The sequence below is a fragment of the Schistocerca americana genome, chromosome 1, assembly GCF_021461395.2.
Source record: "Schistocerca americana isolate TAMUIC-IGC-003095 chromosome 1, iqSchAmer2.1, whole genome shotgun sequence".
In the NCBI taxonomy this organism is placed as follows: domain Eukaryota; kingdom Metazoa; phylum Arthropoda; class Insecta; order Orthoptera; family Acrididae; genus Schistocerca; species Schistocerca americana.
In genome coordinates, this window is record NC_060119.1 from 576,892,528 (window position 1) to 577,180,885 (window position 288,358).

Genomic DNA, 288,358 nt, shown 5'->3' on the forward strand with positions numbered 1-288,358 from the left:
CTTATGACAATTATAAACCGATATCATTTTGTTTTTAGGCGGTTTTTGGCTCCAGGACAATTAAAAACTGATGCCAATTTGGATTTGCGCCTTTATGGCCTCAGGACAATCAAAAACCAGTTCCTTCCCATGTGATATAGCACGACCTACCCCCTCCAAGTTACGACCAGTGGCGGATACATAATACATATGGGCGGCCGCGCGGGGTGGCGCATGCTCCTCCACCCCCCCCCCCCCCCCCACCGCCACCCCGTTCGCAGGGCCACACGCATTGCCACCTTGCCACCCGCACCGACCACGCCAGTCAGCCCGCACGCTATTCGTTCGTTTCTTTCGTCAGTCGACTCCACTGATTCGAGTTATCGAGTAGTTGTAGATTCCTATGTAGCACGCGCGTCCGTGTCATCGTATTTTATACGTATCTGTCTGGCATATAGATAGGTAACACATACCCACGAGAAAGGTCACGGCCCTTCTAGTGATCCCGATACGTTATTTTGCTGGCATTTGTTCGAGTAAAGTCGCAAATATTCACCTATTTTCTTGTACAGAGAACCTTCCATACGTAGCTTTATAAATAAGGACTATTTGCCGAACAGGAAGCTAGTTTACATTAAGACTGAGGAATGAATAATTAAAAAGTCCTAGTTCAAAAATAATCACTCTTCCTGATTAGAAAGAGACTAATGGGAGAGATTTTCAATTAAAAGAAACGAGCATAAACGCCCTTAATGATCGTGATTCTGTTATGCAGGCATTATCTATTTGTCCTAGACCTGACTATCCTACTTTGCACACGCTGTACAACATATTTGCTTGTCTACTTGCATTTTTACTAAACTAGAAAGAGGTTTTTCAACACTGCTGCTCACAAAGACATGGCTGAGGTACAATGAAGGAGGACTGACTTAATGGCTTAGCTCTGCTGAACACTCACCCTGACATTGTGTGTCCTATTGACGATGTAATTAACCAATTCACTAGGAAGAATGGGAGCACAGAATTCGTCATTTAAGGAAGAGAACCACAACTGTAACTTTTTTATATCATAAGATGACACTGCCTCGTATACGTGTATAATCAGTGTAAATAAAGCTTTCTTAAGCTTTGTATGTGATTTGATTATTTTTTACCATGGTGAAAGTAAAGGTAGCTCAAGTTATCTTTAGCGCCCCCTCCTTGAGGTTCTGACCACTGGTTACGACTATAGCTGAACTGAAGGCACGCAGCCGGCCGCTGTGGCCGAGCGATTCTAGGCACTTCAGTCCGGAACCGTGCGACTGCTACGGTTGCAGGTTCCAAGCCTGTCTCGGGCATGGGTGTGTGTGATGTCCTTAGGTTAGTTAGGTTTAAGTAGTTCCAAGTTCTAGGGGACTGATGACCTCCGATGTTAAGTTCCCTGGTGCTCAGAGCCATTTGAACCACTTGAAGGAACGCATTGCGCAAAGCATTCTGAAAGCGACCCCAAGACTCTCTGATGGGTTGTGGAACGAGCTTAATCTCCATTACAATTTATGGTGGATAGGCTTACCAACTAACAATTGTTAACTGCCGTTCTTGTGCAGTCATGCGGATTGAACGGTAAGGGTGATGTAATGTGTCAGTCAGATGATAGCTGTCGATTTGCAATTCATCTCCCATCTTCAGCCAACTCCTTTCATGCTAAGACCTTTACAGTGGCATCTATTAGTAAATTTTCGTCAATCATTTTTGGTTCATTATGTTACCCCTGCGTCAACAATATCCTTTTAAAATCTGACAGCATTCTGAGCAGTGGTTCCCTTTCTAGAGTGGTTTGAAACTGGAACTTTAAAATTGTATCACGCACTTTCTCTTTTAGAGAATTTGCCGAGAGATGACGCTTAGTGGACAGTTAGTTCGCCATCTCTTTTTTCCAGACAAATATATATGTACATACAGTGTTTCAACCAAGAATCATCAGGTACTTTTTCTCTGTTTTTTCTGCTGATATTTTAGTTTATACGAAGTGGTACTGGAGTCAATCCAAACAGTTACTGTTCATCAGGTTTCTCATGTGACGCCCAGAATCGGAGGAAAGGTTCGGGCTGTTGCCCACTATAAAGGAAATGAAATTTAAATCGGTATTTTGCGTGCCCATTTGACAGAGAGGCCCCAAATTGGTCTCGTGCGGTATTCGTTTTATCGATATATATTTACAGAGACAGTAAAAATTTTTATTCTTGTGACAATTTCTGTTTGACGAGAGCACTTTCGTTCAGATGTTTTTCACCCATGATGTGATCACATGTAATTCTATGTAATTTTGGTTCTCATGAAGACCGCCTTAGTGCAGTCAAAACCATGGTCAATTTTGTGCAACCGAAGTGGCTATACATAAATCTTGTTGTTAAACTAACGCACTATTGCTTGACCTCGGGGAATAAAAATGTTGAAAATTCCGATTTAAAAATAATTTTGTTTGTAACTGGAAACAAAAAGACGCTTTCCGTCAAGACTGGGCGTCGCATGAGAGACCTGACAACCAGTATTCGTTTGGGCTGGTTCCAGATACACACTGTAAGAACGAAACAGTATAGATCTTCTGAAACACGAGAAAAAATGCTCATGACGACCCATAGGAGAGACACCCGCTATATACTGAATATCTTCAACATCTGATAATTACTGGAGATATGCTTCATGTTGTTAACACATCCCGTTTCCATCGATTTAGAATTTGGCCTAACTATGCCACTAACGGTCACCTCAAGGCAAATGTTCTACGAGAGGGAGTGTGTGATGAAGTTTTTTCTGTTCGACTTCAGATGAGATATTAAGCTGCATGGAACCCCAAGTGCTATTTAGCAGAATTTCATTAAGTGCCAGCAACAGAGTAAGTCTCCTTTACTTTAAGTCCATAAGTACCTGTAGCAATAAAAACAGAACACCGGAATACATACGTCCTAATTTCAGATGCTATTTCGGGGCAAACGGGCGCTTAACACTTTACAGCAGCTCGCAGCAAGACAATGTCAAACTCTTCTTGATAAAAGACAGGATAACAATACGAAATCCAAAATTTGTTCCATCGTTGAACTGCGTGCCGTATTTAGGTAAACTGGCACTCTCCGTGTCTGTCTTCTTGGATTTAAAAATCCTTGTTAATACGACTTCTCTTAGATTGTCTTCTGGCTTCTGGCACCGATTTAAATGCATTTCTTACATTTCTCCAACTGCTGTTGGCCTTAACGTATTCATAAACACCCACTGGTTACTAGAGCGCTACACTAATCCGAGAGAACAAATTGTCGAAGTTGAAGAAAATGTAAAATATTCCTTTTACCTCTGATTTTACATGTTTTCTCCGTAAGCCATTCTGCAGCGCTTTTCAGGAAATGCGCCGTAACAATATTAGTGACTTTCTGCGCTATTCCATTTTCGAATGGGTGGAAGAAAAATTGACCATTTCATCGCCTTGTATCCTTTACTAAGTCCTTATTCTTACTGGTCCCTACTATCGACAAGACAGAATTCTTACTCTTCTTCATATACCAGTTCCTTGCATTTAAACCAGAGAAGTAAACAGCAACGTCTCCTTTCTTCCTGTCTTGATAAACTAGTTTCCTTAGTATGTCTCAGTATGTATTACAATATGTTTTGATTCACTAACCCATTTCTGAAATAGATGCTAATGTGTGGTAATTTTTCCTTCAGGAGAACTCAATTAACTGGAGCAATACTGTCGCACTGGATCGTATTATTGTCTTGTATGCGGTCTCCTCTGCAGGTACGTAATAAGTACTCAAGACCCGTCCAAGAACAGGTGCAAGTACCCATCGATGTCAATTACTTCCTACATGTAAGTCAGGATCATTCGAAATAAATTGTGTGAAAGGACTTTGGCCACTATCTTACTAGGTCCAAGGCAATCGCGCTCAGGTTATGTTCCAGACAAGGTCGAATTGTTAAGACCCTTCATGATAAGAATGTTTTAATTACACTCATTAATTGGAATCTAATATCCTCCGGGAAACAGAAGAACTGATGGCTCTTTATCCTTTGCAGATGTACGTAAGGAGGGACTCCTCCTTGAGTAGAGTGGAGACAAAGTGATAGAAGAACCGTGTTCGGATCACATAATCGTACACATGAGTCGAGATCGCATTTCTTGTGAAGTTTTTTGCAACCAAGATACTGAAACCGGTCACAAGTTGCATATACAGGGTGAACAAAAAAAAACAAAACAAAATGTTTCAAATGGCTCTGAGCACTATGGGACTTAACATCTGAGGACATCAGTATCGTAGAACTTTGAACTACTTAAACCTAACTAATCTAAGGACATCACACACATCCATGCTCGAGGCAGGATTCGAACCTGCGACCGGAGATGTCGCGCGCTTCCAGACGGAAGCGCCTACAACCTCTCGCACACACTCTCGGGCACAGGGTGAACGTTAATAAAACCGACAAATTGCAGGACGGACTCCTGATTGGAAATGGGCGAAATAGGTCTTATGAACATGTGTAAGCAAATGGACGGTATGCGTGTAGCGACAACAGATAGTCCAGGAACACAGAACAGAGCTCCGATGCATCCACGTGACAACAGATGTCCAAAGTGGCCGCCATGAGATGCAATACACTCGTTCTGACGTCGCATCATGGATTGCCGCACTCATTCGCTCATTCAAGCCTCACGCCGAACAGCGTGTCGTGAACGCTGTTGAAGATGCTGCTCATCAGGGACTGGTTCAACTAACCGTATATTTTTTTCGGTCCATTTTCCCACAAAATATTTGTTATTACTTTAAGGGAAGTGAAATGAAGATGAAATGTGTTACGCAGCTGTTGCTGTAATGTCTCCCTCTGTGTGTCTCTGTCTCTCTCTACCTGCCCCCGCCTCTCTCGCTCTCTCTATCCATCTCGCTCTCTGTGACTTTTTCATTTCTTCATGGCGTCGTCAAACTTCACAGCGCATGAGATTGCGTTCATCATAGAAGTAAGGAAACAGAGACATCCTGAACATCAAGCACACTAGTTACAAAGCATTCTGCTGCGCAAACATACTACTTTCTCAAAATGCAATTGAAAAGATGTGCTTACTTTCGGCCTACTTCTTATTGAAGTTCATTGTAACACATACCATACGTACGGCAATATAGAATAAAATATTCGCTAAAACTGATTACCAACAATTATATTATGGGATTCCGGTTGAGCTGTTTAGCATACTTCTAAGATGTAAGTCTGATATCTGGTGAATTGCAGACAAGGAGAGCACCTCTAAGGTAATTCGAATTTTGAGGAAATGACAATGCCGTGCATCAGAAGGGTGCTATTAAGCAATAATAAATAGGGTGGCCCAATTAAGCAAGAAAATACGGATACCACACCAGACGTGGATATATCACTGTGGGAGGGTATCATCTATCTGTAACAGACACACACTCTCACTGTAACAATCAGGTTTACTACCGTAAAGTAACTACATAGCAAATACCCATTCAGATAAGTAAAGAAACATTAAATTGATAAGGGATTTTAATGGCGAAATCTAATCGCGAAAATAAATCGGAGATATGGCCAATGACTGAAAGAGTGGCTAGTGGCTGAAAGAAAGAACTCGTAAAAATAAACGCGAGCACAAATAGCATCAGGGAAGTGCATAATGGAAGCTACTAACCGACTGTGAACGTTAAAACTGTGTTATTAGACCACAGTGATAGTTACCTAACACTGCAATCCTACTGCATCGCCGGCTCATTCCTATCACTATTTTCCAGCGTGAATGTGGAAGAAGATGTCAGTAATAAGAGTTGGAGGTCGTCAGTCCAGCTCACACAATGTACTCCGTACTAAAGTGGAGACATCCAACCGCCCAGCTGGAAGCCTCATCTTATTGACCTCTCGAAAGCAAGTATATTCTGATCAGTCTCCCAGAGGCAAGTGTTCCCTATTTTAATTCTATTAAACTTGTCTGTTTCTGCTAGGATAGGAATCTCAATGGCTAATTGCGTCAGATGCTGCGTGTTCCATACAATAATAACATTACAAGTAATTTACTAAGTCTCCTACAACTGCGGATTTTGATTTATTAACCAATGATGCTTATTGACGGGGGAGGGGAGGGGGGGGGGGGGGTGGAAAGAACACCTCTCTTACTCCGTGACAGGATTCTGATGCTACGAATTCAAAGGCTTTGAGCCGTGCGCTGCTCGTGTTCATTCCGTTTACTGTTTGTTATCTTCCGTACAGTGACTCGCTTTTCTTTTAATTCGATTTACTGGTGCCACTAGGTTGTTGGTTTGCTTGCCCGTGAGTGGCAGCAGCAGCGCTTATCGATAAGTGCACTGTCGTACCATCTCTGGAGCGACCGCGTGTATTACCGGGTCGGCCTCTGTCGAGAGGCCGAGCGGTTCTAGGCGCTTCAGTCTGGAACTGCGCGAACGCTACGGTCGCAAGTTCGAATCCTGCCTCGGGCATGGATGTGTGTGATGTCCTTAGATTAGTTAGGTTTAAGTAGTTCTAAGTTCTAGCGGACTGATGACCACAGATGTTAAGTCCCATAGTGCTCAGAGCAAAACTAATGTCGAGAGTGCGGTCCGGACGCAGCAGCAGTGAAGTCGGGGACGGAGCAGCAGTCAGGCTGGAGCGCCAGTGAGGTGCGGACAGCCAGTACTCGCCGACCGCTGGCGACACATATGAACTGTCCGACGGAAGGAGGTTGGAGCGGGACGACCGTTGGTTGGTCGTTCGGCTGGTCGTCTCATCGGCCGACGTGTGTTTGGTCTTTTGACCGTTTATGGGCCTCGTCACTTGGTCGTATTGCAGGAAGTGGGTCGGTTCCTTCCTTGTGCAGAGATGTCGTGGCCAGTTGGCAAGAGTTACCTCCGCATGGTTGGGTCCGAGCCAGTGTGCCCGGGTTACCGTGTCTCAGAATTTCGAACGGACATCGAGTTGAGTCGGATTGGAGCTGCAGTCAGCTTCAGACAGCCAAGACTCGCCCGACCGTCCCCGACACGTAACTTTAGTGGGAACGACCTGGGTTGGTCGTGAGGTCGGTCGTCTCATGGGACGACGTGTATTTGGTCGCCCACCGGCTGCGGAAACTCTCTGTGTGTCGAACTGATTCGTCCTTGTTGTTCCACAGTTATTGCTTTTACTACGGTTCTTGTGCAAGTGCGTTTACGTGGAACCATGTGTACCTTCTGTAATTTCCACTCAGCAGATGAATGCTGTCTGCATACTGGTGTAGTTAGTCGGTCTGTTGAAACAGAGCAGCGAGTGTGTTGGGTGGAAGGGAACTGATTAGGCTGTTGGTTGGTTCTTCAGTCGTCCCTAGGTCGTGTTGCCACCCCATTGTTTAGTGTTACGCTTGGCTGCCTGTCTCACCTAAACTGTGTTTAGAGTTTCCTCCCCAGGGCGATGCTTGGAACACTTCGGAGTACCACTGTTTGTTGTTGTTGATGATTGTCATTTTATTTGGTCGCAGGTACTGTGCCAGGCCTTCAGCCGTGTATTAATATTTTATGTTTTATGTTTAATATATGGCCTTCAGCCGAACTTCATGTCAACTGTTTTAAGACTAGGCCTCCAGCCGTGTTTCATTTAAAATTCTTGTTGCTCTGTATTTAGACCTTCAGCCGTGTTTCATTTAAAATTCGTGTTGCTCTGTATTTAGACCTTCAGCCGCGTTTGTTTCTAAATCTGTGGCTTTAAGATGTGAATCTTTGTGTGAAGGTTTCTCTTTAATTATCTTGGATTCTTGAAACGGTCTTCAGCTTTGTTCTGTAAATGTTTATCCGATGGTGGTCTCTAATTATTCTTGAGTAATTGTTTGGGCCTTCTCCGACAAGATATTTAAAGTTTTCTTAAGACGTTTCTCTGTTCTACTGTGTAAAAGCTTGTCTTTGAAGCCTCTCTTTTATTCTGTAAAGAAATTGCTTTTATTCGGCTTTCACCGAAGAATTAATTTGAATTTTGCTTAATATTGCCTTTAGCCAAAATTTGTAAATGCTTGGCTTTTAAAGGGTTTCCTTAGCTGACCTTTAATATTATTTCAGCCTTTAACCGAGAAGATATTGCCATTTTATTTAATTCAGGCCTTCAGCCGTTGCTCTAAATCCTGGTGTTTTAGAAGGAATCTTTTAAAATTATTTTGGAGAAGTTGTTGTATTAAAGAGAAAACAGTGCATTAGTTTCGAGGAATAAATTTGTTTGTTCTTGTATAACTAACAGTAATTGATCTAGCCCACTGATATCCGCTCTTTCCTGCGAAAAGCGGATTTCAGGCTTATACGCAGGCACACACTAGACCGCTCATTCCACGGAAATGAAAACAGGATGACGCAAAATACGTGTTAGATTATGTTGGTCTGCTGTGGTTTCATCGTATGGTCCTAACTGGTTCTCCTAGCGAAATGTTTGTGCTAAAGCTCTGAAAAGTCTCTAGCTCACTCACGGACTCCTATATTCACATTTCAGAATGGAATTAGTAACACTACTGTACAAATCCAGTCGTTCAAGCTGCTGCCCCACTTCATGAGCAAAACGTCACTGCCTGGTGGCCAAACTGTGCACAATGCACGGTTGGACCCACTTTTTATTGAGAAATTGTTACAGAAGGCTAATACAGTCAAGTCATGGAACACGAATTTGTACCGGCTGCGAGACGCTGCCGAATGCTCTGAAGGTATTGCTTTATCGAGGATGAAGCACGTATACGCCGTACTGCAGACGTCCCCCGTTTTCTTCACGCGACGTTCACACATGGGATCGTCGCCCTGGGCACTTAAGCATTCACTGTACATGCTGGGGAATGGTTGCTCACAGTGAAGATCTCAACCCGTGTGACTATTTCTTAAGTGCCGGCCGGAGTGGCTGAGTGGTTCTAGGCGCTACAGTCTGGTACCGCGCGAGCGCGACGGTCGCAGGTTCGAATCCTGCCTTGGGCATGGATGTGTGTGATGTCCTTAGGTAAGTTAGGTTTAAGTAGTTCTAAGTTCTAGGGGAGTGATGGCCTCAGAAGTTAAGTCCCATAGTGCTCAGAGCCATTTGAACCATTTATCTCTTAAGTGTGAAGGACAGATACTTCAAAAATGCTGCAGCAACACTCCACGCCCTTCATACAGAAATTTCCAGAGGCAATTGTGCAGCCAAAAATGATGTTCTTTTGAAAGTAATCACGAAATTAAGTTGAAGGCTCTACACACTCATTGCTGTGAAACCCTTCTGATTGTAATTTCGCTTTGTTTTCTGCAGCATAAATATGGTAACAAGAATGATGATGTCACCCCTTTTACGTCGCAGTGGACAGATACTTTCTAACATACGGCGATACTGTGTTATGAGACACTCAGGAAACCTGCTACGAGGATTTGAAGCTATCATTCGTTTTGGTCGAGACTGCAGAGTAATGGCAGATCCCACACTTCTCTCAGTCTGGGGAGTGTACCAGGCTTCACCCGTTGTCTTTCTAAAAGGATGTCTTTCGGCGCGGTACTGCGGAGTTTTACGTTAGATACGGGCGGCGCTCGGGCCGCCCGCTACTGAGATGGCCTGAAATGAAATCTGCACGGTCTGTCTGCACTGAAAGTCAACCCTTAGCTCTGAACGCTTAGCTCACTCCTGCTTCTTTTAAGTCAACTTCTACGTCGCTCAAGCCCACAAATAAGCTTTGAGATCTACAGAAAAATAATATCCACACCGCAGTAAAAATGGGAGGAGGAGAAGAAATTAGCTCCGCTGTCACAGGTAGTAATGTTTATTACCTGCAGTTAAGACGCAACGTAAGAGTTCGACTACATTGACCGTGGGTGCATATACCCTTATAAAATATATTGCATGACAGTTGATGTAGGCTGGCCGAAGTGGCCGAGCGGTTCTAGGCGCTACAGTCTGGAACCGCGCGACCACTACGGTCGCACGTTCGAATCCTGCCTCGGGTATGGATGTGTCCGATGTCTTTAGGGTACTTAGGTTTAGGTAGTTCTAAGTTCTAGGGGACTGATGACCTCAGAAGTTAAGTCCCATAGTGCTCAGAGCCATTTGAACAATTTGAACAGTTGATGGAAAGCTGCCGTATTACATAATACTTTCCAGACTGAATATTCACTCTTCAGTGGAGGGTGTACTGATTTTAAATTTCCTGGCACATTAAAATCTCTTCCGTACTGGGACTCGAACTCAGAAACGTTCCGGTTTGAAGCGCACTACATACTGAGCTTTTCAATCAAAATTCAAGACCAGCCAGAAAATGCATTACATATGGAGCTTTCCAGTTACAATAAAATATCCACCAACATGGATTTACTTTCGCCAGTTCCTCTTTCCTGTTGTCCATAGTTCATACACTTCTGGAAAACAAATTAGTTCACCTGGAAAGACGATGTCAGTTTTGATCTAATGACGACATATACCACCTGCGTAGTAGATGTACTGATCATGGTTTCACCATCGTTCGCCAAGAGACAGCGGAGTGGAATAGCTACCAGATTGCCGCCTGTGCCTATCCTTTAATAGGGAATGCTCACAGCCAGAAACTGCAGTGTGGTACAGACATGTGAAACAAGCAGGCAACCAGGCCACAGCGACGCCTCCCGAGTGACGGGATGGATCTTTCGGAGAACTGCCACACAAGTCGGACGTGCTGCTTCAGTCGTGCAGTGACGCTAGTATCGTTAGTCACGTGAAGATTCTCATACCAGCAAACGAGGTTCTGGACGTCGATACAGCGCAGACGGCTTTCAGGATCGTCTCATTTAAAGGCAGTAGGGACAGATCATACATGTACCAAAGCACAGATATGAAGGCTTGTGAGCTCAGACGTGTCAGCAACATCCGTTACGAACCGATAGTTAGTGGTAGGACTAAGGGCATGTGCTCCTCTAGCCCGTTTTCCAGTCATGCCACAGCATCGGCGGGTACAGCTCTAGTGGTGTCATCAGAAGATCGCTTGGAAGATGGAATGGTGAGCCGTGGTCTTCAGTGATGAAAGCAGAGTCTGCCTGCACACAAGTCGGACGTAGATCTGGTGAGCGCTATTTCACGGAGCGAATTCGTTGAAGTCATACTGTCCCCACTCTTGGCCTTATGGTCTGAGGTGCAGTAAGTTGCAACTCTCGTTCCTCTTTCATGTTTCTGAATGGGACCCTAATCAGTGTTCGACACCTACAGAATGTTGTTAGACCGTTTCCTTTGCCGTTATTGCAACAGGAAGGTCATACGTTGCTCCTACAGGATAATGCCTGCCTACGCACTTCCCATGAAACTCATTGTGCTCTGCAAGACGTGCAGCAACTTTGCTGGCTAACTCCATCTCAGATTTGTCTCATATCGAGCACGTACAGGATACGATGGTACGAGAATTGCCACTTGCAACTCGTCAACCGACAACTCTTAAGTAACTACGTGAACAGGTTGATCAGGCGTGGCATTATGTATCCCAGGACAGTATTCGCCATCTGTACGATTGACTGGGTGCCAGAATCAGCGCTTCCAATGCTGTGGCGTCTACACTACGAACAAGCACTGGTCGACACCTGTGCTATTGATCTGTAAGTGTAATCATTTCATTTAGTACATACACATTGCTGCAACTCTAGATCTTGAATGGTTCAAATGGCTCTGAGCACTATGGGACTCAACATCTTAGGTCATAAGTTCCCTAGAACTTAGAACTACTTAAACCTAACTAACCTAAGGACATCACACACAGCCATGCCCGAGGCAGGATTCGAACCTGCGACCGTAGCAGTCCCGCGGTTCCGGACTGCAGTGCCAGAACCGCACGGCCACCGCGGCCGGCGATCTTGAATGAATCGGAAATCTCCAGAAAGGGTCTACTCATTATCTTCTGCCAGTGTAGTAAAGAAGGACCGACAATAATTGAGGAAGGATCCTTTATTGTATGATTATATGATAGCGGAACAAACACTGGCAGCAGTTACTTCTGTAAAATATCTGGGAGTATGCGTGCAGAACGATTTGAAGTGGAATGATCATATAAAATTAATTGTTGGTAAGGCGGGTACCAGGTTGAGATTCATTGGGAGAGTGCTTAGAAAATGTAGTCCATCAACAAAGGAGGTGGGTTACAAAACACTCGTTCGACCTATACTTGAGTATTGCTCATCAGTGTGGGATCCGTACCAGATTGGTCTGACGGAGGAGATAGAGAAGATCCAAAGAAGAGCGGCGCGTTTCGTCACAGGGTTATTTGGTAACCGTGATAGCGTTACGGAGATGTTTAGCAAACTCAAGTGGCAGACTCTGCAAGAGAGGCGCTCTGCATCGCGGTGTAGCTTGCTCGCCAGGTTTCGAGAGGGTGCGTTTCTGGATGAGGTATCGATTATATTGCTTCCCCCTCCTTATACCTCCCGAGGAGATCACGAATGTAAAATTAGAGAGATTAGAGCGCGCACGGAGGCTTTCAGACAGTCGTTCTTCCCGCGAACCATACGCGACTGGAACAGGAAAGGGAGGTAATGACAGTGGCACGTAAAGTGCCCTCCGCCACACACCGTTGGGTGGCTTGCGGAGCATAAATGTAGATGTAGATGTAGATGTAGAAGGACTCTAGTATTGGGAAATGATTTATGCAAAATGATATCTTACTTTAGCTGTGTTCTGGAGGGTATTCTAAACGGTCTGCTTAGGAGTATGATCCGAAAGTATTACGTAATGAGATGGCTGTTTTTAAGGAGTATTCCTATTTTCGGGACTGAAAATTAGAGCTCTCGAAACGAATAAGATCTATTTGCAGTGATTTTTATAGAGGCTGTGAAAGAAGACAGAGATACAGACCTTCAATTTAGCTACTGATTGAGGAGAATTGTGATTAAACCTCTTGATGGGGACTGTAGTTATAAGCACTTAGATATAGCGAGACATTGACGTAAGACATAACACGAAACGCTTTCGACTCTGTACCACCGTACCCAGAGCTACTACGCACCGACTATCGCTACTGCTCACTCATCGCATATGTTGTGTCACCACCAATAGCGTTTGTAGCCCCGTAATGAAAAGTATACCAGATCAGTATTCGCGACCTGTACGATTGACTGGATTCCAAACTCAGCGCCTGCATTACCGCCCGTGAGGCTACATCACAACCTAATATTGGTGTTTCAGGATGGGTTGATAACTGGTACCTCTGAACCTTTTTATCTGTAAATGTAATCTTTTCTACTAAATGAAAAGCACTAGTTTGCTTTTGCTCTACAGTATGTTGCAGTACAGAAGCAAACTAGTGCATTTCATTTATTATATTGTTGTTCTACCAAGAACCGACGGAAGATTCAGCTAACATGTAATCTCTTCGTTTACTTCATATGCACAGTTGCAAGAAAAAATCTTGAGCGAATTCGAATCATCTAAAAGAGTTACTAATTTTTTTTCGGCAGTGTATTACGCCAGCATACCTTATAGGAATGTACTCCTGGAAGAATGAATACTGTAGAGAATCTGGTTACGTACAACCTGGGGTACGTTTCCAGAATTAATGACCTCTTTGCAGTGGATGTGCTCTCATCTCAAAACTCCTGACAGATAAAAATTGTGAACCAGACCGGGACTCGAAAGCGGAACCGCAGCTTTCCGACGGCATCTTTTCTACTGGCTGATCTACCCAGGTATTATTGGCGGAAGTAAAGCTATAAAACTGGGTCTTTGGTCGTGATCTGACAGTTCAGACAGTAGAGAACTTCTCACAAGAGGCGAAGTTTCTTGGTGGAGAGTCACAGTCCAAAATATTTTTAAAATACTGGAAGTTTAAAAGTCATAGATCCATATATAACAAAATGCTGTAAAAAAGGGTACTTCAACCCTTCTCACACGGATATCGATTGTGATTGACTTGTCCCATCGCTGTCCAAAGTAACGGTATTTGAAATGAAATCTACGTCTACTGGAAGTTAGACTCGACATTCCATCTTCATTTTAAATTGAAATCGGTGCCTCTTTCCTTCGTCTTCATTCGTCTACTTAAGCAGCTCGTTTGAACTTGCTATTTGACTTGATGATGCATGGACCCTTTTCTGTTTTCAACATGTTTACAGGTTGTCCATTAAAGTTCCAGTTTCAAAACGCAGTAGAAAGGGAACCACTGCACAGAATTACATCAAATTCGAACACTGTATTATTGGTGCAGGGGGAAACTACATGAACAATATTAACGAAAATTTGATCAAGAGAAGGTGTTGCAAGCGTCAGAACATGCACACCAACTCACGCGCGGCACACATTTGATCCTCAGTTTGTGTCGTATCAAGCGCTGCGGATAGAGTTCTTTCACAAGAACGGTGACTTGGTGCCAGTGGTCCTGCATCGATGTCTGCTAAGGGTGTGGAGAGAACTATTACAGCATTCGGAAATCAATTATTCAAAATGACAGTCACAATCGCATTATTTATTTTGCCGCCAACCGGTTTTAACCCGCGATGTGGTCATATTCAAAGCAATTTACACCATTTGGTCGCTCGCTGGATGACCCCATCGCGCGCGGGTTGAAACCGTTTGGCGGCAAAATAAATAATGCGATTGTGACTGTAATTTTGAATAATTGATTGTAAGTAAATTAATCGCTGTTTATCTACATACAACTATGTTGTCTAAAAATTTAAGAGTTCGGAAAGACATGTTCTTCTGAATTGCAGTGTAGCAGTGGGAGGAAAGCACTTGATCCGACGTCTGTTGAAGACAGGCCACAGCACTGCAGGAGGGGTCGACCGGTGGTGAACGAACATACAGTGCACGGGGAATTGCCCGAACTTTCGACACGCTTGCCAGCACGGTGCCAAACCTCCTGCGAAACATTCTGCATGGCTATCCATACAAAGTCACCATCTTCAGAAGTTGCTTCATACTGACCTGCCACGAAGACAAACGTTCCCTCTGAACTTTTTTGCTCACAGAGTGGTGGAGAATGAATGCTCAAGGAACTTTTTTGTGGATAGATGTTATGCGGGTTGAAGTCATCATTTATCGTAGGACACTAATTTTTCGAGGAGATGTGTTCTGCGGGTAGTGTTACAGCAGGAGGGTCTTTGCGCACCAAAGTCATTCCAACACTTCAACAGCGTGGATGTGTGGGTAGGATCATTTTAAAGCAAGATAGCGTTTCTCCGCACATTGGAGAGCCGGTGAAGCGGATGCTGCAGAGGCATTTCGGAACTGAAGGAATTATCAACCGGTGTGCCCGAACGGTTATAGGCGCTTCAGTCTGGAACCGCGCCACCGCTACGGTCGCAGGTTCGAATCCTGCCTCGGGCATGGATGTGTGTGATGTCCTCGGGTTGGTTAGGTTTAAGTAGTTCTACGTTCTTGGGGACTGATGACCTCAGATGTTAAATCCCATAGTGCTCAGAGCCATTTGAATCACTTATTAACCGTCATATCCCTGCGGCCTGGCTGTCCGGATCATCTTATCCGTGTGAGTTCTGGCTGCGTGGTTACGTGAAAGGTGAGTTCAGGTCTCGAATTACGAACGTAGCTAACTGAAGGCCAGAATAGCGCGAAGTATTCTGAACGAGACTCGCGAGATCTGTTGTGGAACATGCTGTTTCTCTATTTCAATTTTTTAGGCAGGAAACGGTGGACAGCATGTTTAACATGTCTTGCGTCAGTCTCACGAGAGTAAGGAACCGACGTAATTTTTCGTCCCAAGGGTAATTAAAAACTGATGTTATTTTGCTTTTTATGCGGTTTCCGTGCTCAGGTAAATTAAAAACCAGTTTTTCCCATTCGATGTGGTACTACCTTGCCGTGGTGGATGGGTTTACCTAATTCAAAGTGCCCCCACTGTTGAAACTGTTGACTGCCTAATTCGTGCAGCGATGCACGCTGAACAGTACGCATATTGTAACGTGAAACTAAGACCGTAGTCGTCTTACTGCGATTCATCTATCAATTGCAGACGACGCCATTTACGTTAAGACGCTTAAAATCCAATTTATTGGCACAATTTTCATTATTTTCCAGGAAATGTTGCCCTGCATTGCTGTCCTAATTTATGTGTCATTTGTTATTCGAATACCCATATAATCTTCGGCATTATTCTATACCACCACATTTTGAAACGTTCTACTCGCGTGTCGTCTGAACTAATTGTGGAACATTTTTCATTTGCGTTTAACGCTATATTCCTTCATAAAAAATTTCTAACGTTTAAAATAATATCCTACGTTAATAAACTGCTCTTTTTCAGAAATTTCTCTTTTTCATTGCCCGTTTGCAGGACATTTGCTGTGTACTTCGGTTGACAAGAGTTGCACAAATACGAAACCTCAGTTAGTACTTTTAGTGCCTCATTTCCTAATTATTCCCTCACCATCATGTGATTTAACTCGATTACATTCCATGACTCTTGTTCATGTTCACTCCAAAACTTCTGTTCAAGACACCATCAGTTCCGTTCAACTGCTGTTCCCACTTCTTTGCTGACTCAGACAGAATTACAGTGTCGTCGGAAAACGATAAAGTTATTATCTCTCCCTGGAATTTAATTCACACTGACATTGAATATTTCTCCGAAATTCATAAAAAAGTAATACTTATTAATTTCGTTACACCAACTTTCATGTTGGGTCACTAGTTTGGAGAAAATCATTGCATACTAAAACATTTAAGTGTTGGTCTCAGGCAGAAGAGAAAGTACTGTAAACTTTGTATATAAATAGAAAACCAAGTACTAAGAAGTCTCGCGTAGGAAATAGAACGTATGGAAACAGATGTTACAAGGGCAATGATTCTCGGAGATACTGTACGACCACTGCGAGGAAAGAAATGTTCTCCAATAAAAGCCGACATATAAATTTCCTCTCTGTGTTATCAGTTCTAGTAAAGTCGTTTCCCTTTCGGGTTTAATAGGTATCGATTTCAGTTTGCAGAAGCCATTCGCTTTGCTCTTGGACTTAATTAACTTCTTCCATTTACCCTTTTTGTGACTTTTCGACAGAAAGAAAAAGCGGCTAATTAACTCACTGAATTTCTTGAAGCTTCCTTCACTCAGATAGGATCAGCGAATTCCAATAAAACGGTCTTTGGATTCCTACTTCTCTGGTAGCTGTAAAGATCGTGGGGCTCTTAAAGGTTTCTCTTAGAAGTAGGCAATGGATAAAATATATGACAAACCACTTGTGATAAATGTTTCCGTTTACGGGGGTTTGCCTTTAAGATGAGTAACTGCTCTGAAAGTCAGACCACATTCAAATAGCTAAATAATTTATGACTGCTCGACGTCGTCTCTGATATCGTATTTCTCACTGAATGAGCTTCAAGGTCGTAATTGGAAATTTGGTTATTACTTCCGAAACTAGAGGCCAACTACTTTCTACTTGTCTCATATAAGAATGAAGTAGCTGCATGTGTGATTTGACTGGACCCTTCCATAACAGCGATGTGCTAGATTTTCATCAGCGGACAAGGCACCCACTCAGTAACGAAATGGCCTCGGTGAATATCAAGATATTATAAATGTTTGAAGAAGGGAGAAAGATTTTGGTTTCGTGCCTTATTGACAGAGGTAGAACGGAGACCGAATATAAGATCAGTTTCTTCAACGATGGAGAAGGAAATTGGTCGTTATGGTTCGGAAACCGCCACAGTGGTCGCAGAACAACAAGAAATGTTTTTAAATGATCTACTGTTTATGTGAACCCCGCACATGTTGAGACTATATGACGAACGTTCATTTCGTCCCACTGACACATTCGTACGATCCATCAGATTCCGAACAAATTCGGATTTAAATGTTATTGTGAATGTATTTTCATGCAGCCAGAAAGTTAAAATTCTGTAATGGGGGCCCTAAATATTGAGAGACAACGAGCATCCATCCTCTAGGTCAGAGGTGATTTAATTCATATCATGCCAAGTTTATAAATTTCATATTGTTGTCTAGTACCGATGACCTCCTGACATTTATTAGAACGTGTTTGTAGATAAGTAGTCCATAGCGCCGCGACGCTTAAAATAGTTATTACGAAACTGGATGGTTGCGGCACAAAATAGGCTACTATTTCGTTTCTATGAAAGGAGAAAGGCGTATAAAAGCTTATTCATTCAATTTTAATCACTCTCAATTCGATAATTATTTTCTGTTCGTATCTTCTCACATTCTTACACATTTCTTCTTTCCTTCGCGTATATCGCGAGTTTCATCATCTGTTTACCGAAACGGCACTCGAATTTTTTCCTATAGTAACTTCCTACTGCCTAACCAGATAGGCCGACACGCAATGTGTTCTTGCGCAGCTATCTGACTTTGGTTTGTTGCATCTTACATTGCACAACTTATTGCAGTTTCTTTGTCTGAAGTTTTCCTAAGTTCTAAATATCACTTTCATGCTGCATTTACATTATTTCCACTATAATTGAATTGGGTTCTTTACGTCGATAAGTGTCTTTGTTAAAGAAATACTACAACTGCACATGACATATTTCATTCCTCACAAGTTATAAGGAAACTTGCCACTTAGCTGCCAGGATTTTTTGGTTGTTGATGTCTTCCTTAAACATTATATTTCTAAAATAGACAGTCACCTGTCGTTCTCGTTTCAACTTGTCTTCGCAACTTCATTCTTAACAGAAATTACGTGCCATCCAACAAGAACACTGTGCGCACGTTTCTATGTCCTTATTATTAGTGACTGTGATAATCAGACGATGTTCCCTTCTATCTCTCGTATTGCGAAATAGTCTTCTTATCTGTGAGTTTTTCTATGACGTAAACATAGGCACTGCCAACGAGACATAATTAAACTAACACGTTGCAGAGGACAGCTAAGGCTTGGCATCGTGTTGCTTCAAGGACAAGATCAACATTTTCATTAACTGAAAATGCAGCGCAGATGCCACGTGATACCGAAGGCGTTCCCCCACAGAGAACCGCGGGAAACGAGTGGCTGTTCTGGATACAGTTTCAGTATTAAACTTAAGCTGTAATGAGAACTGGTAGACAAGTACAGTTAAGCAGATAATTCTGGCGAATACAAACCTATCCAGTGGTGTATCTCCATGTCGATCGGAAGAATTACAACATCTGTATAAACTCGAGAAAAATGTTAAGGGCTTGACGAAATAAAGAATGTTTCTTAGAGGTTATATGTCGTTAGTATCCACGTCGTTGGAATACTATTCAAATTAGCCTCATCACACGAAATGTACTTGCAGTGGACCAGGTAGCATCGAAAGCAAAAGTGGATCAGTCGTTACACGAACAACGATTCCTCGATTAAGGTGCCCACATAGGACTCAAGCTTGTAATTAACAAACTGCGAGTGTCGACTTTCACAAAATAAGTAGCCATTCTAGCAACTGAATCAGAAAGATGGGGCAAAACCGTACATTATGAGCAATAAACTGATCGAAAATTTGTGATTATAGTACTTGTAAGGTGTCAGGCAAATCCAACACCTTCCATGAAAACCCTGACATGATAGCAAATCCGGCATATAGCTCCGAATAAATCCTGACATTAAATTAACCGAAGTAATAAGATCAACTAGTGAGCAAATGGAATACCACAGACTAACACAAGAATGACTAAATGCATGTCATACCTTCCCACCGTGAAACAGACACAGTTCCGAGGGGAGAAACGAGAACAGAAGCCGAGAGCAGAGCCGAGTAGGCTAGAAGGCCCTACGATTAGGGACGGACACTCACATCGCCGGCCGACCGCCAAGAGCAGTCCCCAGCACATGTTAAAAGATAGAGCCCTCTAGAAGAACGGTATAGATCTTACGGTAACACTAAAAGGGCCACACCAGCTTAAAGTTTTAGCGTGAGACTATACGTGTCTCTGTTACGTAGCAAACATTAAAAACATTGCCCCACCACGAAAAGTATAACGTTTCTCATTGGATGGACAGAATTTTTGTAGGCGGAGCTTAAGGTTAACACTGAGACGCTGATTGGTCAGTTGAAAACACAGCCAGATACCTTTTTCTTAAACCAACTCCGGTAAACAGTAGTAGGGAGAGGTTCGTAAGAGTTGCTACCGAGATGGCGAGGTGTGTGGTGCTGCGCCGCCCACCGCCCATGACGCCGCCTAACCACCGACAAGGTAATGAACGCACACGATGCCGCATAAGAGCGCGTAAGGCTTCACTCATAACTGCAGAAGTCTCATCTGTTACATCCCCTTTTTACGTAATACTAGTGTCGATCGTCAATTAAACTTCGTAGTATTTCTACTTGAAGTTAAAATCTGAAACGCGATGATTTTTCTATTGTATAATTATTGAGAAGCCACATCAGCCACTGTAATTTACGATAAGTTAAATAAGCAATGAAAGATAATTGAGGGTCACTGTAGACCATTTTTGATAGTTGTGTCTTTTATGAAACTTAATTTAAACCTAGATTATAGATGTGATATGGTATAGGTCATCCTTCGATCCATTATCGAACTTGGAAACCCATTCAGGGAATATTCGTTTACATTTTTGTTGAACGCAGTGGGTTTTTATCATCTTGTATTAAAACATTTCCTTTTATCAGTTGTGCAATTTATAAACAATATTTTGTGAGTAGAATAAAAATTCCAATGGTAAACTTAACTGATTTTTGGACGTTATTTTACCAGCTAACTAAAAATAGGAAAGCCTTGAACCCCTTCCACCAAATTTAGTTAGTATTAAGATTCTTTTATGGGGAGTGCAGTGGAGCTGACGCTGAAATAATTAAGTATTTGATTATATCATCGCTAGCCTCACTGAACTGTTCTGAACTCTACGTGTCATGTGTGGTCTGGCGTCTCCTTACCAGTAACAGGTCCCAGGATCAAACTAGTCAATTCCCTAAAAAACAAGCTCAGAGCGTTGTTGCGCGAAAGTGGTAGGGAGACACGACTTAGAACAAACAGGCACCATGCAGAATGTTAGATACTGTACTGGAACATTCAACCGCTTCATTTTTCACAATAAACCTGTTCTACCTGACGAAACTCAGAAAGGAAACTGCTACTTCGTTCGTTATGTCTCAATGTGGAATCAGATAAAAAACCGCTTCAGTTGTACAGCACTTATTTCTTCAATCACGACTGGTTTTGGGCGATTAGAAGACCACATTGAGGTGAACCAAGACTGTCATAGGAATATGGAGGAATTGTGGTAAGAAATCGTAAACCACTTAATGCTTGTTTAATTGCAATAAAAGGAATTCCCTGTCCAGCCGTGAACCTGGAGCTTGAACTATTGAGTTAGTCACAATGGAACATCGGTTACGCCTCATATAATCAACAAAATTACGTAGAGAAATTGCGTGTCAAAGGAAGAAAAAAAAAAGAAACGAACACCATAAGAGATACGATGAGGCACGTGGCCGCTGCACACAGGACTCCAGGCAGCTGCCTGGTGACAGCCGCACTAGAGGGCGAGAAACAGTATGAGGCGTCGGTTGAAGGCAGCCGCACACTAAATCTAGCAACCATTGTATTGCATCGGAAAGTAAAACAATCGCGCTGTGAACAGCGTCAAAACTGACTAGCCCTCATCGTTAACGAGGCTACGTATACAATGTATAACTGATTAAAACTTTATAGATTTGCATCGTCAAAATATATTGGAAACAGATAATGTAAAAATTATTACTATGGCACCAATAGTGCCCAACCATCTGTTAAAATGCCATAAAAGTAAAAAATTTAAATTTGATAATGCCACAGATGAGTCAATAGTGGGAAGTTCATTAAAAAGCTTAATACAATGACAACTGAGTATCCACAAGCAGAAATAGCATCAGATGGCGATTAAAATTAAAGTGATGAAAAGAAGATTACAATAGTTTCGAGAGAGAAGTTTGAGGGGAATAGTGGTGAGGTCTAAGTTCAATTTCAAAAAAGAATAATTATTTCGAAAATAATATGCTTCAGCATGGTTTGCTCATTTACGTTTGTTGGAGCAGGAAATAATTTTCATTTCCTCTCATGAATTAAGAACATAACCTTTCTGGTGACAGTGAAGAATTCACAAATTGGTGTTTTGCCCATTGACTTTCACATGACTGAACGAAGACGACTTGGAATTATTAAAGTCCAGATATTCCTTAAACCGGATGTTAAAGGTATGCCTCCGGTACCCGGTATTGAAGCAATGGCAAAACTTGTTATTCACTCAATAAATGTCGGAGCCCATGTGGCGATTGTGAATCATACATAAATCGTGCCTACATTGAAGGTCTGTCTGGTATAAGAAATGTCGCTGTGACTCTGGCTTCTTTGAGCCATCGGCCAACCCCATATGCAGTAGTACCTAAATATTGTTTTTGACTGCGTGCATTACAAGGAATTTCCTCATCAATGGGTTTCAATATTGAAAATTATGAAGTCCGTTTCGCTACTTTTGCTGGATAAGTGTGTCCACCAGCTGAATTTTGTAGCAATTAGAGCTCACAATGTACCTGACAATTTTTAATTCTTTTTATATTCCTGTTTGATAACGGGTAGTTTGGTAATACGGTATACCACTGCACACAATGCCGCCAATTTATATTTCTGCGGCTGATTCGATGATCTGTGAATTATACTGTCAGTCGTGGTCTCCCTGCAAAAAATTTGATAGGTAATCTTATTGTTTTGCGAAATAATTTTTAATTTTAAGAAGAGTAATGCAAACTTATTGTGGTGCTCTAACGTTAATTGAATATTGTAGTGTCCAGTGTTAAGATCTTGGTGGAACTGCTGGACTAGTTCCTCAATGCCATTACAGAGATATAAGACGTCATGAATGCAGCATTTATAGCAAACAACTTTCTGAACACAGTGGGAGGACTGGAAGAAGAGGTATTCCACTGGCTCAGAAAAATATTAGCAATATTACTAGGTAAGGAGGATCCCATGGCCAATCCATCTGTCTCTTTGTAGATGACATTGCTAAGTTTAAAGTAACTGTGTCAAAAACCATCTTTAGGAGAGCGAGAAAGTGATCAGTTGCTTAGAAACGTAAGTTAGAATCTTACCTGTGAATCGATTTTGTAATCGAGATTAGTTTTTAGTCGGAGTACTTTTATACATGTTGGTGATATTGGAGCTAGCTAAGTAATTGACATGGGCGATGACGGTCTAGTTTAAAAGTTTGATGAGTTCGTCCATATTTTCACAGTATCAGAGATTGGAAAATATGCTAACTTAGATTTACAAGTAATTGAGGAATTTTTCGCTCTCTTCGTGCTAATTCTAGCCGACAATTACTTTAAAATCAGTACTGTCGTCTTAATGACAATGAAGAACTGTTCCAGCAGTTCTATCTTCAAGATCTTAATAAGTGACACCCTAATTTTCAATCAAATTAAGTGCATTAATGTTTTTAAAATTAAAAATCATTCTGCAAAACAATAATTACCTACCACATGTTCAGGAAGGAGGCAACGACTGACGGTATAGTTCACAGATCATCGAATCACCCGCAGATGTATAATGGCCGAATTGCTTGCATTGCTGCACCGTGTTACCGAACTACCGTTAACGTACAGGAATTTTAAAATGAAACTGAAATTATCAGGTATATTGCGAGCTGTAACGGCTGCAAAATTCAGCCGGTGGACACCATTACCCATCAAATGCAACGAAAAAGACTTCATAGTTGCCTTTATGAGATTACACTGACACCCACTGATGAGGAAATTACACGTAATACATACAGTCAGGTACAATATTTAGGTGCTATTGCAGAAGATGCTGGCCGTGGGCTCAAAAAAGCCAGAGTCACAGTGGTATTTGTTATGCCAAACTGAACCAGTCTTCAGTATAGGAAACATGAAGCTAGGACCCACAACCGCCTAATGGGCTCAGGCATTTATCGATTTAAGTGCAATGACTATCAGTGCCTCCACATTGAGCAGACGGGTTGCACTTTTAACATCCGATTTAATGAACAACAAGACCTCAATAATTCTAATTGTACTTTGTCCAGTCATTTGAAAGTAGTGGAGATTCTGTTCGAGATGTAAATGCCAATTTATATATCCTTCATCGTCACCAAAAACGTCATGGCCTTAAGTACTTAGAGGAAATGGAAATTATGCACTGCCTAAACGAGAACCCCTCAACAATGCTAAACGAGCAAACGACACTGAAGCTATAAGTTATTTCATCAATCTCAAGATGAGGCAATAATGCCTATTCTTCCTGCAGACATTGTCGCAGTCTTGGGAGGTGATTTGTGTATGTAGACGTGATGCAAGCCGTCTCCCAAGTGCATCTCTATGACTATGGGATTCAAATCGTGAGAGCGAGCAGTTACGATATGCCTTCAATATTTTGCGTTTCCATTAAAACATCAACCAGTGCTCTATGAGGTCCAGCATTATCGTCCATCAATACGAAATCTTAGCGCAAGCACCTCGTAACACGATATGTGACAGCAGTTAAACCTCGCCGATTCACCCGTACAATCTCCTGAATGGGGTTCCTGTGGTCAAGATAATCCCTGCCCACACCATAGGGGATCCTTCTCGATATCGGCTCTTTTCACAATGTTTGGACCCAAAAATTGTGTTCCACATTCCCTCCAGATGGAATCCATTGAGAATCTCTCTCAAAACTAAATCGGGACTAATATGTCAAAACAACATTAGCCAATTGTTCAACTGTACAGGTGACTTGTTGACGAATCCACTCTTGTGTGAAGACGCGTCAGAGGTAGATATACAGCAGATCTCCCACTGTCGTCACATTCGAGAAAGAATAGAACGATTGACATTAAGCCATCGGAGAGCATCAGTTTGCGACTGTCCTGTTTCCTTTCTTTCTCTGACCCTCCACCGCAGAGAGTCTGGTAGGCATCTTCTCTGTGCCATGCTATACCGTCTGCGACTCCGTACACCACGATTGGGGATGTGGGGCTACCCGACAAACACTACGTCGTTTCATAAGTGCCTTGACGTCATTGTTGACGTTGTTGTCCGTGACCAGAGTGCCATCTTCCGTGCAGAACACGACCGTACGGACACCTGGTTGACATTCTTTATGATTGTATAGTGAATTAGACACAGGACTGGGAAATAGCGGTTTGTTGCTTTGATTTTGGACACCAGTGTAGTCAGATGGGGAAGCTGTTTTATACATGAAAGTTCGGATCTTCAAGAATCTGGGGTTACTGGTAAGAACAGTCCAGCCGTATGAACGGTGATCACACTGTCATCTAGACAGTCTGAAGCGTGAACTCAATCCGGCTCCCCCGTCTCTACGCTCCAAATAGTTGAAGGCGGTACGACCTAGTATGACTACTGAGAGGGTACAGTCTCTTACAAAGAAATTTAAGTCAGTTGATCTTTATACTGTATTCCTTTTTCGCTAACTAATCAGTTTTATCCTTCTGATGCATTCTGTGACATAATTTCAGTCTAAATTATCATAATCGTTGCATCCCTTGTGCTTCTGTATAATTTTGCTGCAATGATACACAGAGCCAGATTCAAAGATATTAAAAGAATTACTCTTCTTTCACACTTCGCAGTAGCTATTCAAATGCCCAGTGGCCTTGTAATGAAATTACGCAAATTAAATTACTCTTACATGGTTATAAATTTAGTGTATGTGTTAATGTAACTGCGATACCGTTACGCGGTTATTAGAAATTCTATAGCAGCTAATAGAAAAACTATGTAGTCTGAAAACAATTGGGACTGTCACAACTGATTTTAGTTACTTAGATACATGATTAATAAGCTAGAGAACCCTTCATTCGCTAATGCACATACGGAATAATTTATACTTTTCGGAGCAAGAATATTTCACATTTCACATACTTCTCGGTTAAATAAGCTCAATTATCTATTGCAGTTCATTTCCGATACGGAGCCCATGTTAACTATTGGTTTGCCTGGTCATACTTCAGTTAAAACTTCCCACCTTGGCATTTGCCATTTTACCTCCGAATATGACTCCTACAGTCAGAGATGAAACGTCTGAGTACTTTTATGTATCATATATGGCCTCTCGGAGCTTAAGTTTCAACAGAAGCACTAGTGTGGCTGTTTATAAGTAATTTTTCTTGTATAATTGACAGAGTAAGATGATTTTTTGCATTGAAATGAATTTCACATTCCCCTGTAAGTTATGGTTTTGCCTGATATAATATTCGTTGTTGATTTACTTATAGAGAAACTTTACTGAATTTCATGGTACGATAATTAGCACGTAACGTTGGCAGAGTTCCTCTGACTATCCAGAAACTGAACTATGTTTCCACGGGTAAAAAGCTTAATTACCGCAGTGGAGCATACTACAACAGTGTCTGCTACATGTCTCTGAGATTACATTGCCAGCACCACAACCGTAGCTCCATGTATTTTGTGCGTATTTTCTAGACAGAAAAGTACATGGTGCATGAATAAAGTTCAATAGTTTTCACAAATCTCCTACATGACTAGAAAATAGGTAAGGACCTAAGAAAGTAAGTTATACATCGCCCCCCCTCCCCCCCGCGGGACGGATAACAGATGCATCCGCGTAAGAGTGTGCAACGGGGCGTCTGCTGGGAACGTACTCCAGTCTATGCTGGACAGTACAGTTCCTGCATTGCAGTGTCGTGTCTAGCAGTAGCGAAACGGTACCACAGCAGTTTGACCATGGACACAAACACGTGGGTGATACTGCTCGGCAAGAAAGAGAATCGAGATCTATCGCAGAAGACAATGTCCGCGCAATCGACGCAGTGATTCGTAGCAACCACATAGTGCTTATCGCCGACATCGCATAAGAGATGCCCAGCTAAATGAACACTGCAGACAGTGCATCATTGCACCGGCTCAGATCATCAGCAGTATCGGAAATTGTGCTCAAGCTAGGTACCGCGATCACTGTCACCCGCTCACAATAGCGCGAGGTGTATAGCGTCTCTGGACTTCCTGTAGCGAGGAAGGAGATGATATCCTGATCTGCGTCATTACAGCCGATGAGTTGTGCTTCCATCATTTCACACCTGGAACAGAGAGTGCCTCTGTCCAATAGCGACATACTTCCTGGCCTCTGTACAGAAATGTAAAGTTGCGTCGTCAGGTGGAGAGGTCGTGGGCAACGTGTTCTTCGACTGTGAAGGAGTCCACAAATAAGAGTTATTGAAAAAGGCACAACCACAAATGCCGCTTCGTACAATGTAACACCGACATACACTGAAGCGCCAAAGAAACAGCTATAGGCATGCGTAATCAAATACAGAGATACGTAAACAGGTAGAATACGGAGCTGCCGTCGGCAACACCTATATAAGACAATAAGCATCTGGCGCAGTTGTTAGATCGGTTACTGCTACTATAATGGCAGGTTATCAAGATATAATTGAGTCTAAATGTGCTGTTGTAGTTGGTGCACGAGCGACGGGACACAGCATTTCCAAGGTATCGATGAAGTTGAAATTTTCCCGTACGACTATTAGAATAATGTGTCGTGAATATCAGGAATCCGGTAAAACATCCAATTACCAACATCGCTGCGGCCAGAGGAAGGTCCTCCAAGAACAGGACCGACGACGACTTAACAGAATCGTTCAATGTGACAGAAGTGCAATACTTCCGCAAATTGCTGCAGATTTCAATGATGGGCCAGCTGGCCCATCAACAAGTATCAGCGTGCGAATCGTTCAAGGAAACATCATCGACATTGGCTTTCCGAGCCGATGGCCCACTCGTGTAACCTTGACGACTGCACGACACAAATCTCTAAGCCTCCCCTGAGCCTGTCAACGCCGACATGGCACTGTTGATGACTGGAAACACGTTGCCTTGCAGACGAGTCTCGTACCAAATTGTATCGAGCTGATAGACGTGTACGGCTGTGGAGACAACCTCATGAATCCATGGACCATCACGTAAGCAGAGAACGGTACTAGCTGGTAGAGGGGTGGGGATTGTGTAATTGGAGGGTTATGGGACCCCTATATACGACTCTGACAGGTGGCACGTACGTAAGCATCCTGTCAGACCACCTGCATCCATTCATATTCGTTGGGCATTCCGACGGACTTAGGCAATTCCAGCAGCACAACGCGACACCCAACACGTCCAGAATCGCTACAGAGTGGCTCCAGGGACACTCTTTTGACTTTAAACACTTGCGTTGGCCACCAAACTCCACAGACATAAGAATTATTGATCATATTTCCGAAGCCTTGCAACGTGGTGTTCAGAAGAGATCTCCATCCTCTAGCACTCTTAGGCATTTATGGATAGCCCTGCAAGATTCATGATATCAGTTCCCTCCAGCACTACTTCAAACATTAGTCGAGTCCATGCCACGTCGTGTTGCTCGCGGGGGCCCTATACGATATTAGGCGGGTGCACCAGTTTCTTTGGGTCTTCAGCGTAGCTGCGCATCAGTGTTAACACCCCACACGGTGTTTACAACACAAGCTTCGCTTAAACGCTTTCGACTCAAGGTTTGGAAGCATCTGACGTACAGTCAAGATCTTGCACCATCATTTCGGAAAGCTGTAAGCTACATGGGAAGAACGGGGTCGTTCACAAAATAGCTTCGTGACCAAGGATCAGATATCTTTCGTAGAGGAATTCTAAGATTGGTAAACGTTCCGACTGCTGTTTACAGAGACTTGGTGGCGATGATAGAAAAAATTTTTGGTGAGGACCATAGGACCAAACTGCTGAGGTCATCGGTCCCTAGGCTTACACACTACTTAATCTAACTTAAACTAACTTACGCTAAGGACAACATACACATCCATGCCCTAGGGAGGACTCAAACCTCCGAAGAGGGGGGAGGGGGGGGGGGTGAGCCACACGAACCGCGACAAGACGCCTGAGACCTCTGCAGTACCGATTGAACAAAATGGTTCAAATGGCTCTGAGCACTATGCGACCTAACTTCTGAGGTCATCAGTCGCCTAGAACTTAGAAATAATTAAACCTAACTAACCTAAGGACATCACACACATCCATTCCAGAGGCAGGATTCGATCCTGCGACCGTACTGTAACTCTCCAGACTGCAGCGCCTAGAACCGCACGGCCACTCTGGCCGGCACCGATTGAACACATCTTGTATAAACTTTGGGTGTATTTTAGCTTAGTGTTGTTGTGCAGTAAGATGGACGGATGTTTTACATTGTGAGCGCCAGAATGAAGCGTGTCGTCGGGAGCAATGACTGTTACAGAGGGGTGGAAGAGTCGTTCTTCTTGTGACCGAGACAACAGTGACTCTTCCATATGTGCAAAACGGATTCGATGAGTTGGCAAGCTGCTACAGACTTCCGTCGGAGGTGAGGGTGGCCATTGACTCCTTGTTACTCTAATGATCTACGGCAGTTACTGGCGTCGCCGTGGCCCGGCGTCGACCCACGTTGTCAGTCTATCCCGTGGTCCACGACGGCGAGAAGTGGTATAACGATATCACCAGAACGGCGGTACGCCTGTCTCTGTAAAGCCAAGGTCTTGCTTTGTGGGCATACTGTCACGTACCAAGTTATTCCGTGTTAACATAGGCGCAATAGACGGAGCCGTGACGAAGTCCAGCCCGGCATTTGCAGGAGATTCGTTCCTTTGTTTTCCTTAGACCGCAGCTGACGCACCTAAGTCAGATGCCGCCTGTGGTAGTGGCTCAGCCTGCCAGAAGAAAGCCAGGAATATTTAAACTCCCTATGAATCTATATAAATTACATCAGTTATTCCTCGATTGTGTTCAAACTTTACACATTGATTTTTTTATTGCTAAAGCGATAGTATCCACATTTCATTTCACTGTTTATCCTAGTTTCGAAGGTAGAAAATTTCATCTAAAAACGTAAAACAATCATTCTGGTATTTCAAAATTGATCTAGTAATGGCAACAGATAAACTTTCAACATCATGTAGAGCTATTTTCAGAAGTTCAGTTCCTAAAAATTAATTAACTAGAGTCTTTTGTTTCATAACATTTTTAATTTTTATGTGAAGAAATACTGAAACATTTTAAAATTCAAATTCTGTTATATTTCGTTATGTGAGTGCGTGGGATGGATTGAGAGGCTGAATTACCCACGTAAGAAAATTCGAAATGTTTTATTTTGTGAAGATCTATGTGAAATCCAAACCGCAGTAAAACTGCCTGGGAAGAACCATGAGTCATGTGAAATACGTCCGAGACAGGATTCTTTTGTAAGAGGTAGTCAGAAAATAAGTTAGGAACTGAATAAACCTGTTACTCAGTTTTGGAACTAATTCACACTTTATTTTCCACCCCGGTAGCTGAGTGGTCAGCGCGGCAGCCTGTTATGCCAAGGGACCTGGGTTCTATTCCCGGATGGATAGGAAATTTTTGCCACTCAGGGACAGGGTGTTGTGTTGTCCTCATTATCACTTCATCATTGCCAGTGGAAGGCAACGGGAAACCAGCACTGGAATCACTTCCCTAGACGCTCATGTGGTGGACCTCTCTGACGAGGCTTCCCACATGACAATACCTGCCGTAAGGCAGAACACAAAGGTTTTTTCACACTTTCTTTGCTTTGTAATTAAATGTAATGTAGCAAATTGATGTTTTGCTTACGTAGAATTACCTTCTAAGCTGTGATTTGATAACAGAAAATTTTTGCCGTGAGAATCATCTATAAAGAATGTTCTGATTGGTCATTCGGATCAACAGCCATTCAGAATTGAAAGCTTCCTGCGCAGGTGTTATCTGTACGAGTACACTGCCTGGGGTCGCTTCCGAAACAATCGCACTGTACACATTATGCTAGGTCGCTCTTCACAAATAGTTTGCAAAACAAGGAATTAGAGGTGTAATTTCGGTTTGTTTATCGCTGACAGAAAGCGACTTGACTGGGAAGCACTTTAGTGAAAGTTAGGTAATTTTATGTGCGTCCTTGTGAAAGATAACCCGTGCAAAATATTCTGACCGAAATTAGAAAATCCGCGTCGCGTGTTTCGCATTCGTAGCGGAATAGTATGGTGAGCACTTGTGTAAAGGAAGACCACTGAATAGAATGAATGTTTAACTCTCATAAAGTTGTAGGACAGTGAATGTTCAGATCATGAATAATATTCTGGTCGAGCTTGCAAAATTTCTGGCTACTTTCGTGTGACTGTGTGCAGACGTAAATACGGACCTGAAAGCCATTTCACGAGGTTTATTGGCAATAAACAGTCACAGTTTAAACATCTTGCTGCAAGAAGGTAAAATTTAACGCCCGATAGTTATCATGGCCGTCACGGAAATCATTTGTAGCTATAGTTTTGCGGCCTCTATCTGGTAGGTATTGGGTGGTGATTCCTTTAATGCCGCTTTGCACCACTAGATAGTACCTTGTACGACAGAGTGAAGGGACAACGTGCAGACAAGAGGCCTGTCGAGGCAGATGGGTTGATTTGTGTGAATGTGATAACAATACGAAGAGACTCGAACCCTGCGCCGGCCGTCGTGGCCGAGTGTTTCTAGGTGCTTCAGTCCTGAACCGCGCTGCTGCTATGGTCTCAGGTTCGTATCCTGCCTCGGGCATGAATGTGTGTATTGTCGTTAGGTTTAAGTGGTTCTAAGCCTAGGGGACTGATGACCTCAGATGTAAGTCCCATAGTGCTTAGAGCCATTTGAACCATTTTTCGAACCGTGCCCCACCACAATACCTCGGTGGTGCTGCGTCAGATGCAACGCCTCTTTTTGATACATTGGTGGTGGAGCGGTCGTGTGCCTTATGGCTGAAGCGAGTTCGGACGCTCGATGACTAGGAGGGCATGTGTTCGACGTTCACCTCTTCCGGCGGCAGCCCGCAGCAGGAAGAACGTTGCCAGCCTCGCTGCAACACCCTATACACAATGGATGCCGATCTGAAGCACCGCTCTGTCTGCAAAAAAAAAAAAAAAAAAAATGGCTCTGAGCACTATGGGACTCAACTGCTGTGGTCAGTCCCCTAGAACTTAGAACTACTTAAACCTAACTAACCTAAGTACGTCACACACATCCATGCTCGAGGCAGGATTCGAACCTGCGACCGTAGCGGTCGTGCGGTTCCAGACTGTAGCGCCTTTAACCGCTCGGCCACTCTGGCCGGCGCTCTGTCTGCATCCCCAGTCTGGCTGAACGGCCCTGATTCTACACAAGGCAGGTCTCTTCGCGGGTAATGTTACTGCTTCGCCCGCAAAGCACCTTCGAAATGTCTCGAAAATCCGGTTGTCATCCCAGATGGTGTTATGGCGTAAGTGCTGAAGTTGTGTGAGCTGGCAAGCGTTCCGTTCCCTGGCGTCGGACCCGTCTTCGGTCCGCTTCATTACATTACTAATCGAAACTAGAAGTCTACCGTGGTAGGGTTTCAACAGGTACAGCGGTGTTCATGTGTGAACGCTACATTGCATCCTGCCACGTTTATACGTTTTGTGGCCAGTGACGTACATGCACGCCTGGTTTTAACGAACGACTTACGTAGACGGTGAACCGTGCCGTTTCGGCCTTCTATTGATTTCGCCCCTCGTTCACAATATTTGACGGGATAAGTTTGGAGGCACGCTGGTGGCGTCGTCGGTGGGTACAAACGCCGACAAGCAGGAAGGTTTTGTGGCAGTGGGAGTTTCGAGTACGGTGGGAGTCGGACGGGGGAAGCGAAGGGTTTGGAGTTCTGGATGGAGCATAAAAGTACGAATCGGCTCCTGTGAAGGTGGTGAGCCTGGTTTTAAATGTCGATTATTGCCTGCCCTGAGAAGCGGTTTTCTTGAATGGGTATTACATTCCAGAAAACACACCACGCTAGTGAAGGCAGTCTGGTCTCTTGCAGGCTGAAGATGATCGGTGGGTTTGGAATGCAAAGGGACCAAACTACAGGGTCACGAGTCCCGGATAGGAAGGACGGTGGCCGGCGTGTCCAAGCTAAGTACCTTCCGTGCATGTCCTTGCCTACCGCTCACCCTCCCTCCTCCCAAACCTCCACCTCGTGGGACTTATGCAACCACCACTCATAATGAATAGTAGCTGTGTAAAAGACATTTGGTTAAAAACGAGGCAGTGAATTTTGGCTAAATCAGGCGGCCTCTTGAGTGATATTAGTTGATTTTAAATTCTGTATTTTGTCGCCTTCTGAACGACAATATGATCATAATTAATAGAAGCTATTTAATAATCATTTGCTCAAAATCTGTTCAGTGAATTTTGGTTACCTATGGCTGACTATTCAGTGACTGTTAATCTTTTTTTATAATTCTGTACTTTGTGTGTGTACTGAACGACACAGGGTTTCTTATCAATGACAGCTATTTGTAAGTCATTTCCTTAAAATCTGACAAGCGCATCTGTTATTTCGACGAAAGTGTTGCTGTTGATAGTTTAATTAGTCAATTTAAGGAGTTGCAGGTATATTTGAGTCTTCTTGCATTAGATAACCCAGCTGCTGTCCGCCAGAGGGACGGAGTAGGTCATTATGACACGGTCGGGAGAGAGAACAGGAAACGGGGAGGCAAGTAAAAATGATCTCCACTTCTGCTTTTGCTACATTGCCAAAACCCATTTTTCATCAACTACAAGGGATTACCGAGATTCTCTTCGAGCAGCTAGAAAGGGTTGAATCTGTGTTATGGTCATGGTTCGAACGTCATTAGATGCTTCGTAAATTTCGCATGCCATTGTTTTCAGCTTCTTTATCCGTTAAGCCGTACGATTTGAAGCAAGGTTTTCTGTGAAATAATGCAAAATGAAGATCCCTTTGCGATTTGAGACAGCACTTTATCCAACTGAAGCTGTCACCCCGAATCAGCGCAAGCAGTTTCGGCTTTTGCAATAGCAGCGTGAGACATTTCCTAAGTCACTGGCGAGATCCGCACTGCTGTGCTAGCTCTGGGTTAGCAGGTAGTTGAAGGTAATGTGGTTCAGAACATATTACACTGAAGCGCCAAAGAAACTGCTATAGGCACGCGTTTTCAACTACAGAGGTATGTAAGTAGGCAGAATACGGCGATGCGGTCGGCAACGTCTACATAAGACAATAAGTGTCTGGCGCAGTTGCTGCTACAATAGCGGATTATCAAGACTTACGTGATTTTCAACATGGTGTTATAGTCGGCGCACGAGCAATGGGACAAAGCATCACCGAGGTAGCAATGAAACTTCAATGAAAGTGTGAATAATGTAAGCCCGCATCTCGTGGTCGTGCGGTAGCGTTCTCGCTTCCCACGCCCGGGTTCCCGGGTTCGATTCCCGGCGGGGTCAGGGATTTTCTCTGCCTCGTGATGGCTGGGTGTTGTGTGCTGTCCTTAGGTTAGTTAGGTTTAAGTAGTTCTAAGTTCTAGGGGACTGATGACCATAGATGTTAAGTCCCATAGTGCTCAGAGCCATTTGAACCATTTTTTTTTTTTTTTTTTAATAATGTAATTTGGAGTCGAATTCCCAAAAGGGTTTTCGTAGAAATTAGTATTCAGGATTTTGGAGTCGATGCTGCAGTAGCTGACTGCAATAACGGAAATGTGATTAAATGTGAATTTCTGAAGAGACTAGGCCTAAAACCGGGATGCTTCACAGTTCAATCCATTGCTGCGATAGACGTTGAAAGCATATGAAATGCTGAAAGGGTACAAAATGCTTATGAGAGCAAAGTTCAACAGAAAAAATTGTAAATGGAAAACTGGTAGATGAGACTGAAGACCCTAACAATCCGTCCTATGCAGCTGGGATGTTCTAAACAGATAACAGAGTTTCAAACTTTGTTTCCAAATTTACAGTTCTTAAATTATAAATACCATTTTCTCTAAAACTATAATACGTGCAGGGCTCAAACTTTCGCAGGCTATTGTAATCTGTATGATTACTTTTTTAAAACTCTTTTAGCTGAATTTCATGTGGGAAAACAAAACGTTACGAGCTGTCCTAAGATTTTTTGGGAAGATATTTGTATTCAGATAAAAAACTAAATTTTTGATATTACAGTCCATTATTCCCAAAACATTTTTAAGTACTGAATAAAGCCTGTTTAAAAACCTGAAATAATTTCATCTTAATATCTTACGTAGTCTCCAAGAACATTGTAGCTGAAATTTGTAGTTTTAGCAAGGAAAACATAGACCCTTCCGTGTCCCCTTAAGACTTTATATGAGTCATTCCCTTCTTTATTCAGAACTGTTCAATTGATTCGCCGTAATACGTATCAGGCTGGCATTTATTACTCAATGTGGAGAGGGAGAGCGTCTGCCCCAGTCACTTCCTGTGCTTTCCAGAAGCCTCTGCCTATGCGAGAAGACAATTTTTTCGCACATTAAAAGTTACGTATCTGAACGACTGCACATTTTGTACTACGATTTAATAAGTGCAAGCTCTTTTGCAGAACACAGTACGATAGCTTCAACAACTCGCATATGTGGAGAAAGCGGCTTTTCTCACTGTCGTCACAACCACGTATACGTAAATTTTTTCTGCACACAACAGAAAGCAGAAGTAAACGTACAGTATTGGCAATGTTTTACGCCTGTTTGATTCTGCTGAGAAAACACCGCTTCTGCTTTGAAAACAACAGCTGATTAACAAACTGCTTAGTCCACGGGTTTAACGGCACACGATGCTGCTTGTTTACACAGGTGGCAGTCGTTGTAAGTCAGTCGCTGTTCAGTCCACTGTGCGTCAGTTGGCTGACGGTTTGAGCTATAGGAGATTTTACCAAGCGCGTTTCTTTTCAAGTTTCCTATTCGTGGACATACTACGTATCACCTGTTTTTGAAAGCTGTGTCTAGATTAATTACTTCCAAGTACGACTTCGATAAAGGTGTTTGTTAAACACTAATCTTCCTTAGTAGTGTCAGCTGCGGGAATATTCAAATCTGTCAGTAAGAGCAGATTCACTCTAACTCGAAACAAACGAACACCAAGTTGTCCAGTTTTCCTCAAATCTCTGTATATGTAATATAGCTACATCATCAACAACATTGTCACTCTGAATTACGAATGTCTCCTGTAAAAAAATTCTTACAGCGTGACAGCACTGTAACGTCATACTAGTCCCTGTTTAATTTGATCTATCAGAAATGGGAGCTTAAAGCCTATGAGCGTAAAAAAAACGCTTTTGTATGTAAAATAACTTTTCCTGCCACCAAGCACGATTTTATTTTTATTTATATTTTGTACGTGGCGTTCCGGAAAACGATTCACTTTTCAGTTACTTCTGCTGTTTTCAGTGTGTGAGGTGCTGATACGCACTGTTGTTTACAATTAATTATCGATCATTATACACTATAAATAGCGAACTCAGAAAGGACTTCTATTTATGATTTTATTGCGTCCCACATATGCAGAAACTCATACATATTAAATTTTATACACAATTTTCTCTGCGCAGTATACAATGCAAATAGTGAACGTATAAAAACAAAACATTTTCTCGGATATGTTTACATTTAGTCACAGAAGTAGCACTATTTGTTGACCACAAAGTTAACTAAACTTTCGTACAGACGGTAACAGTCTGGATTGCTATTTGGATGTATATACTGTGAACGGTGCTTATTTCCATGTAGCAGTGTTTTCATTCAGTGTACTGTCGCACCATATGAAGAGACTGACTGCTGCACATTATGGTTTTTATATTTGATATTTTGTCTTCACATTTTTTTGGAATGTGAATATGTCTCCAGATAATGCAATAGATCCCTTTACTTACCTTTATCTAATCGGTGAAGTACTTAGGCCTTTTGCCCTTGGACCGGTACGGCTAGCCATTAATATACACACCTGGAAATGGAAAAAAGAACACATTGACACCGGTATGTCAGACCCACCATACTTGCTCCGGACACTGGCAGAGGGCTGTACAAGCAATGATCACACGCACGGCACAGCGGACACACCAGGAACCGCTGTGTTGGCCGTCGAATGGCGCTAGCTGCGCAGCATTTGTGCACCGCCGCCGTCAGTGTCAGCCAGTTTGCCGTGGCATACGGAGCTCCATCGCAGTCTTTAACACTGGTAGCATGCCGCGACAGCGTGGACGTGAACCGTATGTGCAGTTGACGGACTTTGAGCGAGGGCGTATAGTGGGCATGCGGCAGGCCGGGTGGACGTACCGCCGAATTGCTCAACACGTGGGGCGTGAGGTCTCCACAGTACATCGATGTTGTCGCCAGTGGTCGGCGGAAGGTGCACGTGCCCGTCGACCTGGGACCGGACCGCAGCGACGCACGGATGCACGCCAAGACCGTAGGATCCTACGCAGTGCCGTAGGGGACCGCACCGCCACTTCCCAGCAAATTAGGGACACTGTTGCTCCTGGGGTATCGGCGAGGACCATTCGCAACCGTCTCCATGAAGCTGGGCTACGGTCCCGCACACCGTTAGGCCGTCTTCCGCTCACGCCCCAACATCGTGCAGCCCGCCTCCAGTGGTGTCGCGACAGGCGTGAATGGAGGGACGAATGGAGACGTGTCGTCTTCAGCGATGAGAGTCGCTTCTGCCTTGGTGCCAATGATGGTCGTATGCGTGTTTGGCGCCGTGCAGGTGAGCGCCACAATCAGGACTGCATACGACCGAGGCACACAGGGCCAACACCCGGCATCATGGTGTGGGGAGCGATCTCCTACACTGGCCGTACACCACTGGTGATCGTCGAGGGGACACTGAATAGTGCACACTACATCCAAACCGTCATCGAACCCATCGTTCTACCAGTCCTAGACCGGCAAGGGAACTTGCTGTTCCAACAGGACAATGCACGTCCGCATGTATCCCGTGCCACCCAACGTGCTCTAGAAGGTGTAAGTCAACTACCCTGGCCAGCAAGATCTCTGGATCTGTCCCCCATTGAGCATGTTTGGGACTGGATGAAGCGTCATCTCACGCGGTCTGCACGTCCAGCACGAACGCTGGTCCAACTGAGGCGCCAGGTGGAAATGGCATGGCAAGCCGTTCCACAGGACTACATCCAGCATCTCTACGATCGTCTCCATGGGAGAATAGCAGCTTGCATTGCTGCGAAAGGTGGATATACACTGTACTAGTGCCGACATTGTGCATGCTCTGTTGCCTGTGTCTATGTGCCTGCGGTTCTGTCAGTGTGATCATGTGATGTATCTGACCCCAGGAATGTGTCAGTAAAGTTTCCACTTCCTGGGACAATGAATTCACGGTGTTCTTATTTCAATTTCCAGGAGTGTATATATTTTTTTAACCTACCGCCTTGTCAGTACTCGCCGCGATGTCAATATCCCGATCGGATTGGAGTCTCAGGTCGTCGCATGTCTTTGGCGAATTGGCTTCCCGCACGCCACAAGGCAGACAGAACGAGGAGGAAGATGCTTGTTGGGAGTTAGTGCTGGACTGTGCGTGAGGAGCGACGTCGGTGTCGAAGGGCAAGGCCACTTGGTCGCAGAAGCAGTCGGTTGGGGACGGTACATCGTGTGCTCGAAGATCCTTGTGTGGAGGGCCGGTGTCTTCCCGAGGGGGATCATCGTGTAGTCATTTGGAAGGGCTGAGAAGTGGTTTCTTGGTTTTGCCCTTGGAATCTGACGAAGAATTATGGCAAGTTTGGTGCATGAGGTAAACAAAAGAATTCTAAAAAAGGTGCACGTTGGTGGCGCTTGTATCAGACTTGTGAGTGGTGTAAGCTTTGCTTCGGTACTGCAGTCTCCAGTTAGAGCGCTGCTCGGCAGAAGAGCGTTGATTTTGGCATTGTCTTCTGTTTAGCTGCTTTAAAGTAAATGACTGTTTTGGATCGAAGGTGGATCCAAGTGAGGCACCCAATCATTGCTTGTCTTATTAAGAAACCTAAGTCGGCCCCAGGGTGTTCAGCTGTTATCTACAGTTATAAGATATCATTTGACACTCTAGTAATGTTCACGAGTGAACCTTGGAGGTTTTGTTAAGTAAGTGAAACACTTAATGTTGAGCTTTTCAGTCGGATGCTTATGAATCGTGTTAATTGCAGTTGACTCCTTATGGTACATTACGGTTCAACTTGTGGCGAAACCGCTGACAGTATTTTCATAATTTAGCTTAGGACGTCATTCTGTGGTTTTTTGTGGCCCCTCCCAACAGTTTAAGGCCCCAGATATTTTCTTACTGCCTTTGCTGGGGTTGCCTTGCAACCGTTGTTGGTTTGTCCCTTGTCTACCCAACCGTTCTGCCGTTTGGTGTGGAGCGGTGTAGTCGAAGTGTTCAGTAGTACCGCATCTGCTCCCTCGCCCGCTTTAAGATTTACGAGCCGCATCCACACCGACGTATAATCTTAGTATGCAAGTTGTGTAAGTTGGTTGCATCTTGTTAACGCTTTCTCCATCGTGGAAAATCCTTCCCGTGCCGTATGTGATTGTGGACAGCACGGTGCACAACAGCGCATGACCACGACGAAACAAAATATATCTATTGTTTATTTTTTCAACGGATGTAACGACTGAGCTTAAGAGTTGAATTGTGTTTTTTTTTTATTTTGAAACTAAAAGTTTCACATACCTGTTTAATTATAACATTTATGCTTAATTATCTGTCGTAATTCGTTGGCGGTAGTATGTATCACATGTAAGTGTTAAAAAGGAAGGAAAAATTTTGTGATTCGGTGGGCATCTTAGAGGCTACGGGGCTTGGGTGTACGTTGACAGTAATGAGATTTGGTTGCGTGTAAGTTTTTTTTAATTAAAAAAAATTATCAATATTGTATTGCCTTTAGAGGTCACAGGTCATATCTACGAAAAGTTTGGTATTTCCATGTGGCGTTAGAATCCTTTATTTAACCTTGCATTATGAAATTTGTATTTTTTTCCTTTACTTAAAAAGGGATTTTGAGTTTTAAGGGTTATAGTTTTAAATGTTGTAAATTGATTCTGAGAGCTGTTCTGTGATCTGTTAAAATACGTCAGGAACTTTCATTAACAAACTATCTTGAGGATCTTGTTGTTCATGACAATGAATGCTTTTATTAGAGAATCGTTGCCTGCCCGTACGCCCCACAACTTCCATGTAATTAATGAACTGGCTTTCGGGCGTTGTCTAATGTTTTCCCTGGTATCTATCCCTGCCAACGCCTGCGGGGCCATGTCAGTTCTATTCTTTCCTGTACATTTATGTATGTTTGTGGCTGTTACTGATATTGTGTGCCTGTTGGGTGTGTAAGCTTTAATCTGCTCTGCATTCCTGGTATGGAAATCTCAACCAGTTTGTCCATGGAAGAGCGTGTAGCATTCCGCTCACGTTATTTTATATATTCCATAGTCTGAATGTGGGTCATAATTACACTTTATGCATTAGATTCTGCTTTAGTTTATTAGAGCAAGAAAATCTCATTTCTACTTTGAATATATTTACAAACTTGTATGATGGCTTACCAATGTATGATATGCTAGATATACATTTGGTCTCTCTTTGCTTTCCGTAGTGTGCTTTCTGCCTGGCTGTTACTCTCTTTGCCCAGCATTGAGTCAACGATGGAAGAAGTGAAGAAGTGTGATAATTGAAAACAGCATCCGATTTGCTATTTTTATTTCCTGATGGATTTTTTCTTGGTATACAGACATTTTAATGGACCTTTGCATCACTGATCTATATACTGTTTATTTATGAATGTCTGGGTGGCATGAAGGTAAAGGAATTATGGAACTGGTGCTTTTATTTATCAGATTTTATTGAATATGTGCTTATTGTCGCGTCGTGGAATGTTTAGGTCTAGGTAACATATGCTTTGGTTTTATTAATGTCCTACTGTAAAGGTAGTCTTTTGGCATACACTATTCAAGTAGTGCAGAATTTCCCCTGTGCCCTTGGCATCCTCTTTTACTGACTGTTGTATGATACCTAGATGTCTTTTATATAACTGGTTTTCTTATGCAGGGTTCTTAGCTATCAGATAGTTTTTGTTCCAAACGATCCATGTATATGTCAGCTATGGTACAATATACACGAGGTCCCATTGCAAGGCCATTGGGTATATTTATAAAAATTGCCATTAAATACAAAATAGTTGGCCGCGCTGAGTGCCCTCGCGGTTTGAGGCGCCATGTCACGGGCTGCGCGGCCCCTCCCGCTGGGGGTTCGAGTCCTCCTTCGGGCGTGGGCGTGGGTTTTGTTCTTAGCATAGGTTAGTTTAAGTAGTGTGTAAGTCTAGGGACCGATGAACTAAGCAGTTTGGTCCCTTAGGAAATCATACATTTGAATATTTGTAAAATAGTTGTAACTTACTGTTAGCTGGAAGAGTTCCATGAATTCTACAAACTATGTGCATGCAAGGTTCCTATGATTCACAAGGTTCTTTAGGAGTACTACCACCATTCGTTTGCTATTTTCTTTGCGTACTGTGTACAGAAAACCGTAAGTAGGGGCCCTTTCGAAATTTATCATCAACTATATATATAGACGGATCATTCATTAAAAATTGAGCATCTTTAAAACAACACGAGTAGATGGCATAGTTCAGGAGAAAAATACTTCCAAATTTGAATCATATGCTGAAACGCGTCGTGCAAACTATAATAAAAAGGGAAATCTTGACTGGTGAAAGAAAACTTTATTGAGTACATAAAGCTATTAGCCAATGTGTTCTGTCATGTTTCGATTACTGTACGTAAGACGGTATATTTCGCACTAACTGTTGATAGAAGCATTGTCCCATTACCAAGAACCGTTATCGCTTTCCACTGAAACCGATAACAGCTAGTGATAGCAGGACAACGCTCCAATCAACAATTACAGCAAAATATGTCCCCCTACGTACAATAATGGATACACCATTGAACGCAGAGGCTACTTTCACCATGGCGTGCTATCACGTCGCAAGACACTTTACAGCATCAGTACATTTTATATTTTTTTGTTGTAAGGAAATGTTAATTCATTGCCCTGTAGAGTAGTAACGTTCCTCTACGAATTTTGTGGTACGTCGTGTGTATACCTACATACTATCCCACGTTCATATTGTCAACAATCTTTCTTAACAATTGTACTATCTAGAACTGTATTCACTTTTAGTGCCATCATGTCTATGACTTCTATGTCACTCGATGTGTTTGGTTCCTTACGCAATAAAAGCAGTAACGACGTACCAGCACGAAGACATAAATTATGGATGTTGTTCTTATCTGCAGTATCTGAAATACTGCCTTGTACTGGACACCGGGAGAAATAATATGTGTTTAGGTGCATCATTCGTTGGCTACACTTGCGTACTGTTTCCTGTAGGTCATAGAGCGACAGAAAGTACATGAGTCTGCGGTATAGCAGCAAACGTCTGTAATATCAAGATCTGAGATGTAATTGAAGATTATTATATTTTGCCTGAGTCTCGAGAGTGCATCGATCCAGTAATTGCATACCGTCCCACAAACTGTCACTCATAATTACCCGAAAATAACGCACGCATTCACTTTTCACATAACAATGTGTGTTTCCGAAAATCTATCCTATCGTAAGCATTTAAACGTCTAGGAACACTTATTGTTCCGAAACGATACTTTCCTGTGGAATCATAAAGGATATCGGCAACATACGCTCGCTCATTGTCCATCCCACCACCTATTATTCAGATGATTCTTTTAATTACTGTAATTTTACATTGTGACTGTGAAAAAACCTTAATTTCAGACTGAAACGTCCCCTTGGAAAAATTATACATGATAGTGCTTAAACTGACACACAATATTTTTAGCGCAACGCAATCTGACTTTCAAAAATCCCTACAAAAGAATGGCCCTGACTAACATTAACCTATACGTTTCACAAATCACTTACCTCACAAAAATCTTCGTTACTCGAGCTGCTGCAATACAGAGAGCGCCACTACTGCCAGCTAAATAAAAGATTCAAACTACTGATAGGCACAGTCAGCAAATGAAAGATTTTAATAGAGAACAAACAATGTATTTACCTTAATAGTGTTCAAAGGTCATAATATATATAGCAGTTCACGACATCCAATAATACAAATTTACTCTTTCTGATGGACACACGTCCAGATCGTCCGCTCTCAAAATTGTGCCATTTCTCTCCCCACTTCCACCACTGCTGGCGGCTCACCTCCAACTGCGCAACGCTACGCGCTGTTAACAGCCAACTGCCCAATACTACAATAGCCAACAACAATGCAAACCAGCCACAGACTGCACGCAGCACAGCCAGTGATTTTCATACAGACCGCTATGTGGCGGTGGCGTTACCAATATAAGAACCTAAACAGCCTACTTACAAGACCAGTAATACGTCAACTTTCCTCGATGCGCTAGTAAATTAAAGCTACGAAATAATCAGCACAGCAGCCATAAACGAGAAAAAAAATACCTGGCAAAAGTTTTGAACTGAAGCAATCCACCGTTCTGCAAAATTGTTTATACTTAATAAACATTACATATACTTTTAGCAAGGATCACATTCTTCTTAAGTTCTTATACTACAGTTCACCAGTTACGCAATGTAATGACTTTCTGTAGCTGACTAATTTAGTGCCATTCATAAATCTCTCACACTTTCGCAGACATAGAACTCAAACACCCTATGGTACCTTTCGATGTTTCGTCATTGAAATACGGCCTTGTTTCTGCACTTAAAAGCCATAATTTTTTGCTCTAGTGTATTAACCACGAAAACTAATTTTTTCATCGTCTAGATGTTAAGATAATAAGTGTGATACCGTAAGTTCTCTTTGGAAAGTGACTAAGTGATTTCAGCACAGTTCATTTTTGTGCTATCACACTGCAACGACTATTGCAACAACGACTTTCGCCATTAATAGCGGATATATGCATTATCATGTTACGTTACATGAAACTGTATCGAGTGTATAATCCGATCCGATATTGTGGCCCTGGTATGAGCGTTGGGGGGGGGGGGGGGGGGAGAAAGAATGATAGTAGAAAGAATGAGGATAGATTAAGAGAAACGTACTTAAAACAGTTTTCTTGGCAAACGAATTAAGTAGATATATGTGTGAACAAAAATGCCAATATTGACACAAATTAGGACATAACAGACGTCTTATAGGAAGTGTTGTTGTTGTGGTATTCAGTCCTGAGACTGGTTTGATGCAGCTCTCCATGCTACTCTATCCTGTGCAAGCTCCTTCATCTCCCAGTACCTACTGCAACCTACATCCTTCTGAATCCGCTTAGTGTATTAATCTCTTGGTCTCCCTCTACGATTTTTACCCTCCACGCTGCCCTCCAATACTAAATTGGTGATCCCTTGATGCCTCAGAACATGAACTACCAACCGATCCCTTCTAGTCAAGAAATGCCACAAACTTCTCTTCTCCCAATTCCTATTGAATACCTCCTCATTAGTTATAAGATCTACCCATATAATCTTTAGCATTCTTCTATAGCACCACATTTCGAAAGCTTCTATTCTCTTCTTGTCCAAACTAGTTATCGTCCATGTTTCACTTCCATACATGGCTATACTCCATACAAATACTTTCAGAAACGACTTCCTGACATTTAAATCTATACTCGATGTTAACAAATTTCTCTTCTTCAGAAACGCTTTCCTTGCCATTGCACAGTCTGCATTTTATATCATCTCTACTTCGACCATCATCAGTTATCTTACTCCACAAATAGCAAAACTCCTTTACTACTTTAAATGTCTCATTTCCTAATCTGATACCCTCAGCATCACCCGGCTTAATTCGACTATATTCCATTATCCTCGTTTTGCTTTTGTTGATGTTCATCTTACATCCTCCTTTCAAGACACTATCCATTCCGTTCAACTGCTCTTCCAAGTCCTTTGCTGTCTCTGACAGAATTACAATGTCATCGGTGAATCTCAAAGTTTTTATTTCTTCCCCATGGATTTTAATACCAATTCCGAATTTTTCTTTTGTTTCCTTCACTGATTGCTCAATGTACAGATTGAATAACATCGGGGAGAGGCTACAACTCTGTCTCACTCCCTTCCCAACCACAGCATCCATTTCATATCCCTCAACTCTTATAACTGTCATCTGGTTTCTGCACAAATTGTAAACAGGCTTTCGCTCCCTGTATTTTACCCGTGCAACCTTCAGAATTTGAAAGAGAGTATTCTAGTCAACATTGTCAAAAGCTTTTTTTAAGTCTACAAATGCTAGAAAGGTAGGTTTGCCTTTCCTTAATCTAGCTTCTAAGATAAGTCGTAGGGTCAGTATTGCCTCACGTGTTCCTATATTTCTACGGAATCCTAACTGATCTTCCCCGTGGTCGGCTTCTACCAGTTTTTCCATTCGTCTGTAATGAATTCGCGTTAGTATTTTGCATCCGTGACTTATTAAACTGATTGTTCGGTAATTTTCACATCTGTCAGCACCTGCTTTCTTTGGGATTGGAATAATAATATTCTTCTTGAAGTCTGAGAGTATTTCGCCTGTCTCATACATCTTGCCCACCAGATGGTAGAGTTTTGTCAAGACTGGCCCTCCCATGGCCATCAGTAGTTCTAATGGAATGTTGTCTACTACTACTACTACTACTTTATAGGAAGTAAAGTCAGATTATCTTCCATTTTGTCACAGAGAGACTGATACTGATAATATCAACGCAATACGGAATTAAACACGTGTAGGTTGTGGGACCGACTATATAGTCCCCCAGACTTATTCCTAGTCTAAAGAAATATATGAGTTAAGATGTTTTTTTTACAAAAGGCTGCTCAGCTCTCATGAGACACAGAATGACAAAAAAAATCGTGGAAGGGAAAAATAGTGGACATGATATCGCTTTCGTTGAGCCTGTAAATTCTCTCATATTTCAAAGTTCGTTTATCTACAAGAATATCAGATTTGTAACTTAACTAGACTGGTAAGGTAAGGAACGAGGAGGTTCTCCGCAGAGTCAGTGAAGACGGGAACATTTGGGAAAGACAAGGAGAATGGACAGAATGATAGGATATTTGTTGTTCGTATTTGAGGGAACTGTAGGGAGTGAAACCTATCAAGGAAAACTCAGTTTCGACTACATCGAACAAATAACTGAAAACGAAGGGTGAAGTTTGCAAGTGTATGAGATAGAGGTTAGGGCAAGAGAGGAATCTGTGGCGAAAAAAAAATCGTGCTTATGTATCAAGGTCACCAAATCATTATTTGCTTCTTACGATCCAGGAATCTAGTGGAAAAAAAGCATCCCGTTTCAACCACCAGTGGGTTGAAACTTTTAACTGTAATGTAGAATGGAAACTGCGGCGGGAGGCAAGGCTTCATTTCCCGTCGGTTACGAGTGATGTTCTTCCTGCAGTATCACGGCATGAGTCATGATTCTCCTTCACAGCTTCTCTTTCACTGATGTTTCTCTTCCGCGAACTAAATGTCGACATCCCTTATTTCTCCAATGTTGCTCGACAAGTCATGGAACTTCGTCGTTGTTAGACAGTCAAGACTGTCAACATTTCTTCTAGCGCTAAGTCGACAGTTTACCGTCACACCACATGCGACAATGGGAAATGATGAAATAGGTACATATTTGAAAATACTCTTGTGACATTAATGGTGTGTCGTATCGGTTATCGTGGTAACTTCACATGCATGTTTAACACATTCCGGAAAGAGACGATACCACCCTTCTGAGGTGTATGTTATTATTTGTGTCCTGAAAACAGAATCGTGTTAAAGACAGAAAACTATGGAATATTACGCTTTCTAAAAGTTTTATAGATGTGTCTAATAGAATATGTTCGCAAGCTGTATGGGTAGTTTTGAAGACTAACAATATTCTTTTATTGGCTCAGGTCGTTCATGGAAGGAAACTGAAATAATCTCTTACGAAACATGTTATTCTTATTGTATTCCGTGAAGTAATCAAACAAGTAAGAAGCTTTCTGGGAATGTTTTATTGTACTCCGTGAAGTAATCAAACAAGTAAAAACATTCTGGGTATGTTTCGTTATAAATCATTTCCCTACCTATTTAGTATCTGATATGTCCTTACCTTGGCGTTTTCGTCTTCATTTCAGAACTGCATTCTTACAGAGGTATTCATCCTAGCTTTCCACGAGCATTTCACCTCCATACTACTTTTTTCTCAGACACTGTGACAGATACCTATACTGTTAACTTTCACTCTCTGGACATTTATTTCGTATTATCGACGTTCTAAATAATATGTTGTTCTATACATTCCCAGCAGTTTTGTCGTAATCTCTATGCTGTGCCTTACACTATGTGTAACAAGGCTCACCTTTATTTTTGAACTCATTATTCTGAAACACAATCTCTTAGTTGAATGAGATGTTTAGCTCATGAGGAAACACCAATACTGCTAGAAGTAGCCATCCAAACAAATATGTGTAATTGACACACCCTACCACACACTGAAAGATTGATGCTGGAAGTAATTCAAGCATTTTATGGTAGTAACTGCTTGTTCACATCGGTTACTGGTAACGTGCTGGCATGTGGGTAAGGTTTTCTTAAAATGACTTCTCTACCAATTGTAGTCTCATACATACCCTTGGAAATATGTCCACTTTTTGTCATATTTTAAAATCATGTGTATTCCTCTACAAATTATAGACGTTCAGCTGTAATTATTCTCTACTTTTCAGTCGCTACTGTTGACAGAAAACATGAAAAAGGAAGTACTAAAGCTCAATCTAGATACAGTGGGCGTAAGTGAAGTGAAATAAAAGAAATATATGGATCTCTGGTCCATTTAATTTGAACAGCAGCAGCATAAAATGTTACAGCTGCAGTTGGATACGTTATGAATAGGAAGGTAGGTAGAGAGTGAGTTACCTTGAACAGTTCAGTGACAGTATTGTTTCTCGTTAGAATCGACAGCAAAACCAGTACCGACAAGAATAGTTCATGTATACATGCCCACATTGGAAGCAGACGATGAGGAGACAAAGTATATGAGGATATTAAAACGGTAATTCAGTAAGTAAACTGAGATAAAAATTTAAAAGTCATAGGATAATGGAATGCGTTTGTAGGGGAACGAGTAGAAGAAAGTGCTACGGGAGAATATGAACTTGACAGTAGGAATGAGTTCTGTAATAAATTTCAGTTATTATAGTGAACACTCTGTTCAACAAGTGCAAGAGGAGAACGTATATTTAGAAAAGGCCAGGAGATATGGAAGATTTCTCTAAGGTTATATCATTGCCTGGCAGAGATTCCGGAATCACATGTTAGATTATAAGGCACACCCAGGAGCAGATATAGACCCAGATCACAGTTCAATAATGATGAGGATTGAGCTAAAAACTAAGAGTCTGGATAGGAAGAATCACTGTGCAAAGAATTAGGATATGGAAATACTAAGAAATGAAGAGATACGCTTGAAGCTCTCTAGGGCTACAGATATACGATAACGAATAGCTCAGTAGACAGCTCTGTTGAAGAGGGCTGGACTTCCTTGAAGAGGTCAAACACATAAGATAAAAAGAGAAACATACGATTAAAGACGGTAACTATGAAGAAACCATGGATAATGGAAGAAATATTGCAGCTGATCGACAAAGGAGGGATGTATAAAAAAGTGCAGGGAAATTCAGGAATACAGAAATACAATTCACTTAGGAATGAAAAGTAGGAAACGCAGGGAGGCTAAGGCGAAATGGCGGCATGAAAAATGTGAATAAATCAAAAAAAGAAATGATTTTTCGGAAAGATTGACTCAGTATAAAGGAAAGTCAAAACAAAATTTGGTCAAATTAAAATAAAGGGCTTTAACACCAAGGTGCTAAGGACATTAACTGTTAAATGGGGAGAATAGAGCAGGTATGGGCAAAGAGTACATTGGGGGATCCTATGTGGAGGAGAGCCTGTCTTTTCACGTGTTAGAAGAAACAGAAGGCGTTCGGAAAGAGACTGAGGATGAAGTTATAAATCAGGATTTGAAAGAGCTCTCGAATACTTAATATCAAATAACGCACATTTTCTAAAATAATTTGGAGTAGTGTCAATAAAACGATTATTGCTTTTTCTGTGTAGCGTGCATGATACTGGTGATGTACCATCAGATTTTAGAAAAAACATCATCACACAATGCCGAAGGTCGCAGGAGGTACAAGTATGAGGATTATCGCACAATTAGCTTAACAACTCATAGATCCAAGTTGGTGATAGGAATAATTTATAGAATAATAGAGAAGAAAATTGATAACGTGTTAGGTGATCACTTTGGCTTTAGGAAAGGTAAAGGCATCAGAGAGGTAGTTGTGACGTCTTGGTTGATAATGGAAGCCAGATTGTAGAAAAATCAACTAATGTTCACAGGATTTGTCGACCTGGAAAAAGCATTCGACATTTTCAAATGGTGCAACATGTTTGGGGTTCTGAGACAAATAAGGATAAGCTATCGCAACGGTGGATCATATATAATATCAACAAGAATCAAAATGGGGGAATAAGAGTGGAAGCTCAAGAACGAAGGGCACGGATTAAAAACAGTTCAGACAGAGATGTAACTTTTCGCCCCTATTGCTCAATCCATACATCGAATAAGGAATGACAGAAATAAAAGAAAGGTTCTAGATCGGGGTTAAAAGTCAAGGTGAAAGGGTATCAATGATAATATTTCCTGATGACAATGTTATCGTCAATGCAATTGAAGAACAATTACAGGGTCTGCTGAATGGAATGGTTAAGCGAGTACAGAATTTGGACACAGAGTAATTGGAAGAAACGGGAAAATAATGAGAAGTAGCAGAAATTAGAACGTCGAGAAATTTAACATCAGAACTGGGGATTACGAAGTAGATGAAGTTAAGGAATTCTGTTATCAAGGCAGCAAAATAAACAACGATGGACGGAGCAAGGAGGACATCAAAAGCAGACTAGGACTGGCCAGAAAGGCATTCCTGGCCAAGAGGTGTCTTTCTAGCATCAAACATAAGCCTTAATTTGAGGAACAAATTTCTGAGAATATACGTTTGAAACACAGGATTGTATAGTAGGGGGATATAGACAGTGGGAAAACCGGAACAAAAGAGAACCGAAGTTTTGCTGAAAGATGTCGAAAATTTGGTGGACTGTCGACATAAGGAATGTGGAGGTTCTCCGCAGAATCGACGACAAACGGAATACGAGGTGTGATCAAAAAATAATTGTAATTTTGTTTTTTCCTGAATGACCTCAATATATTCAGCAACATCGACTATGTCCGCTTCAGAGTTATTTCTCTCAGTTAGCATACACTTGTACTAGGGCTTCTCCAAATCTTCGAAGCACTTCTTGAAGTCGGTTTTCGTTATGGTGCTCAGTTCCTTCAGCGCTTTTGTTTCTACCTCGGCAGTGGTGGCTAAAGAACGTCCTTCCATGGTTTCCTTCAGCCTCGGTGGTAGAAAGAAGTCGCAGGGTGCCATGTCCGATGAATACGATATCTGAAACAGCATAACGGTTTTGTTTCAAAAAATCACGACCAAGCATGGAGGTGTGAGAGAGAGAATTATCGTGATGCGGTTTCAATGAGTCCTGTTTACCACAATTATGATCGTTTTCTCCGCATTGTTTCACGCAAGTGACGCATGACTTCGAAGTAGTATTCGTTATTTACCGTAAGGCAGAAAGTCATGGTGCACTATTCCAATGAGAAGAACCTTCACATGTGTTCGAATGTTATGAATTTTTCTTTTGGCCTTGCCTCTTCAGGCAGTTTCCGTTGGGACGACTGGACCTTGGTTTTGACGTAAATCCCATACGCCCACGTTTCACCTGACATAACCTTCATTGTAAGTTCTTGATCGTTTCGACTTCGTTCAGAAATTCCTGAGCGATATCGTTCAGCTACATCATTTTTCGTCGAATTCAACAATTTCAGTAGAAGACGCTGCTGCTACACGTTTCATGACCAAAGGAAAAAAATGCTTGGTGTAAGCCATAGAATATGCCAGTATCATCATTAACCTCTCTGATATTGATTTGCCAATTTTCCAGAAAAAGTTTCTTTAGTTTTTCCTCATTGTCATCATTAGTTGATGTCTTAGGGCGTAAAGGCGATCGTCATCTCTAAGGTCGAGTCCACCCTCTTTGAAACGTTTATACCACTCGTAAGCCGTTGTCGTATTCACAGTAGATTCGCAAAAAGCCACAGTTAACATTTAGAATGCGGTGCTGCACTTAATTCCGTTTTTGAAGCAAAATTTAATGCGTATTCTTTGACCAGTCTTTTCCGAAAGTAAAAATTCGAAATACTCGAAAACACGTGTAACCTTTTCGACTGTCAGTAATAAACCAAATAATGAAAACAGCTGAAAACGTGAACATTTTTCAGGAACGTGTGTACCAACAACACAAAAAAATATCTTAAAATCGAATGTACGAAGTATTCGAAATAAAAAAATTCCCGTTATTTTCGATCACACCTCGAATGGAAATCACGGGAAAAAAGGAGGAACAGGATGATAGGACGTCTGCTAAGACATCAGAGGGTAATGTCCATGGTAGTCTAGAGAGCTGTAGAGGATAAAAACAGTACATCAAGACAGAAATTGGAATATATCCCACTAATGATTTAGGATTTAAGTTGTAAGTGCTACTGTGAGATGCAAATGTTGGCACAGAGAAACAGTTCCTCTTACACACTGCCAATAAAAAGTTTCTTACTACATATGGTTACCTGTACAAGAGAGCCATTAATTAGGCTGAAATAATTCAGGGACGGCTATCTTCGTATATATAAACCTGCAACTGCATACATACTCTTCAGACCAATGTGAAGTGCGTAGCAGAGGTACAGTTCCTATTGTGCCAGATAGTATGGCTTCTTCCAATTCCTTTCATGTGTGAAATGTGGGAAGAATATACCAGAAAATGCTGAAAATACAGAAACTGGATTCAGGAACTAAGAACGAGGTTTATGTTAAGCGACAGTGACAGTGGATTATGAAAGGAAACAATATAAACTACCATGTCACTTTCACGTTCAGAATTATAGTAACAAGATAAAAAATGCTAAATAATGATTAGGAACGTTCAGAATTATAGTAACAAGATAAAAAAAATGCTAAATAATGATTAGGAAAAGTTTTAAACTATCTTAATTGATTTGGGTTTTTTAAATAATCTAGGCAGTCTAATGTATGTTGTACAAAATATGAACACTGTATTTTGGTACCATCTCCAACAAATAAACTTACATATTAATCTACTGCAATGACTTTTGTATAATTGTGATGTTAAATTGATACTTGGTAATAACAAATATTTTATTCCAGGATGTCTGGGTTATTACAGTGTTTTCATATTCATTTCAATACTTTCATACTGCTTAATGTATTTTTGCTACAAAAATACTCTGCTTATTGATAAAAATATATTGTGTACTAATAGTTCTCACCGAAGAACTGTTTCTCTTATAAACGTGTGTCGCCTTCTTATACGGTACACATATCTTTAGTGTCTATAGCAATGTTGGAAACTGTTACGTCATAATTTGCTTTTAGGCATTAGAGTAGTGACGGTTGTCAGTTCAGAAGACTAAGGGATACCACCATCCATAACCAGAATATTTCTGGCAAAGCTCCTTGCGCTCCACTGTCGAGCATGGCGGCTGGCAACTCACCTGTAAACAGAGATAAAGTGTGTTAACGTTTATGTTTGGATGCTGTCATTTAAATTTTTGTTACATAATAGGATGAAGAGTATTAAATGTCAAAGAAGAATATCCATCTGTGAGTAAAATAGTGAAAACGTGAATTTCTTAGCAAAAGATAGTCTACATAATTTGCCCTTATGCTGTTGTAATCACACATATGACTCACAATTGGTTTCCGTTTTACTGATTCATACTCTATTCAGAGCGTTATCTCCAGTAGCTGCAGTAAAATAATAATGTTTTCGAATTTACGTAATACAAGACAATTCTCTTAATATGTTTTAGGCCCAACTGTTTAAGAGTATTTTACTGCACACAAAATTAAGTAAAACAATATTTTTTGCATGATTTCCAAGCCATCCTACAGAATTCTGCTCATGTGGTTTGGTATACTAGCTACTGCTTCCTAGTATGTTTATTCCATATGAATTAGGTTATAGAAAGTTTAACCTTATTTCAACTAGCAGCTCTTTTCAGAAAAAAATCATCCTTAAGAATTATCAACATAAAGTCTCCAGATTATGTACTTTGGTTCAGACAGGTGTCCTTTACTTAATAAAATTTATTTTATTAACTTCTCAGGGACCATATAGAGTTTAACAGCAAATAACATTTGATGTATGAGAGGCAAAAAAAAACATTTATTGATGTTCGAAAAATTCAGCTCCAAAACAGAAACTTCTATTAAAATTGACAAAATTTATTACATCACACAAGGTGACAAGTATATAATGCTCTGATTCAGCACATCTCAGATGCAGTGTTGAGAAAAGTATAAATGAATAATGTAACTGCATGTCATCTAATTGCAATATCAGATTTGTTTTCAAATTATTGAATATATATGTTCTAGTATGCATAGTCTTAAGATACGTTGAGAAACAGGGATGGGATATGAGAGTGCATTTTTCAGGAATCATAACAATTGCCTTCTTAATAAAACAGGTGTCAAATACTTCCAAAACTGTAGAAGTTACCATTAAACAGGAAAATCAAGACGATAACAGGCTAAAACTTACAGTCAACTGGAAGAGAGATGCGAGTCAAAAATAAAGGTCTTTACCTTACATTTGTAGTAAATCCGATATGCCATGGCTGAAACTGAGAAGCATCATGCTGTCCACAAGGAAGAAACAAAGTCATTTCATGTGAGCTGGATTATCGTGAAACAGAGGTAACTTCAACGTTGGATTGCTCAACAGAATAACGACATTCAAACGTAGTTGATGACAGTAATACATTACATTTTATTCCGAGTATTCAATATATCATACATATTAATCTATTCTTTCTTAATGCAGGTAATACACACATATTAACTTCCGAAATTTGGAATTTGAAAACTATATGGTTTACTCCTATCAGCATCCGAACAGCGCATTTTGAAATATAAAACAGAAACTGGTGTAGCGTTACAATAATATTTGAGCAGGTTTTTCACACATTAAGCAACAAGAAAGTCTTGACAGATAATTGGAAAATACCTGAATACATTATAATCCATTCGTTTCTTTAAATAATTTCATTTCAGGGAACGGTAAGGGACAGGAGCAGCCATTCACCAAGAATGGAAAACGCAGCAAAATTTACTGACAATAGTGTCAATGCATTTGCTATGCTAAACCAGTCTTACATCACTCTTCACATTTTCGTTGTGCAACCGGCTTACTGTAACCACTGACTGCCTCTGATTCACTGTTAATTTTGATGTGGATTATTCCTGTGGCAAATGAGTTTTTGTTTTATTGCGTTCCCTGTGCTGAACTATGTTATGCAATTCGATCAATTTTCACTTACAGGCTGTAATAATAGAGCAATAGAGTTTCAGTTGTATATAACATATATGGTTCTGTATGCACATAGGCTTCCTGTATGTTGAGCCAGAACATGTTTAAACTTGAAAGCCATCAACATGGTTCCAGTGGCCTTTCAGATGAAGGCCTGTGCAGCCATGGCAAAAATGTCAGTGACAGTTACTTTGTATCATGCTACAACTGTGCACCCAGAACTTTTATGTCAACTAAAATATTTTTGTTACCTTTTCTCAGAAAATAATAGATTCATACATCTTTAAAAAGTTTTTCTCAGGAAGTGAACACTGAGTAACTGAGCCCACAAAAATATATGATACAAAAAGCAAATATCATTTATAGGAATTCTTCTATGGACAGACTTTCCATGAATCCCTTTTCTATTTCGCTAAATAATATATTTTTCAGTAATTTTTGTTTGTTGTTCCTAAACATTAGCATTTTCCTACTTTTCATTCATAGCTGCCAACTAGATAATTTAAATGTTAGCACTAACATTCTCTTTATTCTTGTAACCTTTGCATGGGAGTAGTGTCCATGAACCATGGACCTTGCCGTTGGTGGAGAGGCTTGCGTGCCTCAGCGATACAGATGGCTGTACCGTAGGTGCAACCACAATGGAGGGGTATCTGTTGAGAGGCCAGACCAACATGTGGTTCCTAAAGAGGGGCAGCAGACTTTCCAGTAGTTGCAGGGGAAACAGCCTGGATGATTGACTGATTTGGCCTTGTAACACTGACCAAAACAGCCGTGCTGTGCTGGTACTGCGGACGGCTGAAAGCAAGGGGAAACTACAGCCGTAATTTTTCCCGAGGGATGCAGCCTTACTGTATGGTGAAATGATGTTGGCGTCCTCTTGGGTGAAATATTCCGGAGGTAAAATTGTCCCCCATTTGGATCTCTGGGCGGGGACTACTCAAGAGGACGTCGTTATCAGGAGAAAGAAAACTGGCGTTCTACGGATCGGAGTGTGGAATGTCAGATCCCTTAATTGGGCAGGTCGGTTAGAAAATTTAAAAATGGAAATGGATAGGTTAAAGTTAGATATGGTGGGAATTAGTGAAGTTCAGTGGCAGGAGGAACAAGACTTTTGGTCAGGTGAATACAGGGATATAAATACAAAATCAAATAGGGGTAATGCAGGAGAAGGTTTAATAATGAATAAAAAGATAGGTGTGCGGGTAAGCTACTAGAAACAGCATAGTGAACGCATTATTGTGGCTAAGATAGACATGAAGCCCATGCATACTACAGTAGTACAAGCTTATATGCCAACTAGCTCTGCACCGGATTAAGAAATTGATGAAATGTATAATGAGGTAAAAGAAATTATTCAGGTAGTAAGGGAGATGAAAATTTAATAGTCATGGGTGACTGGAATTCGAGAGTAGAAAAAGGGAGAGTAGGAAACATAATAGGTGAATATGGATTGGGGTTAAGAAATGAAAGAGGAAGCCGCCTGGTAATATTTTGCACAGAGCATAACTTAGTCATAGCTAACAATTGGTTCAAGAATCGTAAAAGAAGATTGTATACATGGAAGAATCCTGGAGATACTACAAGGTATCAGATAGATTATATAATGGTAAAACAGAGATTTAAGAACCAGGTTTTAAATTGTAAGACATTTGCAGATGTGTACTCTGACCACAATCTATTGGTTATGAACTGTATTTTAAAAGTGAAGAAACTGCTAAAAGGTGGGAATTTAAGGACATGGGATCTGGATAAACTGAAAGAACCAGAGATTGTACAGAGTTTCAAGGAGAGCATAAGGCAACAATTGACAGGAATGGGGGAAAGAAATACATTAGAGGAAGAATGGGTAGCTGTGAGGGATGAAGTAGTGAAGGCAGCAGAGGATCAAGTAGATAAAAAGACGAGGGCTAGTAGAAATCCTTGGGTAACAGAAGAAATATTGAATTTAATTGATGAAAGGAGAAAATATAAAGATGAAGTAAATGAAGCAGGCAAAAAGGAATACAAACGTCTCAAAAATGAGATCGACAGGAAGTGCAAAATTGCTAAGCAGGGATGGCTAGAGGACAAATGTAAGAATGTAGAGGCTTATCTCACTAGGGGCAAAATAGATACCATCCACAGGAAAATTAAAGAGACCTTTGGAGAAAAGAGCCACTTGTATGAATATCAAGAGCTCAGATGGAAACCCAGTTCTAAGCAAAGAAGGGAAAGCAGAAAGGTGGAAGGAGTATATACAGGGTCTATATAAGGGCGATGTACTTGAGATCAATATTTTAGAAATCGAAGAGGATGTAGATGAAGATGAAATGGGAGATATGATACTGAGTGAAGAGTTTGACAGAGCTCTGAAAGACCTAAGTCGAAACAAGGCCCCGGGAGTAGACAACATTCCATTAGAACTACTGACGGCCTAGGGAGAGCCAGTCCTGACAAAACTCTACCATCTGGTGTACAAGATGTATGAGACAGGCGAAATATCCTGCGACTTCAAGAAGAATATAATAATTCCAATCCCAAAGAATGCAGGTGTTTACAGATGCGAAAATTACCGAACTATCAATTTAATAAGTCACAGCTGCAAAATACTGACGCGGATTGTTTACAGACGAATGGAAAAACTGGTAGAAGCCGACCTCGGGGAAGATCAGTTTGGATTTCGTAGAAATGCTGGAACACGTGAGGCAGTACTGACCTTACGACTTATCTTAGAAGAAAGATTAAGGAAAGCCAAACCTACTTTTCTAGCATTTGACATTGTTGATTGGAATACTCTCATTCAAATTCTAAAGGTGGCAGGGGTAAAATATAGGGAGCGAAAGGCTATTTACAATTTGTACAGAAACCAGGTGGCAATTATAAGAGTCGAGGGACATGAAAGGGAAGCAGTGGTTGGGAAGGGAGTGAGACAGGGTTGTAGCCTCCCCACAATGTTATTCAATCTGTATATTGAGCAAGCAGTAAAGGAAACAAAAGAAAAATTTGGTGTAGGTATTAAAATCCATGGAGAAGAAATACAAACTTCGAGGTTTGCCGATGACATTGTAATTCTGTCAGAGACGGCAAAGGACTTGGAAGAGCAGCTGAACGGAATTGACAGTGTCTTGAAAGGAGGATATAAGATAAACATCAACAAAAGCAAAACGAGGATAATGGAATGTAGTCAAATTAATTTGGGTGATGCTGAGGGAATTAGATTAGGATATGAGACACTTAAAGTAGTAAAGGAGTTTTGTATTTGGGAAGCAAAATAACTGATGATGGTCGAAGTAGAGAGGATATAAACTGTGGACTAGCAATGGCAAGGAAAGCGTTTCTGAAGAAGAGAAATTTGTTAACATCGTGTAGAGATTTAAGTGTCAGGAAGTCGTTCCTGAAAGTATTTGTATTTGAGTGTACCCAAGTAAGGAAGTGAAACATGGACGATAAATAGTTTGGACAAGAAGAGAATAGAAGCTTTCGACATGTGGTGCTACAGAAGAATGCTGAAAATTGGATGGGTAGATCACATAACTAATGAGGAGGTATTGAATAGAACTGGGGAGAAGAGGAGTTTGTGGCACATCTTGACAAGAAGAAGGGACCGATGGTAGGACATGTTCTGAGGCATCAGAGGATCACAAATTTAGGATTGGAGGGCAGTGTGGAGGGTAAAAATCGTAGAGGGAGACCAAGAGGTGAATACACTAAGCAGATTCAGAAGGATGTAGGCTGCAGTAATTACTGGGAGATGAAGAAGCTTGCACAGGATAGAGTAGCATGGAGAGCTGCATCAAACCAGTCTCAGGACTGAAGACCACAACAACAGTGTAATGAACAATGCACTAATTGAAAAATTATGCTTATTTATAAAGAATCTGACATAATCTACTACAATAAATGTTTTGACGTGAAAAATGTTAAAAATGAAAGCATCAAGGATCACTGAAAATTTACTTCATATTCGAAATTTCCTAGAACTGAAGATTTATATGCTTCAACACTAATTATGTATGACTCTTTTACTGTCTTGCAGTACATAGAAGTAAATAATTGAAAGTACATTCCTTATAAGAAATAGAAAGTAATAACAGACTAACTATGTAGTCTGGTTTGATTGGGGTAAATTTACCATACACTGTCATATGTGTAATTACAATGCAGTTACTCTTAAAGAAGTATGATCATCATTTAAATCCTCTGAATGTCTGTTCTTAACATCAGTGGATGATTAATAAGAATTTCAGGTAACGAAATTACTTAAACGAAAACATTCTTCCACGAAATAAATTTTCCACAGTAAGCAAGTAGACCATTATTTTTGATAATTTGAAAGATTACTTAAATCGAGATATAAAATGAGATGAAATGAGGGGTAGATTGGAAATACACATATGAAAACTCATAGATGACAAAAAGTGAAAAAATGCTGAGTTCCCTTTTTGTGTGTGTCACTGTATTGGAAAAGCAAAGTCAAATTACCATGTGGAAGTAAATATTAATATAGCATTGACTGACATTCTAATAATGCTAAATTAGATTTTAGCTCTCTGGAATGTAACTAAGTTTCCAATATCTTTCGTAGATTTGAACTGAGAGAAGAAAATTATTCTAGACTTAGGTGGGTATGAATATATGTAGTTCACCAGTAAGGTAAATATGTTCATTGCATAAAGAACCTTTCACTCAGGGGTGATATTTATTGGATGAGTAGAACAGTGTGCAAGAGTGGTACTCGAAACCTTAGCTGTGCTTCTGCTTGTTGTGTTCTGACTGGAAGATCAGTGCATGATTCAAGCTCCCTCTTCCAACATCAGTTCTTCACTCAACTTCTAATGATAATATGCTGGATTGACACTCTTTGGAGGAAGAATGTCATATGGATGTTCGTAAGGAACTTAGGGGTAGTGTCCTTGTCGAGTCATGAAAAAATTCAAGGTTATTGGTTCAAACATACTCACTGTTTAATTCTGAGTAGAAATCATTAGCAATTGCGACCAAAGACTCCCAGCACGACGAACCAACCTCGTGCTGCCAACAGCATAGGCAAAAAGTACATAAGAGCAGAAACAGTCTTATGGCAACTTCCTACCCTTAGGGGAAACTGTTCCTTAAAGGTTGAAAAATTAGCAAAGGTCAACAGCTTGAGAATACAGTGGGAAAAATAAACTACTGAATTAAATACACAAACAATGTACCCATACGGTAAGTGTCCAGTGGCTGAAAAATTATGATACTCTGTCCAATGGCAAAACATTCTGGATGATTTCCACAGATGTTAGGGAGGGGACTGATAAGGAGGAGGTTACCAAGCGAAAAGGACTGGATAAGTAACAAATGGGAACCAAATTACGAAACAGAGCCTGGAGTGTTGGTAGTCTGAATGTGTTACAGAAGGTAGAAAATCTTAAAAGGCAAATGAAAAGGCTTAGTCCAGATAAAGTGTGCGGGTAGTGACCTGAACTGGGAATTAGATAAGATATTATGATCATAGGTGTGCAGGGTAATATGAAGACCAAGAGGAAATCATATAACATGGGAGTAGTACTCATGAATGGGACAGTATGGCACAGAGTGAGTTACTTTTACATTCAGTGGTAGATGTGTTCTCATCAGAATCGACAGCAAGCCAACAGCGTCAGTGATAGTGCAGGTGTACAAGCAGGAAATGGAGAGATGGAGAAAGTATTTGATAATATTATACGATTAATTCAATATAAAAGAGGGGGGATTGGGATAGCATAGGACAGGAACGAACAGAAGACAAAGATTTCAAAAGTAGGTTAGTAGTAGGAATGAGAGGGGAAAGACTGAGTTGTACAGTAAATTTCAGCTGGTAGTAGGGAATGGACTGTTTAAAAATAAAAAGAGGAAGAGGTGTACTTGAAAAGGGCCTCAAGATATGGAAAGATTCCAGCTGGATTACATCATGGTCAGAGATTCTGAAGTCATACATTTGAGGGTAAGGCAAAGCCAGAAGCAGATACAAGCTATGATCACAATTTAGTACTGATGAAGAACAGGCTGTAGTTAGACTTATCCAGAAGAATCAATGTGGAAAGAATTTGGATACCGAATTATGAAGAGTGATGAACTGCCTTTGTAGTTCTGTGAGACTACAAATACTGTGATGACGAAAAACACAATAGGATGTGAAGTAGAAGAGGAATGGACTTCTCTAGGAAGGGTAGTCACGAAACTTTCTTAGATAAACGTATATATATTAAATGTAACTACAAGGGGACTTTTGGTAACACACAAAATTGATTCGAGAAAGAAGGAAGTACCAAAATTTGAGGGAAATTCAGGAATACCGAAATATAATAATTATCAATAAAGTAAAAAGGAGGTGCACGGAAGTCAAAGTGAAACGGCTACAGAATACAGGGGAAGAAATCCAGAAAGTAGAAGTCACTTTAGGGACTGATTAAGCACATAGAAAAGCCAAAACAATTTGCGGTGAAATTCAAAGCAACTGTGTCAAGTAAGGGTTGCAGTGAGAATTCGTTTCTTAAAGGAGGAGGAGAGAGTCAGAGATAGAGAGGTACGTTCATTGAAAGACTGTACGACTTGATTTGTCTGATGACGCGACTGAGGAGGAAAGGTTGGCCGATATGGTATACATAGGAGATCCAACATTGTAGATAGTGTTTAACAGCGCTCTGGAAGGCTTACAATAAAATTGGACTGAAGAAAAAGACAGCATTCCTTCGGATTTTCTGAAATTATTGGGGGAAGTGGCAACCAAACGAATATTCAAATTGGTGAGTAGGATTTGTGGATCTGGAGACATATCTCAAGATTTTCAAAAAAATATCAGCCACATTGTCATTAAGAAACCAACTGCTGGTAAGTGCGACGACTCTCGCACAGTCAGCTTAACGACTCACATTTATAACAAAAACTATCTCACAAGGGTGGAAAACGAAACTGAGGGTCTATTAGACAAGAATCATTCTAAGTAGCAGTAATATTCTAGAAAGACCACTAAAAAATAACATATTCATCAATGGCAACACTATATATGTATACATGTTTTCTAAGTGAACTTGTTTCACATCATTACCGTAAAAGGAATCGTTCAATTGATTTGTGGAACATCCAAATAATTGACAGCAGCGGCCATTACACATTGGCTCCTCGTACAAGTTGCGGTACCTGTGCAGCTGCCTCTGCCTCTTCATTAAGAACGACAAACTGAGTTCTGCTTTCAAAAATGTTGTTTTGCTATGTGACGTATGGAACTCTACTGAACGCTTTCTGGAAGCCAAGAATCAAGACATCTATAGTCCAGTACCTTCTGTGTTTTGGAACTCATGAACGAGCAAAGGAAGGTGGATGTCACACGATCGGTGCTGCACAAACGAACAGAGGATCACAGTATGTGTCCTAACTGAACAATAAATTAGCGAAAGTGAGATAGGACTGTTGTTCTTGGCACCAGTATGCGACTCTGATATATTGCAGCGACCAGCATCACTTTATTATTAAATTACTTGGGTGCTATCAAAATTTAAGTAAATTTCCACATCTAGGCAATTTTGCTAGGCAAAAAATTAAATGGTCCCAGTACAGTAGTAAGGTAACCAAAATTTTAATGCATAGTATTTTCTTTTTATAAATGACCTATTTGATTATAAAAAATGAAAAGAGGAAGTTTACTTTTTCTAAAGGTGTCACTATTAACATATTTAGTTAAATCATTCATCATGTTCGTGACACTTTCTTTCCTACACTCTAACAGACTTTATTTTGCAGATTATTCAGCTGAAATGTAGGTAAACAAGAATACACAAGATCCAATTTTTTAATAAACTCTTATATTTCAATAATTAGTTTATAACTTTAAATGTTTTATGTTTTGTCATTTATATTATGCATATCTGTTAATTTGCTGAGACATTGTTACTGACAATAGTATTCATCAGTAACATGCATTTTCAAGTGTCCAAAACAATACCTTTTTTCTCTTAAAGTTAGACAGAAAATATTTGGCACCTAGATGAGGCAGTCCATGAAAAAACCTTAAAATTGTTGCTATTTGGGTGATCATATGTCTCTCGTGGAATTTTATGAAAATAAAATGAACATTAGGTGTTATATGTGAGTAATATTTGTGCGCCCTATAAATTCGTATTTTAATGTGTGCAATATTGTACATTAAGTTTAATGAATGATTTGAAAGTTAATTTTTTTGTTTTAAATAACGGTTTTGGTTACTGAAATAGATACACAGAAATGGATCGATATCTTAGCAAGTTTAGTAAAATTTATTCAAAACTTTCATATAACTGAAAAACATAGAAGATACAAAGACTAAAAGACAAATAATAACAATCATCTGCTGAAATATATTAAAGGCTAATTAGTGATTGTTTCGTCAGACAACAACTATGACACAGACATGGAGATGCAGCTAGTATTGCACATTACATGTGGAAATCTTCAAGAACATATTTTTATGTTTCTATGTCTGAAATGAAATATAAAGCCAATCATTAGGGAGTAATTTGCAAATGGTGACAGTAAACGAAACCTACAAAATTTTAAATAGTTTTTAGATTTACATATATTATAAATTCTGTAACATAGAAATGTGGTATTAATGAATTATCAGCGATAATTTTTTTGATGTCATTGTTTACACAAAGTGAAAAGTGTTTAATGTATAGTATTATAAGAATAAAATGATGATTCATCGTTCTGGAAGTTAAAGAAAGGTTATGGGCAGATACCTATGATGGAAGTATGTAAGAAGTTGAAGGAACAAGATTAGAAATGAAAAATACAAAATAATAATGTAACACCATTTCGTTTTCTCTAGAAAATGTCATATTTACAGAGACGTGGAAACACAGTACCATGCACAGAGACATACAGTAATCTCATTAAAGGAGTATGAAAGTAGTAAGAAAAGACTCTGAGACAGCAGCTCCAGCAGTGCAATTCTGTATTGCCAGTGAGTAGGTGTATTTTAAACCTTAAAATTAAAGTATATGTTATTTTGAGTAATATTTTAATGTACTCCAGTCAAAAATAAACCTTAATACTGAACTTAGCCTCACTTAAGTTTGAAATTTGTTTATTAACCAAGACTAGTGTTTGTAATAAGAGTACATTACAGGCCATACCAGGTACAAGTGCAGTTGTACATCTTCAGTGAACATTCGCAATTGTTTAGTGTGTTCTTTTGAAGAGTTTGTTCAGGAAGCTTTATTTTCTTAGGGAATACATTGCTGAAGACATGTGTGGTTTAATTCTAATTTAAAAGACAGGCTACAAGCTGTCATGTGAAGCTGTTCAAATCATTTACTGAGGATTACCACACCATGTGTACTGGGATCAAATACAGTTATTATTTACCCTTCTTGCAGAAAACTAGTCAGAGAGTTGGTATTTTTAACGCTGCATACATGGATAAGCATTTTGCTTCCTTTGCTTTTATGATTTAGCCTTTCACTTGTATAAGTGGGATTTTTTTCGTTTTCTTGCAAATGAAACAACTAGTTTTGTCAAGCTGTGTAAGGTAAAATCAAGTATTGGTCTCAAGCACTGAAAAAAAGTGTACTGTGTACTTAATCCTATCTCCAAAGAAGACTTGACAGTCAAGGAAAACGTATGGAGGAAATTCACAAAACATAAATTTCAGCAAATGCCCAAAGAGAAGAAAAATAGGAAAGGATGGGACAGGAGAGAGGACAAAAAACATCATGAGTATGTGAGAGGTTTTTATAAGTGAAAAAGACATACAGAAAAATGACATGAAAGTAGATTGTGTCTTAACACTCTCCTAAAGAGGAAATTATTAACAACAACGATAATAATAAAAATTACTATAATGATAATGAGTCCCATGGAATCAAAAACAGACACCCTTCAAAAGTGTAGTGTAACAAGTATAGATAACAAACAAGACGAAACATTGTCTTTAGGTGTAGATTTTGATGAAAACAGAGAGCGGAACATCGTGTGATGGATCTAATAAAACGTTAGATTCGGCTATAATAGCAATTATAATGTCAAGTTGAAGAGTATATTAATATAATTTATTTTCATTCATTAATGTTACGCAGTTTAGCAGTTTAATATATTGCCATACACACAATTTTTGGAAAAAGTAATTAAAACTCTATGTAAGGTGCACACACTTATGGTATAGACATTTAATTTAACAATTATCAATGTTAGTCACACTCTAGAGTAGCTTACTTCGCTGATGAACTGTGTCTGTAAGTTTCCATGTGCATTTAAGGGTAATAGATATATTTACATATGCAATACCAGAAGATAATATATGTTAGTAGTCCAGTAGCAAATTTTGATCTGTCAAGGAAAGAATGGATTAGACTGATGTATCATCCTTCGTCAATCCAGCCACTGGACCAATGGATATAACCAAGAAAGACAGCCATTTGAAATGAAGATTAAAGTGACCCTTACAAATTCATATTTCTGAGATGTGTGAAGTTGTTTCCAGTTAACACAGTCCACACATGGTTCATATAATCGAAGCAGTAAATAAGTAACAGGCTCATATATCATCAGATATTGTTCACACGACCTATCTTGTTACATACCTTACGTATTTTATACACATTATTCCTTACTCTAGGAAAACTAAGTGATCTCTGACACTACCTTATATCTGACTGAGGCTGAAGTGAGTATTTTTCAAATTTTAAACATATATTAATAAACTATAGATTTCTCAAAATATCAGTACATAATACAAGGAAGGGAAAGTAAAATGACAGTTATAGCAACATCTGGTCTGGTTAAACAATTAGTCTAAGCACAAGGGTATTTCACCTAATGTTTTGATAAACCTTTATTCATAACTCAGTCACAATATTAGTTTAAGTAAAGAAGCACACATTATAAATTGTCAGCTTTGGATTATGCCAGAATTAAAAAGAGTACATTTAAAGAGCTACATCAATTAGTAAAATAAGTAAAATTAATAAACTGCCATAGGCTGGTAAGTGTAAGCACTCCTGTACTGTTCACAGCATGGTATGTAAAGGAACATTATGGGATGGACATACACCTAAAAATCGCTGGGAAAATAGTCATAAGAGATAAAGTATGAATGAAGGCTATGGTCATTATGTATCAGCCAAGTTTTACCACACTTTCAATAATACTCCATTCAGTTAGGTACAGATTTGACATTCAGTTACCACTGGGCTTCCTTCCAGGCATAAAACAGTTGCTGACACAAAATTTATCTTGAAAACAGAGTGAAAAAGAACACCCAGAGAAAACGATCGAAGCCATTCTGTTTGGACCAAAAATGGAATATGGTGAACAGAAATATTTGGACCTTATTAAAAATATATAAATATGTGATACTGAAAATGTCAATAATATTCACAGTAGCTGAACTGTGACTCTTGCATAGTGTCTGGTTCCAGAATGATAAATAAAGGTGGCTAACAAAGTACTTTTGTAGGGCAGAAATACAGAGCTCTGAAAGATCACACTGAAATGAGATCTTTAAATAAGTGGATAGTGAAATTAAAAACATGTCGATACGGAAGCACTGAAAATTTGTTATTTCTGACAGAAAATTACGATTTGAAATACCTACCAGAAATTAATACTAAAGAGAGAAGAGGTCTTGCAGAGGATGTAGAAGGTGTACATGAACTGTATCATCTACCTAAAAAGTACTTTGATGATATTATAATAAAATATTCTATATCATCATGAGGACACAGCAGGTTAATTTGTATCCTTTGCCAATTATGTGTACAAACCTCATTCACAGAATATGGAAAATTGTAAATTTATATGAATTATTGCGAAAGCTAACATTATTCGTTTCTAAATACGATTTCTTGTAACTGCATTTTCCAGTGTCTGATAGTGCTTTAGTAGCATGTATCTGATGAACTTTTTGGGGGTGATGAAACATATTTGTACACGTGATATTTCCTTAAATTTTGTTAAGTAAAATATAAAATATCTGTTTACAATATAGCATGGCACAGTGTTCATAGATTTAACATTACTCACAAATTTATTTTCCACCGGCATCTCTGATACGTTAGTTCCAGTGGACCTGTCGCCCCTCCCCTCTTCTACATTCCATGAAAAGCTTTTTATTACTAATGGTTGCAGTGTTTACATTTATCTTTCTCAGAATGAAATTTTCTTTGTATGAACTTGTAACTTTGCCGAGAACTAATGTGATTCTTATCTGTTGCCATTTTTCTTAGATTCTTGGGATTTGTGATAAATGACAGCAAAGCATCCTTAGCTATCCTAATATGCTACGATGGTAATCAGTTAATGTATCGCCGAAGCACCTAAATAGTGACTCAAGGTGAAGTGGTAGACGTGTGTACCACCGCTCGGGTTTGCCGCCGGATCGTATTTTGTAAATCGCACAATATTTCTTCGATGCAACTACCTGACATCATTAGGAGGTGGTAGCTGCTGCTGTCGCAGCTGCAAGGCGCGAATGGTGATAATCGTGCGGCGGCGTCGGAATTTATTATGACGGGAGCAGGCAATACGCGTGCGTGGGAAGACTCTCGTAGTTGGAAGAAAGCGGTGCTCCTGGTGTCCCTTGCTGGGAACCGCAGAAAGGCCATTCGCGCGTGCGCTGTGGGCAATTATTGTGCTGCCGGACGCTCCTGCGGTTAAAGTCTGAACTAAATCTCAACTACACGTTGCGTCACTTGATGAGTAGGAAGTTCTTGTTTTCCCTGTTTCTGATTTAATGACAGCCAGTGCTAAATTCCAGGCGGTAATCAGTTGAAAACCTGCATCCCTTTTGATAAGATTGTCCTGAGTGCGGATATGTATGACCTCCTTAATAATACAGTCCCAGAAATATGACGCTGGGGACAAAATTTTCGTCTGTTCGTAAAGCATACGATGTCCCGTGTCCAGGCACTGCTCCGCTACTGCTGATTTATCAGGTTGCCCCAGGCGTGTACGACTATGGTTTTCGAAGCAACGTTCTTGCACGGTTCGGTATGTCTGTCCAATATAACATTTTCCACATTGGCGTGGGATTTTATACACGCCACGCTTCCTGAGGCCAAGTTCGTCTTAGACCGAGAACAATAAATTCATCAGTTTTGCTGGTGGCCAAGAAACGCACTTGACGTCGTGCGTTTTGAAGTTTCTTTCTATTCTCGAAGACATGCCGCCAAAATAGGGCAAGAACGCTGTTGCAGTGGGTACCTCCGTATCTTCATTTACATCCCTGCTTTGAGTTTGCTTGGAACGGAATGCATGGCGTATCTGCCTATCGGAATATCCATTCTGTTGGAATACCGTCCTCAGGTGTTGTAGCTCAATCGCAAATCAACTCATACAGAGCTATATTTGCAGGCGACAAGTTGCCATCATCCTATGCGCTTTGGTGCATAGAGCACATGTAGTCTCAGATGCCGACAGTCTCCCTAGTGAGCTACAACACCTGAGAACAGTATTCCAACAAGAACTTCCGACTCATCAAGTGCAGCAACGCGTAGTTGAGATTTAGTTCAGACTTTAACCGCAGGAGCGTCCGGCAGCACAGCCATTGCCACAGCGCACGTACGGATGGCCTTTCTGCGGCTCCCAGCGGGGGGCACCAGGAGCGCCGCTTTCCTCCAACTACTAGCGTCTTTCCGCGCACGCGTGTATTGCCAGCTCCCGTCATGATAAATTCCGGCGCCGCCGCGCGATTATCACCATTCGCGCCTTGCAGCTGCGACAGCAGCTGCTACCACCACCTGATGATGTCGAGCAGTTGCATCGACGAAATATTGTGGGATTAACACAATACGATCCGGCGGCAAACCCGAGAAGCGTATTTGCAACAGATTCGTTGGGAAAGCATGAAAACTCATGTGTACCACCACATTACCTAAACTACTAAATTTCAGTGTAAAGTTTATGAGATCAGTATGACAGCTATGAAGTTGTGTATTCTGTCCCCCCTTAGGAACCTCAGTAAGAGTAACATTTATATTTGAAAAATGTAGGTGTAAACCTGCGATCGTCACTACTTATATAACTCTCCCAATAAACCAACAGCATCTGATCGATGCAAATGGCAGTTTAGGCTTTTATGTAGCACATAATATTGATTACAACTTTCATTGCGTACTACCTTTCTATTGCTGGTAGTAATCTACACATTTCATGTGGAGAAGTATTGCAAAAATTAAATTCCTGGAGCTATTTGAATAAGGAAACCAATCAGATTGTGAATAGAAAGACTAGCTCCAACTTCAAGCTTGTAGTTACGAGCAGAACTCCTTAGATATGTCATGGAAGATTCCTGTTCATCGCTTCACTCAGGAATGGAGTACTAGCTTCTGCATCTCTGTAAGCCGTTCCCAAATAAGTAAATAGATATGAAACAGAAATAAGTAGCTTTTCCAAGAAATACTTTACATTTATGACTGATTTTTTATTCCTCTCTTGATAGTATCAATTAACAGTGGACGATCACCTTTCTATTTGAATTGAACGCAGGTTTAAGGACGTTAACAATATTCTGATACAACCATAATAGCAGTAGTAATATTATTAGCAGTAGCGGAAGTAACAGAAACAGTTTAATTCGTCTGCAGATAGCTTTTACAAGCATACTGGACATGTCTTGGTACTACGGTTTCAGAACAACCAAATTAATATAATTTATACACACAGGAATTTATATACTTATGGGTCCACTTTGTTGGGATGTTACAAGTAAGTGGCCATGGCTTTATAGCAGAAATCATATCGACATTAGGCCTAAATAATTTAGAATGACAACAGAAAACCAAAAGCAGAAGAGCTATCTGATGACTGGAGGTTCCACCCTCCTGAATACAAGGCCAGTCTGTTTAAAAGGGAGCTACCTCATTCCATTTATCCATAGTGCACAGTAATGTTTTACAAACAAGTTGTTAATAATATAAAAGGCCAATGCTACTTTGTTCATTTCTCACTGCAAGCCATTGCACACGCTACATGCACTCTGTATACATTTGTTCATGGTATAGCACTACACACACTATCAGGTAACATGAGGATCAGAGTGACAACGTTTTGTTTTCATTTTGTGCACCACAATTCACCATTCACTAGCCTGACAAACTGATGTAGCATCACTCTATGACGTGTGCTAAGTTATGTTCAGAAAGGGAATGAGTGAGCAAGTTTATCCTGTACTAAAAAAAAGGATGGAATAAACATAATATGAAACTGTCATGCGAAATGCTCCCAGACCCTTCTCCATGTTGTAATCCTTCATTGTAAACAAACTTTTTGTTCATGGGGACCTTTTAACTACATTTTCAAGTAAGTTTGATTTAGTAAACTCACTATCTGTGGGAAATTTATTACACCGTTTTGTTCCTTGGTAAAATTGCTGATTTGGGCTTTACATTTATTATATCTTTGTAAGTTGAGTTTAGATATTGTTCCAGTGACACAGCTGAATTAAATGTAGATGGAATCTCTATAGTATGCATAACAAACACAAACCTATGCAGAGAGAAAATCTGTTCTCAATGGAAGTAAGATATGTTTGTGTCTTCACATTACTTCAGTTGAGAACAGATCTTCTTTCCGCATATGTTTGTGTTTATTATGCATCCTATAGAGATGCCATCTACATTTAATTCAACAGTGTCACTTTTCCTCTTCAAATTGAAATTCATGGTATTTCTTTTCTTTATCTCTGATGTCACTTTACAGTGGATTAAGAAACAGTAAACTTGAAGGTTTTATTTGCTTTCTCAGTAAAGGGTTCTCTTATTTTCTCAGTTAATATAATGTTTCTGTCTTCAGCAATGAGTTTTTCCTATTGACTAACACTACTAGGAAATCATTGATGAATTGTATAATATAGTGCACTGAGAAACTCCTATATTAATGTAGTTTTATTCTGCTAAATGTTTTATTAAACGTTTAGAATGTGACATCTGTACTCATTGTAAGCTATTTCTCCCATCTGATGAGAACTAGTCAATGGCTACCCCTCATATGCTTAACACTTGAACTAAAGTTTCAAAATATTACGGCCAACACTATCAAAGTCCTTACAACTAAATAATAATATACCTGTGATGCATTAATTTTCGTAATAAGGATCACTTCGTGAATTCTACTATGGCTGAGTCTGCATCTGTACCACTTCAGAAACCAGACCTTGAGTATTTTAGAAAGTACCGTTTATTCAAGTTATTCGCTACTGTATTTTTCATAACTGACTATTAATTTCGAGATTAATGAAAGCAGGGGATTGAGCTGTCAATTATGTGTTTTCTGCTTCTCCTTTCTTTAGAAGATGTTTAACTATTGCCTGTGCCTGTTTAAAATACTCTGAAAATTCGTTTTATATGAATTATTCACTTATTATGGTTTCTAAAGGAGCTTTTATACTGCATGAATTGTTTCACAGCTTGGTACTTCGCGTACTACTCACCTTATAATTTTTAAATTTTGTGATGTTTTACTAACTTAATACTTAGTGGTTGGTAGTAACATCGTTGTACTTCGTGCATAATTATTTACATGTGCTACATTTCATTTTTGGAATGTTAGGTGCTTCAAAATTACTCGTTCATGTAATTTATTAGATGGTGTGGATCATATATTACTGGACAGCACACCCACTTATCTGTATGTTATTACACATTTGTTTATTTTTCCCTGCTTCCCCTTTAATGACATTCCAGTCTGCTTTGACTTTTTTCTATTCGTTGCATGTTATTTTTACAATAAATGACTTTTCTGCAGCAATCGGTGCCTTCCTGCAAATATTTTTGCAACTAAGTTAGAAATTTAAGAGCTCAGACTTACTGAGGCTCTTCTTCATGAATATGGTACTTAATGTTTTGAGAGAAATTCCTAGTACTGGCTATTATCCATTGCCTTTTTAGAGACATAGGTAGTAGTTTGGATACTTCTGGAAATGTCTTTCTAAAATACACCTTCAGTAATGTTGACAAAATAAATTCGCATTTACACTGATTTGTCTATACGCTTAATCCCAATTTCTGTTTGCTAGATCTCTAGATAAATTTTTCTTATCGATTTCTTTTTTTATGTCAGCAGTTTTATCTTCTTCCAGATCCGATTTTACTGTTATTATTTGGCAGAAATACCCTGAGAGCTTAAAATCTCGTACACCTACATCACAGTTTTCCCTGTCGACGTTTGTGAACAAATGGGCGATTACTGCTGCAGCCACTGTATTAACCCTTACCACTTTATTGTCCTAGACAAGTATGATAAAACTCTCAGCGATGCTTATGAGGATGCCACCAGTTTCATTTATAATATCTGTGCTTATTTTTAAGTCTGCACATAAAATAATGTTGCTTTTGTCCTTTAAAGTTTTGTTAATTTATTAAAACAAATGTCCACATTACCACGGTTTGGTCGATACACAGACGAATTCTTAAATTCTTGGTGATGTGTAGTCCAGTTAATTCAACAGGTGAAGTTTCACAGCATCTGTCTTCGCTTACTGACTTAATGTTATGCCTGTATGTAAATTGTGTTCCTTTTCTGATACAAACGCATGATTCTTCATACTTTGGAGCAGTTCGACAGGGAGAGTCCCTCCTTTCGTACGACGATAACAGTACGTATTGGATTTCTTTGTCTGCACCAAAGCTCAGTAACACAAACTATTGTATAGTTCAAACGCTGGATCAATTTTAAATTGCTGTATTTTATTTTTTATTGATTGCATGGTTTGATGAAGGATTGTTAAGTCTTTGTAATGTCCCAGGTTACTTCTTCTTTATGACATATAGTATGTGTGTGGATTGGTGTCATTAAATCTATTTTGTTGCGGTCATTGCAGAATGTTTTAAAATGCTGGAGATACTCTTTAGGCAGGCGTAGATGTTTAATGAAGTTGAACTACATGATTCCAGAGACCTCTTCGAGCGATCTCTTTCGACGCTGAGATGCTGTTCCAATACAATTGGGACCATCTGTGGTGCTGTTTGAGTTTAGGGGAACTACCAAGTAGGTGGAGACTTAACTGTCAATTAGAATTATGGAAGGAAGCGTAATAGAGTGGTCTCTGCTGTTTTGCAAAGCCACTGTGCCAAGGTGGTGTAATGATTAGATCATCTGCCTACTGAGCCGGTGACCTGGGTACAAATCCTAGCCTCTGTACAAATTTTCATTCTTGATGTGTACATGATAGCAGAATGATGAAGATATAGTTGAACTACTCCCAGGATTAACAGCGTCGGAAGAAAGTATGCCTGACATTTGGTGTTTGCATCGAAGCACATCCCCTCTTCCATTAACAATGGAAGGCTCGGACTAGAATGTTTCCTTTCTATAAAAAATGTCCAGACGACTACATAATGACATAATGTAGTAGTGGAATGTTACACCTACGAACAGATAGGATAAAATGACGAAATTTGTGCTTAATGCTGATGCAAATAAAAAGTTTCACTCCTGCGGTGGATGAAAGGTGATCATAATGATTTTCTCTACGACAAATTGTTGTTCTATCGCGTTAGTGTGAACGACGTCAGTTAACGTCTACAGGTCAGCTCGTAATTGGCTGCTGTAAACGTGAGCATGGAATGTGGGCGTTACCCTTCAGAACGTGCACTCTGACGCTCTCGGGAGCGACGTTGGAGGGCGCGCAGGTGTAGAGCCCCGTGTCCTCAGCGGACGCCTTCTGGATCAGCAGCCGGCTGGTGGTGGCGGCGCCCTTCTCCGTCACCAGGCTCACCCCTCCACGTGGCGAGTCGAAGTTTATCACCTGAGGCAACAGGTACGCATAGTGATCAAGAAGTGTTATCTTTAACTGTGACTATACGGTAAATGTTGGATTTTTGTAACGCTATGTTGAATGACACAGTGATTTTTTCGGTGAAAAATAGAATTATTCAGTAAAGAAACAGAAGCAGGAATAATGTAAATGGAACTTATGAACAAGTACCAGTGTACTGAAACTTGAAACTTCCTATCAAATTAAAACCGCATGCCGAACCGGGACTCTAACTCCGGATCTTTGCCTTTCACCGGCAAGTGTTCTACCAACTAAGCTTACCAAGCACGATTTAGGACCCGTTCTGACAGCTTCATTTCCACCAGTAGCGCGTCTGCCACCTTCCAAACTTCAGAGAAGTTCTCCTGCGACCCTTGGGGGACTAGCACTCTTGGTAGATAAAATAGTCCAAGTTTCATATCAGAGCACACTCCGCTGCAGAGAGAAAATTCATTCTGTAAACATTCACATGCTGTGGCTAACCGATCTCTCCGCAATATCCTTTCTTTCAGAAGTGGTAGTCATGCACGGTTCTGAGTAGAACTTCTGTGATATTTGGAACGTAGAAAAGGATGCACTGGTGGGAGTGAAGCTCTGAGGAAGGTTCGTGTTGCGTGCTTGTGCAGTTCGTTGGTAGAGCACTTACCAGTGAAAGATGAGGGTCCCGAGCTTCAGACCGCAGTAGAGTGAAAAATTATTTCGGTACTCGAACTTATCTTAGAGCAAGGATTTCCCTTCTTTGTCCGTTTTCCGTATTTGGTGAGCCACACAATAGACTTAAATTTCATAAAAGAATAATAATTCCGAACAGCACTTGGAATTAGGTCTTGTGTCAGGCAACATTAAATTCTCGTGTGCTTTGTCCAGTGCTAGCGTAATTTGAAGTAATGTTGCTACCTGTCTTTTTTCTTGCCTGTCTTGAACATGTGACAGGATCTTCGGGAGTAAATGGAATTTTTGTAGTAAATTAGTCCATTGGGAATGCGATACCGCTGTTTTGAAATTAATACACAGCAATATACGGTGCACATTGGAAGTGATTCAAGAGTGACGTAGTTTAATAGATGTAGTTAGAACACCGCTTTTCATCAGTTATTATTATTAAAATTGTATTGTGACCAATGGTAACGCAAGTATGATTTGGAACGGTTACAAACTATGACCATCACAGTATTTACCGTTGCACAAAACACCTAAAAGGTGGTTGCAGCAGTTAATGACATCTGCATACATCAGACTATCAGATCACTTTACAAATTTGTACAGATTGTACTTGAAATTCGACAGAACTAGCTTACAAACATATCTGAAACGTGTTAGAATGAATAGTACTCAGCAGCACGTAGCTGTATTTTGGGTGATGTTACAGTAAGTTGTTATCACATATGAATTTCTTTTACAATAAAAAGCATAAACGGAACATTACGAGCACAGTATTGGAATAGAAATGAACGTTCTTCGTCAGAGAGCGTTACCTTTATTTGACCAGACAGCCTATTCAGCAATCCTCGTTTCTCGAGCGTTACGTGATGTCACTTCTGGTGATTGTATAACTGCTACGGTTTGTCTGTCATCCCTGTTTTATGCGGAAGTCACAGCGTTTGGTTGCACCACACTTTCCCACTTATTAGGCACATAACTTCTGTTACTGCGCAAGCCCATAACTGAAAGATGTTTCAAATAAATATGATCCCGTAGTGCCATAGACATTGAAGACTTCTTCCGGTTTAGTGTATTTTTGTAGGATTTTAGGTCAGGAAATAAATGTTTTAAAATCCAGATCAGTTTAAAGAAACTCTAACTGTTTGGCAATCGTCGATCCGAAAACATGTGCTAGGCTGCACTGGTACCCTTGCCTATGCACAACTATTACAAAAGTCATGGAATAGCGATATGTACGTATACAAATGGTGGTGATGTTGCGTATGCGAGGTATTGGCGGAGCTGTCATTTGGACTCCGGTGATTTATGTGAAAAGGTTTCCGGCTTGATTATGGCCACATGATGGGAATTAAGACTCTGAATGCGGATTGCTAGTTGGAACAAGATGAATGGAACATTTAGTTCTGGAAATCGTTAAGGAACTTAATATTCCAAAATCCACAGTGTCAAGAGTATTCCGTGAACACGAAATTTCAGGCTTTACTTCTCACCACGGACAACGCCGGGGCCCACAGCCTTCACTTAGCGACTGAGAGCAGCACCTTTTGCGTGGAGTTGTCAATCCAACAGACAAGCAATACTATGTGACCGAGAAAATCAACGTGGGTTGTACAACGAACACATCCGCTACAAAAGTGGCGTTTATGAACTATGGTGTGACACAACCGACGCCAATGCCTTTGATGACAGCACGACATCGCCTGCAGGGCGTCATCTGAGCTCGTGACCATATAGACTGGTAGCTAGACGACTGGAAAACCGTGGCCTGGTCAGATGAGTTCTGATTTAAGTTGGTAAGAGCTGATGAAAGGGTTCGAGGGTGTTGCAGAACCGACGAAGCCATGGATCCAAGTTGTGAACAAGGCATTGTGCAAGCTGGTGATGGCTCCAAAATGGTGGAGGTTGTGTTCACATGGAATGGGCTGGGTCCTCTGCTCAAACTGAACTGACCATTAACTGGAAATATAAGAAATGCATTCGCAGTGGCGAATATGGACAACCATCAGCTCTGTAACGGAAGGACAACAATGACAATTTGCACTGGACCGGCACTCGAATCCAGATATCCCGTTTAACGCGAGCGGTCGCCTTATGATTGTCAACTAAGACTCACTGACAGACCCAAACATCCAAATGTCGTCACCCATGTGTCGGCAAGCTGTCAATCTTTACTCGTACATCTATTATGTATATTCCCATTGCAGGGAAACATTTTACTTGAACGTTCCTTGCCTGGTGTCAGCTGATAAATACGATATTGCATGCATGTCTGAAGGAACTTTGCATTGTAATTCGGCATAAATCAAGCACTGCAATATCGTATTTATTCGCCGACACTTGGCAAGTGACTTTCAAGTACTATGTCTCCCACGTCCGGCAAAATAAATAGTGAATTTACGAGTACATGTATCTCGAGTACGCGATACTATCGCTGTTTGTATGTGTACCTGTAGCTATTCCATGATTTTTGTCACATCAGTCTAGACGCAGGTGTGATAGTGCAGTCTCACACGTATTTATGAATCGAGCACTTCTAAATAAAGCTCCCACTTTCTATAAACTGGTCAGCATTTTGAAACACCTATATCTTGGTTGAAGTGAATGACCTGTTTATGAATGTAGACTCCGTACAGGCTGATGTAACTATTTCATTATTTCTCAGTTGTTCAGAACGTTGTTCCAGTACTATTTTCGTGATCCATACTTACCTGTAGCTTTCAGTATCGTACCATATCACGTAAAGCATATATCAGAGCAGATTCAGTGTAAAGAGAATAGTCGCCTCTGACTCCATCCTTATCCATTTCAAGATAGTGCCGCATCTCTATTATATTTGAGATCGAAGAGAAGTTGTACCCTGACGTAATTTTGTGGAAGTTCAAATGCGTCCCCATAATCCTATGAAACCTTGGAATTGGTACGACTTTCTTTAACTTTAGCTTTTATCAGTAAGACGTTCACGATCAACGTTTCACTTGTAATTTTAGTTCTCTGAAATGGAATTGGTCATTGTATAGCAATCTTCTTTACGTTCGTAAATCGCTACTCTTAAGAATCAGTCCTTTCGTATGATTTATTGAATGTGTATTACAGAAGTTACAACTGTTAGCAGCCTTCTGGAACTTGACTGACGTATTTCTTTCTTGGTGGAATCTGGAGAAGGTTCGGTGCCCTGCGACCTGCATATTCGATTGAAAGCAACTTACGGTATTGTGTTTTTTGGTGCTACATTTATTCCTGTCCAAGTGTGCGCTTCATCTTTGCTAGTTCTGACATCGAATCTGGTAATTTTCAGCATACACAACTATGATAGCCTCAGTGACTGTGAAAGGCGCGATATGGGAGAGCTGATAGTAATCCTGAGGTAGTCTGGAGAAACTTCACCTGTCACCTGCCAGCCGTCTCACTAATATTTCTCTTAGACTGCCGCAGACAATAACACACGTTCCGCATCACCCGAACTTAAGCCCAATACGAACAAGAAATTTAATAATGGCGTACCCCAATTTTAGGTAGTGTCATCTAACTAGGAGATCATTATTATTGTCTGATAACAAGTGTACTTTCCTTGATATTAAGTAATGAGGAACACTCACGTGGAATCTGAACACCTGCGACAATGGTTCCATTCAAATTGAGCCACAAAGTGCATTAAAATATTTACGCCACTGGGAGACAGGCCAATCAGTTCCTCTTTCGCAGAAGGCGGTCGGCTGCTGACGGATACACCAACTGCGCCAGTTCTTACACTTCCTCATCCGACTGAAATTGAGGTCCACGCATGATTTTCTTCAGGTCACCAAAGATGAGGAAATGACAATGTGAAAGATCCGGGCTGTACGGAGGATGTTCAGGCAGCATTCCTGGGCGGTTTGACTTTACAGCCCGTCGCAAGTTCTTCACACCGTTGCGCATTTATTGTGGTTCCACTTTCGAGGAACTCGACGAGTAGAGGAAGCAGCCTGCAGCTCAAAAACACCCATTCCCACACTGTCAAACGTACGAAGATTTGGTTGGGAACCACTGCAATGTCCTCCGTACAGCCCGGATCTTCCACCGTCTGATTCTCATATCTTTGGCGACCTTAATAAGACATGAGTGGACGTCGGTTTCAGCCATTCGAAGAAGTGCAGTAACAGTTTTCGTTGTGAATCAGTCAGCGGCCGACCTCCGATTGGGATGTATGTCACAATGCGTCTGACAACTTTTTAATGGAACCTTTGTATGGTCCCGTTATGGCAGGTGTTCGGGTTTCATTTGAGTGTCCTTTATACATTAGAATAGTTTATCTTTTGGGAACAGATCAGAATCCAAACAATTGCATTTCTAAGACATGGATTACATCATTCGTTTCATACTAGCCATACGTGACCCAAAAAGTAACTCAAAGTAGTATTAAATATTAAAATTCCAGTACGATGTTGTAATTTCTATGTTATTTCCCCAGTCAAACTCTTCGTCTACATTACCTTCCATGAACCGCTATTCCATCACACGGAGAACACATCTACATCTACATTTATATGTTCAATTCGTGTGTCAAAATGGTGAACATTATATTTATATACTACAATACAATAGAATGACTTTGGGCAATTAAATAGCTTAAAATCAGTGTATTAGTACATAAAAGAATGACTAGCGAGCAGAACTGCATCAAATTATCTCTCTGACTTAAGGTAATTTCAAGAACAGCTTTAAGAATCTTAGTAATTCAAGTTGCCCAACAGAAATTTCTCAAATTCAGCCTTCAGCTTCACTACAGCACTAAGACAATCCCTAATCCTCCTGGAAATATGTTTACACCTTTAACCTACTCCTTTCTGCCTCAACGTGCTTGCAAATACACACACACACACACACAAACACAAACACATTCTCTCTCTCTCTATCTCTCTCTCTCTCTCTCTCTCTCTCTGTCTATCCCTCTCGTCCTCTCCCTTAAAAAAAAAAAAAAACAAAAAAACAAAAAAAAAACTATTCTCAATCCGTAACGTATGACACAGACTTGGTGCAAATATGTAAACGTAGTTATTTGTATAGTTTTCAATCTCCTCACAGTTTACTCTTAGGTACTCCTATTTTCAGTCATTAACATTGCTATTAATTCATTGTAACAATAGTTCATTACTTAATGCAGTTAGTATGTTGTTCATTGTCGTATTTCTCCACTGAACAATCAGCTAACAATAAGCTTGTGGTTGTTTCGAGATGCCCCTGTTTTAACTTGTCCTTCATTTTGGAAATGTCAACACCTGTTGGTTGCCCACTGTTCTAGTTTTTACGTAGTCATTTTTTTCTGTCCCAGTAAATTTACTACATGGCAATAAGAAACCAGGATTACCTTTACAGTAGGCCTTTTCATTGTTAAGATACTTTCTACTTTTCAGCTACTCCGCCATATTCATGCTTAAATCTTTGTAGTTCTATATTATTTGTTATGTATCTTTTTCTACCCTTCATTTAACTTTAGTATTTGCAGCTTTTAACCTTAATAATTGCAACTATCTTCTCCTTTAATCGTATTCAATTTTATATACCAACACCTCATCTCCTCACAGGAAGAACGTTGATCCCTCTCCTCACAACTATCGTTTCAGATATACTCGCTGTCGGCCGATTAGTCTGGAGATTTCTTTGTCACAGATACATTTTTTACAACTGAGGAGACTCTACGAAGACTGAGGTGTATTGGAAAACTTCGTATTTTCAACACATTGACTGTAGACACTCATTTCTTTACATCTGCCCTACTTTAAATATTTATAATTTTGTGATACCCTACGAGGCCAAGGGAAGACAGCAGCTGCACTTCTGTTCTGCTCTTCAATAATTTTGTTGTTATTACAACGAGAGTCACTTCCTTGTTGAAGTCAGTCGTAATTGTAGAGGTTTCAAGTGTGTTCGAGATCGTCGCACGACAATTGCATTTACTGTTTATTCGGTTACGGCACGCTTTTAACGCACACGATAGAGGACTATGTTTGCAATAGTAAAAAATTTACGGCACTTTCTTCCTAATAAGAGAAGTTTCTATGCCTCTCGTTTGTAAGGATGTCTGTAATTGAACAGTCACTATACGGCAATCATGAAAAGAGATATTTTAATAGAGTCAAAGACAAATCACTGAGAGAAGACTACTTGAGAACACCCACCTGCCCGTTGTGCCTCCACAGTACTGTAGAGGGAGGCTCTGGCGCGTAGGTGACAAGGCACGTCAGGTTGATGGTGCTCCCGGCGTTGATGAACAAGTCCGGTCCTCCCAGGATTTCCGTCAAAGGTTCTGCGGCAGAAAAGTGTCACAGTCCAGATTCAGGAACGCTATTCCTGCAGCAATTACAGGAAAACATCAGTGACTAATATTAAACATTTTTTTAAAAAGAAAATCTAAAATTTCAGAAACCTAAAGGTAGTACGTCTGTAGAAAAGAATCCTTTAGCCTGCAGATTACAGATATCGACACAATTCTTTGTGAGACATTAAGAGAATATGTGCTCATCTTCAGGATGTGTGTGGTGTATAACATCGAAATTAGCTATTGGCTTCGTTGCAGTAAGAAACGTAATGTTTTCAGGCAATGAGAGACTACATTCACGTGATGGTAAACGAGTAAGTTCTGTTGTCCAGGCGTAGCATTATTCGGTAGGTACAAAATGTGAAACTCATTCGTCAACGTGATAAATGATGGTAATGTAGATCAAAAGAAATCGTTATTGTCAAACTGTGTGCAGCAGTTACGGACTTTCGCCCTCCTGACAATAACAAATGGCGTGTGTGGTAAGGTGCTGTCATCATAAGAGGATATTAAGCAAAAGCAAATCGTGAGATTATGGAAAGTAGACGACTGTAAAGTTTTGAAAAATGAAATAAAACTATTTAGCACATAAATTTACCTTAAATGTTTATTTCAATTGTCGAAAATCATGAGAATTGTGAAGAAATTACACAAAAATGTTGACCTATTCTTCATGAGCGTTCATTCCAAGGTTTGCAGAGAGGGTCATTTTATGCTTGGCCGTAATGTACTGACTGTTTGTTTACAATCGATACATACATGAGAAAAATTGTCTGTCTATATTAAGAGCAGTTTTTAAAAATATTTTTTTAAAATTGTTACTACACACGTCATAAAAAACAGATAACTAGAGGTGGAAACCATATGGAATTTGGCACGATTCCCTCTGGAGGACATCTGAGAACTCCATCAATTAATGCTAAGCCGAATGGCTACTTGCGTTAGGGCCAGAAAGTGCCAACGCTTAGCTGACTCGTTCAGTGTGTAAAGTTCTTTCTCTTCAATAAATCATCCAATTTCTCTGAAATTATAATCATTTGTTTGTCTTGGATGTACATCACATCTACCCATTTCTGTCCCATCCGGGTATTTCGTTCGTGGTGCTGTTTTTCTTTTCTTAGAGTGTACATTCACTTGTCTGATAAGGTCTAGTGATTATTAATGCCGCTCAAACTGGTGCGTTCACGACAAAATTTAATTTTATCCCTTTTCTGTGCGACTAAAACAATGCAGAAACAGTTTTGTTTCCGCACAGTGTATTGCCTTTGCGTACCTACAACGTTCAGGAAGAACTGATGGCCGATGGGCGGCGTGGTGCTGATCTGGCACTCGTAGACGCCGGAGTCCTTCTTCTGCGGGTACCGGATGCGCAACATCCAGTCCTCTGAATGCGGCGAGTGCACGGCCTCGAACCGCTGGTCGCTCGTGTACGTGTAGCGGCCGACCGTCAGCAAATGGATGTCGCGGTGTCGTACCCAGGACACCTGGAAGGCAGCATTTCCGTTTCAGTTTACAATGCGAAGCAAGTGAATTGAAGTCTTTTGGTGCAAACAACGATTTGAGCCAGATAAATAGCATTTGATATTCCCGAATATTTATGCAATTTGAGACAAGCCAGTTGCTTTGACCACGAAAAGTTAATAAAGACACAGCCCTTTACAATTTGTAAGGAATCGCGGTAACATTTTGTTATTTTTCAAGGCAACATTAATGAAAACTACTGTAATGCAGATCGCCAAAAATAGTGATAAGTGTGATAAAAAATAAAATCAATGAGGTCATGCTAAAACTAAATGAAACCGGGTTGATCAGGAATATTAAAGGAGAGGTAATATGAAAAAATTAGCAACAGAGAATTGCGTAACGAAATTAGTCGAAGAGGCCTTATATTAGCGACTGGTATTTCGTAGATCACAAACGAACTCGAATTGTTGTGTACCTGTTTACACGACAAAATTTAAGATTAATTCGTGTCCCATTCTATGATTTCCAGTGTGTCTTTCCGTACACAACATAAGAAATTAAATTTTCCAGATAACTTTACATTATGTACAGTAATACACTAATGTTAATACAGAAACGTTAATGAAAAGGTCTGAACCACTATCATATAACAATGCCATGATACACCTACACTCTCTAGGGATTACACAACTTCAATCTGCGATTTATTCGCTCTTTACAGTCTTGATTTTCTTTCGAATACATATAAAATATTCTACTGCGAACTTCTTCTCTCGAGACATACCTTGAATCTGTGTTCAGGAGTTTCTATGTTCCATCGGAAAGAGTCAATTCGTTCAGGATTTCTGCTTGTCATAGTTAATTATCTTCCTTTCTGCCTTCAGAACTGAGGATGTTCTGGCGTAACCACAAGCGCCATAATGTAGAGGAAGAACTCAAGAGCAGAGGACACGAGACGACGTCGGCCAATAGCAAGCTGACCGGGACGTCACCACGATAGGAGCGGCATCTAGCCGAAGTGAACATAAGCACCGCTTCTGCCATCCTCGCTCGCTCAAATTGGCTCAATATACGGACATTAGTGGACAGGATTGGCAGAGTATTAGCACGGCCTACCAGACAGTGCTACGACATCAGATTGTAGGGATACATATCTCTTGATTGTTTGTCATTGTGCATAGTAAGGACTCCGATTTACGTTGGATGTCGCCCGTCCCTTGCGACACCATTGTACATTGAAGTTAAGTATTGTCAACCTTCTTTATTGAAGTGAAACTGCTAGTGTTTTTTGCTTGAATTGTTGTATAGCATTCCAAGAACGCAGCATCCTTTAGGCACCCCTATACACGACGAGTGGGCAGGGCCCCACATCTGGCAACGGCAACTCAACATTTGACGACGAGAATCCTCCGAAAGCAGTGCCCAATGACCATGGACTTTTTGTGTTTCTTTTCTGGCGCCTTAATTTTCTCTTGTCTTTATTTTTCAGAGGCGCTTCACTGCTTTAACAGATTCTTGTCGTTTTTGCTAATCAATGTTTTCAGGTGTACTTTGCTGAAATTTCGTTGTTTTTGTCAGTTGATTACTTGCCTTGTATATTTGTTACATTTGTGTCGTCCAACATGCCCACTCCACCAGTCCTGTCCCCAACTCAGGCACCGCAGCTGCAAGCGTTAGGTGCCACATAGCTCATGCAGATGATTGTTTCAGATGCAGCAAATATCTACACTGCTCAACACGGCGAACCAGCTGCTGGTCAATGCTGCATGCCCGACGACAGAACAAGCACCACATACTACAACTACTATATCACCTTTTCGACAGTTTTGTGAACAAGAAGAAGAATATCTCGAGTGGTTACACTAATTTGAGGCACACCTACTAGCCCACAATGTTGCAGGTACTGTGCAACTTCACTTTCCTCCACAGTAGGAAGTGCAGTGTTCACATTAATTCGAAAACTCTTTCCTGATTTGAACATTTCGCTGAACTACATTCACACATCTTGGCCTCGTTCCTTGCATAGCCTAAAGAACTCTGTAGTGTGGCGATACTTTGCACGTCGGCATAGCCTCGCTGTACAAGAAGGTGTAGTTCTTGTTCAGAATGTGAATGGACAGTCCCATCTGTTCATACCTAAAGCCTTGCAAAAAGAAGTGTTGCAGTTACTTCACCAAGGACGCCGGCGGATTGTTCGTACGGAACAGTTACGGCGTCGACACTGAACATGGCAGTGTATGGACGCCCACATAGAACAGATGACGTCACCATGTCACACATGCGCGGAATATCAGTCCGCTCCGCCACAAAAATTATCTGCTGGGCCTAAGTCGCAACCTCCATGGCACCGTGTGCACACAGACTTTGCGGTACCTTTCTGGAACACCTGCTGGTTGATTATTGTTGACTCGTATAGCAAGTTTTCTTTTGCTGTGCCAATGAAATCGACACCGCAGCAATAGACGCCGCCCTCTCCATCTGGTTCATGGCAGCCGGAGATGGACGCATACCCTTCTGATCGTTTTCCGGGGGAACGTCTCCGCCTGAGCGCAGGCCGGATGACGGGGTTTGGCCGGAAGCTTGACGTCGCCTGCAGCCACAGATTCCGGCCCGACGATGTACCCACACACCTACCTCCCCCTCCGTGGTCACACTCCTAACACGACGACGGCCCGTCGCTTTGGGAGGGAGGAATTTTCTGGCATAACCACAAGGGCCGAAACGAAGAGGAAGAACGCAAGGCCAGAGAAGGCTCTGAGGCAACTTCGGCCAATAGCGCGCTGACCCGATAGGAGCGGCATCTAGCCGAAGTGAACATAAGCGCCTCTCCTGCAAGCCTCGGCTGCTCAGACCGGCTCAGTACACGGACATTAGTGGACTCGATTCGCAGAGTAGTAGCTCGGCCTAGCAGAGAGTGCTTTGACATCAGATTGTACTGATCCACATCCACTGCTTGTTTGAACATTGTGTATAGCAAGGACTCGGATTTATGTTGCACGTCGCCCATCGCTTGCGACACCATTGTACATTCAAGTTAACTATTGTCAACTTGCTCTACTGAAATAAAACTACTGATGTTGTTTGCTTGAATTCTTCCATAGCATTCCGAGAACGCAGCATCCTTCAGGCATCCTATACACGACGACCGGGCAGGACCCCACATTTTGTGACGAGGGCTCAGCAGAGGATCCTTTTTACGTAGAGAATTTGTCACTCATCAAAATATGTATCATTAATTGGTCTACGAATCGTATCTCCTCTGAACTACAATGTCTCCTTTCATTCGATTTACAAGGCCCAAAGTTTCAGTTCCATGTTCAAAACTTCAATGCAGTTTCTTTCATATCATTACTTCTAAGAGCTCTAACTCTCTAGCTTTACATCAACAGTTTGCACTCTGAAAGGTCCTTTACTTCATAATAGGTCAAGAAATAAAAGTAAAATCTGTTCAGTATGTTTGTCATGTAATAACATTTTCATTCAATTGAATATTTGTCTCTGACATCAACATACTACATTCAACACATTCTAATCTTGCAAATAATTTTTCATCCAGTTTTTTAGAAGCTGGAGGATTGTTTAAAGTTCACATTCCGACGGTGCGAACTCCATCAGTACCAAATTAGATAAGAAGTGAGAAATATATCTTTCACGCTATAGTATTTCGTTGGTTACTATTGCTGTTGTGCAACAATTCCATCTACACTCCTGGAAATTGAAATAAGAACACCGTGAATTCATTGTCCCAGGAAGGGGAAACTTTATTGACACATTCCTGGGGTCAGATACATCACATGATCACACTAACAGAACCACAGGCACATAGACATAGGCAACAGAGCATGCACAATATCGGCACTAGTACAGTGTATATCCACCTTTCGCAGCAATGCAGGCTGCTATTCTCTAGGAATGGTAGAACGATGGGTTCGATGACGGTTTGGATGTACCGTGCACTATTCAGTGTCCCCTTGACGATCACCAGTGGTGTACGGCCAGTGTAGGAGATCGCTCCCCACACCATGATGCCGGGTGTTGGCCCTGTGTGCCTCGGTCGTATGCAGTCCTGATTGTGGCGCTCACCTGCACGGCGCCAAACACGCATACGACCATCATTGGCACCAAGGCAGAAGCGACTCTCATCGCTGAAGACGACACGTCTCCATTCGTCCCTCCATTCACGCCTGTCGCGACACCACTGGAGGCGGGCTGCACGATGTTGGGGCGTGAGCGGAAGACGGCCTAACGGTGTGCGGGACCGTAGCCCAGCTTCATGGAGACGGTTGCGAATGGTCCTCGCCGATACCCCAGGAGCAACAGTGTCCCTAATTTGCTGGGAAGCGGCGGTGCGGTCCCCTACGGCACTGCGTAGGATCCTACGGTCTTGGCGTGCATCCGTGCGTCGCTGCGGTCCGGTCCCAGGTCAACGGGCACGTGCACCTTCCGCCGACCACTGGCGACAACATCGATGTACTGTGGAGACCTCACGCCCCACGTGTTGAGCAATTCGGCGGTACGTCCACCCGGCCTCCCGCATGCCCACTATACGCCCTCGCTCAAAGTCCGTCAACTGCACATACGGTTCACGTCCACGCTGTCGCGGCATGCTACCAGTGTTAAAGACTGCGATGGAGCTCCGTATGCCACGGCAAACTGGCTGACACTGACGGCGACGGTGCACAAATGCTGCGCAGCTAGCGCCATTCGACGGCCAATACCGCGGTTCCCCGGTGTGTCCGCTGTGCCGTGCGTGTGATCATTGCTTGTACAGCCCTCTCGCAGTGTCCGGAGCAAGTATGGTGGGTCTGACACACCGGTGTCAATGTGTTCTTTTTTCCATTTCCAGGAGTGTAGATAGGTGAAAAAATATGCACTGCTGTGGACATCATAATCTACCCACTTAATTTCCTTCTTTCGCATTGACTTGCTTATTAACTCACGTTTCAGTGGTTTCGAGTAATCTTTGAACGTCTCTCTAAATTTCCCTGTGTTCCTTAGTGTTCCACAACTTCCAGAAATTTGCTACCTCTGTGCATTTATACAATCAGTAAATGAACTATGACAATTTGCAAGTCAGAGTGGTGTATTTATACCGAACTGAAACTGATCATCACATTATTTAATTCTTCTTTTATTTTAATATTTATATGCTGCAAGCCATGTCGATGGACGTTAACAGCAATACATATTCCAATGGTTATGGAATCATTCCCTGATTATGGATGGAACTGAAACTGCATTTAATGTTGATAGAACATTATAATTTTAGGATTGTGAAATACACTCACGGAAAATATCACAGTACTAAGCAACGTACTGCTTTAAATACACGCTAACAGTGGTTAACGTAGTGAGTTGACGTTAGTAAAGAATGCCTTTCAGGCGACAAAGACGTCGTTACCAGTAGATCACTGCGTTTGAACGAGACCGTGTAAAACATTTGGACGTTCATTCTGCGATAGTGCAGAAACACTTGTGAGGAATATAACCAATGTATGACTGCTGACAGCGAAGTTCAGGAGACAGTACGGTCTAAATGAGACTGGACTCCGGACGCCGACGTAGCACTGACGAACGGGAAGAGCATCGTGTTCAACATATGACTCTGTCACAAGGTACTGCGTCTGCAGCAGCGCTATGAGCAGCAGTTGCCACCACAATGACCAAACGAACTATGACAAATCTCTTACTGGAAGGACAGCTCCTAGCGAGATACACTGTAGCGTACATTCCACTGAACCCAAAGTACTACCATTGGTGACTTCAATGATTTCGAGCAAAGGTTTATTAGATGGCAGAGTGGTGGAGGTTTGTTGTGTTTTCTGATGAAAGCTAGCTCTACCTAGGTGCCTGTGATGGCCGAGTGTTGGTTAAAAGGAGGCCAGCTAAGGGCTTGCAATCAACCAGTCTGTGTGCTAGACGCACTGGACCTATACCTGGAGATATGGTCTTGGATGCCATTTCTTATAACAGCAAGATCACTCTTATGGTTATCCCACGCACCGTGAGTACCGGTCTGTACGTCAGTCTGGTGATTCGATCTGTTGTTCTGCCATTCATGACCAGCGATACAGTTGGTGTGCTGCAACAAGATAACGCTCGCTCACATACCGCTGTTCATCAAGCTCTGCGCAATGTCGAATGTTTTTTTGATCTGCTCAGTTACCAGATCTGTATCTAGTCGAGCATGTGTGGGACACGATCCGACGACAACTCCAGCGTCATTCGTAAACAACATTACCGTCCTTGTATTGATCGACCAAGTGCAATAGGCATTCTCAACCGGTACCTGTACAACAGAATACACGCGCGTTCGCATATTTGCTTTAAACATTTTGGTGTTTACCTCGGTTATTAGTGTACTAGCCTTTTAACGTTAGCAATGGCTTGTATCGCGATTACGTTAACCTGTGATCTTGCGATGTTAATCACTTGAATATATTACCCAGACAAACGTATTTCCCAAATTTCATTCCCTTAAATTATTTTTTTAGTGTCACCATTTCTTTTTCCGTCAGTGTATGTTTATGTAGATGAGTGTGTTCAAGTGTGTGTGAAATCTTATGGGACTTAACTGCTAAGGTCATCAGTCTCTAAGCTTACACACTACTTAACCTTAATTATCCTAAGGACAAACACACATATCAATGCCGGAGGGAGGACTCGAACCTCCGCCGGAATATGTAGATGATATGCATGTATTCGGGAAATTATCGTTCTCTTTTATGCACTGTATTACAATTAAAACATTAAAAATTTTAGTACGCTTTTGTTGTGGATTTTAGCGAGCGTATTTATGAAAATTTTTGTTTGAAGAGATGTATAGCTATTAATAGAGACACAGCAATGAATGTAACAATAAATCAATTTTGATGGATGCAAGTGCGGCAAGCAATGCATGGAAGATGTACCAAGACAAATCTTCTCTTTAATTACGTCTGCTCATGCAGAAATTCATTGAATCTTATCGAATCTAATGTAACATTTAAGTCACGGAATTTGACAGAAAATCAATGGATCAATACCGAAATGTAACGAGTACATGACAGATGAAAACGTTCTACAGAAAGGGAAGCTATACTTGAAATATGCCTCGTGATGGCTGGGTGTTGTGTGCTGTCCTTAGGTTAGTTAGGTTTAAGTAGTTCTAAGTTCTAGGGGACTGATGACCATAGATGTTAAGTCCCATAGTACTCAGAGCCATTTGAACCATTTTTTTTTATACTTGAAATAAATTACTGCTCGGTTAATTAAACAATGAAACTTTACCATCCCAGCAGTACATTAATTCCATACTACTTTCAAACGTGCTTCCGGAACATGGAAGGCTAAATTGTTATTATCATAAGGCTGTTGTTGTATGTTGATAATGGTGACCGTCAGGAAATTGCCGGCGTCTATAACAAAACATTTAGATCAGAAGCGCCCATAGAACACTGGGTGGCTATACCCCTTGAAAAGGCGCTGGGACACGGGCATTTCGCCGGCTGATGAAACAGTTGTAAGTAAGTCTAGATGTACAGCTACAAAAATATTCTGCATACGACTGTGAAGTGCATCGTGGTAGGTGCTTAGCGTTATATCTTATGTTAGTGTTCCTTCCCATTCCAACAGCTTATGGAACGTGGCGATAATAACGGTTTAAATGCATCTGTGTTCGCTGAAATTAGGCTAATCTTTTCTTCGCCGACTCTACGGAGCGGTACTTTGCAATTAAATAGTATTTCTTTATTGTTTACTTAATACTCCGTACACTTATGGGTGGGATGGGCCTTGTGTCCCCATATTCCCATCAACGGCGATCTGGCTCAAAGATATTTTGTTCGCCCAGTACGGCTCTGCGGAGGCGACACGACATCCGCTTAGTGCGGTGGTTTACGCGTTTAGGTAGATCGTCGCTGCAGTACTGAAGTTCCACATCTGACGTGCTAGACCTCCGAAACCGATATTCTCTTGCTGTCTCGTGTATGCTATCATGCAAGAATCTTGTAACGACTAACACAGCTCATTAACAGTAAGTTAGTCGAGAGCCTTCACTAGACACCTACCTGTAACGCTCGCACAGCCCGCCGTAACTAACCACATTATTCGGGCGTCATACACGGTTCACCTACAAGCAACAACTTTCCGGTGCCTCTTGGCCATTCAGTTTACAACGCGTAGACAAAGTCTTTAGCAGGAATGCTGAAGGCTATATCAGCTGTGATTTCTCGTTTCTGCAATGTAGCCCACAGGAAACTGTAAATTTTTATTTGTTTACTACGAGTATTAGCGCACGTTTGTCAATATAGCTGACTGAAAACTATTCTACATACATTTCCGTTACTATAAAGCCTGACAGAAATCTGTTTCTCAAGAAGTGCATTACGGTTATGGGTTTCACCATTAGCGATGCATCGCGGAAATTGTGTTGCACAGCAGAATAGATCAATTTGGGAAAAGTAAAAATTTCTCAGCTGAGTGGCCGAGTACTTCGTTCGCAGCGGGGTCAGAGACAGGGGCCGGCCTGTGTGGCCGAGCGGTTCTAGGCTCTTCCGTCTGGAACCGCGCGACTGCTAATGTCACAGGTTCGAATCCTGCCTCGGGCATGGATGTGTGTGATGTCCTTAGGTTAGTTAGAATTAAGTAGTTCTAAATTCTCTGGGACTGATGACCTCAGATGTTAAGTCCCATTGTGCTCAGAACCATTTGAACCAGCAGAGACAAGGCTCAAATGGTTCAAATGGCTCTGCGCACTGTAGGACTTAACATCTGTGGTCATCAGTCCCCTAGAACTTAGAACTACTTAAACCTAACTAACCTAAAGACATCACACACATCCATGCCCGAGGCAGGATTAGAACCTGCGACCGTAGCAATCGCGCGGCTCCGGACTGAGCGCCTAGAACCGCGAGACCACCGCGGCCGGCCAGAGACAAGGAAAGAGCAAACCGAGCCTCGGTGCATCTGCGTAATGTTATGCAAGAAGCATTATTCGCTTCGTAACTTCACTCACTGTAGGTTAGTGATGAGGGTTAACGCACCAAAACAAATAGTTAAGAAAATGTAGCAGGAGAGGAGACTGCTGATGGTTAGGAATAAAGAATGACGGTTTGGTCATAATGATTGACAGTTAATGGCAAAAGCCCTTCCCCAACCGTAATGAATACGCCGGCAGACACTCGATCGGAAGGATCGATGGCTTTCACCTTCACGCTCGATTCTTTGATTACTTTTAGGTAACTGTTTGCGCAGGATGGTTCCAGTTCTCTAGTACATCTCTACGACACTGTTGGGTCAGGATGACAGCATCTTCGTGAATAGCCAGGAGCCATCTTCGAGATCAGAACCACAACTGCCGATGATGAACCACTAAGGAGAATGTCATCACCCATCCTCCAATCGACCTCCACCTGAGTGGAGGGGCGAGTCAGGTTCGGCGAACAGCATGACAACGTAAAAACGCAGTAACGCTGGTCATCATAGCAACCAACAACACGGTTACGTGTACTGCCCGGTAGAGCAATAGCGACAGGCATCGTGCAGTCCGACTACACCATAACGAGGTGTAGGGAGGGAGAGGAGGTGCAGGGGTGACCGAGAACTCTCACATCCTCTCTCAGGTCCAGTCAGAGGACCACAGTGGGAAACGGACATGAGGATTCGTCCCCAGTACCTAGCAGAGAACGGATGATGGTGTCTGGATTGTAAAATTACTAAGTAAACTCGTCTTACAATTGATTCTTCTGTTACGCAGCCAGAAAACTTCCACGTCCATCATGAACTCAGTACTCAGTAGGGTCACCAGCAGGGGGTGCTGGTCCCTACAGTTCTACAGTTCCCCTAACTCTTCCTGGATTGCGGCTTTCACTTCATTATCATCGTGGTGGTACCGTAAAGAACTTTGTTCTTGGTATCATGTTGTAGAAAAAAATCAGGTGATAAAAGATCAGGTGTCGTCACTGGCTACGCTCTGTGTCCGAAATATATGGCAAGTTTTGTTTATTGTCAAACCCATTCAGATCGAATTCTGCCTCTTCAGACATCACAACATTTATCTTAAGTATGTCATCATCATCACCGTGCCCAATTCTGTACAGTAATACTGTCCAGAAATTGTGTGTACATTCTGAATGTTCCAGGCGTAATTACTGAGCTACTTGTAGCTTATAAGGGTGACATTTTAAATCCTTTTTCATAGTCCTCTGCGAAGATCTACGATATATTTGTAACGTTCTGAAATAATGACTGAAAAATTGCTATGGGTTTCCTTGCAGAGCTGCACTAACTCGTCGGATATTTTCAGGCGTTCCAACTTTCATTTTGGTCTCGTGCGGTCAACACTGTATTAGAGGAACCGTCGCATGCCATTCTATTCCTGCTGGATGTTGTCCTTGTGTGTGGAACGTGGCGAAATGGCGGTCCGTTCCAAGACACTTTGCTCGTTCGACAGTTGCGACGCTCTGTACACGACTGTGCTCCTGCACTGCCTCAGTACGCACCTGCACACGCCACGGTCCATACTGAACTGAAGCGCTCTCAGTGTCAGTCTGATTAGATGTACGTAGCATATGGCCTGACCACTTGTACAAGTTAGCAGGGTGGGTCGTCATGCATGCGTCCAACGTAAGTCTCCTGGAACAGACCAATTTTAATTGAATCATTTGTGATATCAGTTCTGTCAAACGAAACGTTTTCTTCGTCATATCCTTGCGTCAGGTTACTTCTAATAATAAATGTGTAACAGAACGTGATATAAGTTGTTCTATATTTCCTTCAGTAGCAGAGTTAATATGTCTAGGACGTTACTGTAATAAGATACCGTAATCTTTTCACTCTCTGCGACAACTATGGGGGTCAAAACCTGTACGTGCGTCATGCTGCTAGCATGTGCTTCGGTACTACCTCATGATCCGTAACGTACCATCACACCTCGCTCATGGGTTTAGCAACCACAACGTACTGTTGGCACCCTCCATCCGGGTTAAGGCAGAGGGTTTCTACACAAGCTTCCAGTTCCGTTCAGCGATAAGTGCAATGGAGTATCTGAGACCAGTCTTGTAAAAATAATTTCAGTAAAATGGAAGTGACACTCACATCTCCCAAAGAAGTAGCACCCATCATAAAATCCTTAAAATCTAAGTATTCCAGTGGGTATGATAATATATCAATAATGTTAATCAAAGAGTGCTCATGCGAGTTCTGTCTTAACTTATTTGCGTAATCAATCTCTTATCTGGGGAACATTGCAAAACTGGCTAAAATATGGTGAAGTTAAGCCTCTTTGCAAGAAAGGTAATAACGAGATACCACAAGCTATCGACCAATTTCACTTTTGCCTGCTTCCTCCAAGAGGAAGCTATTTACACTTACAGTGAGAATGTACTTAATTCATTAGATAATAAATTAGAGGTTACTGGAATTTTCTGTGACCTGTGAAATGCCTTGGGCTTTGTAAACCACAACATTCTCTTAAGCAAATTAGAGTATTATGGTGTCACCGGGAGTGCTGCGAAATGGTTTGAGTCTTATACATCTAACAGGAAACAAAGGGTATCGTTGCGAAATATCTGTGCAGTAAGCAGTCAGTCTTCATCTCACTGCGAATTAATTACATGTGGTGTTCCTCAAGGTTCCACATGGGTCCATTGCTTTCTCTCGTGTACATTAATGGCCTGTCATCTGTTACATAGCCAGATGCTAAGTTTCTTTTGTTTGCAGACGATACAAACATTGCAAAAAGTAGCAAGTCAAGTCCAGATTTAGAAATAGCTGCTAGTCTAATTTTCCCTGACATTAATAAGTGGTTTAAAGCTAATTCAGTGTCATTAAACTTTAAGAAGGCCCACTATACGCAGTTTAGAACCTGCAGGACATTTCCTTCCAGCATGAGTATAACATATGACGACATGCAGATCGAAGAGGTTGACAGTGTTAAATTTCTGGGATTACACCTCCATAATAAATTCAGTTGGGATGGACATAACACAGAATTACTTAAGCGCCTAAAAAACTCTGTATTTGCTGTGAGAATGATATCAAATGTAGGAGATATACAAAAACTTGCATACCTTGCTTGCGTTCATTCTATTTTGTCATCTGTGTTCATATTCTGGGGCAACTCATCAAACCGAACAAACGTTTTTAGGGAACAAACGTGTGTGATAAAAATCATTTGTGGTGTAAATTCAAGAACATATTGGAGAAACCTGTTCAAGGAACTTTGTCTTCTAACCACTGTTTCTCAATGTATTTATTCCTTAATGAAATTTGTTGCAAGTAACACATCTCTGTTTCCAACCAATAGCTCAATGCATAGTATCAATACTAGGAGTAAGGACAATCTACTTATAGACCTTAAATCACTGGCCTTGGTCCAAAAAGCGGTCCAATATTCAGGAACACACTCTTTCAATAAATTTCCAGCAACCATTAAAAACTTGGTTTCAGATGAAGCACGGTTTAAACAGGGTTTGGAAGACTTTTTGATAGGCAACTCCTTCTACTCCAAAGATGAATAACTTCACAAGGACTGTTAAGCCAGCTTAAGTAAAAATATCGGTTAGATTTCAGTTTTGACAACACTTAGTCAGAACAGTTAAGATTAAGTATTTTGTGTATGACAGATTTATTAATAGTGCATAACAGCGTGTCATTCTGACAGTGTGTTAATTTTGTAAATATTAGCTGTTACAGTTTACATCATTGTATTAACGTTTTTCGACTATCTCCTGACAAATGATCAGGGTAGCAACTATTAAATTCAACTGTTTTACGTTTCTCTGTTGCACTTCCCGACATGTTCCACACCCACGAGAATCGTGTAATTATTTGGGTCGAGGGAACGAAAACTGAATCTAATCTAATCTAATGGTGGCCCTTTAGGAATTACTCACAACCACCATTACCAAAGTGATGATCATTGAACAAACCATCATTAACAAGCTGATGATCATTAACCCGTAGCGCTCGACCGGCGGGGCAGACCCGACCGCGTAATAATTTATGTTGGGCATCGCCCTTAATCGGATTTAATTCGCTATAATTCGTATTCCAGGGCTCTCACCTCCGTATGTCATGTACTGCAGTGTTCCGACATATATCGGTAAGCGATACAGCTACGAGGAAACGCATTTGTCGAACGCATACCGCCACTGTTCTGTTTTAACGTTTCTTTAGATCACTTCAAAGGCGGTGTTCGGTACCATAACAACATAAATAGTAAATTTACGTTGTAATCGAAAAGCAATATTGGAGATCTAGTATGAAAGTGTGAGTGATATGAGTGATTTCAGCGATGACAGAAACAACAAAACTGTGACAGCAGCTAGTAGCTTCATCATCTGGATGCTGCTTCCAACCAGGAACCAAATTTGAGCCACAAGACATACAAAGCGATTTTTCTGAAAACTGTTGTTAAACTGAAGAACCAATGAAGATCATCAACTCTCGATGACGAGGAGAGACTATCAAGGCAACCACACTTCATTTATTCCAATGAAAGGAGAAACACTAAAGTCTGTGCTATTCGCAGTAAGAGAAAGGGAAAACATGGTAGAAGGGAAACGGTCTACAACTTAAAACACAAGTCCCAGAATACCAGGACTCTACCTGGTGAATGCCTCCAAAAGTACCACACCTTGAAGTGATGAAATACATCAAAAGAAAAACAAAACATCATGTGTCATAAAGTTCGTGTAATTTGTTTTAGTGTTCAGTTGATACACTATGTGATCAACTGTGTCCGGACACCTGGCGGAAAATTACTTACAATTTCGTGGTTCGCTCCATCGGTAATGCTGGAATTCTGTATGTTGTTGGCCCACTCTCAGCCTTGATGACAGCTTCCACGCTCGCAGGCATACGTTCAATCAAGTGCTGGAAGAATGTTTGGGGAGTGGCAGCCCATTCTTCACGTAGTGCCGCATTGAGGAGAGGTAGGTGACGCCTGGCACGCAATCGGCGTTCCAAAACTTCCCAAAGGTGTTATATAGGATTCACGTCAGGACTCTGTGCAGGCCAGTCCATTGCAGGTATATTGTTGTCGTGTAAACACTCAGCCACAGGCCATGCATTACGAACAAGTGCTCGATGGTGTTGAAAGATGCAGTCGCCATCCCCGAATTGCTCTTCAACAGTGGGAAGCAAAAAGCTGCTTAAAACATCCATGTAGGCCTGTGCTGTGCTACGTAAAACAACAAGGGGTGCCAGCCGCTTCCATGAACTACACGACCACACCATAACACCATCGCCTCCGAATTTTGCTGTTGGCACTACACACGCTGGCAGATGACATTCACCGGGCATTCGCCATACCCACACCCTGCCATCTGCTCGCCACATTGTGTACCGTTATTTGTCACTCCACACATTTTTGCACTGTTCAATCGCGCAATGTTTATGTTCCATACACCAAGAGAGGCGTCATCTCGCATACCGGCGTGATGTGTGCCTTACGAGCAGCCGCTCGATCATGAAATCCAAATTTTCTCACCTCCTGCCTAACTGTCACACACTTTCAGTGGATCCTGATGCGGTTTGGAATTCCTGTGTGATGGCCAGAATAGATGACTGCCTATTACACATTCAACTGTCGGTGGTCTGTGTCAGTCAACAGACGAGGTCGGCCTGTACCCTTTTGTGCTGTAAGTGTCCCTTCTCGTTTCCACTTCTCTATCACATGGAAAACAGTGCACCTATGGATGTTTAATGGCGTGGAAATCTCACGTACAGACTTATGACACAAGAGGCACCCAATCACCTGACCATGTTCGAAGTCCGTGAGTACCGCGAAGCGCCCCATTCTGCTATCTGACGATGTCTAATGAGAACTAAGGTAGCTGCTAAGGAGTACCTGGTAGTAGGTGGCAGCACAATGCACGTAATATGAAAAATGTATGTTTTTGGAGATGTCCGTATACTTTTGAACACATAGTGTGGCAAGCTTTGGCACAATTCAATTAGAGGTTATTTTTAGTGAAAATATTACGAGTGCCGTGGTTGTATAGCGTGAAAAAATCGAGTGTAAAGGGATAAACAATCAGCACAGTAGACGCCATTTTCTCCATACCATGTTCACTATGGTGTCCCACAACAAGTTTTCTGTAATTTTCCCGCTAACTATAGGTGTAACAGCTGTAAAGCTGAGGGTTACGGGAAGTGAATAGATGGAACAACTGACCGTCCTGTTGCCGAGGTTCTTGACGCGGCAGTTAAGCTCGGCCGTCTTGCCCACCAGTCCTGTCAGGTTGTTGGGCACACTCGTGTCGAACTGGGGACCCGTGGCGGGCGTTGGCAGCTCCTGCAGGAAGTCCGTCAGGAACCGGCGGCTGCCTGTCGGTCCTGCAAACACGCAAAATAATAATTGGGTGTCGAACACGTGGTCCTCACCGGATTTCCGGAGGACTTGAGCGAAATAAAATAGTTATCGCCTATGAAATACGCCCTGAAACGATGCAACTTGTAATTGTAGTTCTAAAGATGAAATAGAGAAATTTATTTCCGTCTTCTGAAGTTTAAGTAACTTCTGAATGCATGATGGGTACGTCTCAGGAAGAAACTACCCCAGAAGGTCGTCTCAAAAGGTGGCGCTATTGGGCCTGCAGTTTCTAGGAACCCAAAACCTGCATTCATGAAAGTGTCATAAGATTATGAGAAGCCACTGTGGAAAACAGAGACTCAAAAAGAAATAGTTATCTCAAACGTTGAAGTAAAGCCCCTTTTAAAAACTGAAAAAATAAACCAACTATCAAAAGTTTTACATGAACAAAGAACATCTATTTATGATATTACAGGAAACACGGTTCACAGACGACAATGCTATGGAATAAGAGAACTATCGCATCTTTAAAGGAAAAGTAGGAAATAATCACAAGCGAGTTATTACAAATCATGGAACGGCCATTTCTGTCATAAAGTGATTGACTCAGAAATATTTATTTTCTGCTAGAAAGAGTGTCGCTTATAACATATTGCTTTCGAAGCAAAAATTACACGCTTATAAGCTGCTGTACTCTTATGAATAAAGACAAAGGGAACAATCCCGGTAAGACGGATTATATTTGGGCTATCTTAAAGAATGAAGTCTCCAGAATCCTTTTTGAAAACGTTAACGTGTTGTTTGGAGATTTTGTTTCTGACAAAAATGTGTTTCACAAAGTTGTCGGAGTCTACCCAACCCACAAAAGAAACAACAGAAAAGGTGAAGGGTTAACCAGTCCGTGCAAACCCTCCAACTTAAAACTTGTGTCCACATAACTTACAAAGCTCCCCAAAAAAAAAAAAGAAATAAACCGTGAAGATCACCAGATCCAAATTTTGCAGAGTTCCACACTGATTATGTTGCGGCTTCAAGTATAGTAAGTAAAGGAATAATGAACATCAAGGTGATGTTTATCACAAGTAAACTTATTCGTCTTCAGGGAATGTCCATAGCCATTACTTACTTAAAACAGCCCAGATACAGTCTCCATATTGCTTTCCTTTAGTATGACCGGTATTGAGTCAGGACGGGATGAGGAATGACTCTCTACCAATCACCCGGTTATGATTGCCCTCAGCCCTGGCAGCGGAGGATTGGAAACGGCACAGGAAACTACAGCGTGGCGTGATGTTCGGCCTCGCCCAGTAGAAATGTCGTCTACGATCGCCAAATAAAAAGAGAAGATATTTCTCCGAATGCTTTTAAAATTCTTTCAAAATATGACACGCATGTTTGACAATGGGCTCTTTTTTATTTAAAACCAAGTATCGACCGGTTTTTGTCGGAGACCATCTCCACGGATTCAGTCCAAAGCGACAAAAAATACATGTAGTACACAGGAAATTCACAGAATCTTTCCCAAGGAAGTACAAAATGTACAAGAATACTTACAGGGTTAAAACAGTTTAGGCCACAACATAACAATTTACATTAGTTAAATAATTGCCACGTCTCATACGTAGAGCATGCCATGAATTACAGTATAACACACGACTTTTAAAAGCAAACATACTAATAACACGCGTAAACACAGCAGTACTCAGGAGAGGATCAAAGGTATCAGTGCTACAATTATACTAAATATTAAAGAGTTGGTCAAAGAACTTCATAAAGTATTTTCGTCATATGGTACAAAAATAGCTGAATGATAAGTTTCTTGCTGAATGTAGGTTACTGAACTTAGGCGAATGTCTTTGGCATAGTTTCGCATGTAAACAGAAAAACAATGTTGCTGTCCCAAAACATAGAATAACATCGATCTTACGATATAAGGTAGATATCATTATAAAGCCCTAATTTTAAACACTAGTATAATCATTGTGTATAATCCATGAAATGTATATAAAAACGCGAATTCCTTCATAAATGTAATGAATAGTATCCTTAACATAAAAACAAGATAAAATACAGTGTTCAGAAATAGGCTGAAATGTCACTCATCGTTCATATGCACCTATTTTACAGAAATGAACCGTTATTGTAAAATATCGACTACATTTAGAAGAAAACATCTTATGTATGAAGCGCTAAATCAGAAGCCAAGTACATCAGTAAAGCGAAGCATATCAGTAAAGCTAACACCATAAAGAAGAAGGGGGGGGGGGGCAGCGGGGGAACAACCACAGCGTAACTAACCATGTGGCCAGATTTAGCTTTAAGGAATATTGGTAACACATGTATATAATAATGGTAAAGGTGAATAACTTCCCCTATCACAGTCAAACTGTAGCTAAAAGGCATCGGAGGCTCAGCCGATAAGAATGTATTTTGAAAGGCAAATAGAAAAAAGTTTCACCTAATCCAGGCAAGTGATTGCTAAACAAAATAGGTACTTGCCTATGTAAAGAATTAAAAACATTAGATACAATGTAGACCTCTGTTTATAAATAATTTATGTAACACATCACACGAAATGTAGATCTCGTGCCAACAGATGTTATATCTAACACATGTAATGTCCATATTAAGGATTTGCTATAAAATCGCTAACAATGTAACGAAGAATATTTAAACGCCAAATTCGCATGTTGTCTAGAATTAACATGTATTTGTAAGATGTCAAGTGTATGTGTAAGTGGAGTCAATACATGAAGGTTATGCACGTAACAGCAATTGACAATAGCTGCTTTAGTTAAAAAAGAAACGCCTGACCCATTGCGCATTAAAATGAGAACTACATCATGAGAGCAACAACATACTTCACACAAAAGGCAACTTACTGACTAGAAGTTCATATCATACATAATAAGAGTTAAAAATAAAATTGTTCATTGTTCCACATACTTATTGTAAAATTTTTGGAGAGAAGTCACATAAACATTATAAAACGTGATCAAGTCAAGTGTAAGCTACTGTAGATTGGTACCCATAATGAAACATTAGCTCACAGGACCATGAGTTATCACATAACTCTTGCAATTGCTGAATGCTATACAACACATTCACAACGATATCTAACTTCTTCTGAAATACATTACAGTGATGACAAGAAATTAAAACGATAATAGTGGTGAACACCAGAGACCCATACAGTAATATTAATAGTATACACATTTACATCCATATGGAATAAACTTGAAGGTGGGAGATCAGCTATGGTGTTTATCTCTTTAAAAAGAAATGAAATAGACAGGATATGTCAATGGTGAGTCTGACAGAAACAAATATACGCAATGTACCATTGTATTGTTTCCAGCCTAAGATGTACATAGATAACCATTACTATAAATCAGTTGGATATTAAACAACATTTTTTGATGAACAACAGTACTTACTTACAATGTGAATAACAAACCATAATACAACCCATCTGTAGTGCATTTGCATATTGAAGAAACATAACAGGATGTATAGGAAAGTTAAGTGCAGTAAAAGTGTCATTAGCATCCAGATACTCCCAGCTTTACTTGAACAGAGTAATTTTCATACTACCCGCGTTCCCCTTTCCTCCAACTCTGCCGCCTCTACCTTTTTGTTGAGATAAAAGTTCCACTGTATAAATGCACTCTGGTTTCGTGAAAGCGTTGTAGTTAGATTTTTTATATAAACATCCTTCGCTGATTAGCCATTTTCATTCGCTGTTCTCCCTTTCCGTTCTTTTCTTCATCAAGACCACTTCGCTGTGTTGTTTCTCTTGTATTTATTCACTCCATTAATAGTGCTGTGTCTTGCGCTAAGAAATTCTTGAGCTTTTTTAATGTTCGTTCTGAATTCTGTCTTCTCTAGAGATACTCGCAATTATAGACCGGCCTTCTCCGCCGTCTCTTTCAAAATGTAGATCTGCTCAGTTGGTGTGTCAATATCCCTAAATATGTTGTTAAATCATGTGCAAAGGCTAGACAGCGAAAAATATTGTTAAATCACGTGCAAAGGCTAGACAGGCTGAGCAGAACGTTCAGGTTTTTACATCCAAATGTTATTCCCTGTATTTATTTTTTTATGAGACTGAGATTCCATTCCTTTATTACGTTTTCCAAAACGCAGTTGAAGAGCGTTGGGAAGAGGCCATCGCCCACCCTTTTGCCCTGTTTGATTTCAAACGGTTGCGAATTTATTTCACGGAATTTCATTCCGCACCTTGTTTCTATCAATGTTTATTTAACTATTGTCAAGCTTTTTGTCCCTGTAGAATTATTCCGTTGCTTTGAAGAGTGTTTCTCAATTTACTGAGTCGTAGCTGTCTTGAAGTCTGCAAAATTTATGAAAAGCTTTTTCTTCTTAGATAGTAGTTCCTTACAATCAGTTTCAGATTCATAATCTTTTCTATACAGGCCCGGCCCTTTCTAATCCTCTATTCGTGTTCACCAAATTGGTGTTCTAATTGATATTCTAAACACTTCTGAAGGTCCGTCGGTCATATTTTGCTCGTAACAGCCACTAAAGAGATTCCTCTTTAGCTTCCTTGCTTGTGTTAAGGATCTGTATGAGCCTAATTCCATTCTTCTGGATTCGTCTCAGTTTCCCAAATGTTCAGCCTGAGTTAATAAAGGTTTTCAATCACGTCATCACCGCCGTTTCTCCACGTTTCCAAGACAACTTAATTTGTGTGTTGGGAGAAGAAGTCAGCCAACCAGTTGCATAACGCAGGTTTATTAGAACTCTTGATATACGAATTGATGATAATAAAATTATTTTCTTCAGTAGGAGATCGTGACACCAGAAATTTTACTTTGCTTAGAAAAGGTTCAAGTGAAACCTATATAGGAAATGTGGATAAAGTTGTGGATCCAAAAAGTACGCATTCAGCTATTACATATCGTATTGGAAAGGTACTTTAGAATAAACCGATTTGGCTTTTGGAAAGTAAAAATTCACCTCAAAAACAATACACTAACAAGTATGCTCAACAGAACATCAGTACCAAATGATAAACGTACTAGTATCTTAAGTTAACTTCCGTATAGAGGGCACCACGTACTTAACGCGCGAGTAAAAGGTATTGAGTAACTTACATAAACTCCAACTAAAAAAAAAAAAAAAAAATTGCGTTATTAGACACGCATTATCATGTTGTTGTGTTGTTGTGGTCTTCAGTCCTGAGACTGGTTTGATGCAGCTCTCCATGCTACTCTATCCTGTGCAAGCTTCTTCATCTCCCAGTACCTACTGCAACCTACATCCTCCTGAATCTGCTAACTGTATTCATCTCTTTGTCTCCCTCTACGATTTTTACCCTCCACGCTGCCCTCCAATACTAAATTTGTGATCCCTTGATGCCTCAGAACAAGTCCTACCAACCGATCCCTTCTTCCGGTCAAGTTGTGCCACAAACTTCTCTTCTCTCCAATCATATTTAATACTTCCTCATTAGTTGTGTGATCTACCCATCTAATCTTCAGCATTCTTCTGTAGCACCACATTTCGAAAGCTTCTATTGTCTTCTTGTCCAAACTATTTATCGTCCATGTTTCACTTCCATACATGGCTACACTCCATACAAATACTTTCAGAAAAGACTTCCTGACACTTAAATCTATAGTCGATGTTAAAAAAAATTCTCTTCTTCAGAAACGCTTTCCTTGCCATTGCCAGTCTACATTTTATATCCTCTCTACTTCGACCAACATCAGTTATTTTGCTCCCCAAATAGCAAAACTCCTTTACTACTTTAAGTGTTCATTTCCTAATCTAATTCCCTCAGTATCACCCGACTTAATTCGACTACATTCCATTATCCTCGTTTTGCTTTTGTTGATGTTCATCTTATATACTCCTCTCAAGACACTGTCCATTCCATTCAACAGCTCTTCCAAGTCCTTTGCTGTCTCTGACAGAATTACAATGTCATCGGCGAACCTCAAAGTTATTATTTCTTCTCCATGGATTTTAATGCCTACTCCGAATTTTTCTTTTGCGGCCTGTTATCGAAATTTATGTAAGTCTCCATTTAATAATGAAGTCCAGTACAGAAAACATTTTTATAAAATCCTATACCTGCATTTAATTCATCCTGTTGCAAAGCCTTATTTCCGCGCTCTAGTTTACTTATATGTGTTATATAATTGCTCAAACCATCAGTTTCATTATTGACGCTTATTCTCTCGAAGGTATCACATGAATAAATGTATGTAATCTTTCAAAGTGCCTGCACCATTTGTAACTTTCCTTTAATTGATTCACCGAGCGAGGTGGCGCAGTGGTTAGACACTGGACTCGCATTCGGGAGGACGACGGTTCAATCCCGCGTCCGGTTTTCCGTGATTTACATAAATCGCTCCACGCAAATGCTGGGATGGTTCCTTTCAAAGGGCACGGCCGACTTCCTTCCCCGTCCTTCCCTAATCCGATGAGACCGATGACCTCGCTGTCTGGTCTCCTTCCCCCAAAAACCACCACCACCACCACCTTTAATTGATTCAATTTCACCTGCGTATACTTCTGGTGTTCTTTATCTTTACATTCGAATCAAAATTTCAAGCAACCAAGCACGATCAAGTCAATCACATTTTTACTGTACATTATTATCCTTGGGAGCAGTGTATTCCTATGGAACTTCCACAGGCGTAGTCCATGTCTTCTCAGGCGCAAAGTTTTAACTTAGCGAGTAGCGTTAAGAGTTCACCTTAATAAGTGTTTGCACAGAATTTCTTGATGGAAAAACAGCATGGAGCTTGTCACTACTGTGAAAAAATGTGAATGTCGTGTGACTATTGCCTCCCGTCGGGTAGACCGTTCGCCGGGTGCCAGTCTTTCGATTTGACGCCACTTCGGCGATTTGCGCGTCGATGGGAATGAAATGATGATGATTTGGACAACACAACTCCCAGTCTCTAAGAGGAGGCAATCTCCACCCGAACCGGGAATCGAACCCGGGTCCTGAGGATTGACATTCAGTCGTGCTGACCACTCAGCTACCGGGGACGGAACTGCCAGTACTATTGCTTTGGAATTGATCACTTGGTGTTTACTATGAAATTATTCTCGAAGATACCAAAACAGAATATATACTATATCAAGCTTTCAGAATAATTTCGTGGTATGCTTAACTGTGTGACTGAATTACGTTTCTTCTTTGTTAGAGTTCCGTACGTACATCGGTAAGAAAGTTACCCTTAACGATCACTTTGTTCTCCGTCTGTCTGCCTGCCTGCCTGTCTGCCCTCCCGACCCTCTTCTCAGCAATGGATAGAAATTTACGTCAATTACTAAGATCTATAGTCCGTTCGGAGACTTAAGAAATTTAAGGTTGTACGTCAGTGCCACCAAAAGGTACGGCCATTTACGTCACATATTGTGATATTCATCCTTACCCGTATACTTTTGTAACTGAACACAAGCTGTCTTCCTACCGAATCGGAAAACCATACCCCAGATCCGCAAACATATCTTTCTAATTTACTGCTATAATGTCATTCTGCCCCTCCCGCTTCCCCCCCCCCCCCCCTTCACACGCTCCCAACCCCGTCTTCAAGTCTTCGTTATAGTAACAAATGGCAAGTCTCCGACGAGTATTATGGTACATATCCTAGAAAAAGTCATGGCGGCCCACTACTTAACATACAAAACACGATTTCCAAAGGCATTCAAAACTATTGGTATCAGAACTGTGTGCATAGTAATTCCTGCAATCACTTCTACATGTTAAAACATATTAGCAAGCTTCAAGAGTTATTTTTTTACAAAATTGTTAAGGCTTTCGTGGCCACTTGTTGACAAAGGTGCCTATTGACTCCTGTCTCGGGTTCTTCGGCCGACGTTCATCTAATGAATTTACTGACGCACCACCAGCACGAGTGGTTGGCATTGTCAAAGCTTCACCCTCCATTGCCACTCACCACCGGCAACGGAGGGGGAAGCTTTGACAATGCCAGCCACTCGTGCTGGTGAAGCGTCAGTAAAACCATTAGATGAACGTCGGCCGATGAACCCGAGACAGAAGCCAATAGGCAGTTTGTCAGTTATTTTTTTATTCTTACTTGTTTACTGTTTTATTTATGCTGGCAGTGTCATCAGGCCCAACCTGACAGGTAACCTAACGCTCTACATGCTTTGCGTTGTATTCATTGCGACACAGATGTTTAATATGGGATAAAACTCAAACAATTAAATACAAACTGAAGTAGCTACGTCAGAAGAAAACGCTGAGTATTAATAAAAAGTAGAACAGTGAAAACAAATTACAGTCAGGTAGATTTAAAATGAAGGCAACTGTTTGCACTGGACATACCATAAGAGGGAGAGGAATAATGCATGCTTTGAAGAGAGGGAGGGTAGACAGTAGAGTGACTTGCTAAGAAGCATAACTGAGCGAAATAAGCATAACTGGAAGAAGATGGGAGCACCTACTTTACTATCCGACAAAGTAATTGTTTCTTAATTGCAACATGACATTTAATTTTACGCAGAGTGTGGAGTAGCTTGCTGCAGAGGTGGACAGTAGCTGTAGAGTAGTTTGAGAATGTTTTTGTTTGATAGACGTGTACAGCTAGGAAAGTGGTGCCTTGTAAGGTAAGGTACAGCGGATAGGTGAAATATTGTGCACCTGTACTTACTTGGGAATGGTTTATTAATAAGGGGTTGGACCCCCATTTGCTCGTAATACAGCTGCGATTCTTCTTGGAACACTGGCTTTTAATGATTTTATAGTCTCCAGTGGAATGTTATGCCACTCTTCGATCTGAACCTCTTCTAACTCCTGTAGTGACGAGGGAGCCGGAAATCTGCTCCGGAGTCTGCCCACAAGCATTAGATGATGTTCAAGTCCGGGTAAGAAGCTGCAGTTCAGTTGCATGATGCTCATACCACGATTGTACCGCATTGTCGGCCGCGGTGGCCTAGCTGTTCTAGGCGCTACAGACTGGTACTGCGCGACCGCTACGGTCACAGGTTCGAATCCTGCCTCGGGCATGGATGTGTGTAATGTCCTTAGGTTAGGTTAGGTTTATAGGTTTAGGTAGTTCTAAGTTCTAGGGGACTGATGACCTCAGAAGTTAAGTCCCATAGTGCTCAGAGCCATTTTAACTATTTGTTCTGCATTGTCTGTGTGAATGGGTGCATTATCATCCTGAGATATGACATCACTGTTGGGGAACAAGATTTGAATCATGGGGCGCACCTGATCAACTAAAATTTTCACGCTATCGTTGGCTGTACCACGGCCTTTGAGAGTAATGATGGGACCAGCAGAATACCATGATATGGCTGCCTGCACCATCACACTTCCATCTCCATGCTTAACCATTGGATTCAAGCAATCAGGATTGTAGGCCTATTTTGGCGTCCTCCATACGTAAACCTGGTCCGATGTTGGAAATAACGGAAACGTTGAGTCGTCGGACCTTATGACATGTTTCCATTGATCAGCCGTCCAGGATTTATGCTGCTGACACCCTGTTTTACGCTTCTTTACGTTGGTTGTCGTCACTATTGGTTTCGATATAGCAGCTTGTACATGAATATTCACTTTATGGAGTTCTCGGCGGAAAGTGTTGATCGTTTCTGGAGAGGGGGGGGGGATGTGTCCCGAAGATGGATATTGAGCTCCGCAGTCACTTTAGCCGCCGTTGTTTGGTGTTATTTTGACACAATTCGCGTTAGCGTACGACGATCTGTCATTCAGTTTTGATTTGCGCCCACTATTACATTTACAAGATTATGTCTTCCCATGTTTTGTGTAGGTTGTCATGACTGTTGAAACGGTTGCTCTTGAAACATTCAGTAAATTGGCTGTCTTGCTTACTGATGCTCCATTTAATCAGGCCCCCACACTCTGCCTTGCTGAACTTGTAAGCAGCCTTCTCATTTAGAATACACACTCTATATAACAGATATCTTTATTTAACCTTTCATGATTCATAGAAGCAGACGAATGCGTGATGCTTGATAACTTGGACAGGAAAACAAGAGTGTGCGGGATATCTGCAGACCAACATGTCTATCGTACATCGTAGAAAATCTTCTTTCAATCTCCTTTGACTGACAAATTCAAAGCGTAACCATTTTTCAATTTTTTCATTTCACTGTAAAGAATATCCAATGGGGCTACAAAAAATACTCCACTGTACGTGTTTTTACTTTCACCATGGTGAAAGTTTCTTCCTCTAATACTACAGGCATTCACAACAGAGGGGCCTAAATGCACTCCCTACTGTGTATAAATGTACTCATACGATGCTTAGTCCCCTTATTAAAATTAGTTACTTCTTTTTCTTTTGGTAGACTTTCAACAATCCTGGAATACACTGAAATGCGCAATGTACTATACCGCAGCACACCGCTAGAGGTTCAAACGGAAAATGATGCCGCCTAGTGAGACAATATAGTATCGTGAGGTATTTAGATTTCGACAGAAGCGGAAATGTTACGCCTGCAAACTCATTCACCATCTAAGGATGTCATTGAGAAGCGCCTGACCCAGATGCAACACATGCTATGCTGCTGAAAGCGAATTAACGCACTAATTTCTACCTTCTCTGTTGTCTGTACAAATGTTTTGGCTTCTCTATCGGAGTTCTATAGACTGTGGTACTGGGATACTAATGTGTATCTGGACTGCAGGCATGTACCTGCAAACAAACAAAAAATAATTGTGTTTGCCAGTAAAAACCCGTCGTGTGAGACCATAATTTCGACTGGGCAAACATTAAAAGTATCCATGTTGCAGTTGTGGCTTGCAACCCTAGAACTTGTGTGATGCAACTAGACTGTTTTAGGCAAGACACTTCATCTTTGCATAACTGCTGCAACCTGAATTCATCTGAACCTTTTCGCTATAATCAGGCCTTGCTTTTCGTGAATAATTTTCTACCACACGTCCTTCCATGACCAAATTCACGATTGCTTGATACCTCAGGATGTGTCATACGGCTCTTTAACTGATCGCTTTTTTAGTCAAGCTGTGCAATACACGTTTTCCCAATTCGGTTCAGCATTTTCTCATTAACGAGTTCATCTACCCATCTAACGTCCAGCATTCTTATGTAGCACTAATATCGAAAGTTTCTATTCTCTTGTTGTCAGAACTGTTTACGATCCATGCTTCACTTCGTACAAGAGTCTACTTCACATGAATAACCTTAGAAAAGTCTTTCCTAACACTAAAACCTGTTTTTGATGTTAACAATATTTTTCCGTTTCGAAAACGCTTTTCTTTCAATTATTAGCGTGCATTTTGTACCCTCTGTACTTTGGATATCACTAGTCAGTTTGCAAATTAAAGAGTAAACTTCTTTTCGAGTCTCTCTTCCTAAACTTATCCCTTCAGCCTCGACTGATTTCCTTCGACTACATTCCATTAATCTGTTTTACTTCTGCTGATGTTCTTCTTACAACCACTCAAAAGTCATCAGACACGTCCGACAGAGTTACCATGTCGTCAGAAGTTGTTATTTCTTTTATCTTAAACTTATCTGTCCATCTCCTCCATAAAAGCAATCTCACCAAACGGAGGCGGTAAAGTAGTGATTCGCGAGATATACATTCACCTACTTGCTATCACTAGTTACCATGCACGTTTAACTCGCAAGAATATAAAAAAAATTAAGGAGAACAAGAGGTAGATGATTGTCTAAAACTGTTCAGTGTGCCAGGAACTTGTTTGTTGTTGGCTACAGGCAGACATCGGCCACATACGGTTTGATGTTAGCATTCTGTCCACAATATCCGTCTGGCCTGTTAATTGATATTTGTGTGGTCAACCATTCTTCGTTTTTCAACAGTTTGAAGAATTTACTGCCTTACATGACTGCCTATCGTACAGTATATAAATTCCAGTAACATTCAGTCATGTTTTTTCTATCTGGCTATCACATTCGAGCGTTTGCTATTGTAGCAAGAAGGCTCTCGAAATAAAAGTTATTAGATGTATCGGTTCTTTCTTTTTTAGAAGGGGAAGGAGGTCAACAGTCTTCCGCCTAGTTTAGTGAAATACGCCCAAAATTTATCTCATGTGCTGCCGGTCTGTTCATCTCTGAATAGCACCTCCAGCCAGCATCCTCACTTATTTGTTAGATAAATTCTAATCTCTCTAACCCACAGCTTTTTCCTTCTAAGACGCCCTCAACTACCAGTCTGTGCCTTAATGTATGTCATCTCATCCTGTCTCTAATCGTTGTCAATGCTGTCTCCATGTTTCTCTTCTCGACGATTCTCCCGAGAACGTCCTCATTCGTTATCTTATCTGTTCACCTAATTCTAAATATTCTTCTCTATCAGCACATGCTGAACCCTCTGACGCTGTTCTTTTCCAATTTCATCAAAGTACATGATTGACTGGTATCCAGTGCTCCTAACGTAATTTCTTTCTCAATGTTGGATGACTCCTTTTGGCCAGGTATCTGCCCTTTGCCTCTGCTAATCTCCTTTCCATGTCGTCCTTGTTTTGTCCGTAATCCGTTATTTTGCTTCTAAAGTCGTGTTTTTCTATTTTGATGTTACTTTTATCGCTAATCTCATTTCTGAAACTTGCCATTACTTTGGTCTTGGTTCATATTACTCTCAGTTCACGGAGTGCATTAATTAAACGTACATTCCATTCAACAAGTGTCGCAATTCATCCTCAATTTCGTTGAGGATATCAGTATTTTTGGCGAAACTTGTGATTGATATCGTTTCATTCTTAATTTTAGTCCCACCTCTGAACCTTTCTTTTATTTCTATCATCGTTTCTTCGACGTTTAGGTTAAATAATAGAGGTGGAAGACTACATTCCTCTCTAACACAATTTCTAATACGAGCACTTCGCTCTATGTCTTCCGTTCCTATTTTCCGTTATCGGGGAGGACTTTCTAAATCTGGCGAGGCTATTTTCATTGTAAGTAAAATTTCGAATAATTTTTAAGGACAGCTAAATTCAATATGTCTACTCATTTATAGCAGACATGGTTGGTGTCTCACTGCGGCACACTAAGCTGATGTTTTGCCATGCAGAACAGCACCCGTACGCGCCTGGCGGGACCATTATACGGACTAGGCACGTCCGTCCTACTGCCTCGTACCACCTGGCGCCGTTAAAGATGCAAATCATCCAAGACTACACAATAAAGTCTGATGGCGTGTACGGTCCGGTTGCGTTATCACAGCACCGCACCCTACATCATGCATGAGGCGACGTCAATATTCAACAAACAACTGTGCATTCCCGTTCACCGCGAAAGACTACAAAGGATTCGTGCTACGGTGGATATCATGCATCGATGACATTATCTGCATTCATTTTCATGAACACAATCCGAATTTGGCAATGGATGAAAAGAGGAGAAAAATGAGTGGAAAAAAGAACTAAATTGTATCGCTGCGCAGTGGTAAATCACGTCAGCGGTTCCCAGTCATCCGTAGCATTACCGTTCTCTGCATATTTTAATGTCGCTGTCATTCTTCTGCAGCTTTATTTGAGCCTTCGTCCAGTAGCTGCAAAATACGAGCAACAGTTAACTGCTGTAGTGCAAGCTACTGTTTGAGATGTTTTATTGTCAGGATCATTGGTTCAGTGAAACTTCAGCTACACCGTCTTCCTACAATGAAAGTAAAATCTCTTGCGTGATTTACTCATATATTTTCCTCTTCTGTTCCTTCAACGATTCGATGTTCCGGCCGCTCAGGAATCTTCTCAGGTGATCTTGTTTGCAGTGCTGTTGGTAAAGAGCATCAGTGTGTACGTTATATTTAAATGATGCTTAATTTCAGCCAATGTTCACAGGAATCGTGCTACGAATCAATATTTCTTGCTAGAGGACTCCGCTAATTAGAGGTCCACGTTAATATTGACTGTTAGCATGCTTTCACGGAGCTGTCGCCCAAGAAATATTTATAGGTTATGACTAGCAAGTCGAAACCGATACAGTCATTAAACAGTTTGTGTAACGATCACCTCTTCAAGAATCTTCGGGTGTCTTCATGTGAATGAATACATTAGAAGCTGATGACTGCGTTCACTATCGCCGTTTTACGTTAGTCTCGCTTTAGTGGCCCGTCGTTATTTCTTATGTGTAATAGAGTGCAGTATAATACGCAAGAACATTTTTAAACAGACCAGAAATTTAAATTCCATTAGTATCGTGCTTCCCGCTTTCCTGCGACCTGTCATCACGCTGCCTGATAGCCGTAGGGGATGGTCAAAATAACGTGGAAACAGGAACACAGTGCATTACCATGCCTAGTCCCGTGTAGAAAAACCGTTGGTATTCGAAACAGTTTCCAGTCGTCTCGGAACGCGTGGATACAGGTTCTACATAGTTTTCAGGAATTTTATAGCATACTTCCTGCAATGTTCAGGTAACAATGATGGAGGTGGACAGCGATCACGCGCCCGACTCTCCAAAGTAGACCACGAAGGCTCAATAATTCTGCGATTGGCAACTGTGGTGAAGGGGGCAGATGCGGTAATTCATCCTCGTGCTCACAATACCTGGCCTGAACGATGGAAGCTCTGGCGTCTTGGAAGGCACCATCATCATTGTTGCACAAACGTTTTGTCATTCTTGATTCAATAATTTACCAACAGTCGTATGTATTGTACAAATTTATTTTATGAACTTCTCATATGCTACCAGTTTCGGCATAAAATTGATGCCATCTTCAGGCCCGACACGTCATAATCGTAAAATCGCTATACACGGAAGGAGCCATATAACTGGATCCGTGAATCAAATCGCTGTGCAACAGCTCTTAGTGGCCAGGCGACAGAGACTGGGGCGGTTTGCAAACATCCTTCCATGTATAGCGATTTTCCGACTATGACGTGTGGGGCCTGAAGATGGCATCAATGTAATGCCGAAACTGGTAGCATATAAAAAGTTCATAAAATAAATTTCTAAAATACATACGGCTGTTGGTAAATTATTGCATCAAGAAATACTTGCCAGCCGTTGTCCCACAGTCCGTAATGGATCAACAAAGACTAAACATTTCGTCATGTCAAGGTATGGAGCCTCTTAGCCAAAATGGTGGTAACGTGACCTTGCCGAGTCGCGGGCCCGTGAAATATCACGATATGGCTCCCTAAAACATCACATAACCTCCGCCATGTTTCAATCATGAGACGTAAGCTCGGCCAGAGTTGGGAAACAAGCCTCATCCGACTAAATATCTTTCTTCAATTGCTCATAGTCCGGGTTTCATGGCTTGGGCATCGCGTTTAACTGGTCAGGGCATCTGCTGCACTGATGAGTGGTTTGGCATTCCAACTCTCCCAGCAATTCCTACGTTATGGAGCTCCCGTGTTGTTGTGGTGTTGATAGAGTTCAAGAGTGCGACATTCAGCGGTGCAGTGACTTTTGCAGATGTCGTCCTCTATTTTTGAGTCACAGTAATTTTCAATGATCGTCTGTTACTGTCACACAAACATCCGCGTTGTAATTTCGATCTGGTTCCTCTAGAAAGACAAGACATTTCAGCACCACAATTTACCCTCATTCAAACTCCCTAAGTTTCGTCATAATGCATTCACAACTGCACAGAACATTGTTATGACCACGATTGACTCTTGCTGTATATTAAGGGAAGTGCAAAGTTGCTGTTCGTGGTGAAATGGAACAGCGCAACCTCTAGCCCACATTTCTCAGTGATGTTTCCATGTTTTGTCCGACCCCTGTGTTTCCTCGATGGCTGGCAGGCTGCAGTTTTACCACTGCTCACGTCCAGAACCAGTCTATACTTGCTGTTGACAACAAAATAAATGCTGAAACAGTTCATTAGTATACTCCTTTAGCTGGAAACCCTGTGAGCGAAGACAAAACAAAGACTCCTCAAAATAGAAGATGCCAAAAGCAAACTCTAAAATGCTATGGCCTTATAAAGCAGGCACTCTTTCCTGTACCAATCTTTTCCCTAACGGTAGGAATAATATTTAATAAAAAATCTCTATGCACATTCTTTTGATTACCTGGAGATTCCTTTATCTAACAGAGGTGTACCGTTAAAATCTGTTCCCTAACCTCAGTACCTCTTCGTTCTGCCACCAGAGATTTCACATTTGGTATGAAAAGTGTGATGTGTTCTTTATGGGTAATACGTTCACTTATTAACAGTTCAGTTTCCAATAAAATCACAAGTCAGCATCAGAGGAGGACAGTAGTGGATGTAATGTAATGTTTACTGGCTCGGTAGACAGTCTACACTGTCATGGATCAAATCCATTTTCTATCACAAGCATGGAAAAGAGTGCGCACCTTAAATCAGCCTTTCAGATATGTGTGTGACTTTCGGTCGGAGTGATAATGACAATGTTTTGTTCCTACAAAACAGAATTCACGGGAGGCGTTACTCTTCTGCATCACACTGCTCTGCGGAGCATCTGCAGCATCGTCGATGGAACCGACTGTGATCCTTTGGTGTAGTGTCGAGTGGAGGGTCGGAATCAGAGGCTCAGGTGGTTATGTGACCGTGTAGGCTGCGGATTCCTTGACTTGCGCCATCGGGTGGTGGGTTTCCGTGTTCCGCTTAATAGGTCAGGAGTCCACTGTTCACAGAAAGCGGCTAACGGGTAGCGGGGAGGTGTGTGTAAGGTACTGGGCGGTTTTTTGAGTTAGAGGGTCTCAGGAAAGCACAGAAAGGGCGTCCGTCTAAAAGTGGGCAGGTAAAACATGTTAAGGTAGTAGTAGCAACAATCGGTATTCTCATTGTAAATTGTCGTAGCTGTGTTGCGAAAGAAACAGAGCTCCAAACCCTAATAGAAAGCACTGAAGCTCAAATATTTATAGGTACCTAAGATGGCTAAAGCCAGAAATAAGTACAGCCGAAATTTTTTCAAACGACCTAACACTGTTCAGAAAGGCAAACAGGTACCCCACTCATAAATCATAGTCGGTGGTGACTTCAATATACCATCGATGTGCTGAAAAAAGTATTCGTTTAAAGACGGCGGCAGGCATAATACGTTATCCGTAATTGTACTGAATGCTTTCTCAAAAATTATTTTGAATAATTGGTTCATGAGCCAACTCGAAGCGTAAATGGTTGTGAAAGCATACTTGAGCTCTTAGCAACAAATAATCCTGGTCAAATAGGGACAGATACAGGGATTAGCGACCCCAAGGCAGCTGCTGATAGGCTGAATACCGATACACCCACAACCAGGGGCGGTGGCAATGGAGTATCATTCGACATTGGATAAAATTACTTCAGAAATCAGCGAATATATTACTTCAACAGATTCAATCTTTTGTTACAATTATGTAGCAATATAGGTTGCAATGTATTTCAAACACATTTTAACAAAATAATAAGAGCTGCAAATAGCTTACTATCTAAACCAATAAATAACCAATACATTTGTTCTTGTGAGGCGCAATTAGTGTGGTGGTTCTTTATGTACTGGTATTTATATGTTATGAAAAGTTGGAGTTAGTGTTATTGTGCCTGCTTCCCAATTGGAAAATTATTCTGCTGGCCCCAGACAAGAACTTCGAAACCGCCGGACATCTGGGTCAAATCGTATTATTTTCCCGGGCACACACATTCTGTAGAAACGTTTTTACCCTAAACTCCCAAACAGTTACTAAAATCTACTTTAAGCACCACTAAATTTTTCCAGTTTGTCGATGGAGATCCCCAACTCTCTTCTTGTTAAGCGAACTTTCGTTACCCCAAACACCCTCCCCTCCCCCCCCCCCCCACGCCATTAGTGCCCCCCCCCCCCACACACACACACACTTCGACGGACTTCTAGAATCACCTCTGCTCACAACCACCAAAAACAAACGCTAAGTACATCTGTTTAAAAAAACTGATAAAGATGCTCTGAAACACTTTTTAAGAGACAGTCTCCACTCCTTCCGATCTGACCATGTAAGCGTAGAAATGATGTGGAATGATTTCAGAGAGGTAGTATCGACGGCAGTTAAGAGATATATACCACATAAATTAATAAGTGATGGTATTGATCCCCGATGGTACACAAAACGGGCCGTACCGCTGTTGCAGAAACAACGAAAAAAGCATGCCAAATTTAAAAGATCGCAAAATCCTCAAAATTGGTAAAATCACGCAGAAGTTCGAAATATAGTGCGTGCTTCAGTGCGAGATGCTTTTAATAATTTCGACAACGAAACTCTGCCTAGGAATCTGGCAGAAATAGCAAAGAGATTCTGGTCACACATAAAGCACACCAGCGGCAAGACACAACCAATGCCTTCACGGCGCGAAAACAACTGTGAAGTCATTGATGACAGTGACACTCAAGCAGAGTTTTTAATCAAGGTTTTCCGAAACTGCTTCACCAAAGAAAAATATTCCTGAATTCCAAAGAAGAACAGCTGATAAGATGAGAAACTTAGAAGTAGATGTCCTCAGTGTACCGAAGCAGCTTAAATCACTTAATAAAGGCAAGGCCCCCGATCCCGATTGTATACCACTCTGGTTCCTTTCAGAGTGTGCTGATACAATAGCTCCATATTTAGTAATTATATACAACCGAACGTTCACAGAAAGATCCGTACCTAAAGACTGGAAAATTGCTCAAGTAACACCGATATCCAAAAAGGGAAGTAGGAGTATCCGCTGAATTACAGCCCTATATCACTAACGTAGATTTGCAGTAGGGTTTTGGAATATACGCTTTCTTTTTAAGCACTGTGGGACTTAACATCTGAGGTCATCAGTTCCCTATAACTTAGAACTACTTAAACCTAACTAACCTAAGGACATCACACACATCCATGCCCGAGGCAGGATTCGAACCTGCGACCGTAGCAGTCGCGCGGTTCCGGACTGAAGCACCTAGAACGGCTTGGCCACCGTGGCCGGCAATATACACTGTGTTCGGAGGGAATGAATTACCTTGAAGAAAACAACTAGTGTGGTGGTTCTTGATGTACTGGTATTTATATGATATGAAAAGTTGGAGTTAGTGATATTGTGCCTGCTTCAGAACTGGAAAATTATTCACGTCAGTGATAACAGCAACCAGCGGGGGGGGGGGGGGGGGGGGGGGCTCAATGATATTGTTTCAAAGGTTCAAAGGAAAACCCCTGAACTTCCCACATTTATCGTTAGTCTTCGAATGCAGAGATTATAGGGATACCTACCGCGACTCTGGGACGCCATCAATTAGAACAAAGGCGCTGACCTCTGGACCAATGTTCCCCTATATAATTCGCATAAAGTCTTGAATTTGGCAACTTCATTATTATTGGAGCTGGAACATATAAAACGTTACCATATTTTGAAGTAATATTTGATTACATTTAGGCTAAATATTACGCGAAACTTACACGTTTTCGTGCTTTGTCACAAAATGACTTCTTACACTACGTAGAAACAAAAGGGACCAGAGAGGATCCTTTTGCAAAAGAACACAGATTGCAATTACATTCGCAGATCATATTAATTGATTACAGAGTCGTTATTATTCTGCGATAATATTTATTTTTTACGACGTCAGCTTTGGTATATTTGCCAAGTTATTCAATATCATTTTTATCACGTTATGTGGCGTACCGTCACTCATTAAGTAATGAGTGCTATCGAAAGGCGATGTCGAATGGATTCCAAATTTTTAGGTTTCCAGAAGGCTTTCGACACGCTTCCGCACAAGCATCCTCTAACCAAACTGCGTGTCTATGGAATATCGCCTCATTTGTGCGACTGGATTAGTAATTTCTTGTCAGAAATGTCCCAGTTCGTAATAATAGATAGAAAGTCATCGAGTAAAACGAAAGTAATATCCGGCGTTCCCTAAGGAAGTGTTATAGGCCCTCTATTGTTCTTGATTATATTAACGACATAGGAGACAATCTGAATAGCCCTCTTAGATTATTTGCAGATGATGCTGTCTTTTACCGCCTTGTAAAGTCATCAGATGACCAAAACGAATAGCAAAATGATTTACATAACTGTACTAAATGAGACCCGCTAAATTTCGATTAAGCGATAAGTCACACAAATCCGAAGGCTGTAAAACCAACTAAATACTTACGGATTACAGTAACAAGTAACCTAATTTGGAACGATCACATAGATTATGTTGTGGGTAGCCAAACGAAAGACAGCGATTCATTGGCAGAACACTTACAAGGTGCAACAGGTCTACTAAACAGACTGCTTACTCCACGCTTGTCCGACCTATCCTGGAGTATTTCTGTGCGGTGTGGGCTTCGCATCGAGTGGACAGACGGATGACATCGCAAAACTTTAAAAAAGAAAACCTCGTTTTGTAGTATCGTGAAATAGGTGAGATGGTGCCACAGACATGTACGTGAATTGGAGTGGCAATCATTAAAACAAAAGCGGTTTTCGTCGCGACGGGACCTTCTTATGAAATTTCAATCACCAGTTTTCGCCTCCGGTTATAGAAACATTCTGTTAGCACCCACCTACATAGAGAGAAATGATCACCACGATAAAATTACAGAAATCAGAGTCTGCACAGAAAAATTTAAGTGCTCGTCTTTCCCTTGCGCCGTTCGAGAGTGGAACAGAAGAGAGGCAGCTTGAACGTGGTTCGTTGAACACTGTGCCAGGCCCTTAACTGTGAATAGCAGAGTAATCACGTAGACGTAAATGCTTTCATCTCAAGAAATCTGCTGCGAAAAGTCATCGCTTCCTACTGCAAGTATAAGGAGAACACTATTTGTCTGAAACAAAATGCGGTGGTTGGTTTCGACGATTTAAAGACAACAGTTGTGAGGTGTGTCACAAAATGAGTCTTTTTCGATGTACCATAAATTCTGCATTCGGATCAAATGGAGAATGCGGAACGCTACGAGGCAATTAGAATTGCCCACTTAAACACAAACGCCCACAATATGCTCAGAGATAAGACGAAGTCACTCTTCTTCATGACAATGCTAAACCACATTTTGCAAACCGAATGAAGGAAACCTTGAAGGGATATCAATGGGATGTCCTACCCGTACGCCATACTCACTGCCATCACCCCTCCGATTGCCAATTGTTTCGCTCCATGCAGTGTGGCCTTTCTGAACAACTCTTCACGTCTTTTAACGATCTCTGAAAATAGCTGTGAGTGGATCACCTCTAAATAACCCGAAATTTTATCACAGAATCAATTTGCCACCCGAAAAATTAGGGAAAAGTTGCAGTTGCCTAGGGGTAGAACTTGGTTGGTTATCTTATATCATTCTATTAAATTAAACAAGTGTTTTCTGTCCATCATATAGTGAGAATTAAGTCAAATACTCAACATGCAAATGCCAGTATAGTCGTTGATCATTAGTGTCTCTCTTACGTAATCGAGTTGCCCTTTCCGTGTTTCGTTGTCAGTGATAGAGAAAGCTCCAAATAACCGGGTGATCAGTTTTGCTTGCTTCTGAGCCGGATGGTGGGGCATAATGGGCTCTAAATATTTGTCAGTTCACTAAATTAGTGGAAAGGGAAGTTGAAGGGGGCTTATCATGCTGAAGATTTTACATTTATTGATAACGATCGTCAAAACTTGAGTACTAATACTTCCTTTTCATCGATTGTAGGACTGAGGATCGCATGTGATAGAATTTTCAAAGAATGCAGAGTGGTACTACGAAGCAGTGACTTCCGCATTACCATTCGATTCTAGTCATTACAGATAGTTGCCAATGACATCTTTTTTTGAGTCATCACTTGGTTTTATGAAGCCCGTCACGACTTCCTCTCCTATACCAACCTCTTTAGCTCAGAATAGCACTTGTAACCGACGTCCTCAATTATTTGCTCGTTGTATTTCAATCTCGGTCTTCCTGTACCGTTTTACCTTCTACTTCTCGCTCTAGTACCATGAGATGATGTATTAATATATGTCCTATCATCCACCTTATTTTCAACATTCTTCTGCAGAACCACATATCAAACGCTTCTACTTTCTTCTGTTCCCATTTTCCCTGGTCCTGTTTCACTTCCATACAATGCTGTGCCCCAATCGTACGTTCTCAGAAATACCTTCTTCAACGGTCTCTCCAGCTCCCTATAGTAGCACTGAATTTATCCCCTAACGTATTAACAGATGTATTACTACCCAGCATATCCTGTAACTTCTGCTTAGCAGTGTTTTCCATATAGTCCTTTCCTCTCCGATTCTGCGCAGAACTTCCTCATTCCCAATCAGTCTACCTAATTTCATTGAGAATCGTGATTTCGTAATATCTCCCTCTGTTCACCATATGAAATTGTTTAAACATTTATTTCCCATACTATAATGGTGGAGAGGTCGTAGGTTACGTTCGTATTTCAAGTGATATCATGATTGATCTCTATTTACTTGTTTATCTGACTAAAAATGTCTGGTGCTCAGAAAATCTTATCTGTTCGGCATTTCGAAGTTCGCATGTCACATTTAATTTATAATCAGTGACATGTTTTTAATGCTAATATTGGAACTGTCAGTCGTTTACTTTTATGTGCTATGGTTTTGAATGTACAGTTTTGTCTCTTTAGCATCATGAATCATTCTGTGACGCCTGTATATTCTAAGCTGTTTATGTTTGCAACACTACGCACAACATTACCTTTGTCGCTCATGGACTAAAAAACAGAAAACAAGGTCGCAGAATTAAGTAATAATGTTACAGATGACAATAGAGTATGTTAAAACCCTGTAATCGAGTTTCACTAAGGATCATCAGGGAAATCAACTGAAGTTAGTTATATATTTAGGAAGGAATTGGACGATCAATGTAACCAGCCGACAAAGCGGCACGAAGGCTGAAAATGAATTTGGTGTTAGAAAAGGACAAACTCAGATTTTCTTTTTAATAAAGAAAGGGAGAAATAGAGGAAAACCACAATATCTCCCAAGTACTTGTGGAGCACCATCGATGTTCACAGTCCAGGGACGAATGTGGCAAAATTACTGACTGAAACGTCATGCGGGAGTACTAAATGGTAGATAAAAAGACCCATCGCAGTGTTAATATAAGTTTAATTAGTGTAGTGCGTCTGATATGTGGTGGTCAAGTCATACTGTCTGCGATACTAGTTGCTTCGAAAGAAATTTTGCCTGCTATCCCTCTACAAAATAACTGACAGCGGATGTTGATATTCGTTATTCAATTGACAAGCCGCCGAAGACGTATAGGCACCTCAATTTCAGTCGGAATTCGGTCGAGTCTAGTGAGCAACGATGCCTATTGACTATGCACTAGTTTGGATGATAACAGAGACAGCGGATTGCATCACGCCGGCCTGGGACCTTTCCCATGCTGTTGTATGTTACCCGCAGTACGCGACACAGGAAGCTGCTCATTGGCGGCTGTTGTGGGTGCCAGGCATTCAACCAAATCTTCCCAGTCTGACCGACAGAAGCTGTGTTAGTTTCTAGAGCGAGAAACAGCATTTTTACTTATTTACTTGAATTTTTAGTCACATTTTATGGTTTATAAATGTAATAACTCAATTGGCTTCTAACAGAAAGAAATAAAATGCACGATATTTCCGCGTTAATGAACGCATGTGCAAGGATAACGTGTTTTTCGGTATGCCGGACGAGTAAACAAGATGCTGTATTCTGTGGGATATGCGCACCAAATTTGAACTTGTTATATGCAATAAATGTTGCGCGTCCTCCGCGTAGTGTAAGAGAAATCCCGACCGATATCTGAGGGAGCACTTCGAGAACGAAATTCTGGGAGCATGAAGGTAAAAACGACTACTTTTAATTTTACTAGTAAGTTTTTCCCTGTATAAGTTTATTCTTGTATTGTAACAGTCTAAGGCATGCATTTGCTAAGAAACATATTCGAAGAATACTATTAAATATTGTTATTTTTGTTTGGCACAAGATACTTCTATCACTTTCTCTAAATAAAGTTCAGAGTCTACAGATAATAAAAAAACCTGATATTGGAATTTTACCAATAAACGAAGGTATAGCGATATCCTTGTGATATCATTCTCCATAAAAATGGCATACGTTTGGGTCTGGCTAATGAGAAAGCTGTACTGTTTTGGTCATTTCATAAATTATTCTGCAATAGCACCCACTGAATTACTCTGTACCATACTTTAACTGCCTTTTCTTCTTCCAGTCTCCGTAACATGACTGAAATATGCAGGGTTTCGGAAAAAAATTCTCTTCGAGATACCAAATTGATATACGGGAGAGGCTGTTGAAATTCGCGATATGAACCACGAAGTCATCTCAAGAAAATGTAGAAACACACGTGGTAAGCTGCACACTTCGTCACCATCGAAGTGTACAGGGAGGGCTGCTGAAGATCCTCTGATTATTTTCAGCCATATTACAAGGAGCTGTATGTGGAACAAGGTGGTTTCTTATTCAACTACACCTGGAAGAGAGATTCTATGACATATATTTACCGTACAACAAACGTGAATCCGTAAAATTAAAAACGCCATGTCGTAATTTAATGTACATGAATATAAGTATTTGTGTTAATAAGTAATTGCGACAGCATGTTCCAGAAATGGTGTAATCCTCCCATCGTAATTCGTTGATTTAAAACTTAGCTGTACATTGCGGTGTTTCAGTATGTTTGGATTCTCACGTTTCTGAATTTTGTCTCTGTCTGTACTTCTCTGGAAACATTTACACGTTCTATCTCCATACAATATCAACTTGTTTCATGGAATCTAGTTCTGTCAGGTATTTTGTGATCCTATAATGGTGTTTTTTTTAACTGTATTGGTGTACGATGATGCTGATGAGATGATTATATTTTTGCCTATGGAGTTTATACATGTTTTTTAATTCTTGCCTTCAGTATAACATGCAGGGTCTACCAACAACATTTTCGGAGTTTATAAATGTAATTAATTCTTACCATTAGTATAATTTCAGAAATATTTTCCCAAACTCTAAGTCAGGTTTCTTACACCACATGCAGAAAAATTACAAATAAACATATGTCTAGCAGTCCTTCGTTTTCGAGTTATCAATAAAAATTTACAATTTAGATTACTTGAACTCATCAACGCGTAAACGCATAATAAATTATCAAAATGTCCTTCTCCTGCTACTAAACACACACACACACTCGTCGAATCATTGACTGTCACACCTTTCAGATACTCCCTGGCGGTATCGAATCTCTTCGCAAACTTCCGTGACACGTTGATGAACGCTTTCTGCATTCGGGTGTCTGTAGCATATACCAACTGTTTAAGATGCCCAGAAATAGTTATCCGAAGGACTGAGATCGGGCAAATGTGGCGGCCATGGAAGTGGTCATCCTCTACCTATCCATCTGTTACGGTAGACACAAGTCACTGCATCTCGAACACTGAGATTGCAATGTGCTGGAGCTCCATCATCCATAAAACACACGTTTTTTCTCAGTTTCATGGTCACTTATTCCAGTAAGTATTGGAGGATGTTCTGAATAAAATCCTTGTAGACAACACCTGTAAGACAAACTACCACATAATCGACTATAATTACAGCCCATACAGCCGGCCGGGGTGGCCGAGCGATTCTAGGCGCTACAGTCTGGAACCGCTACGGTCGCAGATTCGAATCCTGCCTCGGGTACGGGTGTGTGTGATGTCCTTAGGTTAGTTAGGTTTAAGTAGTTCTAAATTCTAGGGGACTGATGGCCTCAGAAGATAAGTCCCTTAGTGCTCAGAGCCATTTGAACCAATTTTACAGCCCATTCATGATGTCTCACCTGGTCTCACCTGTACTGTAGGACGAGGATGGCGGTCGGCCATATGCGTAGGCTATGGGAAATTTTTGTTTCATCTCTTCCAATCATTACCTCACCTGTAATGAAAAGTAAAGAGAGAGAAAGCGGACTGCTGTTTGTGCAACGTACCATCGGCAAAAGTTCTGCCACGGTCGGTGACCGACTATCATAAGGCCCTGTAGACGTTGAAAATGATATGGAAACGTGAGCTGTTTTTGAAGTACCCTCCATGCTGTACCCATGGATGTACCTCATGCCAGAACCACTTGTCTTTCGCTGATAAGTGGCTCTTCCTCTCCCGTAGAACGTGCTGTTCCTGCTCAGGCGTGCGAGCAACACGTGGTCTTCCTCGATCCATAGTCTATGAGGCTACGGATCCTGTCTCGACCAACGCGGTGATACACAGCACGAGAGGTTGGATGGTACGACTGCGTTCTCCCTGGAAACGTCCTCGGACTCAGCAATGCAGCCTCGTATCCATTACCATTCGCGCGGCTGTATAAAGGAAAAAGATCCGAAGGGCAAATGTAAGCACGTGTCCTGTCAACACATCATCTCGGATACAATGAGTAAAACGAGTATATAGAAATGTGTAGTTTTTTCGTTGCAGCTGGAAAGCCATGGAACTGAACGTCAGCATTATTTAATAACTCGAAAACGAAAGATTTTCGGATATATGGTCATATGAAAATCTTTTTCTAGTTTTCGTATAAGGAACCTAGCCCCACAGTTTGTAAATTCATTTTTTTAAACATCCTGTAAAGAGCGCCACGTAAGAAATTTATGGACTTAGTTTCTTAAAATTATGTGTTGTGTAACTTCTTCGCTTCGTTTAGTGGATAGCCTCTACAATCTACCTATACTTTACTTACTAAAACTACTTCCAGTGAGGTACAGGCCAAATAATACAATATAATTGACTATGAGGTATTCTGTAACAGAGAGTAACTTCACAACAACCACATGGCTTCTATCTTTTATTTTAACAATGGATAGGAAATGGAAATTACCTGCACATACTTTCAGATACCAAGAAATAGGGGAACTCTCTAATTAATAGTTCAATACTTGTCAGAAAATTAGTGGACTGAAGGAGCAGCGTACGTCACCGTAAGTCAGTGATATCTAGAAACGTATTGCAACTGCTGGTCATAAAATGTACAGCATACATCAGCAGCCACATGGTCTTGACGTCACAGCATCGCCGAAAATCTAAGCTGGAGCGTCAAGGGGGGTGGTTATGAAAACGTGTTACATATTTTCTTGGTATGTTCACGTTTTAATGGTATGTACACTGTACAGTAATGATTTGAATTTGGGAAGAACTTGCATTCATCCATGAGAACGATGTAAACCATGGGTATTAATTCAGTACTCACTAGAAACAGGCTGCAATATTTGCAGATCGATTAAGGAGAAAAATGTAATGTGAGAGAAAATACTATGACCATATTTGAGTTTCCATTTGTGGAAAATCAACAAAAGGCTTTCCAGAGACTTCAAAACTGTGTGCTTAGGGCAAAAAAGAACAGCATCTCTAACAAAAGAAAAACAATGAAGAAGGGTGTAAGCAAGTAGGTGGACAAATGAGAGTTGTAAGAAAGAATTTCAGAGACGCATCTACTCAATGCAACGAGGCACATCTTTTCACGAATTTTCCGTTCTTTTGTGCTGAGGTACGTTCTACTCCTCAACACTTTGGAATATCGCCTTACGTAATCGCCACATTTCGTCCGCCGAGTATGCACGAAGCTACTCCCGTAGTAAAAATTTGTTTCCGTGCTTTCCGTTTCGCGTGTCGGTGTTTACCCAGGCGCCTCGGAGCGAAACAAAGGCCAACAGCGGAAGCCACTTGGCCACGTGAGCTAGCACCAGCACGAAAAGACCTCGGTGACCACCGGTAGCCTGCAGAAAATCCCTGCATAAAATTCGCATTCGTACATCTGCATGAAAAAGAAAAGAAAGTCGCCAGCGTCGTCCGCAACGACTCGTATGTCACACAGCGGAGTGAGTTACTCGGCGAAGCTAAGCCGTACTGCGAAATTGCCCTCTCACAGTACTGTCATTTTTCGGCAACGTCAGATGAACGATGGAAGACTGGGATTTAACGTGCCTCCAACGGCGAGGTCATAATGCGTAGCAGAGTTTAATAAATTATGAGTTGCCGAATGAAACTTCATATGGATCATCGGAGAGAAGGGTCGCAGACCTGTATGATTTTACAAAGAGTATACGAACGAAGCCGCTTCCCTCCTTAATACCACTTCACGTTTGACGCTGGCACAACAAAGGTTACCGAGCGATTGAAAAAGGACTAGATCGTTTAAAATTTTTTGAAGCAAATTATCTTGTTGGTATTGGAAAGTCAGCGGTTATGTCAAATTTTTCTTATATGATACAACAGCAGCAGTGGTTATATGCCTCCTAGAGTGGCACCTGTTCCTCGCCAGCTTCAGCAGACTGCCATGGAGGAAGCGGTCTGATGATGACCAGAACAGCGGTCAAAACTGGTCGCCAGGAAATAAATAAACATATTTATGCTGTTGGGACTGTTTTATTACATATTAATTAGTGCTACATCATTACTGTTTACAAGAACCGTCAACCGTCCCAAGACAGATACACAAAGCTAATGAACTATATTTCTGTCTTCAGCTGTAGAATTATTCAACATTTAATGCACCCCATTAATGTATGCTTTTGGAGGACAGCAAAGCACCTTCACAGGCTGTCCCAGCTAGAACTGTCAGTAGTCACGAACTATCATTCGAGGGAAAACAATCTAGTAAACATGTGCTCTAAACTACATACCTTAAGAAGTAGGAGCACTTATTCATGTTCAGTATGGCAAACCAGATCTCTTCTACTGTAAGCGCCTTGCTGTCGATATTTTGAGAGATGGTAGTCCGAACAAAACCAAGAAAAAATGTCCAGTAAACATGAATTCTAAAGTGCATACCTTAAGATCTATGAGCACTTGTTCACCTTTGCTACTGTGAGACAAATCTCTTCTATAGAACAAGTGCTCACAGTCCGAAGTATGCCTATTATTTTGGTCAATCCATAAATTCTGTTTCTTACATAAATATCGGAATGCATAGTTCACACAAAGCAAAACAATGTAGCCGAGTCATCATCATCAGTTATGTGCTATATTAGCAGGTCCTTTGCCTCTCCATTTTCTCCCATCCATTGCTTCCTTCTTAAGGCTGCTGTATGTTGTACCGTCCATCATGTCATCCAGTATCTGGAATCTCGTCCTTCCTCGCTTCCTCTTCCCTTCTACATAACCTTGAAAAACTTTTTTTATCAGTCCGTCATTCTTTCTTAATATATGCCCAATCCAATTTCTTTTTCTTCTCTTTATTACATCTAGTAACTGTCTTCTCTCTCCCACTCTTCTCAATACCTCTTCATTTTTTACTCTGTCCGTCCAACTTATTCTTTCCATCCTCCGCCATGCCCAGATCTCAAAAGCCTCCAGCCTTTTTCTGTCTTCTTTCCTCTTCGATGTATCAGCGCCGAGTAACCTTTGAATATTGCTACAATACCTTCGTGTTACGACACCGCCTCTGCCTAAGAGCGCTAGTATTCTATGTTGAGCGATGATGAGCAGCAGACTTATTTTGAAGAACGGGCAGGAAATTTTCTTTGCAAGTGCGATATTAGATTGATGGAACTGAACTATTAATTTTTTGGTGCAATTACGAAGAGAGAAGCTAAGGACATTATTTTTGGGTTTATCTGTAATATGAAGAGATTGATGTATGCACGCAAGCACATAGCACTCTTGTGTTTTGCTGAGATAGTAGTAACAAGGCTCAGAGAGTAGAAGTAGTAGTAGTAGTAGTAGTTGCTGTTGTTGTTGTTGTGGTCTTCAGTTCAGAGACTGGTTTGCAGCAGCTCTCCATGCTACCCTATCCTGTGCAAGCTTCTTGATCTCCAAGTATCTACTGCAAGCTACATCCTTCTGAATCTCCTTAGTGTATTCGTCTCTTGGTCTCCCTCTACCCTTTTTACCCCTCCACGCTGCCCTCCAATACTAAATTGGTGATCCCTTGATGCCGCAGAACATGTCTTATCAACCGATCCCTTCTTCAAGTCGAGATGTGCCACAAATTCCTCCTCTCCCCAATTTTATTCAGTACCTCGCCATTAGTTACGTGATCTATCCATCTAATCTTCAGCATTCTTCTGTAGCAGTACATTTCGAAAGCTTGTATACTCTTCTTGTCAAAACTATTTATCGTCCGTGTTTCACTTCCATGCATGGCTACACTCCATACAAATACTTTCAGAAAACGTTACTCAGAGAGTAAAATTGTCATATGCATTAATCTGATAGGAAGATGAAATCCCCCTTGGTTAAGGTTATTTCTTGAAGTCATGTTATACAAATACTACTGTAAACATTCAGTTGCTTTTTAAAGCATTACTTGTGAATATAGAATTTCTCACCAGCTAAAATTTCCACTCTCCATTCAGTTCATTATACACGTACGCACATTGTTCTTCGTGGTTAGGAATTTTCAGTCGTAGTTTTTAATGTTGCTTTCCTGGTACCTGCTGCGCGCTGCTTTCGAGGAATCTGCAGAAATGTTTGCCAGGAGATAGACGTCAAACACTCATTTCCTCCTCGTCCTCTTCGAAGGTGAAGAAATGCTCCGAGCTGTTACGGTACGCATCTTACAGCCCAGGTTTACTAGACTATTTTGCTTCGAATGGTAGTTCCTGTCATTTCACTGAATATTGACCATTCCTTTTGAGACAACCTGTATACGAATCAATGTTCATTCTGCACATGCAAATCTTGTGTATCTCATCCTGCTCATTTCGTCCATGAGATACACAGTGACAGAAGACGGCGACCGATTACATTCCGTGTTTCTAGAAATCCGAAATGCTTTCTCTATAGTTCCGAACTGTCATCTAATGTAATAAAACTAGTCCATAATATATTTTAGTTGCTTTATGGCTGGACAGAGGGAATCCTACAGGAAACTGTACATGTCGTTCCTAACGTGGCAAAAATGTCGAATGTGAAACTAAGTTCGGGATAGCCCCAAGGGTATGTTGTTGTATATCGTTACGTTTCGCTATTAAGAGTTTCTATCTGTTAAAAATCCTGCCACGAGAAGTCACAGCCACTGGATTTTTACGTATTTGGAACTTCTAAATTTTATTTTTTAAATATTTGTTTGCACAACGGTTTTTATTTTGGTTGGTATAATGAAATTTGACGGTTATGCAGTGTACGTGAAAGAGTGTGCTACATGTAAACGTTAATATGAATCAGTGAATTTCTTGAGACGTTATTCTGAAACTCTATTCTGTTACATACACATATAAGATGCTCTTTTTTACCCCAAGATGAGCTCAGCTTGCGGAGATAGATCATTTCCTAGTAAGTTATCAAATAAATTAAAAGGCCTACAGTTATTACTTCTGAGTTATCACGTGCCATACTTTGTTATAGTTTCTCGCCCACCCGCAATACTGACTTTCCATCACCCCCGCCCCAAAACGTACACACAAACACACACACACACACACACACACACACACACACACACACACACACATCTACAATTTTGCCAATGATTGCACCTAATTATTTAAGTATGATCGCCACTTTGTTAAAATAAAATTTGTTCGATAATCTTCTTACTCAGTAGTTACAACCATCTTACACCCCACTTCCATATGACGCACCTAAGTCACTCTCACTTCACATCACTCCCCTCTGTGTTCTTCCGTGACACTACTGACGCAGATGCAGCGTCCTCTCTTTAGCGGTTTGGCATCCTGGTATCACATGCTAGGCTTTTCACCTACTTGCATCACATGGCTTCGTATTATTTGCCGGCGAGTAAAATATTCTCCCAAAGCGTTTTTCTTACTGGTGCTTTTACTTATCAAACCTCTACATAAAAATGGAGCTGAGTTCAGAGTGGATTTACTGGTCTATTGAACAGTTTTAGTTATTCGACAGTTAATTAAATGTGAGGAACATTGAAAGCTTCCGACGAAGTGGTCACTTTACAACTGGGACATTGCAATTTGGTGCGTACCGAAAAAATATGCTCTTCATGCAAATGATGGTGTACTGAGTGTCCCAGAAGGAATGTTCGATATTCGGACATCAAGCAGGAACGCTCATTTGAAGCATTTATGTATTTATATTATTTAAGAAATTCGTGGCACTAGCGCTGACTTGTATTTTATTCACCAAAGTTTTTCACTATCGTGAGCTTTAGAATTTTTAACGGCATATTTTCTACCGTGAGCATGTTCTTACACTGAAACTGGTTGGTAAATAAAACACAATAGAAGTCAGCATTAGCGCCATTCAGTTATGTCATTTATAACTGAAGTTACCATTACTTAGTTACATTGTCGTAGATATTCAAACTGCAAAGATGTTGATTTCTACACTTCAGTCACTGCTCCGCAGTAATGCCAGACATTTTCTATGGGACTGACATCGACTTGTATAACGGACTAGCGTTGCTGCGATAAGGTTCTTGTGTGTTCGTCACACCGGGGATGTCTGGCCGCAACCCTGTAATTACAGCTATTGTCATCTAGGAGGGCATCCTTCAAATAAATGTAAAAGAAAGAATAACACATGTTAACAGAAAATATTGAACTAATTTATACAGTAACCTAAGTGATTGGATCCAAATCTTGGCACGCTAAACACACTCCACAACACTGTAAGAATACCTCTGGTCTAAACTACACCATCGTCTTACTATAGATTAAGTAACTCATTAAGCCATTAGTGCACTGGACGCCTCGATCAGTTTCAAAAATTAAATTGCAACTAGCCGAACCTGTCTGTTACTGTCCACTTTCTGTGTTTATCGTACTGAAGACTGCAGCTCTGTATGCCCTGTGAGCACCTGCCTTTTGTTAAGTATCTGGCTCCAAAAGTACAGTGCATTAAGTTTCCTTCGCAACCCACGAGGAAACCTGTCTAGATGATCTTGCTGTCACTGATAACAGCCACTTCCGCAATGGCTGTCAGAGTCATTAATGCTAACCTCCGGTTCCTATCGCTTAGTATGGTATTGAAACCAATGAACTTATTCCGTGCCACATAGCCACGGCCGCGGGGGAGACACGCGGTCTGGGAATCTTGTCACGGTACGCGCGGCTTCCCCCGTCGGAGGTTCGAGTCCTCCCTCGGGCATGGGTGTGTGCGTCGTCCTTTGCGTAAGTAGTGTGTAAGATTAGAGACCGATGACCTCAGCAGTTTGATCCCATAAGACCTTACCACAAATTTCCAATTTCCACATAGCCACGGCTGGTACACGAGTCCTTGTAGACATGTTTGTATTGGTACGACAACAATTAGGAAAACCTCGTTCATAATGTGATCACGTGCAAATGTAGTCATGGTACCTCTTTTGTCTCATTTTGTCAAGTCTCCACGTCGACCTTTTTTCTCTGCTCCTTGCTTGTAACTGACTGACACAAATGTACTACCACGGCTTACGCTGCATAGCCTGGTGCGAGCTCGAAACCAACGCACCATAGCACACTTATGTTCTTTAAAGTGGATAACTAATATATTGCACTAATACATTCTAAAATAAAAAAAGACGCACAACCAAGGATTTTTCCGAATGGGACGGACAACGGTAGATCTTCTGTACATTAGCCACAAACAAATGATTACAATTTCAGAAAAATTGGATTATTTATTCAGTACGGGTTGGTCCACCCCTTGCCCTTATGCAACCCGTTATTCGGCTTGGCACTGGTTGATACAGATGATCGATATACTCCTCAGGGATACCGTTGTCCAATTGCCTGTGCTCATTGCAGGACCCTGGGCACAATCCTCCAAACGTTCTCAGTTAAAGAGCGATCTGGCGACCATGCCGGCCCGGGTCGAGTTTGGCAAGTACGAAGACAACCAGTAGAAACACTTGCCGTTTGAGGTCGGGTATTACTACGCTGAAATGTAAGACCATGATGACTTGTCACGAAGAATAACAAAACGGGATGTAGAATATCGTCGACGTACCGTTGTGTTCTAATGGCGTCTCTGATGACGACCAAAGGGGTCCCGCTATCAAAAGGAGTGGCACCCCAGATCATCACTCCTGATTGTCGGGCCATATGGCGGGCGCAAGTCAGGTTGGTATCCCAACGCTGTCCGCTGCGTCTCTAGGTACGTCTTCGCTGGGTTCAGTTCGAAACGGGACTCATCATGGAAGAGAGTTCTAATCTCGTAAGTCGGCCGTTGTGGCTGAGCGGTTCTAGGCCCTTCAATCTGAAATCACGCGACCGCTACGGTCGCAGGTTCGAATCCTGCCTCGGGCATGGATGTGTGTGATGTCCTTAGGTTAGTTAGGTTTAAGTAGTTCTGAGTTCTTGGGGACTGATGACCTCAGATGTTAAGTCCCATAGTGCTCAAAGCCATTTGAACCATTTTTTACTTCAGCAAATAAGATTCCAGACCGAAGACGTCTGTGGGAACGCCCCAGACAGTGGTGGGAGGCAATCTCACTGTCACCCGCCATACGACTCCATAACCAGGTGTGATGGTCTGGTTTGTCATGTATTTTTATAGCGTTACCACTTTGGTTCCCATTCGCAGCACCGTTGCAACACGGCGTCGACAACATTCTATGCTCAGTTTTGTTGTTCTTAATACAATCCATACTGGGCTCATACTTCAACAAGATAATGTCACCTTAAACAGCTATAGTTTCTACTGATTGTGTTTGAGATTGCCAAACCCTACCTTGGCCAATAAGATGACTTGATGTCTCCACATTAGAGAACTTTGGAACATTATTCACATGGCCCTCCAACCAGCTCGGGTTATTGACGGTATGGTACACCAGCTGGACTACGATGTCTCTCAGGAAGACATCCAACAACTTCATCAATCTTAATGTCAATGCTTGCCTAAGGGCCAGAGGTGGACCAAGGCGTGATACTGACTTGCTCGATTTGAGCAGCTGTTTCTCTTGATTGTGCTTGTTTGCTTGTCTTTACATGTATATCACATCTACCGCTCTCCCTCTTGTTCGGATAATTCCTTCTTGGTGTACGTCTTTTTGTGTTACAGTGCATGTTTTGCTGACATTGAAAGCGCGAAACCCCTAAGGACGGGAAGCAACAAAAATATACTAGCAGTGAGCATTCTGTCACAGAAACTCAGCATCGACCCTAACACAGGTGCTCAGAATTCTGACATACAGTACTGTAATATTTCTGACTGACAGTCCCTTACCACTAGCTGCTTCCGTTCCAACCTTTTCTGTTGTTTTAATCCAATCTTCGTAATCTAATGTCTTGTACGTCTTTGATTTAGGGGACTCTCATGTTCAAAACTGTACTTCTCACACTGTAAAGACGCGGTTCCATTCGTCGAGCTCTATATTTGATGAACTGACGTAGAGGTCGGGAGTAGTGCGGACTCTAACTTGCTTTCGAAAACCGATAGCCACATTTTGGTGGTGTGTAGGCAGCGTACGATGCTGTAATTCCTGTAAAATGTCCTGCTGAAATTACCTAGGAATGTAATGGTGTGTAGGACTGACCTTCGACAATCGATACATTGGTGATACTCGAGGAAATAGGGGAATCAGTCAAGCAGTCCGCAAGCAGTTTTACTCATAGCTGCTTTGACTGAATGGGTCTTATTTGAGATTAGAGCAGTGATAATATGTGCGACATAAGTGGCGCTAGAGGATAGTGTTTCCTATTTTCTAAACAAGTAAATTTTAGCCACTATCTTTGGCCAGTAATTTCTACAAAAGTAAAGCCACCTTAGGTCTGAAACAAAAGTGCACTCTTCCGCTGGAATTGGTGCACATTGTTACTAACTGTATCAGTATCACTGTGAATGTTGCATTCCCCTTCTCCATTAAAACGCTAGTACTGTATTATCCACCTTTTTACGTTCAAGATTTCGAACGTCACGTAATCAGACCTCTCCAAAATATACTTTCAGTTTTTTTCGATCTATATGCAACTTTTATTCCATAACGAGTAGACAATATCTACAATAACGAGCCGGCCGCGGTGGTCGTGCGGTTCTAGGCGCTCCAGTCCGGAGCCGCGCTGCTGCTACAGTCGCAGGTTCGAATCCTGCCTCGGGCATGGATGTGTGTGATGTCCTTAGGTTAGTTGGGTTTAATTAGTTCTAAGTTCTAGGGGACTGATGACCACAGCAGTTGAGTCCCATAGCGCTCAGAGCCATTTTGAGCCAAAACCAGTTTGTTGCTCACCAAATGTTAAATCTATGGGACTGACGCTTTCGATTTCAGTTCAGTTCATTTATGACTAATTATCAGAAGAAAACACATTCGACGGTGCACGAGATCGGTTGGTTGATGCCATACAATAGAATGTTTGACTTCGGTGACCTCAGCTCTACTTACACCTCGTCATCGAGATCAGAGAGAATCTTTGGAAATAGATGGAAATTGGATGTATGACGGTATGGATGATGATCGATGACAGTGAACCCAAGGCGTCCGATTTTTGCAGATGTGAACTGACATTGTTATTCTGAAGGAGGAAATACTCCATGCTCGCACGAAGTCTGGAAATTCGAAACACAATTACTGCACGCAGTTTCCCACGCATCGATGTATTTACGTTAAGCACCATCATGTTACACCTTGCGATTCTTAGTCCTTTAGCGGCAGAGCACAGCAAATAGGTAGACATGAAGATTAAAGATATACAATGTTAATAACGCTTGTTTCATTTTAAAAAGCTGTAAGAGTGTTCACGTAACAAATTCGGAGGCGTTACTTTTCATCACGCCCTTCTATATCACGGGTTTTTCAGCGTCATAGAGCATATAGAAAAAAAATGTCACTCTAGTGCTGGTGGTAGGTGCTTGGGAGCTCAAAATATATTTGGTAGGGTTAACGTATTCCTTAATGACTTCGTGGCAGGTGGTTGTAATTTGCAGACGCATGTGATCAGCTAGCACCTCGCCGAAATTGAGAATTGGTAAGATGAGCTGAAACAAAATGCTAAAATCTACCATCAAAAACAGAAGTTCGTCGGAACTATTTCAGTTATATAAATGACTTGCCGTGCTCTATTCGCACGACCAACAGATATGAACACTCATTTGTCCATCTGCTGAGGTTTCATAGAATGCTGTCAAGCTAGAGGAGTGCAATGAGAAACAAACACACACTAAATTACAAGGAGAATTATGAAAAGTGTTGACGTCAAGCTGCAAGGCACTTCGAATCATGCTGTGCTGAAGTCTCTATCTCGTTTACAGCGTACTTACGTGACCTGGCTATTTACTTGAATTCACGTTTTGCATTGCGGCTCTGCAGACTGTTGACTGATTTTCTGGACGCTACGCTATCTAAATTATTCTCATTAGTTGCGTCCTACAGTTTACGACGACCTGGGGTGGGCTGGAATCGTGAACGATCGTTTATTTATAATTTCTATCTAATGAAGAGTGTGTGAACCATAGTGGCTGTGTTATAGGTGATGAGGACTCGAACTTATAGTGTGTATTGGGACAGCCGATCAAGTTCAGTGATAATGGATTCGGTGTCCATGAAAAACAAAAGTGTAAAAAATCCTATGCTGATACGTTGGTGTATGATGTAGTTAACTATGTATGTACCCGGCAAAGATCTTTGTTCACAGGCACTGAGTTTAACAAATCTTGCTCTTGAAGAAGTGGTAACAATAGTGAAAGTGCCAGATGCACGCACGACACTTGCTAGAGAAAAGCAGAGTATCTGCTGTCAAACACCTTAACATATCCAATGTAGCGCAGAAAAATTATTATGAAAGTGAAATAATTTATGTAAAACGCAGTGATCGGAACTCGTCATCTTCGTCATCCGGTTCAGGTTTCAATCTCCTTTGACAATTTAGGCACAAATCCTAACAACAAATCGACAGCGGCACTTATTTAATTCAATACTCTTCACGTAGTTCCACTAAAGCCCAACCTTACTATAACGTCAGGAAGCAGTATCTAGAGTGTGCAAACACTCAGTGCCCGTAGACACACGCAGTGTGCGCAGTGCTATTAACAATCACACGTATTGAGAGCTTGCAGCGTCGCAGCGCATCACAGCAACCACCGCTATAGCAGTGTAAGGGTGTACTACTCACACTGGAGTCCTTTCACAGAAGCACCGCACAAGCTCTCTCTCCCACTAATGATCAACATCTAATAACTTAAATTTCTTGTCGACGTTGGTTTTCTGGTTTCTGTTACAAATGAGGAGTCTTATGCTGAAGTTGGTTCTCTGTCCCTTCAGCCGACACTGCAAAGGTTGCTGTCTTTCAGCAAACGCCATATCCCTTTGCGCTGCAAATGCGCGGCAGCGACGTTGCACAAAACGCCAGTCGTCCGATTATGTACCACTTTTCTGACCTAGTTTCACCAGGATTACAGCGTGCATATAATTTATAATTCCGTGTAAGCCAATGTCTTCTGCAGAAACTCGCTATTTTCAAACTAGACCACCTCCAGTAGCACTGTCACATGACTTCAAGCCCATATTAGACCATCCGGGGCAACAATGCACCGTCACACTTGTCGCATAAACCAGCAGGCAACACAACTTGTAGTGTCACAAAAAAAGAATGGCTTCGCACATACTTGTGGTGACTTTAATGAGCCACAAATATACAATCAGAGATTGAGGTCTGTCTCATTCATAAAAGGTCCTGTCAAGACTATCTGATAGACAGTACTTGGCTAAAATTGATCTTTCTGAAGGTTATTTACAATTTGAACGAGAGGAACAGCCTAACCAGTTCATGGTCATCAATATTTCCTTTGGATTGTACAGATGCAAAAGGTTCCTTTATCGAATTGCTAGTACACCAACAATTAACTTTCCAACATTTTCCGGGCAACTATTTCAAAACATTCTGAATACAGTCAAATATCAGGACTACATATTAGTAAGTATTGCTATAATAGTGCAAAACCTTGCGAACTTCCTTTTTGTGTTCTATACACTACAACAAAATGGGCCATAACGCAGCCTACGAAAGTGTGAATGCTTTCAAGAGCAAATGGGTACTTAGGCCACAGATTCAGTCACAAAGGACTTCAACCGACTCAGTAACATGTGAAATCCATTGGAAAGAACGATGTGTTTACGATCTTCAAACATTTACTATTATTACTCGACGAAATAAGTTATTCCGTAAAATATAGAGCAAATGTCACCTAAATGGCAAGATCCTTTTATAATCTACTCAAGATAGGATAAAGTGATAGTTATAGCCGTGTTAGGCGGTTTTCCTTAAGTCAACATTCTCTGGTGACCTATAATCCATCATAACTCCAATTTCTGACTACCAAAAGATGTCGCCATCCGGGCTGTTGTTTCTCACGAAAGCGATGTAAGTAGGCAGTTTAGGTTTTTTTATTGGTACCGCCACGCAGCGCTCTGTATGAAAATCACTGGCTGTGCTGTGTGCAGTCCGTGGCTGGTTTGCATTGTTGTTTGCTATTGTAGTGTTGGGCAGCTCGATGTGAACAGCACGTAGCGTTGCGCAGTTGGAGGTGAGCCGCCAGCAGTGGTGGATGTGGGGAGTTAGATGGCGGAGTTTTGAGAGCGGATGATCTGGACAGAGACAGTAAATTTGTAAGACTGGATGACATGAACTGATATATATATACTATGACTTTTGAACACTATTAAGGTAAATACATTGTTTGTTCTCTATCAAAATCTTTCATTTGCTAATTATGCCTATCAGTAGTTAGTGACTTCAGTAGTTAGAATCTTTTATTTAGCTGGCGTATTGGAGCTCGCTGTATTGCAGTAGTTCGAGTAATGAAGATTTTTGTGAGGTAAGTGATTTGTGAGGTAAGTGATTTGTGAAAGGTATAGGTTAATGTTAGTCAGGGCCATTCTTTTGTAGGGATTTTTGAAAGTCAGATTGCGTTGCGCTAAAAATATTGTGTGTCAGTTTAAGCACAGTCCTTTATAGTTTTTCTAGGGGACGTTTCATATGGCGACCCTGCCAGGATAGCTCACTGGAATCTTCTGATTTTTTCTTGTAGTTTGTGTAATTAGTGTAGCTATTGTTTATTGCTAGCATGTAATTATAGAGAGAATTTCCTTTTTAGTTGTAGTTTTTCATTGTTGTACAGTAAAACAGTTGTGGCATGCATTTAGATTTGCACCAAGTATTTCGCAACTGTGCTTGCAATTAAGGAGATATTATTTTGAGTGCTATGTTAATGTGTTTTCTTATTTTGCTCTTCAAATTGTGCTTTTCTATATTATCGTGTGAAAAGTTGTGACAATAATGGCGTGTGAAAAACGTAATACTAGGCTCCCAAGTAAACTGAGAAATAATAGTGACAACGAGCGTAGCTCATCAGCACCACTGTGTAATGAATTAACATACATTCAAAGTAGTAATTTGGTAACTGTGCATAGGGAAATGGAGCGGGCGGCAAGTAATAGCAGAGACAGTGAAACAAATAGTGAACAGGGAAGCATTTTCGATCGATCGGTCGCAACAGCTCACCTCAGGATTCCGAAATGACAGGACACAATCTTGCAAATACTGTAGATTCAGGTTTTGCGTCCTCGCTGTTTTCTCAAATAAGTCTAGACACATTTTCTGCTTTTCAAAATGCGAATATTGCGGTTCAAGAGCATGTATCAGACACCAGTGCATTGTTATTACAATTAATGTAACAAATGGGACAAAAGCTTCAAAAGTTAGACACAATGGAACAAATTCTTCGAAAGTTAGACACCACGCCTGAGCAAACACGTGAAGATTTAACTACTGAGTTACATAACATCGAATCGAAATGTCAAAAAGTCTGTAATGATATAAAAACACAAATTAGTGAGCATTTTCAACCTGTTTTTTCGCGGCATGATAATGCATTACAGAATCACGAAGAAGCCATAAAAGAACTGCTAACTATTGTTCATGAAAATCAGGAGACCTTGCGCGCTAAAATTGACTCAGTTGCATCTACCCATTCGGTTACGCTACTTGCAAACACTCAGGAAAACTTATAGAACGCCGTAGATACTCTGAAAATCAGTGCAGAAAGACACATGGAGGAAATTAGTTCATTATCAGAGAAAGTAGTCGAACTTTCGGATCACCTAAATAATTTATCTACGAAGGTAGATGATAATCTGAATGACACAAGACCGGTAGTCTTTAATGATACAGAAGAGTACGAACAAATTAGGAAATTCAAACAAATTCAGAATCAAATTAATACGCAACACAAAAGAGAAATCTGGAAAGTACAAGATCAGTTGACACAGGTAATACAAGAATTGCATATTTCAGAGGACACTCGCGCTCCAATGTGGGGAGTGGGACATTGAAATACGGAACAGCTACAAAATAATAACACAGGGCACTTCGGAAATTATGAAAGAAATTGGCAAGGTACACCGAATTTTGAGATGGAACCGCCGAAACGCAGTAACAATGACCGATATGAGACTCGCCGACATGATGATTTTCACTATAAGCTGTTTATTACTACACGTAAATTCAAAACATTTAAGAATTCCGGCAACGACATTCATCCACAAGCGTGGCTTCATCAATTCTCTCATTGTTTTCCTCCTAACTCGTCATTAGAGCATAGATTAGAATTTATGTGTGGCTATTTAGGGGATGAACCAGCTCTAAGAATGTGATCGTTCATTCACGATTGTCACAGTGAAGGAGAATTTTATCATGCCTTCCTCTCAGCATATTGGTCTCAAGCTACTCAAGACAAAACAAAACATAGCATCATAGTGATGAAACATTTCGAACAATCTGAATTTTCCAGTCTTGTGAAATATTTTGAAGACATGTTGCACAAGAATCAGTACCTGTCACACCCATACAGCCCCTCAGAACTCATCCGCATTTGCTTTATCAAATTGCGTGAACATTTACGACATATTATTTTGGCAGGACGTTGCAAAGACGACATTGAAGCTTTTCAGAGACTTAAAAGAATTGGAAATTGACACTGACAATCACGGGACGCAAAAAAAGGAACACAACAATTACAGGTCACATCCGTCACAATTCCACGATGAAAGAAATAATAACTGGACAGGAAAAGGTTATTCTTACATTGTAAATCGTGACCAAAACAGACACCACCCGTATGACAACCGTTGGCAGAGTAGTAATAATTATAGGGAAAGATCACCTCTCCGTGGAAATGACTATCACAGGGACAATAATTATTATCAAGGGAGACAGAATAACGTCAGACGCAAAGGTCCACCGCGCAGTTACGATTCCGGGAGCAATTCTACACCACGTGACCGACAAGAAATTAATTACAGAAATTACCGACATGACGACAGACGATATAATCTTAACGACAGACCTGAATCTCATCAGAACTGGCGAGATTCAAACAGGGCAGGGCCTTCTCGTCAAGGTGAATTTGTAGAAGTTAGGTCTCCTAATACTAATAGCAACGCACGCCAACAAAGAAACAGACAATGACTCGCACCGCAGGCAGCCACCTGCGCCGGCTGGGCTTGAGAAAAATAACATAAGCTAACCTTGAGGAAAATTCCAGTATCCTTTACCGACGTATACCGAATAATTGCGTTCAAGTTGAAACTCTGAGCACTAGGAAGAGTAAAGGATTACACTGCATTTCACATGTAAAACCGTTTATTGAGACATAATCTGCTTTTAACTTAGTCTTTGGTACAAAATTTTTCACTTTACGTTACTAGCACTCTTTGTCACACTCAGAAGCTGTTAACATGCAACTATGTTTTAAAATTAACTATCCAGTCTAGAACCTAGGAACGTATTTAGACAGTAATTAAGAATGCATTTTATAGTGAACAGACGACACAGTTTTATTGTGTGTCTACATTCTTGCTTGTTAGTTGCACGATTACGTAACGACTATAAGGCTTACATACGTAGAACATATACTGCTAATGAGATTTTAATGCAACATTTTGGTTTACTTGAAAAGACATTCTTTATTTGAAATACTTTCTGTGAGATTAAAGATGACTTAATATTTGGTGTCTTTGACAGCTACACGATTATATCACGACGCTGCTAATGTGTGACACAATTTACATTGTTCCTTTTGTGCTGTATCTGCTTTATATCTGCTACACGATTATATCACGACGCTGCTAATGTGTGACACAATTTACATTGTTCCTTTTGTGCTGTATCTGCTTTATATCTGCACGGTTTCTCTGAATTCTTCTGGAAAGTAAAACATGTTTTAGTAGTAACCTTTGTGGTATAGCTACAATGAGACAACTTTTTTTGTAGCACAACAATACGTTACAGTCTAGTACTTTCTTGATCACGGTAATGTACGTAATACCTACGATATCTATACGCATAGCATTTCACTTTTTTTATGATGAGGTAAGTACATTGACTTCTGCAGAACTTAGATTTCGGAGGACGATAACTACGACACTTACACAGAATTATCTTACAGCAAGACGCACATTTAGCGCTAATGGACACGTATTTGAGTGATTAATTTTGTACTTAAAACATTTATTTTTATACATTTTTGAATTTAAAAGATACTAAGGTTTCCTGAGATACATTTCGTTCCATTTCTGTAATATGTAACACATGAGGTTATAATTTTTACGTTAATCGTCATGAGGGTACACGCTTACTACGTGTACCATGTGTTTGGCAAGCACAAGGAGCCCTAGCTAATATGGTATTTGGTTATACAACTTTACACATCGGTACCATATTTCTCTAACACATAAATTACACAGCTATCTGATCATTTAACTGAGGGAGACAAACATTTATTTCACTACATCAGTGACAGATGTTTACGTAATTACACAGATGGATAACTTCACACTTATGAAATTGTGTTTTGTCTGTGCTTTGTGAACTGTTCGTATTTTTTGGGAACCATTGTGATGCTATAAGAGCTTTGAATGATGTATTTGGTATGCGATCATGATTTTTAAAGTACGTTTGAGGTAGATGACACTATTGAAATGAGCAGAGAATTTTTTTTTAGGTTTTGAAATAACTGCAGAAAGCTACGACGTTTTTGAGATTTGGCTGAGGTTTTATGATGTTATTATTACGATGACGATGTGTATTGTGCTGTTGAGGTATGTTTATGATCAATAAGATGATACTACCGTATATGAGGAATGTGATTACTTGTATATATGTATATGAATAATGAATAGAAGTTAGAGACTCTGGTTTGTGAAAAAGAATGTTGGAACCAATAATCGTACTTTAAGAGTTATGAGTTGTTTGTCTGTGTGTGAATGTATCAAAACACTGCTATTCATAGGATATCGTTTCTACAGATTTCTATTGTAACTTTTCGACCTGTGAATTTTTTTTATATCAAACTGTCATTGTAGTGGAGACCGCTGTCGTAAATGTTTCGTTAAGGAAGGTAAGTGACCTTGACATAATGCGTAATGGGCGCCCAGCTGAGCGATAGTCGCCTGAAAAAAGAAAGCCATTATGTGCAGAAAAAAAAGAGGCAATTATCCCCGCTATTGACATTTCTTTGTAGAAAGCATCGCAAATATGACACGCTATTACTGGAAAACATATGATTATATTGTGGAGCACGTGCTTTGTGCTCCTTGTTGAAATGCTTATGAATTGATGGGAAATATTCTTACATCTGCATACCTGATTATGACAAGTGTCTTTCTATGAGACTTTAGAGAATTTCTACTGACTTATGAAATGCCACATGGCTATTGAATGATGTTTTCAAGCTTTGCTTTACATAGTTGCTTATTTCATTTGATGCCTGGTTTCCAGCTGTGTTGCAGCATTGGTTTTATAAAATAAAATTAAATGCATTTTCTAATGTGAAAACTTTCTCTCAACAGATCTATTAAATAACAATTTTATGATCCACATTCATCCGGAAAGGAGCACTTGGAAATGAAAGAACAATAAGAAGGGACTAATAACAGTAACTGCATACATAATTTTCTTTTCAATTACTTGGTAATTTTTTTGGTAAAATACCTTGTTGTGGTGCACCACTTTAATGACATAGACATTAAGATGTGAATAGACATTTCCCTTATCTGCATTGTTGTCTTTAGATTACTATTTTTTCTGATTGAGCTTTGTCATGTTTAGGTATAAGTTGTTGCATTTGCTGCTGCTGTTTGCCAGGCATAGTTCTACTGAATTTTACGTTGTATTAAGCCATTTTTACTACGATTTATTTTTCTTGTGAATGCACATTGGCTCATATTAGTTGTAATATTGCATTTGCTTTGCTCATTTAGATACACTGCTGCATGTTTTGCCAATTTGCATTTTTTGTCATTGCTGTCTGTGTTAATTGTTTTGTACTGCTGCATTGCCTCGTCCCTTAGTATATATATCTGAGCTCAGTAGATTTAAGTTAGCTTACGATAGGCTGGGCTGTATAAGAGTACGAGTTGTGATGAATTGCAAGAAATGCATTGAGAAGCCGTAAGAAAATGGTTTGGCCAAAAAACGATTTTGAAAGAGGATATGAACATCAAAGTAGGGTTTAGGGACAACAGGTTTAGGTAAGATTATCTTGGAAATAAATGATGAGGTAAGATAGTAGAAAATAAATAATGAGGTAAGAAATATGTGAACATATAAATACAGAAAGCATGCTTGGATAGGATTTTTTTGGTTGAAACAAATGTTGAAATAAGAGGAGAGATCTATGGAATGAAGTTTTGGGTTTGACTGCAGTACCAAATGTCACACTGAAAACAAACCCTGTCCTGTCCTTTTATATTATTCTACTATGTGTTCGTGTACCCTTGTGTATTTGTGTTTCTCCTGTCTTTATGTGTTGAGCTGATAAGAGTTATGTTGTTGAATTTTTCTAATAATATGTTATTTACGTTGTAAAGGTGCTTAGACACTATTTATTCTGTTTTGTTGCTCATGTGTGAAGTTGATGTTTCAAAAGTTTTTCTGATCTTTTATGTATGTACGTGTGTCATAATTCCTGTAACACTGATGTATATGTTTATTTTTATTCTTTTGTAAAGCCTGTATTACTACAAATGTTATCTGTATTATTATGTTTTTTAATGATGAATTTTGTACCTTTGTTATTTTATTCTCGTGTTATAAAATTGTAATTGACACCAGTTCATTTCACTGCACACATTTCTGTTGGTCATAGTATATGCACAATAAGTAAAAAAAAGGGACTGTTAGTGTTTGCACATGTGTTAATAATTCAGCAAGGGACTGGTTAACAGCATTGCTGGTTCTAAGGTCAACTCTAAAAACTTTGTGAGTGCACAAGTGGTGGTTTATGGACTTGCTATATTGTCCGCAAGACTCTTCAATGGTGATTGTGCACCTGCACAGTCGCCACAGATGGCTGCTGGCCGTCTCTACAAGGACTACAGAGGGTCTGCATCTTTGATGGCCCACCAATACCAGTATTTCTACAAGGACTGCAGTGGGTCTGGACGTCTGGTGGCTCACCAATACCATACACTCTACCAGGACTACAGTAGGTCTGCTCTGTGATGACCTACCTACCAATATTCTTCAAAACTTCGACTGACTCTGCTGTGGGTTTGCTCTGTTGTGGCCCATTACATGTCTGCAAGTCAAGAGTCAGCACTGTCTTTCCGTTGGAAGGACTACTTCTTCAAGACTGCATGGAAATCCACTACTTCTGTGTGCAATTTCTTTTACTAATGAGACTTCGTAAAATAAACCGGGAATTACTATTGTGATAAATGATGAGGACCGTCTTTATGAGAACAATTTTTACTTTTAACCAACAGTGTAAAAAGTGTGTGCATTTGTTTGTTATTGTAACTATGAAAAATTTTTCCAAATCTGCATTGGCCACTGTCCACGACAATTCGTAAAATATTATGTGGGGAGCATGGGGGCTATGTAAGTAGGCTGTTTAGGTTTTTTTTGTTGGTACCGCCACGTAGCACTCTGTATGAAAATCACTGACTGTGCTGTGTGCAGTCCGTGGCTGGTTTGCATTGTTGTTTGCTATTGTAGTGCTGGGCAGCTGGATGTGAACAGCGCAGAGCGTAGCGCAGTTGGAGGTGAGCCGCCAGCAGTAGTGGATGTTGGGAGTGAGATAGCGGAGTTTTGAGAGCGGATGATCTGGACAGAGACAGTAAATTTGTAAGACTGGATGTCATGAACTGATATATATATGACTTTTGAACACTATTAAGGTAAATAAATTGTTTGTTCTCTATTAAAATCTTTCATTTGCTAACTATGCTTATCAGTAGTTAGTGACTTCAGTAGTTAGAATCTTTTATTTAGCTGGCAGTATTGGCGCTCGCTGTATTGCAGTAGTTCGAGTAACGAAGATTTTTGTGAGGTAAGTGATTTGTGAAAGGTACAGGTTAATATTAGTGAGGGCCATTCTTTTGTAGGGATTTTTGAAAGTCAGATTGCGTTGCGCTAAAAATATTGTGTGTCAGATTAAGCACAGTCATTTATAATTCTTCTAGGGGAAGTTTCAGCGATGATGGCCATGAGCAACCCATCGCGTACAAGGCTAAAACTCACACTTCAGCCCTTATCAGTTACCCACAAAAGAAGCGCCGTCTATTATATTAGGCATCTAAAAATTCAATACATTTTTAAGACATAAATTTTGACCTTGTTACTACCCGCCTCCGTACCCGAGGTCCGTAAAACACAACTACTTAGTGGCACTCGACTCTAAAGTATTCTGGTTCGCATACAGGTGATGAATGAAATTGTCACTGCCGGTACTCGTCCAGCAGGTGGTGGACGGCTGGTGGCGCAAAGTTTTCGAACACCAGTGCGACGATGTCCTGGACTAAATTCCAAATCTCTGGAGGGGAAGGTTATGTGCCGGTACCACCTTTCACCCTCTCCTTTCTCTCGCCGTCACATAGGCCTACAACATAAAGGTAACATACACCTTACGTGCGATCGTTACATTCACTCAGAGTTCACAAATACGACACCAATCTCGCATTTTTGCGACGAAAGGGGCCAGTGTGCGTGGAGGAGGATCATATTTTTCGACAGGCGGCTGAACCCACCTCTACTGTGCGGCTGGTCCCGGTGGAGGTTCGAGTCCTCCCTCGGCCATGGGTGTGTGTGTTTGTGCTTAGGATAATTTAGGTTAAGTAGTGTGTAAGCATAGGGAGTGATGACCTTATCAGTTAAGTCCCATAAGATTTCACACAGATTTGAACATTTTTTGAACCCACCTCTTGGCATATCCCAGTCAACGAAATTTGCATTTACCTGGTAAGAGACGATGAACCATTAATTTCATTGTTCAGTCCTAAGAACCCTCTAAGTTGAATAATATAATTTCACTATCATCCGACAGCGAACGTTTACACCCTACTTAGGACCAGGCGTCACGCTCTCTCGCTGCCTAGGAAGAGAGCGCTCGCGGTAAAATGCTTCACTTAGATTTCATTGCAAAGCGTGACGGAAGTGGAAATTGTGTGATGTCGGTATGCTGATGTTCCAGGTAGCTTTAGATGCAAGCGTATATAGTTAAACCGTAGGTATTTTATTTGTTACGTTATTCCCCGCGTGCCGTGTGCTGTGCGCATAGTTCCTCTGTTCTCAGTTCAGGGCCAACAATTATGTAGCTGCAGCTATTTGCGGGTATTGTAGACATACAGCGAGTTTAGTTTGTCACAAAAAAATTATATTCACCTCATAATACAATTCAGGGCAAAAGAGAGCATTTGAGTGGCATATCAATGTCAGTTACTGTCTTTTTGGGCTTCAAAACAGGTGTAGCATTGAGCTGGGTTGTGTGTACCTTCGACAAACTTAGCTCTGGCCTCTGACTTTTCTTAGTGTTTCTTCAACGACAATATCACTGCCAATGCATCTCAAGCTGCCAAGAGATTCCTTTACGCTCCCAGGTAAATACATGATTTCGGCTACAAGGGTTAGATATTCTTTCATTAATCCCAGATTCATAGTTTTTAAAAACTCACTCCTAGTGATAATAGAAAGTGAAAAATTATATATGATCTGGACATTGATTCCTGGTATATTCAAAAGATAGAAAAAATGCCATAGTTTCCATCTTCTGGTTCTTCTGGACACGCAATAATTGGTGTCAACTGCGTCCACACAACCGTTAGATGTAAAATAACAGGTGATGAAGTTCAGTTCCTGTGTTTCTGGATCCATAGCTCCATTACTGTTCGTTGTGGATATAATACATGTCCCTTCTTTGGTACATGGGACTTAAGAGTAATAGTCCTTTGAACTCCAAAAGTAGGCAACCGAGCAGCTCATCTGTTTTTGACCATAATTTCTTGAGATATTTCCCGTTTGTTCAACATAAGGGTTCCTTCATATGTTAACCTGCACTTCACCAAAGTCTCAGCTAGCAGACGCTGGAATGCCGGTTAAGACAAGTGAGCTGTCTATTTTCTTTTTTTTCCCTTTACATTGTCCAAAAATCGAGATACGATTTCTGTGGGTGTATTTGGCTTATTTTAGGGCCCTTCTGGCTTTTTGCCACAATAAATCTCCATATTACCCGTGTGAAAGTGTTTTGCATCAGATAAGCTAAAACACTGAGGCCGTACTTGGCTGGTATTGGATGAGTTCCTTCTGAAAGGAACCAAAATCTCACCTGCCTTGACATATTCACTTAAACAATACACTTCTTTCCAGTTGTTCAAAAATTCTTTGAACACAAATCGAACTACTGCAAGTTTGTTACAATATGTTCTGCCGTTTGTTGTTTCTTTGTCATCAAATCTGATTCTCATCTGAATAAACAGAAATATCTTGTTCCTCACACAAGCTCGAAGTACTTTTATTTCAGTACCCTCCAATGCCTGTAGCTCACCTAAGTGCGTGAGATTGTATTATCTCACTCATTAGAGGAGAAACAAGCCAAGGAATGCCAACAGTTCTTCTCTGATAACAAACTGGTCATCACTTGTTGTGAATCTGTGCCAGAGTCACTGACGTTTATTGCGTCCTCACTCCTATCACTGTCAGATTCTCCAGTTATCAACTTCCTAGATTCTTCATTCAACATATCCGTAGTTTTTACTGAAGTATTTTGCCTACTCGAACTCCTGCATTAGAGGTAAAGCGTGCTGTTATATTCACTTCAATGAAAACGAAAAATGAGAAAAAATTTCGTACGTATACCTACAGGACTTTGCATAGATGAACCACTCACGAATACACTGACAAAAGGCCGCTCACACAGCTCTGATAAACGTTACAGCAACATTTACATGAAGTGTCTTGTGACGAGGGCCTCCCGTCGGGTAGACCGATCGCCAGGTGCTAGTTTCTTTAGATGACGCCACTTTGGTGACATGCGTGTTGACGGGGATGAGATGATGATGATCACAACACAGCACCCAGTCCTTAAGCGGAGAAACCCTCCGACCCCGGCGAGAATCAAAAGAATGGTTGAAATGGCTCTGAGCACTATGGGACTTAACATCTATGGTCATCAGTCCCCTAGAACTTAGAACTACTCAAACCTAACTAACCTAAGGACATCACACACATCCATGCCCGAGGCAGGATTCGAACCTGCGACCGTAGCGGTCGCGCGGTTCCAGACTGTAGCGCATAGAACCGCCCCCGCCCCCGGCGAGAATCAAACCCGGGCCACTTTGCATGGTATTTTGTCACACTGACCACCCAGCTATCGAGGCGGACACAACACCAATCTCGTAGTGCTACTGTTTACAACAGGTGACGCCAGGAGATGCTTTTCGACGTACTGTACGTAGGCGAAATCCACCACACCGAAGTTAAAGCATACCCGGCAAGTTTCCAAACATCAGTGATATTATAGGTGAATGACCAAGGATGAGCAACACAGTTTCTTCAAAGAATTAGAAAAAATGGAGTAGTGGTATATGCAGTTCACCAGTGCCAGTATTTAAAGTTAATTGCGCAATGCTTAAAGTGGACGTCTTTTTAAATCGATGAAATACGTCATTATGGCGGGATTAGAAAATTCAAAACGGATGTCAGACATACCAGCATCAATTTAAAGTGGCAGGATGCCTATCTACAGTTAGAACTTATGATCCTACATCTACATTTACATCTAAGTCTAGCTAGTTACTAGCAATACACCGTACGGTGCGTGGCGGAGGGTGTGACAGACAGTTGTGCGATTAATTTCGTAGGAAAGTAATCCTTGCTGATACTTTAAAACCTCAATATAAATTTCCACGACTTCATAAGTTTCCTTATACGACTATGTCGATGTTTGGACTTACACACTCGCGCAGGTAGTTTTTTTCCGCAGTGATGAGAAGCAAATCTACGCACAGAAGCTAACCCACAGACTACAAATTAAACGATTGTCCTAGAATTAATACACACTGACGCTTTAGTGAAAGCCTTGAGTTCATCGACATCCAGCGTTGTATGATTAACAGCTGAATAAAACAACCAAGAAATAAAAATTTATGTTAATTTAAACTTTGTCCGAAAGGACATTCATCATAAGGGTGCATCAGTCGTAAGTACCATAAGGTTTCGTACTTAACTGCTTCGTGTTCTTCGCCACATCAAGTAAAAGAAGTGTCAGTTTCGTTTCATTGTCACTTCTCATAAACACAACAGTTCTAGGACTGCACGAAATGCAGTAATTAGTTCGAAGCGATACATCAGAGTAGGGCTAACGTTAGCGACCGCAGAAGAGTCACGTTTCCTATAGTTTCTCGTGACGAGTTGCCTTGTTCGATCGCTCCTCCCCTCTCCTCCCCACCTTACAACATCACTACGAGCCGTGGGCCTGTCGGCTGCTTACTGTTACTGCCGTGGCGTGAGAGCCAGCCAGCTGCCCGAGCAGATCGGTGGTCTGATGTTGACTGTGTATGGGACTACATCCCACATTTGACTTACGAGAAAGACTGTGCTCCGCAACCAGTACCTTACTGAACCGACTTGAAGGATTTTCTCTCACTGTGTCCGTAATTAAGAAGAATACAGTTGAGCACCCTGTCCTCAAGAAAGTTATGACGTACTTTTGGCAAAACAGGGCACTCTCCCCAACACGCTACCTTCCAGAACGCTGGACATGTTCTTCCTGAGTAAAAAGACCCAGGTGGTACAGGGAGTACTAATGCGGACACTCAAGGACGACAACTGTCAGGTGGTCATCCCGTCGCCACTGCGTCAATGTATCACAAACCTCCTGCACGTTGAGCTCTGAGGGGATGACATGAATGAAGGCACTCGCACGAAAGATGTTGTTCATTGTCATAGACTTATTTTCCGAGAAAATCGCGTAAAACTAAAAACACATTTACTTACGTGACCAGTTTCGGTGTTTCACTGCACCATCTTCAGGCCCTCTGACCGTCGTGACTTATCACATAAATAAATTACATTCAAAATATAGACAGCTGAAGATGTTTTTAATTTTATATTTTATACTGAGAAGCCATAGTGGCCCCACCATAATATACAAAAAATGAGCTTACAGATATGTTCCGTGTTTCTTTATATAGCTAGAACGTCGTTCACCGTAGCAATGTCCCCAGATAGATTCAGGATTTATGGTCTCCGAATGGCATGACGCACCACGGCGTCATTCCACATGACCTCCACTAGTGAAGCCGAAAGCCTCATCTGCTCCCATAAGATACAAATGTCCAAGTAGCTGTCTGCCACGCCGAAGGCTGAGTTTCTGACCTTGATCATGGCTTCCCAGTGGACAACGCCGATACCGGGGCGCACTGCGGTGGAACTGCTGCATGGCCGCCGAGACCGTATCATCTGGAACCTCCCAAGAGCTTCAGCACACCTACTCTAGCACACTGTCGCCAGAGGTTTGGCTCACACCTTCCGGACTGATCCAGTATGGACATCAGGAGTCATCAGAGCCGTCCATGGACGTCAAATGATCGGAGTGGAAGGCAATGGCACCATGCTGGTACTACTCGCCATGCGACTGTGCCAATCCTTACCGGTTTCCACCACGAAAGAAACACTACCGGACCCAGAGCTGGCTCTATAAGACTTGCTATTCCTGGCTGAGCTACATCTCACGGTTCCGTACCATTGGAGCTGATACCGCATGGGATAGGGCTCTTCTCCATCTCCAGCACCAATGACTTTAAGCACGGACCCAGAGACCGAAATACCAGCTCCATCTGACTCAACATTATTACCACACCGTCACAGCAAGCAGAGACACAGCGAGGCCATATGCCGAGATGGACAGCTGGCTCGCCCACCGACGTCTCCCCCAGACGGATTTCACAGTGCTGACAGGGACACTTCCAGCCGACACATTGATTGTAGAGATTGAAGAGATATGCCATGTTTTATTCATCAGACATTAGATTGATACCGTGAGACATTCGGTATCAACGACTCTTCCGGTGGCTTGTAGGTCATCACATGGGTGGCTTGTAGGTCATGAAATGGGTCTAGATGCTATCTCAACCAGAGATAATAAACATCCACTGGGGTAGTGTAAGAAGTTCGAATTGTGCTTTACTAAAGTTTCTGTCTCGCCCATGCCGTCCTTCCATGAATGGCTGTGTACTAGATTTCCACAGGGCTACATATTATATTGGTGCTGTACAGATTATTGACGGATTTGTTGAACCTTCAATTACCTGGATTATCCTTTTGGTGCATGATCTACAATTTACGACGACCCAGGTTGGGCTGTACTTGTGAACCATTGGTGATTACAGTGTAACCACAACTTTTGTGTGCACCGTGGAGGGTGCCATACTGACAGCTACGCGACAGTATACATGACGCCTACATAGCCCCATGATAAATAATTTGTACACTGTTTGAAATAGAGGTTTCTTCAATAGCGCTTATAAATCGTTGAGGAGCATATGCATCTTAAGAGCGTTTAAAATGGTAAATTTTAATCAACGACTGACTGAAGTAAGCGAAATAAATCGAGCTGAAATTGAAAAGTGCAATGTGACGAGCCATTTGAGTAAAGATACAGACTGCATGAGAACAGTGCAGAAATATCTTGCGCATCTCTATAGCTGGCCAGGCCAAAGCATTAGAGAATAAAAATTTGTATGATGGCGCACAGCATGATGCTTACTGGTGCTGTTGTGAGCCAAGCCGCCCAGCAGTGCTGAAGAGCAATGTCTATAACCGTACAGCCTCGCCTTGATCAACAAAATTAAACTGGCGACCGAAGAAATAATAATGGCCCAATCGTGGTTTGACATCTAAACTGTGTATGCTCCCTTTACTATAAAAAAGGGTTATTTTATATGGTACATCTGGGAAAAGAAGACCTACCTTCCGTCAAGTCATCTGCAGATCATTTTTACCCTTACCCGTTCTGCAGGTGATGTAATAATAACACTAACGGCATGAGTGAGGTGGAGGGAGGTGTCGTTATGTCCAGTGACACATCACTGGTCGAGAGAGATGTTTTATTAAACTTGAAATACTGTTCAAAAGTGTGTGCATTCCTAAGAGACGAATTTGCTGAGGTCATCGATCCTTAGACGTACACACTACTTAAACTCAAACTAACTTATGCTAAGAACACACACACCCATGCCCGAGGGAGGCCTCGACCCTCCGGCGGGAGGCGCCGTTGAAATACTCACAATGTAGGTACAGATGCCTTATTTTGACATCCATGGCCTTCATTGGCTCTCAAGTGTGTGCTTCTGCCCTGACGAGGTGGTACACGCTTAGGTGCTCTGCGATCCTGAAGTCAGGGGGAGTAACGGCCAGCTATCTGTCAGTAGGTCATGGCCCCAATGTCAGTGGCGTGATTCTTCTTTCTGTTCAGGCAGTGTTCTGCTGTTGGATGCTCCCACTCTGGCGACTCTGACCACGCTCCCTTCCACTGCACGGGATAATCTCAGATAATGATTTCATAATGATGAAGAGCTAATTTGAATTTGAGGGAATTGACTGTGAAAACTGTGGGGGGGGGGGGGGGGGGGGAAGTGGGATACCGGAGAACTGAGGAAAGATGAGACGGACTGAAAATTCACTAAAGATGTGGATACTACGACAAGGAATATCACAGCGCACTGTTCAGCCGAAGAGGAGTGGACAGCTGTAAAATGGACACTAACATATGCTGGAGAGACAAACGTGGGTACAAGGAAGATAATTGTGAAGTAAGTTTGGTTAGTACGAAACATACGATAAATCCTTAAATTTATCAATGAAAGATGGAAGTATAAAAATGTTCAGGAAACGACATGACTCGCAGACTCCTTAGTGTGCGCAGACAGCATGTCAGCGGTGCTGTGGCATCGACTCCCACAGGGAGACTACACTGACCTGACAGAAGTCACGGGATAGCACTTTGCACATATACAGATGACGGTAGCATCGAGTACACAAGGTATGAGGGTGTACCGCCTTGGTGAGGCTGTTATTTACGCTGAGGTGATTCGTGTGAAAAGGGTTCCGACGTGATTATGGCCACACGACGAGAATTAGCAGACTTTGAACGTGAAATGATAATTGGATCTAGACGCATGAGACATTTAGTTTTTAATATCGGTAGGGAATTAAATATTCCGAGATCAACAGTGCCTAGAGTGTGCCAAGAGTACCCAATTTCAAGCATTAACTCTCGCCAAGGACAACGCAGTGGCCTACGGCCTTCACTTAACGACTGTGAGCAGCGACGTTTGCGTAGAGTTGTCAGTGCCGACCGACAAGCAGCACTGCATGAAAAAACCGCTGAAATGAATGTGAGACGTAAAATGAACACATCTTTAGGACCGTGTGGTGAAAATGGCGTTAATGGGCTGTACCTGCAGACGAGCAACGTTGGATCCTGGACGACTGGAAAACGTTGGCCTGGTCAGTTGGTAAAAGCTGATGGTAGGATTCGAGTGTGGCGCAGATATCTCCAAGCCGTGAACCCAGGTTCACAAAAAGGCACTGCGCAATATGGTGATAGATCTATAATGGTGTAGACTGTGTTTACGTGAAGTAGACAGGAACCTCTGGTCCAACTGAACCGATCATTGAGTTGAAACAGTTATGCACGGCTACTTGGAGACCACACTGGGTGCCACTCATGGACTTCATGTTCCCAAAAAGAGTTGGAATTTTGACGGATGAGAAGTTGAACCAAGCCTCTTTTGTTCATGATTGGTTTGAAGAATATTCTGGACACTTCGACTGCGTGATTTGGATACCCAGTCGACCCGATATGAATCCCACAGAACATCTATGGAACATAATCAACATGTCAATTCGCGTGCAATATCCTGCATCGCCAACACCTTCACAATAATGGACGGCATAGAGGCAGCATCGCTCAGTATATCTACAGGGGACTTCCAACGACTTCCTGAGGCCATGACATGTCGAGCTGCTGCGCTAAGCCGGGGAAAAGGAGGTCCACGACTTTTGTCACCTCTGTGTAACTACAGGTGCCAGCCGGCTACAACCAGTCTCGAACCTACGGCTTCTACTGGTGGTGATCAGTCGTCTAGCGTAGATCTGGCTTGGTGCTGATGGTGCTGAACTCACAATGAATTTGATTCCAAATTCTCGACTATTTATAAGGGTTTGAGGCGCATTTCTTGCATTATTATGCAGCCCGCTGTCACGTATCTCAAAACATGGGTCTCGCCCTGGTGTGATGACATCGTCCTGCCCGCTTTGGCTATTATTGCTGGCCAGTGCACGTTTCGCCAAGCACGGCTGGACAATCTTGCAACCCTTTTGCGACACACTGCGCTTACCGGTCAGCAGTTGCTACGCAAAACTTCGTGGCCACTTCTTCACAAATTTCACTAAAACCTGCGTAACCACTACAGTACTGATGTGCAGCACCGGTGAAGTGTTGCATATGCCTTACTTTGCATGGTGTCTCAGCCTCAACCATTAATTTATGGCATTGTTATTTTAAAGAAAGGACTTGCTATAGGATACAGCTTGTGTTTCTTCAGAGTAATTCAGTCGCTGAGTTGCATTAAATGATTAGTATAATTGTAGTCTTAGTCACCTAGAATGATGAGTGTAGAGTTGTATCTTCACTTCTTGTCACAGAATACCTTAGAGGTATTAACCGATTAGCACAGTAGTTAATTCGTGCACTTTGAATGATTAGTATAGAACTTTACTTGTATTTCTTTAAAGCAAATGTAAATGAGTATGATTACAGCAATAAAATCCAGAGCTACCTTGACTTTAATTTACTTATTTTCCTGTTGTTACTTGGAAGCTACCATGGAATTTTGGTAATCACTGGTGATGTGTTCTTACTATATACAGAGTGTTGGGCGCAGACATTGTCTGATAGGGCACAGATATAAATGTATGCTTTGGGAAGAGTTGTGCTGGTGTAATACAAAGCAGACCTCAATCTGATGGATCCGGAAGATGACGGAATTCCTTATACAATAGCAGAGCTCGGTCATGGCAGCCTTACTCCCTCCCCCCCCCCCCTCCCCCCCGCCAATAACACTAGCCCCAACATATTCCGTCATACGTCTGTACCTCACCATAGCAACACCATACGTCTTCATATTGGATAGCTTTACGAAATTAGGTACTGAAGGTAGCAGAAGAACAACTAACAAGAAAGATAAAAAGCGATAGAAATCCTTGGCAAAAGCAAGAAATATTAGTTCTAAACAATGACAGAAAAAATATAAATGTGCAGTAGATAAACGAGAATACAGATATCTAAAAGTGAGATTTGCAGAACGTGCAAAATGGCAAAAGTGGAATCACTAGAGGCAAAATGCAACACTATACAAGCATGCACAACTACGTGAAAGATTATTGTAACTTATAGGACAATTAGAGGAACCTTTGGACAAAAGAAAAACAGCTGCATGTTCATTACATGACGCTAAACACTATCATGTGTGCTTCAACTTGTACACAGAAATCAGCTGTACAGCTACCTGCAAGTAGCGAGACCTCCTCAGAGGGGGATGGGAATTGAAAATAGGCAAGGTACGAAAATAATTTACCTTTTTGATGTATTGGGAGTATCCATGACCTAGGGATCGCGTCACTTATTGGCTAAAACCTAGCAATTTCTTCAATTTTGAATAAAAATCACAGGCACTGGCGCAGCCGAAAACTTCCGTCATAAGAAGACACCATCGTTCTGGTAACAGGCTTGTCAAAGAGGGCGGAGGAGGGGACAGTGATTCAGAGCCCTCTCTTACCCTTGGGGTGGGAAACTGCCACTAAAATGCGGGAGAACAAGCAATGATCAACGGCAAAGGCAATGGAAACTTATGATTTATCTACGAAACATGTGGCCTTTAGTTGAAAAAGTGTCATGATGACTTCTCCATTATCAAAATATACATGATTGGTCTCCAACTCGAATCTGCGAACGGGTACTGCAAAGGGCGAGGTGATCAAGAGGTAAAGATGGTATAACCCAGGAAACGGAAATAGAGTGTGGTATACATTCTGACGTCGCAAGCAGAGGATGAAGAGCTGGAGAAAGTATATTAAGATATTGATTCGTAATTCAGTTTGTAAAGGGAGATAATCTAATAGCAAGGGGTCTGGAATGTCGTTGTAGGGGAGGAGAAGGAGAAAGTGTTACGGAAGAAAATGGGATTCGTTGTAGAAATGAAAGGGGAAGAATACCAGTTTAGTTCTGCAATAAATTTTAGCTAGTAATAGCGAATACTCTGTTTATGAATCACAAGAGAAGGAGATTTTCTTTGTAAAGGCACGCACGCAGTAAAAGATTCCAGCTGGATTACCTCATGGTCACACAGATTACGCAATCGTATACTGAATTGTAAGGCGTGCCCAGGAGCAGATATAGGCTGATACCAGAATTTAATAATGATGAAGAGTCAATTTAAGTTTAAGATGGTCGACAGGCAAAACAATGTGAAGGGAAATGGGATACTGATGTGCTGAAGAATAAAGAGAAGCGTTTGAAATTCGCTAAAGGTATAAATACTACGATAAGGAATACCGCAGTAAGCTCTTCAGTTGAAGAGGAATGAAAGTCTACGAAATGGGCAATCTCAGATTTTGAAGAAATATGGGTACAAGGAAGGTAACTGTGAAGAAACCTTGAGTAATATGAGAAATACTTCAACTGATCGACGAAAGAAGGAAGTACAAAAATGTCAGAGAATGACGGAAATACAGAAATATAAACAACTTAGGAATGAAGTAAATAGGAAGTGCAGGGAAACTAAGGCGCAATGGTTACAGGAAAACTGCGAAGTATCCGAAAAAGAAATTGACGTCGGAATGTCAGATTCAGCATATAGAAAAGTCAAAAGATTTTGCCGTGAAATGAAAAGAAATGATGGCGACAAGAGTGAAATAGGAATTTCACTGTTAGCCCCAGAGGTGGGAACAGATAGGTGTTCAAAAATGGTTCAAATGGCTCTGAGCACTATGGGACTTAACGTCTGAGATCATCAGTTGCCTAGACTTAGAACTATTTAAACCTAACTAACCTAAGGACATCACGCACATTCATGCCCGAGTCAGGATTCGAACCTGCGACCGCAGCAACTGCGTGAATCCGGATTGAACCGCAGATAGGTGTAAAGGGTACACTGATGCCCCCTATAAGTTGGAGGAATTTTCTTATGACGTGGTAAAAGAAGAAACTGTAGTTTATACTAAAGAGATAGGAGATCCGTATTAGTGTCAGAATTTAAAAGGGCTTGGTAGACCTTAGATAAAATAAGACAGAGGGTGTAAATAACCTCCCAACAGAATTTCTAAGATCATGGGGGTAAATGGCAACCAAACGACTATTCGGGTCGGTGAGTAGAATCTGGGAGACCTGCGACGAACCGTTAGACTTTCGGGAGAATATCATCCACGTACTTCTGCAGACACCAACGGCGAGATAAGTGCGAGAACTAACGCATAGTCAGCTTAACCGTTTATGCATCCAAGTTGCTGACAAGAATAATATATAGAAGAATGGAAAAATGGCAGTTCTGACAATGTGCTTGATAGTGGAAGCAAGACTGAAGGACAATCAAGACAAGTTCATAGGACTTGTCGACCTGTAAAAAGCATTCATCATTGTAAAGCGGGATAGAAGGGTAACACACAATATATAATAGAATAAAGAGGAACAGTAATTGGGGAACACCAAGAATGAACCACTCGGATCAAAAAGAGCGTAAGTGAGGGGTATAGTCTTTCGCCTCTGCTATTCATTCTGTACATAGGAGAAGGAAAGACGGAAGATTGCAAAGGTTCTGACATGCATTTAAAATTTAGATTGATGGTATATAAATGATAAAAGCTGCTGATGACATTGCTATCCGCAGTGAAAATGAAGAAGAATTACGCGTCATTGAATGGAGGGAACAATCTATTGGTCAGAGCTTGAGAGTAAAGCAAAGAAAGATGAAATTAATGAGTAGTAGCAGAAATGAGGAGGAGGTATTCTTTTCCTCAAAACTCCGTAACACACAACTGGGTAAGTGAAAGAACTCTGCTGCATAGGAAGCAAAATTTGTGGCGGATGAAAGAAGCAAGAAGGATACCATAAGCTGGTAGAAAATGATATAGAAGGCTCTCCACGCTAAAAGATGTCTACTTGAGCCAAAGTTGCAGTATCAGGAAGAAATTTTACACAGTGTGGATGTGAATTACGATCTTTATGAAACCATGAAAAGAAGACATTCAAACTGTTCGGGATATGTTGTCACTGAATGATGCTGAAAAGTAAGTCGACTGATAGTATAAGAAATGTGAATTTTATCATCAACACCGATGAGTAAACCAATGTGTGTAAGTGACTAAAAGAAGCTATTGCGAAAATGTGTTGTCACGCCATCAAGCACTTGCCTTGGGTGTTTGGGACTGATGCTGGATTGCAGATTTACAAGGCAGCACGCAGCAATGATACCACGTAGTATAGTAGCTTTTTTATGTTCTCATTTTATTGATATATTTATTCATTCTTATTCTTTCTTACACTGTCAAGGTATCCGGATTACCTTAAATAGTTGTAAATATAAATGCGCATAGTAGTATGATTTTTTAAAAGAAAATGATCGCCCTTGAGGTAAGAGTACTTTTCGAAAGTCGGATATGAAGTCCCATAATTTGTCTCGAAACCAGAATACCACCGTTCGCGAACAGGTAGACACTATCTTCTTGCAGAAGAGTGTCCCATATACAGGCGTCCCTCCTAAGAGTCTTCAGGCGCATTTCTTCTGGTGTTTCGACAGTTATTTACAATTCCGTTTTTGCAGTATGTAGTTGGAGTCAGTCCAAGTACTCCAGTAGCAACAGCATCACCCTTGCCCCTGCTGACTCCTACCCCCGTGAAGCAGCGCTGCCCACTCGCTGCTAGAGCACTGCTTATTCTTCGCGATTCAGTGTCCCTGTAAATATACACTGAAGCGCCAAGAAACTGGTGTAGGCATCCGTATTCAAATGCAGATATATGAGAACAGGCAGAATACGCCGCTGTGGTCGGCAACGCCTATATAAGAAAACAAGTGTCTGGCGCAGTTGTTAGACTGGTCACTGTTGCTACAATGGCGGGTTGTCGAGATTTAAGTGAGTTAGAACGTGGTGTTATTGTCGGCACACGAGCGGTGAGACGCAGCATCTCCGAGGGAGGGATGAAGTGAGGATTTTCCCGTACGACCATTTCACGAGCGTACCGTGAATATCAGGAATCCGGTAAAACATCAAATCTCCAACTTAGCTGCTGGCAGAAGAAGATTCTGCAAGAACGGGACCAACGACGACTGAAGAGAATCGTTCAACCTGACAAAAGTGCAACCCTTCGGCAAATTGCTGTAGATTTCAATGTCGAGCCATCAACAAGTGTCAGCGTGCGAACCATTGAATGAAACATAATCGATTTGGGCTTTCGGAGCCGAAGGCCCACTCGTGTACCTTTGATGACTGCACGACACAAAGCTTTACGCCTCGCCTTGGCCCGTCAACACCGACAATGGACTGTTGATGACTTTAAACAAGTTGCCTGGTCGAACGAGTCTCGTTTCAAATTGTATCGAGCGGATGGACGTGTATGGATATGAAGACAACCTAATGAATCCATGGACCCCACAGGTCTGTAGGGGACTATTCAAGCTGGTGGAGGCTCTGTAATGGTGTGGAGCAAGTGCAGCGGAAGTGATGTGGGACCCCTGATACGTCTAGATACGACTCTGACAGATGACACATACATAAGCATCCTGTCTGATCACCTGCATCGATTGGTGTTCATTGAGCATTCCGGCAGACTTGAGAAATTCCAGCAAAATAATGCGACACCCCATACGTCCGGAAATGCTACAGGAACACTTCAGGAACACTCTTCTGAGTTTAAACACTTCCGCTGACCGCCAAACTCCACAGACATGAACATCATTGAGCATATCTGGGATGCCTTGCAACGCACTGTTCAGAAGAGATTTCCACCCACTCGCACTCTTAGGGCTCTATGGACAGCCGTGCATGATTCATGGTGTCAATTTATCCCAGCAGTACTTCAGACATTAGTCGAGTCCATGTCATGTCGTGTTGCCTTACACAATATTAGTCATATGTATCACTTTCTTTGACTCTTCGGTGTATAGCAATGAAACGAATATCGCACTAGACTGATTTCGGACCACTCTATCGAATGGGAACTTAATATCACGCTTTAAAAACCAGTTTGTTTGTAATGGGAAACAAACCGACGCTATCCATTTATATTGGGTGTTGCATAAAAGACATGAAAGGCTGCATTTTTTGGGGTGACTTCAGCTATACACTGCAGAAACGAAACTGCAAAATTTGCTGATTCACCATAGGAAATGCGTGGGACACCCGTTGTAAAACTTTTGATTAGCTTACATTACATACAAGTCTGTAGGTACGCTTTATTTGTAACATATTGTTTATTTAGATGAGAATAATTGGAAATGCAATGAAGATGTGTATTTCGAAACGCAAGATAACAATATGTTGCATAGACACAAGTGAATGGATCATTGAAACTGTGGTCGATCTCAAGCTGAAATGATGGAAATAGTGCGTCTGATAAGGATTTTTATCAAACGTCCTACTATGTAACTGAGAAGAAACTGATTTTGACGATGTCGATAACGTGATAACAATCTCGAATTCGCTCCTCTGAAGATGTGCAAATTCGCCCCAACCACAACGACGCAGACGATGTTGACACATAGCTGCTGCCATCGAATATCTCCATTACGAGTATGTAATTTTTTTTTGATGCGGAAAGTGCATTATTTTATTTTAAATGTTGCTTTAGATAGTGACCCTGCTCGTGTTTTTTTTTCCTGCTGTCAGTTTACTGTAATTTATAAGTAGCACCACGAGTAGATTAAAAAATGATAGGTGGAAATCATTGCGCAGCAGTTTGCTTAAGTAATGATTGCCTTCTAGTGGAAGCCCCCTAAATTGCTACTGGTTTTAACCAATCGGTAATGTCAGAACACGAGAAACAGCTGTTTGGAACAGAGGCACTGCACTACTCCACCGCCTTGTTACCCGCTTTCGTGTTGCACGCGTCTTCTCCACTACGGCGGGAGTAAAAACGAGAAAAGATCGGTAATAGTCCCATTAACTTTACGACAGCTACACGTGCGGTACAGCGAGCATAACCTAGCCTTAACTTTTAGCACCATAAGGGACGCCTGAAATACCATGAAGTGTAATAGCGCTATGCGGGCGTAAGAGGCGGACGAAACTGTGTTAGCAGTCTGTGGAAGCCGGCGAGTGGTAACGAATTCAGAACGCAATTGTGAGCCGAGGCCCGCTCGCCGGCTGTGGCGGTGGCTCAGGTAATTTTCCACTAGGAGCTCTGCTAGGCAGCAGCTGTAATTACAGCCGTAATTAAATTTAATTTTGATTAACGTGTTGCAGCCGGTATCTGGTCGCTCCACCAAGCCGTCCCACTGGCGTGGCTTTTGAGCATTTACAGAGCTCCTTGCGTTGTTCTCCCGCCAATTTGAGCTACGATTCAAGTAAATAAACTATAATGACTGGCAGGTCAAACCGAATCGTCGCAGATAAAAGAACGTAGCTAACAATAATGACTAGAAATATGAAGTTTCAGTTGCTTGCCTGGGAAATTATAGTGAGTCTACAGCAATGCGCAAAAAGATGGAAGTAGGGAATATTAAATTTTAATATCTCGTCAACAACTGTACTCTATTCAGCATAAGAATAAATCTGACGTAAACAAACACAAACGCGGTGACTGGTCAGGAGCCGCAGCATACGTACGCTGCGTTGTTACGCTCTTGGGAGTAGGCCCTATTTATGTATTAGATATGTTACTATGTTACGGTAAACGAAACTTTAAGATATTGTAATGTAGTAACCGTCATCGACGCTTTCGTTAATCATAGTTTAGCTACGCAGTTTTTGTTTCAAAAATCATATGCAGTCCCAGTCCCTGTACTGTTGAGTTCTGTATGTTGCGCTGTGGATGTGTAATATGAGAATGACTGAAGCTGCTTCCTGCTCCCTGGTGAGACACGCGCGTGGGACACCGTTAAAAAGTGGAGACAAACACATTGTTCTCAAAGGTTTTCACAAGTTTACACAAAATAACTGCTATGAAGTTTTCCAAGAACTTTATGTACTGAATTTTACATATGTTTGTAAACGGGATGCGTAACTGAATCTGTAGTGTCGTAAAATCGTTACCTGAGATAGTCGATAAATTGCTGGCTCATTTCTCACTTTTATTTGGAATACCTAAAACTCTTAAACATAAAATTCATCAAATAAATGCTAATCATCATACTTATGAAAAATGCACGTATTCTTGTTTCTAATTGCATAATCCACGCAAAAATCCTGTTTTCATTGCAGATATATAACCTCGATTATCCAAGATAGTTTAAATTAATGAAACATAATAAATTTAATTGTCGGTACAAAAGTGAAAAATCAGGTACTCTTCAAGTGGACTACGTCCATTTATCACCACCAAAGTTATAAGCTTTGTAAAAACATGGAAAACAATAATATACACGGCATCGAGAACACCATAGAAATGCTGTATTTTTGTAGCAGACGCCGCACCAATGTAATATGAAATCAACAGACATGATATGGAGCTAAGTTAAGAGATTTCTCGCGAGAACTAAAAACATTTCAGCTGCCAGACGCACTGAAATCAAGGGAAGAAGATTTGTCACTGCCGAACGCTTCTGGGATACAGAACGACCCCACATAGAAGTAGAATGCTGTTACCATTTTAAATTTAGGATAATGCCACGGTTCCCTTACTAAAGGAAACAGCCAATTCCTTCTGATTCACATATCTTTCGTGAAAGATTCTAGTTGCCTTACAAATGCAACACCTCTGCTTAAATGAAAAGAGCTGCATCGAAAGCAATCAGACAATCGCTTTGGAGGCTCGCGGCACTAAAATCCATATGATATAAATAATAATCCAAATTTTCCTCGTTTGGGGTCATGCATTTTCTGCATGGACATACTTTAATGCATAAAATGATATTTCTTTCATTGAAAGGAGAGAGGGGTGCATAATGAAATGAGGAAACTTAGAAAGTGTAAGGTTAAACAGTTCGAGATCCTTTGCATTTTCACCACCAAAAATTTCTCGAGCATCTCTTTATTCCAGAAGCCATGTTGGTAACAATCACGGTGTCCTAGAAAATCAGCGCTCGTCCGTTCGTGATCACTTCCTCATCTCAAATCCAGACTGAAAGCAGAAGATTGTAAAATGATCTTGGAGGATGAAGGGAGATTGGAGCATGACGAGTCTTTAGTAGTCTGCCAAAATAAAGCACTACCAAGTAACGAGATCATATCTCTGCTTGGTGAAACCTCCAAGATCATTGTCGAATAAAATGGTTTACCGTTCATTACGGAAATTTGAAGAATAACTGGGATACATGAGTCTCATAACGGTCCTCTTTTAGAAATCGGACCTCCCCTTTGACAAAGTCCTGGACACGTCATTGTGTGCTGTCTAAGTCAAATGCTCCGGTAAAGTTGTTCTCCTGTATTTTTGCTTAGTCGATGTGGGCGTAACGCGCAGCATAAAGCGTATCCCTATTATCGTACTTGATTATAATCCTGACAGCTTGGCTTTCGCTCCACGTGAAACAAAATCCAATAAGGTTCCAGCAAACACGGAAGAACACATTATATAATCTTTACGTCAGGTTTATTCTTATCATGAATACAGCACAGGTCACTGTAGCACGCCAACCCATTGCGAAAGGATGAGATAAGAAATTGGCTGAATGCGAAGGGACCATCCAGAATACGCCTTAAACGGTTTAAGGAAACAGAAAAACTTAAATCTTAATGATCGAATAAGGCTTTATGCCGTCATCCTCCTCAATTCGAATTTAGTGACGTTATAACAGAGCTGCCTCATTCGGAAGCTTGGTGCAGATGTATTTGCACATACAGTGTCTCCAAATTTGCTATACATTTCCGTAACTTAGTAGTCAGCCCAGGTCGGTGCCACATGGAGGACCAGAGATCGGTTCTTCGTACTGCCAGCTACTTTTCTTTGGTGAGAAGGCTGGGACGAAGTGCAACCAGGTTCGTGAGAGCAACTCGCAAGAGAACATTTCAATCCGACATGTCGAAACAGGTCTTGAGATTTTTTATACTGGAGGAATACAATGAAAGAATGACTGTCAAAATTTTAGCTGCTTAAGTTCTCTGCAGGTTTTTTTTTAAAATGTTGAAAATGGCGAAATTAGTGCCTCGCCAGGTCTCTGGACATGTGTACACTTCTAGCGGAGCTGTAGCGGAGAGCACGTGCGCGACAAGGGAGGCCATATTCGTGGTTAACGGAGCATCGGCTAAAAGATAACACGACTCAGCACCATCGTAATGTGTAAAGCGGATTTCAGTTTTCGTCGACAGTTCCTCTGAAACAGCTGCAGGCACTTGCTTCTCACTCAAATTTGCAACTCATATCCGTAATATTTACCACTTGCTGTCGCGGTGGCGTAAGTGTTAACAATAGAGATAAAACTGAATTAATAGTCATTGTGTTTAACGCTTAATGTTAAGCAGTGTGCAAAACCGGTTTTTATTCATAAAATCTGGCCGTAGACTACACATATGTAAAATATTCAGATATGCATTAAAAAACGCCTTCAGTCACAACTTTTCGTGTTTTCTTAAGCGCACGATGCATTTATGAGCCTGTCGGTCCATCATCAGGTGTAATTCGTCTTAATAAATGCTTTATTTTTTTCTCTTGAACGAGGTGAAATGCATATTCCTGTTACTAAAAAGTTTGACGTTAGGTTATGAATTTCGTAGGTCAAAAGCAAAAAATGTGGGCGAAATAGTGGAAAAGATGAACAGTGTAAACTTACCAAAGTGCTAAAGTGTTAGAAACGATTTTCTTGGATTATTTGGTAAGTTTACACTGTTCATCTTTTCCACTATTTCGCACATGTTTTCCTCGTTTGAGTTACGAAATTCATAACCTAACATCAAATTTTTTCGTAACAGGAATATGCATTTCACCTCATTCAAGACGTAAAATAAAGCATGTATTAAGAAGAATTAAGAGTCCGAAATGCGTCGTGTACTTAAGAAAAAACGAAAAGTTGTGACTGAAGGCGTTTTTTAATTCATACTTCCAGTGTATTGGATACAATCACATTTGAAGCGGCGAAATATGGATAGAATTAAATATGCAACAACTATTTACACAAAGTAGTAAATATGCACCAAAATAAAACTCCCAAAACTGGAAGGGTAAAACTATTGAAAAGGGTTACTGTATAGAGTGGCCACAAAGTCCAGTCCCCCCCCCCCCCCCCACCACCACCACCACCATACCATCCCAATGAATAAACAACATAAACCCCTAGACTGTAATAAGTAACACGAACAACAGCCCTTTATAATTTCCTTGATATATGAAACATGATGTACAGCTTTTTGTGAAGGCAATGCACCTTTACCGATGAAGATAAATGGGACTGGGAGCCTGAATCGCGACTGAGAAGAGCACTGATGATGTCAAGTCTTCCTCCACCGTGGTTAAGCAGATTCGTCCAATATAGACAGTCGCAAAATAAACAAAGTTTATTTCAAGTAAAAGTGCACAGGAGACGCCATTAATTCGTAGCTGTTATGAAGACAAAGCCCGCAGTTATCCCCACATCTGCTGTGTCCAACGCCAATTAGTCAGGTTTCGTATAAGAACTGCGACAAACCACACTTCATCATTCACGACATAACACATCCGTATACAACAAGGCAAGTAATAAGAATGAGTGGATTACTGGTTCCGCAGATTTAGGTAGATCTGTGTTCAGTGACCCCAAGGAATATTAGGACCTGAAATAAAAAAAGAACTGTTTTGTGGCAAAGTTCTTATAATTGACATATCGAAATTTGGAAAAACAGAAAAGAATAATTTTTAATATTTCAATTTGAACAGTTTCTAACGAGTTGGAGATATTAATTCACTGTTTTTGTTGAACTCTTGGCCTGGACATAACGGTGTCCCTGTTTTTCAGGAGCACGGCGAAAAGACTGTTGAAATAATACAGTTTCTACATGCAACAACCAGTGTTACTCTCGATAAATAATTTTTCGACCGCGGAAGGTATTTTTAAGGAAACTTCGGACAATTTAACTTACGATTGCTCCGAGTCATTTGAGGCTTATCAGAAAAACAGTGTTCTTAAATTTCAATTATTTGAGCACTTATCACTTTGCATCGTCACATCTTACGAATTGTTTTAAGCATACTCGGTACGCTTTAAGTATGCACAGTAATCAAGGCAATGGCGAGGACCATTTTTTACCACATCGCAATTCTGTCTAAATGAAACTAGTTATTATTGTGACGTGCCTGAAAGCATTAATTTTTTCTTGGTCAAATGAACTTGACGCAAAGAAAACCTTTGTTCTGTCATTCATATAACATTGGCTTTGTCGTGATACCTATTAGGAATAAAGAAGGGACCGTTCCATTGTTACTACGATGTATGTGTAGAAAATATTTAATTTCAGTAAAGTAAAGTCACGACTGATTGAAGTCGTCTGTAATGTAACATCAAATAGTGCTTTGATTTATTTTCCTCTGCTAGTCACCTTTGCAATAATTACATATCCCACAATAGAGTTGCCGAGTCCCACCGCCTCTTACTCTAAACATTAATAATACATGACATTTTGTGTATGGTTCAGATGCTTCAAATTCGCCTGTGTCACTCGGGGTATTGGCACTACGCGGCGCTACGCTCTCTTGTCATGGACGATCGACCGCTAGGTAGGAAGAGTTGTACAAACTGCTGCCGCAAGCGGGTTATTTGTGTGACAAAAACGAGTAGTAAAAAAAAGAAAATCCAGTAATTAGTAGCAGCTAAAATATTGATAGTGCATTTCTTTCGTTGTATTCTTCTTGTATAAAAAATTTACGGGTGGGTTCGGAAATGTAGGATTGGATCAGGCCCCTATATACCGCATCCAGTGACACCATTGGCAAAGGATGACACGGCAGATGGTCGGAACCGATTAGCCCTTCAACTTCCACAACGCGTAATTCCTTTATTCCTTAGAACATGCAGAGAACGTTGGTTAGCGGTTTAGAGATATGCTTGTCCTTCCTGACCAGAATAAACGTAGAAAAGGTTTATTACACCCTTTTTGACGTGCAGAATAATACGATATTAACTATATTTATCTGACAAGTAACAAACTTACTAACGCAAATGTAATTCCGAATGCTTGACGATGGTATTGTTCAGGAAACGTGTACCGAACGATGGACGAAGACTCACAATGTAGGTAACACGCAAATACTGTAGTTTGCTTGTATCAGATGTCCACTATAGTGTTACTGTAATGATTTCATAGTTATAAATATTGTATATACTACAATTCTAGGGTACTTTTGTCGCTCACATTCCCAGAAGATTCAGGCGAGTTGACATTCTTTTATGTACAAACGATCCTTGACTTTTTTTCCCGTTTCACGTTAAGAAGAATCATCAAGGTGTCTGACCCTGAAATGCGATGCCTTATTTTGTAAACTTTCATTCTATCATCTCCAAGAATATTTAAAATTCCAGGAAAGTGCGCTCTGGCAGATCTGCGATGTCTTAAATTTCGTGTAGATGGTTGTTTACGGGCCCCGTAATTACATCTTTGTCTTCCTTGCACACATTATCCATCATATAGATTTTTGGTATGAACACTGACTAATCAGAACAAACTGCAAAATTTATGCACCGAAAACTTACTTGACATCTTTTCTATGTAATTTGTTATTTACTGCAGTAACTGAGTTTTTTCGTGTTTCATTCATTCGTTAGTTTCTTTTATTTACAAGTTTCTAACCTACATTTTGCAAACTACGAACACACTCGCTACTTGCCTCGTCTGATGGAACCTGATAAATACACAAAAATTTTATTTACACAATTAGCTTTCCGTCCTGTATTGAAGGTCAGGCTTCTTGTTTTAATTATTGAGAGTCAAATCCAAGTGAAAATCCAATTCAAGCTGAATTGAGTAGTAATAATCATTTCAAATGATAATGCAAACTATGTTTGATCAGCTTGCATGAAATTGGGACAAAATAGAACGCTCGATAAGCTAATCAGGTGAATTCCGACGAATTCGCAAGAAATATTTCATCTACGCACACACCGTTGGTGTCTGAAGGAAAGGCTCTGAGATATAATTTAGGTTTTCTGTGGTGCACTTAACTCGGTTAAAGCGAGCGGCGGGAATGTTCCTTTGAAAAGGGCGCTGCGGACTACCTTCCCCATTGTTTCCTAACACTCTATAGCTTCTTCCCTAATGATCTGTTGTTGACACGTCATCAAACCTTAATCTTCCGTACTTCCGCATCGTACATGTATCGGTTCTACTGAAATCTTCCAATAAACGACATAGCAAATATGCGTCACACTTAGCGTAAAAATAGGTAAGAGTGTAATGCTGATTCATGAATAAATTTGCTTCGAAACGCAAACGAGGCGTTCTTGAGGGATGTTTGTTGGAACTGCGCCATTATTCAGGACAACTTGTTACTGGATAAATGTATTTAGATACATTTAGAGGCGGCCCAGCGAACACTGTATATCTGCCACGCGCTGCACTCTTGTTGGAAATTTCTTTGAGGGAGCTAAACCTGAAAGTAATTACATACTTAAAGAAAATAATAGACGTGACAACTCTGCTGTTTTTTAAATGCTGATGACTACATAAAGCACTCAAGTAAGATGTGCGTATAGTGACTCTGAACACGTAATGGGTGCTATGTTTGTAGATTCCAATTCTATTGTTGTTGTTGTGGTCTTCAGTCCTGAGACTGGTTTGATGCAGCTCTCCATGCTACCCTATCCTGTGCAAGCTTCTTCATCTCCCAGTACCTACTGCAGCCTACATCCTTCTGAATCTGCTTAGTGTATTCATCTCTTTGTCTACTTCTACGAATTTTACCCTCCACGCTGCCCTCCAATACTAAATTGGTGATCCCGTGATGCCTCAGAACATGTCCTACCAACCGATCCCTCCTTCTAGTCAAGTTGTGCCACAAGCTCCTCTTCTCCCCAATTCTATTCAATACCTCCTCATTAGTTATGTGATCTACCCATCTAATCTTCAGTATTCTTCTGTAGCACCACATTTCAAAAGCTTCTATTCTCTTCTTGTCCAAACTATTTATCGTCCACGTTTCACTTCCATACAAAGACTTTCAGAAACGACTTCCTGACACTTAAATCTATACTCGATGTTAACAAACTTCTCTTCTTCAGAAACGCTTTCCTTGCCATTGCTAGTCTACATTTTATATCTTCTCTACTCCGACCATCATCAGTTATTTTGCTCCCCTAATAGCAAAACTCCTTTACTACTTTAAGCGTCTCATTCCCGAATCTATATCCCCCAGCATCACATGACTTATTTCGACCACATTCCATTATCCTCGCTTTGCTTTTGTTGATGTTCATCTTATATCCTCACTTCAAGACACTGTAAATTCCGTTCAACTGCTCTTCCAAGTCCTTTGCTGTCTATGATAGAATTACAATGTCATCGGCGAACCTCAAAGTTTTTATTTCTTTTCCATGGATTTTAATACCTACTCCGAATTTTTCTAATTCTAAGAAGATGAAAATGTCAGTAATCTAGATCGGAAATGTTGAGCTATAATGCTAAGGACGTAGTATACTACTTATTGACTGCGAATCCATCACTATAACCACGAGATGAAACTGCGATAAAAACAATATTTTGGCTAATGGTCAAGGCTCGTTGGAAAATAAGTGTTATCATACGGAAAAACTGCGACAATTGTGTTCAATATTTCAGAGTTTCATAATATCTGACTGAAAAAGTTCAAAACTGTACATGAATCGTTATATGTATGAGAAGTGAACAGCATGAGGTGGCCTTGCATCAGGCCAGTTGTAGGTAGGCTGTTTAGGTTTTTTTATTGGTAACGCCACCTATGTATGAAAATCACTGGCTGTGCTGTGTGCAGTCTGTGGCTAGTTTGCATTGTTGTCTGCCATTGTAGTGTTGGGCAGCGGCAGCTGGATGTGAACAGCGCGTAGCGTTGTGCAGTTGGAGGTGAGCCGCCAGCAGTGGTGGATGTGGGGAGAGAGATGGCGGAGTTTTGTAATTTGTCATGAACTGCTATATATATTATGACTATTAAGGCAAATACATTGTTTGTTCTCTATTAATATCTTTCATTTGCTAACTATGCCTATCAGTAGTTAGTGCCTTCCGTAGTTTGAATCTTTTATTTAGCTGGCAGTAGTGGCGCTCGCTGTATTGCAGTAGTTCGAGTAATGAAGAATTTTGTGAGGTAAGTGATTTGTGAAACGTATAGGTTAATGTTAGTCAGGGCCGTTCTTTTATAGGGATTTTTGAAAGTCAGATTGCGTTGCGCTAAAAATATTGTATGCCAGTTTAAGCACAGTCTTGTATAATTTTTCTAAGGGGATGTCGACCCTTAGCCGAGGATACCTCACTGGAATCTTCAGATTTTTTCTTGTAGTTCGTGTAATTAGTGTAGCCTTTGTTTATTGCTAGTGCGTAATTGTAGAGAAAATCTCCTTTGTAGTTGCAGTTTTTCATTGTTGTACAGTAAAACAGTTGTGGCATGCATGTAGATTTGCAGCAAGTATTTCGCAGCTGCGCTTGCAATTAACTACATATTATTTTCAGTGCTATGTTAATGTATTCTCTTATTTTTGCTCTTCAAATTGTGCTTTTCTGTGTTATCGTGTGAAATATTGTGACAATAGTGGGGTGTGAAAAACGTAATACTAGGCTCCAAAATAAACTGAGAAATGACAGTGAAGACGAAAGCAGTGTGTTAGCGCCGCAGAGTAATGAATTAACTAATGTTCAAAGTAGTAATTTGGTAATTGTGCATAGGGAAATGGAGCGGGCGGCAAATAATGGTGTAGACAGTGAAACAAGTAGTGAACAGGGAAGCATTATCGTTCGATCGGTCGGCAACAGCTCGCCTCAGGAATACGAAATGATAGGACACAATCTTGCAAATACTGTAGATTCAGGTTTTGGGTCCTCACCGTTTTCTCAAATAAGTCAAGACACACTTTCTGCTTCTCAAAATGTGAATGTTGCCGGTGCAAATGCACTGCCGAAAAGCATAGAGGAACAGATTCCAGACACTAATACATTATTATTGCAATTAATGCAACAAATGAAACAAAATCAGAGTCAAACACAGCAAAAGCTACAAAAGTTAGACAGAATGGAAAAAAATCTTCAAAAGTTAGACACAATGGAACAAAATCAGAGACAAACACAGCAAAAGCTTCAATAGTTAGACACAATGGAACAAAATTTTAAAAAGTTAGACACCACGCTTGAACAAACACGTGAAGATTTAACTACTGAGTTACATAACATCGAATCGAAATGTCAAAAAGTCTGTAATGACGTAAAAACACAAATTTGTGAGCATTTCCAACCTATTTTTTCGCGTCATGAAAATGCATTACAGAATCACGAAGCAGCCATAAAAGAACTGCAAAATATTGTTCATGAAAATCACGACACCTTGCAAGCTAAAATTGACTCAGTTGCATACACCGATTTGGTTACGCAACTTGCAAAAACTCAAGAAAACTCCATCAATTCTCTCATTGTTTTCCTCCCATCTGGTCGTTAGAACACAGATTAGAATTTATGCGATCGGTCATTCACGATTGCCACAGTGAAGGAGAATTTTATCATGCCTTCCTCTCAGCATATTGGTCTCAAGCTACACAAGACCGAGTAAAACATAGCATCATGATGATGAAACACTTTGAACAATCTGAATTTTCCAATCTTGTTAAATATTTTGAAGACATGTTGCATAAGAATCAGTATCTTTCAAACCCATACAGCCCCTCAGAACTCATCCGCATTTGCTTACTCAAATTGCCTGAACATTTACGACATATTATTTTAGCAGGACGTTGCAAAGACGACATTGAAGCTTTTCAAGGACTATTACAAGAACTGGAAATTGACACTGACAATCACGGAACGCGAAAACAGGAGTACAACAATTACAGGTCACATCTGTCACAATTCCGCGATGACAGAAATAATAAATGGACACGACAAGGCTATTCTTACAACGTAAATCGTGACCAAAACAGACAGCACCCGTATGACAACCGTTGGCAGAGTAGTAATAATTACAGGGAAAGATCACCTCTCCGCGGTAGTGACTATCACAGAGACAATCAGAGAAACGGACAATTTGGGAACCAAAATAATTATTATCAAGGGAGACAGAATAACTTTAGACGCAACGGTCCAGCGTGCAGCTACGATTCAGGGAGAAATTCTCCACCACTTAACCGACAAGAAAGAAACTACAGGAACTACCGACATGACGACAGACGATGTGATCGTAATGACAGACCAGAATTGCATCAGAACTGGCGGGATTTAAACAGGGCAGTGCCCTCTCGTCATGGTGAATTTGTAGAAGTTAGGTCTCCAAATCCCAATCACGACGCGCGCCAACAAAGAGACAATAGGCAATGACTCACACGGCTGGCAGCCACAAAACGTACTTATGAAACTGACGATGCAGCTGCCGTAGCTAGTAATTACGTCAAAATGGAAGACATTAGGGACATCTTACTCCAGGAACACGACATAAAACATAACAACATTGCATATCCTGTGATTCACGTTACAGTAAATGACGTAAAATTTACGGCAGTACTTGACTCTGGCAGTCCCATTTCAGTACTTAGTGAAACATCTTTTAGCAAATGCAACAAATCGGACGATTGTCCGACACTTCCGTTACGTAAGATTAAATTACAAGGTGCAATCTTTGGAAAAAGTGTAGATGTACGCCAACAAACCAACTTAGAATTCTTTTGTCAAAGCCACAGCTTCTCTATGAACTTTCTTATTGTTCCATTATTGTCGACGGAAATTATATTGGGAGTAGACTTTTTGAATGAATACAAAGCAATATTAAACTTTCACGATGCTGAAGTAAGTTTAGAGAAAGAAGGTAAGTCAATAGCTTTGAAATTTGAAGATTGGCTCTCAAACCATGACGAAGAAATTAATCGGCTTTACCTTCAGTTAGACAACAGTTCGGAATTTTCTACAGAACTAGACACTAACAATCACTCGGCAAGTACTGACAGGGATGATATCGACGACATATTTGAAACTAATGAGTTAATTCAGAATAAAATTCAAACAATTAAGAATTGTAATGACACTGATAGGCAGGACCTTTTTGAGATTTTACAAGCACATTCCACAGTTTTTACTCACAAAACAGGAACAATCAAGGGATTTCAATACCAATTTCGTGTTCGTGAGCATACTAAGTTTTGTGTTAGACCATACATAATTCCGGCGCATTATAGGGACCGTGTTAGAACAGAAATACAATCTATGCTTAATGAGGGCGTTATTGAGCCTGCAGTTAGCTCATACAACAATCCATTACATGTTGTTGAAAAGAAAAATGGATCGATCTGGCATGTCTTAGATTCGAGACAAATCAATACTATCATTATTCCAGAAACAGACAGGCCGCAAACGTTGGAAGAACTTCTTCAAAATTTTAATGGTGTAAAAGTGTTGTCTTCCATTGTTCTCAGATCCAGCTTTTATCAGATCGAACTTCATCCAGAATGTAGAAAATACACAGCTTTCCTTTGTTTCGGCGTTTGTTATCAGTTTCGGAAACTTCCTGTTGGTTTGAACATTTCTTCGGCAGCATTCATTCGCGGGCTAAATTCCATATTACCTGAGTTCTTAAAACGTCACATCACCTTATATGTGGACGATATTCTAATAGCAGAAGCTTCATAGGAACAACATAATCGCATCCTCAACAGTTTGTTACGTATTTTTGCAGAATCTGGAATTACAGTTAACTTGGAAAAGTCTGAATTCGGTAGGTCAAAGGTGAGGTTTTTGGGACATATTATTTCTTCTGAAGGCATTCGGCCGGATCCTGAAAAGTTAGAAGCAATCAGAGCCATTCCAGTTCCATCCACAAAAAAACAAGTCCGCAGTTTTCTAGGTCTCGTAAATTTTTACCGTCGTTTTCTGAATATGCAAAATCTTGTTACACCAAAACTTTGTTCTCTCACTGGAAAAAATGCTATTTGGAACTGGGACGAAGAAGCACAGTTGGAATTCCATTCTTTGAAAGAAGCGTTACTTCACGCGCCAATACTAGCTCATCCAGATCTGTCACAAGATTTCTGCCTTAGCACGGATTCTTCTAAAGTCGGTCTTGGTGCCCATTTATTTCAAGAAGCCACAGAAAATGACACTACCGTTCAGAAAACCATTGCTTTTGCTAGCCGAGTGCTAACAAAATCTGAAAAAAATTAATCCATTACTGAATTAGAAGCTTTAGCTATCGTTTGGGCATTTATCATATTCCGTTTCTTTCTTTCTGGTAAGCACGTAAAAGTATACAGTGATCATCGTGCATTGCAATTTCTTATGTCTTCAAAATTAAATCATGACAGGTTAAAACGTTGGGCATTGTTTCTGCAAGAATTCCGCTTCACAATAGTCTACATTCCCGGCAAGGAGAACATTGTTGCGGAGGCGCTGTCACGCGCACCGGCTGGGCTTGAGAAAAGTAACACAGAAGGCAACATTGAGAAAAATTTCAGTATTCTTTACATTCAGAAAGTCGCCTTTGAAAACTTCATCACCACATCTTCAAAGGACATTGCCCATGAACAAGATAAAGATCCGATTTGGAAAGACATCAAAAGTAAATGGCATGAAAAGACACACACTCAGATTCGGCATTATTACCTGGTTAGAAACAACATACTCTTCAAACGCTGCACTGTTGATGACAAGCTATGGGTACTTTGCATTCCAGACGATTTTGTTAATAAACTCATTTGGTACATTCATTTCAGCTACGCACATTTTGGCCCACGAAAATGTTATCATATTCTTCGAACGACTTGTTATTTTAACAATATGGAAAAGCGAATTCGAAGAGTCTTGTCTATTTGTAAACTTTGTCAAAAGGCGAAACCATCTACTATCTCACATCGTGCTCTGTTGTTTCCTATTATTCCTTCTAAATTAAAAGAATTTGCTGCTGTTGATCTCTTGGGACCCCTTGTCAGAACATCGAATGGATTTTCGTACGTTCTAGTCGCTGTTGAACTTACTTCAAAATTTGTTTCTTTCACACCGTTACGTAAAGCCACTGGACGGTCTGTATCCAACGCCTTTGTTAAAAATTTCTTACGTGAAGTTGGACACGTTAGTAAAGTCATTTCAGATAACGGACCGCAATTCAGATCTGCTGTTTGGTCACGCATGCTTCGCAACCATAAAATCAAACCTGTTTTTATTGCATTGTACTCACCACATTGTAACCCCTCCGAACGGATTATGAAAGAAATCAATAAGCTTTGCAGACTTTATTGTCACAGAAAGCATCAGCATTGGGACAGATATTTACACTTATTTCAAAACGTGCTGAATGAAATACCTCATGAATCCACTGCTTTGCCACCTACTCTTGTACTGAAGAATGAACAACCACCGAACAGAATCAGAGAGCTTGTACCTTTCCCGAATACATGTAAACTTCGACACAAAGACATAATTGATCTGGCTCTTAAAAATATAAAATCTGCAGCAGACAAAAGGAGAAAACTACACGGTAAAGCAATTGCAAAGAAATTGTATATTGGTCAGAAAGTTCTCATTAAAGCTCATTCATTGTCACATAAGAAGAAACACTTGAGTCACAAATTCTTTCTAGTTTGCAGTGGACCTTACAGAATCTGACGTATACCACATGATAATTGCGTTGAAGTTGAAACTCTGCGTACTAGGAAGAGTAAAGGTTTACACCACATTTCACATGTAAAACCATTTATTGAAAGATAATCTGCTTTTTAACTTAGTCTTTGCCATAAAATTTTTCGCTTCACATTACTAATATGCTTTGTCAGACTTAGAATCTTTTACCATGCAACAATGTTTGAAGTTAAATATCCAATCAAGAACCAAGAGAACTTATTTAAACAGAAATTATGAAAGCATTGTTATTGTGAACAGACGACACAGTGTTATTGTGTGTGTACATTCTTGCTTGCTAGTTGCTCGATTACGTAATGACTATAAGGCTTACATACTTAGAACATGTACTGCTAATGAGATTTTAATGTAACATTTTGGTTTACTTGAAAATATATTCTGGATTTAAAGTACTTTCAGTGAGATACCAGATGACACAGTGGTTATTTTATGTGACAGCTACACGACTTTATCACGACGCTACTAATGAGTGACAATTTACAATGTTGCTTTTGCAGTGTTTCTGTTTTATATCTGCACAGTTTTCTGAATTCTTCTGGAAAGTAAAACATGTTTTAGTAGTAACTTTTGTGGTATAGCTACAAGGAGACAGCCTTTTCTGTAGCACAACAATACGTTACAGCACAGCACTTTCTTCATCATGGCAATAAGCGTAATAACTAAGATATCTATACATAAAGCATTTCACTTTTGTTTATCATGAGGTAAGTACATTGACTTCTGCAGAACTTAGCTTTCGGAGGACGATAATTACGACACTTCCACAGAATTATCTTACAGCAAGACGCACATTTAGCGCTACAGTACACGCATTTGAGTGATTAATATTGTACTTAAAACATTTATTCTTAAAGATATTTGCAGTACAATGAAACGAAGTTTTTCTGTGATACATTTCATTCCATTGCTGTAATCTGTAACACCTGAGGGTATAATTACATTAATCCTCAGGGGGGTACACGCCTACTTTGTGTACCATGTGTTTGGCAAGCACAAGGAGCCCTAGCTAATATGGTATTTGCTTATACAACTTTACACATCGGTACCTTATTTCTCTAACACATAAATTACACAGCTATCTGATTATTTAACAGAGAAACAAACATTTTTTTATTACATCAGTGACAGATGTTTACGCAATTACACAGTTGGATAACTTCACACTTGTGAAACTGTATTTTGTCTGTACTTTGTGAACTGTTCATATTTTTTCGGAACCACTGTGATACTATGAGAGCTTTGAATGATGTGTTTGGTATGGGATCATGATATTTAAAGTACGTTTGAGGTTCATGACACTATTGAAATGAGCAGAGAATTTTTTAGGTTTTGAAATTATTGCAGAAAGCTACGACGTTTTTGAGGTTTGGCTGAGGTGTTATGGTATTATTACGATAACTATGTGTATTATGCTGTTGCGGTATGGTTATGATCAATAAGCTGATGCTATATGAGTTATTTGATTATGCTACATATTTATTATGATGAAATATTGAAGAAGTGTCTACGAATATGTATATGTGTAATAAAGCAAGGAATAATGGGTAGTGGTTAGGGACTCTGACTTGTGAAAAAGGATGTTGGAAACCAAGAATCGTACTTTAAGAGTTATGAAATGTGTAAATGCTTGAATGTACCACAATGCCGACGAAAATTTTTTGGACACTGTTATATTTAGAGGATTTTGTTTCTACACATTTGTAACGCAAATTTTCGACCTGTGAAATTTTTATATGAGACTGTCACTGTAGCGAAAACTGCTGTCGTAAATATTTTGGTAAGAAAGGTAAGTGACCGTGACGTAATTCGTTGTGAGCGGCCAGGTGTGCCAGCCGCCTTGAGAAAAAGCCATTAGGTGGTAGAAAAAAAAAGGGAGGCCATAATCCTCGCCATTGACATTCCTTTGTAGAAAGCATCGTAAATACGACACCCTCAAACTTGAAAACATGATTACACTGTAGAGTTCTTAATTTATGATTTACTGAAATGCCTAATGAAATGACGAGAAATATTTTTATGTCTATACACCTGATTATGACTACTGTCAATCTAGTTGAGAGATTTTTCTACTAACTTATGAAATGCCTAATGACTACTGAATGATGTTCTTATGCTTTACTTTGTACATAGTTGCTTATTTCATTTGATATCTAGTTTCTAGCTGCACTGCAGCATTGGTTAAAAAAAAAATTTATAGATGTACTAATATAAATATTTTCTGTCTACAGATCGAGTAAATAATAATTTTTTTTTAAAAAATGAGGGAGCACAAAACGACATTTACCTTCACAGGAACTGCATTCATAATTTTCCTTTCAAGTACTTGGTAATTTCTTTTGTAGAATAAATTGTGATGCATCACTCTAGTATTAAGATGTGACATAGGTATTAGACATGGCCATTTTTAGTGTACTATTTTTTCTGCTTGAGCTTTGTCATGTTTAGGATTAAGTTATTTCATTTTCTGTTGTCGGTTGCCAGGCATAGTGCTACTGAATTTCAATTTGTGTTACTCTGCTAAGCCAGATTTATTTTTCTTGTTTGCTGTGCATTGGCTCATATTAGTTGTAATGTTGAGTTGCTTGGTAATTTAGATTTACTGTACCTTGCTTTGCAAATTTCCATTTTTTTATTGCTGTTTGCGTTAATTGTTTTGTGCTGCTGCATTGCCTCATCCCTTAGTTTAGCATCTGAGCTCAGTAGATTTAAGTTAGCTTAAGAGGGGTAGACTATATAAGAAACTGACTATGGAGAATAGGTAAAGAATGTGTTGCGAAGTTATATGAAAAAGATTTGGGCCAAAATGAATATTGTACACTGAGAAATAATTATACAGGGCGTTTCAAAAAGAAAGAGCAGATTTCAAACATTTATTTCTCAAAAACTACAAATGATAGAAACACAATTCCAACGGTCCTTCACTCAATATGGGTACCAAATGTTACACAACAAATATCAAAACTGTACCTCAATATGAGCACCATTTGTTACACGACAAATATCAAACCGGTATCTCATTTCTTGCCACACACGACGCAACTGGTCTTTAGTTACCGAATTCACGGCCGCAACAATTCGATGTCGTACCTCTTGAAGAGTAGCGGGCATAGGTGGGACATAAACACAGTCCTTTATGTACCCCCACAAATAAAAATCGCAGGGAGTAAGGTCTGGTGACCTGGGAGGCCACAGACGATGACATTGATCTTGTGCTCCTGCTCTTCCAATCCACCGTCCTGGAATGGTGTTATTTAGGTACCGTCGTACAGGTTCAGAGAAGTGTGGTGGGGCGCCATCTTGCATGAAGATGAAGTGATTTGAATCTTCCTGAAGTTGAGGAAATAGCCAGTTTTCTAACATGTCCAGGTAAATGGTTCCTGTGATAGTTTTCTCCATGAAAAAGAAAGGTCCATAAACTTTGTTTACCGAAATTGCACAAAAGACGTTAACCTTTGGTGAGTCTCTTTCATGTTGAATAACGTCCCTCGGAGTTTCACTCGCCCAAATTCGTACGTTATGCCGATTAACTTTACCAGAAATGTGAAACGTTGATTCATCTGAAAAAATTAATCGTTCGGCAAAATTGTCCTCTTCCATGTCCTGTAGAATTGCAGTTGAAAATTCGAACCTTTTGTTGTGGTCGTCAGGACGCAATGCTTGCAATAACTGCAGTTTGTACGGCTTCATGTGCAGACGCTTACTCAGAACGCGCCATACCGTTGTTTTAGACATGTTTAGTTCGTGACTTGCCCGTGTCGTGGATTTTCTAGGGCTCCTTTCGTAAGCTGCACGGACACGCTCGACATTTTCATCCGATGTGCGTGGACGACCCGTGCTTTTTCGCTTGCAGATGCAACCATCTTCTACGAATCTGTGATGCCACTCATAAATTTGCTTATGACGAGGCGGCTGTTTGTTGAATTGACGGCGGAATGCACGTTGCACACCAACAATGGACTCTAACTTTGCAAATTGCAGCACACAAAATGATCGTTCCTGTGGTGTCGTCGCCATTTTCCTACAAACAAACGCCAGCGCCACTGCGGATTTGCATGGAACTTCTGCGCGGACCATTGAAAAACTTTGAACCTTTCTCTGACAAGAAACGTTTGAATTGTGTTTCTATCATTTGTAGTTTTTGAGAAATAAATGTTTGAAATCTGCTCTTTCTTTTTGAAACGCCCTGTATTGAAAGAAATATGAAGAGAATAGAGAAAGCAGGTATAGATAGGACCTTTTGGGAATAATGATGAATAAAGGGAGATCTCAAAGAAGTAAAGGAAGTTTTGTTTGCAAAATACTGCAGTAAAACAAACCTTGTCCTTTCCTTTTGTATTATTCCGCTATATGTGTGTGTACTCTTGTGTATTTGTGATTTTCCTGTCTTTATGTGTTTAGCTAATACGATTTATGTTGTAGAATTTTTCTAGTACTAAGCTATATTCACTATGAGGAGGAATACTGTTATCCTCAAATATAAGTTGCATTAATAATATGTTATTTTCTTTGTAACATTGTTTACAATTCTGTTCTGTTTCAATGTTCATGTGTGAAATTAATGTTTCAAAAACTATTCTCATTATTTTATGTATTTACTTATGTCATAATTCCTGTAACTCTGATGGATATGTTAATTCGATTCTTTTGTAAAGCCTGTACTACAAATGTTATCTGTATTGTTATGTTCTTTTATGATGTATTTTGTACCTTTGTAATTTTATTTTCATGGTGTAAATTTATAATCGTATAGACACCAGTTCTTCAAATTAAGTTACATTTCACTGCACACGTTTCTGTTGGTCATAGTATATGGGCAGTATGTGAGAAGTAGGGACTGTTAGTGTTTACACGTGTGTTAATAATTCAGCAAGGGACTGGATAACAGCATTGCTGGTTCTAAGGACAATTCCAAAAACTTTGTGCATGCACAAGTGGTGGTTTATGGACTTGCTATCTTCTCTGCAAGACCCTTCGATGGTGATTGTGCACCTGCACAGTCGCAGCAGATGGCTGCTGGCCGCCTCTACAAGGACTACAGTGGGTCTACACCTTTGCTGACTCACCAGTACCTTTATTTCTACAAGGACTGCAGTGGGTCTGCGCCTCTGGTGGCCCACCAATACCGTAATCTCTACCAGGACTACAGTGGTCTGCTCTGTGATGACCTACCTACCAATATTCTTCAAAACTTCGACTGACTCTGCTGTGGGTTTGCTCTGCTGTCTTTCCGTTGGAAGGACAACACTACTTCTTCAAGACTGCATGGAAATCCACTACTTCTGTGTGCAATTTCTTTTACTACTGAGACTTTCTGAAAAAAAACTGTAATTACTATTATGATGAATGATCAGGACTGTCTTTATGGACTGTGACAAAATTTTTGCTTTTGACCAACATTTTATCAATAAGTGTGTGCAATTGATATCTTTGTTATTATAATAATGAAAATTTTTTTTCAAATCATTATTGGCCACTGCCCAAAACAATTTGTAGAATTTTTTGTGGGGAGCATGAGGGCTATGTAAGTAGGCTGTTTAGGTTTTTTTATTGGTAACGCCACCTATGTATGAAAATCACTGGCTGTGCTGTGTGCAGTCTGTGGCTAGTTTGCATTGTTGTCTGCCATTGTAGTGTTGGGCAGCGGCAGCTGGATGTGAACAGCACGTAGCGTTGCGCAGTTGGAGGTGAGCCGCCAACAGTGGTGGATGTGGGGAGAGAGATGGCGGAGTTTTGTAATTTGTCATGAACTGCTATATATATTATGACTATTAAGGTAAATACATTGTTTGTTCTCTATTAATATCTTTCATTTGCTAACTATGCCTATCAGTAGTTAGTGCCTTCCGTAGTTTGAATCTTTTATTTAGCTGGCAGTAGTGGCGCTCGTTGTATTGCAGTAGTTCGAGTAATGAAGAATTTTGTGAGGTAAGTGATTTGTGAAACGGATAGGTTAATGTTAGTCAGGGCCATTATTTTATAGGGATTTTTGAAAGTCAGATTGCGTTGCGCTAAAAATATTGTATGCCAGTTTAAGCACAGTCTTGTATAATTTTTCTGAGGGGACGTTTCACAGTGTGCCTTCTCACAAGTTACGGTGTACAAACCCTGAGCTCTCCCTCAACCTAGTCGTAATTCTCTACGCACAATACTTTTCCCAAGGGCCTCATGACAGTTTTCTGTATCCTAATAGCAAAGAATAAACGGCATGAAAATAAAGACTTGGACGGTATACGTATTCGTCGAATGGGCGTATTACTTCCATAAACTGATTTATTTCCTGAGAGTATAAAACCCAAACAGCACTGATCACAAGAGTCAGTAATCTAGAAATACATATTTGTTTTTCGGTAATATTTACGAAGTCCTCTTCCAGACAGGAAAATTCAACGTGTTAATTTCTGTACTGCACCTTATGTGAGTAACGTGTTCAACATAATTAGACATTCCTCGAATTTTGTAAACAGTGTTATACAAGTGAGCCTACACAAAGGACAAGTGCTTTGTAATGCGATAAATTGTAATATCGATAACTTTTGTACATCTATATTATTATTATTGTGGTTTAGTGCAAAAACAACCAGGTTCAGGTTCTCATGAATGAGAGATATGTTACGTAATTGGCTAAGAATGTTATCAAGTTTTGTACGTAAGATTAACCAAACACGGCTTCCGGAAAACGAAAGACCTATCATAAACAAGGCAGAACCAATATATATATATATACATATATATATATATATATATATATATATATATATATATATATATATATATATATATATATATGTTCTGCCTTGTTTAACGAGACATAAAAGCTATAACAGAAGAGGAAAAGGACGTTTATTTAAATTTAACAGAATCTAGCTATGAGCGGAAGAAGATCGACAAAGAGAAAGGTAGAGAAAAAGCGTAGCATTTATTTCCTGCAAAACTTTTTACCTACCCATCCCTTATACAGTTGGACAGCTTTCTATCGACTGTCGCTCTGGACTCTCAGTTTAACATTATGTTCTTCAACCACCAAGGACAAATCCAGTCAGGATTGTGTGTGGAATGAAACTATTGCTCGCCGGGAATGAAATGAAATGGTTTCTTGTATTCACGAGAATGCACTACCATTATCTGAAGAAGTCGTTGAGGTCAATCCGTTCGGTGAGTCTAAGAATATTCACGAGCGTATACTATCATTTGTGAAGGAGCCCTTGAAGTTCGTTTATGTAGTGACTCATGCAGTTGCTACAATTGGAATATTAATTTGCCAGTAGGATTTCATGAATATACACCGTAATACAAAATAGATACAGTGTCAGAAAAATTTGGTGATTTATTCAAAAGCAAGAGCTTCACAAATTGACCAAGTGAGTAACTCGTTAGTCCACCTCAGGCTCTTACGCAAGCAGTTATCCAGCTTGGTTTTGATAGAGCTATTGGGTATCCTGAGAGATATCGTGCCAAATTGTCGCCAACTGACGCTTTAGATCCTCAAACTCTGGAGTTGGTTGTAATGTCCTGAACATAATGCTCCAAACGTTATCAGTTGGAGAAATATCCGGCGACGTAGCTGGCCAAGGTAGGGTTTGGCAAGCACAAGACAAGCAGAAGCACGATTGAATATTGTGACCCCAAATCCTGCAAAAATAAACGATAAATATACCTATTCAAAAAATGTGATAAAAATTCACTTGACGCCTTCGAGAGAGACAACCTCCACTCCATCGAGTTTAACAACATAAGTGTAGAACAGATGTGGCTTGAATTCAAAGAAATAGTGTCGGCAACAATTGACAGATTTATACCAAATAAATTAAAAGCGACGGAGCTGGTCCTCCTTGGTACACAAAACGGGTCAGAACAGTGTTGTAGAAACTACGAAACAGACATGCCAAATTTAAACAGAGGCAAAATCCCCAAAATAGGCGGGCTTTTACGTACGTTCGAAATTTATCACGTATTTCAGTGCGAGAAGCTTATATAAGTTTCCAAAACGAAACTTTGTCTCGAAACCTGGCAGAAAATCAAAAGATACTCTGGTCGCATCTGAAGTATGCTACAAGACACAATCAATGCTTCTCTGCGCTGTATCAAAAGAGATACTACCGAAGACAGTGCTGCCAAAGCGGAGTTACTAAACATAGCCTCCCGGAATACCTTCACAAAAGAAGACGAGGTAAATATTCGAGAATCCGAATCTAGAATAGTTGCCAACATGAGTAACGTAAAAGTAAATATCCTCAGAGTAGTGACGCAACTTAAATTACTTAATAAAAGGAAGTCTTCTGGTCCTGACTGTATACCAATTACGTTCCTTTCAGAGTATGCTGATGCAATAGTTCCATGCTTAACAATCATATACAACCATTCGCTCGACGAAAGATTCGTGCCTAAAGACAGGAAAGTTGTTAATGTCACACCAATATTCAAGAAAGATGGAGTAATCCACTGAATTACAGGCCAATATCATTAACGTTGACATCCAGCAGCATTTTGAAACATGTATTGTGTTCGAATATTACGAATTACCTCGGAAAAAAAAAACTGTCTATTGACAGACAGTCAACTTGGATTTAGAAAACATCGCTCTTGTGAAACATAACTAGCTGTGTAGATTGAGTCCGTATTTCTGGTTTTCCGGAAGGCTTTTGACACTGTACCACACAAGCGGCTTGTAGTGAAATTGCGTGTTTATGGAATATCGTCTGAGTTATGTGACTGGATTCGTGATTTCCTGCCGGAGATGTCAGAGTCCATAGTAATTGACGCAAAGTCATCGAGTAAAACAGAAGTGATTTCTGGCGTTCCCCAAGGTAGTGTTACAGATCCTTTACTGTTCCTTATTTATATAAAACATTTGCGAGACTACCTGAGCAGCCGTTTGTTTGCGAATGACGCTGTCGTTTATCGACTAATAAAGTCATTAGAATATCAAAACAAATTGCAAAACCAAAAATGTTCAAATGTGTGTGAAATCTGATGGGACTTAACTGCTAAGGTCATCAGTCCCTAAGCTTACACGCTACTTAACCTAAATTATCCTAAGGACAAACACACGCACCCATGCCCGAGGGAGGACTCGAACCTCCGCCCGGACCAGCCGCACACTCCATGAGTGCAGCGCCCTAGACCGCTCGACTAACCCCGCGCGGTAAATTGCAAAACGATTTAGAAAAGCTATCTGTATGGTGCGAAAATTGGCGATTGACCCTAAATAACGAAAAGTGACAGGTTATTCCCATGAATGCTAAAGGAAATTCGTTAAACTTCGATTACATGATAAATCAGTCAAATCTAAACGCCGCAAATTCAACTAAATACCTAGGAATTGCAGTTAGGAACAACTTAAATTGGAAGGAATATATAGAGAATATTGTGGGGAAGGCTAACCAAAGACTGCGTTTAATAAACTTAGAAAATGTGACGGACCTACTAAGGAGACACTACGTTTGTCCGTCCTCTTTCAGAACACTGCTGCGTGGTGTGGCATCCTTACCAGGTAGGATTGACGGAATACATCAAAAAGTTCAAAGAAGGGTAGCACGTTTTGTATTATCGCTGAATAGGGGAGAGAGTGTCATTGAATTGATGCAGGATTTGGGGTGGATGGATTTACAACAAAGGCGTTTTTCGTTGCGACGGAATCTTCTCACGAAATTCCAGTCATCAACTTCCTGCTCCGATTGCGAAAATATTTGACACCGAGCTTCATAAAGACAAATTATCACCATGTTAAAATAAGGAAAATCAGAGCTCGTTCGGAAAGCTTTGAAACGTTATGGACAGTGCCCTCCAACGAACTCGGGATCTTGACGATCTAATGCTCCAATTGGATAGAGACTGGCACGATATCCTGCAAGAGGATATCCAACAATTCTATCAAACAATGCTAAGCGGAATAACTGTGTGCATAAGTAATAGAAGTGAACCAACGCGTTGTTGACCTGCCCAATTTGTAAAGCTCTTTATGTTGAATAAATTATCCATTTTTTTCTGAACTTGCAATCATATGTCTGTCTGTAAAGGTACATAACATCTACCGATTTTCGTCCCATTCGAATAATTCCTTCGTGGGACATCGCTTGGCTTGTCTGTGTATTTCACGAGGAAAACACTGTAGTAGTAAGTTGGAAGTTATTAGTCAGAAATTCCTTGAACATACACTCACGTGGAAGCCGACTCCACTCATACAGTTCTCGAAAAAACAAAGAACCATACGAATGCAGAAATTGGTACACTTGAGGACATAGTTCTCGTGATCACATTAGTGCCTAGGAAATCACCGATAAGTGCAATGTAACTGAATTTTTTGGTTGTCGTCACGCTCAAGGAAAACAAGAAGGGGGCGTCAATTCTTTGCCTACAGTTAAAATGTTTGCTATACAGACGTCATTCACCTGGGAACGTATACTATAAACTTTCTTTCAGTTCACAAAAGTCGTTAAAGGTATTAAATCGAACAGGAAGAGAAAAACAACCGATGAATCATGCCTTGCAGGCCATTTACACAATACCTATACTCTTATCTGCAGTGAAGGTCGAAGAAGTACGCTCGTTAATGACATGCCTACGTCCACAGAGTAGGTCATTTTACGGGAACCTGTTACCAAGCCGCCCAGGAGCTGTGCAGAGGAGGCTGTTTACCAGATGAAAGTGTTTACGAATAATGATACAGGGTGAAAATTACATTTTATTCCAGTTTTAATGTGTTATTCCGTCTTTCTGTACTACGGACCGATACACACAATGACGATTCCAAGTGGAAGTCGACAACGAGGTCGTTAGAGAGGGAGCAGAAGCCCGGAATATGAGAGGATGGGGGACGGAGATAGGCCGCGCTCTTGTCAAAGGAACCATTCCGGCATCTCCCTGGTGACATTTAACGAAGTCACTGCGAACCTGACGGGCGTCTGAACCGTCGTCCTCCCAAATGCGAGTCCAGATTCAATTTGCAGCATACCTTCATATACTGTAACATACACCATTATCTACTACTGTTTCTGTCTGTATCAATGTACGGGTGAAAAAGTGAAATGTAGAACGTGCATAAGTTTTTATTGTGCAAGAACGTGATTTCACTGTATTGCCTAGAACAGCAAAATTTGGAAACTTTCGTAACCAATAGAAGACATAACATGAATCAATGTCTGAAAGTTGCTGAAACTAATAACAACACAAAAAATAATATCAGAAAAGGCATAATCAAGAAAACTGCTAGAGCAGATTGAGGTGATACAAATATATCATTTGTAATCATATTTCCTAATTCCAAGCAGTGAAACTGGGGAACAAAGTATTAATAGTACGCTGAGTTGACAAAAGCCGTGGGATAGCGATATACATATGTAAGGATGGAAGAATTATTACATACACAAGGTATTCACAACGCATTGGCGGGGCTGTCATCTGTACTCAAATGACTACTCTGAAGAGGTTTCCGACGGGTATCAACAGACTCTGAACGTGGAATTCTAGTTCGAGCTTGACACATGGGTCAATTCATTCCGGAAAGCTTTGGGGAAACCCCGTAATCCGAGACGCACAGTATCAAGAGTGTGCCGAGAATATCAGATTTCCGGAATTACCTCTCACCACGGACAACGCAGTGGCTGATGGCCTTCAGTTACGACCGAGTGCAGTGGAGTCTGCGTAGAGTTGTCAGTACCAACAAACAAACGATACTGCGTGAAATAACCGCAGAAATCAGTGTGGAGCTTACGACGATCATATCCGTTAGGACAGTACAGTGACATCTGACGTTATTGGGATATGCGGCAACCAACGCGCGTGGCTTTGCCAATAGCGCGGCATCGCCTGCAGTGAGCTGACGGTAGCGTTCGAATTTGATGCAGACCTCACGAAGCCATCCTCCCAAGGCATTGTGGAAGGTGTGTGCTGCATTACCATGGAATGGACTGGGTCCTCTGGTCCAATTGACTCAATCATTGACTTGAAATCTGTATGTTCAGCTACTTGGAGACCATTTTCATCCATGGACTTCATGTCTCCAAACGACGACGGAATTCGTATGGATGACAATGCGCCATGTCAGAATATTCCGGACAATGCGAATGAATGATCTGGCCACCCAATCACACGACATGAATCCCTTCGATCATCTTTGGGACATAATCCAGAGCTCAGTTGGTGCACAAGATCCTGCACCAGCAACACTTGCGTAGTTGTGCACGGCTAAAGAGGCAGCATGGCTCAGACTTTCTGCTTGGGACTTCCAACATCTTATCGAGTCCACGCCACGTCGAGCTCCCGCACTATGCCGGGCAAAAGGAGATCCGACTCTATATTTAGGAGGTATCCCATGACTTGTCACCTCTGTGTGTATGTTCACCACATTTGAGTCGAGTAGACGTTTTGGCATGTCTTCATCCTGTGAAGTGCATGGTCCACACAAACAGAATAAGGACGTTTGGCATTAGGCGGTTTTCAACGACATTTTCCGTAGTTGTTTTATAATTACTTTTCTTTCTTGGGGCCTTTGTCAAGCTCCAACGCGGGGTCGGCCGTGTTATTGCCAATTTGGCAGTGTTAGTTGCAGACTGTGGCTGGATGCTCTTCCTGACGCCACCCCAAACCTCCCAGGACGGAAGTAGTTTACTCCAGCTGTCTGCGTCTAGTGTAAGTCATGAAACAGTGCGAACGTTTTCAAATGCCTGTGAGTCGTGTAACTGAGGAGGGACGTGGGAACCAGCCCAGTATTCACCTAATGGGATGTGGAAAACCGCTTAAAAACCACATCCAGGCTGGCCAGCATACCGGCTCTCGTCGTTAATCCGCCGGCGGATTCAATCCGGGACCGGCGCGCCTACTCGAGTCAGTGAAGCAGCGCATTAGCGCTCTCGGCTATCTTCGCTGGTGACTTGTTCTGTAATTACTGAAGGTATATAATTATCAAAGGTATTTTCGAACTTGCCTGGGAGGAGTCTATTACTGGCATCTAATCAGTTCAAAAATAATTAAAATTCAATATTTGACGTCACTGCAAACAAATGGGCAGTTCTCTTTGATTTGTTTTTAAAGAAAAGAGAGGGGGTGGGGAGAATAAGATCCTTATAACAATATTTTTAATGTGAAATACTGACAATACGTTGACGAAGAACCTATTGCTGTAGCGTTGACCCTAGATGTTCTATCTCCTCCGACAAATCAAGGTCTCGAACGATCACACAATCTCGCTTCAATCGGTCTTTGCGGTTTATCAACGCTTTCGTCAAAATCAGACTCGCGGGACTGAAAGGCTTGTTGCATTCTTTTTCTTACACAGTATTTTCATTTTTTACTTCAAACCCTCTATTTTGGAGTAAGAAACAATAAAATGTCTGGCAGTGGAACAGTAGCACATGAAATATTCAGGTATTTAACTGTACGTGTGTTTTCGATTTACGGTCTTGTCTCTATAGGTAGAGTGAAGCAGGAACAGCAAACAGATGAATGGTTTGTAGAGGCCCGCCAATCCACAAGAACAGCAAAAGCCACAGTTCATTAATTTTATTTTTTCTTCCATTGTCTTGGTATCAACGAACAAGGCTTACAGCTCACATTGGAAGACCATTACTTGCTCTGGTTCTCTACCTTCATAAGATACGTCATATTGTGTTTTAGTGACGGAAAAGTTATTTCAACACTATTGTAACATAAGATATTAATCGATTTTACGCGTTTTCCTGGAATACTGCTTTAGCAAATTTTACACTTCCAATGCACTCGAAAACCAGTCATTCTGCACTGATTACAACAAAACTAATAAGAAGCTTACGGTCAGAGCAAGAGTAACAAATTTATAACACACAAACAGCTGGAGAACCTTGTATCCTATCATTACACAGACGTGACAACTGCAGAAACAATACCACCCCAAAATTGTCTTTAATTGGAATACATGTCATGTCATAGTATCTCCAAATCAAGAGCTACTCCATCACTTTAACGATGATGTTTGAATTCAGCAGGTGAAAGTGGGAATAAGCCTTTTTTAAGCCCGAAACATTTTCATTGGTGATAATGGAAGTCTGAATAAGAGTTGCAGTACTGAATGAAGCAACACTTATGGTTCTTAGCACTGCTTTGTGAGAACCACGCAGCTTCGCATCCCTTTCAGTTACCTCACAGGAGTCTTAACAGTGGAGATAGAAACATCATAAAACTACAAACTCAGTTTACGAAAGAATGCAGTCCGTTTATGCCTTTCTACCAGTATATCAAACAGCGTTTTTTAAGTAACATATTGGTTGCATCTGCAACCAGCCAATAAGACAAAATGTTCCGTTTTAATGAAGCAAGACGGATGTGGTCATATCTCAAACGCATTGTTACTCCCGACAATACGTGTGACATATATGACTTTTTGTTGCTATCGCAAGCATCTCGAAATTGATGCAGGCTGTATGAGGAAGAAAAAAATGGCTCTGAGCACTATGGGACTTAACATCTATGGTCATCATTCCCCTAGAACTTAGAACTACTTAAACCTAACTAACCTAAAGACATCACACAACACCCAGCCATCACGAGGCAGAGAAACTCCCTGACCCCGCCGGGATTCGAACCCGCGAACCCGGGCGTGGGAAGCGAGAACGCTACCGCACGACCACGAGATGCGGGCTGTATGAGGAAGACCTATCACGTAAAACTTATAGATGTTGACAATGTATCACTCTCCTATAGGGACAAATTTGATCAAATGTGTGTGAAATCTTATGGGACTTAACTGCTATGGTCATCAGTCCCTAAGCTTACACAGTAATTAACCTAAATTATCCTAAGGACAAGCACACACACCCAAGCCCAAGGGCGGATTCGAACCTCCGCCGGGACCAGCCGCACAGTCCATGACTGCATCGCCCCAGGCCGCTCGGCTAATGCCGCGCGGCCCTATAGGGACAACAGGTATCACTTCATTATCAGAAACGTATGTTCTACACTGAAGGAGACGTGTACCTCAGAAAGTGTTTCGGAGACGAGTAATTTGTGCTTTATCGTAAGACTGTAGGCCGACATTTAACAAATTTTTGTTTTCAAATTTCGGTGCATATCACAGAAATAATACAAATTTTATCTCATTTGAAGAGCTATAATGGTTGTTCATCAACGTGATTCTTTCAAACATGTGGAAAGTTTCTTTAGAGACTATCACTAGCCACAAAATGTGTTGAATACTTAACTTTCTTAACATAACTGTAATACCGGTGTGTGCTTTTGGGAAACATTTTTGTACTGCCATTTTAGCCTGAAAATCATGTTTATGCTTCGAAACATGTTGCTTCACTAAATAATTTAAGTAGTCAACAAAGTATGTGACATATAGCGATCTCTGGAAAACCTTTCCGAATTTTATCTCACTATTCGCTGTAAGCGGACCGAAACATCATGGAAGAAATGAAGAATGATCGGCTTTCTTTCACGAGACAGATATCCAGACAAAAGATTCGCTGCCACATTATTACGCGATCAGCCACTAGTTACTGGAAGTCAGAACTTAAACTACATACCAGTTTCCCTCCGGAACAATTTAAGGTGGACCGATCGCATAAATCTCTAGTGGAAGAGGAAAGTGCCAGAAGCATTTATATAAAGCACTATAAAGATCGGTAATTCACGAACAAATGCTTCGCGCTAAAGGTCTCGATGTGGCGCACCCAAATAATTCTATCGTCATCATTATCATCGTCATCGACCGGATCTTCTGTATCATTGTTGAGCGTGGGATCTTAACCAACGTGGTTTCAGGTAAATTATAGGACAAAATCACAGAAGTGCTGCAGTATTCCTCACGGGTTTATTCGGTCAGCTTAAAATAACTGCAGTGGGGGACGTCACACGAAATTTATTTCACGTTATTAACGGATTTCCTAAACTTTGTAATACCACGTCTTCATTCCATGTTCTAGTCGGGAAGATCATAATGGTACACTATGAAGCCTCTGCTGGTCGCCTGTATACAGTACTTTCAAGCTGGCGTACGAATCTGTGGCTTAATGCAAAAACATCCAATGTCTGGTGAGCCAACAGGCATCGCTCTGCTTTAAGGAATGTAACTAAATACTGCTGTTTGTTATGTGTGTGATATAAATGGTTAGGAAATCAAATTACATTCAAGACGACTGGTCAGCAAGGAATCGTAACCCCAGTGGGAAAAATGTCGTGTCTTTCATTGACTCAAAAGATGTGAAGAAAAATATGTTTTTCTTCACCACTTGACATCTTACATAAACCTTGTTTTATTATTGACATGCCCATGTATCACTTACTTCATGTTCCTGGAATGGTGTGTTACGACTACACACATATGATAGGTGTATTTGAATAAAAGCCGATGATGGCAACTTATATTTGCTGAAACCGGGCATCAAAAATAGAACTGTAATTAGCGAACTTGGCTGATGAAAATTTATTTATGTATTTCATATAACTCTACATCACCCCCTTACTTGAACGATGTCAAGCAAATATTCCTGAAGAAAGATTTCCTTTACTTCATATGTATTGTCACAAATTTTTATGTCGTCAGAGTACCGATTTCGGTCTATAATGACCATCTGCAGACCTGTTTTATAAAAACATGTCCTAATATACAAATCTGAAGATGGCCATTATAGAAAGAAGCCGGTTGTATGAGGACATAAAAATTTGTGACCATAGATGTGAAGCAAAAGAAATTTATTCTATTTTCAGGTCACTGTTCAATTCGCGACCATGTCGCAGCTCCTGAAGAAAAACATTCCTGGCCGTCGATTTGCTTCGTACGAAGAGATAGGTGCACCACGGGGTACAATCACGGTTCCGCAGATGTTTTTACGTGAAGGCATTGACCTTCTTGTCTCACAATAGGATAAATGTATTATGAAATAATAAATAGTTCACTTACTTTTCTTCCATCCTTATCGTTTTTATTTGACTGCCGATTCCGTATACAAGTCGGGAACGGAAGACAATAAAACTTCTTTGTCATATTCGATTTTCTCAAGCTAAAGTCAGTAGGCTTGAGTCGTGAAATGAATAATACATTTTAAAAACTGCTTCGCAGTGTAAACGATTGTTCCTCAATTGTATGGTACTAATATCAGGGAGAAAACAACTGCTCAGTTCACAATATGGTGTCAGGCTAATTTTACAGGTTCCTGAGTGTAAGTAAAAGGCAAAACTCGAAACTGACAGCAGTTTGAAAACGACATATTCGTATCTCGAGAGAAGTTCTTTTCAAATTCCAAAAGCCGCATTTTAGGACGACATTTAAAAATATTCTTCTACTTTCTAGATATTGATTACATGATCATGAAACTAATATTAAAGTAATAAAAGTAGTGAGCAGGAAGTCTTTCTTCCCATGAGCTTTTGGTGTATGGAACCAGGAGGAATAGTAATATGTAACGAAATGGAAGATATGTTCTTGTATTCTGTTATTAACATAGTCACAATATTTTACCGTGCACCCGGATTCAATCACACAGCTTGGTTCATATCTCCATACGCGAACAACACACAGCTGCATATATTCTTTGTCAAATCGAGACAATACATCCATTCACACTGTGTGTGTCTAAGGATGACTAACGTGTGGGTGCGAGCGATTAAATCTTAAATGTTATTGAAACCATCACGAGAAAATAAGAGTCACTCCTCGATGACAACCCTCGTTGAGAGAAAGTTATTTTTACAATGGAAGCTATGTTCTGTCACACAGCCTCTAGCGATTTGCCAAACATAAATATTTGTGTTGATATAGACGCTGAGTCTCGGCTAGCGTTCAGAAGATGACGTGGCAGGGGAGGCATAACTGTATGGTGCTGGCTTTTAGATTTCGCTGGACGTTTATCATTGAAGGTTTATATAGCGCCACACGCAAAAGGTATCAGTATTAAGGTTCAAATGGCTCTGAGAACTATGGGACTTAACATCTATGGTCATCAGTCCCCTAGGACATAGAACTACTTAAACCTAACTAACCTAAGGACATCACACAACACCCAGTCAGTATTAAGGCATATCGTGAAGACTCGCTAAAATTGTTCAGACGGATTGCAATGCTAGTGAAATCCAGTTAGTGACTTCGTCAGTTCTCTTTTTCCACCACTAAGAACCCGGTTAGCTAACTGATTGGGGTACGAATCATCAACGTTCAGAGAAGAGTTAAAAAAAAAAGAAAGGTAACTTCCCGTAAGAAGTACGAACATTCGTTCATATGATGTAGCCCTTATTTAGCTTTACGTTCATCCAAATGAAAGTACTGTTGTTCCGCAATGAGTAGCCGGCACCATTGTTCGGTCGCGCGTAACCAATAGTGGGTTACGACGGAGTATTTATGAACTGTGAGGACCACAGCACAAATTACAGGCAGTTACCGATTTTTTTTTTACATATCATCTGCAATTAAGAACATTGTTTCAAGGACGACAGTAGTTCATCTGATGACTGAGCTTCCCGTGTGGCATGTTATGAAATACAATAATCCCCAGAAGAACAGAAAGACATCGCTTATTCATTCGGTAGATGTGGGGGAACTCAAAGTAGTCTTTTACTGCTTTGTTCTTATTAAAGCAGTAATATAATCGGAATCCGCCACACGTACTGAAAGTTTGTAGGAAGATGCGTGTTTTCTATTCCGTGTCGCCATCTGTCACAATCAATTGGTGTTTCCATTTTTATGCAATCAAGAAACTAAGCCACCGGTAATAGCACTGGCTATGTCTTGTCGCCTAGAAGCTGTGTTGTGGTGAATTCTGCTGCTCCCCCGTTCCCCGCCCCGCTTACCACCCGCCGCCCAACACAGTCCCCTCTCCCACCCCAGCCGTTCTCCGTAACATTGATTCACAGATCCACATGGCTAAAAGTCGTTACTGGACTTGACTACTGCTGAACAGCCGCGTTACATCGAGCTTAATCAACATCTTTTCTTGCAAAACGAACGCCTTTGCGCTGCTGTTTCTTATCCTGCCACATAGCCAATTCCACGTGGAAGTGAACTGAAGACATACGGAAACCGTGATACTTAATCAAAAATTTTACAAGTACTGATGTTTGTTTTTGCATGAATGCATTGATAATTGAAATATGCCAAAGGTATGATGAAGTTGATTAACCATCTGTTCTGCGATGTAACATCTACCCCATTGAAACAACGGCAAAACCATGGTCCTCATGTGAACGGGATGGTGGGAATCATTTACGTGCCCCATAGTCCCAACAAATCTGGGGTCTGCATCAGCAAATACGGTTTCCATGCTAAATGAGTTCAAAAGTTTCCTCATTCAGTCGTCGGACACAGTTATTTTTACAATTTTTTTACGTACATAACCGAAAAGCAAATGCCAGGACTAAGTACCGGTAACCATTTCTCCGTCATCTGCAAGCTTACTAGTCCGAAGACGAACTTCTTCCTCCTGCCTTTATAAGTAACAATCCGTTGATTGTATCAGCAACACCATGTGTGAAGTGAATTGATAGTGCCAAAATAGCTACAGACGTTCATCAGAGTCTAAAATTTCTTACAAATCAGAGAAAAACTTTTTCTTCTGTCTTATATGTAGGTAATTTGATGTTCTATCGATGTACTATACAGTATTATAAGCATACGTATACTTGACCATGTACATTTCGATAAGCAGGTCACATTTTATTTTATTTTTCTAGAAAACGCAAAAGTTAAGGCTTAACATCCCATCGTGGTCGAGGATATTAAAGACGAAGTAAAATTTCGATTTGGCCAAGAATCGGTTGGAATATGGCAGCAGACTTTGGGAGGGAGCATTTCTTTGAAGAGAATTATTGAATCCGAGGGAAACCTGACCGGTATGTATCTTATTTCATGTAAATGTAACTTAGAAGTTGTAAAATTGTGTATGCTGTGAATGTTGTTCACTGACAGATTTGTCTGATTACACGTTTTTCTTAATTTGTAATGATAAACGAACAGCAAAAATAAAGACGTTTCCTGAGACGAATGTGAGATATTGGGGGCAAAGTACTTGCGGTCTCTCGGTTTTGTATGGTTTAAATATTCTATGAAAATAAGCCTCAACTGAGGACACGTTTCATTTGGCGCATCACCCGCTTTCCTGTAGATGTGGAGTAAAAAGCAAAAAGTCTTTGTATAGACTGAGAACACTAACATATCAAAGCGTATCGGTAAGTAATAGAACAAGAAAAAGAGCTTTTTCTATTTACGCTGGGGCTAAACTCAGAAACTTTCGGTTTTCAAAAGGCCGATAAAGGCATTATTTTTAGAATAGTTTTTAGTGCAACCTTGATTCCAATCACAATAAATGACATCCTGCAGCAATACATTTTACAGGTTTTAAAGTTATATCAGAACGACTATTTTTTTAGTGCTTCTGTCTTAAAAAGGAGCATCGCAGACAGTACAGCAGTTTTAATGCAACAGTACGTGCTTGTACTACTTTTGACGAGTTCTCACTGTAACGAGATTTTGACTATATTGTCTGTTAATTTTAATACACAGCAAATGTTGTATGTCGTTAGTACAATGTTTTTTTTCTGTCTGCTGTATATCTGAAGATGAAGTCGTGATCAATTGTACCGATTATCCTTGTATAAAATGCAGTCAAGGAAAAGAAACTTAACAATGAAAATTAAGATCGTGTGCTACGCAACCTTATACTATTACATCCTAGAATTTATATCCGGCGATAACAAGAATATGCACTAAGCTTCCGATGTGTTATTGTCATTAAATGTGTATTATAGCCGAATATACAGAGTCCCTAGTTTTTTTTAGAGATTAATACATGCGTCACTGATATAATTTCGGTTCTCCGTGACATGACGACATATTACGAAAATGCGTTAGAACTGCAGACGCACAGAGAATTTCCCTTCCAGACTGCACTGCACTACTCACCCGACTGCGAGATGACCAGGAGCAACGTCATGAGCTGCAGAGGCGCTCTGTGTTCCGCTCTCAGACCGCGAAACATCACGTCTTGTGCCACATCACCCCGCTGTGTTGTGGCGACAGGATATCCACAAGATGTACACGAAAAATTATGTTTTCGTTCGTCAACGCTCGCCGAGAGTTCATGTGCTTTCCCAATTCATCACACGTTCAACACATTATTTCAACAATCATTAAGGCGACCTCCCATTCATTCACGTGTAACTGTTCACATTCCTGTCCCTCGCTTACTTCAGTGATACAGATTTGTCTCACTTACTGACTCTAATGATATGATAATCGCTGTGCCAGCGATTCACATTCTAATGGGCGCATGGAAAAAGGCGTATTCTGTGCCTTGTATTATTATGCTAATCAAGTGTTTTTGAGTGTCCCTGCTGCCTCTATCGAAACACGTGGTTGTCAGGTCTGCGAAATCACGCCTTGCCACGCAGCATCTTGCATCGGTCCCAGTCTGTGTCCTTGTGTCCTCGCCAGGCACAGAGAGGCAGCAGACGGGACGCCCTCGCTGTCAGCGTTTACCGCCGGCGACTGACACACCGCTGCGGACCTAGCCGGCCGGATCTCTCTACTCGGGGCCGCAGGCATCAGTGCGCATGCGCGCAACTGCCGCCCCCCTCCGCGACAAGAGCCTTCAGCTGGACGGCCGGGCGGCCCTTTTAGAGCGCGCACTAGGCAAGTGTTGCGGCTTCCGTTTACCGTAAGGCTTCCGATGCATTTCCGTCTTGCCTGAAAGTGATCAAGGCTCAACATGGTTTCAGTATGGTGCATGTCGATGTATCCACCGAAATTTACAGTACATAGCTCACGGCGTATGACAAGTAATATGTACAGGCGATGCAGACATTCAGGGTGACTCAGGGAGAAAGAATATAGAAACTTGGGATGAATGTTAGCTTATGCACAGAGCACAAAAAATATTTATTTTCTAATGGACTATCCTGCACTAGAAGGGTATATCCTATTAGATGCATCCACATACTACGAGGGAAAAAATCACAACCCCAAAAAAATAATTACTTTAGCGTAATGAAACTTCGGGAATACGTTTGTCTAGGTAACATATTTAAGTGATTAACACTGGAAGACCATATGGTAATGTAAATTATACATAAGCCTTTCGAAATGTGAAATACTGGAACATTGATAACCGGTGTAACAGCAAGATTGTAAAATGAAAGCATGCAAACGTGAATTCATTTTGTTGCAGACGTGCTGGATGCCAGTTTGTGGGATTTATTGTCAAGAACGGGGAAAAGAAATACTGTAGAAGAAGAGTGGTTAGCTTTGAGAGATGAAACAGTAAAGGCAGCAGAGGATCTCGTAGGTAAAAAGTTGAGGACAAGTAGAAATCCTTGGGTAACAGAAGAGATATTGAATGTAACTGATGAAACGAGAAAATATAATTCAGTACATGAAGCAGGCGAAAAGGAATAGAAACGTTTCTAAAAAGAGATCGACAGGATGTGCAAAATGGCTAAGTAAGGATGCAGACAGGACAAATGTAAAGATGTAGAAGCATATATCACTAGGGGCAGGATAGATATTGCCTACAGTCAAGAGACCTTTGGAGAAAAAAGAACCACTTGTATGATTATCAAGAGCTCAGATGGAAAGCCAATTCTAAGCAAAGAAGGGAAAGCAGAATGGTGGAAGGGGTATATAGAGGGTCTATACAAGGGCGATGTACTTGAAGGCAATATTATGGAAATAGGAGAGGACGAGAGATACGATATTGCGTGAAGAGTTTGACAGAGCACCGAAAGACCTGAGTCGAAACAAGGCCCCGGGAGTAGACAACATTCCATTAGAACTACTGACAGCCTTGGGAGAGCCAGCTATGACAGAACTCTACCATCTGGTTAGCAAGATGTAAGAGACAGGCGAAATATCCTCAGATTTCAAGAATAATATAATAATTCCAATCCCAAAGAAAGCAGGTATCGACAGCTGTGAAAATTACCGAAATATCAGTTTAATAAGTCGCGGCTGCAAAATACTAACACGAATATGAAAACTGGTAGAAGGTGACATCGGGGAAGACCATTTAGGGTTCCTTAAAAATGTCATGACACGCGAGGCAGTACTGACCCTACGATTTACCTTCGAAGATATATTAAGGAAAGGCATTTGTAGACTTTTAGAAGGTTTTGTCAGTGTGTTGACTAGAATATTCTCTTTCAATTTCTGAAGGTGGCAGGGGTCAAATACAGTGAGCGAAAGGCTATTTACCACTCGTACAGAAACCAGACGGTAGTTACAAGGGCCGAGAGGCATGAAAGGGAAGCCGTGGTAGGGAACGGAGTGAAACAGGGTATCCCCGATGTTTTTCAATTTGTATATTGAGCAAGCAGTAAAGCAAACAAATGAAAATTTTCAAGTAGGAATCAAAATCCATGGAGGAGAAATAAAAACTTCGAGGTTTGCCGATGACACTGTAATTATGTCAGAGAAGAGCAGTAGAACAGAATGGAGCGTGTCTTGAAAGGAGGATATAAGACGAACATCAACAAGTACAAATCGAGGATAATGGAATGCAACAGAATTAAATCAGGAAATGAGACGCTCAACATAGTAGATGGATTTTGCTATTTGGGAGCAAAAAAACTGATGATTATCGAAGTAGAGAGGATATAAAATGCAGACTGGCAATGGCATAGAAATGGGTTTCTGAACAAAAGAAATTTGTTAACATCGGGTATAGATTTAAGTGTCAGGAAGTCTTTTCTGAAAGTATATGGATGGTGTGTAGCCACGTAAGGAAGTGAAACAAGGACGATTAATAGTTTAGACAAGAAGAGAACAGAAGCTTTCGAAATGTGGTGCTACAGAAGAATGCTGAAGATTAGAAGGGTAGATCACGTGACTACTGTGGGAGTACTGAGGAGAATTGGGAAGAATAAGAATCTGTGGCATAACTTCACTAGATGAAGGGATCGGTTGGTAGGACATGTTCTGAGGCATCACCAATGTAGCATTGGAGGACTGCGTGGAGGGTAAAAACCGTAGAAGGAGACCAAGAGATGCATATATGAAGTAGATTCAAAAGGATGGATTGGCATGGAGAGCTGCATCAAACCAGTCCCTGGACTGAAAGCCAGAACAACAACAACAACAACCAATGAACGACTTTCTGGGCTTTCCAAATGGTTCTCTGGCTTGTATTCATGTTGCATTGAAGTGAGGGGAGACTATGTAAACCACTTGAAAGATTGAAACCCTCATCTTAACTTTTCTCTATGTTTTATTAATCCATTAGTGACAAATCCAGCATTATACGGGTATTCATATTGCCAGTTTCCTATTACGTACAAAAACCAAAAATGAATTGTGTTTGTAGTGAAGCATAAAAACTTATTTTGTTTCCGTATATTCGTGGAAATGAGTTTAAAATTATGAAACATTCATATAAAGAAATATGCTTAATATAGAAATGTATGAGTACAGTATTCAAACTGCGAAACATGATGCTGGACACTTTCTGTACGCTGGGCGCTGCTGCTTCTTATCTCGAAACGCGATTTTGTAAACTTCTCTATGGCAACGCCTCTTCATCGACCTACAGACGGCTATTGTTTTTTCCCACACTCGTTTCCGCTTGGCAGTTGAAGTCAAAACTGTTGCCCGGTGTCAGGAATTTCCTTAAGTTGACCTCACTGTAGGAGTATCTTAGGAGTAAAGAGTAAAGCTGTTTCAGCATGATGCATGATGCTATATATTTTCACTTATCTCAGTGTTTGTGACATAACTTACTTTTGTAGGTGCATTTAGGAACACATGTGGAAACTGCCTGAGAAATTTATTGCGAATAAAGTTAATAGCACAAAAGCAATACACTTAAACCTAATTCACAATGCGGCAGTTTTTCACGCGTCTCATTGTTTATGATGTAATATCTCTTGATCTACGATAGCTATATGATCCTCATAGTGACTTTTACTTGACAGTAACGGATGTGTATAACAAGCGTGGTAGAAATCGGCCCAGTGGTTTAGGAGATGTGGATCATACACACACACACACAGGGGGGGAGAGAGGGGGGGGGAGAGAGGGGGGAGAGGGGGGGAGGGAGAGAGGGGGGGAGAGGGGGGGAGGGAGAAGGGGGGGGAGGGAGAAGGAGGGGGGAGAGGGGGGAGGGAGAGAGGGGGGGAGAGAGGGGGGAGAGGGGGGGAGGGAGAGAGGGGGGGAGAGGGGGGAGGGAGAAGGGGGGGGAGGGAGAAGGAGGGGGGAGAGGGGGGAGGGAGAGAGGGGGGGAGAGAGGGGCGAGAGGGGGGAGGGAGAGAGGGGGGAGGGAGAGGGGGGAGAGAGGGGGAGGGAGAGAGGGGGGGGAGGGAGAGAGGGGGGAGGGAGAGAGGGGGGGAGAGAGGGGGGTGGAGAGGGGGGAGGGAGAGAGGGGGGGAGGGAGAGAGGGGGGGAGAGAGGGAGAGAGGGGGGGAGGGAGAGAGGGGGGGAGGGAGAGAGGGGGTGCAGGGGGGGCAGGGGGGGCAGGGGGGGGAGGGGGGGCAGGGGGGGCAGAGGGGGGGCAGAGGGCGGAGGGGGGGCAGGGGGGGCAGAGGGGGGGGGCAGAGGGGGGAGGGGGGGCAGGGGGGGGCAGAGGGGGGGGCAGAGGGGGGGGGACGGGGACGGGGACGGGGACGACGGGGACGACGGGGACGACGGGGACGACGGGGACGGGGACGGGGACGGGGACGACGGGGACGACGGGGACGACGGGGACGGGGACGGGGACGACGGGGACGACGGGGACGACGGGGACGGGGACGGGGACGACGGGGACGGGGACGGGGACGACGGGGACGGGGACGGGGACGACGGGGACGGGGACGGGGACGACGGGGACGGGGACGGGGACGACGGGGACGGGGACGGGGACGACGGGGACGGGGACGGGGACGACGGGGACGGGGACGGGGACGGGGACGACGGGGACGGGGACGGGGACGACGGGGACGGGGACGGGGACGACGGGGACGGGGACGGGGACGACGGGGACGGGGACGGGGACGGGGACGACGGGGACGGGGACGGGGACGACGGGGACGGGGACGGGGACGACGGGGACGGGGACGGGGACGACGGGGACGGGGACGGGGACGACGGGGACGGGGACGGGGACGACGGGGACGGGGACGGGGACGACGGGGACGGGGACGGGGACGACGGGGACGGGGACGGGGACGACGGGGACGGGGACGGGGACGACGGGGACGGGGACGGGGACGACGGGGACGGGGACGGGGACGACGGGGACGGGGACGGGGACGACGGGGACGGGACGGGGACGACGGGGACGGGGACGGGGACGACGGGGACGGGGACGGGGACGACGGGGACGGGGACGGGGACGACGGGGACGGGGACGGGGACGACGGGGACGGGGACGGGGACGACGGGGACGGGGACGGGGACGGGGACGGGGACGGGGACGGGGACGGGGACGGGGACGGGGACGGGGACGGGGACGGGGACGGGGACGGGGACGACGGGGACGGGGACGGGGACGGGGACGGGGACGGGGACGACGGGGACGGGGACGACGGGGACGGGGACGGGGACGACGGGGACGGGGGGGACGGGGACGGGGACGACGGGGACGGGGACGGGGACGACGGGGACGGGGGGGACGGGGACGGGGACGACGGGGACGGGGACGGGGACGACGGGGACGGGGACGGGGACGGGGACGGGGACGACGGGGACGGGGACGGGGACGACGGGGACGGGGACGGGGACGGGGACGACGGGGACGGGGACGGGGACGACGGGGACGGGGACGGGGACGACGGGGACGGGGACGGGGACGACGGGGACGGGGACGGGGACGACGGGGACGGGGACGGGGACGGGGACGGGGACGGGGACGGGGACGGGGACGGGGACGGGGACGGGGACGGGGACGGGGGACGGGGACGGGGACGGGGACGGGGACGGGGACAGAGAGGGAGAGGGAGAGGGAGAGGGAGAGGGAGAGGGACAGGGAGAGGGACAGGGACAGAGAGGGAGAGGGAGAGGGAGAGGGAGAGGGACAGAGAGGGAGAGGGACAGAGAGGGAGAGGGACAGAGAGGGAGAGGGACAGAGAGGGAGAGGGAGAGGGACAGAGAGGGAGAGGGAGAGGGACAGAGAGGGAGAGGGAGAGGGACAGAGAGGGAGAGGGAGAGGGACAGAGAGGGAGAGGGACAGAGAGGGAGAGGGAGAGGGACTGAGAGGGAGAGGGAGGGGGACGGAGAGGGAGAGGGACGGAGAGGGAGAGGGACAGAGAGGGAGAGGGACAGAGAGGGAGAGGGAGAGGGACAGAGAGGGACAGAGAGGGAGAGGGACAGAGACAGGGACAGGGAGAGGGATAGGGATAGGGAGAGGGAGAGGGAGAGGGAGAGGGAGAGGGAGAGGGAGAGATGTACATACATTCTCAGAATATGTTTAGATCGCTGAGAGTTTTTGGACTGACCGGGTGGTTGCCAGCATCATTTTTACAAAACGTAATTAGTGTTCCTTTCGCTCCGAGTAGCAGCTTCTGGTATGACAAATTCTGCTGTATAAAAATTTAGCAGGAGTAAAAATGCATTATTATTGGGGATTCCTCTGTTGCTCTTACAGTGTGTTGAATGAAGGATTCCCTAAAATTTAATGACTGTCTCAGTGGAAGAAAGGAAGATTATCGTCTCGACGGCAACGTGGTCATTAGAGAGATCTAAAGAAACATACCTTGATAAGATACTAATCCGTTATTTCACTTTTAGCAGTCGGATTTTTACTGCGGAATCATTTTCAGCGTAGGCCTGAAATGTGAAATATACCAGTTATTCTTTTCACTATTCTCTTTGTGAAGCACGTATCCTGTAAAATGAAACAAAGGAAGATTAGGGACGAAAGTCCCGCCGGCTGGTTAAAACTCGGCTCCGGAAAGATTGTGGATTGAAATCCACCGTGCTCCTTAATAAGGAAACCAAAGCCTGGAGGACCACACAGGGGGGTCGAACAACTGTCCTCCTTAGTAAGAGCCCAGTGGGCCAATCACTCTGCTGCCTCTTGCTGTATTTACACTGTCCAATCGTTATTAGTTCGTGGTATTCACACTCGTACACAAATGTAATTGGATGACATTCAGTTACATTATGTAGAATTTAAACGTCACCAGATTACATATTAAGTGTTAGCGCAAGTCATCATTCCGAATGTTAAGTACCGTGAAGAAACTTCCGGGGCTGAAAGATTTCCCCTGAGAAGTGTAAAATACAAATATACTGCAGCGCCAAAGAAGCTGGTACAGGCATACGTATTCGAACACAGATATGTAAACAGGTAGAATACGGCGCTGCGGTCGGCAACGCCTATACAAAGCAAAAAGGGTATGGCGCAGTTGTTAGATAGGTTACTGCTACTACAATGGCAGATTATTACAATTTATTGAATTTGAACGTGACGTTTTAGTCTGCGCACGAGAGATAGGACACAGCGTCTCTGAGGTAGCGAAGAAGAGGGGATTCTGCTGTACAACCATTTCATGAGTGTATCGTGAATATCAGGCATCCATAAAACATCAAATCTCCGACATCGCTGCAGCTGGAAGGAAATCTTCCTAGAACGTCACCAACGACGACTGAAGAGAGTCGTTCAACATTACAAAGGTGCAACCCTTCCGCATATTGCTGCAGATTTAAATGCTGGACCATCAACAAATGTCAGCGTGTGAACCATTCAACGAAACATAATTGATGTGGGCTTTAGGAGCCGAAGGTCCAATCATATATCCTTGATGACTGCATGACACAAACCGTTACGCCTTACCTGCGCCCATCAACGCTGATATTGGGCTGTTGACGACTGGGAAAATGTTGTCTTGTCGGACGAGTCTCGTTTCAAATTATATCGAGCTGGTGGACGCGTGCGGGTATGGAGACAACTTCATGAATCCATGTACCCCACATGTCAGTAGGGGACTGTTCGAGCTGGTGGAGGCTCTGTAACGGTGTGGGGCAAGTGCAGCTGAAGAGATGTGGGACCCTTGATACATCTAGATACGACTCTGACAGGTGACACATACGCAAGCATCCTGTCTGATCACCTACATCCATTCCGGCGGACTTGGGCAATTTCAGCAGAATAAAGCGATACCCACACTTCCAGAACTGCTACAGAGTGGCTCCAGAAACAGTCTTCTGAATTTAAACACTTCCGCTAGCCACCAAACTCCCTAGACATAAACGTTATTGAGCATATCTGGTATGTCTTGCAACGTGCTGTTCAAAAGACATGTCCACACATTCGCACTCTTACAGATTTATGGACAGCCTCGCAGGATTCATCGTTTCAGTTTCCTCCAGCACTACTTCAGACATTAGTCGAGTCCATGCCACGTCGTGTTGCCGCACTTATGTGTGCTCGCGGGGCCTCTACGCGATAAAAGCAGGTGGACACGTTTCTTTGGCTCTTCAGTGTAGTTACGCGATAGACACATCATTCGAAAGATTACCGAGAAAAATTAATGAGATACTAACTATTTCAAAATTTTGTAATGTGTAAATGTCACCATATATAAGGTCAAACCTAAAGAATATGAAAACGGAAACGTGTTTGTGAGAAAGAGAGAGGACTAGGCCTCACACCAATTTCACTTATTTACAACCGTTCTATTAGACACAGATTACAACTGGAAGTAGCCTGTTTGTATGTTTGTACGTTGGCAGCGCTATAGACTGTTTTAATATCGGTGACAGCGCGCTGCGCGCCCTCGGCAAGAGATTCTGTGGTTCGACGGGCTAGCAGTTGGCGAGCAGATACTGAAGGCTTTGGACATGATTTCTTATTGGAGACTCAGTGTTGGTAGGACATGCATTGCAAAATGAGGATGAATGTAGGTGTGACTGTTTGGGTATGGGAATTTATTTATTTACACGTCAAGTTCCTTAAGACCAAATTGAGGAACTAATCTCCAAGGTCACAGAACATGTCAGTACCGGTACATGAAATTACAACTAAAAGTAATTACACATAAAAGTAAAATGTTTATCAACACGGAAAAAGTCAATGCATAAGCTTAAGTAAACGCATTCAACAATACAACAAGAATCAGCTTAATTTGTCAAGGAACTCCTCGACAGAATAGAACGAGTGACCCTTGAGGAAACTCTTCAGTTTCGATTTGGAAGCCCGTGGACTACTGCTAAGAATTTTGAATTCGTGCGGTACCTTATTGAAAATGGATGCAGCAGTATACTGCACACTTTGATGCACAAGAGTTAAGGAAGTCCGATCCAAATGCTGGTATGATTTCTGCCGGGTATGGACAGAGTAAAAACTGCTTATTCGTTAGAATAAACTAATATCGTTATCAATAAATGACAGTAAGGAATACACATATTGAGAGGCAAATGTCAAAATATCCAGACTCGTGAACAGGGGTCTACAAGAGGTTCGTGAACCTTCACCACTTAATGCCTGAACCACCCATTTCTGAGCCAAAAGTATCGTTTTTCGGTGGGAAGAGTTACCCCAAAATATAACAACATATCACATAAACGAATAAGCAAAGTAGACTAATTTTCGTGTAGAACGATCACTCACTTCATATACCGTTCGAATAGTAAATATGGCAGCAACAAGTCTTTGAAGAAGATCCTGAACGTGGGCTTTCATGACCGTTTACTATCTATCTGAACATCTAGAAATTTGATCTGTTCAGTTTCACTAAGCGTACACCCATTCCGCGAAATTAAAACGTCAGGTTTTGTTGAATTGTGTGTTAGATAGTGTAAAACCTGAGTCTTACTGCGATTTAGCGTTAGTTTATTTTCTACAAACCATGAACGTAGGTCATGAACTGCACTATCGGAAACCGGGCCAATTTTGCGCACAACATCCGTTACTAACAAGCTAGTGTCATCAGCAAACAGAAATATTTTACAGTTACCCATAATACTAGAGGGTATATCATTTTTATAAAAAAGGAAATGGTGTGGCCCCGACTCTGATCCCTGGCCCCCCCCCCCTCCCCTCCCCACATGACAGTACCCCACTCAGATTCCACATCACAGCCGTTATCATCATTGTGAATAATGACCTTTTGCTGCCTGATGCCAAAGTAAGAGGTGAACCAATTGTGAGCTACTCCCCTTATTCCATAATGGTCCAACTTCTGGAGCAATATTGTGAGATCAACACAGTCAAATGCCTTAGTTAAATCAAAAAATGTGACTAGCGTTCGAAACATTTTGTTTAACCCATCCAGTACCTCACAGAGGAAAGACACTATACATTTTCAGTTGTTAAACGACTTCAAAAGCCGAACTGTACATTTGATAGCAAATCGTGTGGTATAAAATGATCTATTATCCTTACCTAAACAGCCTTTACAATAACTTTAGCAAACATTAATTCCATAGAAATTGGTCTACAATTGTCTACATTATCTTTTTCTCCTTTTTTATAAAGCGGCTTTCCTATTAAGTGCTTTAATCGTTCAAGAAACTGACCATTCCTAAAGGAAAAGTTGCTAATATGGCTAAATGCAGGGATAACATGTGCAGCACAGTACTTTAATATTCAACTTGGCACTCCATCATATCCATGAGAGTCCTTAGTGATTTAATTATGACTTAGTCTCCCCCATGTCAGTATCACAGAGTAGTGTTTCTGACATGAGTCACAGAAAGGCATTTGCCAAGAAAGTTATATGATTCCCTGCAGAAGCTAAATTTTTATTTAATTCATCAGCAATGCTTAGAAAATGATTGTTAAATACTGTACATATATCTGATTTATGAGCAACTCAAATGCTTTTACTCCCAACTTACTTTACAACGTCGACCTTGTGCTGCGGACCAGACACTTCCCCCACAAACGATCGTATGGTTTTTAATTTTATCCTGTGAATTAGCTATTCTATTTGCATGGCACATCCACATGGCATACATTTTAAGCACCGTACAATACTGGTTGTAATGCTTGATTGTGACTACTTCTAACATTTCCATATAACTCCCACTTTGTTCTACATGATATCCTTATCCCACTAGTGAGCCACCTGGGCTGCCTATTGCTGCTAGTACTCCGTTCAGAGCGCTCTAATGGAACGTAATTGTCAAAGAGCATTATGTTTATCATCTATGTTATTGACACTATGAACATCCTGCCCCTCTTGTTCGTTGACAAGGTTTACAAGCTCTGTCGTGCTGTGGAATTAACTTTCCTAAATAGTTTGTAATTATATGTGACATTTGTTTGAGTACAATAGCCTTTTAGAGTTAAAATTTGTGAATCATTGTCTGAAGGCCATTCACCCTTTTACTAACAGAATGCCCATCTAGTGATGAAGAATGAATAAAAATATAGTCTGTGGCTGTGCTACTATTTCCCTGCGCCCTAGTCGGAAAAAACACAATCTGCATCAGATCATATGAATTTAGGAAATCTACCAACATAATTTTTCTTGTATCATCCTATACAAAATTTATATTGAAGTCACTTCATGTACCCTCTCTAGCTTCAGCAGAAATGCTGTGAAGTGAGAGTTAGGGGATCTACAAACAACAATAATTAGAAGTTAGATTCACTATATTCAACTGCCCCTGCAAAGCATAAAAATATCTGTTTATTGCAGTGTCGTGATGCGTCTATGGACTCAAATGGAGTACTGTTTTTTACGCACATAGCCACTCCCCCAACCCGCAAAGAACTCCTTTAAAAACAGCCAGCTTATCTATCTCCTGGTAAGGGAAGCCTCTGAATTGTCACATTATTTAAATGGTGCTTCAATATACCAATAATTTCAGAGTCAACATCTATAAGCAGTTCACTAACTCTATCTCTAATACGTCTTATATTTTGATGAAATATGCTACTTCCTTCTCTACTTGGAATTATTACATCCTCGGAAGGTGAGCCATTAGTTAGAGGGACTTCCTTTAAGCAAGTATACCTACCAGCTAACTTCAACCTAAATAAGGCGCATCTTTAACACCAACTTCTACAGGAAAACCGCCACCTATTACACTGTCACCTATAAGCTTCGCTAGCCTCCCCATGCCATACCTATTGAGGTGCAGGACATGCCTAGAGAAATCCGGTCTACTGATGGACACAACTGCCACCACTGGAATGTGACCCATGCCCTTAGCCACCAACGCCATCTCCAGCCCAATGTTAATGCGCCTAACAGCCGCATTAAGATGAGGCCGATCTTGACGCTAAAACAGATGCCAGACATAAATTGCAGTGAAATTTTGAACTCGGATTGGACAATGCTTGAATAGAATAGGACTGATGATATGGGAGATGCTGTGTTCATTGCAGTTAAAAGCTGTTTAAATGCAGTTGAGATCGATAATGGGCCGGACTGTGAAATAGTTTGGATAAAGCTGTCAATCAGACAAGGATTCACCACAGCATTAGTATGTTTTTGTAGACCACCAACTCGCGATGTGAACATGTTGGATTTCTTGGTGACAAACAGGCCTGATCTTTGTGAAGAAGTTAATCTAGAAGGAGGTATTAGCGACCATAACGTCGTTGTGGCTTCTATGTTAGTGGAAATTACAAAAAAAAACAAAGTAACAGCGTGGAGTTTTCTTGTTTGGGAAAGCAAATAAAACTGTCATTAATGATATTAGTCAGCGCCAAGCGTTCACCGGGAGACACAAAGATATTGAGCATCTTTGGTTGGAATTTAAAGATATTGTACACCACGTACTAGAGAAGTATGTGCCTAGCAAAAGTAGAGGGGAGGGGAAAAAATCCACCTTGGTACAACAAACATATTAGGAAGTTGCTGAGAAAGCAAAGATTTAGCACAGTCGTTTTAAACGTAGTCCCTGCCCAGCTGACAAACAGTAACTACGCGAAATGAAAGGAGCTGTCTAAAGGTCAATGAGAGATTCTTTTAACGAATTTAAAAGCAATATTTTGTCTGCAGATTCTTAAAATAACCCCAGAAAATTTTGGTGTTACGTAAAGTCTATGAACGCTACAAATAATTCAGTACCTTCTCTTGCTGACAGTACGGGTAATGTAACGGATGATGGTAAACCGAAGGCCGAGATTCTAAACCTAGCTTTCAAAAGCTCGTTTACGGTAGAGGACTGCAGCACCATTCCCCCTTTCATTTATCGAACAAACGCAAGGATGGCTGATATAGTGTTTAGTGCATCTGGAATTGTAAAACTGTTAAGATCCTTAGACGCTAGGAAGGCATCTGGCCCAGACGGTATCCCCGTAAGATATGTTGACTAAGCTACAAATATAGCACCATTCCTATCCATCATCTACAGGAGATCATTGGAACAGTGGAAAGTTCCACGGGACTGGAAGAAGGCCCAGGTCATAGCAATCTATAAAAAGGGGAGAATATCGGATACACATAATTACCGGCCGATTTCACTGACATCGATTTCATGTAGAGATATTTTGTGTTCAGACATAATAACCTTTCTAGACTCTGAGAAGCTCATCTGCAGGAAGCAGCACGGTTTTAGGAAACAGCGGTCATGCGAGGCACAGCTGGCCCTCTTAGTGCATGATATACAACAGGCTAGATACCGGCTCCCAGTTTGATGCCATATTTCTCGACTTCCAAAAGACGTTCGACTCAGTTCCGCACTATCGCTTGCTCCAAAAAGTGCGCGGTTACGGTCTGTCCGATGACATATGGGGTTGGATAGAAAATTTTCAAACAGACAGAGAGCAGTATGTCGTCCTGAATGGGGTGACTTCAACAGATATAAGCGTAACTTCAGGTGTGCCCCAGGGCAGCGTAATAGGTCCGCTGCTTTTTACGATTTACATGAACGACATGGTTGATGATATTGACAGCTGCACTACACTGTTTGCCGATGATGCTGTAGTCTACAGGAAAGTAGTATCACACTAAAATTGTGAACAAATCAATGAGGATTTTCGGAAAGCAAAATGCGTTGAATAATGACTGGCAGTTATCTCTCAATATTAGTAAGTGCCACCTACTGCGTATAACAAGGCGAAAATCCCCATTAATGTACGAGTACAAAATAAGTGCCCAGTCTTTGGAAGCGGTAACATCAGTCAAGTATCTGGGTGTGACTATTCGAAATGATCTCAAACGAAAATATCAGATTACACAAGTAACGGTCAAGGCGAAATCTAGATTGAAGTTTATTGGTAGAATCCTGAAGCGATGCTGTCCTTCAACAAAGGAAATTGCTTACAATACGTTAGTTCGTCCAGTCTTCTAGTACTGTCCGTCTGTATGGGACCCTTACCAGTCGAGTCTGATTCAAGAGATAGAGAGGGTCCAAAGAACAGCGGCAAGATTCGTGACTGGTATATTTAGCCATCGCGAGAGCGTAAGAGATCTCGTAGAAAGTTTGAAGTGGGACACACTTGCAGACAGAAGACGCTCTAAACTGAACGGGCTGCTCACTAAATTCCGAAATCCGATCTTCGCCGAGGATGTAGAGCATATATTATTACCACCAATACCAACAATTAGAGCTCATACAGAGGCTTTCAGACAGTAGTTTTTCCCTCGCGCGGTTGCTAGCGGAGTATATATGTAGATGTAGATGTAGAAATGCACATTAGTCCCACCAGTTTCAGTAGTTATTTTTACTTGTCACCCCTGCTGCACCCACTATCACTACCTGATCCTCCTTCGTATAATTACTACATAACTCCTCTAAGCTGTCATTCACCGGAGCCAACCCAGCACTAGGCCTGACAATGCTGGTGACCTGGTACTCACTCCCAACACTTCCTGCAAATGCTGGCCCACACCTCTATCGTGCGAACTACCTAGCAGCAGAACCTTCTTCTTTCTGTTAGACTTTGCACCTGACCTAGGCCTCCCAAACTGCTGTGGACTGCTGCATGTTCCCTACATTTACAGCTACAAGAGGCTACTCTCCATTCAACACCGACAGTTGGTCAAATCTATTGCATATACGCAAAATATAACTGTCTCAATACCACCTCCTTCTAGCTGCCTTCTTGCCAACTGTCAGTTCTATTCCCCACCACCCTTCACCCTCGTCAACCTACCTAGTTCCTCCTTTGCGCGTTGTAACTGCACCTGAAGGGCGCGCTCCTGCTCCTCTATCAATTTATTTCTACTAAAGAACCTTCAGTCCCAGGTGAGGATCTCACTAGAGTTCCCACTGGCTTCCCCACTGCATTCCCCAAATGAAAATACTTTGAACTAATCCCACACCGTAATCCACTACACAGAAACCTACAACAAAGCCCAAACTTCTCACTCATGGTAAAATTTTACAGTTTCTGAAAAAAAACTATACGTCTACGTTACCTGCGTTCAATTACATCAGTAGAACTATTTATAGAACTAACAATAGCTGTCTTGAAATTCTTTGCCTACTAAGAAAGCAACTTCTTGTATTGATACTACTACACCATAGCTAATACCAATACCAAAAAAACGTAACAAAATTACCAGCTAAAACAAAAACTTCAAGCGGCCACTGGAACACTCAACGAAGTTAAAACACTGAATGTAAATTTACTGAAATATTTCGCTAGAAACAATATGAAACGTCAGCTGAAAACTAAAGCACGAAATAAACTAAACGACCTCATTTCACAGAAAACTAAAAAAACAGCGAGCGACCGTTTCCAAAAGTTTACTAAATCGTTATTTCGCCACAAACAGTAGAAAACATCGCCGAAAACTATTAAAATCAATTACTGTGTAACAGTGCCACAAATAACTTTGTCAGTACTTGGCTTTATAACCACTACAGCTGCAACTGCACGCCGCAAAATGTGAACATGAGTTGTTAATGAGTTGTTAGGTTTGGACGAACGACGTAAGCGGACTCAAGAATAGTAGACCACTCGGGTCAATAACACAGGAAGAAAGACTAATGAAAATCCATTAATAAGTTACTTTTACTGCAAATATTAACACAATTAAATTTAAAAAAAAGTAACTAAAGACTAAAAATTTTGCCGACCGGGGTGGCTGAGCGTTTCTAAGCGCTACAGTCTGGATCCGCACGACCGCTACGGTCGCAGGTTCGAATCCTGCTTCGGGGATGGATGTGTGTGAAGTCCTTAGGTTAGTTAGGTTTAAGTACTTCCACTGCTGACCTCAGAAATTAAGTCCCATAGTGCTCAGAGCCATTTGAACCATTTTTGAACTAAAAATTTATAAAATATTGACGAGTAATTTCAATAGCAGTCCAGCGTATGTGACGTCACACCAAAGACCCAATACTAAACTACTGATAATTAAACAGTTCTTGGAACTGGATGTCACATGACTAAGGTAAAATCTTGTAAATACATTTTTTGCTCTTCGACAAAATATTTCTTTTGCTAACTATATGCCTTCTAGTAGTTAGAGTCTATAGTAGAATCTTTTTATTTAGCTGGCTGTAGTTGCTGCTTGCTGTAACTGTTGTAGTTCGTGTTCTGAAGATTTTCTGTGAGGTAAGGGACTTATGAAAAAATATGGTCATTCTTAGGGTTTCTTGCTATTCAGGGCCATTGGTTTGTGTTAATTATTTTAACTGACTTAGAATCCTTTTGTCAGAGCCATAGATTTATTATGAATTTTCTTACTGTTCCATTGTTGTCGATGGAGATTATATTGCGAGTAGGTTTTTTGAATGAATATAAATTTATTTTAATCTTTCATGACGCTGAAATATGTTTGGAGAATGAAGTTAAGTCAATAGCTTTGAAATTTTAATATTTTCAAACCATGACAAGGAAGTCAATCTGCCTTACCTTTTGTCAGATCACAGTTTAGAGCTTTCGACGGAATTGACACTAATAATCACTTTGCCAGTACTCACAGGGATGATATTGATGTATTACATAGAAACATTTTAATTCAGAAAAATTTCAAGCAATCGAGAACTATAACGACATTGATAGGCAGTATGTTTTCGACATCTTACAAGCACATTCCTCAATTTTTATTCACAAAACAAGAACAGTTAAACGATATCAATACAACTTTCGTATTCTTGAGCGTACAAGATTTTGCGTCAGACCATACGTAATTCCGGCCCATTATAGGACCGTGTTAGGACGGAAATACAATCTATGCTTGACGAGGGCATCGTGGACCAGCGGTAAGCTCGTACAATAGTTCATGAAATGTTGTTGAGAAGAAAAGCGGATCCATCAGGCTTGCCTTTGATTCCAGACAAATAAATACCATAATCATTCCTGGAACAGGCAGGCCGCTAACTTTGGAAGAAGTTCTTCAAAATTACACTGGAGTAAAAGTGTTGTCTACTATTGATATCAGATCCAGCTTTTATCGAACTAAAATTCATAAAGGATGTAGAGAATATACGGCTTTTCTTTGTTTCGGCGTTTGTTATTAATGTCGGAAACTTCCTTTTGGTTTGAAAATTTCTTCTGCAGCATTCATTCTTGGGATAAATTTCATATTAACTGACTTCTGAAAACAACACATGACCTAGTACGTGGACGATATTTTAATAGCAGAAGCCTCTTGGGAAGAACATAATCGTATCCTCAATGGTTTGTTACGTATTTTTGCTGAATCGGGAACTATAGTTAACTTCGAAAAATCTGAATTCGGTAGGACGAAGGTGAAGCTATTGGGTCACATAATATTTTCTGAGGGCATTCAGCCGGATTCTAAGAAACTTTAAGCAATTAGAGCTATTCCTGTTCAATCCACAAAAAGACAAGTTCGCAGTTTTCTAGGTCTCGTGAATTTCTACCGTCATTTCCTTTATACGCAAATTCTAGTTATTCCGAAACTTTGTGCTCTCACTGGCAAACACTCTATTTGGAACTGGGACGAACAGGCTCAGATGGAATTTGATTCTTTGAAAGAAGCCCTACTGAACGCGCTAATCTTCGTTCACCCAGGTCTGTCTCAAGATTTCTGTCTTAGCACAGAATCTTCCAAAGTTGGTCTTTGCGCCCATTTATTTCAATAACTTATAGAAAATGACATTACTGTTCAGAAAACCATCGGTTTTGCTAGCTGCGTGCGAACAAAATCTGAGAAAAATTATTCTGTCACTGAATTGGAAGCCTTAACTATCGTTTGGGCATTTGACAAATTTCGTCTCTTTCTTTCTGGCAAACATGTAAAAAGTTATCGTGATCATCGAGCATTGCAATTTCTTACATGTTGAAAATTAAATCATGAGAGGTTCAAACGTTGGGCATTATTTCTGCAAGAATTCCACTTCACAATAATCTACATTCCTGCCACAATAAACATTGTTACGGACGCACTGTTACGTGCATCGGTTGGCCTTGGGAAAAGCAACACCGAAGCTAACCTTGAGAAAAATTTCATTCTTCTTCATATTCAAAAAGTAGCCTTAGGAAACTTCGTCGCTGCATCTTTAAAGGACATTGCTCATGAGCAAGACAAGGATCCCATTTGGAAATATATTAAAAGTAAATGGCAGGAAAAGACAAAAATGCAGATTCGTCATTATTATTTGGTTATAAATACCATACTTCTCAAACGTTGCACTGTTGATGACAAGCTATGAGTACTTCGTATTCTTCACGATTTTGTTAATAAGCTCATTTGGTGCATTCAATTCAGCTACGCACATTTTGGTCCACATATCCACGTGGAAAAGAGAATTAGGAGAGTTCTGTTTTTTTTTACTTTTTTTTTTGTAAACTGTGTCAAATAGCTAAACTCGCTGTTGAACTTAGTTCAAAATTTGTATCTTTCACGCTTTTACGCAAAGCCACTGGACGTTCTGTATCCAACGCTTGCGTTAAATAGTTCTTACGTGAAGTAGGACACGTTGAATAGGTCATTGCACAAAATGGACCACAATTCAGATCTATTTGTTGACACATGCTTCGCAATCGTAAAATCAAACCTGTTTTTATTTCATTGTACTCTCCACATTGTAAGCCATCTGAAGGCATTATGAAAGAAATTAATAAGCTTTGCCGACTTTATTGTCACAAGAAGCATCAGTATTGGAACGGATACTTACACTTATTTCAGAATGTACTGAATGAAATGCCTCATGACCCCACTGCTTTACCCCCTATTCTTCTGCTGAAGAATGAGGAACCCACGAACACTTGGTAGCTTTTCCGAGTACCGTACACGTAAACGTCGCCATAAAGACATAATTGATTTGGCTATTAAAAACAAAATCTGCTGCAGACAAAAGAGGCAAACTACGCAGGAAGGCAAATGAAATGAAACTACACATTGGTCAAAATGTTCTCATTAAAGCCGATCCATTGTCACATAAAGAGGAATATTTGAGCCACAAATTCTTTCTGATTTATAATGGATCTTACAGGATCTGACGTACACCGCATGATACTTGCGTTGAATTTGAAACTCTGCGAACTAAGAAAAGTAAAGGTGTACACCACATTTCTCATGTAAAACCGTTTATTGAGAAATAATTTGCTTTCTAACCTCGTCCACGCTATAATTTTTTTTCTCTTCAAGTTACTATCACTCATTGTCACATTTTGAAACTGTTAGCATGCGGCAATATTCTGAAATCAACTGTCCAGTGAAGAATCTATGGAACTTAATTTTTCGAGTGCACTTTTATAGGGAACAAAGGACACAATCTTATTGTGAGTACATTTGTGCTGGTCAGTTGAACGATTACGTCACAACAACAATGCTCACATTCTTGGAACATATGTTCCTACTGAGGTTTACTGCAACATTTTGGTTTATTTGTAAAAGTATTTTAAATTAAAGTACTTCCTGAGAGGTCACGCATGACACAGTATTTGGTTTGTGTGACAGCTACACAATTATATTACGACGCTACTTATGAGTGATGCAATTTTCACTATTGCTTTTACGCTGTATCTGTTTTATTTCTGCGCAGTCTCACATCAATACGTTACGTTACAGTGATTTTCACTCTGATATGTTACAAGGTAAGTACACTGACTTTTGGAGAATTCTGCTTATGAACGAAGATAACTACTACACTTGGCACATTTTTACCGTTAAGCTATGACAGAAATTTCCTTACAGCAATAAGTACAGATTGGCGCTACATGACATGCCTTTAAGTGATTACTTTTTGTACTTGAAACTTTATTACAAATATTTTTGAACTACAATGATACAGAGAAGGTTTTTCATTCCGCAGTTCTAATCTGTAAGATCTGAAGTATAACTACATTATTCCTCATGGGGGTACACCTACTTAGTGTACCATGCGTGTGGCAAGCGCAAGGAACCCTAGCTAATATGGTATTTGCTTATATAGTTTTATACATCGGTACCTTCTTTCTCTAACACAGAATTACACAGGTATCTGGTCATTTAACGGAGAGAAATAAACATTTTTACTATGTCTATGACCTATGACTACGTAATTACAGAGTTGGATTACTTCGCATATATGAAATTGTATTTTGTCTGTATTTTGTGAACTGTTCACGTATACTTTCAGAACCATTGTGATATTTGTTAGAGCTTTGAGTGATGTATATTGTATGTGACCTTCACGTAATGCTCTGCTGTGCCAGGCATCACGCAGGCGTCCTTGGCATACACCTACTGTTGTGTTACCTGTCTTTATTGGTGCTGCTTCAGCCACTTTTAAGCTCGCTGCACTCCCTCACATGCTCATATAGCTGTAGAAAAGAGGGGCCGTTGACCTTACTATTGACATTTCTTTGCAGAACACACCACAAATACGACATACACCATTACTTGTAAACATATGATTACACTTTGGAGTTTGTGCTACTTACTGAAATTCTTGTGAATTGATGAGAAACTTCTTTACATCTACACACCTTACTATGACAAGAGTCTCTCTACAAAAGTTAAGAGAGTTCCTACTGACTTATGAAATGCCACATGGCTGTTAAATGATGTTTCTATGTTTTGCTTTGTACATATTAGCTTAATTTGCTTAATATCTGGTTTCTAGTTGGGCTGCAGTAGTGGTTTCATATAATAAAATTCAATATATATGCTAATGTGAACACTTTCTGTCAATGGATCAGTTAAATAATTATTTTTTGATCCACATTCTTAATGAAAGAGCACTTTGAAAGGAAATAACAATAAGGAGGAGAAAGGATTAGTAACAGGAACTGCATATATAATGTTATTTTCAAGGGCTTGGTAATGTTTCTTGGTAGAATAAATTGTTGTGGTGCACTACTTTAAAGATGTGACAGAGTATCATTGCATTTGACATGGGAGATAGTATAGATCTTGTTTCTTGTGCTGGTGCTTTGGGTAGTTTTAATGATCACAGATGCACATGTGCTGTTGTAACCTTACATATTTTTACCCTTATCTGCATTGCTGTCTTTGCTATAATACTTTTTCTGCTTGTGCTTTGTCATGTTAGGTATAGGCTATTGCATTTGCTGCTACTATTTGTCAGGCAATGTCCTATTGAATTTTACTTTGTATTACTGTGATAAGCCAGTTTTACCACTGATTTATTTTTCTTGTTTGCTGCATCTTGCCTTATATTAGTTGCAATATTGCATTTGCAATACTAATTTAGATGAGCTGCTGCTTGCTATGCCAATTTGCATTTTTGTGTTAATTTTTGTGCTGGTGCATTGCTTTGTTCTCTGGTTTACGTATCTGAGTTCAGAAGATTTAAGTTAGCTTAAGAGGGGTATGCTATAAGAAAATGCATTGTGATGAGTAGGTAAGAAATGCATTGAGAAGCTATAAGGAAAAGGTCTGGCCAGAAAGTATTGTATAATGAGGAACAACTATATTGAAAGAGGAAATTAACAGACGTAAGTACGATATAGTGACAATAGGTTTAGGTACTATTTTCTTGGAAACGAATGATGTGGCAAGAAAAACATGGAAGTATCAGCACTGGTTGAAAGTATAAATACAGATAGCATGTGTAGATAGGACTTTTTGTGATGACAGATGTTGATGCAAGAGAGGTCTGCGAAAATTAAATGAAGTATTAGTTAAAATGAAGTAGTTGTGGTTGGAAGTAAAGCAGGTATGAACATGAAGTATATTATAGAAAAAAAGAGAAATATGAAAGAGAGGTATGAAATGCTCACCACAAGTACTGCAGTTCAAATGTTTCACTTTGACACATTTGCACTTGAAAACAGATCCTGTCCTTTCCTTCGTGTTATTCCGCTTTGTTTGTGTATACCCTTGTGTCTCTTGCGTTCTTCCTAGCCTTTTGGGTTTACCCAATCAGATAAATTTGGCAGAATTTCTTTTTTCTTTTAATGCTAGCCTGCATTCACTATGATGAGGAATACCGTCATCCTCAAATCTAATCTCTGTTTTTTACCATATTCTTTACATTACGAAGATGTTTAGACATTATTTACACTATTACATTTCTACTGACATTCTCATTTTTCATTTATATACTGATGTCATAATTCCTGTAATACTCCTATATATGCTTACTTTTATTCTTTTCGTATAGCTTGTATTACTACAAATGTTATTTCTATTATCAAGTTCTTTATTATAATAAAGTTTTCTTTGCATTTGTAATTGTATTCATATGCTGTTAAATTGTAATTGTGTAGACACCAGTTCTTTAAGTTAGGTAATAGTAGGGATGCATTTTACTGCACACATTTGTCTGTTGGTCTATATGTATAAAATCATAGAGATTGTATGAATGTGTTAGTGCTTCCACATATGTTGTTAACTCAGCAAGGGACTGGTTAAAAGCATTGTTGATTGTAAGGACATTGCAAAAAAGAAATTGTAAGTGTACAAGTGGTGGCTCAGGGACTTGTAATATTCATTAACTACTGTCAGTCTACTCTGTGGTGACACATTAATTCTACCAATATTCTTCAAGACTTTGACTGATACTGCTGTAGGTCTGCTCTGTTGTGGCCCATTACCAATCTTACGATACCAACTAAAATCTTAATGTCAAGATTCAGCACTGCGTTTCTTTTCTGTGGGGAGGACAACACTACCTCTTCAAGACTGCATGGTTGTCCACTACTTAATTGTGCTTTTCATATACTGCTCAATCTTTGTGCATAAAACTGGCATAGATTTTTCTTCTGATGAATTGTCAGGACTGTCTTTAGGGACTGTGAGGAGAATTTTTACTTTATTGACCAAGAGCATATTACTTGACCTTTGTGTGAATCTGATCTATGTGATATTGTTAACATAAAAATTTTAACAACTTGTTTCTGGCCTCTGCCCAAAACACTTACTAAGACACTTTCAGGGGAGCGGGTGGGCTATGTAACTAGCGTGTTTGTATGTTGACAGCGCTATAGACTGTATAATATATTGCTGACCGCCCGTTGCGGTGCAGCATGAGATTCTGTGACTGGTCGGACTAGCAGTTAGCGAGCAGATAGACAAGGTTTTGGACATGATTTCTTTGTAGAGACTCAGTGTTGGTGAGACATGCGTCATAAAGTGAGGATGGATGTAGTTTCTAATGTTTGTGTAGAGGAATTATTGAAAACTATATAATTTTTGGAACTATGTGTCACATGACTAAGGTAAAATCGCCTAAATACAATCTTTGCTCTTCAACAAAATCTTTCTTTTGCTAACCATATGCCTCCTAGTAGTTAGAGTCTATAGTAGTTGGAATCTTTTTATTTAGCTGGCTGTAGTTGCTGCTTGCTGTCACTACTGTAGTTCATGTTATGAAGATTTTCTGTGATGTAAGTGACTTTTGAAAAACTATGGGTTATTGTTAAGATTTCTTACAATTCAGGGCCATCCTTTTGTGTTAATTATTTGAAACCATGTTGTCGCTGTATAGCAGTCAGATAGCGTTGGGCTAGTATATTGTGGGTAATAAAAGAATTGGTTAAGTTTGAGTTGTCTTTGTCAGGGAAAATTCTGTAGGTCAGTGTTTTAGGTAATAAAAATAAGTAAGGAGACAGTAGTTTCACGTACTCAGTAGATTCACAATTAAATCTAGGAATGCGCTTGAACATTGCTTTGTTCGCAGTATTTCCAACAATAACGGTTCAGTTAGTTTGCGTTCTAATGGCAACTGGGACAGGACTGAAACCTGCACAGTAACACCACGATCAGACGCTAAGTAGCAGGAGGCAGGCCAATATGGCGCAGTAGACAACACTTTTACAACACACAGATAAATATTTTTAGACTCTTAACAGAAAAGAATAATTAAAAAACTATTTCAGGAACTAGAAGATACTGTAAACACATGACAATGAATTCCATAGGCTCCAGGGCACACACTTTTACTAGTAATTAATTTAATTTAATTTTTTAATTAATTTAAATGTATAGAAAAGTGAATGAGACCATCATTGGTAAAATTAAGCTTTAAGACAGGAAACAAGTTTTAGTTTAGTAAGTTTCTTAATGCTTGCACTTGTAATTAATTCTTACAAGCACTTGATATTAACAGCTTAATTAAGACACATATGCCAACATTTATATAACCAGAATAAAGTACAGTACCTGTTTATGCAACCAGACAACCTTATAAATGAATGAAAATGAAACACGCAAGGAAACAGCTGAATCCAAAGACGTGAAAGTGGTACCACAAATACAGATGGCGGCATACCAAACCGGTTCAGAAAGCAAAGTCAGCAGACAAACTTTACGAGTGAAAACTATTACTAAACTAGAACAAGTAGCAGCACTAAAAGAATAAACATGAACATTTAAATCAATAATCAAAACACATAACCGGTTTCCAGAATGAGATTTTCACTCTGCAGCGGAGTGTGCGCTGATATGAAACTTCCTGGCGGATTAAAACTGTGTGCCCGACCGAGACTCGAACTCGGGACCTTTGCCTTTCGCGGGCAAGTGCTCTACCATCTGAGCTACCGAAGCACGACTCACGCCCGGTCTCACAGCTTTACTGGCAGTAAAGCTGTGAGACCGGGCGTGAGTCGTGCTTCGGTAGCTCAGATGGTAGAGCACTTGCCCGCGAAAGGCAAAGGTCCCGAGTTCGAGTCTCGGTCGGGCACACAGTTTTAATCCGCCAGGAAGTTTCACATAACCGGTTGCTTCAATAGTCAATTGCAACATGGGTGTTATTCGATTCATAGCTTGACAAATTTGCCAATTAAGAACAAATTTAATGCAGGCTGTTGCGGATATAAGCTCGTGTGACACATGTAACCAACAGCGGATCCCTGTAACAAACCTGAGTTTACGTGCAAAATCTCATCGGTCACAACAAGTAGTCAGCAATTAGGGAATAAAAACAGCAACAGATGCTCCTGGCGCATATACACCACAATGCAAATGTTCCAAAAATCACTCACCGTAATTAGTCTACGCTGCAGAAATTCCAGAATATGCTGTAGGGCTGTGAGTAGGACCCCGCCCGCGTTCACGACCAAATCCCAGCACCTCAGAACCGGAGGGGCCCCTTCCTTTTCTGTTGGCGCACTGCTCTTTATTGGCGAATTGTTGGTGTTTCCTTGGTCACCCTGCCTGGCCTGTGAAGCCGGTGGCTGTCTTGGATTGTTGGCTGTTCGCTTCTGTAGGCCAAAACACCCGTCTGTTGCAACGCTGGTCTGCAGCAAAACTCGGAAGTACGCCACATGCACCCTCTGAGTTGGTAGCGGCTTGAGCTTACACACACATACAAAGGTGGTCCATTGATAGTGACCCGGCCAAATATCTCACGAAATAAGCATCAATCGAAGAAGTTACAAAGAACGAAACTCGTCTCGCTTGAAGGGGAAACCAGATGGCGCTATGGCTGGCCCGCTAGATGGCGCTGCCATGGGGCAAACGTATATCAACTGGGTTTTTTTAAGTAGGAACCCCCATTTTTATTACATATTCGTGTAGTAAGTAAAGAAAGTTTTAGTTGGACCAATTTTTTCGCTTTGTGACAGACGGCAATGTAATTGTCACAAACGTATAAGTACTTGGTATCACGTGACATTCCGCCAGTATGGACGGTATTTGCTTCGTGATACATTATCCGTGTTGAAATGGACCGTTTACCAACTGCGGAAAAGGTCGATATCGCGTTGATGTATGGGGGTTGGGGTTGTTTTTGGGGAAGGAGACCAGACAGCGAGGTCATCGGTCTCATCGGATTAGGGAAGGATGGGGAAGGTAGTCGGCCGTGCCCTTTTCAAAGGAACCATCCCGGCATTTGCCTGGAGAGATTTAGGGAAATCACGAAAAACCTAAATCAGGATGGCCGGACGCGGGATTGAACCGTCGTCCTCCCGAATGCGAGTACAGTGTCTAACCATTGCGCCACCTCGCTCGGTGTTGATTTTTTTTTTTTTTTTTTTTTTGGTAGGGTTTAAGGGCGCTCAACTGCTGAGGTCATTAGCGCCCAGTCACTGGTGTTAGAGCACAAGGAACCTGCTAAAACTCAAGGGGATGTGGGGACATCAAAAGGACCTGACAAAGATGCAGATGAAATAAGTAAAAAGGTTAAATGTCTTTGGTCAAGCCAGTTAAAGTTATAAAACGCAGAAGACGAGCAGCTGCTCGAGCGTCATCAGCTAAAACATCCGGTAAGGTAGATGGCAGGGACAGGACAACACGAAATTGACTAAAACGGGGACACGACAATAAAACATGGCGCACCGTTAATGCCTGACCACAAGGGCACTGCGGGGCTGGGTCACCAGAGAGCAGGTAGCGGTGGCTAAACCGGCAATGCCCAATCCGCAACCTGGTCAGAAGGACCTCCTCGCGCCGAGATGGTCGGGAGGAAGTTGTCCAAGCAGTTGGGAGCGGTTTTACTGCCTGGAGCTTGTTTCCTTGGAGGGATGACCAAGCATCCCACCACAAGGACACAAGCCTCTTACATACATCCCCACAAACGTCAGATGACGGGACACAATGGGAGGCTGGCCGAGGCTGGAGGACTGCAGCCTTGGCTGCAGCATCCGCAGCCTCATTCCCAGGCACTCCTACATGTCCGGGGACCCACAGAAAGCTGACAGAACCGCCATTATCAGCGAAAGAATGGAGGGACTGCTGTATTCGTTGAATCAAGGGATGGACCGGATAGGGAGCCCCAAGGCTCTGAAGAGCACTGAGTGAGTCAGTGCAGAGTACATACGATGAATGGCGGTGGCGGCGGGCATACTGAATGGCCTGATGGAGAGCAAAAAGCTCGGCCGTAAAGCTGGAACTTTGGTCAAGGAGCCGGTATTTAAAGGTGGCGGTCCCGACGACAAAGGCACAGCCGACACCATCGTCAGTTTTGGAGCCATCGGTGTAAATAAAGGTGTGACCAGCAAGTCGAGCACGAAGTTCGACAAACCGTGAGCAATACACTGCAACCGGAGTACCCTCCTTCGGGAGTGAGCTGAGGTCGAGATAAATACGAACCGGAGCCTGGAGCCAAGGTGGTGTCGGGCTCTCACCCTCTCTGAAGGTGGTAGGGAGGGCAAAATCCAATTGTCGAAGCAGGCGACGGAAGCGGAATCCGGGGGGCAGCAGGGCAGACACATACAACCCGTACTGACGGTCGAGAGAATCGGCGAAGAATGACTTGTAAGAGGGGTGTTCGGGCATAGACAACAGCCGGCAGGCATACCGACACAGCAGTATGTCGCGCCGGTAGGTCAATGGTAACTCGGCAGCTTCAGCGTAAAGACTCTCGACAGGACTAGTGTAGAAGGCTCCCGTCGCAAGACGTATCCCCCGATGGTGGATGGAGTTGAGCCGGCGTAAGAGGGATGGCCGAGCGGACGAGTAGACGAAGCTCCCATAATCCAGCTTCGATCGGACTATGGACCGATACAAGCGAAGCAGGACAGTGCGATCCGCTCCCCAAGATGAACCGCTAAGAACTCTGAGGACATTAAGGGAACGTGTACAACGGGCCGCCAAATAAGAGACATGTGGAGACCAACACAGTTTCCGGTCCAACGTGAGCCCTAGAAACTTAGTTGTGTCCACGAATGGGAGAACAACGGGACCGAGATGTAAGGATGGCGGAAGGAACGCTTTATATCGCCAAAAGTTGATACAAACCGTCTTCTCTTCAGAGAACCGGAAGCCATTTGCCACGCTCCATGAGTAGAGGCTGTCTAGACAACGCTGGAGGCAGCGCTCCAGGAGGCATGTTCTCTGGGCACTGCAGTAGATCGCGAAGTCATCGACAAAGAGAGAGCCTGAGACATTAGGTGGAATGCAATCCATAATTGGATTGATCGCGATGGCAAAAAGGGCTACGCTCAAGACAGAGCCCTGAGGCACTCCGTTCTCCTGGAGGAAGACGTCGGACAATACGGAACCCACACATACCCTAAACTTTCGATCCGTTAAAAAGGAATCAATAAAAAGGGGCAGACGACCGCGTAGGCCCCACTGGTGCATAGTGCGGAGGATACCTCCTCTCCAACAGGTATCATAAGCCTTCTCCAAGTCGAAGAACACGGCTACCGTTTGGCGCCTTCGCAAAAAGTTGTTCATGATGAATGTCGACAAGGTCACAAGGTGGTCAACAGCGGAGCGGCGGCGACGAAAGCCGCATTGGACATTAGTAAGTAGTCGTCGAGATTCAAGAATCCAAACTAACCGAGCATTAACCATGCGCTCCATCACCTTACAGACACAGCTTGTAAGAGAAATGGGGCGGTAACTAGAAGGAAGGTGTCTATCCTTCCCGGGTTTGGGTATAGGAACAACAACGGCGTCACGCCAACGCATGGGGACCTGACCTTCGGTCCAGACGCGATTGTAGGTACGAAGAAGGAAGCTTTTGCCCGCCGGAGAAAGGTGTGCCAGCGTCTGAACGTGAATGGCATCTGGCCCCGGAGCAGAGGACCGGGACAGTGCAAGCGCACGTTCGAGTTCCCGCATAGTAAAGGGGGCATTGTAAGTTTCCAGATTCAGCGAGTGGAAGGAAGGTCGCCGAGCCTCGTCTGCCTCTTTCCTGGGAAGGAAGGCAGGATGGTAATGGGCGGAGCTTGAAACCTCCGCGAAAAAGCGGCCAAAGGCGTTGGAGACAGCCACAGGATCAACAAGGACCTCATTACCTGAGGTCAGGCCAGGTACTGAGGAGTGGGCCTTAATGCCCGACAGCCGGCGCAGGCTACCCCAAACAACGGAAGAGGGAGTAAAACTGGTAAAGGAGCTCGTGAAAGAGGCCCAGCAAGCTTTTTTGCTGTCTTTGATGACTCTACGGCATTGCGCTCGGAGTCGTTTGTATTCAATACAATTCGCCAACGTAGGATGGCGGCGAAAGGTGCGTAAAGCACGTCGTCGAGCACGGATAGCGTCCCTACAAGCCTCGTTCCACCAGGGGACGGAAACGCGACGTGAAGAGGAAGTAGTACGAGGTATGGAACGTTCGGCAGCATGGATAATAACAGCCGTGAGGTATTCGACCTGACTGTCACAACTGGAAAAATCGTGGTCCGGAAAGGTCGCCAGGGAGGAGTAAAGTCCCCAGTCAGCTTTCAGTATGTTCCAGCGCGAAGGACGTGGGGATGGGGTGTGGTGCAGGAGACGAACGACACAGGGTAAGTGGTCGCTCGAATAGGTGTCAGAAAGGCCATACCACTCGAACCGACGGGCAAGAGTGGTAGAACAGATCGAGAGGTCCAAGTGGGAGTAGGTATGAGTAGAGTCCGAGAGGAAAGTCGGGGCGCCGGTATTGAGGCAGACAAGATTGAGATGGTTGAAGACATCCGCCAAGAGTGAGCCTCTTTGACAGGATGCAGGAGAGCCCCAAAGGGGATGATGGGCATTGAAGTCGCCAAACAATAAGAACGGCGGGGGAAGCTGATCGATCAGGTGCATCATGTCAGCCCGACTAACAGCAGATGACGGTGGAGTGTAGACGGTACAAACTGAAAAAGTAAAAGCAGAAAGAGTAATGCGGATAGCTATTGCTTGGAGTGGGGTGGTCAATGGGATGGGATGGTAATAGACATCGTCCCGAACGAGCAACATGACCCCACCATGAGCTGGGATACCGTCCACAGGGGCGAGGTCATACCGCTCCGAGGTATAGTGGGAAAAGGCAATACGGTCAGTCGGGCGCAACTTGGTTTCCTGGAGACCAAGGACGAGCGGACAGTGCAGGCGGAGGAGCAGTTGTAATTCCTCTCGATTAGATCGAATACCTCTTATGTTCCAATGAAACAACGCCATTGCTAGTCAAAAAGTTGGGGGAACGAGACAGGGAAGAGCTGGTCACCTCGATGGCCGCGGAGGGCCAGGTTGCGAGGCAACAACACTACAACTGACGGCAGGCGGATCCGGTTCCATCGACTCGTCGCCAGCTGCGGCCGCTGTCCCTGATTGTGTAGGAGGGGCCGCATCATTTGCCGACAAAAGGCAGGCGGAACGCCTGGCAGCAGAGCGTCCCGGCGAAACTGAGGACGGCCGGGAGCAGCGACTCACGGATGAAGCGTCAGATGAAACGCGCCGGGGTGGAGAGGGGGATAGAGACTTCTTCTTGGAGGCCTTCTTGGAAGGCCGAGGAGGCACAGGGATGGTGGGCTGGACCCGAAGAAGGTCCTCACGCGCGGGGTCCGTTTTGGAACGCCGGACCTCGGAAGCTGGGGTCCGGAACGTTTCCCCGATGGACGCCTGAGAAGAGGATCGCTTCTCAGGTGGCTTGGGGGGAGGAGGAGGAGGAGGAAGGGTGGCCCCTGAGGCAGGGGGGGTGGGGGTCACGGGGGAGGAGGAGTTGGAAGGGAGGGATTTGGGAGGCGGAGGCAGAGCCCCCTGATTGGCAGAGGAGGCGGAGGGGGGACAGGATAGAGGTGAGGATACAGCGGAAGGAGTGGACACAACTGAGGCAAACGAAGTGGCCAGTGACACGGGATGAAGGCGGTCACACTTCTTCCTGGCCTCAGAATAAGAGAGCCGATCCAAAGTTTTGATTTCTTGTATCTTTTTCTCCTTCTGATAGGCGGGGCAGTCTGGGGACCTAGGCGAGTGGACGCCAGGACAATTAGGGCACCGAGGTGGTGGGGTGCAAGTATGTTCCTCACGAAGAGGACGTCCACAGTCGCCACAAAGGGGCTCAGCCTCATACCGGGACGACATGTGCCCAAAGCGCAAACACCTAAAACAGCGCATAGGAGGCGGGACATAAGGTCGCACGTCGCACCGGTAGCACATCACCTTTACCTTCTCCGGGAGAACGTCCCCCTCGAAGGCGAGGATAAAGGCCCCGGTGTCGATGCGACGGTCTTTGGGGCCGCGCTGGACTCGCCGGACGAAATGCACGCCGCGGCGCTCCAGGTTGGCCCTGAGCTCCTCATCAGATTGGAGCAGGAGGTCACGATGAAAAATAACCCCCTGCGTCCTATTTAGTGCCAGATGTGGGACAATGGAGACTGGGATGTCCCCTAGGCGGTCGCACGCCTGGAGTGCCGCCGATTGTGTGGCAGAGGTGGTCTTGATAAGAACGGACCCTGATCGCATCTTGCTGTGAGCCTCGATTTCCCCGAAGACGTCCTCAATGTGCTGAACAAAGAACATGGGCTTGGAGGTCGCGAACGTCCCCCCATCTGTTCGAGAACAGACCAAATAACGGGGGAAGTACTTCGCCCCAAGCCGGCGGGCCTGTCCCTCCTCCCATGGAGTGGCCAAGGGGGAAAGGGCAGGAGAACCAGAACTAGAAACGGTAACTTTTCTTTTGGAAGATTCGGCCGCAGAGCGACCTGATACGTGTTGACGTTTCATGTGCGAAACGTCCGTCCCGATACCACCCACTCCGACCAGGGGCTCTCCCCACGGGCGCCACCCAGCCGCAGCAAGGGCCACCTGGCAGGATGACCATTGCCGGGAGTCCTGATGCCCCAAGGAGACGGGCATCTACTCCTTGGCCAACGTGGGGAGGGTGCAGCTCAGGTATCGGCAGTACGATCCCTGTGTTGTCAGGGGGCTACAACCTAGAGGGTACATGACGACCCCACCACAACGGGCTGGCTACCGTGCTGGATTTCTGGTGCCATGGAAAGTCCATCATGATCGCTGGTGCAGATGGAGATGCACTATGGGCGTAACTTGGACAACCCATCAGGCGTTTAGGCCCAATTTGAGGAATAATGGGTATGGTGACAACGCCGGTGCAATGCTGAGTGCCAAGGTCTTAGTGCACTTAGGACCAGTGGTACACCATGTAAGGTGTCCTTCCCCAAAAGGCTCGTACTTCTGTAGAATTTTGAAAAATGGAGGTCAAACCCCAAGGGGGACCATCAAATTAAGGCCAAAACATTTGAGACTCCTTTTAGTCGCCTCTTACGACAGGCAGGAATACCGCGGGCCTATTCTTACCCCCGAACCCGCAGGGGGGGGGGGGGGTGTTGATGTATGGCTATTGTGATCAAAATGCCCAACGGGCGTGTGCTATGTACGCTGCTCGGTATCCTGGACGACATCATCCAAGTGGCCGGACCGTTCACCGGATAGTTACGTTACTTAAGGAAACAGGAAGTGTTCAGCCACATGTGAAACATCAACCAGACCTGCAACAAATGATTATGCCCAAGTAGGTGTTTTAGCTGCTGTCGCGGCTAATCCGCACATCAGTAGCAGTCAAATGGCGAGAGAATCGGGAATCTCAAAAACGTCGGTGTTGAGAATGCTACAGGACACGAGAGAAATTACGGGAAGATGACAGATTTTTTGCACGCGATCTAGGCAGTGACGAAGCGTCACTCACCAACAGCGGTACCGTAAACCGGCATAATATGCACTACTGGGCAACGGAAAATCCACGATGGCTGCGACAAGTGAAACATAAGAGACCTTGGCGGGTTAATGTATGGTGCGGCATTATGGGAGGAAGGATAATTGGCCCCCATTTTAAAGATGGCATTCTAAATGGTGCACTGTGTGCTGATTTCCTACGTAATGTTCTACCGATGTTACTACAAGATGATTCACTGCATGACAGAATGGCGATGTATTTCCAACATCATGGATGTCCGGCACATAGCTCGCGTGCGGTTGAAGTGGTATTGAATAGCATATTTCATGACAGGTGGATTGGTCTTCGAAGCACCATACCATGGGCTGCACGTTCACCGGATCTGACGTCCCCGGATTTCTTTCTGTGGGAAAAGTTGAAGTATATTTGCTATCGTTATCCACCGACAACGCCTGACAACATGCGCCGGCGCATTGTCAATGTATGTGCGAACATTACGGAAGGCGAATTACTCGCTGTTGAGAGGAATGTCGTTACACGTATTGCCAAATGCATTGAGATTGACGGAGAACATTTTGAGCATTTATTGCATTAATGACGTATTTACAGGTAATCACGCTGTAACAGCATGCGTTCTCAGAAATGATAAGTTCACAAAGCTACATCTATCACATTGAAACAACTGAAATAAAATGTTCAAATGTACCTACGTTCTGCATTTTAATTTAAAAAACCTACCTGTTTCCAACTGTTCGTATAAAATTGTGAGCCATATGTTTGTGACCATTACAGCGCCATCCATCACAAAGCGAAAAAAGTGGTCCAACTAAAACATTCACATTTATTTACGTACTAAACGAATATGTAACAAAAATGTGGGTTCCTATTTAAAAAACGCAGTTGATTTCCGTTTGACCTATGACAGCGCCATCTAGCGGGCCAACCACAGCGCCATCTGGTTTCCCCCTTCAAGCTAGACAAGTTTCGTTCGTTATAGTTTTTTCGTTTGACACTTGTTTCGTTAGATATTTGGCCTCGTCACGATCAATGGACCACGCTGTATACGTACAGAGCCTAAGGTATACAGGGCAGCTAGCCGATGCTAGTCGGAAAGGCTCTAAAATATGTTTCTCAGCGGTATTTAGTTTTTTATTACATTCTACGCTCAACAGCAGTTTTATTTATATAGAAGCTAATCATATTCTGAATACTGGTTTCGATTGTTAAAATATCACCTTCACATCTAGAAAGGGCAGAAAATGATATATCGTACTGCTGTTTGTGCGAATCATCGTGAACTGCAACTGACGAGTCCTTCACCATCGTCAGTGAACTTTTCCACAAGTTTCCGGAGTGGGTGTTTCTGCGACCATACCTGTCATGTCCAGTGAGGACACGTGCACGCTTCTGGCATGGCCAGATGAAACCTATAGGTAGAAGATGGTCCCTGGTGCTGCAGCTGATTAATGGTGACAGTTGTCCTCCATTAAAGTGGTTAGTGATTTCTATCTGCTGACACGATGTTCAGCGACTCCTGTCATCTGGCGGACATGGCCCATGTCAGTAGACGCTGATGGTGGCAGGTAGGGAATGAAGCTACTTTTGCTTCACCCATAACACATGGGAAAATTGCACGTACAGCCTCTAAGATTTTATGTCCACAGTGGCGGTCATCCACTGACTGGCTGCGATGAAATGTGTTGACATCGCGCGTGGGCTTTACCTCGCGAATATTGTATGATGTGGTCACTAATCAGTCACCTGAACCACCAAAATAATTGATTCACCGTTGCAATAACAGTTCTCTCTCTCAAATAGGCAGCTTTCACTCATCCAACTGCGTTTAGTCTTCAGTCCGAAGCCTGTTTTGACGCAGCTCACTATGTTACTCTATCTTATGCAAAATTCTTTATCTCCGAACGACTACTGCAACTACATCCTTCTGAATCAGCATACTGTATTCTCTTTTAGTCTCCCTCTTCGATTTTTACTCCCCACGCTTCCCTCCAGTACTAAATTGGCGATCGCTTTATGTCTCAGAAAGCAGAAATCATCTGCTTCTTGAAGTGTCTCGCTTCCAAATTTAATTTTGTCTGCCTCACGTAATTTAATTACACTACATTCCAATACCCTCGTTTAGCTTTGATGTTCATCTTGCATCCTGCTCTTAAGACACTGTCCATTACGTTCAAAAGCCCTTTGCTGTCCTCGGCAGAATTACAATGGCGTTAACAAACTTCGAAGTTTTTGTTTATTCTCCCTAGTCATTAATTCCTACTCCAAAATTCTCTTTGATTTCCTTTACAGTTTGCTCAATTTACAGATTGAAGAACCAAGGGGATAGGCTACAATTCTGTCTCACACACTTCTTAGACAGTGCTTCACTTTTATGCCCTTCTGGTTTCTGTACAAGTGGTAAATAGCCTTTTGTTGCTGGTACATTCAGAATTTCAAAGAGAGTATTCCAGATAACATAGTCTAAAGCTTTCACTAAATGTTACAAACATGGGCTTGCCTTCCTTAACCTATCGTCTAGGACAAGTCGTATCGTGAGTATTGCCTCATGCATTCCCACAAACGTGTGTTCCCCGAGGTTACTTTCTAGCAGTTTTTCCATTCTTCTTCTTAAAGCATTCATGTTATTATTTTGCAGGTATGACTTATTAAACTGATAGATTTCACACCTGTCAGCACCTGCCTTCTTTGACCCGTCTCTCATCTTACACACCAGATGCTAGAGTTTCTTCATGACAGGCTCCCCCAACGCTATCAGTTGTTTTGACGGAATGACATATACTCCAGGGCTCTTCTTTCGACCTAATTCTTTCAGTGTTTAGTCAAATTCTTCTCGCAGTATGGTATCTGCTATGTCATCTTCACCTACTGCCTCTGCAACTTCCGAAATAGTGCTCTGAAGTACATCTCGTTCGCATAGACACTGCTTTGCTTACGACTGGTTTTCCATTTCAGCTCTTGATATTCATACTTCTGCTTCTCTTTCCGCTGAAGGTCTCTTTAATTTTCCCGTAGGCGTAGTCTACCTTTCCGCTGCTGATATATGCTTCCAAACCCTTGCATGTGTCCTCTAGACATTCCTGCTCACCCAATTTTAGACGTTTGTATTCACATTCGCCGGCTTCATTAATTGCATTTTTATATTTTCCTCTTTCATCTGTTAAATTCAGACCTCTTATATTATACAAGGATTCCTACAAGCCTTTTTCTTCTTATCTGTTAAATACTCTGCTGTCGTCACTATTTTATCACTCAAAGCCACCCATTCACCTTCTACAGTGTTCCTTTCCCTTGTTCTTGCCAGCCGTTGCCTTATGCTACCTCTGAAACTCTCAACACGATCTGGTTCTTCCCCATATGCTTAACGTCCTATAGTTTTGCATCTCCTCCAGTTGTAATCTACAGTTCACAACCGATGAATTGTTGACAGAGTCCACATCTGCCTCTAGAAATTCTTACAATTTACAATATGATGCCGACACCTCTGTCTTACCTCGATATTATCAATTTGAAATGTTCCGGTGTCTCAAGATTTATTCCACGCAAACAGCCATCTTTCATGAAACTTAAACCTTGTATTAGCGATGATTCAATTATGCTAGGTGCAAAATTCTATCAGACGGCATTCTCTTTTCATTCCTCCCCCCCCCCCCCCCGTCCATATAGTCTTACTATCATTCCTTCTCTTCTTTTTCCTACTATCGATTTCCCATCACTAATCACTATTAAACTTTCGTCTTTCTTTACTGTTTGAATAAGGCCATTACTTCATCATACATTCCTTCAGTCACTTCATCATCTGCATGGCAGTGGACTTCACGTCTATCTTGGCTACAGTAAGTAGCTTATCCGCATTCATATTTTCTTGTTGTTATTGTTGTGGTCTTCAGTCCTGAGACTGGTTTGATGCAGCTCCCCATGCTACTCTATCCTGTGCAAGCTTCTTCATCTCCCAGTAACTACTGCAACCTACATCCTTCTGAATCTGCTTAGTGTATTCATCTCTTGGTCTCCCTCTACGATTTTTACCCTCCACGCTGCCCTCCAATACTAAATTGGTGATCCCTTGATGCCTCAGAACATGTTCTACCAACCGATCCCTTCTTCTGGTCAAGTTGTGCCACAAACTTCTCTTCTCCCCAATCCTATTCAATACTTCCTCATTAGTTATGTGATCTACCCATCTAATCTTCAGCATTCTTCTGTAACACCACATTTCAAAAGCTTCTATTCTCTTCTCGTCCAAGCTATTTATCGTCCATGTTTCACTTCCATACATGGCTACACTCCATACAAATACTTTCAGAAATGACTTCCTGACACTTAAATCTGTACTCGATGTTAAATTTCTCTTACTCAGAAACGCTTTCCTTGCCATTGCCAGTCTACATTTTATATCCTCTCTAGTTCGATCATCATCAGTTATTTTGCTCCCCAAATAGCAAAACTCCTTTACTACTTTAAGTGTCTCATTTCCAAATCTAATTCCCTCAGCATCACCCGACTTAATTCGACTACATTGCATTATCCTCGTTTTGCTTTTGTTGATGTTCATCTTATATCCTCCTTTCAAGACACTGTCCATTCCATTCAACTGCTCTTCCAAGTCCTTTGCTGTTTCTGACAGAATTACCCCTATTTCATTTTGTGTTTATAACCGTGTATTGACGTGACCAGAAATCCTGTCCCTCGTATCACCGAACTCAACTGATTTCCGCCACGCTGACTTTAACCTATCAATTTTAATTTTTAAATTTTCTAACCAACCTGACCGCACACTGATCCGTAGAATGCCAGTTTTCTTTCTCCTGATAGCGACATGCACCCGAGTAGTCATCGTCTGGACATCCGATCCGAATGGGAGACTATTTTACCTCCGAATATTTTATCAAAGAGGATGCCATACAGTGGAGCTGTACGCCCTCGGGAAAATTTACGGCTGCCATTCCCAATTACTTTCAGCCGTTCGCAGTACCAGCACAGCAAGGCCGTTTTTGTTGACATTACAAGCCTAGATCACTCAATCATCCGGGCTGTTGCACCTGCAACTACTGAAAAGGCTGCTGCCCCTTTTTCAAGAACGACACATTTGTCTGGCCTCTCAACAGATATCCTTCCGTTCTGGTTCCACCTAAGGTATGGCTGCCTTCATCGCTGAGACACGCAAGCCTGCCCACCAATGGCAAGTTACACGGCTCATGGGGGAATGTTCAGCTACATATGATAGTAAACCATTAGATATCATAGCCATATGGAGATTGTATAGAGAAACGTGCAATTCACCACTATCATGAACGGTTTGACCCAACTCTCTACCTTCCATTAGATGAAATCAAAGAAGTAATTTTTTATTAAAAATCTAGCGGGAGAATGAATTCGTATAAAACTACATAACATGAAACCTTAGAGGTTTTTCATAGTTTTCTGAATTAAAACATAATGAACCAATAATAGAGCACTGTCTACCTGTGACCGAGCGAGGTGGCTGTCTTTACTGGATTCGTATTCTGGAGGACGATGGTTCAGATCCCCGTTCGGGAATCAAACTTTAGGTTTTCCATGGTTTCCCTAAATCAACGTCGACAAATGCCGGGATGGTTCTTTTGAAAAGAACATGGCCGGTTTCATTCCTCGTCCTTTCGAAATCCAAGCTTGTGCTCCGCCCCTAACGTCCTCGTTTTCGACGGGTCGTTAAACTCTAATTTTCGTCCGTTCCCTCTACCTGTGGCTGAAGTTATTACATTTTGCGAAAATTTCGAATCAGTTCACTACAGAATATCTGTGACTTATGTTCCACTCGTTGGTTTATGTGCCATTTCGATTTGCCATTTTCATTTTAAGACCTTGGCGGTATTTTAGAGTTTACTTGTCTCAGAACATTGCCAAGCAGGTAAATACTTCGGACTAAGCACAGTTTGTAATATTTATAATAGTCTGTACAATCTAGAGATTTTCTTGTGCCTATGCCGTGCTTAGGAGAAACATTTACAGTAATTTCAATGATCCACACTATTAATAACAACGGCAAAAACAATATACTGAAGTAACAAAGTCCTGGGACACCGCCTAATATCATGTCGGACATCCCTTTGCCCAGCATAGTGCAAGACTTCGACGTGTCGTGGACTCAAGTGGTTGGAAGTCTCCTATAGAAATACTGAACCATGCTGTATTTACAGCCGGCCGTAATATTTCTACGAAAGTTTTGCTGGTGCAAGATTTTTGGTATGAACTGACTCTTCGGTTATGACCACGGAATTTTTTACATATTATTAATGTGGTTTAAACTATTCACTCGAACTATGCCGTATGTTCTTCAAACTGGTGACATGACCCATCATCATCTATAAAAATTCCATCTTCGTTTGGGTACATGGTGTCCATGTATGGCTAGCTGCAGATGTCTCCAAGTAGCCGAACATAATCGTTTCCACTCAATGATTGGTTCAGCTACACCAGAGGACCCTGTCAATTCCATGTAAACACAGCCCACACTATTACGGAGCGACCAAAATCTCGCACAGTGCCTTGTTGACAACTGGGATCCATGACTTGGTGTGGTCTGCGCCACTCTCGAACCATGCCATCAGCTATTAGCAACTGAATTCGAGACTCATCTGATAAGTCAATGATTTTCCAGTCATCTAGGGTCCAGTCGATACGGTCATGAGCCCAGGAGAGGCACTGCGGACCGTGTCGTGCTCTTTGCATTCGCGTCTGCCGTCTGCCTCCATAGTCCATTAACCATATTTCACAGCACTGTCCTAATGGATATGTTCGTCTTACGTCCCACATTCAGTTATTTGAACCAGTGTTCCTCGTATGTTAGCACTGTCTCCTCTATGCTAAGTCACTGCTCTCGATCGTTAAGTCAGTGCCGTTGGCCATTGCGTTGTCCATGGTGAGAAGTAATGTCTGAGTCTGAAATGAGGTATTTTCGGCTCACTCTTGACACTGTGGATCTCTGAATATTAAATTCCCTAACGATAATTGAAATGCTCCAGCTACCGTTCCGCGCTCAAAGTCACTAGATTCCCGCCCTGCGGCCACAATCACGTCGGAAACCTTTTCACATCACCTGAGTACAAATGACATCTCTGAAAATGCACTGCCCTTTTACATCTTATGTAAGCGATACTACCGCTATCTGTATATGTGCATATTGCTACACGACAACTTTAGTGATCGCAGTGTAAAGATACTATTTTAGAATGGTCCAATGATGGTGCTCATAGTAGAATTATATTGGCCACGAAATTAACGTCTTTAGCTCCAGTGGTAAAGCTGGGGAGACGTATATGGTTGAAATGAGTAAGGCTGTGAAAAATTTTTGGTTTAAAAGGGAAAAAAATCGTAAAAGGTTTCTTGCGAAACTTACACGGACGCGCACGGTTGCATGTGTGCACGCACACATAATAAAAACTGTAATTTAAACGTCTTTAGAAAAGCCACGGGCGTATTGTTGGTTTCACACGCAACAACTTATTTTCCAACACTGCCAGTCACTCTTGCTCCAAAGCTTACTTCTGGCTCAAAGGAGACGAATCGGCACCTAAGGTCAAGCATATGTTTCTCAAGTGTGTCACTGATACGATTTTTTGACTGCAATGTCACTTCGCTAGTATCCATCAGAATATTGCTGCCTTTTCCAAGTCATGGAGCTTCATCAGGGTACCCGGAAACGTCTGAGGCATTTTATTTGCTGGGTGCATCACTTGCAGAGCATGGAGGCATTCGAAGGTATTGACAATCATTTTAAATTTTTCCTTGCCTCATGTTTCACCCAAGCCAGCGTCATCAGAATTGCTGTTTATTGCACCCCGTGAATTCATATCTGGTTGGGCGGAACCTGAAAAGAAGAAGAAAAAAAAACACTTATCAGGCAAGAGATTCGGCCACCAGGATGCACTGAAATAAATTATTTGCGCTTTTTAAAATACTGGCAAATAGTTTTAAAAGGGACTGGTATGCTACATTTGTTGACAAGCGTGGGTGTTCTCTAGTGGAGGTTGGTAGATCGGAATGAGATAAACAGCTCGTTGACAGCAGACGTCTTTCTTTGATTCCAAATAGTTTATACTGCTGGCTGTTGTCGGCATCAGGTTGATGCTGAGATTAGGTGTCGTGCCCATGATTCTCGACACAGGATACACAGTGACGACATAGATGGCCATTATTACGTCCAGTTCAGCATAACAGTGAGGGGATATTGAGATGTGTGCACACTCTGGTGGTTTCCGAGGCCAGTTGGCGTGGCCAGGCTCGGCCGATACAGGCGGTCAGCCCTCTGCGAGGCGACGGAGACATCCGGCATACGAACCCGACCTGCATCTGGCTGGCGGCTTCTCGTGCTGGCAGACGCCTGACTACTTTGTAGCTCTATGGGTCTCATTTCTAATCTCGGCCCTGTGGCAGGGGTTCGCTTAGGATTACGGCTGAGAGATGACGGTCTTATGGCGGACAAACTCTACAGCAGATTTCTCAAAATTAATTTCTTAAATACTCTTGGCCTCTTGGTAGGCCAAGGTAGTGACTTGTTCTAAAGTTGGGTGACATCCGCCACAGCCATAAGTAAATGGTTGCTTAACATAATTACTTAACGTAACTACTTAAAAGTTGCCGCTCGATTGGTCGACTCACAGAAAATTGTACACTTTGTCGTGATAGGGATAAATTCTATGCCCTTGCGGCACCATGGGAAGTTGTTGCCTGATATTAAGTGGGAGTTTTCCATCATCTGCAGAAATGCTGTGAATGAGGCTGGTCCTAAACGCCAGTGTGGATAGTCCGATTCTAAGGCGAACTGTACCAAAAATCTTCTGGTAAGATAGCCAAGCAGCCCTACGCACTGTATGGCCATAACCGATGCAGAAGCAAACATGATACATCCCGTTCCTGGTCAGGAGAAGTGTATTAGTATGAAAAACAGGCCTTAATTGAGGATGAAATTTCTGAGCATGTACGTTTGGAGCACAACATTGTATGGTAGAGAAACATGGACAGTGGGAAAACCGGGTAAGAAAAGAATCGAAGCTTTAGGATGTGGTGCTCCAAAAGAATGTTGAAAATTAGATGGACTGAGGATGGAACGAGGAAGTTATCCGGAGAATCGACCAGGAAAGGAATATACGGAAAACACTGACAAGAAGACGGGATAGGACGGTAGGACATCTCTTAAGTCACCATGGAGTAACTTGCATGGTACAAGAGGGCCCTGTAAAGGGTAGAGACTGCAGAGAACGACAGAAATTGTAGTACATCCAGCAAATAATTGCGGACGTGAGTTGCAAATGTTACCCAGAGATGAAGAGGTTGGTACAGGGGAGAAAGTCGTGGCGTCCCGCTTGAAACCAGACAAAAGACTGATAACCACACCCTTCCCACCCCCCACCCCCCACCCCATGACCCAACCCCCCATCCCCTAGAAATCTTGTGTCTATGGTCTGAATATTCTTCGATAGGAACAGGAGCAAGAACATTATTCTGAATATGTGCAGATAATATACAAATATTGTCTCTCAAATACATAGTAATACCTTCCCTCGAGGCACATATAATGAATGCACTGAACTGCAAAACCTAATGAGAGTGCCGGCCGTTGTGGCCGAGTGGTTGTAGGCGCTTCAGTCTGGAACCGAGCGCCCGATACGGTCGCAGGTTCGAATCCAGCATCGGGCATGGATGTGTGTGATGTCCTTAGGTTAGTTAGGATTAAGTAGTTCTAAGTTCTAGGGGACTGATGACCTCCGATGTTAAGTGCCATAGTGCTCAGAGCCATTTGAACCATTTGAACCTAATGAGAGTGCCTAAACGTGTTAAGAAAATACGGCGCAACCTGTCTTCGATTACTCTCCCAAGAATTTTCCTTATCGTCATAGTTCAGAACTGTGTAATACCTTTTCGCATACTTTTGATGTTTTTTTCTGCTTTTCATTATGTCTGAACGTTGTTACCACTTCCTTGGCATCTCTGGAAAGATTTTAAAACGTCTCAACTGGATAAACGCACGTTTCCTTCAGTATCGAGTCACTTGATAGCCTCCCTAAAGAAAAGTTTTACATCAGCTGCAAAGATATTGCTTCCCATCGGGGGTAAACGTTTACTGTCGTTTAGTGAACTGATGCTGTAATTTTCGTGGCGTTTTCTGTATCACCCTCGATCCTTTTAGGCAGGAAGTGTCTTCAGAGACATACAACGTGCTTCAGATGCAGTTGCTCAGCTATTTCCAATTCCACACAGTATTTACCTCGACTACTGAACCCCTACGCCGGCCGAAGTGGCCGTGCGGTTAAAGGCGCTGCAGTCTGGAACCGCAAGACCGCTACGGTCGCAGGTTCGAATCCTGCCTCGGGCATGGATGTTTGTGATGTCCTTAGGTTAGTTAGGTTTAACTAGTTCTAAGTTCTAGGGGACTAATGACCTCAGCAGTTGAGTCCCATAGTGCTCAGAGCCATTTGAACCATTTTTTTGAACCCCTACGGCGGAAAGAGAAACCTGTTTCTGAACTGCCGTAATGACTAATTCACGAAGAAATCGTATGCATGGTGACTATTTTGAGCAAAGTCTTCACTCCAACGCTGCTTCTTTGGAGTTTGCGTCCTAGCTATTGCCACATAAATACGAAACATTAGCCATGTAGTACTGCGCATTCAGGGTGACATTTATTGAACTACACGAAAAGAAACGTAAATTTTTTACAAACTACGGTCTGCACACACTTTATTCAACACGTAAACGTCACTACAGATATTCGGATATAAGTTATGATATGTTCGATATAGCTGCCGTCATTAGCGACGATGTGGCTTAGACGCATAGTGAAATTCTGTATGACCCTCTGAAATGTCGGAACATGGATGCTGTCGATGGCCTCCTGAATGGCTGTTTTCTGCTCAGCAATGGTTTTGAGTTTATTGCTGTAAACCGTGTCTTTAACATAGCTTCACCAAAAGAAGTCGCTTGTGTCCAGATCCGGAGATCACGGCCACCAATTAGGCTCATTTCAATCTCCTCTGGGTACCCCAGAGCAAGGATGCGGTCTACAAATTGCTCCTCCAGGGCATCAAACTCTCTCTTGCTTCGATGGGGTCGAGCTCCGTCTTACATGAAGTACATCTTGTGGAAATCAATGTCACTTTGGATAATGAGGATGAAATCATCTTCCGAAACCTTCACGTACCGTTCGGTAGTCACTGTGCCATCGAGGAATATCGCACCGATTATTCCGTGACTTGGCATTGCACGGCACACAGTCACCCACTGAGAGTGAAGAGACGTCTCGATCGCGGAGTGCGGATCCACAGTCCCTCCAAGTACGCCAATTTTGCTCACTGACGAACCATTCCAAATGTAAGTGGGCTTCGTAACAAAACCAAAAACGCGTATGCTTATTAATATCCACCATACTCCGCTACCAGCCGTACAGTTTGAGCGACCCAAAGCAAGCCGTTCAGAAGTTATGGCGATTTTATTACATATATTTCAATAATTGTCACCTAGCATCTGCAGACAACGATGACACTGAGTTATAATGAAACACTTTTAAAAATTATTCAAGAAACTTTTGTGGATGAAATTTGATCGAAAATTGTTCATCAATTTCACACAACCATGATTTTCGCTTTGTAACCATTCTCAAATGCTTGTTGAAATGTTACAAATCATGCTATCTTTCTACGTGACATTCATCGTCGAAAAAACATGCTCTGGTCTTAAAGACCAGTTGTATTACAGGCTATGATTACATATGAAAGATATATAACAATGGCTGACACATTCCACATTGAATAACTTTCAACACAGTATGGCGTATTTATCAGCCAATACATTGCTGTGTAGACACATTTGTGCAGCAACGTTTGAGAGTGGCTATAAAGTTGAAATTATGATTGTGTTAAATAAATGAACAATTGACAGTTAAGCTGCGAAAAATTATTTGCTAATCTCTACTTTTGACTGTGATCCTCTGCAAAGAAACAGACAATCAAAGAACCTTCCATTATTATTTATGGAACATACAAACGATTAGAAGGGTCACAATCGGCCAATCGACTTCTGAATTTCACTCAATAGTGAAGTGTCGAAACTTCAAGAGGTAGTGTTGTGGTGATTCTCTTATGTATTGGTATTTGTATGTAACGAAAATTTGGAGTTAATGTTATTCTCCCTGCTTCACAACTGGAAAATTATTTACATCAGTGACTCAGTTGTGGTACTTTTCGCAGTTTGTCCGACACGATGTTTTTATATTAAAAGACATCACCGGCACTCACAGTTGCAGATTTATAGACGTAATTTTTGTAACAAGAACTGACTCCTCGTAGTTATTGTTCGTTTTTATGGAAATACAAAATGCTTCACGAATTTAGGAGTTGTTACATATAAAATGAAACATTACTCTTAAGTAATAATTGATTTTATTTAGGCTAAATATTACATGGAACCTACACGTTTTCGTGCCTCGTCACGAAATGGCTTCTCAAACAACTAAGAAACAAAAGGGAAGAAGACCGATCCTTTTGAAAAAAGGAACAGAGATTGCAATTACATTCGCAGATATTAATTGATTATATTCTTTGTTATTTTACTGCTATAATATTTATTTCGTTACGAGGAAAGTTTTGGTATATTTGCGAAGTTATTCAATATTATTTTTATCACGTTATGTGGCGTACTGCCAGATGGTCTCACTGAACAGGTGTAACCGCATGAAGAGGAGGTGCAGCGAATGGAAACGCCGAACTCAGAGTGGTTACCAGATGTAGTCAGAACGGTATTACCTTTATCGGTAATCACCCTAGGAAAAGTCCGATGGGACGAAGTTGTGACACAGACGGTCTATTATGACACTATGTAGTACAGTCTGCTAGATTTCTTTTTAGTCGGTCCTAGCTACTGAAGATTACTAGATACCGGGAAAAGTTAGACCTAAGTTTAAATACCAGTCGTCTGCAGCAGACAATAGCAGTAACAGTAATTGCAGCAGCTGGTCCATGGGCACACAGAATGCTTCAATAACTTGATTCGAGGGGTACACAGCTGGAAACCATCTGGCAAGATGCCACGTTCTACAATTTGCCGGAGCAGATATTTACGCATGCAGTAAATTCACACGACACAGTTTCAGTTTATTGTAACTCTCTATCTGTCTAAAGATCTTTCAGAAGTAAGCCGTTACGCAGTTGCAAAGGGTACTCCATTCCCACTTTACACTGAGAGAAAAAAAGACTGTACAAGTTACAGTATGCTGGGCACAGCTACATCGTGAATCTCAATCGACCACGCTACAAAATTTTATGTTCATCTCTGTGGTAACTCCTCAGTGTCGCCACAGTTCTGTGACCCACCATGGTATCCAGTCACGTGGCTTCGAAACTGCCACCAGACATTTTTCTTTTGCAGTTGATACCTGACATTAGTGGTGCCATCAGCTGAGAATACCAATCCGTAAGGAGGGAAGTAGTTTTGTAGGAATCGCACGCTGTTGGTCCTGAAAAATTATGGGACTCAACTTCTGAGGTCATTAGTCCCCTAGAACTTAGAACTCATTAAACCTAACTAAACTAAGGACACCACACACATCCATGCCCGAGGCAGGATTCGAACCTGCGACCGTAGCGGTCTCGCGGTTCCAGACTGTAGCGCCTAGAACCGTACGGCCACCACGGCCGGCGATTGGAATTATTATGTTTTTCTTGAAGTCTGAGGGTATTTCGCCTGTCTCATGTATCTTGCTCACCAGATGGTAGAGTTTTGTCAGGACTGGCTCTCCCAAGGCCGTCAGTAGTTCCAATGGAATGTTGTCTACTCCCAGGGCCTTGTTTCGACTCAGGTCTTTCACTGATCAGTCAAACTCTTCACGCAGTATCGTATATTCCATTTAATCTTCATCTACATCCTCTTCGATTTCCATAATATTGTCCTCCAGTACATCGCCCTTGTATAGGCCCCCTATATACTCCATCCACCTTTATGCTTTCCCTTCTTTGCTTAGAACTGGGTTTCCATCTGAGATCTTGATATTTATACAAGTGGCACTCTTTTCTCCTAAGGTCTCTCTAATTTTTCTGTAGGCAGTATCTATCTTATCCCTAGTGAGATAAGCCTCTACATCCTTACATTTGTCCTCTAGCCATCCCTGCTTAGCCATTTTGCACTTCCTGTCGATCTCATTTTTGAGACGTTGGTATTCCCTTTTGCCTGCTTCATTTACTGCGTTTTTATATTTTCTCCTTTCGTCAATTAAATTCAATACTTCTTCTGTTACCCAAGGATTTCTACTAGCCCGCGTCTTTTTACCTACTTGATCCTCTGTTACCTTCACTACTTCATCCTTAGAGCTACCCATTCTTTTTCTACTGTAGTTCTTTCCCCCGTTCCTGTCAATTGTTCCCTTATGCTCTCCCTGAAACTCTGAACAACTTCTGGTTTAGTCATTTTATCCAGGTCCCACCTTAAATTCCCACCTTTTTGCAGTATCTTCAGTTTTAATCTACAGTTCACATCCTATAGATTATGATCGGAGTCCACATTTATCCCTGGAAAAGTCTTACAATTTAAAACCTGGTTCCTAAATCTCTGTCTCACCATTATATAATTTATCTGATACCTTCTAGTATCTCCAGGATTCTTCCATGTAAACAACCTTCTTTTATGATTCTTGAACCAAGTGTTAGCTATGATTAAGTTATGCTCTGTGCAAAATTCTACCAGACGGCTTCCTCTCATTTCTCTCTCCCAATCCATATTCACCCACCATGTTTCCTTCTCTCCCCTTTCCTACTCTCGAATTCCAGTCACCCATGACTATTAAATTTTCGTCTCCCTTCACCATCTGAATAATTTCTTTCATTTCTTTAATTTCTGTCTACCATACTCTACAGATATTGATGCACACACTTGTATGCTTACATCAGGGGTCAGCAGTCAATGGTCTCATCTAACTACCGACCCATTTACTCATAGATTACCCACTTACTAATCTTATTTTGGTTATACAATCTTTCGCATTTTCTTTTAGTACTGTTTGCACAGACGTAATTCGCTACTATGTGTAATATTAGTTACACATTTTAATTTATTATGTACGAGACGCCTTATGTATCTGAGATTTCCATACGTTTTTTACCTGTGACAGATTATTTTCTGCTGCTATGCGACCTTTTAATACTCATAAAGCTTTATAAAAATTCTCTTTTTACTACTGAATGGTTCACTAAGACTGATGTAACATCCTGTACGGTTTGGCTGTTAACAAATATTTACTATAAATTCCCTCAGATATTATCGTGCTCTGAGTTTCCACATAGGTTTTTTTTCTTTTTTGATAGTGTTCTCAGTTTCCACATAGTTTTTTTTTTAATAGTGTGATTGGTAACTTGGGTATGTTATTGTGTTTTTTGCACAGGGGCGTGAAGATAGTGTAATGGAACAGCGGAACTGGTTCTATAAACCAATAAAATGCAAAACTGATGGCTGTGGGTGTTTTTTTTTCATTCCACATATCCCTTTCGTCCCACTATCCCCCCTCCCCCCCCCCCTCCCAAGCCCTATTACTTCTCCGAAAACCCTGTTCCTCATACCGTTCCCTCCTACTGACTCCTGACTGGGATAAACTCAGATCCCACTTGCAACTACAGGAATACATCACGAATTTATTAAGAGGTAAAAAACTGAGAACTGGCACCAGACATGCGTAACATTCGACTCGGCACTCCAAATTAAATCTTTCAAGCAGCGTAAAGCATTCCATCGACTCACTGGCAATTATTCAATCCGCATCTATTCACTCCTCCACAACAACCATCCTCTACGTGATAACCTGAGCAAATCTTTGCATCCATTCTTTCCGACATCTTCTCAATTCCTGACACCTCTCATTCCGATCATTCCCTGTTACCAACAGTCCACTGGTAAGGGATATCGGTTATTTCTGTAAATCACACTGAGAATAATTTTTAGTGAATACAAACACATAAATGAAAAGGTCATTTACTACAAAAGATAAGTACAGGACTCGCTAGTCCAATACAGTGGAAGTACAGATGAGGTCGACACACACAGTGTTACCTCATCTGCATAGCTTGTATCCCGGTATAAAATTTATGATTGAAGTAGTGAAGCAATCTAGAATTAAATTCCTAGACTGGGCCATTATCAATGGAAGTATTTTTAGAGGTTAGTAGTTCCAGTTCGATAGTATCACTGATAGGTGATAGCAGATGTAGTTCTTACCAAATACAGTGTTTATCGGGACAGCAACGTCTGATGAGAGAGGTCATTTTCCAACATCAGCTGATTTTGTTTTTGAAATTAGTACAGTCTTCACTTCAGGCCTTTACTACTAGCTAACGTCCCCCTTGGGCGTTTTCAAGCTACCAGGTGATAAGAAAACGTAAAATAATGTAGCAGCTTCATGAACAGATACAATAATTAGAAAAGTATACACAACAGTTTTTACGTTTCTATCGCAGGGAAAAGTGTTGTCACGCAACATCATCCACATACTCATGTGGACAAAAATTCAGCTAATGATATCTTTTATAAACCACCGTCAAGTTAAACATATTAAACTTGACGATTATTTATAACAGAATGTTTTAACGATCCGACAATTTATATCAGAATATTTTAACGATCTGAGGATGGCGATAAGCTGAAACCGGTCATAAAGTGTAAAGAAATCTATGTGACACAGACGGACTTGCGAAAATAAATGTGCTATAAATGAAATGATCGCGGACTCATAAATGGACGTTATGTCTTCAATTGATAATGGTATCATTAAAGAAGATTTCCCAAGATCACGGTGGTAACGGATACATCCTGCTTATATATCGCTATTCTGCATAATTTGCATAAAAACGAGAAAATGCTAGTTTAATTTGGCATTACCGTCAAAGGACGTTACAAGTGACTGTCACAAACGTGAACTCTGTTTGAAAAATGAGAAAAATAAAACCGTTGAGTAGGCTTTCACACTGCAGTGTCGTACGCCACTTTAAAAATGTTCGTTACAGATTTAAAGTAAAACTACACAACAGTAGTTGATATCTTACAGTCAAACGGCATGCAGGTCAATGAATTTAACTATGCGAACGTGTCATCAGAGACACACAAAACGGCTTATACAAAAAGAAATATACTCTCAAAGACAGTACTTCATACGCGAATTCCTAACCTATAAGTTTTGAATTTAACTATGCGAACGTGTCATCAGAGACACACAAAACGGCTTATACAAAAAGAAATATACTCTCAGAGACAGTACTTCATACGCGTATTCCTAACCTATAAGTTTTGTCGAACAACTTATAAGTCAAACATGATTAAATGGAAAGCAAGTGAAGTTGTAAAAGTGAGGGAGGCGGGGTAGGGTATAAGTTATTTGTGTTATGTGCCTGGCGACAAAATTCCAAAAAGACTATCGTTCAGAAACGAACTAGTGTATGGCTCGGTCGCAAAAGGATTACAGTACATGTATGAAAAAAGGCCGGTGTTTTCCAAGTCTTGACAGGAACCGTTGTGAAAAACTCCCATAACCAGTGAGACCGTTTTATACAGGTTCGGCATGTTACCTTGCAAGCTAGGATCTCTTGAAACAGTCGTTCGATTAACAATCAAAATACTGAGACTACGATGCAGGCATGAAAACAGTGTAATAAGGAAGGTCACATATGTAAGAATTGTACACTGTGCAGGAAGGTCTGTTGTAAAAATAGCATTCATTACATCTTATGCTATTTGGAGCAGGATGTCCATTGCGCACGAAAAAAGTTGTTTATTGCATAATTTTAAGTAGGAAGAGTCATTCCAAGTAGACGGAAAAGTAAAAAAGTTACTAATGTTTCAGTGATGTATAAAATTACCTAACACTTTCCGTCCGATCAGGCCATGAAGGCGCAACGGTACCGACCGGCCGCCGTGTCATCCTCAGTCCACTGGCGTCACTGGATTCGGATTTTGACGGGGAAGGGGTCAGCACACAGTTCTCCTGGCCGTAAGTCAGTTTACGAGACCGGAGCGGCTACTTCTCAATCAAGCAGCCCCTCAGTTTGCCTCACAAGGGCTGAGTGCACCCCGCTTGCCAACAGTGCTCGGCAGACCAGAGGGTCACCCATCCAAGTGCTAGCCCAGCCCAACAGCTGTTAACTTCGGTGATCTGACGAGAACCGGTGTTATCATTGCGGCAAGGCCGTTGGCATAAAATTATCTAAAAGCCATCTATTTCTTAACTATGTCTGTTCGTTTAAAATGTGTTCTGAGTATTTATTGAAACGACTGTAAGTCTCGGTCTCTTCTAAAATATTCTTTAGGCGCCCCTTGTCCACTCCACGTAATACGTTCATAGCCTCGTCTATCTCTTTATCGGCATGGCTCTCATTACGCAGGTGAACGTAAATGATGAAGTGTTGCTGCCGCTAGGAAGAAAATGTTCCCTGAAACTCATAGTAAATGATGTGTCCGTCTTTCCGATGTAGTATTAGTAACATGTGCCACAGCTGATTTTATAATTCGCCGACTAGGTAAATGGGTTACGTTTTTGTGTTGCGCGCAGGATTACCTTGTTAAAGAATTGCTAAGGTCGTAAAGTGTTGTGCACTCTCCTATTGCTGAACAAGAGAGCTGTTCTATCAGATATTTTGCTACGGAATGTCGGTGCAGCATATCTTCGTTTTCCTTTCCTTTCTGATTCCTTGTAAAGTATGATTTCTGTGTCCGAATGTAACTTTTTATGAAAACGTTATTACATTCTGCCCAATTTATCGACTACATTGCTTTCATACCAGTTCACGATAGTATCGTTTTTCAGTGTCAACCATACCTTCGTAACTTCTTCTTGGCACAGAATCATTTTCAGGACCACAGCAAGCGTTTATTGGAAGTAAGTCCCCTTATGTGGTACTTGGTGGCCTGAGAAGTTTCTGGTAAATACTAAATTACCGTTGCCTGATAGCTCGCACTGTCAGTATCCTCGCTTTCCTCGCACTCCTCGTATAATCGAGTTTGTTCTGTGACACCCATCCGGGTATATGCTTCTGAGTCCAGACCACTTCAACACCTTCCACTCATTGCTACTAAGAAAATGCCTTCTTACAAAATATAGTAGATTTTCCTACTAATTACTGTGAGAGATGACTCTTCCATCCACCTAAACACTTTTGAGTTCCGTCTTAGGCTGACTTCTCTCACCTGTCACTTCCATGTTAACCAAATTTATCAAAGATGAGTCTTTCGCTATCGGACCAGAGCGTCAGAATACATAGAAACTCCGTCCGAACAGACCAGGGAAGGTCCAACGGTAATGACCGACAGCCGTGTCGTACTTAGCCGATAAGAGTTGCTGTATTCGGATACGGAAGGGCATATGGCCAGCACAGCTGTCTCCCGGCCGTTGACAGTTTTCGTGACTGGAGCAGCCACGTTTTAGTCAACCAGGACCTCGATTTGCCTCACAAGCATTGAGTGCACCCTGCCTGTCAACAGTGCTGCGCAGACCCGGACGGTCATCAGACCAAGTTCTAGCCAAGCACGACAGCTCTTTGGTTGTCCGACGGAAACCGGCGTTACCACAGTAGAAGGGCTGTAGACCAAAAATACGCAGAAATACACAGAAATGGTTCAAATGGCTCTAACCACTATGGGACTTACGCAGAAATACACAGAAATGGTTCAAATGGCTCTAACCACTATGGGACTTAACATCTGAGGTCATCAGTCCCCTAGACTTAGAACTACTTAAACATCACTAACCTAAGAACATCACACACATCCATGCCCGAGGCAGGATTCGAACCTGCGATAATAGCAGCCGCGTGGTTCTGGACTGAAGCGCCTAGAGCCACTCGGCCACAGCGTCCGGCTAAGTAACGTAAAAATACATTTACAGAACAGTACAACAAAGTCAAAAAGTTATTACAATACATTCACGTGGAAGCATCGAATAAATAAATGGAAACAAATTTATATAGAATTGAATTTTTAATATACATTTCACTCAATATTGAAGTAGTGTTGTGGTGACTACTGATAAAGAAGAAAAGGACTGAAAGTATGGCTGTTACACTGATACAGTGCAAGCGAGCTATGGTGGCAACATTCTCCAACTTCAGGGACAACTAGATGTTCCGTAGTTGGTCGTATTTACTCTTAGGAAACAAATTGCACAAAGAAGTCATTATTGGTTAGATAATTACTGTACTCAATTTGCAGTTTATATCTTTATTATCTCATTGTAGTTAATGACGTTGGTGATACAAGATGAGACCGACCCCCAACATTAAACTTTCACTATTTGATCAGAGAGTTCACTCTGTTTCAGTAACAGGAAAGCTCGTTCTTGTGTTATTCATTTCAGTTTTACACTACAATACGCCAATCTTTGCATGCCAATCTTTGCATGCCCACTTTGCCCGAAGTTTCTTCCAGGAAACAGTTGGTCACTTCATTGCATAGGAATAGAAAATAAAACTTACCAAACAAAGATTAACCTCACTATAGTAAATTATTCTGAAGAGAAGTGCGGAACTGATCCTTACAACAGCTACTGAATCACGGAAATCCTTATACACTCAAGAATCCGATCAGACTAATGAATATCTCCAACCCTCTGCACCAGTAATTTTAAACGAAGAAGGCTGCTCAAGCAAAACATACAGTACCTACCTCCAAAAGCAAAAAGAGTATTGAATGTGCCAATTATGAATACGTCAAGCCAGCGGAAATATTCTGCTTACTAGCACAAGGCTGAGACATTTTCGGGTGACGAACAATCACGATCATAGCGTGAAAGCATTACTGCAATAGTCGAGACTCCGTCTGTTCTCCAACGTTGATGTGTGGCACCTACTTGGGTGACCTACCGCCGTTTCCGCATAACTCATTTCCAGCGACAAATAACAGAAATTGAAAGAGACTAAGCCTATTATGTAAACGGACAATAGGCTTCGCGCACTGCCAGCGTTAGCGCAGGGCGGAGTTCTCAGAAACCAAGGAGCGTGCACGGGCTCAAAAAAAAAATGGTTGAAATGGCTCTGAGCACTATGGGACTTAACTTCTAAGGTCATCAGTCCCCTGGAACTTAGAACTACTTAAACCTAACTAACCTAAGGACATCACACACATCCATGCCCGAGGCAGGATTCGAACCTGCGACCGTAGCGGTCGCGTGGTTCCAGACTGTAGCGCCTTTAACCGCTTGGCCACCCCGGCCGGCTGCACGGGCTCAGAAGCAGCCTGTTTTAACGAATTCGTGAAAGACGCCTTTGAAAACGGGTGAACCAACTGGAATCTGTCTCACTTGTTCGTCTTCATGCTTTGGACCACGACGTCCTTTTGGAGACTATTGACGCCAGAGTAACTTCTCCGAGACAGACACATTTGCGCAGAGGTGAACTGAATATGTTTAAGGGGTTTCAATTGTAGTTCACAGAATTTAGCATCAGAAAAGAAACGGAGAACAAATGGGAGGGCGAACATACTTCAAATATCTGTGAAGGTATCTGAGTGAGGATAAATTGAAAGGAACGCGGGAAATTACAGCTACCAATAGAGGTTTATCAAAATCAACTAACACCAATGTTTTGACGCGTTCTTGTGTAATTATGTTAATCTGAGTGGTAAACTGACTAAGTTATTTTTTGTGCTGCGAAAAGTTGGAGTTGCTCTTACCCTAAAGATTGTTTCTCGTGTACGTGATCTAGCAAGAACTATAAGAAATGTTTACGTTACAGCAAGCGAGAGTGGGAAAATGGGCGTAAGAGAACTGCAGCCTTGGTACGAGCACTGTATTGGGCCAATAGCTGGCCAAAACAACTTGCTGTTGTTTGATTCCTCGTCAGTGTATAAACGTCATACTCCTTTACACCAAACTATCCCTCCTGAAAAGTGAGTGACACTGCAATTCTTCTTCAGCTTGTGGATGTTTGTTTTTTCTGTACCTAAACGTATTGTCGCACTCTCTGCAGCTACGCCTTAAAGGATAGTCGTTTCAGAACAAGCACCTCATACTGTTGGCATTCGGTTGCATGCCGTCTCATTCTATCACTTTTCGTCACCTAGCTAAACACCCTGCACGGTTTGTAACTCTCAAGACGTTAGTCTTCAATCTTGATGGTGCAAGGCTTTGCGTCCCGGGTTCGATTCCCGGCGGGGTCAGGGATTTTCTCTGCCTAGTGATGACGGTGTTGTGTGATGTCCTTAGGTTAGTTAGGTTTAAGTAGGTCTAAGTTCTAGGGGACTGATGACCACAGATGTTAAGTCCCGTAGTGCTCAGAGCCGAGCCAAAGCTTTGTGACGAGTGTGGCGCCCTATTTTTCGTTTATTGTTTAGGATAAAACATAATAGTTTGCAGTGAACATGAGTGTCGACGATGTTCATTTTGTGAATTGTAATACGCACACCCTCGGACGCTCATTTTCTGTCGCTCTCCTGGCACGCAAGGTGTGTCATCAACACCTAACATTTTCCCTGTTATAACTGTTACCACAGCACTTTCAAATGACCTTCACTAAAGACAGAACTTGCGACATCGCACTCACGCGGTTCCTTGTAAGAAACTGTTATCAAAGAATAACTGCTGGTCCGCAGTGCGAATTGAATTATGCTGTGGTATTTCGAGGAAACGGTGAAGGAATTATTGAAATCATTTAGATTGCGGAAAAGATTATTAAATTATAAAAAAGTCTGTGAATTGGCTCAAATGGCTCTGAGCACTATGGGACTCAACTGCTGAGGTCATTAGTCCCCTAGAACTTAGAACTAGTTAAACCTAACTAACCTAAGGACATCACAAACATCCACGCCCGAGGCAGGATTCGAACCTGCGACCGTAGCGGTCTCGCGGTTCCAGACTGAAGCGCCTTTAACCGCACGGCCACTTCGGCCGGCAGTCTGTGAATTCCCAAGGGACCAAACTGCTGAGGCCATCGGTCCCTAGACTTGCCCACTACTGACACTAAATTAAACTAACTTGTACTAAAAACAACGCACCCACCCGTGCCCGAGGGAGGACCAGAATCGCCGGTGGGAAGGGTCCAAGCAGTCCGTGACCGGGCGCCTCAAACCACGCTGCCACTCCGCGCGGCATTAGACTGTAAAGGAAGTACGATCTTACCGTAAAATACCAAGCAAGGAAAATTCTATCTCTTCCATCTCTTTAGATATCAGAAAATATAGTTATTACAAAAGGAAAATTAGACACTAACAGTCCGTGTATCGCCCACAATGGTTCTACGCAGCTACATGAGAAATAAAGGCGCACTCCATCTTGGCATCAAACCCTATAATACACAACCCACATCCACAAAAATAATAGTCGCAGGAACAATTTCAAATCAACTGAAGAATTACATGGTCACTCGCTGCTTCTGTACTGTGAATATACAGAAAAACAAAACTTCAGCACCAATTAAGACCTGTTTCATGAAGTGTGCAGATTAACCAAATGTTTCTTCTTGATAAATGCGATGTACCTAAAATATCATGAACTGTGTATTAAATTTAAGGAAAGGGGTAATGACTTCTGTGCGATGTGCACTCTTAGATCCACAAGAGCAGTATATACACAAATAAATTGTTTCGAAAACAATTGCATGTATAAAAACACTGTCAGAGGATAATTTTAAGGGGAAAATTGGAAATTCCAGATTGTCCGAAATTATAACGGGAATAAGACTAGGAGATGGGCTGTGTCCTTGAGAAAGTGATACAACAATGGAGCAAACAAAAGTCAATCCTCAAAATTTACTTACCAGTCACTTTAGGCAGATGGACGTTATCGAACCAAAATCAGACTGAAGTCTTAAAGGAAACTGAGAAAAAGTCGGTCTCTAGACATATTTTGTAAGGACTGGACACTTTACCTGCAATAAAAAGCACCACTGTTAATGGAGACGGAATATGGCAAAATTAATAGATTTACACGGTTTAAATATCTCTATCAAGCCATTTAGGAAAAAGGAATTGGAAAAAAGCCAAAGATGTAAGCGCCAAAAACTGCACACCGGCTTACCTATCAGCAGAAATAGATCTCCAGGCACAAAAAGTAAGACATTAAAGTACGGAAACTGAACTAGAATGCCTCTGTGAATCAGACACACTAACTTTCAACTGACAAACTTACACTGAAATGCTGAGAAGAAGGAACGCAAAATCGTAAGACAAATTCCAGGACCAAAATTTGTAGATGGATAATACCGACTCAAATCCAATCAGGAAATCAAACAACACACCAATAGATTAGAAAACGCAGGTTAAGAATCCGAGAATCAACCCACACACACTTACCAAACGAACAGTTGAATTCTTTGTACAGACGAATAAAGCCAGATCGTCCACAATAAAATGAACTGGCGAGATCAAAACTGATCTAATATTGAAAGTAAATTCACTGGCAGGTGTCTAAAACCACGAAATCATCAGGTCCTAAATCCACATCTAGCTATTTGGCCAAGAGCAAAAATCAAAGAAGAAGCTTGGACCGACATGGTCTGATGGGAATGAAAGAAATATCAATATAAACGAAGGCAAATGCCAATCTTTATTCACTTACGTAGTCCTGATGGGCTAAGCGCCAATAATAATGAAATTAATGAACTCTCTGGCCTTCAGAAAATCTATTCCTTAAGAAGAGTCGCAAGTGGAGCAACAACTAATACTGAGAATAACAGATTAAAATTCCCACAGAATCGTACGGATGAAGAGATTCCGGGAGGCAAAGTGGAAATAAAATCCATAAACGGGATACCGGTGGTCTTACAGACGAGCCCGTAACGACAGAAGATGAATGGATGCTAGTACCTGGAACTACCACCTAATTCCGACTCCTACGAAACTTGCAGCCGGTACACTGAGTCTTACGTATATATCTTACACCTCAATTCATAGACACGTAGGCCAATCTCATTGTCCGAAGCTGGGAATAAATCAAGGTTCATCACTGAGCTTCTATAATTCTCAGAGGGTCGTCTACGTGCAGCTCGACTAGATTTTTAATCAGAGTTTCATTAGTCAGATTCGACGTATTTATACTTAGTGCAGTCATTGGTCAACACATGATTCCATTTCGGACGGATGATCACAAGTCCTGTGTCAATACCAGAACTGCAAGTACGTAAGGCTCACGCTTCAGTGAATTTTATTTCCAGAATGCCAAGGGAGTATATTTCAGCCATTAGACAGGTCTTTTATAAAACCACCATTTAGTTTTCAAGTTTATTTCCTCAGTGTGGTACGTTAGGAAATTGCATTAATGAACCAATGAAGTATTATGGGAGATCTGGATAATTGTTCACGGTTTTCACTATCTCGTATTAAGGACTCCCTGAAATGCTCGTCAAACTCCACTGTAATGTTCTTCAAGAAGTTCGTTGTTCGTCATGGAGATGTATATTGCTGAAACGTTGGGAACGTACTTCCCTGGAGCGGATAGTGTGGAGGATTGCTAAGAATCACTTTGTACGGTAATTATTCAAAATGTGTGTATGATTTCCTAAGGGACCAAACTGTTGAGGTCATCGGATCCATGACTTACACACTACTTAAACTAACTTGCGCTAAGGACAACACACACATCCATGTCCGAGGGAACACATGAACCTCCTATAGGGAGGGGTTCCTGAGACCGCACGGCCACTCCGCGCGGCACGGTTATTATTCGCGAATGGAAAAGGAAATGGGCAATTGCGTGCGACGTAGTCTCAGCCATGCAGAATAAGTTCACCTGCGGTTTCTAAATGTAAAGACAGATATAGAGGACACTACTATCGTTTCGTATGGGAAGATTGAACTTCACTTCTACTGCGAGGTCATTTTAGTCTGGACCACATGTTACTAACTTGCACTGTTAGGGTTGGAAATCAATAGCCTTTTTTGCGATATCATCCCATCATTCAGCTGAAAAGAATTAGGGAGACGATGTAAAAGTTGAATGAATGACCGAACGGTATTCTGAATAATACATACATCTAAAAAGTTTTGCATCACCTCGGTTCCGAGAAATCCGGAAACCGCACAGAAAATTGGAATAGAGATCAACGTAAACATCATTTCCACCCTTTTTATTGCTCATGAAAACCACACATTGCCTGTTGTACCACCATACAGCGAGACCTTCAGAGGTGGTGGTCCAGATTGTTGTACAAAACGGTACTTCTAATATCCAGTAGCACGTTCTCTTAGATTGATGCATGCCTGTATTCATCGTAGCTTACTATCCACAAGTTCATTAAGGCACTGTTGGTCAAGATTGTCCCACTCCTCAACCGCGATTGGGCGTATATCCCTCAGAGTGGTTCGAGGGTCACGTCGACCATAAACAGCCCTATTCAATCTATCCCAGGCATGTTCGATACGATTCATAGCTGGAGAACATAGTGGCCACTCTAGTCGACAGATGCCGTTATCTTGAAGGAAGTCATTCACAAGATGTGCTCGATTGGACAGTGAATTGTCATCCATGAAGACGAATGACTCGCCCATATGCTGCCGATATGGCTGCACTATGGGCCGGAGAATGGCATTTACGCATCGCACAGCCGTTACGGCGCCTGGCATGACTACCAGGGGCGTACGTCGGCCCCGCATAATACCACCCCAAAACGGAAAGGAACCTCCACGTTGCTGCACTCGCTGGACTGTGTGTCGAAGGCGTTCAGCCCGACCCGGTTGCCTCCAAACAAGTCTCCGACGATTGTCTGGTTGCAGGCATAAGCAACACTCATCGGTGAAGATAACCTGATGCCATTCCTGAGCGGCCCATTTGACATGGTGTTGGGCCCATCTGTACCGGGCTGCATTCTGGACCTCATCATGGACGTCGGGAGTGAAGTTGTGCGTCATGCAGCCTACTGCGCATAGTTTGAGTCGTAACACGAAATCCTGTGGCTGCACGAAAAGCCTTATTCAACATGGCGGCGTTGTTGTCAGAGTTCCTCCAAGCCATAATCCGTAGGTGGCGGTAATCCACTGCAGTAGTAGCCCTTGGGCAGTCTGAGCGAGGCATGTAATCGACGGTTATTGTCTCTCTGTATCTCCTCAATGTGTGAACAACATCGCTTTGGTTCATTTCGAGACGTCTGGACACTTTCCTTGTTGAGAGCCCTTCCTGGTCCAAAGTAATAATGCGGACGTGATCGAACCTCGGTATTGCCGTCCCGTCATGTTTAAACCACAGACAACACGAGTCGTGTACCTCCTTCCTGGTGGAATGACAGGAACTGATCGGCTATCGGACCCCCCCCCCCCCCTCTCCATCTAATATGCGCTGCTAATGCATGTTTGTTTTCATATTTGGGATGGTTAGTGATATCTCTGAACAGTCGAAGGGACTGTGTCTGTCATACAATATCACAATATCCACAGTGAACGTCTATTATCAGGAGTTCTGGGAACAGGGGTGATTCAAAACTTTTTTATCTGTGTACATGGTTCAGTCAAATGAAAAGTTGCAATTGCAGATATCCGGTCAACTATTAAGGAAGATGTTAGTCCTGCATGCTGTTTCTATCCACCTGTGTGTAGGCCATAATAAATGTTACGTTTGTTGTGCATGGACGTTGTGCGGCACGTTAGCAGAGTTACCGCCGTTACGTCGTGTGACATACCAATGGAGGTGGCAGTGACGAATGTTACCAAGGAAGAACAGAAGGGTATAATACGCTCTCTTCGTTCGGAAGGTCTGCATACAAGGGATATATACTGTAGTGTAATGTTGGAAGTGTGTTTCACTACAGAACAATGCGTAAGTGGTGTCGGCCTTTTCGTGGTGGATGGGAGAAAATGACGGATGACTCGCGACCAGGGCTGGTGACTGATCGTATTCCTGATGAGATAGTCGCTGATGACGACAACTGGATTCATACTGATCACCTAGGATGCCATTAGTGCCCAAGTACAGGTGTCCCATGACAGTGTGCATGCCGTAGTGCGCAACAGACTTGTTTACCAGAAGGTTTGTGCTCAATGGGACCCGAAATATTTGTCCGAGGAACAACAACACGACAGAATAGAAATATCGCTGAACCATTTGATATGATAACAGAACGAAGGCGACGATTTCCTTTCCAACATCACTGCCGGAGATGAATCCATATGCCCACTGTTTCAACCGGAATCCAAACGTGAGAATATGCAGTTGAAGCGTGCAGGGTCGCCTAACCCAAGGAAAATACAGTCTACAACGTCAGCGTCTTCATTCACGGCGACTGTGTTCTTCGACGAGGCAGGGGCCTCTGCTGGTGGAGTTACTCATTAAAGAAGAGAATAAACGCCAACAAATACTGCAACGTCCTCTTTCGGATACGGCGACCAATCGAGAATAAAATCCTGGGTAACCTGACAAAGGATTTCGTCTTATTGCACGACAATCCTCGGCCTCATGGTGCCAAAAAAAAGAGGATCTTTCGGCATCGTGGAAGTGGAAATGACTAGACCATCCCGCATATAGTCCTGACTTGAGTCCTGTGAGTTCTACGTTTTTGGGCTACTAAAGAAACACCTCCGGGGCATCACTGTGGATCGGATGAAGAAATGCAGCAGACTAAGACAGGGTAATTCCATACTCTACCCAATGAGTTCTGCTTCCATGGTGTCCATCATCTCATACTAAGTTGGGATAAGTGCCTCAACAGCCATCATCATTATATACAGTTCTGCCCAGTAATGATGTATGTACATGTAAAGGGAGCTGCATCATGTACATCGATCTTACAGTGACTTACAAACGACACCCCCTAACTTAATATGCAGCTCCTATACTTTCTTCACAGAAGCTGGCGATTTCACTCAGTGCGATAACGACGGTGAAGTCAGTGTTGACAGTGCCGATAAAGCAGAATTATTAAACACGGTTTTCTGAAACTGATTCACGAAAGAAGATGAAGTAAATATTTTTGAATTCCGATGAAGAACAACTGCTAAGATGAGAAACAGAAGTTGATGTGCTCGGTGTAGCAAATCAGCTTAAAGACAAGGCCTCTGGTCCAGATTGTATACCAGTCAGGTTCCTTTCAGAGTTTGCCGATACAATACCTCCGTATTTAGTAATTAAATACAACCGCTCGCTCACAGAAAGATCCGTACCTAAGGACTGGAGAATAACTCCTGTCACTCCAATATCCAAAAAGGGAAGTAGGAGTAATCCGCTGAATTACAGGCCCATATCACTAACGTTGAATTGCAGTAGGGTTTTGGAACATATACTGTGTTCGACACTTACAAAAAACCTCGAAAAAAACGATTTATTGGTACCTAGTCAACACGGATTCAGAAAATATCGTTCTCGTGAAACACAACTAGCTTTTTGTATTCATGAAATAATGAGTGCTATCAACAGGGTACGTCAATTCCACATAATTGGATATCCAGAAGGCTTTCGACACCGTTCCTCACAAGCATCTTCTAACCAAATTGCGTGCTTATGGAATATCGCCTCAGTTGTGCAACTGGATTCGTGATTTTCTGTCAGAAAGGTCACAGTTAATAGTAATAGACGGAAAGTCATCGAGTGAAACAGAAGTAATATCTGGCGTTCCCCAAGGAAGTGTTATAGGTCCTATATTGTTCGTGATCTATATTAACGACATAGGAGACAATCTGAGTACCGTCATCGATTGTTTGCAGGTGATCCTAGCATTTACCGTCTTGTAAAGTCAGCAGATGACCAAAAGGAATTGCCAAATTATTTATATAAGGTATCTGTGTGGTGCGGAAAGTGGCAACTGAACCTGAATAAAGAAAAATGAGAAGTTATTCACAGGAGTACCAAAACAAATCCGCTAAATTTCGATTACGCGATAAGTCACACAAATCTGAAGACTATAAATTCATCTAAATACTTAGGGATTTCCGTTACAAATATTCTGGAATGATCACATAGATAATGTTGTGGGCAGAGCACACTTAAAAGGCGCAACAGGTCTACTCAAGAGACTGCTTACACCACGCCTGTTCCTCCCAATTCTGGAGTATTGCTGTGTGGTGTGGAATCCCCAGAAGGTGGGCCTGACGGATAACATCGAAAAAGTTCAAAGAAGGGCAGCTCGTTTTGCATTACCGTGAAATATGAGAGATAGTGCCACAGACATGATACGTGAACTGCAATCATTAAAACAAAGGCTTTTTCGTTGCGACGGGATCTACTCACGAAATTTCAATCATTAGTTTTCTCCTCCGATTGTGGAAGCATTCTGTTGGCACCCACTTACATAGGGAGAAAAGATCAGAACGATAAAATAAGAGAAATCAGTGCTCGCACAGAAAAATTTAAGTGTTCGATTTTTCCGAGCGCCCTTTGAGAGTGGAACGATAGAGAGACATCTTGAAGATGGTTCATTGAATCCCCTTCCTGGCACTTTGTTGTGAATAGCATACTGATGACGTGGATGTAGAGTATTGACCATATACTGAATCCTTAAGCCATATACGATGTATGGCGTAGAAAGCGTTCAACTCGATTTTTTGTGTATTGGGGTTCCCATTTAGTGGTTGCTATCTTCAGCCCAAACCGGCTTTTGATGCTGCTCTCCGGGCTAGTCTAGTCTGTGCAAATATTTGAATTGCTTCATTAAGAGCTGAAACCAAAATCCACATCACCCTCCTTACTGTAGTCAAGCCTTGGTCTCCATTTACAATTTTTCATCTCCACTCATCCCTCCGTTACCAAACTTGTCCATAGGATTTTCAGGATTCTTCTCTGGCACCCTATTTCTAATGTTTCTTGTCTTTTTATATTTATTTTTCTTGTTGCCCTACCATGAAGAGTTACAGTGCAGACGTATACAAGGGGCAGTCAAATGGAAAAAAGACAGCTATATATGAGTACGTAAAATGTTAATTGTTTCAGAAGTAATCGTCTAAACCCTTAATATATTAACCGCATTGTGAGACTACACAGTCAACGTCTTCATGGAAAAATGTTTTCGGCTGCCTACGGAACCAGGATTGTACCCAGGCGTGCATATCTTCTTGCGAAGCAAATCGACAGTAACGAATATCTTTCTCCAGGGCTCCAAAAGTATAGAAATCGAGTTGGAAGGGATCGGGGCTGTACGGAGGATGTGTAAGGGTTTCGCAGAGAAGCTTCTGCAGCGTACTCGAAACAACCTTGGCATTATGTGGGCTCGCCTAGGTAAAATGATGGTTCCGTAGGCAACCGCAAACATTTTCCCTGGAGGCGCTCACCGCCATGCCTCACAATGAGATAAATATATAACTAGCTATGGCGAATACTTTAGAATTAATAAACAGTTTACTCGCCTCTTAACTATCTGTCTCGTTTTAATTTGATACCTTTAATACTTTCAGAAAAAAACTTCCAACCACTTATAGTGATATCACATATTAAACAATTTCTCGGTTTCTTTGCTATTGACAATCAGAATTTAATGTCCTCTCTGCTTCGCCTATCATTAGTTACATAGCTTCCCCAATATCAAACGTATCGCCTGATTTAATTCGACTTAATTTAATTAAACTTGCTTTATTTTTGTTGATCTTCATCTTACAAAGTCTTTAAAAATATCATCCATTTCGCTCAACAGATACGCTCAGACTTTTCCGTTGCTGACTGTACTACAGTGTCATCGGTAAATAGTAATATTTCTTGTTCCCGAATTCCATTTCCTGTCATATCTTTTTCCTTCTGTTTATTGCTTGCTTAATACACACATTCAGTAACGTGGGAGATAAGCTACAACGCTGTCTAATTACCCTTGCAAGAGCATCCTCGCTTTCGTGTCCTTCGACCCATAAATGTAAACTTTGTAGCTATCCTTTCTCTCGCTGTATTTTAACGCCGCTATCATCTGAATTGTTAATAAAAGGGATAAAAAATCTTGCTAATTAAGAAAGGGGAAATGTTTCTTATGGCTAAATTGAGTAATGATCCAGAAACAGTCCAACTTTAGAGAAGCTATTGCACTATATTAAGAAAAATTATTAAAAAGTCCAGCAGCATGTCTATTATATCTGAGATTAGCACCTTGATAGTAAAATTAAAACAGTTTGGAATATTGCTGAAAGGGGATAGGACATCCGAGAGCACAAGAAGACTGTATTTCTATCAAACTCGAAAAAAACTTTGTTAACAAAAACAATTAGAAAATACTTTTAATAATCACTTCTTCAGGGTTGTAGAGAAAATAGAATCCAGCTGTTCATTAGAGAATGCAAGGCGGTATATGGAAGCTTTAATACGTATGCATTTTGATAAAATTGAGAATCAACCCGCCACTCCTAATGAAATTAGGAAAATAATAAACTCTCTCAAAAGTAAAAACTTGCATGAAACTGATGGCGTTCCCAACAGAATACTAAAAACTTGTTGCCAACAGATAAGTAGGATTCTCAGTTACATTTGTAGTAGCAAAAACAGGGCATTTTTCTGGATGGACATTCGCACCAATCACTTACTAGTGTGAGCCATTGCTTTGAGAGGACAGTGTTTCCGTAGCACAGCAATAATTACAGGAAGTGCCAGACAATTAGAATACCCTATTTCGATGTTTAAAAAAAAATTTTTTTTAGCGGGGAAAACTGTTGCAGGTACAATATGTTTACAGATACTTGGCAACTTATTAGAAGCACGTGGCGATTCCCAATTATTCTGTAAAACCTGCGCTTCGGTATAAAGTGTAAAACTAGTACCATCGTGGGTAATCCTTATAATAGGTCTACCAAAGTTGCGAGTGACACTCGCGAGTCTCTATCAGAAATAAAAACATATTTAAGGGGGTAAAATGTTGATAGAGCGAGCAGACATAGTAACACGTGTTTTCCAGTGGTACCGAGGAGACAGTCTGAGGCAATGGTAAATACCGCTCATACTATATGAGATTGATCCAGATATGACACCTGTGTCACACGTCGATTGTCCCACTTTACAAGTACACCAGCAAACTTCAAATTACTATCATTTCAGATTTATATGCATATCGTACGTGACAAATAACCGAATGTTCAAACTAGCTAGAAGTGCGAAAATTGTAAGCCTGGGCCGAAAATTGTTTTATTCGCCACTGACCTGACTTTGAAAAATAATGTGGCACAGACCATTGAACCATCAATTAGGGCGGTTCACAAACAACAACTCAAGTACGCATGTTTTTCCAAAACGTTATCGAGGAAGTAGGTGCCAGGAGGTGCCGGTGAAATAACACACACTGCTAAAGGCACTTTTTCATTTTAAGGACTCTCTCACTAATAAAGTTTTAAGTCTGGTACTTCTTAAAAAAAACTAATTTCAAAAACAATTTGCGATAGCTGACAAATTTTCTTTATGAAAAGGAGATTGCAAGGTATGACGTTAACAACTTCCCAATAATAAGATTTTAACTTGATATAAGACAACAGTTAAACTCTTTTAAAAATAGCTTTATGTAAAGGATATCGCAAGGTTTGACGTTAACAATAAGAATATTTTGAACTTGTTGTATCGGTAAGGAAACCATTCCAAAAGACTTTAAGTAGCGAGCTTGTATTATGCAAAATAGTTCTCTCTCGCCAGTTACATTACTCATATTTGTTACAAGATAAATGTAAGACAGCACACAAACCTCCACATTAAAGGCAGTTCCCCAAAAAAAAAAAAAAATTCCTTAGCTCGGTGAGGGAGTGACACGTGTAAAGGGGTCCAGATCACAAGAGGCGGAATAGTAACTGTTGGTCTACAGGGCCTCAGCAGATCAGCCCCAAAACTTCCATTAGAAGCCGCCACCTCCCCGAGTTACCCAAAACCTGAAGATGTAGCAATGACGGTGCCTGCACAGACTCCGAACCACAGAGACACGTGACACCGACCCTAAATCACCCAATCGAGGTGTGAATGAAACGGCCCGACCAAGAAGCAATTACCACATTCCCGCGGACCGGCAAACGAAAACTATGGTGGGAAGACCCCAACAAAAACATTGGTGAAGAAACTACACTTCACTAGAACTTGAAAAACCCCTTTATATACATAAAACTCTGCTACATAAAAACAGTACTCAACTTCTTCCGCTCCACCACATCGCCGGGAACACGTTGAACTTCCAAATGCTCGTCAGAGCCAACCGCTGCCAATGGTTTCAATGGCCGATAAGAAGACATACAGTCCCACGCGCTGATCTCCTGCACCACGGCTTCTAAGCTTCATAAGCCACGTACATGTGGGTAAGGCAGACTTAGCCCCTGACAGCCAAGAGGTCGGGCAAAGCACGTGGCGAGCAGTTGACGGTCCCCTACAACAGGGTCCCGCTCGCGCCACCACCTCTCTCGGTCACCGCCCAGTACGTCCTACTCGAACGTCACGCGAACTTACACTTGCTCCACCTCCCACCAGAGGGCGGTAGCGATCCAAACAGCGCGCCATACCGAAAGCGCCACCGCAAACGCTAGACGCGAAGCGAAAGCATTCCACCTGGCGCGCTTTTCGGAGAGCAGGACACTACTACTGTTCAACCATGATTTTAATTATTTGCATTCATCCTATTTGAGTTTCAAAGGAATTAGGGAAGGACTACAAAGAAACAACCAATGAAGTATTACAAATTAACTTGAAAATATATTTCTTCCGAATTAGTTCAGCCAATAATGATTATTATAATATATTAGTGACAATGAAGGCTAACCCTCATTGCTGTTGCAACTAAGAAAAAAATTCTTGCTTTCTGGCTTCAACTTCCGGCTTCAGATTGATAAAAGTGAATTGACTATTAGATGAGTCACAAGACAAATCGCTGTTCACAGCGTAAGTTATTGATGAGGCTGAGCGTCTCATTAGACTCTTCGTTTCGCATCTCACTATCACTCAATTAAACTATCGTAGATGGACTAATAGCCTGCGAATATAAAAATTTTTAATACCACTGAAGTTGAAAATCCAGCCATTCAGGCGATTTGTTATGAGAGTGGGGTAGAGGGCTACTGAGACGCTTACAAACCGAATAATTAACGAAACATGGAATAAAGAAAGTATCGCCACACGTTGTGTAACGTAACTAATCAATGACAACACCCTGTGAGGAAATCGTCTGAGTATGAAATTTGTAGTTCCTATAGTGCTGTAAATAGGGTACACAGCTGTGAAATTCTTGGAGACTAAAGGTTATTCTCTCACTACTATCTGCCTCCCTATTTGATCTCTTTTGTAACTTACACTCCGTCGGTTTAGAAGCATATACAACTTCATCTGTAGGTATTATAGCACAGTGATCGATGTGGTGTACGTGTAGTATGTGATGGTTGGGTGATGTTTCAATAAGCTTCGTTAATGTCAGTTTCTGTCGAAATGTCTGACTCTTGTCATATATTGATACTTACCAGCTGGGGTACACGCGTTTCTCCTCCTGGTCCTCCAGTGTCATTTTCTGATACGGAGATTTATGTTTAGTCGAAATTTATCCAAGCATTCCAGATACTTATTTCACTTGACAGAACATTTCCAGCGATTATAAATAGAAGTCACAGTGTCTTCAAGACATACACAGTAATTATCTTTTGGTATCAACTCACATTTGTTCCAGGTTTAACTGATATTGTTCAAGAGAGTTCATTTACAGGGACCCTTTATTGGCGTTGGTTCCGACAGAAACTTTGGTGTGCGACGGGCAGTTGTAAGGTTTTAACTATCACTACTAAAAGATGAAATTTAATTAACTTTTTGTTTGTTTGCAGGTAAATGTGTGAATCCTAGTACACGCTGATATTCTCACGCCATGAGTACAGAAGCCCGCAGCACAGTGGTTAATGGCCACGATCTTTCCAGTATGGTCAAACGAAAATGAAGTTTCGGACCGTCTCTTTACGGAGGATGGGGAATCATTAGACTCTGGTGCCTTCCTTAGTCACCTGCCAACCATGGCCGACTGCTGGGTGTACAAGTATGACCCCGAAACTAACCGTGGCAAGCAGTGGAAATAAGTGGATTCACCACTGATGGAAAACGGTATAAAGATAATAATGAACGTTTTTGAGAATGCCATGGTGTGCTGCTAAAGATCATACACATTAGGAGGCAAACCGTTACCGAACAGGATACTACTGGTATCTCCTGATGACGTTATGGGGACTGTCATGACAAAGTGTCATAGGCTTTTCCATGACTATGCCTGAGCTCATTCATACATTCTGCCTCTTCCCTTAGTCTCCTGACCTGCCACCCAGAAAATTCTTCTCTCGCATGAAGAAACCACAGCGAGGTCCGAATTCCCTTAATGCAAAAAATGGTTCAAATGGCTCTGAGCACTATGGGACTCAACTGCTGTGGTCATAAGTCCCCTAGAACTTAGAACTACTTAAACCTAACTAACCTAAGGACAGCACACAACACCCAGCCATCACGAGGCAGAGAAAATCCCTGACCCCGCCGGGAATCGAACCCGGGAACCCGGGCGTGGGAAGCGAGAACGCTACCGCACGACCACGAGATGCGGGCTCCCTTAATGCAGACAGAGTGGTTATCGAGGAGCAACGTTCTCACAACTGCCGGACTGTTTACTCCCACGAGCAAGGTCTCCGCTACTCATCCACCTTTGGGGAAAATATGCCACACTGAAGAGGGACTATGTCGAGAGGGAATAACACCACACTAATTTTATAGACATTTACTTGGTTCCTATATACCTCGTGCACTGATTATGTTACAGCTGAATTAAAAAGCCACCAAAAAATTTTAACGTCCACAAAAAGTTAACGAACGGTGTCGACATGAGTGAGCATAATTAGTGGGGGATAAACAATACCAGACAGTCCTCAAGTCCTGGCAAAGACCTTATCACCTCAGCAGTTAACAGTGCATAAAGCAATCCGTAGTCCAAACCAGTGGAGGGCACAAGGTTCCAGTAGCACGTCACAATGATGACGGCTACAGCCTTCACTAGTAGATATATCCGTCCTGCACTGGATACTGCTTATAATGGCGCTCTGCCACTAGCTGGCGGGACCAAGTGAGGTTCCGGGAGCGCCGCCATCCTGAGTTGCCACGCTCCGAAACCCATTTGTCTCGATGACGTCGGTATCCTCTGTGGCGGAATCCATGTCGTCATACGGACGAGATAGGAGAACCGAGTTTCATGGCTGACTTTTTCGAGGTGAAGTTCCGATATCACATTCCGTTTTATTCAGTGACCATCAATTAAACTTTGCATATGTGAAGTAACGTGTTAACCGATCGTTAACTCAGAACCTAAAACATGTAGCAGTTTGATTAGAACAAAGTACCATACATAAAACAAAAGTATTGAAAGAAAATTGTATTCATCATTATATTATGTGATGCCACGTGCGATAACAAGTGGAAATTTTCACAATCTGCGTAGTGACGCTACCACTGGGCGTCAACAAATTTTATACACCTAGAAAGTGACCTAAGTCAGGGCATTCGTGGCTGGAGAAGCGTGAGAGATGATAGGTACAAACCCACATGTTCAGGTACGTGGATTATAGCCGTTATCTGGGTTCATGGCAGGAGAAAGTTCGGTCAGTGTTTGGAGGGCTTGCAAATATAAAGTTCACCGTGGAACTGGGGAAGATGGTTAGCTTACATTTAAGAATCTTCTGTTCAAAAGAAGAGTAGACTGTCTTTCGACCAAAATGTCTATTGCAAATAAACACATACCGATTTACAATAGCAAAGTAGCACCTGTCATCAACCAGTACTAATGAATGTACTTAAGACATCAGCCTACAGGAGAAACACATTGTGAGGCCAAGATAGTTTAACATCAGAAATAGAAAATCTATGCTCAGGTTTCTACAAAAATGGCTACACGCTCTAACAGATGTAGAACGCCACGCAACCAGCTACTCTATCACGCGATAAAGAAGAAGACCAACTTACCTTTACGATGCGAGATCTTTTTCTGCCCAGATCAACAGAATTCCCCCGAAGCGCAACACCTAGCGTGTGTTTTGCCCAACTATCCAATTAAGAGGACTACTACGAATTGTGAGAGATGATCTTGGTTTGTGAAAACCAGGAATCTATAACATACCTTGTCGTACGTTGGCTAAGCAACTACCACAGCGGACGTTAGAGACACGTCTGGCTCAGAAAGGCAAATAAATCAGCAGATGCCGAACACTGTCTGGAACTTAGTCATACAAAAAAAATCATGTGTGGAGATGTGGAACTATTCCTTCACAGATGCTAACAAATGGTTCAAATGGTTCTGAGCACTATGGGAGTTAACATCTGAGGTCATCAGTCCCCTAGAACCTAGAACTATTTAAACCTAACGAACCTAAGGACATCACACACATCCATGCCCGAGGCAGGATTCGAACCTGCGACCGTAGCGGTCACGTGATTCCAGACTGAAGCGCCTAGAACCGCTCGGCCACAATGGCACGGATGCTAATGGCACCATATCAGAGCAGAATGGAAGATTGCTGTCAGGCGCACTGGACCGGAAACCGGAAGTCCCAGGACGATACTAGTGGGACCCGGTGGCAGACGAATCGACTACACCAGACGGGGTGAGAGAAAGGCAGTCGGTATAGATAATGGACCCGTTTCACTCGACTAGTTCTTTCAGGTAGCATCTGCCTAAGACAATTCGCGTTGTCGATATACTGTGCATGGACGACACAGGTATGCGGCAGCACACCCGACATCTCAAGATGTCAAACAGTATAATAACCAACAGTTTTAAAACAGAATACTGACAGCTGAAGATAGTGCTGAACACTGAATATAGAAGTGCTAGAACAAGTTTACTTTTGACAAAATGAACATGCTGAAAATATGAGGTGCAATAGGTGGTAACAATTTATGATTGAAGTTCTGTTCAGAATATAACAGTAGAGAATTGTAATTAAAAATGCTTACGTTATTTCAATAAATAATTTCTTGCCCGAAACGTAAGCTCGAGAGAGGATAGACGCACTCCCTTGTAGCTCAGCTCATCTTAAGGTGAAAAAACTGATTTGTATTGCAGGACTTCGGTATCGCTCTTCCGACGAAAAAGATGACTCTGGAATGCCAGTGTTATTGCATTCAGCTTTCCCTGAAATGAGATTCCCTTCATAAACGCAGTAAGATTCAGCAGGCGTTTATGAATCTCTGCTTTCAGGTGCTAGAAGTTAATACCTAGTTTGTTAAAAGTAATGGTACCTACCTCGATATCTTTCTGACCGCCTCATCGAATTAACCTACTGGCGCGGATGGTATAGTGCTGCGTGGAGCCACGGTTCACTATTGGGCGGTCTATTCTGCTGCACTGTGAACGAGAGCAGCCCCGGCGCGCGCAATTACTGAAGCCCACGCACGCCGGCTGCAGGCAGGTGTCGGCCACCCCACCTGCCGCCGGCATCCAATTACGCCCCTGGCGGGCTGCAACCCGCAGCGCGCCGCCACACAGGTAACAGCGCCGTTCGCCGCCTGGCTGCAGCCCGTGTTGCGCCCTCTTTTGTTCTCGTCTCTGCCGCCGCTGTCTCTGCCGCTACTGGAAACGCCGCATTCTGCAGCCTGCGTTCCTTTGTCCCGATTGAATTTCTAGCTCGCTCGTGTGCACAGGTGTGGCGAACAAGTTGGTCTCCAGTTACTCGAAAAAGTTCACTGTGTAGTGGACACTAGTCGAAATACGGAGTTAACACTTTTCTAATATATGAAATGTCACCAGTGCAGTTCGTATGACGTATCGGTTTGTCTCCGTCTTTCTGTTTACCCCACTCCTTAGCGCTACACAACACTCTGTTATAACGGTAAAACCGATTTTTGTCACCCACGAAAACACGTTAAGATGCGGCGATAAAGAGAGCTGACGAAAATGCTAAGGCAACGCTGTACATGTGTGTACCAGTGGGTTACACTGTTCAGAATGACGTACAATACTTTTTGCTTGCGTACTAGCACTGACACCACTAGCACATTGGATTCACATTTGGGAGGACGACGATTCAGATCTTCTCCCGGTCATCCAGTTTAGCTTTCCTGTTATTTCCCTAAATCGCTTACGGCCAATGCTGGGTTGGCTCCTTTGAAGGGCCACCGCCGGTTTAATTCCTCATACTTCCCTAATTTGGCCATGTTTTCAGTGTGTAACAGTGTCGTTGCCGACGAAACGCTAAATGCGTAACATGCTGCCTTTCACTGTGATAAAGTTACGTACTCCAAGATCTAAGGCATAAGCTGACGATAAACGATAACCAGTGAGGGAAACACCTAAGAACGGGTATATGAATAATTAAAGAAAAATGGCATATTTGTGGTCAATGTAGGACAACTGTTTTACATAAGTGCAATCACGACACCTGCGTTTCACGTCGCTTTATACAGTATACACAAGCAGAGGAAATGTTTGATACATCCGGCAGGGAGGAAGAAATTAAATGAAAATTCACGTGTTGAAAAGTGTCTGATGTTATTGTAGTGATTAGAAAATCGAATCGTATTTACAAAGAACTTGGCAGTATAAGCCCACTTAAGAATACGGCATTGCATCCCCTCTGGAGTGAATGCATGCACTGTTTCGATTCGGAATCGTTTCATAAAGTCAATGTGTCCCCTTCAGTGTAAAGGTGGCCCGCAGGTCTCCTGTCTTGTACTTGCTATCTTCACACTGGAACTACGACTGACGTCCATGGTTGTCCCACACTTGTTCTGCCTTGGACAGGGTTGGTCATCGCAGCACCTAAAACTTTTGTGCACGGTCGTGTTGAAAAACGGCAACACGATTGTGTTGCGCTACAGCTAAGGTAATAAATCCCTAATCAGTAATCGAATCTTTATCTTAAAATAGGAGGTATATCTTTGATGCAGAGTAATTTCTAATCATGAATAAAAAGAGACACGTTAAGTCTCCTTCTTGTTACCTTCTGGCTCTTGACTGTTGTAAGGACGTGTTATTTTATTATAGGCAGTTTTTTAGCTCACTGTTGTTTTATTTACAAGATATTGATGAATAGCCTTTTCTAACCATGTATCTAGCATATCCTTATGTTTCACTCATCTACATACCTTCGAGGTGATTGGTTTGATAGGGTTGCGGTCGCACACCATCAACGATCTATCAAACGCACGTTTGCATTTTTACAAGTCGACCTGCAGTCTGAATTCCTTTGAGCGAAGCCCCATTACTATTACTATTGTCATACAGATCATTTATTAGCACCTCATTTTATTACGGTCTGGCGTCATCAAACTTTTTCCCACTTCCACGACGACCTCTGTGCCTGATTTCAGAAGAACATAAGTGTACTGGTAGTAGCGTTACCTTCGACAGTTGCAGTTTTAATTTTAACCGATATCAAAAATTATACTTACGCATATTATTAGTGTAGTCCTGCTGTGGTAAATGTAATGCGTCCCATCTCTCAAACAAATAGCATTTGGAAGCTGAGTTTGTAATTTCAATAGTAGTTATTGTTACTGAGGGATATATTACAGTAACAAATGACCTGAAGTCATACCTGATGGTTGCCACTACCACGACACCAAAAGAAACACCGCTGTGCCTCTCCTAAACATTTGGAAGAATACGAGCTCTCTGCAGGTCGCGATCATATTCGATGACAGTGACCATCGGTGCTGAAGCACAACGCCCATTCAGCCATTCTTCAGCAGTCCATGTTTACCGGTTGCCGCACCATTCTGCACTCAGCCATTTCCGTTGGAGAGCTAACGGCAGCCTACCCACTGGAGTGTAGTTGCCTAGTCCTTCAGCTGCTAGTTTCCTAACAGTGATGCGATGTGACACATGGTGTCCCAAGGAGTCGACTGCTTGGCAGCTAAACAGCTTACAGATATTTAGCAACCATCATAACCAGTTTTGCAATGTGCCAGCAGTATACAAAGACCAACGTGATTCGACAACAAGGAGCCAAGTAACAACGGACTATGCGACAGCTTTCCTGTACACAGTATACTTTAGTTAATCGTCTCAAATGTATCGAAGTGTCCTGAAAATTTAGTTTACACTATATGTCACACTAATGTCACGATCTACCTGAGGACGATCATTCTTCACTAAATAACGTACAATTTTTCATTCTTGTAATACAAGCGTCTTGAATCTAATGGAGCGCTTAACCACAGATCCCTGTACGTTTTCTAGAGTACGACAGTCAGTTGCTGCTGTGATGAATTGCAGCAATGACTACTACCGAAAAGTAGTATATTGTGTATGTTCTAACGTATTACTATAGAAAATACACAAGATTGTGCTTTTCTTTTATAATGACGGAGCTGTTCTACAAAGAAGAGACTGAAGAATCAATTAACACTTTAACAATGAATTTAGTGAATACAATATTCGAGAGTACCCAAAACCTTACCCAGTTTGGAACTTTGAAACTAGTGAGTACAAATTCTCGGTGCTCTCAGTGGAAAATCAAAATATGACGACTAACGATGAAAGTCTATTGTGGTTAGTGCCTCTATGTGTCGTGACCGGTGACCTGGACCGTCATATGACGTTCATTTGTGTACCACGTGCTTCACCTTTGCAGCATGAGTCATAACTTCATTGCATTTGGTTTACACTGCAACACTGCTGTAATACAGTTGGCATTTATCGTCATAACCCTGCTACACGAGAAATAGGCATCTTCCCCAGCGTTTAAAGGCAGCTGTGGCGATGGACACGCCATCTTCCCATACTAAAGTGCGCGTCATTTATGACGGCAGCCGAGTTTAGGTTCGTTCTGCGCATCTGACGTCACATAACACAGTCAGCCAATGAACAGAGAACGGCGTTGCCAGAGCTCGATTGCAGTGCAGAGCACGACGAGTGTCCTCAGTTTTAGAAACGTTCAGTCATAAATAAAGTAACTGAACAGAAGCAATATCTTGATAGCACACTTTATTTTATAGAGAGTTTGGAAAATAGCTTTCTTCATACTAATTGCTTCATATTCTATTAATTAATTAAACCAAACAAGCAATAAGCCTCCTAATTCAGGCGATAGCAAGGAAAGGTGTTTGTATCATTCTCACTAACCGCTTTTTCGCAATAAAAGAACAGCGGTAATTGTTTATTTCCTATTGTACTTCGACGAAACGTGAGTAATTCATAATCATACCAACAATATTTGTCGGTATTTTGCGTGATATTTTAAAGTCCTCCGGGAGCTACATTGAATGACGAGCTGCGTTAGCGTAATGGTTAAATTGTATAGCTGCTAAGCGGAAGGTTCTGAGTTCAAACCTTGATCGGAACTTAATACTTTCTTTATTAAAAAACAGTATCGAAGCGTCTTACTTCATGAATTTTATTCGTTTGAATGTATTTTTTTGAAATTTCTGGTGACAACTAAAATCGACCATATGGAAAGTATACGCTATGGACTTTTACCTCTGGAAAATTTCATGCAATGGTTTACTACATCTAATGCTGCACAATAACTGTGTTGAACATCGAAACAAAATTAAGTCATTTATGGGGGGATGGTATCAGTCAAGAAGATGTGTAAAAATCTAATTTTTGGGCCAAATAGTTTTTGTGAAATCGAATGATAAATTGCGTCAAAGCAGCCGAAACACCATGGGTCTGCTCAGGCGATCAGTGCAATGATGACAAAATCGCGCACATCGCGGAATGCGGGGAGCACGTCACTTTAGCAGCGAAAGGGTTAATGCGGCCGTGGTGGCTTCGCTTCATAAACTGCGCGCTTCCCCTTAAACGTAAGTTTCCGAACTATACTATGGCGCTGCTTCTCTTGGCATGTACAACTGGCAACGCAGCAATCTCCCGCGTCTGGGCTGGCATGCGCGAACCATCAAGATAAAGAATTGAACTACAGTGCCGCGGCGAACCAAGGCTGCAGTCTGCCTCCAGTCAGGCATACCCATCATAGAGCGTGCACCTCAGACATTACCTTTCCTTTATAAAAGTGAGAACACGTTGCCAGAAAGTAACGCTGAACAGTAGCAGAACAGTAGCACCAAAGTCAGAAAAAAAGCTCTGAAATAGAGTACAAAATACTGAGTCTTTTCAGCCCATAAATATCTCTTAAGCCTCCAAGTACCATTGAAGTCAATATGACCCCATAAGCACAGTAGAAATATATGGTCCCTCGTATTTCAAAACTATTACTTTTAAAATATATGCCTTTCTCCCTCTGAGTCAGATGTATCCAGTGATTGTTTGCCCATTATTGTATTGACAAAACATTAAAATTCTTCATTTTGCTCTGATTAGTAATGAAGTCAATATAATTGCAAGTTACACTGTTGTTTGTTTCTTGAATGTAACATTTGTGAAAATAAAATGATGAAGGTTACGTTGAACAGCTGTTACAGAAAACAAGTGCAACAATGAAAATATTGGTGCATCAGCTGTTGTTGCAGCCTTCCTAGTACTACTGAGATCAAAATGAACCCATAGGCACACTGGAAAATCATATTTCGTTTGTTTTGAAAGCTATCTGTTTTTCAGAGTTAACGTCGGTAGTAGGGTCTCAAGGGAAGCGTGCAGGGGATAAGTCCCTCCAGTCGCGCTACTCATCTGCGTCCTCGGTGGCTCAGGTGGATGCCAGCATGGTAGCTCGGCGTATTCGGCCAGAGGGTTAGCTATCCTCTGTAACAAAAAACTGAGTGAACAGATAAACGGAGAACCTAAATGGGTGTCATCGGACGTTCGACGTCCGCCCAGAACAAATTTAACGAACAATATGGAAGAAACTGACATATAAAAAAAGATGGATAGAGGGTCTACCACGTAAGCAGGAGATGCCGGTTTCGAGTCCCGGTCGGGGCACACATTTTAACCTGTCCCCATCGAGGTGTATCAACCACACCTGTCGGCAGCTGAGAGTTTCAATAAAATATTATTTATTTTAGAGAAGCCGCACGGTCATCAATGGTATCTGTTCTTTCGAGAACAAATAAAGTGGTTGTGTTTTTTCCGACATGTGAACAAATGGCGTCAAAGTTCGTAGTCTGTAATGTTATTTCACGTGGTTGAAATGTTTGTAACAGAAACGGCAAGACAATTTATGTACAGAAACTGATCTGAATTCCAGGGACACTCTTGAAGCATGTAATTTTTGGCCATAAAAATCGCTTAATATAGACGTTTATTTCTTCAGAGTTTATAATCTCTCTTTTTCTTAACTCCGGTGGAAGTTTAGGAATAACTAGGATATTCTGCAATGATCAGTAGTTTTCGCAAAAAAATAGTCAAAGTTTTTTCGGGAAGGTATTTTAATACATCGGTCAGATGTACCGCTATAAAGCACAGACCCCTGCAGTTTGGGCATTTATAATCGGCTGTATAGCTGTAGTTTTTTGTCGGTTCATTAGATGTTTCAAAATAATGCTGGGTGTGGGCGGAGGGGGAGGGAGAATGATTTTATACTGCTGTCGAACATAAAAGAATGACTGTAGTTGCCATTCTATACTGATATTTCAGTCGTCTGAAAGGAATATGATGCCCTTGTGCATGACTGTTTAAAATTTGAACATGAGGAATGCTCTCAGACATTACCAGTTTTGCTCACGAAACTTAAAGAAAAAGGACTGCACCTATTTTAAAGGAAACAGGACATTATCATAATAACATGTTTTTCTTTTTACTGATTCTCGCTTAAAAGAAATGTATGGATGTCAAATACTACTTTTAGAGTGAATTGTTTTTTTTCTCCGAACAGCATACACATGCGGGTGGAGGTACTGGAGGCATGGTTACGTATACTACAGCAGATCGAGCTGCACTTTTAGACAAACAACTCAGAGTCAAGATACCTGTCATTTTGTTCTATGGACCGCCAGCGTCGCGGTCTGATGTGTGTGTATAGTTTCGTTGGCATTGACGGCGCTTACTTCAAATGGTTAAAATGGCTCTGAGCACTATGGGACTTAACATCTGAGTTAATCAGTCCCCTAGAACTTAGAACAACTTAAACCTAATTATCCTAAGAACATCACACACATCCACGCCCGAGGCAGGATTCGGACCTGCGGCCGTAGCGGTCGCGCGCTTCCAGACTGAAGCACCTAGACCCGCTCGGCCACAATGGCACAGATGCTAATGGCACCATATCAGAGCAGAATGGCAGATTGCTGTCAGGCGCACTGGACCGAAAGCGTTTACTGCCCAGTCACGTGCTCCAGCAGGACACACTGGGATGAAGACTCTGCTCCCAGATATGGTGCTGGCTGCAGTCAGCACAATCGACGCAGCTGCCTGTTCCCTTGAAAAACTGATTTGGAGAGTTCTGAGAAATTTCATTCTTGTCCCATGGGGCGGAGGTGGGGGGGGGGGGGGGGGGAGGGGAAGAGGAGGTGGTGACCAGTCCTCCCGAGCAATACGTTTAATGGATTGAGAGTAGTGTCCATCTGTGGCTGATTCCCGCAGGCGGGGGAAAGTATATCACTGCCACCGCATGTATTTCTTCGTGGAGCATCAGCGACAAGACAGAGCGTGCCTGTTTCCCTACCTGTCGTGAGAAGACGGAGGAATGGGGCGTAAAATGGGAGAGGTAACAATGGGACTAATTCAGTTAGTTTGTCGCCGCACATCAAGGAGAACACACTTGCAACTGCCATCCCTCTATCCTGGTGCAATCCTTGGGGCGATGATTTTTAACAGTCCCCACTACATGTGTTGCATTCTGATCCTTTGCTTACGAGGGCTTGTTTTCTCACGAGAATTTCGATGTGTAGCTATAATGGTGAAACCATTTGCATTAGTTGTGGTAGCGGGTATTGACATTCCTGAATTTCGATCCCTTGGGCAGCAGGATGACTGTCGAGCAATGCAGCGGGAGGCGTCTGTAGTGAACTCTGACGTCAAACAGAAATAGACACAGTGCTCAGCTATATGCATACACATAATACTCTTATTGAACTCCTTACTGCCTAACATCAGCATCTCATCACTATTCGCACCAAAAATAAAGATAGTAGCTTCCATTCCTGCCTTTATCTCGCTAGCTTGCATTTGAAAGGATCATCCCGAGTGAAGTTTGAGTAGGTATGCCACTAATTACGATCGATATAGTGAAACTTTTTCCCAGTAGGATAACGCCAGTTGTATGACACGGTCAATTTTTGAGATATATTGCGACTTTAGGCGCAGCTTGTGTAGCACTATCCATTTATATGTGTAATTAGCACCGATTTTTGTAATTAATTACGTAATTAGAAGCGATCTTTACTTCAGTTTCCTAACGAAAATAAGTAAAGTTCACTAACCAAACCTCCTGCAGTCCGACAGTTTCACTGATTTGGGTTGTGCACTTCGGCTTTCCCTCAAGAAGGACCAGGTTCGAGTCCCAGAAAGGATACCACCGTTTTGAATATCCCAGTAATATATGGAGGAGGGAGTGGAGCTGGCGGTGGTGGAGGGGGGTAATTTGTTGATCAATTTAAACAACTTAATCCGAAATCGAAATTGGGGGCGAAGCCTCATCCCTGTGCTGCTAATGTCCGCCAAATAATTTATGTAACCTTTACACCAAACTGCATTGACAGTTCCATACTTCAAAAAAAACAGATAGAACAAATAAATGATTAGGTTTATTTAGCCAAGGAAACGCTTAGTGACTGGGTATTGCAAACTGTGTATCCTTGGCTCTGTCCTCAGGCGTGACAGTCATCTAGACTCTAGCTTCAAAACACACATATTAATACAGAGAATTCCCCTTAAGATAATTAAAAGATAAAATTAGAAACCTTACAAGAACAAGAAACTTAGTGAACAGGAATAAAACTGAGTAAGGTACTATTTCCTTAATACATCACTGAATTCGGAGGTGCTACACATCTTATGGCTAAGTTAATGAAAATGAATAAAGAACTTCAACAAATACTTTCGACAACAACCTATCATTCACACAAAGTAAAAAGTTAAGTTTCACTATCAAAGCACTTGAATTTGAAAACGCTGCACGGCTTATATCTTTCGTAACACAACAAGTAAAAGTCTCAGTGGCACACTTTATCGCCAATACACGCACAGCCACCAATTTACACCCAAAATTTCCGCCAATGAAATAAATGCAAAGGTACAACACAGTTACGGTCAAGATTAATCACAATAAATTAAAATGTTCCAGTGATCCATAAGGCACCAACAGCAAAGGCACGGACCGCAAAATTTTCCAATATGGTCCTTACACACGCTGAAATCATGAGGACAAAAGAGAAGCGCCCAGGTCAGCACAGGGGGAAGTGTAAATCTACTGAAGGTCGTCGGCGGACACAATCGATACAGAAATGTTATTGCCACTAGGCGAAGAAGTGGCAAGTCGATCTCGGCACAAACAGGACTAACAGCCGAAAGAACCGTTTCGCGCCAAACCCACACGTGATAGCCTTGCGCTGTGCCCCGCCTACCCGTTCTCACCTCACAACCATTTGCTGACCTATTTCAGACTCTCTGAGCCAGCGATCGCCTACGAAAACTACAATTCACGCTGCCAATAATGACGCCAGTGAAAGACAGCACCGGGAGGACAGAGAGCCACCACAGCTGTTAATAAGAAAGAATTAAGAAATTTAAACGTAATGCACAATGCGGCAGTTTTCTCACGCATCTCAGTGCTTATGACGTAATATTTCCAGATCTGTATGTCGTACCATGATATATGTTTGTAGGTGCAAATGGGAGCTACTGACTGCGAAATTTATTGCGAATACAGTTAGCAGCGCGAAGGTAATATTTTAAATCTCATACCTGTTGCGTCAGGTTTTCGCGCATCTCATTTTTTATGACGTCATATCTGCTGAACCGTGATAGGTAGTTGTTACCCCCACAGCGATTGTCTGATAATAGGGGATAGGTATACCAAGTTTGGTAGAAATCGGTCCAGTGGTGTAAGAGGAGATGTGGAACACACACACACACACACACACACACACACACACACACACACACACACACACATCCATTTTTGTAATATTTATCGATTAAAACAGCACCCTTCAACGTACTGACTGATTTAGATGATTCTGAATGCCACTAATTCTTTAGTCTTGCTTCCCGATAAGATCTTGAAAAAGATAGGGAATCACTGTAATAATGCTTCCACTGAAATGGAAGTGCACTTCCTCCTCAAACGGCTCCTCTGCCTCTCCTGCCCTGATTAAAGACTTCATTCAACGCATCTGCAATTTGACTGTCGCTAACTTTTGTGTGACTAACCATAAAACGGAAGGGTGAAACCCGCACAGCTCAACGAGCTGCCCGTCTTGTTTTCTGAAGTGAGCCAAAACATAGCTCAGATTCTGGTTGTCGGTCTCAAGAGGTCATTTTCTGTGCTCTACATAGAATTTAATTTTATTTAAGCTCACCAACAGAAAAAGCTCTCGAGGTGTATAATGTCGAACGACGTCTGTCAAGCAATTTTGGAACAGAACAGCCGCAATAAAGTCTGTCTGCAGAATGAATTTGAGTTGAAAATTGCATATAGCAAGGCCAGGAGCAGTATTGAGAGCCTGTTTTAAGGCATCATAAGCCACTCGTTGGCTATCCCCAAAACAAAATATTCACCCCTGCGCGTGAGTTGTTTGAGGGGCCCGGCCAATTGTGCAAAGGCAGTAATGAATTTCCCAAACAGGGGTATTCCAGATGTTCAAGAAAGTAGGACTATATAGTACGACATGAAGGTAGTTCAAAACGCACGTGGATTTAAATAATTTTAAGAGTGGCTGTAGACATAACGGCTATCTCTAAGAAAACTACTGAACATTTAAACCAACGTAGTATATTAAAAAACTTTATATAAAGAATAATAAATTGAATATTACCTCTTAAATTGTAAAGCCAACATTTGTACAGATTGAAAAACGTGAAAGACGAAAGATGAAAGAGTATAATAAAATTTTCTCGGGCTTCCAGCCGCGTTAGGTGGTTAAAAATCTCACGAGCTTTCGACCGACCTCTCCTCAGTCATTGTCAGGTGGTATGAATGACTTCTGTGTTGCTGTGGCCGCGTCGTTATATAGCCACATTGCTGGCTGTGACGTCACTGGTACTGTCCCCATGTATGATGATGTTTTCATCCCGCGTCCGTCGCACCCGTTTTTACCTCGCGATAGCCCGGTCCCAAGGTGTGCTGAGCTGCAAACCGCTGTCCTTGTTAATGGTGTTTTCAAAGGTCGAAAGCTCGTGGGATTTTAACCACCTGGCGCGTCTGGAAGCCCCAGAAAATTTTATTAATTCACATCACCGCGAAACCATGCATTCATACATGATAGAGTAATCTGCCTACACGGAAAACACCATTAAAATAATCAGTAGGAAACAATGTTCCACATGTCCTGTCAACGTAGGTAATTAACTTATTAACTTAAGTCGAAACTGACAAAAAAAGTAGCATACATATAGCATTACTTTAGGATTATTTCATACAAGAAACCAAGTTTATGGGTGTACAATGAAACTCAAGACATAAAGAGAAGACTATAAAACAGGACCAGCACAAATAGCACAAATATACGTTATTTATTACAATTACAGACGAATACGAAGTACACCAAGCTAGTCTTCAGTGGGACACACTGAACGCAGCGATGGATGACTTCTCGGAAACTTTGAATGAAGAAAGCATTTGGCTGTTCAGGAAACCGTTTTAGCAAGAAAAGTAACTCGTCCTCATTCTGAAAATGCTAGTCACGCGAGGGCTTCTCCATCCGGGGAGAAAGGAAGAAGCTACTGCGAGTCAAGCCTGGAAAATACGGAGGGTAAAAGAAAATTGGAAACCCTGACCCAGGACGTGGGGCGTTGTCATGAGCCAGAAACAGCTTCCCGTAACCTCGTCAAGACATGGCATAGCTCCACACTATGGCCGTCCGAATTATCGCTGACCATCAATTTGGCCGATGATGGTTGAGACGTCGCCCTTTCTAACTGTGACGAAGTCGTGTGTCTCATCTGATGGCCTTGATCATGATCCTTATTCGGGCCACAATATTACACCGAGCTCTTGTGCATGGTGACTAAACCGATTAATAAGTCATCTACATTCACCTTAAACATCTGCTGCTTTTCCCAGCCGCCTCGGTTTGGCGACCTTCTCGATGGGGTGTGAGTAATTGCTCAGCAGGCGGCGACCTACGCCATGTTCCCTATATTTGTGCATTGTGCAACATCCTCTTGCGATTCCCAGTTCTTACTTCGTTTTCGTCATTCGGAGACGTTTTACCAAACCGGAAACGTTTGCACCACCGAATTACTGTGTCTAATGATGCCTCCACAGTAGCAGTACAGTTTCATTAACGCGGCATTGTTATAGCAATGTTATTCCCTTTCAGATGTGGAAAAATGAATCACCGCACATCACTCCATTTCAGCACTCGGCTGCATTATCTTTGTTTGGCTTTTCTAGTGGTATGCTACTGTATTGTGACGCGAGGCTTTAGTCTGTAAGGTTACAAACAGGCACCTGCAAACCACCTCAAATTTAAGAGCTTTGCTCTGACGTGGCAAATAAAATCTTATAAATACATCTCCTAATGTAGTCATAAACCACTCGTGGCCACTGTACAATGACAAGATTCACAAACTGCTTCCATTACTTCCGAACAGGCGTCTTGGGACGTTCAGAAGTTTTATATCTCTTGCTTTTGAGCCCTTTGGATCAGGAACTACAGAAATCTCTCATCCGGTACAATGCACTGAAATCTCTCACGATCTCCGTAAAATAATAATGGTGTTAGTCTTTAGTAGTCGCGATTGATGAAAAACAGAAAAACGCCCGTCTAGTCCCAAATTTCTCCATATTTTTAAATGACAACAGATGTTGACGTACTAACAAAGCAATAAAGCCATGCACGGTAACGTTCAGCCATACTACTGAACGATACGATGAACGAGTTGCCCACGTTCTAAAAACACGTTTGCGAGGTCGATGGAAACTATCGCATTGCGCAGCGTGATGACGTTCTTGAATCGTGTGAAGAGTCGCTTCGGCGTCACACATCACTCCGTGAGGAAAGGGCGTGCTACTGACAGGCGGGCGGTGACCCACGACCCTTGAGATCAATGTCGCCGGTGGCCGTCAGCAGCAGACGCATGTCACTGTGTCACCGGCATCTGACCCCTCTCTACTAGCTGTCAGTCACAGGCTCAAGCACGTGCCGTTCACGAACCAAGCACTTTGCTTCAACATGACACCAGTTCTTGATCAAAGATATACACTCTTTTCCTCACTTTAAAACACGCGTAGCACTGACACGAAAATAAAGTTTTTCAAATAGCTTAGACAGACCGATGAATGTTGTCGTTGAAATATTATTTCATTTTTATTTTACGTACATGTACTTCAAATTAATCTCTTGCGTTTGGAAATAAGTTTAGATAAAATAAATAATGTAATTCTCCCGAATGAAATTTTAAGTCTGCAGTGGAAAGTGCGCTGATTTTGAAACGTCGTGGCAGATTAAAACTGTGTGCCGGACCGAGACACGAACTCGGGACCTTTGCCTTTCACGGGCAAGTGCTCTACCATTCATCGCTGCGCTTTATAGCAAATTTACATCAAGTATCGATATCGGTGTTCGACAACAATCTTCAGACTTGTTTTATGACGGGAAAATTTAAATACATGCAAATGTGCTATGTGAACCATACAAGGTTACGTTCTACCTGATAGTACTACCACACCGAATAGATATTGAACACAGAATAGATAAACATAAATGAAAATCAATTCGTAAAAGTCTCTATGGAAAACGACAAAGACCTGAACATGGTCACGTCAAATAAAATAAAACGCGAAGTACATCCAGTAACTCCGGGAGTTATAATTTAAAAACAGGATATGAAATTCAACATTTTTAGACATCCGACACGAACAACGAACTATTGATTAGATACCATACTCTGCTGCAGTCTCTATAGTGGAACAACAGAGCATTTAAACGGTAGCTGTGTGTCGTAAATACACGAACAGCCTACATTACCAAAACTGATAAAAATTATATTAATAATTATGACTGAAAACTATGGATTGTAATGTTCTGGAAGTACTAACAAACTACTAAAGTGTAAAAAATCTGCTGTAATAAACAGATACGGTTCTTAAACGCCCACTGTAGCATGCATGAAGAGAGGCCACACCGTCACTATCAATGCGTTAAATAACAGCACTCTACATACAAATGTTAACCAAGGAAAAGCTGATGTATGTAAAATGGGAGACAATACTGCCCTCTAAGAGGAGATGGCGACAGAACCACGCTTAACTTGCAAAGCAACCAGCAGATACTATAAAGATTGTCACATGTCAGGTGTAGAATATATGAAAGTGAACATTCTACGGTTGGGAGTAGGAAGGAGACACAGAAAGCGACAGTTGAAGCACAATATTGTATTTACGAAAATATAGTTTGGGAAAAAACTTGGCCTGTTCATCGAGATTTAATTTAGTATAGCTCCTAATTTTATAACTTTCTAAGTAATGCTGAAGATTAGATGGGTAGATCACATAACTAATGAGGAGGTACTGAATAGGATTGGGGAGAAGAGGAGTTTGTGGCACAGCTTGACTGGAAGAAGGGATCGGTTGGTAGGACATGTTCTGAGGCATCAAGGGATCACAAATTTAGTATTGGATGACAGCGTGGAGGGTAAAAGTCGTAGAGGGAGACCAATAGATGAATACACTGAGCAGATTCAGAAGGATGTAGGTTGCAATTGGTACTGGGAGATGAAGAAGCTTGCACAGAATAGAGTAGCGTGGAGAGCTGCATCAAACCAGTCTCAGGACTGAAGACTACAACAACAGCAACAAGTAATTTACTAAATTGACGAAACGCCCTTTTGATGCAACATCTCATTGTCACAAATTACTCCATACGATTCAAAGAAATTTACAGTGCTGTTGTTTATAAAACGAACTACTGAAACAAATAGCGTCTACGGCTGTTTTAATTTGCCTATAATCCTTCAATTAATGTATCACATATTTTATCTTAGTTAAATAGTCTTATAGCGCATTTACACTGAAATAACCCAATTTGATTCATTGCTAATTATAACATCAACATTTTCGTCACTGGAGATGGAAGTGCTCTGTACATGTACTAGCTTAATATCTTCGATTCAACATAATTTCACTGCGCCTCTTATATTTGTACCTGCTAATGGCGTAACAATCGAAAACCACTCCGTGCGAAAAATAAATATTGTAAAATATTACACCAGTTTTCAAACAGCTTACGGGAATTCAACCAGGCAGTATTAACAACGCTGTCAATACTACCTGGTTGAAGTCCCGTAAGTTGTTTCAAAACTGTAGCCAGGAGAAACTTAGGTATTACACCAGTGTTGTGACTTTTATTCATAGCGAACTTTCTATTGGTCGACCTCTATTCTTGCCATTCCGTTTCGGTACCAGATCATAAGTCATTTGATCCACCTAATATTGTGCATTCATATCAGCAGTACGTCTAAGGAGCTTCTACGCCGTCACTGTCTATTCTGTTTCTTAGGTGTTTTAAGTTTATATTTTCAGTAATATAGCACCCTCCATTTTGTCCTTTTTCCCCTGGAATGCCAACCATCTGCTAAGCGATGATGCCAGCGATAGTCAACTACAGCAGCAGCATTGCCGCGTCGAGGAAAAATTGTAGTAACTCATCCCTGACACTCAAAGTTGTTTTAAATCCCTGTAAAGATGAATCTCGTAACAAACATTCCTCACGAGCGTCCGCTGATATTAGGCGCCGGCCGAAGTGGCCGTGCGGTTAAAGGCGCTGCAGTCTGGAACCGCAAGACCGCTACGGTCGCAGGTTCGAATCCTGCCTCGGGCATGGATGTTTGTGATGTCCTTAGGTTAGTTAGGTGTAACTAGTTCTAAGTTCTAGGGGACTAATGACCTCAGCAGTTGAGTCCCATAGTGCTCAGAGCCATTTTTTTGATATTAGGCGGATGTGAAGGAGAGCGAAAATTAAAACAAAAACAGGTATCCAAAGTAACAGTTAGTTCATTATACTTGGTTTCCATTCAGACCAAAATCACCTCACAGTTAAATGTTGTTACCACCATACTTAAGCTAACTGTGAAAACATACATACATGATTCTAAAGTACTAAATTAAACCATAATTTTGGATTTTCTGCAGTGGATAACATATTATTTATAACAGTTACAAATACATCCATTTGCAAAAGTTGTGGTCTGAACATATATTTAACAAAACAAAGCTTGACTGGCATATACAGAACCACAACAATATCTCGTGAGTAAACCTTAGTTTAAATGTCGTATAACTTAGAAATGGCTCAGTAATTACTCACAGTTCACTTCGGTTTATACACACTTAGTTCCATACAGCAATATGGCATGTTAACTTGATTACTATAGAACTGTTTAATAGAATCGTGAGAGTCGTTTTATCCAAGTTGTTATACTGACATATATGACTGTGATTTCAAATGTTTGTTTATGTGCACATATAAGTGCGTATCTGCGCATGTGTGTGTCTAAAATTGACGGTCATGGACCACAGCAGGAGTGAGGACAGTGGCATATAGGTTCAAGCCTCAACCTAGCGTTAAATTATTTTGCTGAAACAGTAGCAAGCAAAGATGTGGCATTTTGAGAGACAGTTTATGAAAGCGACAGCCAGAAGCTATTCTTGCATAAATTAGAGGTCTTCGAGCATACGGAAGCGTATTACGTGGTGCTCCAGCAAAAATACAGTAGCATTAAATCGTATTTTAATCACTTCAATTGTTTACAGAGTCAGTGGCAGAAACTGGTCATATTAACGACATTTAGTGTTCTTTCAGTGCAACTTAGTAGGGCTTTTTCGAAAGTTAGATGGCCCCTTGTTACATAGTCTGACACTGTTTTAGCATACAATTGTGCCATCAGCCTATTTCACTCGTTTGCGCTCATTCCACCAATCCTCTGGGTTATTGAATATTATTTCATGTCATATTCCTTAAGCTGTCATTGTCTCTTTAACTGAAGTCATCTATTTTTAATTTTAAGATGTTCAGCTGTCTAGAACTGTAATGCCTTTAAGTGACAGTACTCTCATACGGGGGCTATTCGGAGGTGAGGTCTTTATGTTGGTGAGGTTTATATGCTGCTAACGCCACGTAGCGCTCTGTATGAAAATCACTGACTGTGCTGTGTGCAATCTGTGGCTGGTTGGCATTGTTGGAATATTCGCTAGTGTAGTGTTGGGCAGTTGGATGTGAACAGCGGGTAGGGTTCCGTAGTTGGAGGTGAGCCGCCAGCAGTGGTGGATGTTGGGAGTGAGATGGCAGAGTTTTGAGAGCTGACGATCTGGACGTGTGTCCGTCAGAAAAAGGAAATTTTTAAGACTGGATGTCATGAACTGATACATATAATGACTTTTGAACGCTATTAAGGTAAATACATTGTTTGTTCTCCATCAAAATCTTTCGTTTGCCAACCATGCCTACCAGCAGTTAGTGCCTTCAGTAATTAAAATCGTTTATTTAGCTGGCAGTATTGGCGCTCTCTGTATTGCAGTAGTTTGAATAACGAAGATTTTTGTGACGTAAGTGATTCATGTAAGGTATATGTTATTGTTAGTCAGGGCCATTCTTTTGTAGGGATTATTGAAAATCAGATTGCGTTGCGCTAAAAAAAAAAAAAAAAAAATAAAATATTGTGTGTCAGTTTAGAATTGATCAGAATAAGTAAAGAGAGAGATGTCTGAGTACGTTCAGTTTTGCTCAGCTGTTTGAAAAAGAAATATCGTAAGAGGTTTACCAGCACAATCATTCTTTACATTCAAACGGGAAGTTTCATAAGGGAACCATTGGGAAAAGGGAGGACCCACTAATATAACTTTCTTTTCACACAACCTCTTTATTTAACAATATCTAACCATAATTATTTTTACAATTTTTTTACAATAATCTTTGACCTTAAACCCTAACTTGAATAAGCTTTTCCAAAAGAAATCAGAACAGTAAACAGTATGACAATGATTACAGGATGGCCAGAACTGCAGCCCGCACGTTATCGGGTGAAGCAGCGGTGTTTACTACCGCTCTGGACACAGTCTCTCTTATTAAACGCCCTTCTGAACCACATGAAAACCATACAAGCACCGGTGATTACAAGAGTGATTCAGATACTCAAAACAGATAACGTAACCTTCAATTTGAAAGCTGTATGCCGAAATGTTCGGGGTTAAGATGCACATCTATTAAACAGATTAGGAAACAATATGACAATGATAAGGCTTACTTCAAAGCAACCAACCTGTTAATTTCAATCGGCAAACAAAAGTGCGACTTGATCCTAGCCCATCCCTTCTGACAATCTTATTTTGACTAAAGCCCTGGTGACAAATGATTCAAATGACCCTGAGAATTATGGGACTTAACTTCTGAGGTCATCAGTCCCCTGGAACTTAGGTTAGTTAGGTTTAAGTAGTTAAACCTAACTAACCTAAGGACATCACACACATCCATGCCCGGGGCAGGATTCGAACCTGTGACCGTAGCGGTCGCACGGTTCCAGACTGTAGCGCCTAGAACCGCTCGCCCATCCCGGCCGGCCCCTGGTGACACTGGCTGTTAATATTTTCAGAGTAAGCTGATTATCAGTTATTGAGACTGCTCTGAGGGAACGTCTTAAAACATTACTTGTGAACAGTTATTACAAGAGAACTCACTCGGCGGAACCACAATATCCAGCTAAAATACATCAATAATGACCCGGTCTTTCAAACACAGCAACCAACAGCTTAGTACAACAGGTTGTTCAGATTATAACTAATGACTGAGAAATTCAATTACAATAAAAAAATTGAATATGCTACCATCTAAATCTAATCACAAGGGTCCTCTTTGTTTAACGGCAACCTGTTGCCTTAGTACAATTGTTCCGGCTGTATTTACGACCGGGAACTGATTCATTAGAACAGTAGTGATCAGGTCCAAACCAGAAAGAAAGTCAATGTAATAGTGGGACCAATTTTTAATTGACAACTAGTGTATTAGTGCAATACTACGGCCTGTATTTACGATCAAAGAGGCGACCGAGTGCAGTTCTGAGGGTCGGGTACAAACCAGAAAATGATAAGGAGGGCAGGTAGACAATGACATAAATTACCACGAGGATTACAAAATGTTACTCTCCTTTATCAGCAAGCAGTTCTATGGATCCACGGTGCGTCGCAGCGGTTCCTGAGTGGTACCGACGAAAGCCAGGTAGAAGAGGGCAGCCAGGCCACGAGCGGTCGTCCAACACGAATACTGCCAATCACCCGACGGGATGTCGGCCTGCCGTTAGTAGTCGACGCTGACCCTGGTGAAGTACTCCGATATCTTCGCTCTGCGCAGGCCCTCCTTGTGCAGCTCGTGGCGTCGGTCGCTCGGACCTCGTGACCACCTCTTGTCGCGACGCAACCTCCAACAACCAAACGTCGTGCCTACCTCTCGGGTGAGCGAACCCCGTATATGTACATCGGCAAGCAAAGACTTTTTAAGGACACAACCCACAGATACCAACTCTTCCTCATAGATATTGGCAATTGGGCCGCAAGAGGGATAGTCGATACAAGACCTGAGCCAGCGGCGCCAGACAGAACAGTCTACTAACTCAATGGCGCCATGGCTTAATATTCATCGTTCGGATTTAGACGTTTGTCGTACCGTTACGCCAGCTTTCCAATACTCTCGTCACAGAAGCCAGTAGCCTGTGCTTTCCGCCAATTTTCTACGCTGGTTTACAGCTCGTTGTCTGTGACGAAAAGCAGTAAACGAGGATGAAAACCTGAAAACCAGAGGGAGCCAGGTCCAGGCAGTAATATTGGTAAGAAAACGCGTCCCATCGAAAACGCTGCAGGAGCTCTTCGTTGCCCTTGCAAAGAGCTTCTGAGAATTGCCACGATGAAAGAAACGTATGACAACTACAGTAAGTGTTCTGCATGACATCAGGCGAAATCTCTCAGCAGGGCCTCATACTTGGAGGGAAACACTGTTTTATACGCATCTTTACATGCTCATTGTTCAATTACAGCTGAAAAGAGAGAAGTGACGCCATCGATGGGCAAACTAGAGACACTTTCCAAGACATCTGTGCTAAGCTTCATCAGATTTTCACTGTGGTTTCCATTTCGCGCCCGATCGAACCATACTTTCCGAACAGCCCTTGTGTGTATCGTAGAGTGTATTATGATTTTCTTATATCGTTCAGTGGTTGCTGGCATGCTAGTACATCCATTGTCTCAGTTCAGAGAGTCAAATCTGCGTTTATTAGAAACAAAATAGGTACAGTACTCCCAGATATTTAAGACATACTTCCTTTGGAGAATATTGAAGATGAAGTTGATCTGCAATATAAAGGGCATAAATGAAATTGAATAAATATCAGATCATTTTGCGGGTATTAAAATGATGTGTTACATGTGAGTATTAAGTAGACTTTGACTAATTAAAGATTTTCAGGAGCTTTGCAAGTGTGCTATAGAACCTATTGCAAAAAGATCTTTTTTTCTAGAGACGCTTTCCAAGAATTTTTTCAAATGTTAAACTATTTCTGTCCGTAAAACGTAATACAAACTTGCATCACTAAGTTTTTTCTCATGATTTATTTCACTCATTCTTAAAGCAGTCATAGGACGATTTTGTCATTACAGACCAACCATTGAGTAATTATGAAAGTATAAGCTGCAAGTAAGTGTCAAGTTGCAAAATAAAAAGATAAACGTGAACTTCTTTCGCTGGCCGTGGCAGACCAATCAGTACCGACCGACCGCAGTTTCATCAACCGCCAATGACCTCATTGGATGCAGTATAGCGGGGTGAGGGGTCAGCACAGCTCTCCACCCGCCTCTGTCAGTTTTCGTGACGAGGTGCCTCTACTTCTCGGTCATATAGCCCCTCAATTGGCCTCACCAGGCTGAGTGCAGCCCTTTGCAGTCTTCATTCCAAGGAAAATTCCTTGCCAGTACTGCGAAGTGAACGCAGGTCCTCTACATGGCAGTTATCCATGCTGATCACTCAGCTGTGGAGGTGAATACTTGTAAAATTATGATTTGCAAAATATTGCTATGGTCACGTCCACATTGGTGTCTATGATAAGTTGCATCTAATCTAATGTACTTACCATAGCTCATAATTTATCGTGATTTATATCAAGATTGATAGACAATGTATGCAGACGAGAAAAATAAATTTGTACACCTGGAAAGACGATGTCAGTTTTGATCCGATGACACCGTATTCCATGTGGAAGGTAGTAGATGTACTGATAATGGTTTCAACATTGTCAGCCTACGCTTAGCGTAGTAGCGTAGCTCCCAAGCGCCATCTGCGTCTACCCTTTAATAGGAATGCTCACAGCTAAAAGATTCAGTGTGGTTCTAACGTGTGAAGCAAGCATGCTACTGTGCAACGGAGACGCACACGTGCTTACTGTAGCCAAATGAGCGAGTTTTGAAGAACGCGAATTCCAGCCTTCTGACTGGCGGGATGGTACTTTCGGAGAATTGATTCGTATGATGGAGGTGCTGCGCCAT

General features: G+C 41.6%; 1 protein-coding gene across 1 annotated transcript; it reads right to left on the bottom strand.

The window, feature by feature from the left end:
- Positions 1-51,884: 51,884 nt before the first annotated feature.
- Positions 51,885-195,950, bottom strand: LOC124625120 (zwei Ig domain protein zig-8-like). The gene is made up of 6 exons (XM_047149149.1): positions 195,374-195,950; positions 96,443-96,603; positions 81,092-81,302; positions 79,679-79,806; positions 72,683-72,851; positions 51,885-52,310 (listed from the first exon to the last, which is right to left on the bottom strand). Exons 1-6 carry the CDS (start codon positions 195,447-195,449, stop codon positions 52,213-52,215), a joined length of 843 nt encoding a protein of 280 aa, XP_047005105.1. The 5' UTR covers positions 195,450-195,950; the 3' UTR covers positions 51,885-52,212.
- Positions 195,951-288,358: the final 92,408 nt, after the last annotated feature.

Bases quoted from the DNA above. Each gene is read 5' to 3' on its own strand.
- LOC124625120 (XM_047149149.1), bottom strand. From the start codon at position 195,449: ATGTTTCGCGGTCTGAGAGCGGAACACAGAGCGCCTCTGCAGCTCATG. The intron at 81,303-96,442 runs GTCAGTTGTTCC...GCTGCCTTCCAG, and splicing joins AGAACCTCGGCAACAGGACG to GTGTCCTGGGTACGACACCG. The intron at 79,807-81,091 runs GTACGCAAAGGC...TTTCTGCCGCAG, and splicing joins GTTCTTCCTGAACGTTGTAG to AACCTTTGACGGAAATCCTG.